At 40.2% G+C, this 231,063-nt stretch overlaps 2 protein-coding genes across 13 annotated transcripts; one reads left to right on the top strand and one right to left on the bottom strand.

The window, feature by feature from the left end:
- Positions 1-17,944: 17,944 nt before the first annotated feature.
- SRPK2 (SRSF protein kinase 2) lies at positions 17,945-169,236 on the top strand. 5 transcript variants are annotated; one of them, XM_062638266.1, is made up of 17 exons: positions 17,945-18,083; positions 18,183-18,267; positions 122,930-123,081; positions 129,643-129,751; positions 130,266-130,353; positions 130,581-130,668; positions 136,570-136,676; positions 139,337-139,502; positions 141,611-141,636; positions 143,090-143,336; positions 144,603-145,091; positions 149,829-149,929; positions 150,030-150,137; positions 160,774-160,843; positions 161,715-161,807; positions 162,243-162,335; positions 167,566-169,236. In XM_062638266.1, the coding sequence occupies exons 1-17, from the start codon at positions 18,068-18,070 to the stop codon at positions 167,748-167,750; spliced, it is 2,223 nt and encodes a 740-aa protein (XP_062494250.1). In that variant the 5' UTR covers positions 17,945-18,067; the 3' UTR covers positions 167,751-169,236. The 5 variants fall into 5 exon arrangements, with proteins under 5 accessions (XP_062494250.1, XP_062494254.1, XP_062494253.1 ...); XM_062638268.1 differs by lacking the exon at positions 17,945-18,083 and adding an exon at positions 67,923-67,986; XM_062638270.1 differs by lacking the exon at positions 161,715-161,807.
- A 1,733-nt stretch (positions 169,237-170,969) lies between these two features.
- On the bottom strand, positions 170,970-228,720 carry KMT2E (lysine methyltransferase 2E (inactive)). 8 transcript variants are annotated; one of them, XM_062638259.1, is made up of 27 exons: positions 228,101-228,720; positions 220,715-220,774; positions 211,319-211,503; positions 203,184-203,295; positions 202,604-202,833; positions 200,963-201,043; positions 199,946-200,004; positions 196,216-196,388; positions 194,950-194,988; positions 193,258-193,470; positions 191,751-191,881; positions 190,238-190,355; positions 189,967-190,076; positions 188,139-188,400; positions 186,074-186,172; positions 184,164-184,328; positions 182,849-183,157; positions 181,619-181,873; positions 181,302-181,446; positions 180,278-180,531; positions 180,072-180,128; positions 178,874-179,437; positions 176,477-176,778; positions 174,355-174,443; positions 174,134-174,253; positions 173,884-173,975; positions 170,970-173,272 (listed from the first exon to the last, which is right to left on the bottom strand). In XM_062638259.1, the coding sequence occupies exons 3-27, from the start codon at positions 211,387-211,389 to the stop codon at positions 171,755-171,757; spliced, it is 5,568 nt and encodes a 1,855-aa protein (XP_062494243.1). In that variant the 5' UTR covers positions 211,390-211,503; positions 220,715-220,774; positions 228,101-228,720; the 3' UTR covers positions 170,970-171,754. The 8 variants fall into 8 exon arrangements, with proteins under 8 accessions (XP_062494243.1, XP_062494244.1, XP_062494242.1 ...); XM_062638260.1 differs by lacking the exon at positions 220,715-220,774 and having other exon boundaries at positions 211,319-211,506; XM_062638258.1 differs by lacking the exon at positions 220,715-220,774.
- Positions 228,721-231,063: the final 2,343 nt, after the last annotated feature.

Raw genomic sequence — 231,063 nt, 5'->3', positions numbered from 1 at the left:
AGGTTGTATATGCTTGCCTGCCTTGCCTATGGCTGAAGACATTCAAGGCCAGACTGGATGTGCTTCTGAGGAAGCTGATGTAGTTGAAGATGTCCCTGTTCTTTGCAGGCAGTTTAGACTAGATGACCTCTGAAGGTCCCTTTCCCCAAACTATTCAATGATTCTAAGTTAGAATTGATTTAGAAGGATTTACACAGAGATCAAAGACACAAAAGAGCAAGGGAGCCCCTCCTGTTGAATCATGAGGTTCAGAGTGGACCCCCCTTGCTTCCTAAACCCCTGATGGAGCTTAGGTGCAACTAGGTCCATTCTTGGTCTCAGACTCAGGCAACGGTTTATATCGAAAGGGGTACATGTATAATCAATTAGGATCGCCTAAAGAATCAACGTCCAGGATTCCAGCAAAAGGTGATCTTGATATGAGGTTCTAAAAGTACCAATTCAACTATATTTGCTATAGGGTATCTAAATCAATTTAGACACACATGAACCCAGACGCAAAGACAGACAGGTAGATAGATACGAAGTTATACCTGTTAAAAATCCCGCTTGAATTCCGTGAAATAGTCACTTCAAATGTCTCAGAATTTCTCAATGGTTGAGAGTTGAACCTTGAGAAGTGGAGAGTCTTTGGCCCAGGGCCTGTCATCAGCTTTTGTCAGTGGCCCTGCAAACTTCACAAACTTGAGTTTGTGAGTGTCCCAGGCAGAGAGAGATGCTGGTCACAGCCTACTGTGGTGTGGGAGAGCTCAAAGGGCCTCACTTAGGACAACTGCTCATAAGGTCACAAGATGATTTGCTTTAGTCATTAGTAAATTTCCACCTTGGCCACAACCGGAGTACGTATTTACTAGCTGGCAAAAGTTCTGATACAATGGCACCGTTCCACTCGGGCTACATAGTAGGTGAGGAATGTTCCAAGGCTGTTGGGGGATGACTGATTATTCCTGCTTTTGCTTCCCACCTTGGCCAGGCAATAGGAGTTCCTGAAAGACTCTCAGTTTGCTGCTGAGCCAGCTCCTCATCCCCCTGACATTGTAGACATTAGGAAATTAATTGTATCCCCTAAAGAATGGGATGGGAACATACGGGGTGACCTTGATGATAGTAAACTAGGGGAAGATAATCCTTTGCTTCCCTCAGATTCCTCTGAATATGTGGCTAGATGCATCATTAAAGCAGAATACATTCTGATTCCAGCTGGCCCTCAACAACTGGCAAAATTCCTAACAGGTACAGGAGCACAGATCTCAATATTAACACAACAGGATGCCAAGAAGCTGAGGGTACTACCTGGATGGCAAAGAGTTAAAATCACTGGAGCGAACAGAACGAGTGTTACCTGCCAAACCACAGTTAATTCATGGCTCTCAGGCCTCTACTTGCTCTGCATTTACAGATCACAATGAAAATAGTTTGGGTTTCAGTGTTTTCAGTGGCCAAACCTGGTGCCTGCTGGATGGCAGTGTGTGGTCCTTTGGTTCAAATGCTGACCCTAGCCCTGATAGAAACTGGGAGCCTACGGTGTGTGTACTCTGCACAGCACCTGCACGCCCTGACTCAAAGATTACTAGTGTACCACATACCCTATTTCTGCTGCATCACTAAAGGGAATTTCTGAAGTCATAGCTGATTTGGAGAAACCACAAATCATCTCCAGAACCCAGTCCCTTTACAAGAGGAGGATAAAAAGAAATTTGGGGTGACTTGGGATGGTAAACAATAGACCTTTAACAGAGCCCCACAGGGATATAAACATTCACCCACAACTGCTCATGCTGCACTTGCTGAACATTTACAGTCTCACTTCCTCAACATGTGAAACTGTACCAATATATAGATGATATTCTAATCAGGGGACATTCCCCTGAAAAGGTGAGGGAAGCAGCAACAGCAGTGTAGTAAGCACTCCATAAAACATGAAGTTGAGATCACATCTGAAAAATGTCAGGGACAAAGCAGAGAAGCAGAATTTTCAGGTACTTGGTGGTTTGCAGGTAGTGCAGTAATCCCACCGGATACCCTAAGTAAACAGCTTCAAATGTCCCAACCTAGGAAAGAATTACAACAGTTAATAGGAACTCTAGGGTACCAGAGGAAGCATGTACCTGGATTTTCTGTCATTGCTCGCCCACTGTATTCACTTTTATGAAAGGCAAAACCATGGAAATAGTACTCAGAACATGAAGAGGCAGTCAAAACCCTAATACAAGAATTAAAAACATTGGGCTCAGAACACCCTCACAGCCCTATTATAGCAAATGGAGGTTCTGCTGAACATGGCACTTACTGTAACCTGTTTTAAACAGGCCCTGATGGACCAAAGAGACCTCTATTATTCAGCTTGACTGCATTTAAAGAGAGCAGAGATATTCTGAGTGAGAAAATGGAATTTTGTCTTTAGCCCAAGCAGTTAAACAACTTGAGCCACTAAGGGGTAACCTGTCTGGAAAAATCTCGCAGAGACTTCTGTTGTTTTCCCTTTCCAGGAATGATACCAGCACAGCCCTACTGGAGATGGGGTTAACTACTGGATGATCGCTTACCCTTCTTGCAAGAGTAATCATTGCCAGCATGAACCAGATTCAGTTCCATATCAACAAGTTCAACTCACAGGGTGGAGAATCTCACTTCTTTTACTAGTGCCGGTCAATATGATAACTATAGTACATTCTACACATAGTGCAAGTCTGAGACTAAGAGCAGACCTAGCTCCCATCAAGGATTTAGAAAGCAAAGTGAGGGGGTTCACTCTGAACCTTGTGAGGGTTCTGTCTTACCCTTTTTCACCTTCAGTCTCTGTGTAAATCATTCTAGATCAATTCTAACTTGATTTTCTTGTATGTTTCATCCATGTAGTAACTAATAGAGTGAACCTTGCTATCAGACTTTGTTAAGTTGCATTTTCATAAATTCATATTAAAACTACTCTTGTTAATACCTTTGAGGGTGATTCGAGTGACCCTAAACCATGTCTGTCTCATTCATGACAGACACTTCCCAGTGTTACTGATGAGTAGTAGGGGGAAAAGAAATCTGAAAAATCCCTAAAGCAGTGATAAAATAGAATATTAGTTTTGTATTTCTGCTGCCAGATAGGCAATCCATTCAGTTACTTCACAAGGTTTAACATGTTGAGAGAGGAATTCTAAATATGATTTTCAGTAGCCAGATAACCTCTAATCCTCTAATAGAGTTTAAACTCTAATAAAGCATTTCACCAAATTGAGATCTTAATTAGCCAACACTATATGCAGACTCTGCTTTTAAAAAAGCATTTACTTCTGCAGAATGGCCCCCAAAGCCTGCACTATTCATGCTACCCTGTTTCTGTGGGAACTGTGTGTTGGAGTGGAATAGGGAAAACTGGGGGGGGGGAGGGGGGAGGAGAGGTGAAGTGGTTTTGGCTGAAGTCCTGTTGGCCAGTCGCAGTTTCAGCTGGGGTAAGCCAGACAAGCAAGTCCTCAATGCTGAAGTCCAGACAGTTTTCTTTCCTCATGCCTTAAGCTGTGGTGAGGGAGGAGTCTGGTTCAACAGACACCATTCAAAAAGTGGTTGCTTAAGCAATTTATCTGGGGTTTCCCATGATTTTTATTTATATTAAAGAGGTGATATTTACAGATTTTTTATGCAACAAGAATTTTAGTCAACCAGTAATGTTAGTCAATAGGTACCTGAAGTGGTAAAGCAAGGTTTGCTTGGAAATGAGGCTCCCATTGACAGACATTTCCACTGCACACTTGTCTCCTGAAAAACGCCACTGTATCCTTGAAAGCACACTCTCCTCTTCCAGCACTGGAAAGACACCCTTTTATCATTCTGGGTCTTCCCAAATAGACATGTTTTTGATGAATTGCTATGAAAGACAGACAGCCTTGACTAATAAACTCAGTCCTTTGTTTTCTGCTCTCTTGTAACTGTTTCACTGCCAGTCATATTGCTTTCTCCTAGAGTAAGACACCTTTCTTAATATCTAAATTAACAAAATAAGATATTGTGATTTTTTTTTCTATTGTCATCAGCCTTTGCCTGCTACCTGTGGGTGTGGGTCAGGGTAAAAATTCTGACATGATACAGTTGTGATTGATGGTCTTATTCTGTAGAAGGCTGTGTGTATAGGGGTGTCTATTTCTACCCCCTACACAAATAAAAATGACCAGATTGTCCTCGTCTGAGGCTCCAGGTTGGAGAGCCTAGGCATTTCCTTCAGCATGCCTGTGCTGTCACAGACGACAAACAGAAATGTGCAGCACGTAACATCAAGTCCAAAGTTCAGTCCAGAATTCTGAATTACTGCAGGAAAAGAGGAAGGAACAGAAAAGCAGCTTGCAAGAATGGAGATTACGGGGGGAAGGTAACTAAGGAAATGGCATTATCCTTTCAAATTTGGGTATAAGTGTGCACAGACACCCAAATTTCAAAATACTTTCTTACATGTAGAAGCTAAAGGGAAGGGCCAAATTCACAGGGACAATAACTCCGCATGTTCAGGCCGCTGTGTGGAGCAATGAACACCTACTCCTTGCTCTGCTGCTCCTACAGCTTCTTAGTAAAACATTTACATCTTTTCAAGTCCCTCTAATCTTTATGCATGGGAGTTAGCAGTCAAACATGAAGAAGGTTAACTGGAACAATTCAGGGAGCCCTGCAGCCCTTTCCCTTTGGATGCCTGTGGTGTGTTGCACTGAGCTTGAAAGAAGCAGGAATGGGAAAGAGAAGAAAGCAGAAAAGCAGGTAGTTCATATGAGGCACTGGTGCTGTCTTCATTCTTTAGTGTATTGGTTTTTTCATAAACTATAACTTAGTTGCAGTTCAACCTAACTCTACAGGCATATTTGGTTTATAAGTCATTCTTCATTTTAGGAAAGTGTTTCTTTTTTACATTTGGCAGGTGTGATTGCACTCCTTTAGGTTACTCAGGCTTTCACACTGACATCTAAAGAAATACCTGTTTGTTGAAGTGCTTACTGTTGTTCACCCCTTTGTAATGAATAGTAAATTCAGGCCACACAAAGACACCCAAAACACAATACATTGAAGTAACACTCCATTAACTCAAGTTAGGTAGTGCAAAAAAGTGATCACATTTGTATCAATGTATGCTTTAGGAGACAAATTAGCCTTTTATTCACTGTCATATATAAAATTCATCAGGCACAAACCAGAAGGCATTAATCAGCAGCTGTTTGGCTCTACACTCCTCCCTACATTAGGGTCTGGAACTGCCCTTTACAAAGAGAGAAAGTGTGAAAAGCTCTCTCCAGTGCAGTATGAAATCCCATTTGAAAATCAGGAGAGCCATGTGAAGTAAACAACCTTCACAGAAACGTGGTGGCTCACTGTAGCACTGCAACATCCCACAGATGTTAATAGTGTCTGTAACTCTTTTACTGTCTGCTGGGGAGGTATGATTAAGCAGTGATTAAATCTAAATCAGTCTAAACTTTCTCAAGTCTAGTCTGAACTGCAGGTGTGTGGTGCTGCATGATGTACCTTAACCCTGGTTCCTCCAGACTGGAGGTCAGACCAACACAGTACAGCTGCTTTCTGGCCTCATGCCCAATCCTTATTCCACCCTTCAAACCCAGGTGGTGGAGAAGGTTGGCTGGATTTAATTTCATGGAAGACTGGGAAATAGCTGAGGATTCTGTGTTCTGAACTTCCTATGGACTCAATGACATACTGGTCAATGAGACTGTGATGTGTTGCTACGTAACAGACTGTAATTTAGGGTCTAAGATCACAGAAATAGTTTTCAGCTCTGCAGATCCTGTGTAACTACAGTTGTATTAATAAATGTAAGCTAACTTTAACTAGGTAACTTGCATTTATTCAGCAGTGTACCCTGCTGATTTTCTAGGTTACTAATTCATTAATTCAGTAATTTAGTAGAGTAACCACAGCCATCAATAACAGGCTGCTGTAGTACCCAGGCCGGCCCATTTAAAGCTAAGACAGACCTGCTTAAGCAAGCTGCACCCATATCTTAAAAAAAAAATGCAGGAAGACATGTTTGATCTTGTGATCCTGACAATAAAAAAGTAAAATTACTAGTCTGAGATGAAAAGCTGAACCATTGCTTCACAGAGAGAGGAAAAGTTAAGAGTTACACGAGGCCACTGACACCCAAAAATAGGACAGGAGAGGAATAAAACTTTGCTATTTTGCAATCTCTTCCTGAAAAAAAGTCATCCTAGGAAATATTCTTGAAGTCCTCTGAGTCTAGTCTTACCTGCAAAGCTAAGGGGATAAAATAAAGGTATGTTTTGCTTCTTGGTATCCATCCCACCTATTCTGTAGTGTGAACATGAATTACAGCATATGCACTCTGATATTATTCTGGCCTTCACAGTTCAATACAGCTTCTATTTCAGTCTTTCTACCTGTTCATTTTCCATTTACCTCCTGAGTATGAGGGACTGTACAGCAGTTAAAGTCCCTGTTTTTACCTGAATTTCTCCATTTCTGTAGAGCTAGCTCATTAGAATCATAGAATCATAGAATCGTTAGGGTTGGAAAGGACCTTAAGATCATCTAGTTCCAACCCCCCTGCCATGGGCAGGGACACCTAACGCTAAATCATATCCCCCAAGGCCTCGTCCAACCTGGCCTTGAACACTGCCAGGGATGGAGCATTCACAATCTCCCTGGGCAACCCATTCCAGTGCCTCACCACCCTAACAGGAAAGAATTTCCTTCTTATATCCAACCTAAACTTCCCCTGTTTAAGTTTTAACCCATTAGCCCTTGTCCTGTCACTACAGTCTCTAATGAAGAGTCCCTCCCCAGCATCCCTATAGGCCCCCTTCAGATACTGGAAGGCTGCTATGAGGTCTCCATGCAGCCTTCTCTTCTCCAGGCTGAACAGCTCCAACTTCGTCAGCCTGTCTTCATACGGGAGGTGCTCCAGTCCCCTGATCATCCTCGTGGCCCTTCTCTGGACTTGTTCCAACAGTTCCATGTCCTTTTTATGTTGAGGACACCAGAACTGCACACAATACTCCAGGTGAGGTCTCACAAGAGCAGAGTAGAGGGGCAGGATCACCTCCTTTGACTTGCTGGTCACGCTCCTTTTAATGCAGCCCAGGATACGGTTGGCTTTCTTGGCTGCAAGCGTACACTGAAGCCGGCTCATGTTCATTTTCTCATCAACCAGCATCCCCAAGTCCTTCTCCGCAGGGCTGCTCTGAATCTCTTCTCTGCCCAACCTGTAGCTGTGCCTGGGATTGCTCCGACCCAGGTGTAGGACCTTGCACTTGTCATGGTTAAACCTCATGAGGTTTGGCATCAGCCCACCTCACAAGCGTGTCAAGGTCCCTCTGGATGGCATTCCTTCCCTCCAGCGTATCAACCGAACCACACAGCTTGGTGTCATCGGCAAACTTGCTGAGGGCGCACTCAATCCCACTGTCCATGTCAGTGATGAAGATGTTAAACAAGATAGGTCCCAACACCGCTCCCTAAGGGACACCAGTCGTTACTGGTCTCCAGCTGGACATTGAGCCATTGACCACAACTCTGTGTGTGCGGCCATCCAGCCAGTTCTTTATCCACCGAGTGGTCCATCCATCAAATTGATGTCACTCCAATTTAGAGACAAGGATGTCATGTGGGGCAGTGTTGAACGCTTTGCACAAGTCCAGGTAGATGACATCAACTGCTCTACCCCATCCATCAGTTCCGTAGCCCCATCATAGAAGTCCACCAAATTGGTCAGGCAGGATTTCCCCTTAGTGAAGCCATGCTGGCTGTCACCACGCACCTTGTTGATTTTCATGTGCCTTAGCATGCCTTCCAGGAAAATCTGCTCCAAGATTTTGCCAGGCACAGAGGTGAGACTGACTGGTCTATAATTCCCCAGGTCATCCATTTTCCCCTTCTTGAAAATGGGGGTTATATTTCCCTTTTTCCAGTCATCGGGAACTTCACCTGACTGCCACGATTTCTCAAATATGATGGCCAGCAGCTTCACAGCTTCATTTGCCAGCTCCTTCAGGACCTGCGGATGGATCTCATCAGGACCCATGGGCTTGTGCACGTTCAGATTTTTAAGATGGTTTCGAATCAGTTCCTCTCCTACAGTGGGCCCAAGACCTTCATTCTCACAGTCCCTGCATCTGCCTTCCAAGACTTGGGTGGTGCAGTCAGAGCCTTTGGCAGTGAAGACCGAGGCAAAGAAGTCATTCAGAACCTCAGCCTTCTCCAAATCCTGTGTAGCCAGTTCTCCCGAGAGCTTCCTGAGGGGGCCTACATTCTCCCTAGTCTGTTTTTTATTTGCTATGTACCTGTAGAATCCCTTCCTGTTATCTTTAATACCTCTAGCTAAGTTTAATTCTAACTGGGCCTTAGCTTTCCTAACCTGTTCCCTAGCTTCTCTGACAACATCCCTGTACTCTTCCCATGCCACCTGTCCTTGCTTCCACTTATTATAAGCCTCTTTTTTCAACTGAATTTTCCTCAGGAGCTCCTTATCCATCCAAGGAGGTCTCCTGGCCCTCCTGCTGCACTTCCTTCTGGTTGGGATGCAACACTCCTGACCTTGCTGCAGGTGATACTTGAATATCAACCAACAGTCTTGGGCCCCTCTGCCCTCTAGGGCTGTATCCCATGGAACCTTCCGAAGCAGGTTCCTGAAGAGGCCAAAGTCTGCTCCTTTGAAGTCCAGGGCAGTGAGCTTGCTGCACGCTCTTCTCACTGTCCTGAGGATCTCAAATTCGAGCATCTCATGATCGCTGCATCCAAGGCTGCCCTGGAGCGTCACATTTCCAACGAGCCCTTCCCTGTTGGTGAGCACGAGGTCAAGCATGGCACCTCTCCTTGTTGGCTCCTCTGTTACTTGCAGAAGGAAGTTGCCTTCTACACAATCGAGGAACCTCCTGGGTTGCTTGTGCCAGGCTATACCGTCCTTCCAACAGATGTCAGGGTGGTTGAAGTCACCCATGAGAACAAGGGTCTGCGAGCGTGAGGCTTTTCCTATCTGTCTGTGGAGTGCTTCATCCACAGGTTCTCCTTGATCAGGCGGTCTGTAACAGATGCCCCCAGTAATGTCTCCCATAGCTATATTCCCTTTAACCCCGACACACAAACTCTCTGTGGAATGCTCACCTGTCCCCAGACAGAGTTCCATACTCTCCAGCCTATCCCTAACATAAAGGGCAACTCCCCCTCCCTGCCTGCCAGGCCTGTCCTTCCTAAAGAGCCTGTAACCTTCCATTCCGACACTCCAGTCATAGGAGCCCTCCCACCATGTTTCTGTGATGCCTATTATATCATACCCCTGTAGATTGAAGCAGTACAGAGAGAGATTCTCTGGGACAGCTGTGTTCCAGAATGCTGTGAGTACAATGTTCTAGTGATCCTCTGGGGTGAGCACAGAAAAGAAGATAATTCTGGATGGCACACTCTTACAATTACTTTTTGTAAGTTTGAGGACGGATGAAGCAGAGAGTAATCCAATGCTAGAAAAATAAAATGCACCTACTGACCCATTCACACTGGGCAGCCTTTGAGGCAGAACAGCTTGTCTCAGATTTTAGATGGGAGCAAAAAGGGCTGTACCATAGGGAATTCCTGCAGCAGAGGTAGCAAAGTGGTAACCTAGATATAGAGAAGACCTCAAAACCAACCAAATGGACAGAGACCATGGATGTACTCACATAGAAACAGAACTGATGACAGAGCTACCAGGATGGATAGAATTACAGCACCACAGTACAACCTATGCAGGTATTAGTGTGGGGACAGCAGATGGCATAGTATGACTCCTCCTTTGGTCAAGGACAGGAGTTGCATCATCCCCTGTCTCCTTGTCCCCCATGAGCACCTTATTCCTGTAGGTATGTGCACATATGTTCCAGTATAAATTCCAACTGGTGAAAATTTACCTATGCAATTAACAATTTAGCCATGGTTTAACTGGTAACTATTAAACTTATTCAAAGCTGGGATAATATGCTTAGCGAGAACCAAGTGCCTGTCATTATATCTTCTGGATTCTGTGAGTGCTATATAGATAGTGGCATTAAAGCCGGGTTCTAGGGACCGTCCCTGGTAAGTCCCACTTCTATTAAGTGAAGAAATAATTTTGTGCTTGCAGTGTTTGGTCTCTTGTCACTCTTAGTTCACAGTACACTTTCCAGCCAAAAAGATAATCAGATTTATTTTTAGCTAGCCTTGGCATCCTAATTCAGTGCCCTTTTAATGTTTAGCTGTATGTTTTTCCTGTTCCTGCTTAATGAGTCTTACAAATGATTGAAATAGGAGAAAATCACAATGATCAGTGAAATTGCTGGAGAGAGGGAACCTCCTGTATCTGTTCTACAGCACAGTAAGCAAATAAAATATTAATTTAAGGCTTAGTATGATACTAGTGTGACAGGGGTGATACTTTTTTTCTCTCTGTGGGCAAAATCAGATACATATTTGGTGAAAAGGACCCTGATCCAGCAAAGATTAAAAAAACAAACCCCAAAACAAACCAGCACAGATTCAAGGATCTTGCTGCACATAGCCTTGGGCATGGGCCTAATGTGCATCTTGAGTCCCACTGAAAAAGGAGCTGGAAAAAGTAGTTGCCAATAATTTAGAGAACAACTGGAAAGTTAGAATACACAAGGTACAAAATCAAATCTTGTTTCTTGAGTTGCTGTTTCCTCTCCTATCCAGTAAGATGCAGCTCCCAGATCTTTACCAGGTTGTAGGTGATATACAGGGGATACGTATTTCACATCACCAAGTTCTTCAGCCGTCTAAGCAATTCTGTATTTTAAAGGGTAATAGTCAACCATGAACTCTCAAAATGGAAGGCCACCTGGACAGATGGGCTTCTTTTACCTGAGGACCAGGCTGGCCCTAGAGAAAAGGAGAATAGTTGCCTGTGATGCAGATTTCCATTAGAATCCAGACTATGATCAATTTCACTGCAAATAAGATTTTTGTATATTTTACTTACTTATAGGGAGATTCCCAGTACTATTTCATATGGTACTTCAGTTTATAACATAATTCTTGATCTTGAACTATGTATTATTTTGGGGAAAGAAAGAGGCAGGGAGCCTTAGTCAAAGTTTTGAACAGGGAAGACAAAGATGCTAGAACCAGAGCAGTATTAGATCAGTTGGTATGTGGACAAAACCATCAACAACTTTATGTTTCCACATGATTTCAACTACAATTCAAAGGAAGCAACAAAGCAAGCAACGCTCTCTTCTCCTGGATTGTCAGTGATAAGAGGCATGCTGTGAGCGTATGTGCTGGATTTAGCAGTGTGTTGAGTTCACAGTATCATTTCTTGCTTCCACCACAAAGGAAATGGCACAGTGTATTGTTCTATTGAATGCAAATAGTGCTGAGCATATTGGTAAACAAATAGATTTGGATCTATCCTACAATCAACTAATCAGATCTGCAGTCTATTACCATTTTGCAATTGGTTCTTTCCATCCTGCTTTTTGTGCTGTTTTCTTCAATTATGTTCTTACTTTAAGAATAATGCATAAATTAAGACAGAGGAGGAGATTTTACAAAATGGACTTCTATGCCTAACTAGTTTTTGAATGGCATAAAAGCTTTTATTTTCAAAAGAGGATGAAATCATGCATCTAGACAAAGAAGAAATCATTGTCCTCCATTGGATTTCTTCCTCATTAGGAAAGGAAATAGCCGTAATCCTTTAGTTTTGTGCTTAATCCTTCTATGTATCAGGGCAGCACAGCTAGTAAAGTACTGAATATTCTGGAAAGTGGATAAAAATCCTGATGCTTAGAAGTTACTGTAAATAGATGTACATATTGTGTGAATGCATTTTTGCAGTGCACTGATTTTAAAGGCCCAGCTTGAGAAATACTGTAATAAAGACACACTCTTTGGTAACAATATTTACATTCTAAATGTTTATTGTAAGATTTTTCAGCTCTGAAGGCGCAAGCATGTGAATATTTCCTACCAGAGTCATTTGTGTTACTATAATGAATGGCAGAGTGGGTGTAAAACACGATGAAATCAAATCCAAAATATCAAGCCCACTGAATTAATTTCTAAAAAACAATGCACAAGGCCAAACTGCAATGGATTCTTTGTGCTTTGAATGAACATAGCTGACTTTATTATATTTTCACTCATATTTGCTGTTACGTGTCTTCTTGTAGGAGCACAGGGAATTTCATGTGCCTAGAAGTGGATAATCAGTTTTTGTTCCATTCTTTTAAAGTAACAAGGTTAATTTATGAATGTTCTTTGTGAAGACTAGAAGGAAACGCTGGGTGGCTAACAAGCCAAACCAGTTCTGCTTTTATTTTAACAATTACCTGTAATATTTCCTGCTTTTAAAAAGTTAATTTTGCTAGTTTACATGGCATAGATATGGTATAGACATATCCAGACAGAATGAAATGGAATGGCTAGTTCACATGTTACAAACCAGGCTGGTAATGCCTAAGACTATTGAAGCTGGCTGACATTTCACTTTGTAACATCCAATTAATGTTAACTTTGTATGATTTTAATTATATGAGGTGAAATATTCCATGTTGAGTAATGAATTCATTTATACTTCCTAAAGACTGTTGTTTTGATCGTATTAAAAGAATCCTGACGCACTTGTTGGAAATGCCCCTCTTGCACAGTAGTTTCTCATACCCAGTAGCTAGCCAAGACTAAGCAAAAGTGGCACTGCTCTGTGCCTTAATGGTAAACAACAGTGTATTGGTAAGTGTAGCTGCTAATGCATGTTGCCTGTGTAACTGAGCCATCCTTTACCAAATGCTTGCTTGCTATAAACCAGGATACACTCTGCTGTCAAGATGAAGTTCTTGAACTATACCCAAACAAACCATTTTGGCCAGTGCTTCTTTACTGCCCGTTTCCCTAACAGAAGTTTTTTTTCAGAAAGCATCCTGATCTGAAAGTTTGTAAAGCAACACTGAGATGCTGCAGGGTAATGGCTGTTAATTTCTCAGAAAGGTGTTGGTGAGGGTGTTGTAGCAATGTCACACTGAAGAATGTGTGAAGAAAGGACATCTGGGGCACTACTGACATAACATAGTACCATCCTACTAGTCAGCTGGTGTTTGATTTTTCTGAAGGCTGTGAAAAGATCTATCAAGTGAAAGTACAGGGGAGGTTATGGAGAAGAAAGAAGCTTTATGCTTCCAGAGAAAATAACTCAGTTGCTTCCTCTTAGATTAAACTTGATTTTACAGTTGGTCTCTTGTTGTTTTCATTGTGACTATTATTTGTGTAGTCCAAGCCAAGAGAAAAGGAAACTGGATAAGCCCTGCATGTGATTTATAATGGATTCTCATCTCACTGGTTGGCAATCCCTACCTTGGAGTAGGAAGCTAAGACTTCATAGAAAGAGGCTTTAATATCAAAGATGTGCCTTTGCAATCTCTTTGAAAATCTTCTCAAACTTGGCCAAATTTTGAAACTATAAACCAGCATTTTGCACATCCTGGATAAAGACATGTGAGAATTTAATACTTAAAGTCTCAAAATATTCCACAATCACGTAACATAAATCTCTCACATGCATGACCAGACTGCAGAGCTGCCATTCAGAGAGAATGTGGTAGGCATGAGGAATAGTAGGCATGAGTCCAAACCACCACTGCATCACTGCTGAACAAGTTTCCCTGTAATTGCTTATGTTGTGTTATCACTGCTGAAGAACTTTCCCTGTAATTGCTTGTGTTGTGTTTGATCAGAAAACTGAGAGCAGCCACTAATCTTTCAGTGATCCTCTTTTCCCTTGCTGACCTTTAATCAGCATGAAGGAAGAAACCATCCAATTAAATACAGGGGGAAAAAGGGGCAATAGATTGGAACAGAGAGAGGAGGGAGGTTGAGATGAGAAGGGAAAGCTGAGTAAAGAGCTGGGAAACAGGAGAAATTTCAAAAATTGAAGACAAAGACCTAGGAAACTGGAGGAATTTTACCTGAATGTTTGGGAGCCTGCTGGAAGTAACTGGGATAGCTAGAACAAGTCATTCTGGAAATCTGGGTACTTGAACACCAGAAGATATTTTATCATAAACATATTGCACAGTGTTTTAATCCTATTTCAAATCTGAGTTAAGTCATGCCAGTTCATGCCCTATTTTAGATAATGTACAATACATATCTGGGTTGATGCAGCTATTTCTGGGCATAGGTAAGTCTTTAATTTCATCTTGAATTAGTGTTAAACTGGCCTGCTTTGTCCTTTCTATATTTCTTGTTTTATTAGTAATACCAATTAACTTGATAAACAAGAATTCTCTACTGATGTTAACCCTCTCCAGCTGGCATACACTGTGCCATTTTATAGATGAAGAAAATGAGTCAGGTGAGTCATGTAATTTGCTTTAGGAGGAGCACAAGTGAAACAGTGAATGAGACAGGAATCTAAATTCAGGAATTTCTGAACTGTTTTATCCTGGAAATCTCATGTTTCCTGATATTTTTTTTTTTCTCATTACACTACTGAGGAAACAAGTTCATTTTTTCTTTCTTTAACGTGTGCATTGCTCCAGTTAATGTTAACTGATTATACTTAAGCAGTGATGAGCCAACAGTCCTGATGTTAAAAGCAAACCCAGCTTATTAGTTACTGTTGCTCAATACTTCCTCTCTGTAAATTTGTTGTCTGTGTTGCTCAAAAGCAAGCTGAGAATTGTCCTCTTTACTTTGTTTATGTACTAGAGGGAGAAAAAAAACCCACACTGGTAGCCAGAAAATTCTTTAAGTGATCAAGAGAAGGACAGACACATTGTTTGTGTGCCTACACAAATGTATCACACTTCAAGAAATGTGGAATGGGGGTGGGAACTGAAGGAACAAGAGACAACCATGAAAGGCGAGAAGACGAGAAGGCTGGACTTGCATATTAATAAGAACTGGCCTTTAATTGGGAATTTCCTTTCACTACATTGTTCTTTTTCGTTTTTCCACCACCCACTGGTTTTGTTTATTTTTTTTCCTTCCTCTGCCTTATGTGTTATTTCTCGTTTGTTCCATTCTGTGCAAGAGCAGCATGAAGTTGGCTCATATCCTGATTTCTGAGAAAGTACAGTTCAGAGAGCATGCCACCACAGAGTGGGAAAAGCAGTGCTGAAAGGAACTGGTACAGAAACCGGGGCAGAAGCTTCCAACATCCCTCTGCTGAAGCAAGAATTTGGAATTAGTCTCAGAAGGATGATAATACCATGTTTACAGGATAGCTGCTAGGTAACTTTTTATTCTGTACAAATGTATTCCATTCACACCTGAAAAGCTAAAATGTCCTCTTGTGTGGGATATTTCAAAGCTAGGTGAAAAGGAAACAAACCTAACATCTGTGGGGTGTCAGGTAACTGGTCCAAACTATATTATAAACAGGTAAAAATATAATTTCATAATTTGCTATTTTCCCCTTCTCCTCCCCTGTCGTTTGCACCTAAGATCACCCAATTCTGCTGTTGTTCTTCCTTTCTGTGTAGGTCATATCACCTAAATCTTATAGTGCCCTTCCTCAGAGTGAGTGAGCTCTGTGGTAATCCTTGTAATAAAACAGACACCTGTTCCCATATTATGTTCAAAGTGAGACAGCCAGAAGCAGATACATTCTGACCCAGTCCACTGTGCTTTATTTTGTACACAGATTTTACAAATGCCTTCTTTTGCTATTTAGTCTTGATTCATCAGTTATTTTTGAAAAAAGTGAAGTTACATACAATCAAACATATAGAAATAAAGATGGAGAATTTCACTGAGTGGATTCAAACGTAATCCAGGGTGGATCAATTCCTAACAGTCTTCTTATTTCTGTAATTTTTTTCACTTCCTATTTATAAGTGTCTCTTCAGGAAGAGAGCTGCACTCAAAACAATCCGAAAAATAAGGTGGTTTTTTTGGTTATTCTTTTTTTAAATACTTCTACTGACCTTAATTTACTCACCAGTTAGTTAACTGCACATAGTAATCCTCTAACATAGAGTGTCAGTGATTTTTTTTCCCTTCTGCATGACCGTCCTCTGAGTGGCTCCTTGGGATTGGGGTGGGGAAGAAAACCCAGGAAGATTACAGTCCCCAAATATGTGTCCCTTAGAACTGAAAGAAAGTGACTGTGTAGATACACCCACCTGGTCCCAACATAATTCCTTCTCTGTGCACTAACAGATTGTTCCCTTGCTGTGATTATGTTGCTGACATTATGTTTGTGAGGGAAATTCCTTCCTGACTCCAGATCTGGTGAATTTATAATCCTGTTGATGTAAGCAAAGCTCACTGTATTAATCTTAAGACCCAATTGTCCAATCAGTTCTACATATAAACCGCCTGTTGAAGTTAACAGAATTGCACGTGAGTAGCTGAAAAGATGATTGGACCCTGATATGGTTTCTGCTCTACAGCGATAGCTACAAGGTGACTTTAAGCCAGCACTGCCCTGACAAAGAAAAAAGCAGTCTCACCATTTTCTCCATCATTAGCTGCTTGTCTCTACTGTTCTTTGTCCAAGCACAAGTATCCATGCAGGAGCACAGCTTAACCAATGAAGTTAAGATTAGCCTGGAAACAAAGGGTAAATATATAATCTTTTAAATATTCAACTATTATTAGATTTCAGGCACCTAAACTTTCTTAGCAGAAAGGCTTCAAAATTTCAATACAGTGTTCTGTTGTCTGACCTATCACACTGAGTTATCACTAAAAGACTAACCACAATGAGGGAGACAGGTAATACACCAACACTGCACCTTACCCCAGCAGTTTATACTGGAAATGTTTTTTTTTTTTGCCGTGCTCTTTTATGATGGAGAATGGGACACAAAATGTTTTGATTCGGAAATACAGCTCTTGGTGCCTTGTGAGAGCTGCAGTTTAGGAACTTGATGGTCCAATTGTTTTCTGTACATTAGGCTCTCTAGGCAGACAACGAAGTATTAGGTATTGTGGTACCTCCATTTTGTGTTCTCTAGCTTTATCTTTATGTTCCTCTCCCACTCCTAAGATGAGCTAACCGTAACTAGGGATTCCATTTTCTGTCTAATTGAGATCTCAATAATCCAATTACTTAAGACCAGCGATTACTGCTAGTTCTCTTCACTCTTGTAATACCTTGACTACAGCTGCTTTTAGATCTTCATCCTTATAGATTCTTCCATCTTGCCATGCAGGGAGGCAGTTCTGCCTCAAAATTTAATGACTGTCCCGTTATTTTTCAGTTACTATGTCTTTGAATTCCAATCCTAAGTGAAGATAAGTTACACAAGCCTCACACTCATACTGGAGCGTTTGATATGGCTCAGATCATCTTCTGCACTGGGTGTTGTTATAGACAACACAAAATTTCAGTCATAATGCTGTCAAAAACTGAGCCATGCTGTGCACAGAGCACTCAAGAAGTGAGAGTTTCTAGCAGGTCATTACTAGGCCAAATCTGAATAGTGCCCTTTATCATGGGCAACAAGACTTCGCTGGCAGGAAAAAGACAACTGCCAAGAGTGGTTCATCATGACAATCAAGTAACTTAGAATCAGCATTAAGGAAATCTGATTTCCCTGTATTTGTGTCATGAGGTTCATTGGTTCTGGCATCTAACCCCAGACAGGTCTCGCGACAAGCTAAAGCTGATCTCGCCCCAGCTGCTGCCAGACAGGCGGACAGCCACCTCTCTCCCCCTTCTCACAGCTCCCAGCATGGCGCAGCCGCAGGGTGATCGCTTTGCTACTCCCACTATGACCCAGAACTTGTCAAAACTAACTCGAGTTAGTTCGACGACCCGGCACAGCCCGCCCCGGCGGCAGCCGATGGGGAGCAGTGGAAACGGGCCCGCCGTGCCTCCCCTCCGCCGGGCGCTGAAGGGGCGGGCTCGGGCCGTACCTCAGGTGCGTTCCCCCGCGCCGCTCTCCGCCACCTGCCGCCGCCCCGCCCCCGCCTTTCCGGCTGCTGCCCCGCCGGCCGGTCCGCGCCTGCGCAGTGCGGCGGGGCGGGGGTGCCGGTGCTGCCGGCCGGTGCCCGGCGTGCGGGCGCGGCTGGTGGCAGCGGGGCCGGGAGCGGGCCCGGGTTAGCCGGGGAACGGTGCCCGCCGAGCAGCGTACGGCGCGGGGCGATGAGCTCGCGCAAAGGTACCGCGCTGTGTCCGGGCGGCGGGGAGGGAGCGGGGGGGCTGCGTGGCCGCCGCCACCACTCACGCCGGCTCCGGTTTGTTCTCTTATCCCCGGCAGTGCTGGCGCTGCAGGCCCGCAGGCGGCGGCCCAAGCAGTCCGCGGCGGCCGGCAGGAGGGACAAGCACCCACCGTCCCACAAAAAGTGAGTACGGGGACCCCCGGCCCGTCGGGACACCGCCGCTGTCTGCTCTTCCCTCACGGTTCCCTCGCGCCCCACGTAGCGGCCGCCCGGGCAGTCCAGCGGCCCGGCCCTGGTACTTTGGTTTCACGCGGGAGTTTCCCCGCGCCCGCCGGGACAGACGGGGGAGACCAGAGCAGAACACCCTCCCTGCCCGCACCGCGCCGGGGCCGGGCCCGCCACGGGGGGAGTGCCGCCGGGTCCCACGGGAGATCGTTCCCAGCGGTGGCCCCGGGCTCAGCCTCCTTCGGTGGGGCTTCCCCTTGGTCTCCAGAAGCCCCTGTTCACTGGGGATCCGCACTGACTCGGGCTTCACAGCCCTCAAGTCCCTTTTGAGTCATCCTCCAGTTCCCCCTATCTTCGTGGTCTTCTTTCCCTCCTTGTGCTCTCTGTTACGAGCGTTCTTTCTGGCGGCGTTGTGCCATCTGTTGTTAGTCCTGTTCTCTTTCTGTCTGATACACCCATCCTGCTCGCTGCCACCTGCTCGGTACCGGCAGTTTATTCCCTGTGCCCAGATGTGCCTAGCTGCCAGCAGTGCCGATAACTGCTGGCACATAAAAATATTTTTTGGGGTTGTTGTTTAAGTCTCTGGTCTTGCAGAAACGGACAGAAATCGTGGTCTGTTCCTGCCACCTTCTCTGCTCGCTTTTCATGTTCTTGCCGTTTCATCTTTTCTCATTCTCATAGCACCTGTTTCCGCTGAACCATGTAGGAACATTCTCCCATCTCTAGTGTTCTTGCTTTAACTGCTCTTCCGTAGGCTAATGTGACTTTGGACTCCTCCCTATTTTTCTTTTTTCTCCTAGTAGTGTTGTGTGCTTCCCTCCCTAACTCTTACTGTATTTTGTTCAGTGAGACTTTATTGGTGACTCATTAAGTCACCAATAGTCTCTTGTCTTTGCTTTTGTTCTTTGCTAATTATATCTACCTGCTTTGTTCTGACAGGGAACATACAGCCTGATGTTCCTCATCCCCCTTTCCACCTAGTTGGCCAGTATGCAGAACTGGGAAGTGGTTTATGATGAATAGATGGATATATATGTGATGGGGTAAAGATGTTGCTGTGTGCTATGGCAAATGATTCAAGGGGAAGATCGTCTTCTTTCTGATTTTTATAGAAAGAAATGCTAATGCATCCCTGATCCTCGAGGTTTGATTTGTTTGTTGGTATGTTATTGTTTTTTTTTTTTGGTATTTTTTTAGTTATAACAAATGGGCTTTTTTTTCCCTTTGAGATGGGTAAAAATAATGTGAGATGAAATGCTGGTGTAGTGGTTGTCAGGCTTTGACAACTAACTTGTGTTCACATCCTGTTCTGTTATTTCCTCCAGTGTTGTATGAAAGCTGTGTTATGATTTCAGTTACATGAATTTGGAGCTATTTCGATGGAAACAAGCTTTTATGTGTAAGATACGTGGTGTGGTTGGAAACATGGGACCCCTGTTTCCAAACTCTTCTGGAAAGTCAGTTTGTAACCTTACATGGGTTTGTTCTACCACTTTGAAAGCAGAGATAGATTAAATTTTAGTGTAACTCTGGGTTCAGAACTGTTAAGACTTAACCACAAGGTTATTAATAAACTTCTACTTAGATGATACTGTTTAAAACACTTCTTAGTAGGGCTGCCTTGGCATGTCTTGCTGAAAGAGTTTGTCAAAAATTTGCTTTCACAGACACTTAGCAAGTGCAGAAATGGTACTCTCTTTGTGTTTGCTGAAGAAACTGGCTCCTGTTAAGTCAGGGTGCACAGTCAGTAGCTGGACATTTGCCATACTGAGTCGGCATTTCCAGATGCAGTGGTCCAATCTGTTCAGTTGCCTCGGGAAACAGAGGTTTTGCTGTGGTAGACAACAGAGCCATCATTTCTTTTCTGGAACTTGTTGTTTTCTTTTCTCTTCAAACCACTTTTATGGAGACCACCTAATCTGTTTTGTGCTTCTTTCTGAAAGAGAGACCATTTTCAGGCTTTTTAAGTCTCCTTGTGTGTGGCTAAATAGTTTAGGCCCCCGAATTAAAGCCAGCATTAGACATTATTTCAAAAGACAATCTCAGCAAAAGTATCCATTTTGTCCTGTTCCTAGCGTTGCTTTAAATTCAACTGCTTCAGGATATACTAGTGTGTTAGAGGCATACAGTTTCTCTGTTGCACATCAAATGCACAGTAGCTGAAGATGAAAATGTCTGTTGGAGGGGTGGACATTCTATACTGTAAGTTCCCTGTAGTGAATTTGTTCACTATGTGAAAATTGTAACTTAGTTTTGAATCCAAAGCTGTTTTTTTTTTTTTTTAACTGTGGTTCTTAGGAAGACTGTCCTCTCCTGGGTCATAGCTTTATGGAACAACTTCCATTGTTGCTGGTAACAATGTGCTTTAAAGGAACTGCAGGATTCCTCTTCTGGAATTGGGTAGGAGAGTTATATCACATTGTAGCTTACTTGAAGGCTTTTGTTTGAAGAGTATTAAGATGATGACACAAGAAGAAGAAAAGATTACAGTGCTCTTTAACACTGAATAGCTTTTTGTCCATTATGACCTTAATTGCTGTAGAAGGCTGTGAGCTGGTCCTGTAACTGCTCAGTATTGACCTCTTAAATCGATGAGAAGTGGTGGAGGTGAATCCATACAATAGGGTGGAAAAATAAGAAAGCAGAAGTTAAGTGGCTTGTGTTCTGAAGAGAAAGCACTTTGTCTTGAATCAAGACTACATCTAAAATTGCATGAAATAATAAAATCTACTTGGTATGATTTTACTTTGAATGCAGCCATCCAAGCTTCTGAAAAAGAATAACATATCACTAGTTAACAGTTAAGATAACAGCACTTGATTTTGGTTATAATAGATGGATTTGCATGTGCTGTGTACATACTGCTTATGTATTTTTTGAGTTGGAGAAAAGATTAATCAAAATGGTTAATTCAGGTCTTCTGTGAGTTATTTCTCCTTAAATGGAGATTTGCACTGAGAGAGGTTTTGTGTGTAAAAAAATCCAGGTGATGATGTGTGGATGTATGGAGAGAGGATTGTGTTGAACACTTAAATGCAAAAGCATAAATCCAGGTATCAAGATCAACTTTTCAAAATCTGTTTTCTTGTGGAGTAGGGTTTTTCCTTTTGTCTTTAAGCAGTACTTCAGGTGAGAGGCCATGTGGTATTGCTTTATAGTGGTGAAAAAGTATATATGGTAGATAAAGAGGAAGAGCCAGATTTCCATACTGTGCACTTCCAGATGACTGACTTATTGAACCCATAGATATTGTACAGTTATGAAAGTTTTGGATATATGACATTGCTGTGGAATCTTAAATGTCTGAAAAGAATTCCCTGCTTGCTTTGTCAGTGCTTCTGTCCCACGGTGTTTTTCAGTGTCATTCAGTAAGTCTTTGAGGAGAATAGTACACAGTGTTATAGTGCACTATATAAAAGTCCAGCTTTCATTAGCTTCATTTATTTTCTGCTTGTGGAAGTTTAGCAAATCCTCCCCAGATTTCTTCACTAGCTTTTTTCCAAGTGTGAGAGCATGAGGGTGGAAGTGTGCATATGTAAAATGTGTGGAATGGACTTTTTGACCACCTTTGGTGTGATGCCACAGCATGTGGATATCCTAGAGTGACTGTATATCTTAGGGTGAATTGGCTTGGGAAGTCCACTCAGTGATGTTAGGAGTATTTACTCAAAATGTGATGTTGATGTGAATTGCTGCTCTTGCCTTCTTTCTTAATAGCCTTTTGTCTTCTTGCTTAGAATGTTTTAATCGGAGCTTTATCTTCCAGTTTCTGTCAAATTTTAGTATTTCATTAATCTACCTATACTTCAGGGCTGATTTTAGTTGTATAGATATAATACTAATAGGTGTTTTGTAAAGTAGTAAATAATCGCATATATCGAGATTACAGGAATGTAAAGAAGGTGGTGTTACATGTTTGATCTTGAATATTTGTGTCAGTTGATACTCACTTTTGTAATGTGATAATTGAACACGTATCTAAGACTGTGGGATTGTGGTGGTTTAAACCCTAGCCAGACAGCTCGTTCACTCACTCCCCCCCGCCTTTTTGCCCTCCTCCTCCTCCTGGAGGGAGGGACAGGAGAATCGAAAAGAGTGCAACTCCCACGGGTTGAGATAAGAACAGTCCAGTAACTAAGGTATAACACAAATCACTGCTGCTACCACCAATAATAATAATGATAAGGGAAATAACAAGGGAAGAGAATACAACACCTCACCACCAGCCAACTGATAACTCGCCCCCCCAGCCTGACCAAGCACTGGCTGATACCTCGTCCAACCCCGCAGTCCCCAGCCCTTCCGGGTAACTCTCAGTTACATCCTGGGCATGACGTGCTGTGGTATGGAATACCTCTTTGGTCAGTCTAGGTCGGGTGTCCTATCTCTGCTTCCTCCTGGCTTCCCCTCCTCCCTGGCAGAGCATGAGGCTCACAAAGTCCTTGGCCAAACCAAAACATCATTGTTATAAGCTCTGTTCATAGACTGAAAGTCAAAACACAGCACTGCACCAGCTACCAAGGAGGAGAAACATGACTGCTACTGCTGAACCCAGGACAGGGATGTAATTGAATCTAGAGTAAACTTCAGTGTAAAGTAGGATGTTTGTTACTAAGCGTGTTCACCTTTTTGTTCTGAGCTCTGTGTCATGTAGTAAGAAAACATCCTGCAGCTCTATTAAACTTAATTTCAGAAATGGGAATGGCTCCAGAATTTCTGATATTCTGCAGAGGTCTACTTGCAGATTTGTGTAATGAAAGTAGTTACTGTAATGTAGGTGTCAGAGCATCTGTTATCAAAGAATTATGTGATCATACAAATTTGTCAAAAGTTTGTGCCTTTTTCATAGAACAGAAGTTGGAAGTGATCTTGAAAGATCCTCTGGCTCAGTCTTTTATGGGAAGGGGAACCTGGATGAGGTTGTCTAGCACCTTGTCCAGCCGCATCTTGAAAATCTCCAGGGATTAGTTGTTCTCACTGTGAAGTTCTTTATTATATCAAGATGAAACCTCCCAGTGCAACTTGTACCTATTGCCCCTTGTCCTTTCTGTGTGGCTCCTTGTGAAAAGAGAGACTAATCCTCTTTGTAGCCACTCTTTAAGTATTGGAACACTGTGAGGTCCCCCCTGAGCCTCTTCTTCTGCAGGGAGAAGAAGCTTAACTTTTTCAGTCTTTCCTCAAAGGGTTCTCCAGCCCTTTGATCATCTTCATGGCCCCCCTTTGGACCTTCTCCAGTTTGTCCATGTATTTTTTCAGTTGTGGGGACCAGAAGTGGACATGGTATTCCATGTATGACTCGAGAAGTGCTGACTAGAGTGGGATGATTACATCTCAATGTCTGTTAGTAAGGTCCCTGTGGATGTAGCCAAGGTTGGCTTTGCCTTCGTTGCTGTGATGAAGTTCAGCTGACTCGTGTTCAGTTTTATTGTCCACCAGGATGCCCGGGTCCCTGTCAGCAGGGCTGGTCTGCAGCCACGCACATCCTAGTCTGCACCAGGCTTCTGGGTTATGTCAGATTTTGAACAGGCAATGAATAAAGATGCCATCCTGGGACCTGAATTTCTTTTGTAATAATTTTATTTGATGAAATAACATTGGTTTTAGTATAACGGTTGTTTTATTAAGGAAGATAAACTGGTTTGTCAGGGTTATGTTAAACAGGAGTGCCTTTGTGGGGGAGGGAAAATGACTACATTTTGTGTTTGAGATCATAGTGAGGTGAGCTGTCGGGGTGTAATAATTCATGAAGATCAGGCCACTTGTTCTGCAGTGCATTTTTATTTTTTTAACTCTTGTTTACTGTAATCATGGAGTAGGATGGTAATAAATTTTGTGGACAGGATTTCAAAATATAAGCATCTGTCCATCTCTTCCCTTTGTTTGCAAGATGATGGCAAACTGTAGGAGCTGTCAACTTTTTTTTTTTAACTACAATTTGACATTCTGTAACTGAATAAATAAAAATGCCAGCTTGTACAACAACTATAATTTGGTTTGGTAAAGACTGGACCAAATCAAATTCATTTTTGTTTTGGATAACTTCGCTGGATTCCCACACATTAACATGAAGGAAAGAATTCCTTTATTACTTGGCTTCTTGATGGTGTCCTAAATACCATTGTGATTATTTCAGTGGCTTAGTGTGAAAAAAAGATTGGAAGCCATGCATGCAGTCCTTTCTGATGGCCATAGATTATCCAGACATAGGGAAAAAGTCAAACCTGGGGAGAAGCCTGTTCTTGTCATGGCTATGCTAAATATTCACCTTTTTGGTTGCTGCCTTGCAGCATGAATCTTCTCAGAGTTTGTGGTCAGTCGCAAACATTTTCTGGAGTAGTAAGAGTGATAGAAATGAATGTGTCTAGCTGAGCTAAATGTTCCGGTAAGAATTTGAAATGTGGGACAATAAAAACATTCAATCAGAACACTGTATTATATTAAAGTCTCCTTTTATTCATTTAGAGGAGAACTGCTGATCCTGTTGAGAAACAGGCACTAGACATTTATTTACTCCTAAAAGACAAGGATTTTGTATTTGAAGTCTTATTTTTAAATCCTGTTCGTGTTTTTTGAGATTTTGATCTTTAAGGATTGTCATCTTTTCACCAAGAAAGCTAATGGCAAAGGTGAGCAATTACTGCATTAACTAGTGAACTGTAAGGCAGTAATGGAAACTGCATATGCTTCTTGTAGGCATACCTGTACTTTGAGTGGTTTCACTGCTTGCTGATCTGTTTGTCTTCCTAGTGTCTGTAATAAAAGAGTAAATCTATACTGAAAACCATTTTCATTTGGTCTCTGGCTGTGATTGCATAAGACAATGAGCTTTTGCTAGTAACCTTATCTAGCTTCCTCTTCCTGTTTTCTCATGAGAAAATGCTACTAGATTTGCTACTATGCACACAAACACCTATATACATGATTGTGTATAAATATGTGTGCATAAATATGTGTGTATAAATAAGTTAAATATTTTAATCCTTGTTTGAAGGAAGCCTGGGTCTAGGTATAGATAAGAAAGGCCAAAAAAGTTAGTGTACAGAAAACTAGAGAAGTGTTTCAGTGCTTCAAGTGTGTTTGTTATGCTTGGACAAAATAATAATTTTGTATTGTGACAACTAAGTTTTTTTTCTTAGAAGTAGATACTATCAGGTAGTTCTTGTGCCCTTGGGTATTTGCTGATTGGATTTTGTTCACCCATCAAAGGCTACAGGTATGCTTCTGGGGCTTCCTGTATGAGAATGACCGTGATCGCTGAGTCTGAGCTAGTCTTGGAGCTGTTCTCAATTGTAATGCGTGTGAGGTTGTTGGTGGGATTTTTGATGTAGGGATTTTTTTTTTCCCTTTCATTTTCTTCTTGGCATTGTTTAGTGAAGAATGTCAGAGAAGCTAATGTTTGGTTTTTAAGCTTTTGCAGAGAACTAGGAAAGATTTGCAAGGATAGCACCAAAAGTTAACCAATGTCTAACGAAAGCAAATAAAGTGACCTCAGCTCTCTACAGAGGAAAGGGATAGGGCTGTTAAAAATGAAAACACAACTATATAGCAGTTGTATTCATAATCCTTCCCTTTTCTCACTGATTACTCCTTTTGTAACAGTTGTTGCCCAGCTCTTAACTGGTAATGTAGCCTGTATTTTAATAATAATTAATTATGTACTAATTGCCTTTGGGGAATTTGGAATGAGCCCTATTTTGCTAGGTTGTTTTTAAAGAAAAGATTTAAAAAAGCTTTCATTAGTATTTAAATGGACATAAATTGTCTATCTGTTTCTACAATTCCCAATATTCTTGTCTTTAAAATGCTGTTGGTCTCAGCTTTCATATACTGATAACCTTGCTTTCTGTTTTTCCTAGTGAGTTAACAGTTACAGTGCATTGTAAGAGGGATGGTTCTACTTAAAGTTGCCAGAGCTTTGGTAGTAGTCTTCCTCCTATACCTCCCTGTAATAAAGCACATTACAGAGCAGATTGCAGCAGTCTATATCTGAGCCTAAGATAACCATAGACGTAACTTTCTGTATTTAACAGAAGGCATTATGAACAAGCTTTTTGGATGAAAAACATGGGCTAAGTTTCAAAGTGAACCTCTGTAAAAGTAGTAACTTTTTATTTGTTACATGTATACTGTTATTAATTTAGCCTATATGTTTAGAAATCCTATGATTAAAACAGTGCATATATCTAGATACCATGTAATTCTGGTTTTGTCCAGCAAAGCAGCTGGGAGACCTTGACTTTTATATCAAGGTCTTGCATAATGAAGTAATGTTCTGCTAGGAAGAGTGTTTGTGTCTGAGTGTTTCGCTGAAGAAATCTTGCTTTGAGTGTTAATGCTAAAGTAATCTTATTTTGAACTTGTTTGTTAAGGGCAAACCACAGAATAGACTGATGAAATAATGTTTCTTGACAGTATTAATGCCTTACTGTTTTTTTCCTCAAGTGAAGTTAGTCAATTAAAAATCAATACTTTGAATGCAGGAGATTAAAAGAATCAAGGGCTTCAGTTGCCTTGAGCTATTGTCAATGCTTAGTTTGCAGTTTTCTAAAATGGGAGAATTCCATAGTTAGAGGTCAATTACATTTTCCTATCCCTGAGGAAAAAAATGAATATCTCTGTTGTTCTTGTTGCAGCAATAAAGGTCAGAGCTGCCTAGGTACAATATCTGTATCTTAAATTCTGATATTAGAAACAACTTTTTACTAATATTCAAGCTGTACTAAAATTATAGTGCTCTTGTATTCATGGTTCTTAAGAAAATTCTCTTGTGACATCTCTTTCTTCCTTTGCATTGATCTGTTTCTTCTAATTTTCCCTCTCACCCCAGTAATTTCTGGTTTAATGTGCTTGTGTCCCACTCACTGCCCTCCTGCTGTTGCTCGCCTGTATGTGTCATTATTCCTTCTTAATAGAGTGAGACACATATGTTTGTATAAGATCATTATAGAAGAGGTTCTTCGGTAGTTGCATGGAGCCTGGAGTGGGGTGTGATGAAGTGCTATTTCTGTGACTGGTTGCCTGAAAAGTTGCTGCAAGGGTTAAAAATACATGATTAAGCTGTGTCTTAGAGACAAGGTACAGTTGGTGAAGCAGGACAACTCCTCCTCTTCCAGAGTGCTTAGGAAAAATATAACCCTGAATTCCTTTCCAGGGCCTTTTGAAGGTTGGGCTTCCCCTGTGGTTTGCCCTGCTGAGCTGTGGGCAGTTAAGTGAGATGGACCCACGCTGTTGTGCTGTGTGGGACTGCAGAAGTGTGCTAAGGCAACTAGTTTTACTTCTTACACCTTCCAGAATCTGGAGTACCCAGAGATCACTGACCACCTTTGGTGAGGATCAGTTGGGCAGCTTGAGTTTATGTATCCTGTGGAAACAAAACAGTAGAACACTGAATTCTAGAAAATAATAAGGCATAAGTTATTAAAATCCAAGTAGGAAGTCATTAAAAGAATGCCAGTCAAGTGCAGCTAAGGCTGTAGTTAAGTAAGGTACCTAACAAGACAACATTTTTTAAACCAGGTTTTGTAAATGGCTATTTTAATGTTAGAAAGCTAATTATAAAATGTTTTAAAATAAATTGTGCTTCTGTATAAATTTTAATATATTTTTGCTCATCTTACATGGTTCACATCTTAACATCTCAGAAAAGATGATGTAGAACTAGAAGATACGTGAAGGAGGGAGTAAAGGTGATTAGGGATATTGGACAGCTTCACTTATGACTAGTACTTTTTAGTTATGTAAAGGTAGTTAAGGAGCATTTTGACATGCCTGAAAAATCATTACTGGTATAGAAAGGGAAGAATGATTAACTTGCCATTTTTCCATTACAAAACAGTGGTATCCAAAGAATGACTTTAATGTAAGAAAACAAGACACTTCTTTTTATGCAGTACAAATAGCAGAATGTGGCTTTGCAATATGTTGTAGAGGCCAAATTATAGATGGGCTTAAGACGTATGAGTGGACCACTGGTAGTTCTTAAGTATACTACTGCAATTTGGCTTTTCAAGCCAGTGTTTGCTGAAGCTCTGTCATGTAAGTTTGCCCTAATATAGAGTGATCCATTTGTATAGTCATCTCTAAGCATGTTTCTGTCACTGAGTGCAGTAATACTGGTGTAGATATGTATTTGATTTAAGTTACTGTGGCAGCTGTTAGATTTTTAAGGCCACCTCAGTAGATCACTTGCAACATCCGATAGTATGTGTAAGCCTGACAGTATTTGTGAGCCTAGATCCAGAGGGCTTAGGTGATAACAGCTTGTGGCACTCCTGTACCTGGCTCAGGATGGAGCTCTGAAATTGGAGTTAGCTACTAAATCTGAGTGAATCTGTAGAGGTGTGTGTTTGAGAGGAGCTTTCATAAACCCAAGCACAATAAGGTAATGGCGGAGGGGTGGGGAAACATGCCAAGGAGAGCAGAATGCTGAAGGAATGGGTGTGCCTGAAATGCTGCTTTACCGGTAGATGCTGATGCCATCTGCAGGTCTGCGTTTGATGCCAAAATGAGCCTGGGTTTTAAAGTCGTCAGTCTAAGAATTTAGGTTATTTCCCCTGTTGTTGTGAACAGCTAACTTTGTTTTAAAGTTTCAGTTGCGTGCTTATGTAGTAGCTCAATAATTCATTCACCTGTGAAATAAGAGTTAGATGCTTGAGGAATTTCAAGCTTATTATTTCAACCTGCTGTGTGCAAGTGTCAGTCATGGGATTATAGGTCATGGTAGGCTTTGGTGTGTAAGGGATGGCCAGTAACTTTATATCTCTTCTGTGGAATAATCAAGACCAACTGACTGATGGAGTTGAATGACAAGTGATTAAAAGGGAAGTGTTGTTATCAAGTTTCACTAGTACACAGGTATCAGCATCCTGCTTGACTGGAGCCAAGTAACTCTGAGTTACAAAACAAACACTTGGTAATTTGGTCAGAATGAGGCTGTTCGGGTGATTAAATGGTTTTGCTTTTTAACACAGCAGTCACAATTCAGCATTTCTATGAAAGATGGAGCCCTGAGGAGATCAAAGACTTAAACTTCAAGTTCCCTTTTCTTGTGTGTCAAGGCACAGTATGACAGGTCCCTGTTGCCAGAATCTGTTCCCAGGTGAATATTTTAACATTTTAGCAGTGTCAGGGAAACTTGGGAAAGACCAGGAGCTTCACAGTACTATTATGAGTTCTAGCTCAAAAGAACAGGAATCCTCTTTACAGATAACAGTATCTGAAAAGAAAAAAAAGCAACTTTATATTTTTTTTTTTCCTTTAAGGTAGTCTGTTGCTTGGGGTGACCTGCTTTGTATATGTCGGTATACATGCTTTATATACAACAATATATTAGTAACTCGGTTTTCCAGCACATGTTGGTGTCCAAAACCATGGTGCTGGTCCTAGACATTTAACAGAATTCTATTCAAATGCTATTAGAACATTGCTTCTCTGTTTTTAATGTCAATTAGAGATTTTCATATTTTTTTCTCCCAGAAATGTGGGAGCAACTTTGTAAGTCTTGGGTTGTGTCTTGCTCTATAGCAACTTGTAAGTCTTGGATTGTGTCAGCAGTGTTGAGGTGATGCACAGCAGTTCTGGTAGTTGCTTCCAGCACTGTGCATTTTATAGAGTCACTCTTTAATCAGGAACAGACAGTCCTGGGAACAGGGAACTCTGTGATGAGCTCTTCTTGCTGTTGTGGGCAGACATAATCTGGGCATACCAGCCAGTCAAGGCTCTTGAGAGGCTGGATGTGAAAAAACAATGTGTGAATCTCAAGTTGACTGTAACTGTGAGATAGAGCTATAAAGAATTAGGCTAAGGCTACCACTATGTTTTAGATCACCAGATACCTGCTAGATAACTACTTTGGTCTTTAGTATGGATCAGTTATTTCAAAGTATTGCATTCTCACTGCTAATCCAAGTTGTTTGGTAAATCCAAGATATAGAAACTAGGTTAAAACTGTTTATTCAATAGACAAAACCTGGTTTTCACCAGTTGTCCAAAACAAGTATTCAGAATTGATTAGTTACCTAAAAATGTTGCAACAAAGCTGTCAAACTTTCTGCATATTGTATAGGAAACACGGTGTAGAAAATTATTTCTGCTGTTCTGATTATTGAGAACTGATTCTCTGATGTTTATTTCTGAAGTCAGAAAAATGAGTTTTGTGTAATGAGAAGATTTACCTTGGGAATAAAGATGTTATTCTTTTAAAGCGCTCATTTTTGATCTAATTTTGTGTTTCCAAAATTCTTGCTAGTTTCTGTCTCACAGGGTGCTATATCTTGTCCTAATTGTAGCATTACAAAAACTTGAGATAAAGTGTAAGTAGACGAATGTATTTGCAATGCTCTATTCTTTTCCCACTTTAAAACATTCAATCATCATTTTAGATAATTATGTTAAGCAGTAAAGTCACCTTAAAAATAAAACTATGAAAAAGGTAAAAGAAAGCCATTTCATGTTTAACACTGGAGAGTTATTTGGCAGCAAAAAATTATCTTTCCAGTTTATTTGTGAGATTCACAGATAGCTAAAAATCACTTTGTGATATCTTTAAGAAGTGGGGAAGGAAATCTCACTTTATGTTTCTGGAGGACATACTTTTAAGCAGAAGAATGTGACTGAGTTTTTAAATCAGAAGGTGGCATTATTTATGTTGACAGTGTCTCTCTTAAATCCAAACAAATATGTAATTAATTATGATAACAGTAATGCTAACAGTGCAAGAGTTAGCAAATACTTAAAAAAACATAATCCAGAACAAATGGGACCTTTCCAAGTTGTTCTATTAGGATGTGATGGAGAAAATGCAGAGAACTTGCTTGTCCTGTTAGTTTATTCAGAATGGTTTTAAGGGCAATAGGCAATGGAATTGAATGTGTGCCAGCTCTGTCCTAATTACAGTTCACAGCCTGAAGTATTAAGTTGAATTGAAACTGCACATGGTTTAAATTAGTATGTTAAACTCTGAAGTGTGGCGCACCAGGTGCTGGTATGTTTGATTTAGCAACTATTTAGCTTTGCAGCAATCTCCAGCAGGAAGATGAGTTGATAGCTAATGCTCAGAGTCTCTTTTTCAGAGCCTTCTCTCAGATTTTGTTCCACAGCAAAATTTCAGGTTTGACACCATGAATTTTACATTGGTAATAAAGGAGCTGTTTGAAGATAACATTGCAGTGATAAGAAAAATACTTTGTTTTTCCATGTTTGTATCCTTAATAAGTTTTTTCCCTCCCCAGCTGATTCCGTGTCAACTCTGCCAATATTTTATTTTTGAGAAAATGTGTACGCTGTACTTCATATGTATACCATACTTTAGATCGATTTAGCTAATAAATAATGAATATGTATGTGCATATAGGTAGAAAATTGCCTTTACGTAAGAAACTTAACTTGTGAGTCTTTAAATGCCGTTTAAGCTCAGTGCATAAAGTCTTGTAACACTCTACAAAGGTAATAGTCTAATAACAGGGATGAAGGGTGTAATCTCTTTAGTGTTTCAGGAGAGGCTGCAAACAATGAAATAGAAAAATTGTTCCCCTCTCACTTCTTTGCCTAATAATATTGCCTTTCTTCATAGGTTTGCTTCTTATGGTATTCTCATCAAAGCATGACAATGTTATAAGCAAGTGAAATAAAAACAACCAAGCTGCCTTGTGTCTGTTCTATAATGATATACTTTCCTTCAAACTGAATTACCAGATAATGTGGAATTAAAACTTTATCAAGAATTAAAAGCATCTTCACCCCATTTCTCAGAATAGAATGTAATTTCTGCTTTTATGAGCAGCAATGGAAAGCAGCGAAGCCCAGATTTGCTGCTGATAAACATACCTAGAATATTGCAATGAAAAGTGTGTGAGCGTATAATGACATTTCCTTATCTAAGCAGATATACATTAATATGGTGGGGAGTATTTGAAGAAAGGAAGCAGAAGACAGGGCAGAGGCTGAGTAAAGGGAACATCACCTTAGCAGAAAAGGGAAAGTAGTGTTTTTTTCACTGGTGGGGAACAAATGTGTATGCACTCTGGTTGGTGTTAGCAAACACCCAAAATGCTTGAATAAGTCTGAGAAGATTGGAAACTGGTACTTAGGTAAAGAGACCATGTTTCTGTGTATATGTATAAAGTTGTTTGCTGTTTCCCTTCCTAGTAACACATTGTTGGTCTTATTTAGAGGATAATAAATTAATTCTTGCTATTTCTTTATGGAGGCTGGGAGGAAGGGAATCCAGTGACTATGGGAGCTGTATGCTTTCTCAGCCTGAAGTTCTTCACTGCTTATCTCCCATGTTTGCAGCATGATCCTCACCCTGCAGATTGGACCTCGGGCTCAATAGCTACTAGTGGATCCATCTGTACCCACTCTCCTTCCACATCTTAGTCTTTTATTACCACTTTATTGCATCCAGTTTCAGATAGGTTGCTTGAATTTGTTACACTCAAAAGTTTGTTAGAAACAGAAGGAATGATCAGTGTTTGCAGAGTCAAGAATATGCAGTTAGTCTGGTGCAAGTCTTAATGGTCCAACCGCGTAATTATTGATAGTTGAGTTAATGCTCCTAGTATTTGTTTCAAATTGCATATGATCAAAATGATAAATAAACAAACTTGGTAGTAGCTGCTCTTTCTCTGTGCTATCCCCACCCTTCTAAGGTGGATGGTTTCATTTGGTAGGGAGGGATATGGCCAGTCATCAGCCTTCTGGCCCACTACTGGGAAGTCTGTGAGGTTGATGTTGTTGGCTGTCCTGGGTTCAGCTGTAGCAGTTATTTTTCTCCTTCCTAATAGCTGGTGCAGTGCTGTGTTTCAGCTTTAGTCTGAGAACAATGCTAATAACACACCAGTGTTTTAGTTGTTGCTAAGTAATGCTTACCCTGATCAAGCACTTCTCAGGCCCTCATGCTCTGCCAGTGAGGAGGGCACAAGAAGCTGTGAGGAAGCAGAGACAGGAGACCTGACCCAGAGTAGCCAAAGGGGTAGTCCATACCACAGCACATCATGCCCAGTGTATAAACTGAGGGGAGTGATGCGGAAGTCTCAGATCAGTGCTCGGGTCGGGATGGGTATCGGTTGCAATTGTATTGTGCATCACTTGTGTTTGTTGTCTTTTTTTTTCCTTTCCCTTTTTAGTTTTATATTCTCCTTGTTTTTTCTTCTTATCACTATTAGTAGTAGTTTTATGTTATACTTTAGTTATTGAGCTGTTCTTATCTTGGTGGTGAGGTGTTTATAGCCCCCAGCCTCTGTCTTATCCTGTGACTTTCTAGTCTTCCACAGTTGTTCCATATCTTTTTCCCCTTATACTGCTTTTTATTGCAGCATATTAGATAGTTCACTTCACTCTGAATAATTATTATTGCTCTGTTAGCTCCAGACAGATGTGTAACAATAAGTGCTACACCACACAACTGTACAAAGCTAAATGATAGCTAAAACAAAGTTGGTAATAGTCATTTGATCAGTAGACTGTTGCTGTTCAATGCTAAAACAAATCTCCAGGCAGGCCAAGAGATATTCAGGCAGAGCTAGTAAGTCTGAAGGTTTGTGTTATGAGCTTAACACAAAGCCCGTGGCCCATTGCAAGCGATGCAACATCATGTTTATGGGCTACATTTAATTAATTAATTAATTAATTTTATGTTGTTCTGTGTTTTATTTCCTGTATTTAGGGTACTTAGATCATCTTGCCATTAAACGTAACAGCAAATGTACAGTTAAGTCCAGGCCAGATAGGTGGGAAGTATGTTCCTCTTTATTTTGTATTCAAGAATGTGAAAGAAATAAGCTTTAAAAATAGATTTTAGCAGTGGTGCTTCTTCCCCGAAATTATGTGTTTGGAGAATTATTCAATATTGGGTTGTTACATAATATAAACCAAATTATTTGATGATACTGTTTTGTTCTGCCCCTAGAAATAATTTTATTTTAAATAGAATGTACTATCTCTAGGCTTAATTCTGTAAGTAGTCTGTGGCCATTTCCTTTGTTTTGGGTGGAGAGAAGTGTTAGACTTTTCTATACTGGTGAGAAAAATCTCTGGTTTTCTTAAACTTATTGTAGCTGTTGATGTTCTTGTGACTGGCTTTTATGATTATTTAACATTGTTGAAAAAAACCACTAGGTGGCAATATCAATTAAAAAAATCCAAGAGGTTCAGTTAGAGTTGTCATCTAAAATGGGATGCTGAACTGTAGCTTGAATTACAGTGAAAACGTTAAACTTTCTTGTATGTAAAATTGTCTTTACCTAGAGAGGAGGTGTTCTGCAAAAGCACATGGTGTGGATGGTTGGTAACGGAGGACAGTGAGGTGTATTTGCTTGGGTGCAAAGGAAATGTCTTCACTTTCACGTTTGCAGTATATTTTACGCATTTGAATAGGTAAATTATTATCATAGTACTTGATGAAACTTGCTTTAGCCTGCTGGTCAGAAGGAGTTAATTGGGGTTGGATCAGTGCTACTTGAGAAACAAATCCTCACTGGTGTTAATGCAAAAGATTTAAACTAGTTAAGGTAAAATCACTGTGAATTTACTTACGACTGTGGATGATCTTCTGAAATGCCAAATGTGTCTGTTACAAGTAGACACTTGTTAATGGATGTGCTGATTATATCTTCTTTGGTGTAGGTGCCACTGTACAGCATGCAGTCTGGGTTTGTATGTGGGATAGAAGACTGAAGAGACTTGTCATTAAATAGCTGGTGAAAGCAGTCTGCTTCCTGCACAGCTTTAGAAACCATGTCCTTATTTCACAGGACTTATCAGAGGTATCTTGTCCTTTTATTTAGATAGGTATATACTTCAGTGCTTTTAGTGAAGATGCTGTTGCTAATGTTCCTGCTTAAGTTTTCCTACTTGAGTTTATATCACAGTCCTATTTGGGCCATTACTTTGGGAATATATAAAATGAAATTGCTGGCATGCAGTAACAGTGGCCTTTCTACTTGAGTGTGGTTTTATTGGAGCTCCTATCTGTCTGCTCCATCCTGCCTGTATCACTCCACATGTATTTTTAAAACATCTATGTAGTATTCTGTTCTCTCATTAGGTTTAAGAAGAGTGTGATAGTCTGTCCCTCCTGGGAGCTTTAGTTATTTGGGATTTATCCCTAGTGCTTTGTGCCGTTACTAATGGGTGAGTCACAAACCCTGCTGTGGTTCTTGGGTATTTTGAGGAAGGTAGAGCTTTCTCTTGCTTTAACCCTTGGTCTTTATTTTATAGTCAGGTTTTATAATCGCTTTATCAGGCAGTGGCTAAATGAGCAAATTTATCTTGGGGTGGTTTGTATTTTGCCTTTCTCTGTTCTTGTCTGCTATGTAAAGCAGTGACTTTGCCTCTCAGTCTTTACGTCATGCAGTTTCTCTGAAAGTATTTCTGCTGTGGGTGATACAGCAGAGGCATTTCCTTGAAGTACTATTTTTGAAGCAGTTGTAAATGCTTAATTTAATGGTCTTTGTACGCAGCTGACTATCATAGATCAGACTGGACTGCTTGTTAGAGAGTAAGTTGCTATGTCTTGGTATGCGAGGTCTGGGCAAATAGGGATCATGCCTCAAATTTTGGGGTTTTTTACATGTTTGATTTACTTTCAGTTACTTCTCCATATCTTCATATCTTCTCCATATCTTTTAAAGATAAATAATTAGATCATTCTTGGTATTGTCACCGCAACTTGACAGTTAAGTAACCTCCGTAAGTGTGGGCAGATTAATCTTGTGTATTACAGTAGATGCTTAAATGCAAACAACAGGAAAATATTTCCAAAACATTATTCTATGGTAAAAGCTATGTCTGTTGAGTCTGCTATGATTTTTATTAAGTTTAATAATTCATAGTTTATGTACGGTACCCTCAGAGGATGTATAGAAAATGCCTCATGGATATGGGTTATCTTAGGCATAAGGAGCAATAAAGCCACATCAATACTGTATCTGGGATAACTAAGCAGGGAACGTAAACAATAAAATTCACTTAGGAAAGGAACATGAGGCAAAATGATTTGGGAAATGCTGTTAAAGGTTTTTAGACTCTGATCCAGAGTCCAGTGCTGACTTTGTTGCTGTGTGTCCTGGGTTCAGCAGTAGCAGTCATTTTTCTCCTACTTAGTACCTGGTGCAGTGCTGTGTTTTTGACTGGAGATACAGAGAGCTGGTGGTATAGTGGTGAGCATAGCTGCCTTCCCAGCAGTTGACCCAGGTTCGATTCCTGGCCATCACACCTAGAATTAAGGTAAGGGAATGTCTCCTTCATAGGTTGACCACCCAAGGAGGGGAAAAAGATGCGTAATTGTTAAAACACTGCTATTATATACGTCTCAAAGTATAGAGGTGATGACCACACTGGAAACGCAAGCCAGATCAGTTTCATGATCAATGAGTCTATTGTATTACAAGTCATTACCATAACGTACAGTGAAACAAGAACCTTAGCCCAGGCCCCCCAGCTGATAAACACTAACACAGCAGATACCGGCTGTAAGTAAGGTACGACATGCTGAAACTCCGAGATCAAGAGCAACAACTTTGAGAGCCAATAAATCAGCATTGTGACGAGTGACTATTAATCCAAAACAGTGAATGCTTATCACAAATACAGTTAGACGCACTCTGGGCAGATCTGTCGTTATCTCAAACCTTCGAGCCCCACGTTGGCTGCCAAAAAGAACTGCCGTGGTTCTGGGTTGCTGGCTGGGCTTAAACCAGTTTTCCTCTTACTGGTATTCACTGTTGCATGTTCCTGTAGGTGAAGTATTTTGCTTGGTGTTCCTTCTTCTGTTATAAAAAGACACCTCTAATTCTCTTAGCCATCTTTTTTTCTTATGTGTGTATTGTAGCCAAAAATAATGTGTCATTTCTGCTGAAAAGCTTTTTTCTCAGGTGTGGCATATACTTTGCACAGTGGGTGTCTGCGCCCTCATGGAGTACTTAACTCTGAATGTGTGTGTTCTGTGATGTCCATGTTACCACAGGCTTGCTGTGTCTGAGCCTTTGAAAATGTTTCTTCTTTAACACTTTTCTAACACTTCACTGTAATTTCCACCTTGCTGTTGCTCTCTTGCCTCTTCAGGCAGCTCCTGGTTCTATAGGGACTAGGACAGAGGTGACACGAACTGAACATTCTTTGTGATTCAGTGCCCATTGTGCTTTGCTTGCTCTGACTTTTTCTCTGATGTTTGGATTGTCCTTCATTAGTGTCTTTCTTTTTTTGTGAGGGGTCCCATTAAGAATGAGTCCTGAATACCACTGTTCCTGTAAAAGCTGGGTCTTCCGTTACTGACTTCAGCTGGATTAATCCCTAAGTAGGTCCCCGATAACATTCATGTCTGGGAGAGCATTTTTTGTCATCTTTGGAAAAAGAATCCTTGAATAGTTTAAACCCACCCCTCAACAGCAAATCAACAGATGGACAGCTTGAGCTACCTGCCTCAGCAAGTATCCTCTCAGGACTGTTGCTCTGTAGGTAGCTCTGCTTTTTTGTCCAAGGCACATCAGAAAGTGGGAGGTTTTGTGGGATGTCTTATTTTTTTTTTTTTTTTTTCTTTTGTATGCCTCACATGCTGCAAATGTCAGCTCTGTTCACTCCTTCCATTTAAAGTGGTTCCCTTCCCCCCCCCCCCCCCCCCGCTTTCCAATTTAAAGCTTATTGACTTTTTTGGTTTTTTTCCCCTCCATGCAGATAACAATTTTGTTACTTTCTTTTCTGCTTCTTGAAGATAAACCTGGTGCATAGCACCAGGTTTTGTCTCCCAGTGACCAGCAGAAATCAGAAGAGTACCTGGCTTTGTGTCTAGCAGCAGGGCTTCACTGGGTAGCAGGGATTGCAGACTGCTTCTGTGGTAAGGGAGACGGAAAGAGGAGAAGACTATGGAGAAGGTCCTCTACAGCAACAGAGGTTGAGCACTTAGTATTCAAGCTAATTGGTCCATTGTTTCTCTAGAATCACCAGAAGTGCTTAAAGTCATAGAATGGTTTGGGTTGAAATGGACTTTAAAGCTCATCCAGTTCCAACCCCCTGCCATGGGCAGGGACACCTTCCACTAGACCAGGATGCTCAAAGCCCCTGAGCAACCTGGCCTTGAACACTGCCAGGGATGGGGCAGCCACAGCTTCTCTGGGGAACTTGTTCCAGTGCCTCACCACCCTCACAGAAAAGAAGCAGTAAATTTGTTTATTGCTGCTGCTTTTACCTTATTGTTTGTACTCAGGAGGCACTACCAGTATGTATCTGTTTGTAGGCCCTGGTAAATAAAAGGTCTTTGTTGTACATCTGTATTCCAGTGGCTCCTTAAGTGTTACCTGTAGGCAGGGTAAAACAATTTGCAGTGACTTTTCAGAACTACAAGAAACACAAAATTCATAGTAAGTGTTGGTGGTGGTCTGAGAAATTTTGAGCAATGGCAGTGGTCTTGGCTCCCAAATCTCCTGAGCCCATCTGCTGCCTGTGTGGATTTTCATTCTTCTTCAGTACTGCATGCTTTTGAGAAATGGGATGAGCAAAGCCCTGATCTATTTTTGGTAGCTGCAATACAAAAACATTCCTTTGTGTGTAGTAGAGCTATTTTACTTGTTTTTTATTTGAAAAAGAAGAGCAAATGCAATGCATTTTGGCTGCAGGGAATTACATGACTCATTTAGTAGATACTGAATACAAAGAAAAATAGTGTTTCCATTGTATTGCAGTTCTCTGCTGTGTTTCTGTTATCTCAGATTTTAATAGGGAAATTATCCAAGTAAATCCTAGGCCCAAGATGTTGATCTGAAAGATAATGATGCTACAAAATCTAGGTGTTCCCATTAAATTGAAATTCCTTTCAGTTTGTGTTCAAGTGTTTGTTTACAGGGTACGTGTGGAATTTGACTTCATTTCTACTGCAGTAAAAGGTGACTACTCTGTCAAACATGAATGAAGTTTGAAATACATAGAGCTGTGTAAATGACAGGCAGTGTCTACAGGGTTAAAACTGAAATTTGAGCTGGCAGAACAGCCATTTATCTGTGTGCTGTGAATAATTTGAACATAAAGACAAACTCAAATAGTGAAAGGGGCGTCAGTTCCACCAACAAAAAAACCCAGCCAACCAAATAAGATGCTGCTTTTAGTATGCCCAGTATGTTTTTTAGATTATAATTTTGTGTCTGTTTAGCCTTTCCACAAAGGTCTGGGAGTCTTGTGGGAGCAATTGGGGCACTGCCCATCAGTTAATATTACAACTCAGCTACACGCTTGGGTTGATGTTTTTCCCATTTCTGCCTGTACTGCATGGTCACTAAAATCAGTTAAAAATGTGCTATTTAAAATGCATCACAGAAGAAAATATTTAGTATTTTATTACAAGGATCATGGGGAGTGTATTAAAAAATGCAGTTGTCCTTGTAACTGTCATGATATCATACCCAGCATGCTTTTTCTCACTTGAAGAATGAGAATCTTAAATAATATCCTGCTCTGAGGTCGTTGAAGGATCCCAACCACTGTCTTGTTCAGATTTTTTGTCAGCGCTGTCTTCTTCTACAATAAGGTTTTCTTTGTACAAAACTTCTTATCCTTTAGCATAGGAATTATAGGAATTTTCACAGTATCACAGTGTGCTAGAGATTGGAAGGGACCTCAAAAGATCATCTAGTCCAATCCCCCTGCTGGAGCAGGAACACCTAGATAATGTTACACAGGAATGTGTCCAGGCGGGTTTTGAATATCTCCAGGGAAGGAGACTCCACAACCTCCCTGGGCAGCCTGTTCCAGTGTTCCGTCACCCTCACAGAGAAGAAGTTTCTTCTCAAGTTTAAGTGGAACCTCTTGTGTTCCAGTTTGTACCCATTACCCCTTGTCCTATCATTGTTTGCCACTGAGTAGAGCCTGACTCCATCCTCGTGACACTCCCCCTTTATGTATTTATAGACACTTATAAGGTCACCCCTCAGTCTCCTCTTCTCCAAACTATAGAGACCCAGCTCCCTCAGTCTTTCCTCATAAGGGAGATGCTCCACTCCCTTAATCATCTTTGTTGCCCTTCGCTGGACTCTCTCCAGCAGCTCCCTGTCCTTCTTGAACTGAGGGGCCCAGAACTGGACACAATATTCCAGATGCGATCTCACCAGGGCAGAGTAGAGGGGAAGGAGGGCCTCGACCTACTAACCACCCCCCTTCTAATACATCCCAGGATGCCATTGGCCTTCTTGGCCACGAGGGCCAGTGTTGGCTCATGGTCATCCTGTCGTCCACTAGGACCCCCAGGTCCCTCTCCCCTACACTGCTCTCTAACAGGTCGTTTCCCAACCTATACTGGAACCTGGGGTTGTTCCTGCCCAGATGCAGGACTCTACACTTTCCCTTGTTATATTTCATCCAGTTACTCCCTGCCCAACTCTCCAGCCTGTCCAGGTCTCGCTGGATGGCAGCACAGCCTTCTGGCGTGTCAGCCACTCCTCCCAGCTTAGTGTCATCAGCAAACTTGCTGATAGTACACTCAATTCCCTCATCTAAATCGTTGATGAATATATTAAATAATATCGGTCCCAGTACTGACCCTTGAGGCACTCCACTAGTTACAGGCCTCCAATTAGACTCAGCCCCATAGACTACAACTCTCTGGCTTCTCTCCTTCAGCCAGTTCGCAGTCCACCTCACTACCTGATCATCCAGTCCACACTTCCTCAATTTAGCTGTGAGGATGCTGTGGGAGACTGTGTCAAATGCTTTGCTGAAGTCAAGGTAGACCACATCCACCGCTCTGCCATCATCCATCCACCGTGTTATTTCCTCATAAAAGGCTAAGAGATTGGTCAAACATGATTTCCCCTTGGTGAAGCCATGTTGACTGCCCCTCATAACCCTCTTATCCTTGATATGCCTTAAGATGGCACCAAGGATAAGGTGTTCCATCACTTTCCCAGGGATGGAGGTGAGGCTGACCGGTCTATAGTTACCCGGGTCCTCCTTCTTGCCCTTTTTGAAGACTGGAGTGACATTTGCTTTCCTCCAGTCCTCAGGCACCTCTCCTGTTTCCCAAGACTTGGTAAAGATGATGGAGAGTGGTCTAGCAATGACTTCCGCCAGTTCCCTCAGCACCCGCGGGTGCATCCCATCTGGACCCATGGATTTATGGATGTCCAGATTGCTCAACTGATCTCTAACCCATTCCTCATCAACTAAGGCAAACCGCTCCATCGACCTGACTTCATCTAAGGTCTCAGGGGTACAGGGCTCTTCAGGACTGCCTGCAGCAGAGTAGACAGAGACAAAGAAGGCATTCAGTAACTCTGCCATCTCTGTATCTTCTGTCACCAGGGCACCCATCCCGTTCATCAGTGGGCCTACATTGCCTCTGGTGTTAGTTTTGTCTGCCATGTATTTGAAAAAGCTCTTTTTGCTGTCCTTGACCCTTCTCGCCAGGTTTAATTCTAAGGAGGCCTTAGTCATCCTAGCTGCCTTCCTACATCCTCTAGCAGCAGCCTTATATTCCTCCCAAGTGGCCAGCCCCTCCTTCCATGACCTGTAAACTCTCCTCTTCCACTTGAGCATACCCCGCAATTCCCTATTTAGCCATGCAGGTCTCCTGGCCCTCTTTCTTGACTTCCTACGTGTCGGGATGCTCTGATCTTGAGCTCGGAAAAAGCAATCCTTGAATGCCAACCAAAATGCAGCCCAAAGCGGGTGGTAAACTCCATCTAAGGCTAAATATGGGCATGAGACAGATAGCCAACAAGTACCGTAAGGGAAAGTTGAAAAGGACTTTGAAGAGAGAGTTCAAGAGGGCGTGAAACTGTTAAGAGGTAGGCCGGTAGCGGCCCCCCAGCGTGCCGGGCCTGGGGCTTCTCGGAGTCGGGTTGCTTGGGAATGCAGCCCAAAGCGGGTGGTAAACTCCATCTGAGGCTAAATTTTGTTTTGGTGGATTTAAGAGCTGTGAACACACCGGCTTCTGGTTTCATCTAAAATAGTCAAGTAGAAGAGGTATCATTTCTTCATGCTTAAAATTCTATACTAATTTGCTTTAAATGGTATCTGGTAATGAAACTAATCGCCATGTCAACATGTTGAGGAGCTAAGATGAGCTTTACATGTTAATAAATCCCTTGATGTGAATATGAATTGGGCATAGACTGAAAATAGTAGTGAGCACTAAAATACGTATTTTTCTAACTACTGAGTACAGGTAGTATGCCAGAGAAGTCAAGAGAGCTCTGAGATCTCCAGAGACCTAACAAGCTTTGCAACAACTACCTTCTTCAGGCTAGTCTGTAGACTGAATCAGGAAGAGTTATGGGTCTCAAAGACAAACGTTCATGACGATGTTTGGGAATTGCAGGCTGGGCAGGGCATGTGGGACTGTGCACCCCTGGTTTGGGCAGGTGACAGAGTTTCACCCTTGGGTGTCAGGAAGGGGTATGGGAGGAGTATTGAAGAAGTTTGTAGTAACTGCAGTAGGAAGTGGTGGGATAAAAGGTTCAAATCATAGGCAGTCAGGATCTGTTAAACGCACAATACATTTAGGACAACTTCCTTGTGATTATTTTTGCAAGTATTTCTACCCCTTTCAGTTTATTTTATGAACATACTTGAAATCTTAATATACAATAATTTTAAAGTTATTACTGATTACATTATCTTAATAAATACTATTAACTGTGAAAATTAGAGTGAGAAGGAAAAAGGGTACTTCTGTCTCCTCATTTAAATTGTGGGCCTAGTTAAATACTCCCCCCCCATGAGTGTCATTAAGAAATTGTCATTAAGAAAAAAGCGCTACTGGATGACCTTGTCATCCCTTTTCCTGCTGAGAGTGTGCTTTATGCCTAGCGCATTGTACTTCCTTGTGTTTCTGAAGGAATGAGAAAAACTCTGGAATCATGTTTTGTAGCAAGAATAAGTTCCCTCTATTACAGTGCTCTCTATAGTCCTGGTGTTTGATTTTTGCATTTCAGAGAGGAGGTGTGGAGGCTGTTGCATAATATACAGCTTTAGAATTTGACTGAGTTTTCTTAGGACATGAGATTTTTATGGTTCTCATCTTCCTCTAAGTGTGAAGGCAGTTGTGCCCGGTTTTTGTCTTTGAGAATTGCTTTATGCTTACCTTACATGACTTCAGTTAATACTATTTGGAGAAATTCTCAGACTTCTTTCCTTCATTTTTCAGCACGAAGGGAATTTAGGTGTTGGCTTCATTAGGCTCCAAGCCTTGCTAAAATTAGGGCTGACTTGTGAGACTTGAGATGATGCCATTTGGTTTGCCTTTGCGTTTGCTATTTCATAAATGGATGCATTTTTTAGTAATACACCTATACTGATATGCAGATTTTAATGGAGAATTTGACGTTAACTTCTACAAAACCCTGGAAAAGAGCAGATTTTGATGAATAACAGTGCATGTGTTTGTTGCAGTACCCCAACAGTTATTTTTTCTTTTTTTTTTTTTCCCCTGACCTAGAGTTTGCTGTTTGGCTGCAGTTCAGCTTTGACCCAACTGTGCTGTGGATTTCCCTTGTGTTTGGGAGGGAGCTGGGCTGCAGTGAACATTATTATTATTATGCTGCACTTGAGATGTGCTGCTTTGGAAAATGTGCTTTTGTGTTCTGCAAACCTGAAGCTTCTCTCTGGCAGGGATTTGTGAATACATTTGGGACTCTGGCTATGGTGGAATGTGTGTAGAAAGCAAAGCTTTTGGATGCTCTCATCACTGCTTTTACAGCTGAAACTTACTATTGTAGTTTTTAAAGTATTAGTCATTTCTGTCCTATGAGTCTACCTGAGTATCTTAACTACAGTGATCAGGAGTGTGGCTTTATAGATGTTGTATTTCAGATGCTAATATGTACATTATGGTCCGCTGGGGCTATAATTTCAAAGAGACTCAAAGGTATCAATTTTATGCTGTTCTTTAGCTTGTGCAGTATTATGTAACAATGCATAAGAAATGATTAGTGAGAATGAAGCTAATACTGTTTAAAGTTTTGAATATCATTAGTATGATGTCATTGCCTTAAATGTGACATTTTGCACTTGCACTGAGGTGAGAAGTGTGAATTGGACAGAAGTGCTTGAAAAGCTCATATTGCTCATATTGTGAGAGAAAGAGCAGTCAAAGCACTCGTCTTCCTATATAAAATTAAGCCACCAAAAAGTACAAGGGGACACAGCTTAATTTTAATACCAGCAGAAGAGGGAGAGTAAGCTAATTTTGCTTTAAATAAATTAGATCACTGAGGAGGCTGCTTGGGAATTATTTTAAAAAATGTAATCATAGAAATTAGCATATTAAATTTTTCTGGGTCAGATTTGGGGAATGAAGTTTTAAACCAGGCATTAGGGCATTTATTCATATTATGTGAAGACTTCTGTGGAGATATAAACCCAAAGCAACTAGGAATACTTAGCTACTTATTTAGGCAATGAGGGGGGTGGGGGTGGAAAATCTGACTTGTAAAGGAGAAACCTCACAGTCACTTACAGGGGGCTGAAACATGCATAATTAAAATATTAAGTCATGGTAAATTATTCCAGCATGAGCCTACTTCTGAATTTGCTTCATTATTTGATTGTGATGCTACTGGTGATGAACTGAAATCAAGAACTTTGATAATTTAATAAATGCATTATAAGGAGATGAATATGATTAGATTTATAACCTCAGTGGTGGTGTGCTGATTTTTAAGGTACTTGTAGCAATGCATATGTTTGAATCAAGTGTTCTTGAATTACTGTTTTAAGTACATTAGTAAATCACACTTTTATTTTGCATAAGACCTACATTTAACTTTGTTTTGTACATTTCATGTTGCTTATTTTTTGTTACTTGTAGCACATTGATATTCTAAATTGAAAAAAACATTGGGTTTTTGTAGTGACTTGTGCTAGGTAAATTCCTACACGACCTTTAATAATTTAACATCAGATTCGTGAAAGGTTTAGGCTCCTACTTTCAATGTGTGACGTGTCAGAGGTCACTTAGAAAAGCATCATTTAGGTAGACAAAGGAGACTGTTCATTCCCATATCAGACATGAGCTAGTGGGGCTCTCCAAATAAATTCCTTATGTGCATCTCATTTACAGTTATTAAATTACCAAATAAAAGTTTAATGCTGTTTTAGGCACTCGGAATGTTTGTACAGTCAGATTCTCCATCAGAGCAGGAATTACTTGTCAGATCTAAAGCAGATAAAAATTAAGAGGGTGGGTTAAATGCTTGTGATGTTTTAAACAGGACATGCATTTGGTTTTATCCCTTCAAGTGACATATGTATACTGCAGAATTTCCAAAAGTAGAATTGTCAGACTCATCTGTGGGCTGACAAGTCTTTTATCTTTCTAATACTATATGTTTTAGAAAGTATTTGCTCATTTTGCCTACTATTGATACTTCTGTTAGAGATGACTGGAGATGTAAGCTCTTCTGTGCAGCAGTATCTTTATCTTAACTGTATAGTTATAAACCTGGAGCCCTAATACCTTTTCCAGTCCTTTGGTAAGAAAGTAATTAGCTAGCTAATACACTCTAAGTAAAGGGAAAGGATAAATTCCTATGAATGTTCTCAGGATATTTAAATTTGGAGGAGTATTTGGTTTTTAGTCTGAATTCCAAGAGAAAAAAAAAGTTGTTCTGAGCCTCATTAATTCCAGGTTTTTACCTGATTTTTCCTGTTGGCACTGATTTCAGCTTTCAGGACATAGGCCACTAGTATAAGAAGACTGAGTTGTGTAAGGATTGCGTGGTGTTACACATGTCTGAAATTCCTTTGGCAAACAGTTATGGTATGATCTGAATCAGCAGTTAGCAATGCTGAGTCTTGTGTACTCATTGAAACTCTTCATCCCATTTGTGGCTGAATTGCAAGTTGTTCACACCATGATGCTACTGGACAGCATCTGTAGACTGGTATCGACTAGGCAATTCTTAAGCACAGTTACAGGGATCTAGCCAGGGAAAGTTCAGGACTCAATGTCTTGTCCAGGGACCTTTCTTTCTGCTTCAATCCTGACTGTTTTCTAGCTTTGTTAAAAGTCTGAATCGTCATCTTAAAAAACAAGGAGAAAATAAGCATGTTGGCATTTAAGAGATGCATTAAGCTACTGTACTGTGTAATGTATGTATGTTCTGGTTTAGCTTTGTGGGTGATCTCTTCTTTATTCTTTCTTTCTGTGCATGTATTTCATTTTGCAGTTTAACCCTGATGCAGTGACTTATCTTGTAGATCATGGTAAGCTCTGTAATTGTTTTCAGTAAATAACACTGAACACTGTAATAGCTCACCGTCTGCCAGCTCTCCAACAGAGAAAAATACTTTGCTTTCTCTTAAATTATTCTCTTAGTAGGTTTTATATTCTTTCATTTGCCTCCTCCTAGAAAGTAATTACGAGCTGAGGGCTCTGGAGACCTTGTTGGACATGCCTGACTGAGGCTGGCTCATGAACTCCCTCATCAGTAACAGCAGCTCTGAGTTTTGAGATGCATCTTTCTCATATGGAAAAATACCTCAAGCACAAAACTAGGGCTGGGGGTTGCTGCTTTTGATATATTTCTTCAGAAAGAGTTATAGTGCTTCTACATTTTTGTATTCTTTGATTGCAATGATTAAATGTACAATAGTCCACTTATTTTTTTTGTAATTGCAATAGATATTGCTTGGAAAATGCATGGTTTTAAGTGTGGCCTTACAGATTTTGATTAGTGATCTACAGCTATTAAAGCATTATCCTGTGAAGCCCTGTTTCATTAGGTTTCAGAAGTTATACTTCTGCCTTTCTAGTTACCTTATTTTGAAAGGGATATAGATTTAATACAATGTTCAGTTAATGAGCTCACCAAAGAGGCAAGACATTGAGATTCAGGTTTGAGTGCAGACTATATGTGAACATAAAGCCAGCAGAATTAACATAAACTTTTTGAAATGAATATCGCAGATGTCCCTAGCCTTGGATACCTGATAGACTCACTTAAAACTCAGCAGTTTGAGTAATTTCATTCCATGTGTTTTTTCTTGCTTCTAGATTTAATTTAATGGAATTTGTTTTAATCAATTGCTTTAACTTGCTAGAAAAGCATGAAACTTGAACTGTATTGTCCTGGTGATAAGGAGAGTTGGAGACATCTCATCCGTGTGTGATGACTGTTACAATTTGAAGTCTTCAGAGACTCTTTTCAGTGAGCGGGTAGTGCTTATGACAGTGATAATGCTACAAGAGCATTATACTCAATTAACATAACTTGAATTAATTTAAAATAGGTCTTTCTGCTCAAGAATGAAAAGCAGTTGATAGACAAAAAAGGTTTTGATCTTTGTTAATTAGCTGGAATTTATTTATAGGCAATCACTAGGTGTATGCCCTTTGATTTTTATACATGTATACATTAAGCTGTTGTTTAACCTTTCTCTTGCATGAATTGGCAAGCCACATGCAGTTAGCAATTCTGCATGCTAAGTTTGTCCTTGAAGTGGTTCTTAGAGCCCTTTTAGGTAGAGGAGTTTATTGTAACCTTGGATGTTGAGAGTAGATTAAGAGTGTAAGCTTTAGTGGGCAAAGGCTACTTTGATTTCTTTAGTGTCATTAAAGAACTGAGAGAAGAGACCTGTAACCATCTTTCGGAGAGCTGGTTGAGTAGTTTACTATCTTTTGTGGTTTGGGATCAGCTGTAGAAAGAGAAGTTGATTAGTTGTGTGACGTTGATAAATACTAGCAGTCAGTGACACTGTGAGGTTACTCATTTCATGAAACAAATGTGTGAATCGGGACACACAAATATAAACATATTGTGGCAGCCTCTCTGTATTGCAGCATGCTTAAGAGGCAAAAAGCAGATACAGTGTTAAGTGTATGCCCCAGTGTGTTATAGGTTAAATGGTATTACTGAGGGATCTCTAGTAAGCTACCATTCAGGCAAATCATTCTCTAATACAAAATTCAGTTGAGATTTAAAAGAAACATACATTTACTAAAGTTTTGTAGTTGTCATCCTAATGATGTCATGTAACAACAGAGGAAGGTATTTTAAAGTATATGGTTCAAGAAGACATATTAATTTAATTCATAATGTTTTCATATTCCTCTCTCTGAGCCGTTACAACATTCTCCTTCAAAATTCTGTTTTGCATAATATTAATCCCATATGTTAAAGAACACTGTGCTGCTAAAGAGACCATCTTGCAGATGAAATCATGTTAGACTACCAGTTAATTTTATGTGAAACTAGTATGGAATCATGAAAGCTCTTTAAAAAATAAAGGCCTGTGCTTGATGTTGTGCTATCACTTAAGATGCAAAATGCAGAAGAGCATCTTAATTGAGGCTGGGAGCAATAAAATGTATTTATATGCTAAAAGGCAGCTTCTCAAGTGAGTAGAAGCAATTTACATGAAAATATGTATCTTATCCACCAACTTCATTACTGCAGGATCATACCTCTGAATCCTTGCAAGAAGCATGTGGAATGTATCCTGTTGCTTATTTTGGCCAAATTAGCCTTTTAAAATCTTTCATCAGTATTTGCTGGTAAGCTGATCCAGCTCATTTTTTATCCTCTACACTTGCCCAATGTGTTCCTCCCCTGTGTGCAAATCTGCATTGTCCGTCTCCATATCTGTCAACGTTGTAAGCCTTGCCCACTCATTCCTTGTGTCTTGTAAATGCTCCATTCTTCCTCCCACGGTGTTCCTTTTCCTATAAATACCCTTCATCACCAACATTTGTAGCAGCTACACTCCTGTTCTTCAACCTCCTTAGCCATTTCTACCATCATATCCATAAGGAGATAAGAGGATGATGGATATGGTTGGCAATTGCATTACTGTAGTTTATAAATGTTGCCTGTGTAGATGCATTTATAAATGCTTTTATCTCTCTATGGCTGCCTTTTCTTCCCTCCACAGTATACCCCTTGTATTCCTGTAGACTTCATTTGAAGAAGCAGTCTTGTCTTTGTGTTTTTATATGGAACAGTGTGATCTAACCTTAACTGAGGCTAATGTAATGTAAATGCTGTATAAGAATACATTATTATGTAAGGTGTTCTGACTGGTGTAAATAGGAGCCTCAGTATTTGCTGTGAACTCTCTCTGATGGTAGTGTTGGAGCTAGAATATGGAAAACCAGAGTCTTAGGAGGCTTTGAGGTCTGACACAAATGCTCCATGGCTGTAGTGCTGGAGATAAAAATAAGGACTTAGTATGAAAGTGAATCTTGAACCAGCTTTAATACCGTAACAAGTATATGCATTTGGAGCACACTTACCTGAGTATTTCTTTGTGAAGGTACCAAAAATGCCTACAGTGTGCAAAGGAAAAAACCTACGTGATTTTACTTGGAAGGCAGTATAACAGTACTCAAAAGGGAGACTTGTCACTGGGGATCTCCACTTTCACAGAATCATAGAATATTTAGGGTTGGAAAGGACCTTAAGATCATCTAGTTCCAACCTCCCTGCCATGGGCAGGGGCACCTCACACTAAACCATGCCACCCAAGGCTTCATCCGACCTGGCCTTGAACACTGCCAGGGATGGAGCATTCACAACCTCCCTGGGCAACCTATTCCAGTGCCTCACCACCCTAACAGGAAAGAATTTCTTCCTTATATCGAATCTAAACTTCCCCTGTTTAAGTTTTAACCCGTTACCCCTTGTCCTATCACTACAGTCCCTAATGAAGAGTCCATCCCCAGCATCCCTATAGCCCCCCTTCAGATACTGGAAGGCTGCTATGAGGTCTCCATGCAGCCTTCTCTTCTCCAGGCTGAACAGCCCCAACTTTCTCAGCCTGTCTTCATACGGGAGGTGCTCCAGTCCCCTGATCATCCTCATAGCCCTCCTCTGGACTTGTTCCAACAGTTCCATGTCCTTTTTATGCTGAGGACACCAGAACTGCACACAGTGCTGCAAGTTGAGGTCTCACAAGAGCAGAGTAGAGGGGCAGGATCACCTCCTTCGACCTGCTGGTCATGCTCCTTTTGATGCAGTCCAGGATACGGTTGGTTTTCTGGGCTGCAAGCGCACACTGAAGCCGCCTCATGTTCATTTTCTCATTGACCAACATCCCCAAGTCCTTCTCCGCAGGGCTGCTCTGAATCTCTTCTCTGCCCAACCTGTAGCTGTGCCTGCGATTGCTCCAACCCAGGTGTAGGACCTTGCACTTGGCATGGTTGAACTTCATGAGGTTGGCATCAGCCCACCTTACAGGTGTGTCGCGGTCCCTTTTTTCCACAGTCACTGGAAAAAAACAATATGTTTGTCTTTTGAATGAACTTCTGTGTCAGTAAAACAAATGTATCCTGATACTTACTGGGCATGATCATAGTTGAAATGTTGGACCAGATGATCCTTGAGGTCCCTTCCAACCTTATATTCTATGTTTCTATGACAGATTCTAGTTTTTGAGGAACTGCATGCAGTATAGCTGAGATGAGAGAAAAGCAGTGCTTCAACAGCATCATCAGTGCCAAGTGTCCTCTACAGCATTTTGCTTACAAAGACAGAGAAGGCAGTATTATAATCAGTCTGCCTTGAGGAATACCAAATGAAAAGATGAGTAATGATTTTTTTTAAAGCAGTAAAGCAAACTGTTAAGTAGCAGGGATTACTGGAGGGATTTAGTGTTAAACGTGGACTGCAGTAAAATACTGATTTTAACCTTTTTCCACTGTGCTGCCTACTGAAAGTTTTCATTAAGGGTTAGTGTGTACTTTGTCAAAATGAGTCTTACAGGGCAGAACTTAGGTCAGTGATAAACATGTCCTCTTTTTTCAAACAGCTGGTCTAGCTCTTGGTATAGCAAGGCTGAAATGGTTCTTGTCTCAACATTGGAAACCTGTGATGAAACCTCCTGTGAGATCTCCAAACCTGGGAGACACTGAACTGACTGAGAAGGTCTGATGGATTGAAGTGAATGATATTTAATCAGTTAACGATCGTTTCAGGTATCTGTGGGGTATACAGCTTTGTGTTTAAAAATGGAAAACACAACTATTCACCATGTTTGTTTTCCTAGTTACTATATAGCTATTAGTATATTATTTTCAAATTCAGTAGGAGGTCCCTGGTTTTTGAGCCAGTCACAGCAATGCCATAAGATAACAAAGTTATATGAGAAAATGAACCCAGTGTGATAAAGTTGCCATCAGAAAAAAATAAAATTGCTTTGTTTTTAAATCATATTTATGATTTTCCTCCAGATTAAAGGGTTGAGCTTCATATCTAGGGTTGAGATTTTGGCAAAAAGTGTGTCTCTAATGTTATCCTGCTGTTGCTACCTAATCTGTGCTGTCTTTGAGGAAAAAAAATCCTTTAAAAATTATCTAATTAAATATTTCCACACAACATAAAAAAGATTAGTGGTCTAAAATGTGTTTTCTCTGAGCGTGTTCTCTCTGAGTGGATCTCAAGAGGTGAACATGCAGCTTAGAACAGATGGATGGTCTGTGTGGTACACAAAATAGTCTAAGGACTAGGCAAAAAAAAGGAATAATTGACATGGTTTAAGAACATATACTCAGAATTGAGTGAGGAAAGACAAGTAACAGCCTGCCAGAGGGCTTAAACTGTGTTTCTGGCTAATAACGCCACGTGTGAGTAATACATGCAGATCACAGGTTTGCTTTTGGCATGTGTTAGCTGCTAATGATGTGCAGGGTTTTATCTGTCCTTGCATGGCCTAAGTGCAGTTCAGCCTTGCCAAAACCCCTTTAACTAGCAAGTAGGGCTAGATCTTAGCTGTAAACTTTCAAACCTTTAAGACGAAATTTGTGAAAATAGCAGCAATCTGAAATACTTGATTGCGGTGGGTGTTCCAAGGACAGGAGGGAGGAGGAAGGTCTTCTTCATACTGACGAAAGCGAGAGCTTTGAGTGACAAGCAGTATTGAAAAACCAGTTTAGGCTAGAAGCTCTGGCTGGAGCAGAGACCTTAATAACAATGAAAACCATGCCAATGTTGCCCTGGCTTTCAAACAAATAATCAATAAAGGGAACCTTCTTTACAGAGGCAAAAACAGGCTCTGCCCCAGTTGCTGTACACCGAGACTTTCAGGGCTAATACCTAATAGTTGGGTACTTCTGGCATTTGTAGCCTTGTAATGACTAAGAATCCCACTCCTGTGTGATCCCTCTGCTATTTCAGGCTGTTTTGCAGAACACCGATACGCCCATCTCGGAGGAGAGGTTAAAAGGGAAAAAAGAAAAAAAATGTGAAGTAGAGAGAAAACAAATCATATTTTGTTAACTGTTTTTTTGTGGTGCTGTGCCAGAAATGCACTGAAAGTAGTGCAGGATGGTTGTGTTTTATGTATTTATTTTAAAAATCTGATTAAAAATATCTCACACAACTGTACTTGCTTGGACACTTTAGCATGCCTATGCTGTTGTCAGGAGTGTACTGTAGAGATGCCTGGGTTTGCTTTGGTACCAAACTCTATGCATGGCAGTATGCAGGCCATGAGACAGCCAGCTTAGCTTCTTTGAAGATACATAGGTGTTTTGACACAATGTTAATTGGCAGAGTAAATTCATACTGTGTGACATAGTTTAATAATAAAAGCTAGCTACAGTTTAGATAATATTTTCAATTTAATGATCATATTTTTGGCTTCAATTATAACTGTAAATTATCTGTAAGGCATCTGCATAATTTATTTCAATATCAACATTTATAATAAAAGTGGTAAGTCAGAACTGAAAGACACTATATGTCAGCCCTTTGTGGGGTAGGCTTTGCTACACAGCAGAAAGTGCTATCTTTGTTCATTGGCCTTCTTTCTCTTTTGACTGTTGCTTGGATTGTGGAACACCGATTTTTATTCCATCATTCAGCCACCTCCTACTAGACTTGTTAAAACCTTCAGTGAATGGCTACAGGACTAAGTCTTTTATTAACTGTTCCATTCAGTCACTTTTTGATTGTTGTTTGCTAAAATGTGCCCCACTGTAAGATAGTGAAGCCCTTCCAATGAGTAGCAATTTGAGGATTGTGTCTCAAACCTGCTGTGTGTCTAAAACCTTGTCTTCTGATATTAATTCACAAGATCACACGTTAACTCACAATATGGTTTTTGCTTCAAAGTTTAAAAGAAGAATATAAAATGCACAACTGAGTTGAAAAGAGTCAGTAATGGTTGGATGTGGCTTTCAGAGTCTTTCAGAGCCTGGTGCCCTGGCTGCAGAACACAGACCCTGACCATACCTGCTCTGGAGCACTTGCACTCTGGGGACAATACAGTGGCCCCATTGATAGCTCTCTTGAACTGATGACTGTAACAGTATGTTTATTCCCACTGGAATTTTAAATTCTCTGGGGCAGGAAGTAAAAATACTGATTCTGCAGTGGCCCTTAGTGTAGGTTTTAAGAGTTTGGTTTGATGACCAGAAGTTTCATGTGTATAGAGATTTGGAGCCATGCAGGGCTGAAATGTTCTTACAGTCCTGTACGCATCTTTAAATCCAGAAATATGTCTGTTTAGACTTAATCCCATGTAACTTTATCAGCCTGAGTAGAGTTACATCACTAAAATATCCCTGTGCTGTTACGTATTTCATTGTTTATCTTGCCGTAAGACTTTAACTATTTAGCATCTGTGTTACTTTACACAAATACGAAGATAAGAATGCGAATGAATGAAATCCAGCAGGAATTCCTGTTTGACTTTGTTCCCTGTCCAGTTTTTCAACTTTTTTTTTTTTCTTTTTGGCCAACATGCCCATGCTCTCTGCTTTCAGTTCTTAAAGAAAATGTTCTAAGTGCTTTGCTTTGTCTCCACTGGTACTCTTCCTGATTTGTTGTGCCTTTCCTGCCTTCAAACTTAATCATATCCATGTTATTTTCTTTTTCAAAGAATAATAAGTGTTAATGTGACTGATGGCTTGCCTCTATATATGGGAATTTATGTGCTAATGTAACTATATTAGTACCTGTTCCAAACCTCTATCATAGGTGGATTTCAGTGAATAACAGCAAGTTAAAAACATTTTGAGCATCTTAAATTTGTGAACAACTGAGTGACTTCACTGTAAAATAAATAAACAAGCTGTAGCCTCGCTTTCCTGCATATACCTTATGGAAGGGAAGTGAGTCAGTGTAACTAATACACAAAGAAGGCTGACGTTAAAAGATATTTTAATTCCATGTTAAATTACAACAGGAATTGTTAACTAAATAGGTGAAGTTTATCTGCATTGATACAGCTACCTGAATCCATTCCATCATGTGGATGTCTGCAGTGGAGGTGTCTATGTCCGATCTGGTTATCCAGACTTCTTCATTATCCCTGGAGAGACACTGGTGCTTGGCAGGATTCATCTTGTTTGGGGTTAGATGAACCCTATCCTGAACTTTCCACTTCCTCATTTACAGCAGAAGGAGCCCATGGTAATTCAGAGGTGGGCACAAACAAGTAGAATTAATTTAAGCACTCTAAAAGTTAGTGGTTGAAAATTATCATTGTGCCTTTTCAGTCAGTTCCTGCAGAACAAGTTACCACAGGAAGGCAACTTCTCTCTTTAAAAATAATGCTGATATCCTCAATGTCTCCATAGTACTCTAGGGATTTATACACTACGGATGCTGGTTTGACAGCTTTTGAAACTGTTCCAACTAGATTCTTAAGAGGATGTTTGGACATAGCCAAGTGTAATGTAAAATAATTTATGCTTTCTTACATACTCCTGGATCTGGCTTTTTATCTAGTCACTTGTGTACTTTCTCAAGCAGATCAACAAAGAAACAAAATAATTCTAATAATTATCCTTTGAGGATAAAGCAAGCCTGGATATTTTGTCACTTTCAGTCACTTTTCCTGTTCATATTTCGAAGTGAAAATAAACCAGGGCAGTGTTAAATCTTGCTGTCACTTTATTCCTGCTGGAGGAGTGGTTTGATGACTCACATCGATTGGGAGTTTTTCCAGTTTTAACACGGCATTTGGGGGTGTTGCATATTAAAAAAAAAAAGAAAAAAGCAAGCTCCTCTTCCATGTCTTCTAGTAAAATGAGCATGAAAAAATAACAGCAAAATAAACAAAAGTCTGAAAAAGAGTCTGTTTTCAAATGTACATTTTACTTTTTGTGTCCATGATGTCATTCTACTGTCTTATTCATAAGTTTGGGGTTTTATTCATGGGCAAAAGCTGAATTCCTAATGTAAAAAAGCGGATGCTACGAGTTCTCTAAATATGTTGTGGACTCTCTTCAAATAGGTACAAATTGTACTCGGTATCTCATTTTCCATTATATAGGGACCTCCAAAATGTGATTTTAAATGTCAGGTGCTGGGTTCAGCTCATGGACCTGCCACTCCCTCAGCTGCTCTTGTCATTGCTTTGCTGCTTGTTGGAGTAGAAGGAGCACTGCAGGGTGGGGGGCAGTAGTAACCTGCTTGCTGTCATATCCCTTTTGCAGGAGAAAGGAAGGATGTGCCGTTTTCCAGTACATATTCTGGTGTATTGTGTAGACAGTGCACAGAAGAACACAAGTTGATCTTCTTTAAAATATTCAAAGTGCTCTTGCCTTCCTTCCCCTAAACAAGCACACATCGGCTCACTAAAGCTGAGCACACTTGCTACATTCAGTGTTTTCCCATGCAAGATTTAGTCCTCGTCTTTTTTTAGTTTGCTGGTCTTCCTACACTCTCCTGAGCTTTCTCATCCTTCTTTGTCTGCTGTCTTCATCTGTCTGTTTTTGCCCTGGCAGCACCTTTTCCCCCTCTGACCGTTATTCCCTTTTCCTTCTCCCAGAATTTTTTGCTTTATTTTTTCCTGCTTGATTTTTCTCTGCTCTCAGTGGTTTCTGCTAATTGTATTTTGCGCCGTGTCTCCCAACAGTCTCTGCTCTCTCGTGTCTTTTCCTTCATGTAGTTCTTAATTACATTTGGAGGTAAATTGGTGATTCTTACAATTTAACAAAATGACACTGTTTAGAATCGACCTGTAAGGTTGTCTCCTTTTCTGTTGCTTATTACTTAATGTTATCCTTCCTCTTTATGCATATATAAAAGTATCTCATGATGGGTGTTAAATACCAGGAACAGATAAAGATTCAATGAATTTATTTATATTCTAGGTTTCCTGTAAGTAGGGTAAAGTAGCAGTGGCATTTAAAATACATATAATCATTGAAGTGTGTTTCCTTCACTGTAAGGGAGCCAGAATGATCGCCAGGAGGCTTTGTTTGGGCTAGACTTGGCCAGCCCTGTTGAAACTTGACTGATCTGGTTTTCAAGCATGTGTCTTCTATGACTGTGAAGTTAGATACTTTAGGGAATAGGATATGAATATGAAGAGAATCCAGATAATTTGACTGCTCTTTTATGAGGTTTTTATTTTTATTTAATATAGTTTTCTGTTTTCCCCTGTGTTTATATAAATGGAAGTTCTCAAAGGATGGACCCTTCTCTGAGCCCTCAGTGAAACCTAAAGTAGCAGAGTATTACGTGCCAGTCTGTTTTGTTTTGTTCTTCCTGTTTTCCTTTTCCTTTTGATGTCTTTATGACTATTTGTGTTGTTCTATTTTTCAAACGAAGTTTCTTTTAGCTTCTGTAAGATTTATTTTTCTGAAAGACATAACTGACTGTTGGCAATCTGTGCAACATTGTGCATTGTTTAAGTGTTGCTGTAACAGCTGCCAAAATTAGGATGATGTTGTTGAAACCTAAATGTATAGATATTTCTTGCCAGCAGTGAAGTCAAAGTGTTTTGCGTTGCTCACGTATGCAGGGAAAGACTGAATGTAGTGGAGTTCTAACTTGGTGGTTTGAAGAAGAAATTGGCCAGGTCTGGACACGTTTAAGTGACATCATTTGCTGACTCATTAGATGCCAGCCACCAGGGCTCAGACCTGGTAGCATTGCGGGGAGGAGAAGGCTGAGTGACGAACATCTACACTTTTAGTGGTGATGCTCAACGAAATCCACTTCATACTGTGTAGGAGAAGATGGGAGGAAAGGAAGGGCCATGACGAGCTACTGAATGATGTCACCACACATTTGCAGGGTGGATGGTGATGACTCACCACCTACATCACTGCCTTCACTACAGGAGAAGCTTTTTGTAGTCAGCTTTTAGACAAGGAAATACCTGGGTTCTCATGTAGTTGCTGAATAAGCAATGGGGAAGTCAGATGGAGAAGGGGAGAGGGTGTGAGAAGAAAAACAGTGGAGCTGAAAGAAATCTTGAAAGTCTTAATGCTCAAGAGGTGAGCTTCCAAAGCACACTGAATTTTTCATCAGCAATAGCTGATTGTGATATCATGTAGATGACAAACTAATGGAGGGTGGGGGGGGAACGATGGTGGTAATGTAAGATCACATCTCATGTCTGGACAGACCTCTGTTTTATATAAATACCTCCATTATTGTGGTTACCTTTAACTCTCTTATTTCCTATGGAAATACTTTGTTTCTAGCAGCCAGAATGTTTTCTGATAAGAATCTTTAAAATTTCTTATTCCATTTCTTAAGTCTCCCAGTAAAAGTTTGCAGATATTTCTCCAGATCACTTTCCAGTCAGTTGTTGATGTTGTTGCATAAGAATAATGTTGCTTTAAAAAAATCAACATGGCATTTCTTTGAAGAACAGAGCAAGAGCAAAAGCAAAGCAAGGGGATATTTTTTACAAGTATCTGCATGTGTGTTGTGTGTTGTATGTTTTGTCTAAAAAATTAAAAATACTCCTCATGGAAACCCTTCAGAATGAGCTTTCATAGCTCTCCCTTAACTGGAAGTACCTCATACATTTTTTTTTTTCCATTTTTGTGAGCATAGTGTGTTTTTTCCCACATGTTCAATACATGTATATATTATGCTGTAATTATGTTATAAAGACAGGCACATGAAGATTTAAAGGTTTTTCTGTTCCTTGCAAAAAAGAAAATGTTAATACAGGAACATCCTTTAAGATTTCGTCTGAGTGCCAGGTTATCAGCGTTAGGGTGTTTAGCGTTTGTATCAGTTTCAGCAAAGACTTTCCTATGTTACTACTATGTCCACCCTCAGCTAGGGAGAAGCCCAATAGAAAAATCTCCAGTGGCTTTTTATGTTGCAGTGTAAATCCAGGGCACTGGCAACCAAAGAGTGAAAATGGTATACATGAGAAACACAGTTGAAATATAATTAGAAGGTTCCTCCTTTCGTGGGCACTGCATGCATGTTTAAAATTTGTCATCAGTACAATTTTCTCTCCAGTAATAATTTTCAAATATAATTTTTCTGTATAATAGCTTGACTAAAAATACTGTTTCTGAAAGCTTAAACTTGTTCAAGATGTGATGTAAGAATAGGCAGATCTATTAGCTAAAAATTAAAAAGATGCTTTATTATGGAGAACCATATTTCTCAGGTATGATTGTTAACAGCTTTACTGTTGCTGTGATGATTTCCTTCTGTAGACTGTATTTGGGCTTTTTTGCTTTCATTGGCAATGGTTATGGAAGCAGGAAGGCAGATCCCCATGTGAGAAGCAGGTATGATTACAGGTAGCACACGTGTGTTTCAGATGACTGGAAAGTGTTGGTCTTCCATGTTAAGTTTCTTCTGCTTTCTTCACCTCAGAGATAACAAAAGTGATGTGTGCAGGAGCCACAGTCCAAAGCCAGTTCCTTGCTGTAATTGATGTTGATCTGACAGGCTCTAACAGAGGACTTCAGTGTCCTTCAAGAGTTTGTATTGGCCCTTCAGTTGTTTTTTCAATAAGAAACAAGCTGCAAGGAGCATGCTGAAGAATGACTTAACTGGTTGGATACAGAATTTCAAGGTTGTTGAAATATCGGGAAGGTTGCTGTGAGACAAAGCCTTAATATTTCCTTCAGTGCTGTCAGAGATTCCCAGAACCTAGACTGCACAGTGGACAGGCTTATTTACGCAGAAGTTGTACAGTGTCCAAATGAAGGAACTATAGGTAAAGCCAGATGGATATTGGGTGTTATTTGGCAAGTGTGGCATAGTAAGCCGACATCAGTGTCTTGGGTTTGGCAGTTTTAATGGTAGCTGATGATGTCTTTCCTGCTGTCTTCCACACATGCTCTCATTCTTTCTTCTTGTAAAAAACCTATTTTGTTTCATGATGTTTTTTGTTTGTTTGGGGTTTTATTGTTTTTGTTTCATCCGCCTTGTCCCTTGTAAACAATAAGGAACATCTTAACTGAAGTTTGACAGGGACAACTGTGTTCCTGAAGAGTTATGCTTTGGATAGATGATCACCACATGGGCCCATGTCCCAGTGGGACAAAACTTCAAGCTGAAGTGGTGAGGTTTTTGGCTTGCTTTGTGCTCAGGATGACAGATACTTTTTTGATGGAGCTTTTTCTGAGGACAGTTTGTGCTCTTACAAGGCCAGGAAAGGTGAAACAAGTCCTGTCTCTTGTTCTAGAGGAACACAGCTGCAAACATCATCTTTACAGCTCAGAATTCAAGGAGTATAAGAGCCTGATGATCTGCAGGATAAGGAATGTTGAAAACCTTGAAAGAGTATTTGGAAAAGCCAGTTATGTAGATGCTGTAGTGATGATCACAATGTAAAAACATTCTGTCAATATTCTGTCCAAATATCTCAATTTAAAAATGTTTCTACTATAAGGATTTCTAAATGTGAAAACTGAAATAAAAAGTAAAACCAGAAAGCTTTTTGGAACAGTGAATGATAAGTAAGGAGAAATTCTAGCCTGGAGTTTAAGGTTATAACATGTCTTCAATAATTGTGACCCAGTTTAAACCTTCTGGGTAAATTGTGTAGCTTCATCTCCTAGGAGAAGCAGGAATCAGAATGTGTGCAAGATTTTATGAGTCATTGCTTTAGACTTCAGAAGGTAACATATGCTTGACTCAGTCTGGATGAATAGAAACCTGGTTTGTTTTTTCTTAAGACTGAATTTAATTTGTCATTTTGCAACATTAGAGCAATTTATTTTTTTTTCCATAAGTTTTGAAGAAAAAGCACATAACAAAGGAGTGGAAAAATATTAGTATTTGAAAATTTGAATAGCACTTAAGGCATTTAGGCAAATTGTAGACCTGAAAGAAAATGCTATTATTCAAAGAATCTTAACACAGTAACAATTGTACACTAGATTATAAAAGGAATACATTAGAAGTATTTCAAACTAGAAATCAGAAATTACCCATTCTGTACAGTGAGTTAAGACAACAAAGATACTGTATGTAGTTGGGTGTGAAAAACTTCCCAAACCGTTATCATGCCAGAGATTGAATTTCTTTCAGCTTTGGTAGAAGAGCTGACCATGCACACCCAGTAAACCGTTTGGCTTGCTCTAGGCAAGGTTTAGGAAAGGTTTAGCTCATCATTTATTGTTTTAACTAGCACTAATAACTTCTTAAACTACTGCGTTTAGCAACCTTATGTACAACTGTTTCTACGTGAAACTGTTATGTGGCTAGTAATAGGAAGCAATGGGCAGCTGATTTTAAAGGACAGGAGGATGCATTTGGACAAACTTCCTGAATATTTTGAGGGTGGGTTTTTTTTTCCCCTGGAATGGAGAAATGTATAGGAATAACATTTATGTTTTGCAGCAACTTGCAAGAAATGTTCTCAACTCTGTCCCTGTCCCTTCCAAACAAAACTTTCTCATAAAGGTTAAATACATATAACTAATAAAGTTACCACAACATAAATCATATAAACAATATAATATGAATAATGTTGATACATATATATATACACACATTTAAATAAATAAATACTTAGAGAATAAAAAGCACAATCATATTTGGTGTTAATAATGTTTCTTTGTGTTTTACTGGTATTTATCCTGAGAAGTAGTTAAGCAAAAAGAAGTTTAAATTTTCTATTTTTTTTTTTTCTTTGAAGAACGGCTTTTTGTCCAATTGCAGAATTCCAAACAAACCTTGGGCAGAGCTGGTTATTGGCCTGAAAGGGGAGTAGGGAGGGAAAAGCCACAACTTGGTGCTGGGTGTGCATCTGGTACAGCAAATGCTGCAGACCCAGGAGAACTACTGGAAGGAAGAATTCCTCTTAATGTCATCTTTTTGTTTCAGTCAGCACTTTGTTAATGAATAGTACAGCCTGGCAAAAGATTAAATGCCAGCTTATGTCAACATGGCTTAGTTTAAGTTATGTGGGTGACCTAACCTATGTATTTGAATTTCTTTTTAAGTTTAGCTGTAATTCTGTTTCCCTGGGTTTATAATGGGCCATTTTTAGAGTAATTGTGGCATATCTTAATGCTTTTCTTCTTTAATACCTAGTGATTCCTCAAGTTTATCTATAAACTTCCTTCACAAATTTAAATATATAAACATAAACAAGAAGCTCAAGAATTTGTGTTAAAAATTCTTCAGAGGTATTAAGTATGTGACTTTGGCTGTATATTTATATATTTGGAAACTAAATAGTTAAACAAATGAAAGGCAAATTTAGCTGTGTATTTTGCATGCCTTTTTTTCCCTTTTAGAGAAGCACAAACAAACCTGACAGTATGGTGGATGTTCTCAAGTTTCTGGTTTCCACCCTGAGATTTCCTGCAGTGTATGTTTCCTTCCTACAGTGTTTCGTTCCTTTCTGTATTCCATGCTTTCCCATGTCCTCCTTATGGTGAAATGAAGTTTTAAAATGATAGTGTTGCGCTTTTTCTTGCATAAAAACCCGTTGTTCGGTAAATTTTCTCAATGAATGGTCTTCCAGTTTCCTCTGCAAAACAAGGAACAGCTACCATTAAAAGTACATGCTGACCTTCAGATTGGCTTTTGCTTCCATTTGTATTATTAAGAACAGTGCTAAACAGGAAGTAGTGCCCCCTGGATGAAAGGTGTCTGTCTTTAAAAACCGGGGTGGACTTATCTCTTGGGTATTAACAGGGGGTGCAGCCATTTTGGAGAACAAATTTTCCTCAGAATATTTTGTAACCCCAGGTCAGGTATGAAAAACTGACTTTGGAAGGATAGCAGTGATATCACTATAAATATATTCATAGAATCATAGAATAGTTGGGGTTGGAAAGGACCTTAAGCTCATCCAGTTCCAACCCCCCTGCCATGGGTAGGGACACCTCATGCTAAACCATGTCATCCAAGGCTCTGTCCAACCTGTCCTTGAACACTGCCAGGGATGGAGCATTCACAGCTTCCTTGGGCAGCCCATTCCAGTGCCTCACCACCCTCACAGTAAAGAACTTGAAAGAAGTTGAAACCCATTCGCCCTTGTCCTGTGCTACAGTCCCTGATGAAGAGTCTCTCTCCAGCATCCTTGTAGGAATGTTCTTTAAAAGTAGCCAAGTAGATGATTCCAGTAGTGTTTGAAGTATAACTGAAATGTGTAGAATCATTTTCTGTGTACCTGAGGTTGCCAGGAGAAAACCAGATGCAACCCATGGTTTCTTAAGAAAATAAAAAAAAAGTGTATGTGTGTGGGAAGACCTGGTCCTGTCTCCTAACATATTTGCTGTACAGAAAATGGAAGAAAAGCACTGAACCTGATAGTCTATGGCCAGCCTAGCTTAACAAAATGTGGATTAGTTTATGTACCGATTAAAAACGGTATATTTTTCTTGCATCTGTTTAGTATAATGTTTATTTTAAAAGGGATGTATGGAATTTGGTGTGTCAGGAATTTGGTGTTTACATCTCAATAAATTGAAAGCAGTATGTTCAGCTGCCGCTTCTTCTCTCCCGTTTTCTCTAAAGTAAATAAGTAAGCAGGGAAAAAAAGAGCAAGCTGTATTATGTTGACTTCTGCAACAGTGGTTCTCTGCCCTGGATAAACTTAATATATGCACTTTCAGTAAGATATTTTAATCTTGACTGATGAATATGTTGTAAACCTGTTTGTGATAGATATGATTAAGTTTTTAGTGAAACAAAGTCAGTTGACTTTGAAATACTAATATCTACCGGTATGTCATAAGGAACAGTTTGTGCAGTGTTGTATATGTTGTTTACCTTGTCTGCGCTTTTCCATCTGTGCTTAAGCAGCAGCTAAGTTTTGGTTTTTTTTTTTTTTTCTTTGCTGCAGGGATCTCTTGGTGCTTTCTTTTATTGGTAAAACCAAACAAAACTCCAGGCTAGACCTGCTTCCTGTTGTTTTTTTTTTCCCAGATCATGTGTATTTTCCTCAGAGGTTCCCAATTTCCATATCAGATTTTTTGTATCGTTCTTTCACATCATTGAAAAAAAACAGTTTCTCTTCTTTGGGTTGTCTTGAGAGTTTTTCCCCCTTATACTTACTGAGGCAGTTTGTTCTAGACTTGTGGAAGCTTTAGGCTTCTTGGAGCCTTTGGCATGATGTTCTCCTCCAAATCCCTGTTGAGTTCAGAAACTTCCAGTACCTCTTTGTAGGGCTCTTCATTTTTCCAGGCCTCTGGTCTCCTCTTTTTTTTTTGGCAGAGCAAATGACCTCTCTCAAAAAGGAGATACCTTCCCGTTTTAACCTGTATTTCATACCTTGCTCTCTGATCTAACCCACAGCTACACCTGAACATCTGAGAGGGGGCAAACAACTGACCTAAAAAAAACCCAAAAGGCTGAGCACAGATCCCTGTAAATAGTTAATCTCTTCTTTGCTTTGGTTTAAGAAAATAAAAATGTGATGATTATGAAGCCATTTCTGGCAGTGCAGAGTCTTTCTGAGCTTGTTTTTTGTTTTCATTCAATTGCAGCTTGAATAGTACAGCTTTAGAGACTTAGTGTGTCTGCTTTGCTCAGGCCTTGGATGAGTGCCAGTTCTCTGCCATTTGGTCTGTACACAATGTAAAGTCACTCAAAAGCACATGAAACAACTGAGAAGTTGGTGACAATGGTACTGCTGCCCATACCCAAGTTGACTGTAATTTTGTACCTTGGGAAGTTCCTTGTATTAGCTGCTGCTTTGAGACTGCAGGCACTGATTTCAGTTCAGTTTTTTTTTCAGACAGTGTTATGATCTATTCCTCTGGATGTGGCTCTACTGACAGTGCCATCTTTTTGTTGCCTCTGAAATTAGGACAGGCCAGAACTCTTCAGTGCGAACTTAAGTGTTGGCTTACTAAGCAGAGGTTCACTGTATGTCTGTGTGCTGATCAATACAGTCATTCAGTAACTCATAAAAGCCATTAAAGGTGGTGTTCATTGAATTCATAACATAGCCCAGCATTTACCTCTGTGCCACAGCACTAGAATTTTTTATTTTACTTGGAGGTTAACAACTATTACTGTGATTTGCATTCTCTGGGCTGCAAAGGCTGGTTGAGTGGCTTGTAGGATAAGCAGAATTTGAAGGGTTTTCTCTTTTTTTATTTGTACTTGGGATGCAATTTGTATGTTCTAATAAATTCCGTAAAAGATCCCAGATTTCTGGACATGTAATTTATAAATAATCAAACTGAAGAAGTGATAACATTGATATTTCTGCAGCCTTTTTTATCTCCTGGCCTAAAAGGCACTCAGTGCAAAGCTCATCTGTTGTGCTTTGGTGAAATTATTTCCAGGATGGGTTTTGTATCAGAAGTGATAATGGTAGTATTTGACTTACCTTGGGGATACAGTATGAATGTGTACAGATGTGCTTTTGGAAATGAACCAAATGGGTCCACTTGCAAAAATCTCAGCAGAGACAAAAGATAGGTAAATCCCAAGTAAGAAAATATTTCAAATTCACAGGAGAGAACAGAGGGGAAGGAAAGAAAGAAAAACCTCAAAACCTTGTAATGGAGGTTTTATCTACCTGTGGAATGGAGCAGTCATTAATGATGTTAGAATTTTTTTTCTGTGATGTCTCATTTCATTTAAGTTGTTATTGCTATGTTAAATAAATCTTTGGTGCCACTCAGTTTTACTTCACAAAAGTAGAACTCAATTTTGTGTTGGAATACCAATGGAGAGAAATGTCCTTGTGCATCTCTTAGCGCATCCAGGCACTTCCAAGTTTGAACTGAAGTAGCTTACGTCTTCAGTTTTGTTTTTAACATCTTGTAGCGAGTCATTAGCAATAACGTGTAAGTGCAATAATCTGTAGGCATCCGTTGAAAAGCCTGTCTAGAGGCTTGCTTCTGGAATGGATCAGTTGATAACTTTATTCCAAGCTCTTGGATATCATTTTGCCATGAAATCTTACATTGTTAATATGTTTATATGTTCCATTTTAAATTTTAACAGGGCAAGTATCTTCAGATGGAATTAAAAAATTGTTACATTAAGAGGTCGAGGAACAGATTTAGTCAGTCAGTGTCAAGGGTCTGTGGTAGGGCGAATGAACTTTAGTTTGTGCCTCCAAATTGTTCATTTTATTTCTGTCCAAAAGTGAGGATAAGCAACTGAAAGAGCAGCCTTCTAACATTCCTTCATACAGAAGAGGAAAAAAATCAAGAGTATTGAAAGGCTGTTTTCTCCACAAAGCTGTCTGAACCTTTAGTCTCCTTCGTCCCACAGACATGTCTGTGGTGTAGCTTCTAGTGCTGATAACTCCAATGTGTTCTCACAATGTGCAACAAAGCATCTTGTTCTTGTTGAACCATATTGGATCAGAGCATGACCCAATGCAGGTGTGCTGGTCCTTAAAAAAAAAAAGTACCTGTACTTTCTTTTAACCTCTGTAATATGAAGTAGTCTATATTCAGACACTTGTGAAAGTAGTTTATTCCTGAGTTTTCTTAAAGGCAGTCTCTTTCACAGAAACATTTTTGCAGTGTTCTGAATACCTGGTTCAGTCCTGCAGAAGATGTTTAAATAAGGATATATCCAGTGCACTGCATGATTTGTGTGATCAACACCAATGTTATATGTTGCACTAAAAATCTGTATGAAAATAACTGTATGATTGTCTAGTTGAAAATGAAGAGGTATTAAAGCCCTTTGTGGAGCTTTTATGCAGTTCTGCGTAGTTCTTAATGACATCAGACTTTTTTTTTACTGTAATATGAGTGGGTCTTTCACTGATGGGATGAATATTCAGTATTTTCAGTTCTTAGCCACTGCGCAGTTCAAAGTCCTACTTAATAGAAAACCCAGTACCCTGGGGAGGTTAGTTGATGTAATCACCTCTTGATAGCTGGAGAACTGAGGCACGGAAGGGAAGACACACATAGTCTATATAAGAACATATGTGGCCTTTCAGTAGTGAGGTCCAAGAGACTAGATCATCAAGCTTATTATCTTATCCAGTGTGGTGCATCTCTGGAGCTGCCCAGAGCCTTGGAGGTTCCCCAGCCATCAGCCTGGACAGTCCTGTGGTGACTGAACTTGTGCTTGTGTAGGGATGAGTCTGTGTGGGCAGAGAAGTCTCCTGGCATCTGTGACTGGAAGAGCACCTGCTGCCTGGGTTGGGAAATGGTAATGGGAATTCTGCATGGTCCTTGCAGTCACACAGTGGAGCCAGTTGTGGGCATACTGGACTTTTCAAAGAATTGTCTTGGAAGCTTTGAGAAGCATCTACTCTGGGTGTGAGAACTGAGACTGTGTGTGGAGGTATCTCTGGTCAGGATGTTTTGGGAAGAACAAATGGCATGCTTGATCATCATCATGCTTAATTAGGTGATGATCATTGCTAACTTGCAAGCCTTCCACCAGAGCATGAGGGTGATAAACTCATCTTAGTAATAATGTTTTAACTTTGGTTAAAAGAAGAAAAATCTAGTTTCTCCTGTTTTCAGAAATTCCTGGGGTTTTCTATGTGAAGTATGTGTAAAGGAAGAAAGGTTGAAGCTCTCCTATTGTAGAATGGTTAAACCCAAATAGTTGAAGTTTACTTTGGTTGTAAACAAGTGGATATAGTCGATGTTGCACAGATCCTACTGCAGTTTTCATAGGTGGCCCTACAGTCTGTGGCGAGGATAGGATCTTAAGATGATGCTAACATCTGTGACATTGTTCTTTGAGGTTTTATGGGTCACAGACCTCCTGATTCCAGAACTCCTGGTGAATTCTGTTCTGCTTTGGCAGCGTCCTGTGGTACAAGTGGCAGCGGGACTAGGGCACATGTCCCCGTGGTAACGGCTGGGTGTGGGTGCTTGTCACAACAGCATTGCAGTGTGGGCCCAGGTTGGCCTGGTTCGTGTCCGTTACCAGCACCAGGACGGCAGTTAATGAATACTAAGTACATAAGGGAAAATTAAATACAACTGTTCAAAGTACATTAGGAGGAAATTGGAGGCAGGGCACTGAAATATAAAACCCAGGTATACGTAGTGGTTTCCATGTCTGATTTCCAACCCGTGTATGAAAGTAGTGATTTCATACTTGATTCTTTGTGACAAAAATGATTCAAAGAGCCATATTTTTCAGGGCTCTCGATCTGAAGCTATTCGAGGGTGCCCGATACAGCTTAGATAAGGAACCGGGAAGCTCCTCCGTGCCGTAAACCCTTTGTTTCGGGATTTCCCCCCTCAGGAACTCCCCTCCGCCCGCCCACTGGCAGCGGTTGCGGTAGGACTCGCCCGGGAGCCGTGTCGGCTGCTGCGGAGGCGAGGCTCTCCCCCCCACCTCCACCCGCGGAATGGTTCCGCCCGGCGCCGTGCGCAGTCATGTGCGCGGTCCTGCGCGGCGCCTCTCGCCTCGTCCCCTCAGCGCGGCTGGGCCGGGCTCGCACAGGCGCCGGGTCCTGCGGCCTCTTCCCGGACAAAAGGGCGTAGGGAAGCGGAGTCGCCTGGGCAATAAAGCTGTGGAAAGCGAGGGCAGGCGGTCTCGGTTGTGAATATTTTCTGATTTTTCCAGAAATCAAGCAGAAGATTGAGCTGCTGATGTCAGTTAACTCTGAGAAGTCGTCCTCTTCAGAAAGGTACAGCTGCATCTCCTGCATGAGCGGTTCATGGTGTAGCACTGCCGAGCAGCGCGCAGGGCTTTGCTCCTTCCCTCGGCACGTTTGCTGGCGTTCTGTACGTTTTGCATGCTGGTTATTGTACCGCATCAATTGAATCTCTCGTTTTGGTAAAGCCTTGTGCGTTTTTGCAGAGATTTGTTTTGTTATGTTATTTTTAATGAAGCCTGCCGGGCTGTAGCATGCAGTTCGTACTACAGCAGGCTTGTGTGTACTGGTGCTGCAGACCCTGCTCCTACCCGCTGCCGTGCAAACAGCATCTCTACGTTCGCCTTTAAAGACCTCGCATTCTTGTGTTGCAGGAAACCGTTCCACGGTTGCAAAGGGTTCCTTTCTGTTTAGATGCATAGGCGATAGAATTTGGTGAAGCGTTTCATGTCCTGTTATATGGAAAGGGAGTGTCCTTTGCAAAGTAGCTCAGGAATCGCAAATCCTCCAATTAGTCACATTCTGTAAGATAGATGTGATCCTTGTTCAAGTCTGTGCTAGGAAATGGAGCAGTCGCTGCATGCAGTAATGGTTCATGCCTGCAGGTAAGGACAGAATGACTCAGAAGTGTTTTTAAAGCAATTATTTTATCTGACGGTCAGATTATTACAATTTCAAGTAGCTGTTTCGTTTTGAAGAAATATTCCGGGGTACTAAATGCACATTTAAGTTTTCTGACATAAAATAATCTGCTGATTATTTTGTCGATTTTCAGTGATCCAGCCCTGCTTACTCTTCCTTTGCTTGTGGCTGAATTCTGGGAGAGATTTGTGTTTTCAGAATTGCTTAAATCCAAAGCAACAGTTTGTTTTTTTTTTTTTTTTAATTTTCTCCCAAATAATTTACACTAATCCTTTTGGCTGTATGCAAAAAACCATCCGAATATTCTGTTTTGCCATATTGACATTGAATAGTGGCAAAACCCCCTGTATTTAAGCACTCAAACTGTATGTTTAGCTGAAATTATTACCTGAAGTATTTTAATGAATGGCTCAGTATAGAAGGACATGATAATGCACTGAAAGCTGTCTTAAGGAGGCAGGCTAAAAGGCATCTTTCAGAATGAACGAGTGCTGTGTGGCATGGTTTTAAAAAACAAAACGAGCAGCCTAATTAGATTTATAAGTATATTTGTGGAAGATATGCAGAAGCAAACTGCATTGCCTTTCACCAGTTGTAGTGTAACAAAATATCAGCATTGAGAGATGCAGAAAATGGTGGTGGGGGGGGATAGGTTGTTAAGTCACCTTACCAAAATGGAGAAATATAAGAAGAGCATTGAGAGATACTTTATTTATTTATGTATCCCAAATTAAGAATCATGAAACAAAATCTTAAGGTTTATTTGTTTACCTTTATCCCACCCTGATGCCTGAAATTTTTAAATACAAGACTAATAAAATGGTGATGATAATGGAGAGGGTGATGGGGTGAAAATAGTAAAGGAAACAGGTGTTAATTTGATTTTTTGGAAAAGCTTTTGTTGGCATTGCTGTGGGGGAATTTGGTATGTAATATAGGTATTTACTTTATAAATATGGATGTTACACAGCACCTGAAAACTGATCAGCCTGTTTTTGGGCACAATGTGCTTGTAGTTGAACTAATGGTATTCCGAGGCAAATAGGTCCCTATAAAGGATTTTAACACATAGTTAGAAAATGATGCATTTGTCTGAGATCCATTTAAGTGCCATTCATTAAAAAGTAATATTTTTATAACAGCATGATGCTTTATCGTGTAATAAAGATTAAAATGTGAATGTTAATTTATATATGCACTTAGATTTCTGAGGATGTAAATACATGGTACTGTTCATCTGGAGATTGATTTGACACATCAGCTGCGTGATTTATGTGGTCAGTTGTAAATGAAAACAACTTTATGTATAATCTGAGATTTTTTTTTTAATAGCCACATTCAAGTATCTAAAAATAGATGGAATTCTTTTGCAAGCTGTTATGAAACAGTGCTGTCTCTCCTATTAGCTGCCAGTTCCTTTCAAGGCCCTTTTAAAATTACTGTATAAAAGTGTGTTTTTTTTTTTTTAAATAAACATTATGGTATTCAGAGTCTGAACTGCTAAAACTGCCCTCAGTCTGCTCTATAGCAAAATTGCAGTGTGTTTTCATACCATACAAACATGAAATTATGCATGTGTTTGACAAACACAGAAAGGGAATTTGTGCTTTTGTATTTTATTACTAGCTTTTACCCTTGTTTCTGATGGTTGGACTTTTTGAGAAGCTTGAATTCTCTAAGCGGAAATGTCAGGTGGAAGATCTGAAAGAGTCCATGGCTTGTTTCTGGTTTTCCACACTAGTAGAGACTGCTAGACAGTGCTTGCATAGCAGGAGGGGAGGGAGAGGAGGTGCTCTGTGCATTCACAGAAACATGAAATGGGAATAGAGAAGCTCAATACTTGCCTCTTTCTTTGGTTGATTTTTGTTTTTACAAGACAGTTCAACGTTTGTAGGTTTTCTTGCTCACTTGGCAAGTTCAACATGTTATCCTGTCCTAGGGAAACAAAAACTGAGAAGGAAGCTGGAATATAATGAATGGCTTGGCTGTTGTGGAAGATCAGCATGTTAGAAGTCTTGCAGCATTCTCTTAGCATAGTTGGTTGGTTTGATTTTAAGAGGCTTTTAGGAGCCATTATCCAGCCTTTTGTTGAGGATCCCCTGAGATGTTAAGAGGCATTTCAGCCTTCAAAAGTAAATTACAAACTTAGAGGCATTAACTCACAGTGACATCCTTCCTTTCCCCTTACCTGTGCCCTAGAAAAACAGTAGTTGCAGATGAAGGGGATAAGATAGCTGTGTTTTATTGTATTATGGGATATTTCATTAAGCAGATACAATCGGGCAGCATCTGTAGGTCCTAGATTTCTGAGTAGTTAATGTTGCTGCTGTATGTGTTAACAGCCTGTGGCAAAGTCCTCGCTCCTTGTTGATAAGGTAGCCACGGTACCTGCGGATGCCTGTGTGCACATGAACGCTACAGTGGATCAGGTAACCTGGAGCTTGTTACGCTGAATTGATTTGTTTGGATGTCTAAGTTTTAAGTATAGCGTGGAAGTGTTTTCCTACAGCATGCTTACGAGGCGCCACACACCTGGTTTCTGTATCTACTAAGCAGTAATTTAACTACCATGTTCCCCCATGTTCTTTATGTTTCAGTGGAGGCTGTCTGAGGTTACCTTCCCCAACCTTGCAAATATCATTAGAAAGCAAGTAGCAGCAGCCAGATGGAGGAGGACAGTCTTTCAGGAACCCCCCCAGAAAGCAAAAAATACTTTAATTTCTGTTGTATGAGTTCTGATACAACTGTTCTCATGCGCAGTGCAAGTCAATGCTTTAAGCTGTACAGATTTTCTTATCTTGCCTTTTTTAGGCTTTGTGGCTTATGTTTTGTTTTGAGAAAAGTCAGTTCTTCCACCTGGACCATTTTCTACTCTTTAGACTGCAATTCTAATGTATATATAGTATTTTTCTTTTTCATAAAACTTTAGTACAGAGAACTCAGTATTTTTTTAGCTGTGATTTTTGGATTCTAAATTTATGTCATCTTAGCAGTGCATTTTGACTGCAGGATATTTAGTGGTAAAGGTTGTTAGCAAGGCTGAGAAGTCTGAAATACTTGACCTGCCTTTTTATGTCTTGCTGCAAAGGCTGCATATCCAGGCTGCTTTAAAGTGAATTTCTGCTTCACTGTTTTTTAAAAGGAAATTAATAGCAGCCACTCATGAGCAGTCTAAAGTAGATAACCAGAGTGTGTATAATTTGATTTTCATCGTTTTGAGGGATTTCATAAATAGTAGCAATGGGAGGATACTTCCAAATGACAGTAGATCGGTAAAGTTTGTCATTCAATATGTAGAAGTATTTGGGGTGGGGTGGTGCAAGGTTTAAGGAGGACTGTTGTTTTTGTGTGTTTGCTTTTTTGTTATTTGGGTGTTTTGTTGTGTTTTTTTTTTGTTTTGTTTTTTTTTTTTAACCTTGGGCTATGTATACCTCTCTCTCTTTGAGATTTATCTTTGCAGAGCAAATTAATGTATTAGTGCTTTTACATGGTTTCTTCATCAGGTCACGCCAGGAATGCAGTCAGGGATAAATTAAAGGAGAAAGAAATCTAAAATAATGAGGAGGAAGAAAAAAGCTGGAGCATGTCTTCTGCCTTTTCTAAGAGACATAATGTTAATTGATGTAAGAGGCAATGTGGAACAAATTTATGATGCTGAAGGATTCTTTTGGGTTTAGGAAAGGGAGGGGTTTATTTAATTTAATTGTGGATGCGTTACTTCTCCTGAGGCAGAAGTATCACTCGTAATGAAGACCAGAAATAAAACACATGTTTAAAAGTAGAAGAAACTTCAGTTCACAACATTTAGTTTGAGTTGACATTGCTGTGTATCAGATAAATGTATTGGAATAATTATTAGATAATAGGGCATTATAATTCTATTGGTATTTATGTATCTAACACAAACAATAAATACTGTCAAAAAAAATGCAACTATTTCATCAGTTCCAGTAACTTCTAAGCAAATTTTGAAATACCATCTTTTCTTTAGCTGTCTTCCTGCTTTACTTTTTTTTTTTTTAAGTGTAAAAGAAGTATTACCTCACTTCTATTTTGGGGCAGTCCAAATTTATTTTTAGTAGTCAGAGAACTTTATTTTTTCAGTTTGTTTAAAATAAGATACCTATAACAATGAAGGGTGTATTTTTTTTTCCCCTTTATTTCAGACTTGCACGCTAATACTGCTGTTCATTGTATTTTATCTCGGAAGTAGGAAGGAAATAATCCTATCTTAATGTGGGCCCTAAGTTATTTCTCCAGGGAGGCACTCTCCAAACTCTGCTCTGTGACAGTGTGCCTCTATAGCTCTCTTAGACTAGATACTTAATTTTAGATTACTAAAATTGGACCAAACAGAACCCTATATTTTATATATTTTTCATATGAAAGGTTTCACAGGTTCGTTGTTTTGGAGTGCAAGGCTTTAAAGTGAAGTGTAAAAGGGATGTAGGGAGAAGGAATGCTGCAATGTGCCATTGTGCTAGTCTAGGGGAAAAGAAAAAATGGAAATAGTCTGTGGAAGCAGCCACTTGCAGAGCAGCTTTTTCACTTCAAGTGGTATTTTTAGGCGACACAGCACTCGTTTTAGAGTTCGTAGTGCTTATATCAGCTGATCACTAGGCTTTGAAAAGATTTAGAATTTGCAGTGTGTTTTATTTTTGCGTGATGGACTTTATTTCTGTGTCTGTCTGGTATTTCTGCTATATGCAAGAAAATCAATGTCTTTGGTATTTCACTACAAGTGCAATATATCATTAGTATCCCTAGTAGTCAGTGATCTTCTGTTTAAGACTTGGTATTGTTTAGACGTGTTTTGTTTTCTTCCTTTTTTGTGAGCCTTTTATCATGCAGTTATTTGTGAGACAGTTATTACAAGGAGGTTTCTGGTATACCTTCTTGACAACATGAATAGTGATTTTTGGCACTGTTGGAATTACAGAAATTTGTGAAAGGAAGAGATTTAAGATGCTGGGGGGTTGTATGAGATCTTCCTATATGAGAACTGTTCATGGGAAACTAATTGAAGCAGTGAAGCGATGATTATAACAGTTAGTGGCTAAAAAAAATATGCATATAAAATACTTGAAAACTATGACTTCAACAATATACTTTGAGGTAAACATGTATTTCAGTTCTACTTCATGGTAAAAAAGCAGTGAAAAAGCAGTTGGTCATTTCTAGCAAAGCCTTTTGTATCACAAATTCAATCTGTTTCATGACTTAAAACTTTTTGCCTAATCACTGTCTTAATCCTGACTTCCCTGAAATGTCCACACCAAACCCCCTGACAGATGGTGGGGGAATTTTACCTGATAGATTGTATGAAACAGTATGAACCCATGCCAGATTATTGTGTTTCTATGTCACAGTGCTGTGGTACAGTCTGAGTTAGTAGTTTTCTGCACCTTCACATTATGTACTTAAAAATGAAGAATAAAGTATTTAGCACCTGATAAAATTCAGTAAATTTACTGTGATACGCTCTGTGTATTTCCATTGATATGCAATTGATGTAGTTACGAAGAGATGCTAAGCAACATGTTAAACAAATGTATGCCAAGTAAGGCATTCCGTTTTGTTGCATATTTTGTCTATTATAAGCATATTATCAGGAGACTGTGGCATCCCTCAGCTCGTGAGTAGCTGTGAATCCTGCCATGCAGTTAAGAGGATTAGTCTTTCCATTGGATTGGAAAATACCTGTTCTGTTCAAAAGATACTGTGACCAGAAGGTCTTTTACTAGTTGTGTTTTCCAGAATTTTATACTCCTGAGTCAGTATCTGCCCCAGGTGCTTCTGTTTTCATCAAAACTCCCCTTAAGACTTGGGTAAACTCTCTGGAAAAATATATAGACAGTCACTGTTACCTTAAAAACAAATGTGAAAGTCCCCTCATCTGGGATGCCTACCGAACTCATGCTACTCTTTGTGACTAGATGGATAGCGATTTGCTATTTCCCTTTCTTTTGCTTCACACTTTTTCTTTCTTTTTATTCCTCAGATCTCCAATTGCAAAACATGTTTGCAACTCCATGCTCTGCCTGTTACATATGCTACAAACAACCACGTCCTGTGTAGATGTTCTGTTTGTATGGCTTTTTTGCCATTGTGCTTAATAAGATGTTCAGAAGGCACTTTAAATAATCTCTCTGTACTGACAAATGTGTGCTAAGTGTAACTTTATCATAGAATCATATAATGGTTTGGCTTGGAAGTGACCTTAAAGCTCATTGGGTTCCAGCCCCCTGGTGATATCCTCATTTAATGAAGGATAGTATTTTTTCTCTTGAAAGGTTGTGAAATGTATATTTTAATGTTGTGTTGGTTAATCTTGAAGAATTTTTTTAAAAATCTGGAGCAGTGTAATTCTGTATAAGGGCGAATAATTCCTTAAAGCTACTTCTCATATTGAAAAATGTCATTGGAGTAACATGAAACATTTTAAGAATTCAGTGCTTTGTTCTCATCAAGCAACTTCCTATGCCCCAAATCTACTGGGATGTTCACTGCCTTCCTAAGGAGGCAAGGACTTGTCCTCACTTCTGTTGCTTGGTACTAATGTGCATGGGAATAGGGCAGTGTATATGTTTTCTGGGGGCAAAGAAGGCTGTATTAGTGCAGAAACTCTTCTTAAGCTATGTGCTTGTGTTGTCAGAGCTTAAGTATTAGTAGTTCCGGCAGAACTAGTAAAATTGGTTTTGTTATTAATACTACTATAAAGAGACCATGTTATTTTCTTTGGTAACTACTGTATTGGAATATCCAGCAGTGATTTTTCTGTGGAGGTGGAAAAGGGGTCTGAAATTCCTATTGGTTTCAGTGGACAGCTGTTTTGTTATTCTGTATCCAGCATCAGGACCTGCATATTCTCATTGTCTGTCATCTAGAGCTGCTGTGGCCACTTCCCACAAAAGCATTCAGTTTCTGCCATGCCCACATACCAAGCAGACCTATCAACCTCTGTTTATTCCATGCTATGAACTGGAATGGAAGATGTTTGGAATTAGCTCTGCTCCCTCTATAAAAGGATTACCTTACCCACAGGGAGACCACGTGGTGGTTTCCTCAGCGTGGTGCTTTGTCATCCCCAGTGTGACAGTGTAAAGCGTTTCTGATGGCTCCTGTTGCATATGTGAGAAGAATCAGGAATTTCCACTGCTGCTTGGTGTCATAGATACGAGCAGTGGCTGCTTCCAAGAAGACAGTAATGCAGCTTTGGACCAAGACCTCCCTAAGAGATACGGAAAAAATGATCAACCACAGTGATTCAGAAGTACATTTTTGTCAGTTAAAACATTTCATTTCTAATACAGTATGAGTAAGAGTACAAACAGTCTTTATATACTTGGTTTGAAGTCTCACTTGGCTTCTTCCCGGGTAATTAATGTTTTAGAGCATCAGTCTAGAAAGCCAAATGAAAAAAGATAGAGCCTTCCTCAGAACACTTAGTTTCACAACAGAAGTGAAAGAATGCAGAACTTTATTACTGGTGATCGAGGAAAAAGTCTTCCCCTTTCTCAAAGGTACTCTTGATATCTGTGGGTGCATTAATGAGATGATGAATTAGCATAGGCCCTCTTCTTTGGGGACTCTGGCTATAGCATGCTGCCAGAAAGTGCAGGAATTCTTTTGCAGACCACTAGTAGTCAAAGGTACTGTTGCTCTTGGTGGAAATCTGTTTACAAGTTTCCCCAAGGCAAACTTGTATATTAAATTGCAGGAACATATTAAATATCTACTTTGTTTCGTCTGTATTTTTACCTTATTTGTGTTACTCTTCTGTTGTAGTGGTATACAGTTGATTCCTGTCTTGAAAAGGAAGTGGATAGTAAAGATCCAGTTAAGATTCCTTTCAACTGTGTTTAGCACATAGGAGTTTCAAGGGCTATTAAAAGCACCAGAAGACATCCAGTTGAAGTAAAGTGGTGGCTGAGAATGCTAATTTTTTTTTTTTTTTACTATCATTTAAATACAAACGAGGAATTAGAGATGTGTGCACGTTTATGGGGGTATGATATAATAGGCATCACAGAAACATGGTGGGATGGCTCCTATGACTGGAGTGTTGGAATGGAAGGTTACAGGCTCTTCAGGAAAGACAGGCCTGGCAGGCGGGGAGGGGGAGTTGCCCTTTATGTTAGGGATAGCCTGGAGAGTATGGAACTCTGTCTGGGGACAGGTGAGCATTCCACAGAGAGTTTGTGTGTCGGGGTTAAAGGGAATGTAGCTATGGGAGACATTACTGGGGGGATCTGTTACAGACCGCCTGATCAAGAGGAATCTCTGGATGAAGCACTCTACAGACAGATAGGAAAAGCCTCACGCTCGCAGACCCTTGTTCTCATGGGTGACTTCAACCACCCTGACATCTGTTGGAAGGACGGTACGGCCCGGCACAAGCAACCCAGGAGGTTCCTCGATTGTGTAGAAGGCAACTTCCTTCTGCAAGTAACAGAGGAGCCAACAAGGAGAGGTGCCATGCTTGACCTCGTGCTCACCAACAGGGAAGGGCTCGTTGGAAATGTGATGCTCCAGGGCAGCCTTGGATGCAGCGATCATGAGACGCTCGAATTTGAGATCCTCAGGACAGTGAGAAGAGCGTGCAGCAAGCTCACTGCCCTGGACTTCAGGAGAGCAGACTTTGGCCTCTTCAGGAACCTGCTTCGGAAGGTTCCATGGGATACAGCCCTAGAGGGCAGAGGGGCCCAAGACTATTGGTTGATATTCAAGTATCACCTGCAGCAAGCTCAGGAGTGTTGCATCCCAACCAGAAGGAAGTGCAGCAGGAGGGCCAGGAGACCTCCTTGGATGGATAAGGAGCTCCTGAGGAAAATTCAGTTGAAAAAAGAGGCTTATAATAAGTGGAAGCAAGGACAAGTGGCATGGGAAGAGTACAGGGATATTGTCAGAGAAGCTAGGGAACAGGTTAGGAAAGCTAAGGCTCAGTTAGAATTAAACTTGGCTAGGGATGTGAAAGATAACAGGAAGGGATTCTGTAGGTACATAGCAAATAAAAAACAGACTGGGGAGAATGTAGGCCCCCTCAGGAAGCTCTCGGGAGAACTGGCTACCCTGGATTTGGAGAAGGCTGAGGTTCTGAATGATTTCTTTGCCTCGTTCTTCACTGCCAAAGGCTCTGACTGCACCACCCAAGTCTTGGAAGGCAGATGCAGGGACTGTGAGAATGAAGACCTTGGGCCCACTGTAGGAGAGGAACTGGTTCGAGACCATCTTAAAAATCTGAACATGTACAAGTCCATGGGTCCTGATGAGATCCATCCGCGGGTCCTGAAGGAGCTGGCGAATGAAGCTGTGAAGCCGCTGGCCATCATATTTGAGAAATCGTGGCAGTCAGGTGAAGTTCCCGATGACTGGAAAAAGGGAAATATAACCCCCATTTTCAAGAAGGGGAAAATGGATGACCCGGGGTATTATAGACCAGTCAGTCTCACCTCTGTGCCTGGCGAAATCCTGGAGCAGATTTTCCTGGAAGGCATGCTAAGGCACATGAAAATCAACAAGGTGCGTGGTGACAGCCAGCATGGCTTCACTAAGGGGAAATCCTGCCTGACCAATTTGGTGGCCTTCTATGATGGGGCCACAGAACTGATGGACAGGGGTAGAGCAGTTGATGTCATCTACCTGGACTTGTGCAAAGCGTTCGACACTGCCCCACACGACATCCTTGTCTCTAAATTGGAGAGACATCAATTTGATGGATGGACCACTCGGTGGATAAAGAACTGGCTGGATGGCTGCACGCAAAGAGTTGTGGTCAATGGCTCAATGTCCGGCTGGAGACCAGTAACTAGTGATGTCCCTTAGGGATCGGTGTTGGGACCGGTCTTGTTTAACATCTTTGTTGCTGACATGGACAGTGGGATTGAGTGAGTCCTCAGCGTGTTTGCCGATGACACCAAGCTGTGTGGTTCGGTTGATACGCTGGAGGGAAGGAATGCCATCCAGAAGGACCTTGACATGCTTGTGAGGTGGGCTGATGCCAACCTCATGAAGTTTAACCATGCGAAGTGCAAGGTCCTACCCCTGGGTCGGAGCAATCCCAGGCACAGCTACAGGTTGGGCAGAGAAGAGATTCAGAGCAGCCCTGCGGAGAAGGACTTGGGGGTGCTGGTTGATGAGAAAATGAACATGAGCTGGCTTCAGGTGTGTGCTTGCAGCCCAGAAAGCCAACCGTATCCTGGGCTGCATCAAAAGGAGCGTGACCAGCAGGTTGAAGGAGGTGATCCTGCCCCTCTACTCTGCTCTTGTGAGACCTCACCTGGAGTATTGTGTGCAGTTCTGGTGTCCTCAACATAAAAAGGACATGGAACTGTTGGAACAAGTCCAGAGAAGGGCCATGAGGATGATCAGGGGACTGGAGCACCTCCCATATGAAGACAGGCTGAGAAAGTTGGAGCTGTTCAGCCTGGAGAAGAGAAGGCTGTGTGGAGACCTCATAGCAGCCTTCCAGTATCTGAAGGGGGCCTATAGGGATGCTGGAGAGGGACTCCTCATTAGAGACTGTAGTGACAGGACAAGGGGTAACGGGTTAAAACTTAAACAGGGGAAGTTTAGGTTGGATATAAGAAGGAAATTCTTCCCTGTTAGGGTGGTGAGGCACTGGAGTGGGTTGCCCAGGGAGGTTGTGAATGCTTCACCCCTGGCAGTGTTCAAGGCCAGGTTGGACGAGGCCTTGGGTGATATGATTTAGCGTAAGGTGTCCCTGCCCATGGCAGGGGGGTTGGAACTAGATGATCTTAAGGTCCTTTCCAATCCTAACGGTTCTATGATTCTAAATACTCAGTGGTTTAGCAGATGTCTTAGCAAAACTGTGTGGAGTGTGTTCCAGCAGATACCAGGACGGCTTAGGCAAGTACAGAGTACCCCAAACTCCAGTCTAAGGCAGGTTTATGCACTTCACCTTCAAAAGTGTTACTGATAGCTCATAGCTTTGCTGAGAAACTTGCTAAAGGTGTGTGCCCTTATAGCCCTGCCAATTGTTAGAGGTAGCCAGATGTGGAGGCTGTGTGTGCCAAGAGGCGTATCTGCTGTCCCAGCTAAATAGGTAAGCACAAGGCTGCTGTGGTTCTGTGTCCCCAGGGCCAGCCAGCAGTGAGACTTATTCCCAATAAGAGTGTGTGTGTGTAAACATGCTACCATACAGCAGCTGGCCACATGGATCAACAGAGTCTCAAACTGGTGCTTTTAGTGGCACCCACAGAGCACTCAGGACCTGCACGGAAGGCCCAGTCCTTTTCCTCCCTTCCAGCTCCTCAGGATGGATGTTCTCTACTGGAATTTTCACAGAAACTGACTTAAATGCTATACAGGTCCCCCTAGTTCTAAATGGTCTAGGTAGTTGCTGAAGCTTTGACCTGTTGGTTTTCTTCCCCTGTTGTTGGTACCTAGACCCTTGAACCCCTGAGGTCTGTGTTCTCACTCCAATTGCTGGTGCTTAGACCTCTTACGTACTTGCTGGCCAGTCTGGCTTGAAGTTGGCTTGAGTTCATACACACACTCGGAATAGAAAGTACATCCACAAAGATGACAGAAATAGGGTTTAATGACAGTATAGGGTAGACTCTTATCAAGGGCAGGGCTAAGACAGACAAGTGCAGTGACCAGCTTCCCATTTGCATTGAGCCTGTCACATTTGTCCCTTTTTCCTGCTGTTTTCTCATACTTGTTTCTTCTTCATCCACCTTTATCCCTGTCTCTCCACCTCTAGTGCTTTTCCTTAAACATTTCATAATGTCTTGCATATTCTCACAATCCCATGATAAATTTTGCATAATCCCAAATGTTCTTCCTTGCTACATCCTATAATAAGTCCTGTACTCCTTAAGGCAGTAAACTTTAGTTTTCAAGGTATTTCTGGGGTGAGAGTTTCCTCCTTTACTCATCTTGGTGGGTTTCATGCTGGAGGAGTATGGACTAATTGATGGTCTTGGGAATAGCTGATTCAGGTGCTCCATTTTCACTCATCAGGTTTCTCTACCTACTTTCCACTGATCCTTGCTGGGTATGTCTCTGTTATGATTAGCCTTTAATCAGATAACTTGACACTGGTCTCCCAGGGGCCATGTAGCATCTGCTAAAACTGGATCTAGGTCTGACATGGGCAATCAAAAGACTGACATCAGCTGAGGATACAAAATGCACAATTCCTTTGCTACTTCACAATCTTACGGAAATTTAGCATTGCAGTTTTGTCTGCTACTAAACTCCTATTCAGTTTATAGACCTGTATTCTGGAAAGGAAAAGTGAAGTATCTCCTTACAGTGTGTTAAATATATACTCTGCTTTTGATGTAGACCTTCTGGAGGTGTTAGGATCATACATGTAACAGAGGCAAAGCTCAGCAATGACCACAAGCAAGTAGTGCTGTTTTGCTGAACTTGTCCTCTGTGCTTGTTGCAGACCCCATTTGAGGTAGATAGTGCAGGGATGCATAATAGTAGTAAGGAGTTCTGGAACATAAAGCAACTAGACATCCTGCTTCTGTGTGTTCTGGTCCAGAAAAGAGCTGTCTGGTAATAGCAGTGGAAGAGTATTTCTTGGGCAGATTTAAAAAAGGCAAAACCCAATCATACGTCCTTATTTAGAAGGGAAGTAATGTCTTCATGGGTGGACAAGGAGGCCAGTCATTAATTTGACCTGCAAGCATCAAGATACTGCTCAATTCCTTTTCATGGTAGCTAAGCAGGCAAAACCCACAGACCCACAGTGTGTAGTAGCCAATATTTGGCTATCTGACATCTGTATTCAGAAGACCTGGCATGTATTATTTCTAAGATAAGAGCCCAAGAGCTAGCTAATACTTGAGGCTTTGCCAAGTTGCTTCTCTCAGGAAGAGAAATAGATTATGTGATTTGAGGGTTGTGAGATTTTTTTTTTTGTGTGTATGTACAGTCCTGTTTATTTATGAAGCACGTAAACAGAGCTCTGTTTGCTTGAGCAGAGTAGAAACCAAGTGCAACAAGCAGCTATATTGCTGATGTTTTCAAGTCTGCCTGTCTGGCAAGTACTGTACTAAAAAAACCCTTAAAACTCCAAAACCAACTCCCATACCCCTCCTCCCCCCCCCCCCAACTATCTCTTCTAAGATCACACAGCATTTTTGCTGTTTGCTTTTTTTTTTTTTTTTCTGCTTAAAACACAGAGGTACATATAACAACAGCTTCCCCCAACTCCTTTAATTTTGTGATTGTTATTTATAAAATTCTTAACTCTTCACACACATCACAGTTTGACTGGGTTTGATGTGTGTTTTGGACAGTGTTTTTCTTTCCCATTTATTTAGTTATTTATTTTTTACAGCTGTTGTGTAAAAGACCCAATGTTCCTTTTTTTTTCACTTAGACTAAAAGTAGGGTTTTCAGCCCAAACATCACCCTTGATTGAAGCCAAGTACAGAATTCTTTAGAGAGCAGCTTGATCACGGGCATGATTTTTTTTTTTTTTTAAGGATAACAATGCTGTACCTAAAATACAACTTTCAAAAGAAGTCTTTATGCATGCTAGAATACCTTTACTCCCTCTCTGGACTTCACAGTTTGTTCCCAGGTCACATCATGCGGCATCTGAAGACTCCTGCCCTTTACTGCAAATAGCTCTGGTCAGGAATTTCTCATGGACAGGTGTGAGCTGCTTTAGGATTAGTCTTCCTGGGCTTCTGCCAGGTCTTCACTGGACTTCTCTAGGACAAGGATGTTTAGATTTAATTTGTCCTGTATGTTTGAGGGTTTTTTTTCCCCCCTTCTAAATTACTGCCTTTCTTCTCTGGGAAGCCTGACTAGGTTATCGCATGATGCTTCATCACCCTGCTCCATTGGTCTAGCCTTGTATGAGTCAGCTGGAGCTCACACTTTGTCTTCCTTAACTCCTGAAAGCTTCTGAGACTTGCAACTTCCTGGCTCTCTGAGCTGCTTCTAAAACATCTTTTTTTTTTTCTACAACTAGCAGTTCATATGTGTGCTGGTTCCTGCAGAAAGTAATCTGAGATTGAATTGCAATGGAGTTTTTATATGCAAGTACAACAGGAAGTTTATCCCAGAGCTTTCCCTTTACCCTCCCTCCCTTCACCCCTTATTGCCTTCCCCCCCCCCCCCCCCACCTTCCTAGTCAGTCCTCATTCTTGTCCCTGTTTGTGTTCAGGTGTTCATGTACTATCTGCTCACAGTCCTCTGTCATCTGTTTGCTTTGTTATCCCTTGCCTTTGATTTTGTGGTGGCTATTGGTAAATTAAAGTACTGATGCATTGTAAGAGATAAGATTATGTGAAGTGAAAGTTAGAGGTACGAAAATATGGTGGAACTTCACTTACTAATGTGTGTATATATATGTTTGAAGTTTTTATAATAATTGAGTTACCAGCTTGTAATAATTAGAGTTCGCAAGAAATAATAGGATTTGTTGTGATGTAGCAAAAAATGGTCCAAGTATATAGTGAAAGACAAAAATGTTAGAGGCTTAAGATGTATTTAACATTGATTAAACAGTAGTAGTGTCTGTTCATCTTGACTGCAGCAAGATTTGCCACTTGGTTATCAAACTGAGGAAGCCTGGCCTAGGTAAGTAGACAGTGAAGTGGTTTGAAATCTGGCTGAACTGTTTGGCTTGAAGGGCTGTAGTCAGTCACCAGTGGTGTACTCTTGAAGCCATCATTTACTGGAGCCAGTACTGTTGAATATCTTTGTTAATGGCCTGGCTGGTAAGGCACAGCACGCTCTCAGCAAGTTTACACATGATGCAGGAGTGATTAATGCACCAGAGGATTGTGACTGGTATTCAGAGGGACCTCAATAGGCTGGAGAAAACTTCAAACCTCCTGAAGTTCAACACATGGAAATACCAAGTCCTTGCACCTCAGCAGGTGTAACCCCATGCACCAGTGCAGGCTGGGGCCAGCCAGCTGGAAAGGAGCTTTTCAGGAAAGGACCTGGTAGACAGCATGTTGAACGTGAGCCAATAAAACATGGGGAAAAGCGTTGCCCATCAAGTCAAGGGAGGTGATCCCTCCCCTCTGCTCAAGCCTGGTGAGGCGCACTACAGTGTTGTGTCCAGTGCTGGGCTCCCCAGTATGGGAGAGCTCTACAGGGACCTACCAGAGTCGGTCCACTTCAGGACCACAAAGCTTAATGGTGAAGGCCTTGGAGCCCCTATTATACAAGGAGAGGTTGGGAGAGTTGGGATTGTTCAGCTTGGCGAAAAGAAGGTTCCTGGGGATCTTACCAGTGTGCATAAATAAATACCTGATGGGTGGGTGTAAAGAAGACTGATTTCTCAGTGATGGGCAGCACCAGAGGAGGGGCAGAAGGGACAAACTGAAATACAGTAAACAACTCCATTTAGATGTAAGAAAAAAAAAAATTCTTTTTTAAAAAATCCTTCTTACATCAGGAATTTGTATTTCTGACTTCTATACTTAAACTGTAATCCTAAGACTAGTTGCTTTTGTAGTTGGTCATCTTTTTCTCTTGAAGGCACCTTTTTCAGTAGTTAGGTAAATTCACATGAGAGTATGTAGCTTTTCTTTGCTACTGTTCTGTTTATTCTTATTAGCCATGAAGTCAAACCCTGTAAAAAAACCCAAAGAGCCTGTCTGAACAACATCTGTTTGGTCCAGTTCTGTGTCTGTGGCTTTCATTTCCCCTTCTTACAGTAACTGGGGCTTCGTAAGCTTTACAACACTAATTCTTTTTTCCTCTGGCTGTTTCTAGAATTCACTTTAGTGTTTGGTGTTCAGCTGGTTTGCATCTAGGAAAGGTCTCAGATCTGTAGGCAGATGGACAAAAGTAATTGATAAAGGAGGTATTTAATTGTTGTTCATCATATGTCCTGGCTATTTCAGAAGTATATGTTGTCCTGTTTCTGCACCTTGATTTTTGATGCTTTTCCTAGTAAGCATTTGATGCTTTTACCTAGTAAACATTTAGTAGATTCCAACATAAGATTTGGGTTGGGGGTGGGGGGTGTTGCTTATTTATTTATTTATGATAACTTCCTAGCCTTAATTGTGATGGAAAAAGCTTTTTACTGAACTATATTAATGATGTGATAACTCCTTCAACACGCGTGAGTAATGTACTTGTTATGCGCCAGGTAATACAGAAACTCCCTTTCTGGGGACAATCTCACCTTTATTCACTAGTAACAAACCCATCATTTTGGTTTCAGTGGAAGCTGCTGTGAGGTAACAACTGGGCAAACTGTAACAATTTCTTCATAGTTAAATGCCTATGAAGTTATTTGTATCTGTGACTTGAGTCTTTTAAGTTGGTACCAGCCCATTCTAAGAAATAGAATGCAAGCTGCAGTTACTCCAAACTATAGCCAAAATGGAACACCCAGCTCATTGAGTAGCTCGCTGATAGGATTTTGGCAGTGAAACTTTTTATGGAAAGAAAGGAGGGTATGGAATTAATATTTAAAGTGCTCTACTTTCAAATGAAATGAGAACTTTTAACATAGAGATGGTGAAAAACTAATTCTGGGTGTAATGCAGTTAATTGTCAGCATGGATTCTGGGGTACAAGGATTTACTTGTAAAACACATTGCACTACATTTTTGTTGGGATAGGCACATTATAATAATGAGGGGGGTATAGCCATTTTTATACAAATATAAAACTCAGTGATTTATATTGTGTGTACTGCGGGCATTCAGTGCTGTCAACCAAAATGCTGTCTCCTTCCTTTTTAGTCCTACCTACGTGTATTTTGTGGCCCTGTGTCGATCTGTTTATTGCCTTGGTTGGATAGGAGGATCAGAGGCTACAGTACAGCAGCTCCTGTTGTACCTTCTCAAGTAGTGCTGGTAGCCTGCTGCATGACCCACATACTGAAGAATTAGAAGGCACTCAAGAAAGAAAATAATACTTGCTAAGTAAAAGTGGTTTGGTTTTGTTGGGGTGGTTTTTTTTTTTTTTTGGAAGTGAGATTATGCAGAATTCTTAGAAAAAGATACTGAGGATTTTCATATTCAGTCTGCAGAGTTCAGTCACAGGCTGCTTTGGGGCTTCTGAAAGGTGTTTCTTCTTTTGACTGTAATAAATTTTATATTATTTATAAATAGTTTTGAGATGATAAACTAAAGATTCTGTTTGTTTTTTTTTTCTTTCCTCTGTGCTAAGTTGTTTTATAAAGCCAAATGTAAATGGATCATGGTGAGTGGTTTAATTGATTAGAGGAGGGAAGGTATTGAGATCTCTCCCTCTTCCCCCCCCCCCCAGTAATCTAATCCTTAATCAAGTCTTCTGGAGTTGGAAATCAAAGTTTTGTTACTTAAAATATAAGTGAAGTTTGAAAGTCTTAAAGTTTCTGTTTTTTTTCCAGGTTTATTACTGCTGCTAACATTCAGTCTTACAATTTCACAGTAATGCAGAAGTCTGCTTTCATTACAGTGTTACTTCATTGCATCTAATAGAAATTGCTAGAGCTTCAATGGAATACAGACTGGCTTCCTTGTGCCAGATAGGAGGATTGAAATTGCTGTTGTGTTGAGGTGTGGAGGATGTTGATGAAGTGTCAGTGGAGGTGCTTTGATGGGTGAATCACCAGCTGGATGGGAAGGTGAAAACTTGAGAGTCTGTAAGTCAGCTTTTATTTTGTATGTTGATTTGACTGCAAAATGCAAATCTTGGGAGGAGAGGCAGTTACTAGAAATCGAGAAATGCACTATTTATGTTAAGGGGCAACAAATGTTACGTATAGGAGGAGACAGTAATATCTCTATTATTGTAATATATCCTTTGTCAGTATCTTTTTTTTTTTTTTTTTAGTTTTATGGGCTTCATGCTAGTCAAGTTTAGCAAATATGTCTAGGTGTTGTTCATTACGATTCCAGACTAGCTTAATTTTACTGTCATCTGTTGAACATACTGTGTTTTGCTTAATTCATAGTGTGCATTGTTTAGGGTTCTTTCTTTATCTTGTTTTTTTAAAAAAGAACAGTTTTAGTCTGTTGCACACTGTTGTATTTGCGTACTTCAGAACAGTCCAAGCTCATTGTCAACGGGAATGCATAAACATAATTAAGATGATGGTGGTGTTCTGAGGTACTTAGGTTCATTAATGATATAAGCACAAAAGGGAAACTGTTTTACTCACAGGAGATGCTCACATCTCTTTGATTGTATGATTGTGATTTGTCCATTTAAAAGTTTTCTATCAAATGTTTTGATTTTTCTTAAAGACAATAATTCTCAGTGTGAAAGATGTGTATATGTGTTTCTTCCAAACAAAGGTGACTGGTGGAAAGACATTATGTCTGTACACCCTGAAGAGAAGGAATTTTCACACGTGCACACACACACATATGCACTCCTTCCAGTTTTTGGTTTTTGAGAAATGATGTTTAATGGTTTCCTATAAAGCATAAATATATATGCATGTAAATGCAACACATCCTTAAAAAAATCTGTTATGTATTTGACTTAGTTGAGTATTTATTGCCTTTTTTTTTTAACAAAAGATGCTGAATTTAAAAGGTCTCCTGGGCTTCTATTGCACTGTAAGTCAGTCTTAACACCTCAGCATTGTTTTCTTGACATTTTTTATCCTTGTCCCCAGTGGTGTTATAGCTGCAGTTGGCAAACACTGAAGCATTAGCTAAAGGAAACAGTTACTGACTGAGGCTGGTATAACTCTTGATTTCAGTGAGCTGTGTTAATTCACACCCACACTGACTGTAAGTGCTTGTCTCCATCTTGTACTCCGGTATCTAGCTTTTGCCTAGGTTGATGATTATAACATCCTTGCCTGAGGAAAGCTTGATCTATCTCCCTCCAGGACTCACCAATAACTGTATTTGAATTGCCTTAGGGTTTTAGGCAGAGCACCAGGAGCCACTACTCTCCCTCAGGATCCGATTGTGCTGTGTCTGAAATGATGCCAGCCTACAACAGTCAAATCAAAAGGCCTGTGTGTGATTCTCAAATGCTGTTGTGTTTGTACTGCTTTAACTTGGAGGCCAATTTGTTAATTCTTGGAACCAGTGCCATTTTTTTTCCTCCACGTCATGTCTGAGGTAATGGGTCAGTGAAGAAATTAAGGCATGGTTGTGATGATTCTTTACTGGTTTTAACATACTTTGATTTTACCTTTTCATGTACCTTGTGCTCTCTTGGCGTTTTTGATGTTACAATGGGAAATACCACATGTTTTCAAGGTTTTAGGGGGTGCTCACTGTGTGTGTCTGCATGCCCATGAGGAGCTCAGCAGGTGAGTGTGAGGACTGCTTGGTTAATACGGCAGCTCTGCTGCTGTCCTCAGGTCTGTGCAGGCTTGTTAGGGAATCAGTCTCTGATAGTACCTGGATTAAAGATGGGTTCATTCTGGGTATAATATTAGTTCACTTTTCTGTTTACTTTCCTACAGGAAAGCTGATTTCTGGTGCAGAAACAAGTATCTGGAGAGCTAGTGATATCTTACACTGTCCCAGCTGTCTTCTAGGTGGATATTTCCTAGATTTCCAGTTGGCAAATTCTGTAACAAGATTTTAGTACCTAAGACATGACAAGCTTACACAGATTCCTTGTGCTTCCCAAAATACAAGGGATAAATACCTCTTGTGCATGGTTCTGTGAGAAGGGCTGATCTCAGCCTAACAGTTTTGCAACTGAGTGGTCCTGCTGCAGCTTTTTCCCTTAGGCCGGTCTTTTCTCCCCTCTGCACTCGGTTCAACATTACCAAGTTATGTAGTAATTCTTCTAATGCCTATAGAATCACAGAATCATAGAATAGTTAGGGTTGGAAAGGACCTTAAGATCATCTAGTTCCAACAACCCTGCCATCGGCAGGGATGCCTCACACTAGACCATGTCACCCAAGGTTCTGTCTAACCAGGCCTTGAACACTGCCAGGGATGGAGCATTCACAGCTTCCCTGAGCACCCCATTCCAATGCCTCACCACTCTCACAGTAAAGAACTTCCTCCTTATATCTAACCTGAACTTCCCCTGTTTAAGTTTGAACCCATTACCTCTTGTCCTGTCACTACAGTCCCTAGTGAAGAGTCCCTCCCCAGCATCCCTATAGGCCCCCTTCAGGTACTGGAAGGCTGCTCTGAGGTCTCCACGCAGCCTTCTCTTCTCCAGGCTGAACAGCCCCAACTTTCTCAGCCTGTCTTCATATGGGAGGTGCTCCAGTCCCCTGATCATCCTCGTGACTATGTGCTACGTAGGTAGACATGTCTTTCACCCTAACAATTAGATAGTGAGATCTTCAGACTAACATACTGCTTGGATATTTTGGGTTTAATATACATTAAAATGAAACGATAGTAAGAAAAATAATCAAGTGTTCTTGGGTATATGGTTCCCACTCAGAAATTACAAAGCCTTTACTTGAAAGCCCACATGGAGGAAGAGCTCAGTTACAAAGCACGGGCTCATTTGTTCTTGCAGGGCCTTATCACCCAATTCCTTCAATTTTTGGAGGGTAAAAGTTGAAACTTTTGGGTTGATGTTTTATTTTTTCCTTTTTTTCTGGATTCTGGGTGTCTGTTAGGAACATCATGAACATGACATTTTATCACCTCTCTCCAGAATTGGCCAGGATAGCTGGTTGTCCTTGCATTTTGATGGGTTCTGTTTTTACTGCCTCTCTTCAGCATTAATTAATCCAGCATCTTTCTTCAATTTCATAGACCATCATCAGCAATTAATCTGTGTGGTAGAAGGCATGTAATTTCTTGTCTCAGGAGCTCTTCCTAACAGCAGTGGCACTGAATAGGCTTGTAAGCATTCTGGTTCTGTTTGAGAAAGTTTTGATAATGCAGGCGTTGATATTGAAAGGAAATTGTGTAAGGTGCAACACCAACTTCACTTTCCAGGGATGTGTGGCATATTGGGGGAACAATAATTACAGTCTGCCAAAGCAGGGACTTAATTCTTGAAAGTGAAGGGGGGCAAAGTGAGGTTTCAATTAGTAGTTTAGTTAAGCTGTAGATGTGTTACTAGTTAGCGTTTTCACCTATGAAGGTTGCATATAAAGCACACCTTCTGTGGTGGATTGCCTCTATACGTCTAAAACTAAAGCTATTGCTAAAGCAAGGCGTTGTCAATCCTGTTATAATTCATGTCAAGTAATGATATATTCACAGCATAACACAGTATATCACAGTATCACAGTATGCTAGAGATTGGAAGGGACCTCAAAAGATCATCTAGTCCAATCCCCCTGCCGGAGCAGGAACACCTAGATAATGTTACACAGGAATGTGTCCAGGCAGGTTTTGCATGTCTCCAGGGAAGGAGACTCCACAACCTCCCTGGGCAGCCTGTTCCAGTGTTCCGTCACCCTCACTGAGAAGAAGTTTCTTCTCAAGTTTAAGTGGAACCTCTTGTGTTCCAGTTTGTACCCATTACCCCTTGTCCTATCATTGTTTGCCACTGAGTAGAGCCTGACTCCATCCTCGTGACACTCCCCCTTTATATATTTATAGACACTTAGAAGGTCACCCCTCAGTCTCCTCTTCTCCAAACTATAGAGACCCAGCTCCCTCAGTCTTTCCTCATAAGGGAGATGCTCCACTCCCTTAATCATCTTAGTTGCCCTTCGCTGGACTCTCTCCAGCAGCTCCCTGTCCTTCTTGAGCTGAGGGGCCCAGAACTGGACACAGTATTCCAGATGGGGTCTCACCAGGGCAGAGTAGAGGGGAAGGAGGACCTCTCTCGACCTACTAACCAGCCCCCTTCTAATACACCCCAGGATGCCATTGGCCTTCTTAGCCACAAGGGCACAGTGTTGGCTCATGGTCATCCTGTCGTCCACTAGGACCCCCAGGTCCCTCTCCCCTACACTGCTCTCTAACAGGTCGTTTCCCAACCTATACTGGAACCTGGGGTTGTTCCTGCCCAGATGCAGGACTCTACACTTCCCCTTGTTATATTTCATCAAGTTACTCCCTGCCCAACTCTCCAGCCTGTCCAGGTCTCGCTGGATGGCAGCACAGCCTTCTGGCGTGTCAGCCACTCCTCCCAGCTTAGTGTCATCAGCAAACTTGCTGATAGTACACTCAATTCCCTCATCTAAATCGTTGATGAATATATTAAATAATACCGGTCCCAGTACTGACCCTTGAGGCACTCCACTAGTTACAGGCCTCCAACTAGACTCAGCCCCATAGACTACAACTCTCTGGCTTCTGTCCTTCAGCCAGTTCTCAGTCCACCTCACTACCTGATCATCCAGTCCACACTTCCTCAATTTAGCTGTGAGGATGCTGTGGGAGACTGTGTCAAATGCTTTGCTGAAGTCAATCCACCGCTCTGCCATCATCCATCCACCGTGTTATTTCCTCATAAAAGGCTAAGAGATTGGTCAAACATGATTTCCCCTTGGTGAAGCCATGTTGACTGCCCCTCATAACCCTCTTATCCTTGATATGCCTTAAGATGGCACCAAGGATAAGGTGTTCCATCACTTTCCCAGGGATGGAGGTGAGGCTGACCGGTCTGTAGTTACCCGGGTCCTCCTTCTTGCCCTTTTTGAAGACTGGAGTGACATTTGCTTTCCTCCAGTCCTCAGGCACCTCTCCCGTTTCCCAAGACTTGGTAAAGATGATGGAGAGTGGTCTAGCAATGACTTCCGCCAGTTCCCTCAGCACCCGCGGGTGCATCCCATCTGGACCCATGGATTTATGGATGTCCAGATTGCTCAACTGATCTCTAACCCATTCCTCATCGACTAAGGCAAACCGCTCCGTCGACCTGACTTCATCTAAGGTCTCAGGGGTACAGGGCTCTTCAGGACTGCCTGCAGCAGAGTAGACAGAGACAAAGAAGGCGTTCAGTAACTCTGCCATCTCTGTATCTTCTGTCACCAGGGCACCCATCCCGTTCATCAGTGGGCCTACATTGCCTCTGGTGTTAGTTTTGTCTGCCATGTATTTGAAAAAGCTCTTTTTGCTGTCCTTGACCCTTCTCGCCAGGTTTAATTCTAAGGAGGCCTTAGTCCTCCTAGCTGTCTTCCTACATCCTCTAGCAGCAGCCTTATATTCCTCCCAAGTGGCATGGTTATTTGTAGAATGAGAAAAGGTATTCCCATTTGTAATCAATACTGTAGGTTTTTTAGATGTCTTGGAGCAGAAAATTCTCCTGAATACTGATCCTAGTTCAACAGTAACGTTGAAAGAAAAGATCTGTGAACTGGGGATGGGGGTGGGAGGAACAGACCAGAACCAAGCCCTTGAAAATTATTTTACGTATGTCTTTGCCCATTTCTGTGGCCTCAGCCAGGAGCTAGAGATTCTAAATACCATCAAAGACTCATTTGAAACATGAAAGCACCTGTTATAGACCATAACAACCGTTTAGAATTCACTGTGCCCAAAACCTGTTGTATTTTCATTGCAGAAAAGATGCTGAGGCTTTAAAGTTACAACGGTACATAGCTAGATCATGCTGGAAAGAAATGGCATTTGATTTAAGGCTTAGTAACTGCAGGAGGGCTGCCTTGTTGATAGTCCTGTTTGGAGATAGGAAAGAATATTTGCAATTCACTGAGCCGTTGAGAAGGTGACTTAGGAAGGGTGATGCCATTTGCTCTTTTCTGGAACAGGAGGGACCTGAGAAATCATAGTTCAAATATCAGTGACTAAAAATATTGCATGATTCAGTTTCATTCTGAGAAGGCAGACAACACCTGGCAAAGGAATCCTGTTAATACAGTAAAACGTAAGAATTTTCTACCTCTGGCAAAATTATCTCGGCTCAAAATAGAAATAATTCCCATCTTTATAAAATTTTCACTAGTTTATAGATTTGCTACATTATTAAAGTCAATATCTGTTAAAAATGTTTTGTTTCTTCTTTTTTAGACTTTATAATATAAAATGTAATATTAATCAGGTCAGTAAGGCTTAGTTAAGATGATGCTGAAACCCACATAGGATGCTAATGGTTTTTCAATACAAGGACATCTGTACTGTACAGACTGAGAGTATAAGAAGATTTGTGAGTGTAATTGTTTCAGTATCATTATAGGAGAAATGATGGGGTGAGTCACCCAGGCTTATTGTAACCTCAAGGTTTTGTTCTTCATGAGAAGTCCATAATGAACCATGTGTATTTATCTTTTAATCTGTTTTTACTGTATGTGTTGCTGCAGAGTTTTTAAGGTTCTGTGTAAAAATTCATGGAGAAGATACCTCATACTGAAAACACACTTCAAGAGCACAGTTCTGCTGGTGGCTTGAGCCCACATTTAAAGTCTTACCTTATCCCCAGGACTTACTGTTTCTGTTCTTCTCTAGTGCTGGCACTGGTGCTTTTGATGCAGTCAGTTGGATCAAGGTTTGATCAGCCTGAAAGTTGCTACAGAACGTGGGAAGAGGTTTTCATATGGGTTAGGGAGCTATATAACATAGCAGCAGAAGCAGAAATGCAGGCTGAAGAAATGCCTGGAAATAAGCAGACGGCAGGACAGCCCCTCTCACTGAAAGCATCAATTTAGATCAGCCTAAGTTAATTGTGAAGCTTTACTCTGACAGTTCATAGGGAGATAATTCTAATGAATTTCACTCATAAGATATACTGAATAACAGCAAATGCAAGAACTCCTTACCATTGAAATAACTGGTCCATCTTCTGCAGAGTCTTGTCCCCATCACCTTATCCCCACATTTGCACTCATTTGCAGCTTGCTTGTTACCTTTCTGCTTGCTAGAACAACCTTCAAAAGAAGTGAATAAAGGAGTGCTAGAGCTGATGGGAAGGAGAGGGCAGGTCTGCATGATCATGGCTATATGAGCAAGAGGAGCAAGACTGACTCATGGCAGGAGCAGGCTATCAGGTTGGTTCTGTACACATGACTGAACTGCAGATCCACTCTCAGCCCTAGGATAGGAAGAAGTGGGGAGATTAGGTCCCTGCCACTGAAAAAAATAAGGAAGGGAAGGTGATGACTTATTCCTCTCCAGTGTGCATGTTCTTCTGCTGTTGTTTGTTCCATGCCCTGTCTTGCAACAGCTGTATTGCTCGTAACTCTTCTGTGTGCTGTTCTTAACCTGTGAGACAGAAATGTTAACCAGTTTGATTTACTTTGAGGATGGTTTTCCTGATTTTAGCAGAGGAGTGTACAGCTAGAGGCCGGTGAAAAAAAAATGGAGGAGGGAGCATGACCTGCTGTTGTAATGTTACTACTGATTTGTGCTGATTTGCTCTGGATAGTAAAATGGAGGGATTACTGAAAAAATTCAGAAGAAATTCTACAAGAAGGAGATAATATACATAAAAGTGTTAAAAGTGTTAATCATAGCTCATGGAGAAAAAACCTTTACAACTAGTGATGGAATCTAATGCAGTTATTATTGATATTGGAGGAGTACTGGATCCACAGAAGTCACAGCTTACTGCTGTAACAGGACTGTAAATAGAATGTTAGGGACTATCAAGAAAGGAATTGTGCTCAGTGGATAAATAAGCAGTGTCTTGTGCCTTAACTATGGCACTTGGTGCCTGCTTGCCATCTCAGAAAGAATATAATAAATGATTGAGGGAAGTGACATGGAATTTATAAAACTGTGAGTGACGTGAAAAGAGTAAATAAGAATTCACTGTTTCTTCCTGTATTATCAGGAAGCAGGCAGTTTCTGAACACACAAAAGGAAATTATTCTTCAAATGTGGGCAGCTAAGTGTGTGGAAGTCCTTGCCACAGGATGTTAAATTTTCATCAGTTCAAGAGGTGACTAAGTTCATAGAAGAACACTTCACTGAAGACTGTTAAATACAAAGATCCCATTTGCGGCCTAAGAAGTCCCTATGGCAGATTGTTGCAGACTGGCTCAGTGTTGGGCTGTTGTCACGTGTTTGATCATTCCTGTACTCTTCCCAAGATGGTCACTTTGAGTTACTGGCAGAAATAGGATAATGGATTAGGTAGAATTTTGATGTGACTCAATGTGGCCATTCTTCTGCTGGCAGAACTCAGAAGTAGCTACAGGTATTGATTGTCAAAATAAGTTTTATGCTTGAGGAGATTGAGTTATAATGTGAAAATGGCTCATGTAAATCTGGACTTTCCCTTACTGAGTGTTAATGAACCATACTTGGCACTGATAGTTTTTGAACTCTTCAGGGAAGAAAAATACTTCTTTTGAAGATGAAAATATGCAACTGTTGATTATTGTTTCTTTACAGGTGGGATAACAGCTGTGCAGAACTCTGGTTAAATCATGCATACCAGTACTGAGTGTTGCAGGTAGTTTTTAAAGAACTTGGTCAGTGTAGGTCCCTGAATAAAATTTCATGTCTGTAGATAAGGAAGCAATCAGTAGTATATAGTGAAAATCACAAACTCCATGTTCCTTTTCTAGAAAATAATTCTGTAGTAGTCCTTTATTGTGATGACCATTTTGAAACAGTGAATAGGAAGGTGAAGTCATTTCAGGTGCTAAGCAAGAGCCCATAACTTTTCTCCCTCAATGTTATTAATTTGCGCATGTACAGAATAAGGAAGAAGTAAACTTGCACCTTATTTTTCAATATATACAGAAGTTATGAAGGTGTTCTGAACTGTTCCCCTCCTACTCTCCAAAATGTTTTCGATAGTCTCATCCAGCTTTTCTGTATCTTTTAAATAGAATTTCTAGTCTGGTACCTTCTTTGTTTTGCTGGAGGTTTTGTTGCATGAGTCATGTGCATTAGTAGTTCTCCCTGTTTTAATGGCAGAGCTGTTGAATCCTTATCAACTGGTGTGGAGGGGACAAAACAGAATAAAACCTCACATCTCATCTTGATTCTTAGGTTAATCATCCAGAGTGTCTCTAAAGTCATAATCACATAATTCTTTTAGCCACCTACAGAATCTTCTAACATGGATGGTACTTTAATGTTGAGAGAAAGAATGAGCAAGAAAAATATTTAAATTCCACAATGAGAATGTACAGGTTTTCAAGCGTACTAAAGGATGTAGTCCTACGTCTTGCTTCAGAGCTCTGTGATGATTTCCCAGCTTAGTTTCCATCTCTCTCCCAGCAGTTTGATTAGTCCCGCAAGTTAACTGTAATGTTGTTTGCCACAGAACTGCCATAAAATTTTGCTTGCACCTCCACATTAATTCATTTACTGAAAGGTACGAGCCATGTGCAATGATAATGTGTTTATCCAGAGCTTCAGCAATAAACTGCTGAAAATCACCCTTGTATAAAAATAAGCTTCATCTCTCCCTTTTTTGTAGCAATTGAGAAGGCAGTTTTATAAGTCATGAAATTTTGACACTGTTCAGATCAGTGACAATCTCATTATATTTTCCATGGAAAATGTTGGTTTATTCCACTTTCTCATCTTTTTTGGAACTCCTCAAAAAGTTTCTTAAACAAAAAAAAATAAATTGATTGCTGTCAAGTTCAGGAAATAAAAGATCCTTGAAATCTTCTTCACATGTTTTTAATACTGTTGATACCTTCTTTCTTAAAAAAATATAGTAGTAACACAACCAGTTTTAGAGTCTGTAAAGGCAAAACCAGGATCTCAAAAAACTATGAAGTTTTAACTTTATTGATGCTTTCTTGAGCCTAGGCTTGTTTGGGAATCTGGGTTTAAAAGATGCATAAATGAGATGTAGCATAGCTAACTAAAAGAAGGCCTCTGTGAAGTTGTGTAGAAACCACCGTGCAATGCTTTGCTATTTGGCATGTCTCTGACTTTGGGAATTGTGTGGATGCCAGCTGTGCCTCTTGCACTCTTTCTTCACACTTAATAGACACATAAATTATGTGCTTCCTTGTTTTCGTTCTCTCTTGGAAAGGGAAGTGAAGGTATAGGAAAAGTGCAAAAATCAGTTCTAATTAGAAACTAGAAATAAATATTAAGCAAATATTTGTGTTGCATGTCACTTCCGTTTTTCTCAAGTCTGGATTTTTATAGATGTGAATAGTTCTTGTAGTCTGCTAAGAATTAGAGTTCCCTTTCATTGCTGTGTACGTGCAGCACATGCTGCTTGAATATTACACCCGCTTCTTGGCCTTTTTCATTTATATGAATGGCAGCTCATGAGCAGTGCTCAAGAGTAAGATTGTTCTTGGCCAGATCAGTATGCAGTTTTGAAGGAAGGGGGTGTAACTTCCGATTTAGGATGCTGTACTAAGCTGTGTAACTCTGGACTGCAGTTTCTTCCTTCTGCGAGAAGGGAGGAAAAAAAACCACCTCATAAAAATATGTTTTAATTCACTGTGTTTCATTAGACTCTTTTTCTCACAAAATTCAAGGGTATTTCTAGCTCAGTTTTTACATGGACTGTTCTAGTGGGTTGTTACAAAGAGCTTCCTCTCCACGTCAGCCCATTGACTGTCAGGCCTTGCAACTGGTGCTCTACTTCAACAAGAACTCTTTTGATTTTGGAGAGAGTATGATATATTTGACAAGTGACTTCAGCTCCAGGCTTTGATGGATATTAGTGTACAGGCATTCAGTAACTCATCCACAGCCAGAAAATGCAATGATCCAGTTTCTCTTCAGAACATTTTTTTTATCTAAGTGAAAAATGAGAGTCTAAATCAGATGCCTTCATGTTACATTTATTTTCTTTGCTACAGTAGTTTCTCTCCTCTCATTTCTTAATTTAAGAAGAGAAAGAATCCATAATCCTCAGCTTTTTATGTTCAAGGGCAGCATCTGTGGAAGCTCCCTCACTGTGCTGACAAGGCTGCTAGTATTTGTAATGCTAGTATCTGTAATGTAACCTTGCAAACCATTTAGTATGGGTACCCCTTTGCACAGGTAGAGGTGCAATGACAGGACTTGCAGGGACTTCAGAGTGCAGTACGGTGAGCACCCTTTACTGTGCTTTCAGCGCGTAGCCCAGGTAGGCTGTACCATCGTACCCAGGGATAGCTGTGCCTAGAGCTGGCTGTACTCATCACTGTGTACCTTCTCAGGCACCTTCACAAATACTGTGCTATTCCAAAATTCCTGGTACCCAGTGCCAAAGAGGAGTGTGGAGATCACACCCTGCGGAAAGCTGGTGGATGTACTGGTGAGCAGGGAACAGAGCTGAGCCTGAGGGCAGTGACAAGCATGGCAGACAGCCTGCAGAAGTGATGTTCCTGTAGTGAACATCTTTCTGGGTCGATTGTCACTGAGGAAGTGGTGAAGGGCACCTCATGGAGAAACGGAGATGGAAGTTTTCAGAGCAGCCCTGCAGAGAAGGACTTTGGGGTGTTGGTTGATGAGAAACTGAACATGAGTCAGCAATGTACGCTTGCAGCCCAGAAACCAGCCATGTCCTGGGCTGCATCAAAAGGAGCGTGACCAGCAGGTCGAAGGAGGTGATCCTGCCCCTCTACTCTGCTCTTGTGAGACCTCACTTGGAGTATTGTGTGCAGTTCTGGTGTCCTCAACATAAAAAGGACATGGAACTGTTGGAACAAGTCCAGAGAAGGGCCATGAGGATGATCAGGGGACTGCAGCACCTCCCGTATGAAGACAGGCTGAGAAAGTTGGGGCTGTTCAGCCTGGAGAAGAGAAGGCTGCATGGAGACCTCATAGCAGCCTTCCAGTATCTGAAGGGGGCCTATAAGGATGCTGGAGAAGGACTCTTCACTAGGGACTGTAGTGACAGGACAAGAGGTAATGGGTTCAAACTTAAACAGGGGAAGTTTAGGTTAGATATAAGGAGGAAGTTCTTTACTGTGAGGGTGGTGAGGCATTGGAATGGGTTGCCCAGGAAAGCTGTGAATGCTCCATCCCTGGCGGTGCTCAAGGCCAGGTTGGACAGAGCCTTGGGTGACATGGTCTAGTGTGAGGCATCCCTGCCGATGGCAGGGTTGTTGGAACTAGATGATCTTAAGGTCCTTTCCTACCCTAACTATTCTGTGATTCTGTGTAGTGAAATCTGTGAGCTTTTATCTAGAGATTTCAATGTTGGGTGTGTACAGAAGGACCGTTGCTAGAACTCTATCTGAGTGCTCGGTCCATCAGCTGGGTGGATGCAGGGTTGTCGTCAGGAGAGTGATTTTCTGAAATAACTTTGTTGTGCAAATCACATTACCAAATACTGTACGCTTTCATTAGACTGAATTAAGTTAGAAGACACGTCCTTGGGCTCAGAGCTCTCTCCTCGGCTCTAACAAGAACCATTTTGCTGTCAATCTTGGTGAAAAAAGCTCTTATCCTCAATCCTAGTCTGTTTTTCAATCCGGGTGTCAAGGATGGTTTATTAACAGGTTGTTGCAGTTCTTGGTTAGCCTTACTTCCTTACATCTTTAGGCCTTTACAGCTTTAATACCACCATGTCATGCTTGCCAAAGAAGGCCGAGTCCCATAACAAATGCTGGGTGACTTTGTTTTGGTTTTGAGGTTTGACTATCCATTTAAAGTTTACATAAAGTGCTTTTTCATTCTAGTTTTCTTTAGCTAGTTTCATTAGCTAGTTTTAACTAGCTAATTATTTGCAGTGTTTCCAAAGGATTTTAGATTAGGTGAAAAAAAGTGAAGGAGATAAAAGGTTGAGAGCTGTTTGTGTTACAGTTTAGATTTGAGTCTTTTTGAAGCATGGCCTACCATGGCCTTTGAAGTTAAGTTGGCAGAAGAGTGCGCTCGCATCTATAAGCTTTCGATGTGGATTAGTCCCTGTATTCAAACATGTTTTAACCACAGTCCCTGTCCTCGAAGGATTGAGGGCACGTTCTGCTGGTTTGACAAAACTGTCACTTGCTGTTCTATTCATACACTCTTGCAGCAGTGGATTTTAAATTCTACTGTCCTTTTTGCATGCTTATTTTGGGAGACTAGTTCTGTGAAGCATAGCCTCCTTTGGTTTGGGCTGGTTATTGAACTATAAAAATGGCATCTGAGGAGTACATTTTTAAGAAAAGATTTTTTTTTTAAAGTTAATTGCTATTTAAAATTTTATGTTTTTTTGTTCCTCCAAAGACCTACATTCCAGATTTATTTTCAGTATTTTGATTTAGAGGGAAAATATGGAAAAACACTTTGTACATAGCCACGTGCTCTCTTTTGACCTTCAGCATTTAACTTCTTGCAGAGGAGTTTGTCCAGTCTTTATAGTCACTTATATGCAGCAGTGTGCTTAATGACACAAATATTAAGTGTCCCTTTCATTGCTTTTAAAGTTACTTTTAGCTTGTAAAAGATGGAATTATTAGCATTACTCATGCAAGTGTACAGTAAAGCAAAATGCAGTGAAAATTCTGTGATGTTGCCGTGGTTTAAAACCAGGCAGAGCTCCTTCACTCACTCCCCCCCCCCCCCCCCCCTTCTTGCCCTCCCCCTACTCCCGGAGGGACGGAGAGGAGAATCGAAAAGAATGCAACTCCCACGGGTTGAGATAAGAACAGTTTAGTAACGAAGGTATAACACAAATCACTGCTGCTACCACCAATAATAATAATGATAAGGGAAATGACAAGGGAAGAGAATACAACATATCACCACCAGCTGACTGATAACTCCCCCAGCCCGACCAAGCACTGACCGATACTTCTTCCAACCCCGCAGTCCCCAGCCCTTCCGGGTAACTCTCAGTTACATCCTGGGCATGACGTGCTGTGGTATGGAATACCTCTTTGGTCAGTTTGGGTCAGGTGTCCTATCTCTGCTTCCTCCTGGCTTCCCCTCCTCCCTGGCAGAGCATGAGGCTCACAAAGTCCTTGGCCAAACCAAAACATCATTGTTATCAGCTCTGTTCCTGAGCCGAAAGTCAAAACACAGCACTGCACCAGCTACCAAGGAGGAGAAAAATGACTACTACTGCTGAACCCAGGACATTATCCGCCCCTTATTCCATACCATTCACGTCATGCTCAGATCCCACCTTTTCAATATACCATCACTGTTATCTAAGTGCACTCTTATCTTAGTTCATGGACCAGTCCCTATAAGGCTGCTGAGTCCATCTGGTCCATGCTGTCAGGCTCCATGTCTTGTAACAGTCTTCCAGAACAGGAGTGACTGTTCTCGTGAACAACCTCGGCAATAGCTTCCATTGCTAAGTCCACCCCTTGATCAAGAGTCCATCTCTGTGTTGCATTTCTGCCCTGATGGCCTCAATGTCATGGGCCCACCAGGCTCAAAATAATTCACTGTCCCCTTCAGCAGTTTCTGCAGCTTGTTGCTGGGGACTCCATACAGCTGCCTTCCATCTCCGACGCTTCCAAAGCACTGGAGGGGCCCACTGGACTAGATACTTGCCCATACTGTCCCACACACCCTGCCACTCATGGCTGTCCAGCCTTGGGGAAAATCTCCTGGTTCTCCTATATCCTCGTCTAACCCCAGATAAGACCCAAACCCGACTCTGCTTAATTTTCAGGATCAGACAAAATGGTAGTGGGTAAAACACAGTCTGTGAGTGTGCCAACGTGCTGATCTCCATCGCAATCAGCAGGCAGGTCCCAAGGATGCCCAAAGGCCATTCAAAACCTTCAGAACTCTCTAATGATGCTGCTGTACTTGTCACTGGGGCTGGTTTAGCTGCTGTGCTTGCCCGCTTTCCCACCACCAACTTCTCTTTTCCTGAGTCTAGATCTTCCTCCTCTGCCTTGCTGGGAAATGCTGCCTAGTCTCCTGCATCCTCCTGGGGCTCGGCGGGCGGCTTCCGGGGAATGCTCTTGGCCGTCACAGGGTTCGGCTCCTCCGCCGTCTTCTCCCGCTGCTCGGCAGTTGCTTTCCTCCGCTCCTCAACTGCCCCAACCTCTTCCACCGGCAGCCGTCACCTTCCGGCCTCCGGCCCCGCTCCCGCCGCCGCTTGGTCCCCGGGGCCAACTCTCCCAGGCCGCTTCAGCAGCTGCTGGCTCCCGGGGCCACTCCCCTTCGGCTCCCTGCGGCCTCATGAAGATGGAGGCGAGGGCAAGGGCCAGGACAGTGAAGAGCAGCTGGATGGCCAGGTACAAGTCTGTCCCGCCCTGCTGCTGGAGCCCGTTCGTATTACAAGCCATTGCCATAAAGTACAGTGAGACAAGAACCTTAGCCCAGGCCCCACACTTGATAAACACTATCACAGCAAATACCGGCTCTACGTAAGTTACAACATTCTGAAACTGTGAGATCAAGAGGAACAACTCTGAGAGCCAATAAATCAGCATTGTGACGTGTGACTATTAGTCCAGTCAGATCTGTTGTTATCTCAACCCCTTCGTGCCCCATGTTGGGCGCCAAAAAGAACTGTCGTGGTTTAAAGCCAGTCAGAGCTCCTTCACTCGCTCCCCCCCGCTTCTTGCCCTCCCCCTACTCCTGGAGGGACGGAGAAGAGAATCGAAAAGAATGCAACTCCCATGGGTTGAGATAAGAACGGTTTAGTAACTAAGGTATAACACAAATCACTACTGCTACCACCAATAATAATAATGATAAGGGAACTAACAAGGGAAGAGAATACAACCACTCACCACCAGCTGACTGATACCCCCCCTCCCCCCCCGGCCTGACCAAGCACTGATGGATATTTCCTCCAACCCCGCAGTCCACCAGCCCTTCTGACTCCCAGTTACATCCTGGGCATGATGTGCTGTGGTATGGAATATCTCTTTGTCTAGCTTGGGTCAGGTGTCCTGTCTCTGCTTCCTCCTGGCTTCCCCTCCTCCCTGGCAGAGCATGAGGCTCACAAAGTCCTTGGCCAAACCAAAGCATCATTGTTATCAGCTCTGTTCCTGAGCCGAAAGTCAAAACACAGCACTGCACCAGCTACCAAGGAGGAGAAAAATGACTGCTATTGCTGAACCCAGGACAGACATTTCAAATTAAGCAAATTTATGTGGGTCATTTGGGCATAGTTCTTAATCTTTATTTGATCCCAGGTAGAAGAAGGAAGCAGACAGAAGAACTGTTGTTCTGTTTTCAGCTATAGGCTAAATAAAACTGCTGTGTTCCTAGTACCCGTGTGCTTCATAGGAAGGTTGCTTGGTCCATGTGGGGGGGTTTAACAATTCAGGCAGTCTGTTAATTTTCAGAATTGATTCTTCCTGTGAGTGAATTCCTTCTAGTGTCTTTCAAAGAGCAGAGTAATTCCAGTTAAAAAAGCCCAAACAGCAAAACAAACATCAAAACTAAACCCACAATGAGGCAGAACGTCAGAGCATTGCAGGCATTACAGGGGTTTCTCGAAGTCTACATCTATAAACCTTTTTTAGGAGTGGAATCATATGCTTAGTTATTTATCTTTGCAGAACTGTCACAAGCTGAAGGGGAAAAAATTAATCTAGAAAGTCCTTTCACATATGTTGCTACAGCAATACTCTCTTCTACATTAAAAAAGAAGTATGACTTTGCTGGCCTTGCCTCTTCCCTGGCTCCCGTCCTGGCTCCTCTGCCACTGGCAATGGAGGCAGCGCAGTCTGCACCTGCCTTTCAGGTGATGACTCAGTTTACAATGCACTTGTGAGGAGGGGAATGCTGTGGTTTGAGCTCATTCTGGGCTCTAGTCTAATGTAGCACTGAAAGTGCATGCATCCAAGTTGTGATTTTCTTTAAAGAATAATAATACTAAAACCCCTCAATGAATTAAGAAAACTACAGTAAGTAGAGCATGGGAATTAACACAGCACAACAAGCAAGGTAACTTTTCCAGTATTTCCAATTTTTCCAAAAGAACCATTCCTGTACAAATATGCAGCCTGACCACTGCATTTAGAATCATAGAATAGTTAGGGTTGGAGATGACCTTAAGATCATCTAGTTCCAGCACCCTAGGGGTTGATTGAGGGCAGGGACACCTCACACTTCTCCAGGCTGAACAGCCCAGTTTTCTCAGCCTGTCTTCATATGGGAGGTGCTGCAGTCCCCTGATCATCCTCATGGCCCTCCTCTGGACTTTTTCCAACAGTTCCATGTCCTTTTTATGTTGAGGACACCAGAACTGCACACAATACTCCAAGTGAGGTCTCATGAGAGCAGAGTAGAGGGGCAGGATCACTTCCTTCGACCTGCTGGTCACGCTCCTTTTGATGCAGCCCAGGATGTGGCTGGTTTCTGGGTTGCAAGCACACATTGCTGGCTTATGTTCAGTTTCTCATCAACCAACACCCTGAAGTCCTTCTCCGCAGGGCTGCTCTTAATCTCTTCTTTGCCCAACCTGTAGCTGTGCCTGGGATTGCTCCGACCCAGGTGTAGGACCTTGCACTTGGCTTGGTTTAAATTTAAGTTTAAATTTCAGAGAAACTCCTTCCTAAGAAATGATGTCTCTTTTGAAGTATCTGTGTTGGTGTCATGTGCGTGCTCCATTGCTTGCATGTTTGTGTATTCTGATGTTTTTGTTTCATTACATTACCTGAAGTGGTACTGTATCCTGACTCTTCCTTTCCACCTTGTTGATGCTTTTAAGACCCATGTTCTACAAATTACTCTTCCATGGGCCATTGTTGAGAAATAAGAAATAATTAAACGTAGCAGATATTGGAAAAGTGTGGGAAATGTTCCCTAAAACATTTACTCTCTGTTTAGAGTTTACTGACTTACTTTGAACCTCACATTTGCAACATACTACTTTGTTTTCTTTTTGATTTGCATGCTCTGATGCAAATGCAAGGAGAGTATCTGGTAAGGTGTCATAGGCGCTAGCATTAACCTGAGCAAAAGAGAAGTAAGAGAAAGAATGCTGCAAGGGGGAGATGCTTTGGATATCTTAAGAACCAGTCTGTTCTCCAGCTGTTAAATAGCAGAGAACCCATAGTGCCGCAGAGGATGCCAAAGAACAACCCCTGCCTCTGGTGACAGTGGCACTGTTTGCTCTCCTGTGGTCCTGGTCACAGCCCACCTGTTGCATCCTCGCTTCTGGTGTTTCACTGCCTGAACTTGTGAGTAACTGTGACATGGGTGTTTGATTCTGTGTGAATTATTTTGCATTTCACACTGTTCGGCAAACCAAATGTTTATGTAACTTAACTAGCCTTTACCTTGCAAAAGGAGAGGGAATACTTAATTTTTACCTATTCTTGACAATTCCTGTGTTAGGAAGATTGTGGTTTACTTTCACGGGTATGGTGTATCACATCACTAAGACTTAAACACTTGCCATAGATAAATGCCTGAATTAAATAGCAAAAAAAAAAAGGAGGGGCGGAGGCTGAAAGGGCAAAATGATGTAAGGGTTTTTGCCTCTCAGCTGAGGCAAAATCTGTATATGTTGTTTACTCCTTTTGCTGCGATCTCCACTCTTGGACCAAAAGCCTTTCATTGGGTGGAGGCAGTGGTAACTGCAGTTCTCAGTTGCAGTTCAAAATCTGGCAAGAAAACATGAACTAAGTCACATTTCTGACATCTGTGTTTTCCTTTAATTGATCTAAATACTTTTCTTAGCAGAGTCAGAAAACATACAGGAAATAAATGAATGTGTCTTCCTGTTTATATCTGATGACTGTTTTCTGCTCTTGCTGAGATGTCAGCCTAAAGGTTGGGTCTGGAGAGGCTGGAGTTATCAGTGAGCAAAGCCATGAACAGGAAAGTTTTCCCTCAGCTGTCTTTTTCCTAGCATAGGTTGGTATTTTACTCTGCAGGTTGAAACAAGACACCAAACACAAAGCCAACCAACCAAACCCACAGAGCTTAAACCTTGTTTTATAACAGTAGTTTTGTGGTCATTGGAGATCATGTTTGGAAACCATTTCACTACATATAGTTGAGTGTATGTTAGTGTTATCAGGTAGCATGGCACTATTTCCAGTGAGACCTGACAGGAAGAAAAATAAAGCAGAGCAAAGTGCCTGAGGTTTACCATCGAATTTAAGTGCAAACTAATATTTTACATTTAAAAAGCAGTTTTCACTTAAGAATTAATTCCTGTTCATTTTGTCAGATTTCTGTATTTATTACAATGATCTTAGTCTTTTGCTCAGTTAATCTTAAAATTCCTTATACTGTGCAGTGGAAGATGCACCTTTTGTGGAAGATACAGTCGAGGATCCTACTGGAATGTCAGACTATCTGAACAAAGTTCACTCAGTACTAGAGTTCTCATTTGCTCAAATGAGTAGCTCCTTTCAAACTAGAATTGCTCCTTTATTAATTTTACAGATTTTAATGATTCATAAGGAAACTTTGTATTTAATGGTAGACATAGGTAAATAACAGGCATCTCGGAGAATAGCAACTTGTCTGTAAAGAAAGAGCTGAAGGGAAAAGGATTCTTTTATGTTACCGGATTAAGTTGCAGCCTGCTACTGTTTTGTGGGGTCTTTATCTGAATATATTTTTATCAGTTGTAATAGGTAACATTAGGAAGACCAGATCTCCTATGCAATCATAATAATGAAATGAAACATACTACACTCTAAAATTTAATAAACATTTAAATATATTTTCCTGCTACAAACACATAGAAGATTTCTACTGATTCATGAATTGCCCAAAGCAACTACTATATTATCTAGACAGCTTAGCCAAAATCTGCTTTAAGCTTGGACCTGTCTGGTCTGCAGTGGCTGAGCTGATTTCAGGCTGTTGTAAATAGGTAACAATGAAGTCCATGCAATTGATTTTAAAGTGATTCTTAATTTACCTTTACCTGTTGTCACTATGATATTTTTACTGCATCTGTTCACACAGAAGTGTTGTTTTTCTGATCAGAACTACTTTGTAACATGTTCAGTTCATTTTATTCATATTCTGGGAGCATGAACATTTAGTTATCAATGAAATTTAAGTAGCCCTATCTCTCAATTGTAATCTTCTTCCCTACTGATAAAAAGCAACATTATTTTAATCAAGTGTTTCAGTTACTAATATAGCACTCACCATTCATCTGAAATTAAATACCAAGTTTTGCTACTTACCTAATGTGTGAGTCGCCCCTTTTTTCCTGCTTTTGTAGAGGGAGTGAACTAGGTTTCTAATAGTCTCCTCGCCTTTCTAAATTAGATAGGTACATTTTAGCTTCCTGGCATATGGCTGCAGAATTGTACTGATGAGAACACCATTATCTTTTAGTTTAGTCTGGAGTACCTGGTATTTTCATGTTGATAACTCCTTCCTGCCAATGACATTTATTATTTAAACTTGAATTTCTATGGACATGATTGCTATTTTGAAGTAACACAAATCATGCAATCAGGCAATATCATACAAATCATATTGATCCAATCACAAGTTGTATTGATAAATTGTGTATGTTCTTTTCAAGAGAGGTGACACCTGGGAAGTATCTTTGTGCCAAGGATAGAATTGTCTTAAAGAATGTGTCTTTTCTGCCTCACTTTGCTAAGTATGTTTTACAGGGCTGTCTGATGTTAACTAAAGCAGAGCAAGAGTCCTTGTGTATGACTTCAGTAAATATTTTTAATTTTGGGTCTCTACAGTTCTAAAATCTCATTAAATTTCATGAGGTACATAATTATTTTTATGTAAAATGATATTTTAAAAGGAAATACCATTTCCTTTTAGAGCCACTGATTAATCTACTTCTATTCAAAGATGCAGTAACTCATACCATAATCACACTCTCATTAGAAAATAATTAGGCAGTTCAGTTCTGGGGAGTCACAGTTATATGCTCTAGTCATAGACTTAGGATGTTAAAACTGAGAAAAAACCTGCAATCAGAAACTAGCTTTTTGTTTTCCAGAAGATACAAAGAAGCTTGTTTTGGTTGTATGATCAAGTGAAAGCATATGCATTTCCTTTTATTTTGGTGACTTTTGGTCACAAACCTCCATCAAGCCTAGTTCACTGTATTCATACCGGCATTTTGGATGTCAAAACAGCAAATGAGATCCACCTTAGATAAATGTTGAAGTGATACACATTAAAAAACAATCATAACTTTTATATAAAATAATGGATTCTGAGGTAATAATCATTATTTAGGGAACTACCATTGAAATAGAGATTTCATAAAAGTATCAGCTTTGTGTTCAGTAGTGATTAAAAAAGATAAATTCAGGATTAAGAACAAGGAAGAGACAGCACAGTAGTCCAGATGCCATTATGCCAAATACAAACCCGTCACACATCAACTATGGAATATTGCATACCAAGGGTACAGCATGACGGTGTTTGGGGAAGAGAGAAGGGGGGAGGATCTGGAATTGTGAAGCAGCTTTCCTGTGAGGAAAGACAAAATTGAGTAGGACTCTTCAAGGCTGAAAAACAGATGGCAGAGGGGGATACAGTGGATGTCTCTTAAATTGTGTGCCAGGGAGAGGGCGACTGCAGAATGAGTGTTCGCATGCACTTTCAGTACAATATTCAGAGGATGTTAGTTGGAACTATGAGATGGCAGATACAGAACAAACACAAGAATATGATCCTTTGGAAAAGGTGTCATTATGCTGTAGAATTTCATACCATTCTATGTGGATGTTGGAAGCTTCCATATACTCAGAGGGGAACTGGATAGATTTGTGGAATAAACATCAGGAGGGAGATACTAAAGGCATCAGAATCCCACCTGCTGGCTTCTGAGCTGCCCTCTGTGGGAGACCAAAGGACTGCTTAGGGGAGGAAGGATCCCTGTGTGTTTAGCTTGCTCTTACGCTTTTACTTGGACATCTGCACAGGGCTGTTTTTCTGAATATAGGATACTGTCCTATGTGGATCTGTAATTTGTCCTAAAAGAACCTATTGCACTCATGGGATTTATGTCTTGATACAAATATTTTTTTTCTATTCTACTTAATGTTTGTAACAAAACTGTGTTTTTAGAAGAAAGGTTGAGGTAAGAAAGAGGGCAAGACCTCACTCTGGTAATAGACTTTGGGTATTGGTTTAGAGCATAGGAAAGAACTCCAGATACTTGAAATAAAAATTACAGTTCAGATCGTGCAGGTCAGGGATTTGAACCTAATTTACAGAGTCTTTCTCAGGCTCTCTACTTGTAGAGAGAGAGTGTGTGTGTGTATCTGGCTCTATCTCTCACTGTCATCCTTCTCTTCAGAAATTCTTTCAGACAAAACCCCCCAAATACTTAAGACCGGTAGTTCTTTTTCAGAACTTCTTGCCTTTGAAAAAGTGTTTTGAGAAGGTCTGAGGTGAGGGAAATAAGACTTCATTTTTTTGTCTTCTCTGTGTAAGAATCTCTTTAAATAGACTTGAAAGTTATTGTGTATTTTGTCATTTTACACTAAGCTGTCTAATAAAGTTGCTTTGGCATCGGGGATGTTTTCTTGGGCATCAACCAGTGAGTTGTTTGCCGTTCAGAAGTTTCATTGTGTCTCCTAATCTCATGCGTGGTGTTGAAAGCTGAGCATTGGCACAGGCTGGCTGCCCAGAGAGGTGGTGGAGTCTTTATCCTTGGAGATACTCAAAATAAGCTGTCTGGATGTGGTCCTGGGCAGCTGGCTCTAGGTGGCCTTGTGGGAACAGCAGGGGGGTTGGACCAAGAGGACCTCCAAAGGTCTCATCAACCTCAACCCTTCTGTGATTCGTGAAGGCTGACTGCAGGGGCATGCCCAGCTTGTCTTCAGAACCATCCCCCCAAAAAATCCCCACCAGAATTGCAGGGCAATATTTTTACATAAAATATATTTTAAGGGGCTGGAGAGGAAGAGAAGACAGACATTCCATCCTATTAAAAGAATGGGAATACTGAAGGTTAGGTTGGCTTTCCTTGGCTTTGACATCTGTTACAAAAAAAGCCTTTATAGTGTTCTATCACGGCTTTTTGAGACTAAGGCAAAGGGCTTGTCTTGCTCTTAAAAGGAATAACTTAAATTCTGTTTTTTTTTTCACAGTACAATTCAAGAACACATGATTTTATTTACTTACAAAGGGTGGAGCTTGTCTGTCTTTTTGATTGAAAACAAGAGGGAGAAAAGAATACCATGAATTCCACATATGTCTGTATTTCCTGCACTGTGATTTTGAGGCTCGTAATATAAATATACTTTGAATGTCTGATAGAAACAGTCTGAGCTGGTCTGAGGGCCTCCAATGAAATCATAAACACTGTATATATGAGCTCTCTTGCATATTATATAAATATTACTTAAGCTCTTTTCCTGCTTACATGCAGCCTATATTGGCATTAGAAATCAGGGCCAGTTTCCATGGCAACGTGGTGGCACTGGGAGAAAGGCTGATGCTGTGCTGTGGTATTTTTATGCAAGAGAAGAGATGCAGACCTACATTTTTAGGTAGGAAATTCATTTCAATGCACAAAACCATTTAACAGTTTTTTTATAAATGTGTTGAAAAAGTAACAAAGGAAATTGAAAACTGCTGTTTGCAATAGAAAATTAGTTTTTTTTATCTAACATTACAGAACAGCACTGTTAAATACATACACAATTATTACTGCTGTGTTTGCATGGAAATAGCAAGGAGTCTCCTATCCTGAGGACAAAGGAGGTTTTGTACTGGGGCAAAATAGGGATGAAATAGACTGAGTTTTGGCTAACTCTCCTGGCCTTTCCAGTCTCATTTTCACCTGCTGAACTATTTTAAATCATTTTCACATGGGTCTTTGAGGACTTCTGTAAAAATCTTGGGGGTTTTTGTTTGTTGTTTTTTTTTTTTTTTAATATAACAGTCCAGTTCCTCTGGTTTTCTTTGTTTTCTCTGGGTTTTTGAAAGATAATCCTCACTTGTTTGTTCTTTCAGCCCTCTGTTATCTTTCAGTGGTACTTAGTATACCTTTTTCTTCTTTTTGCATGATCACGGGGACAAGGAGAGCTCTGTATTACTTTTTCCCCCTCTGAGAATGGTGAAGAAGTCAAGACTTTAATGCCTCTTACTTGCTAAAGACTGTCCAGTAGTTCTGTGCAATTGCTCTTCTCTATATTTTTGCTTGCCATTTGTGTGTTAGGTACAATCTTTATGTGTTCAAGAAATAGCTGTGGCTGATAGATACCTAAGGGGAATTCACATGAAATTGGAAGAATTATGGACATTGTTTTACAAACTGCCTTCCATGTACTTGTGAAGATTGCTGATAGGGATAGACTGGGACATGAGGTAATGTGTGGTTAGGTGAAGAAAGTGAAGTTTTAAGATGAAGAAAAAAGAAAAGGCTTATACTTTTGAGTTATGTTTCTAGAGAATCGACATTGGTAAGAACTTCAGGCAGTTATTTACTGTTGTTAGTAATGAAAAAATTAGGAAGGCACAATTCAAAGGCATTGGGAAGCTTTCTAGAAATGCTAGATTTTCTCTTAGGTACCAGGAGTGTTTAAGAGAAGGGATTTCTCAAGGTTCCAAGTTTCTCTTTGATCTTTGATGGGATGAGGGCAAAGCTTTGCTCATCTGTTTGCATTTCTCTGTGCCTCCTACACTGCAAAGTACTTGCTCCACCTAAGTGAAGTGGGATGTTCTGAGCAGTAAGAACCTTCCATGAAGATAAACCTAACTGGAAGCAGTATTCTTCAGAAGTGTGAAGGGTTCTGTTCATCTCAGTGAATCATCATCGTTCTAACCCTAGCACTAGACACTCTGTATCAGGTGTTGCCTAGCAGGAATTCATCAAATGTCTAAAGGGAACTGATTTATCCTAACTAGAACTCTTATAGAAATCCAAGTAGATAAAATGTTCACAGAGGAATATTAGCCTCTTCCCTGTGTCTGGCACCCACATAATCAGGAGTAAGCTTTAAGGCATTTTACAGCTGTCCGAGGCTTGGCTGCCTTGTCATGCCGATGATTTAAAGATGTCTCGCTTTGCAATGGAATATCTCCTTTCCATCCCGCAGTCAGCATGTGTTTCAACTGTTATCTTTTGAGATGTTTACCAAACCAAAGCTCTAAGTGATAGCTCATGTGCACAGTAGTACTGACTGCATATACACATCTTTATTCAGGAGTAGGAAAACCACTTGGCCTCTGCAGTAATTATAGGTATATAAGGCGAGATGAGTCTGGTACACTCAGGTCCTCTCAGCTTCATCTCTTGAAACACTGGTTCATCTGTAGGGTTCCCTTCAGCTCTTTTCTGCTTCTTACTGCAGATAGCCTACATAGCTTCTTGAAGACTTCTCTGAGGCTTTTCAGATAAGTGAGCCAGCGCCAGAGTAGACTGTAGCTTTGGCACTGACTCAGCTTAGTGAAAGTCAAGGCAATACATTGCAAACATATGTAGTGTGTCTTGGTTTTAGCACCAGTCAGATCAGAAGCTTTGCCACCACCATAATACCTTAATGTTTCCATTTTCAGCAGCAGTAAACTTAAAATGTTTCTTTGACCTCAGCTTCTGGTTGTAGTATATCATGGGTTGGAAGTCATGATGTTGCCATCCTTTACTGTCATTAGGACTCAGCACCACAGTGTTTCTGGCCTTTACTGTCAGTATCATCCTGGACGTTTGACTTCTGAAATTAGAATTAGAAAGTTCTTCAGCTTTGCAAATGGCTCTGTGTAGTGGCCAGGTGCAGACATCGTTGTCCGACCCAAGAAACCCTGAGATGGGGTTATTCATGGTAAGAAAGAGGTGAATTGGAGACTGTAGCCTCCTGGTGGTAATAGTTGCTGTCCACTTCCTGTTGTAAACTGGGTTCAGAATTTACCTTAACAAGATGAGCTTCCTTTCCTGAGGTGTACAATTTACTGACCTGGTAGGGGAAGCTTCAGTCCCAGCGTTCTGTATTCTAGTAGGGCACAGGATATGGAAATATCTCACTCTATGAGGTAGGTGCATATTTACAGTTGCATCCTCTTGAGGGAGAATGTTCATCTGGGATACCACGACAGCTGGGATTCCTTGAGTGCTTTTCGGCCATGGATGAGGCTCTCTCTTGCTGTTAGAAATAGGAATATTCCAGTAAGTGAATCATCCAGCATCCATGCTGCAAGTTAAAGCACGCCAAGGCTGGGATGAGTCAGATGGTCTGATAACCCTTACTCTCAGGCTTGCTGACACACATGAGATTCTGAAAACCTCATCAGGAGCTGTCACAGTATTTGGTGTCCAGAACTGCCTCGTCTAAGCCAGTTGAACCAGCTGTACAGGCCTCTCAAATGCTGAAGTGACTTCCATAACTCTCCTGAAATGGCAGCTGCTTGGTGAAGATCCACTCCAGTGAAAGGTCACTTGCAAGCTTCAAAAAAAGAGAGTTCCAGAATGGGCTCTCCAACCCATTCTGTGGACAACAGGATGACCATGAGCCAACACTGTGCCCTTGTGGCTAAGAAGGCCAATGGCATCCTGGGGTGTGTTAGAAGGGGGGTGGTTAGTAGGTCGAGAGAGGTCCTCCTTCCCCTCTACTCTGCCCTGGTGAGACCCCATCTGGAATATTGTGTCCAGTTCTGGGCCCCTCAGTTCAAGAAGGACAGGGAGCTGCTGGAGAGAGTCCAGCGCAGGGCAGCCAAGATGATTAAGGGAGTGGAGCATCTCCCTTATGAGGAAAGACTGAGGGAGCTGGGTCTCTATAGTTTGGAGAAGAGGAGACTGAGGGGTGACCTTATAAGTGTCTATAAATATATAAAGGGGGAGTGTCACGAGGATGGAGCCAGGCTCTACTCAGTGGCAAACAATGATAGGACAAGGGGTAATGGGTACAAACTGGAACACAAGAGGTTCCACTTAAACTTAAGAAGAAACTTCTTCTCTGTGAGGGTGACGGAACACTGGAACAGGCTGCCCAAGGAGGTTGTGGAGTCTCCTTCCCTGGAGACGTTCAAAACCCGCCTGGACACATTCCTATGTAACATTATCTAGGTGTTCCTGCTCTGGCAGGGGGATTGGACTAGATGATCTTTCGAGGTCCCTTCCAATCTCTAGCATACTGTGATACTGTGTAACCCGTAAGACAAATGGTTGATGGAATAAAGGATTAAGAGGTGTTGAATAGGCAGCATGGCATGTGGAGGAATCCAATCATCTGTTAATTTTGCCTTTAAAAGTATGGAAAGTGAAGTCCACAGGAACTTAAGTTACTGTTTTCTTCTACGTTAATTTGTCAAATAATTATACAAATAGAAAGTGTTTCCATGTTTAATAATTGCCACTGCCTCTGTGAAGACAAGAAGGTAAAAAGATCAAGTAAAGGGTCATGAAATGCATGGTCTGTTAACTGAGAAGGAGATGAAGGTGGCCTCACTGACTCAGTCTTACTACAGTATGAAAGTCCTCATGCTGCACATGAAAAACCATTCTCTTCTGGACTGTCATTCAGAACTAAAGAGTGACCATATTCTTGATTCCTTTTCACCTCTAGGAGTTGCTGCTCCAAAAACTGTCTCGCGTATGCAGACAGCTCAGCAAAGCCAGGGTGCAGATCTAAGCAGACCAGCAAACATGCCGTGTTTGTGCTTAGTGGCAGCGTATTTCTTGGTCCTAGCTTTACCATGGTCAGTGTTCAGGTTTCAAAATAAAGTGCTTGCTTATAGTAATACTAGATCTAGAAGAATGGATGCTATAATTTTGGTTGCCTACAGGTACAGGTACAACCCTAAAAGTATTTGAGGCCGTATGTTAAAATACAGCACATGTACAACCAGCTGCTCACTATTTAGCCGCATTTGGGTGAATGAGTTTTTGTGAAAAATGCTTGTCCGTAACGTTGCCATTTTCTCACTTCTGACTACTGCTGGACTTTGCAGTCTCAGTGCTGCTTTTATGTACTTCTGTTATGAAAATGGATGCTTAAATTAAGGTAAATGAGCAGTATATATAGAGGAACTCAGAAGTAGGCTTTTCATACGTTGTACTTATGGCCACATACACCCCAAATGGAAGAATTCCAGTTACAGTTGAACACCGGCAAATGTTTTTGAATGATAGGCATATTTGCAACTTATATTTAAGATTTAAGGTAAAAAGTTTTAAGTTGCTCTTGCTTAGCTTGATTTTAGTATTTACTGGTACTGTAGTGCAAACACAGGTACTTTCATAAAATGCTAGTAGGAATTGTGCAGAGACTTGTAAAAATTCTGGTGAAGTTACATGGAGGAGATGTTACTGGCATTGGAAGTTGGGGTGGGGGTGTTAGAAGAACTTGAGGTCAGTCCTTCATTTTGTAACAAAGTCTGTTAGTGGAGTTATGATTGTTAATTTAAAGAGTTCATGTAAAAAAGCTCATTCCAGCTTCTCAAAAGCAAGGTGAATGGGATGAAGCTTGGTATCAATAGAGTTCCAGTGGTGGCGTTCAGAATGTATTATTTGGAATTTATCACTGGAGTGGTGCTTTGTATTTGCTGCAGGCAGAAAGGCTCCTCTGATTTCTTAGTCATGCAACCTTCTTCCTTCAGACTCCTTTACCCTCCCACTAGTTATGTCCCTCAGTGTTCGTCCCTTCCAAAAGGCTTGGCTGCTTTCTATTACCTGTAGAATTGAGTTTCCAGACATAATCCAGAGCATGAGGCATTTGCACTAACAGGATGAATGGGTCTTCCAAACATTAACTAAGTGTGGAGATGAAAAATGCTTTTTTGCATGCAAATGATCATGTGAAGTCAGGATTGCGTTTTACCAGGATGCTTTTTTGGGAGGGGAAGCAAGAGGTACTCTGCTGCTGACTGCATTTGCTGTTAACGGAAGGGTTACAATTTCAATGCTCCTATGAAATCTTTTTTACTCAGATGTTAAATAGGTGGGAAGGAATGAGAACCACTGCATTTGTTGATTTACTCCTGCTCGTTTTGCTTAAGGTTATCGTGGTTGTCTTCGTATGGTTTCTGACACACGTAAATTGGATATATACTTCCTTGTAGTGTATGTATGTTTATATTAACTCTAAGGAAGTTGTTGGCTTGTACTGGTAAACAAAGACTGTATCCCACGTTTCATAATTTAGTTATGAATTAATTTTTGAGTTCATCTTTGACTTCAAAGGATTGTTGACTTAAGGGGTTTTGATGCTAAATTAAGTTAAATCTGCTAACTTTTCCAAGGGCAGATAAGGCTGTTGGAGAGCAGGGGTGTTTCTTCCCCCTCCCCTTCAAAACTTGTAGATTTGTTGCTAGTGGCAACTGGAAGGTACTGAAGAAACAACAGCGTGTTTTCTGATTATATCTTATTAATAGAAAGACTAGAAACACTATAATTTAACATGCCAAAGAGAGAGAAATTAAGTACTACAACGTAACATACCAAAAAGAAAGTCAAAAACTAATTTCCATTTATACACCTCTGAGTCATTCCAGTAAAACTAATCCATCACACAGCTCACCCATAGTGAGAGGACAAAGAAGTCAAAGCAGATCTTGGCTAGTGCTGTTACCGTGTGCCAGTGATTCCTGTCAGGTCTTCTGATGGGTCACAAGTACGGGTGCGCATGCAGGGAGGTGGAGGAGGGAGCCATGTAGTGTGAGAAAGGACTCTTGTTGGCAGTTGGAGAAGATAAAACTTCATATGTGGTTTATGAGACTGGCTTGGTTTTTAATTAGGTCTTTATCATTGCACTAGAGCAATATTCCTTATCTGACTGACTTGAGGCAGAGGCTTCATTTTGACATGTTAGGATGCATATACAAGGAACTCTGTTCTCCATTGAGCAGTACATATTCCACAATTAGGACATCTGTGTTTCTCCTCTTTGGCTTTTAGGATTTTTTAACTTTTATCTTTTTTATAACTTTCTCACCCTTTACAACACTTTACCAGTGACTCGAAGTATGGGTGAAATGCAAGCTGCTAAGTCTACCTCTAGGTATTTTCTTTCTGTGTTACCAGCTACATCTGTTTTCTCTTTTTCAGCTGTTGACCTTTTCTGCCTCTGAAAGTTTGTAATAGGTGATTGGTCTGGGAAGTAGAACCCTGCAAGAAAAACAGTTTGAAGAAGAAAACAAATACCTTGGCAAGTTCAGTTAAGCTTGAGGCTTCCTGAATAGATTTGGCTTCTGGCTCACTGTCTTAAGAACATTCTAACAGAATTGTATGTGTATGAGAATAAAATCTCATTTGCGACTGCCTTTCAGAGCTTGAAATCAATTATTTCTGGGAACTTGGTATAATTCCGTGTGAAAGCCAAAAGAGCTTTCTACCTCCTGTAGTATCTACAAACCTGGCAGACCTTACTGCTCCGTGTTATGTGTGATTATAAATGTAGGCTGCTACTCGTTTTCCTCACCTCTACTGTTGGCAATGTGCTGGTCCTGCTAACCTTGCCTCTGATGTGGCTGCAGAGTAACAGAGCCCAGTTCATGGGTTCATAATCAATTGTGGCTGGGTCATCGCTAGATCCAGCGCTGAAGCAAGGGAGCAGTGCTGTGATGAGGAGTGGAAATGTGCACCATCACTCTGCTGCTGGGCTGGTGCTGTCATGCTCAGACTGCAGTACTAGCTGCCTCAGATGGTATTTATTTATAGTACCTGTTGTTTTGAACGGAAGAAGGCAGAGTTCTGTGGCAATTTACTTTGACTTTGGGTATACACTGACGTCCAGGGTTGCCTCCAAAAGGCTAGTAAGCAGGATGGGAATGAAAAATTCATTCTCTGTCCTGCTATTTGTATGAGGAGCTACCGTGTCTCAGCCTTCTGTGTTCCAGGAGGACTTTCACTGGAGCTTCTGTTGATGTTTGATGGCATGATGGTATCTTTCGAAGGAATGTTAACAGTCCCAGGAGGAATGATAATTTTGTGAAATAATGACCAGATGTAGACACTGTTTCATGCTTGTGACATGCCAGCAGTCTTTCTTCTTATGCATGGATTTTCAGGAATTAGAAATTGCAGTGCAGTTTTGCACCAGTATAAAAGCACAAATAGCACTTTCCATGTAAAAAACAAAGCTGTGTCTGGGAGTTCACATTAACAGTTTATTGGAGTTTATTAAAAACATGTCTCCTTATGCCCTGTTTCCTTCTGGATTTATAGACTTTGTTTCTGAAAACAATGAGATGACCTCTGGCATAATTAAAAATAATTACATTATTAAACTATAAAAAAATTAGCATAGCTATAAAAATTATTCAGATTTATAACCAATGTAAAATTTTACTTGACATATGCGACATTATTTTGTTCCTTGAGCAAGAACTTTGGAGTTGTTTTGATGTATCTTTTTTTTTTTGTTGCTTGTGTGTGTGTATTTATTTAGCAAGCCTTTAAGGCTGCTTCCAGTTCAGAGAGCTCACTGTTAGAAGGCACCTATGTAAGCTAAATTGACATTTGGGAGGAAGAACAGGCAAGAGTTCAACTGGTAGAGCAGACACCATTTGAACAAACAAGAAAGAAATTCAAATAGCAGAGTCTTTAAGCAATTAGTAACAGCCAGAAGAAACTTGTGTGTAGAGATTTCAGACTTTAAACTGCATCACCTGAGAGCCTTGCCTGGGAGCATGGAAGATTTTGCTTTCTGGAGCTGGAGGGAAGCAGAGCTGGATCTCCTTCCAGATGGACCCACGCCCACTTGGGGAGTTTGTACAGCTCACATCTCTTAGGAGGTTTACAGCACATTTTGTCTGATGTTTACCCTCCCCTGCCTCCTTTTTTTCCCCTCTTCAATCTGCAATTCCCCGAAGAGCCTCTGTGGACATGTCAGGATGTTTGTAATGTTGTTAGAATACAGTTTGTTCTAAATTTGGTTTTATTAAATATATGAAGGAGTTATTTAACTTCCTTTTAATTGCATTTTCTGTTAGCAAAAGAAAATTTCTCTGGATGTGTTACTCTGAAAATCTTAAGGAAAGTTTTGGTTTCCTCTCAGATTGAGGTAGTTCTTACCTTAACCCCACCAATTTCTGCCTCCTTCTGATTTTTTTTTTTTTTTCCCATTTGACTCAGTCTGTTTTCCTTCTGAGACAGTGCTTTCCTAAAGGAGAATTAGGTACAGGTTTTAGCTACATTCAGGGTAAAGTTCTGTTTGCCTAAGTCTTTAATAAAATCAGTAGTTTACCATGTTTGCAATACACTCTTCATAGAGGAGGAATCCTCCTGCTGTGTGCCTGTTCCCCATGGAGAACAACATGAGGATTTGTTCAAGTAATCTTGTTTGGATAGCAGTCTTGCCTGCAATGCCTTATTATCCATTACTTTGTAACAACAGTAAACCCATGGTTTTGCATGTGAGGTTTTTGGATAAAGAGGCCTGAAGTCTGTTTTGGTTTTTAGTAACAGAAGTCATTAATTTATTGAGGAAGGGGAAAGATTGTCTGAAGTGACTGCATGAGAGCAGACTCAGAGTGGGTCTGCATTCCCTCTGGCCAGGAGCAGTTGCCTGGGGAAAAGTGCAGGGCTGGGCTCAGATGTATTGAATACTTTCCCAAATCCAGCAATCTCAGGCTGACAGGCTTTGTAAGTAAAAGGCAGGTTGGTATTAGCAATCAGTGAGTTTTTCTTCCATGAATTTTTCTGAGCCCTATTTGAACTTAGCTAACTTCTCTCACCTATGATGTCTAAGAGAAAAAGAAGGTGGAGATTTAGTTTTTAACAAGATGTTACACAAATATATATGTTCTTTTTCCTTTCGATTGGCTCAGTTTGTGTGGGGAGAGGCAGTGAACAGGCATTTCCTATTCACTTTCTCTGTGCCTGTCAAGATTTTGCAGATCTCCACTGTCTGTTTTCCTGGCTGAAGAGTTCTGCTGTGTTCACGTGCTTCCCATATGGAAGGCATTTCTTGTTTTTAATTACCCTTGTGGCTCTTGTTTTACCTTTCCTAGAACAAAAGAACAGCAAAGAACCTCACAACATTAGCAACAAAAAAATCCGAATGCTTCTTCCTGAATTTCTTGTGCTATAATTGTCCCAGCATGTTTAATGTTACAGAGATTGCTTTCAGTGTTGGCTGTTCCCCAGTGGAACATGCTCCATGCTCCCCATGGAGCAACATGTCCATGATGCACAACAGTTAAATTAAGTTGTCAGTAATTTTGCATTTCTTAAAAGTGGGCAACTGATTTTCTGTAAGACTCCATGCAGCGTTTCAGGTATTTTGCTTCAAGTTCAATCTAGAGGAGAAATGCTTCAGCTTTTCTTTTGTCTTTTACTAAGATGAAGCTGAAAGTAGGATTTCATTGTATTTTGATTGGACTCTACCCTAAATTTGTTTTTGTAAGAGAGAGTAATTAAAGAATAAAACATCCTGGCTAGTGGTTGCTAATTGTTTGCAACACTTCCTTCAATACAATTAGAAGGTTTGTCATTGTAGCCTGTGGAGATGGTCAGTTCTCTGCATACCTACTGACAGAGTCTAGAAATGGTGTGTCATCTTCTATTAATTGAGTGTTTATTCTTGGAGGGTGATGAATAACCTCATAGTGGTACACCACAGAGAACCAAATGATTACTTCAGGGAAAAGAAAGAGATTTAGTATGTGCCTCTGCATGCGTTACCTAATGTGTATCGTTGCTTACGACATTTCAGGAAATAAGAGTAATAACGTGGAATAATGCAGCTGTTGAATAAGTTGTTGTGATAGTTTTTAGACAATTATGTTTCTGAAAAGGAAATGGAGGCTAGCCTATGTGGTTATTACTCACAGGTTTCTTAATGCCACAGATGTTGTAAAGTCCACTTTGAAGGAAAAACAATTCACTTTTTAACAAACTCTAGGCAGGAAAAATTAAATCTAAGCTGAATAAAGTGCATGTTCATGCCATTCATGACGAAAGGATATATTGTTGAAACATTCATCATAGCTTATCTTACCAATTCAATGAAAAGGCTACTAAGAAATAGCAAAACTGGAGTTCTCTCATCAACTGACGTGCTACCTCTACGCTGTGAGACTGTTTTGGCAGAAGAGCAAGCATCCGTGGTGCCAGGATGAGTTACTCAGTTTGTAGGCAGAAGTTAAGCGGCCAAGTCAAGTGCTGAAGATTTGATCTTTCCTTATAACCCAGAAGTGTTAAAGTGAAAGAAATCCAAGAGCAATGCGAAGAATCTGAAACAGAAGCAAAAAAAAACAATAAGAAAATGCTCCTGAATACCAATTGCAGCTAGGACTGGAGGCAGGAAAAAAGAGAAAGCCTTTTTAAAAATAAAATATAGTAACTTGAGAAAGACTCGGAAGCAGTTCTAGTTTCTTAATCTGTTTCCCTAGGAATAAATGCAAATACTGGCTTTTCTTTAATCTTGGGTTGTACAACTTCCACTCTTGGAGGAAGATTCTTGGTATTCCTTGATGTTTATTTCAAAACAAGTGAAAAAAATATATGAATCTCAATGCCAGGAATGCTTCCAATTCTCTTTAAAGTATTGGTTTTATCTTGTGAAGAAATACAGCAAGTTGTTATCTCAAGAGGAAAAATTGGTACAACTTCAATGGATTTTCAGCCTGGAACCTGTGTACTTGAATTGCCCTAACCTGCACTAATTTTTCTGTATGTTAGCCACCTTATGTGACCAAAATAATAACATGGAAACCTGTGATCAGAACAAAGTAAAATAATGGTACCGTCCAAGAGGAGTCTAAGCCCTGGTGGATGTGCCTGTATTGCCTGGCACATCTATGTATCTGCTTCAGATACATTAATGAAGTGCAAGCTAGTTTTCTGTACTTTATTTTCCCTGTTCATCATTGGCATTGTTAATTTTTAAGTGTTCATAGTTCTTCATCTGTGTATCCAAAATAGTCTTCTGCCCAGCAGATGAGGTTTCAGGGTTTGCAGTGTAGATCCTTGTACCATGATTTGTTTGATTAAAGCTTTGTCAACATCAGACCGTGAATGGGGACCATCAGCTTGCTGGCACCATGAAATTAGGCTGTTGTAGGGCCATTAATGTGTAGTAAGATGAGCTGATCAGAGGATGTGCTGTACCTTCCATTTATTGTATCTGTTTACTTTCCTCACAGCGTGCAATCCCTTGTACATTGGGACATCTATGAGACATCTATTTGGAACAAGAGGAAAGATAAAGGCAAAAAAAAAGAGCATAATTTATGCAGGAGGGAGCACATGCAAACATATTTATTGTTTATCCTGCAAATGGATTCCTTCTTTCTCATGTATGCCCTAAGCTTTAAGTGGTTAGAAATCACATAAATGAATTTATTTGGGTAGATTTCTCATCGTAACTTAAACCATTAGTAAATTATTTCCAGATATTCCTTTTTCAATGTGACCATTTAGTCAATGAATGCAAGAATGTTATCTGAAAGGGGTAGCAGGCAGATAAATTTGGTATGCATGCAGATTTCAGTGATGTCCTTTCAAGCAGAGGCATAGCAGCAGCTGCTGTCCAGGCGGTGCATGCTGCCAGTGGAATTTGTTTCTGACCAACTGTGTACTCTTTGACTCCAGTTGCTCTGTTTGGCTTGAATAGTTGCATTGTGTAAGAAGGGGTGGTGTGGGGAATCGTGAGGAAAAGGACTACAGGAGTGGGATAAACCTAAACACGGTTTTTACTCATGATCAGAAAAGCACTTGAATCTAAATTTTAGGAGCTGAAAAATTAGCAAATGACAGATTTTGGTTTTTTTTATCACATGAATGGCAGAATACTGTTAATATGGTATTTTTCAGACAGCTTAGCTTTGAAGTAGATACAAATGCAAATTATAACAGCTTTTGATGGCAGAAGTGTTTTAAAAGTTATTTTTGCAAATGTATTTTGCAAATATATCATTTGGCAAGAATATATTATTTATTTGTGTGAAGGATAAATACAAAAAACTAACAGCATCAACCTGTTTGGGGAAGGCTTTCTTAATTATTTGACAAACAGGTGTGCATCAACCCTGGATTTCATTTGTATAGGTATTGAAAATACTCAGAATTTCAAAATGTGCGTAGTTTGAAAGTGTTTAGAAATACCAAGTACAGCGTTTTTACATAACAGGATATAAAACATGTTTCATTTTTTGGTTTTGTTTCTAAACAGGAGACGCAAGACAAAAACACAGTGTTGGGTTTCTGTGGTGGTGGTCTGCTTTTTTAATTAGTGCATATTAAAGCAAGCTCTGTGTGTTCTGGGTATGCATTATAGGCTGCCTAGAAAGATTAATTCTTCTTTCTTACTTCCTAATAGCTGTTTCTGTATTATTTTTTTATACTGATAACAGCTTTTCATAGTCTCAGCAGCAGCTAAAGATGAGAAGTGCATTAAGTAATCTGGTTTGTGTCAGTGTCCCTAGAAGATTGTTTCTTGCTGTATATTAATGAGATCTTCCTTCAGCTGGCAGGCAGGAGCTTTTGAATAACTTGGTATTCTCTGAAAAATACTTCTTCTCAGTCATGCTCAAGAAGACAGGTTTAACATCTCATTTGCTCATCGGGAATTCTAAAAGCTTTTCTGATTTTATGTTTTATATTTTATGCTTTATATGCAATATTATATGCCTCTTTTTAATATTATATGCTTTTGAATATAATATTTTAAAATTTATAATACTTAATATAAGCTGTTTCAGTGATTAAGTCCAAATTCACTGAAGCCTGCTTCTGGTGTGGTCAGGTACTTTTCTGTCCATGCCTCCCCACAGGTCATATGAAAGATGACAGTGGGAGCCTAAGTGAGACATGCTTGACCAGTATCTCCCCAGGCATTTTCCTATCCCCACAAAGGTCTGTGTTACCCTGTGGGGAAGCTCTTTACTCAGTTATTCTATTCTCTCTTCGTTTCCAGGCCAGAGCCTCAGCAGAAAGTTCCCTCTGCACCGCCACCTCCACCACCACCCCCTCCGCCACCCCTGCCAGAGCCCACCCCGCCAGAGCCAGAGGAGGAGATCTTGGGCTCTGACGATGAGGAACAAGAGGATCCCGCAGATTACTGTAAAGGTGTGTACATTCAGCAGCGTCCACAAGGGCAGGCACTGTCATGCAGATCTTAACTCTAGTTCTTGGGTGGCTTTTAAAGACCTGATCTTCAACTATAGAATTTATTGATACGAGAATTATAAACAACTGCTTCTTTCAGGTCCAAAGGCACAGGTCTTTTCAGCTTTACTTTTTCACTTAGCCATAGCTTATTCATACAGTTTACAATAAGGATACAGATGTTGCATCCCTGATTTCTTCTTGATGTTCTAGCTATAAGAATAGAGAAGAAACTTTTCTGGATTGATGTTAGTTGTAAGAGAAGCACCAAAACCAAGACAAGAAACCCATTACCCCTTGTCCTTCAGCTGGTGTTTCAAGTGGTTCTAAAATCTCTTGATGCCTTTAACAGCATCAACTACGTTTATTTTTTCATCTGTATCTTCTTTCCCCTTCTCTCACCTGCACCAGCCCAAGATGCTATACACTGCTTTTTCACGTTGTCTTTCCCAGTCCTCAACATAGTCTGAGGCTCTCTGCATCTTTGTTTTAGCTTTTGATTTCTTTAGTTTTTGTAGCTGCTTGTATTATTTTTAAGTATCATTAAATGTGTAAAAAGACGTAATTGCAGTACAGGAGAATCAGTACTTAAATTTGTTTTCATGTCTTTGCTGAAGTTGCAAGTCTGTTCCCATAGGAGCAGAACATACTGTACTTACATAAAAAAAAATCAACTGTTTCATTCAAGTGACTGTTTCAGTTTGGTGTAAGAAGTTTTATTAATATGTGATATTTCAAATAGTTAAGCAGCTTACAGGTACCAGTCGTGAAAATGACGCAGTAAACTCAAACTAAATGTTGAAGTCTGCAGCAGGGAAGAGGAAAACATGTTGCTAAAGCATGCACTTTTTTTAATTAAAAAAAAAGTGCTTCTGTCACAACACGTTTGTTCCTTAAGATAACTCTTAGTATTTGTAGCATATTCCATCAGTGATTAAGGGTTTAAACATCTGTTTACTTGTAAACATCTGTATTTCCTTGATTAAGCATTTCAAGGCCCTCACTTCTTCCCTAAAGAGTTGCGTTTAATTTCAAACTGTCCATTGTTGTCTGTGTTCCAGTATCTCTTGCACAATGTTACCATCTGGAGAAGCTACATCACAAAACAAACAACAAAATAGTCTGAGTTTACAGCCTGCTTATGTTACCTGCTTAACTAGAATCTTTGTGACTACAGCGGGTCAATAGAGAGATCCCTGTGCTTTTAAAATGAACTAGGTTTCTACTAAAAATACTTGCACATTTCCTGAAAAATTAAAGGATACTTGTGTGTGCTTAAAGGTTCTTCTGGATTCTGCTCTTGAAGCATTGAACTGATGAAAGTATATTAAAGATGGCTCAAGCTTTGATTCACTTTGATGTCATAACCATTACTTGTTTCTGTGAAAGCAGTGCATTTATTGCTTCAATTTCCTGTTCTCTGGCTGTAATTTTCCAGTAAGACTGGTCAGTATGTTTCCTTCTTTTTAGTATGTTGGAGTTGAGCTGAAGGAAAGGTCCTATAAGAATCTTCACTCAAATGGTCAGATTGGGATGATCTGGGGTGATACAGACATCCTGTTTGTCTTTTTTATATTCAGTGTGGAGAATGAATAAGTTATTTGGTAAAGAATCCCAGGGGTGGCTTTTAGATACAGTACTTCAATTAATTTGAAATAGATTTTATTAGTTTAAATATGTTTTCTGTGGTTTGGGTAACCTTATCTGTATTTACAGAGTGGGAGATAAATATTTGAAAATTATAATTTATTACTGGAGTGCCTCTTGTCTTCCTCATACTATCTCCAAAATGACAGTCTCCCAGATTTTTGAGTTAGGCACAGAAATACTTCATTTGTTCTCAACTCCAGCTTGAAGTTTCATAGGAGGGCAATTTTGAGGAGGTGGTATATAATTAATTTTTTAATTAATCCAACATTTTACCAGTTAACTGTACTTCCCAGTGCTTGGGCATTTCTGTTACTGATTTTCTTTTTTACATTTTAAGGATAAATTCCTATGTGCTGGGCTCACATCTTCACCACGTTACATGGTGGTTAGCACATAGTCATAATAGTATTTTTAATCAGGAAATTGGATTAATTTGAATTAGCATCCAATGTGAAAGAGACAGCTAACAGCCATATGTGTAAAGCACAGACTAACCCACTGTTCCCTGGGACTTCCTCCAGGGCCTGTTTAAATCTGTGAAATGACTTCTGTGGGTGTCATTGAATTTACATTAAATGCTGGTCAAATCTTTGTTTAAGGAATGGAAATACTGAAAGTCCAGCTGCGTGGTTTGTTGAGGGATACTTAGACAGTGAAGGTAGTTTCTCTTCTTTTCTGAAAAGCTTTGAAACACTTGGAGATTTTTCTAAGAGCCAGTTGTGTCATGGATGTAATTGGGATTCTTTGCTTCTCTGATCATCATCCTTGGCCCTGGAGATGTCTCCCATTCATCCAGTTCACAAAGGGAATAATTCCCTGTACAAACATAGAACTAGCCAGCTACAGTTACCAATGCATTCAGAAGACATTTAGGAATAATGATCTCATTTTTCTGACCCTCTTTCTTGAGTGCCGTTGCACTGTCTAGCAGTGAGAGACACTTTTTTGTGTGTGCTGCAGTGAATAGCACAAGGATTTTTTTGTTATGTTATCAGCAGTGCCACTTATACATTGTATATTTTCAAATACCGATATTGTTCTTCTCAACCCATTAATTTTGCATAGATATTTTCTTGTTATGACTGTTTAGAAATACTTCCTGTATTATGTAGAACTTAAATAATTACATTTCTTGTAGGATGACGCCAGTTTTTAAAATATGTTGAAATTAAGTGTTGTTACCTGGTGGTTCACAACCTGTAAATGAATGTGTTGTGGATGTGAATAATCAGGGAGTAATATGCACAGAAATGGTGATCGATTATTGCCAAAACTGCACCTGTCGTGGCTTATAAAGTGTCTTGTGCCCATGTATATACTCAGAGATTATGCTGCTGCTGTTGGTATCTGTACATACGCTCATGTATTGCTATAATTAGTTATGGCATGCTATAGGGACCAAAATAACATGGCTTGTACATATATAGTATTGTTATTCTTGCAGTACGTACATTTTACTAAAATAACTCTATCAACCCCCAGTTTATTAACTTGGCTTTGGTGTCTTGGATTTCCTCTGTAGGGTGTTTTCTGTCCTGCCTCTGATGGGAAGAAACTACCCCAATTTTCTGATTTTTGACCCTTTGAAGCACAAGTAGGCCAAAAGCTATCTGCAGAGAGGCAGCCTTATAAGGCACTTGCTTACCTCCGCTATTTAAGGAGGCATACATCTACCTGTATTTAAATTCTTTGTTGTTGAGTGTTACACTGTTAACATGTTAACAAAAAAAGGCAGATATTTTGTTTAGTGCAGAAATTTACTTCTGGACATTCTTCTATGTACCTGAAGGCCCACTTACACCGTTCTGACAGTGCAGAAGGCTGCGTGAACTATGAGTGTTTTTCTATACATCTGAAGCTGTATAACTGCAAAGGAATGATTGAGTAGAACTAAATGTTTAGGGAAATTATAAAACATTTCAGAAATATTTGAATTATTGAATTTTAAAATCTGTTTGCAAACCATAGAGAGGTGTTAAAACTGGGTGTTAAATATATTTCAGGTTTTTTAATCATATCTGTTTGCAAAGGAGATACAGAGAGAGTAACATTTCATGCTTCTCACTGTTCTCATGCAATGATACCTGCAGGACAAAAATCAAATTGGAAGAAATGATACTGCTATAATGAATTACGTGGAAGTGTTCCATGTAGTTCTAGCTGTCAGGTCACCTGACTTGATTCATTTCACAAATACAAACCTTTAAGTAATGGAATTGCTGTATGTTCTTTAACTTCCACTTACATCCATCACTTCATTCTGATGAGTAGAGCTTTATGGAAATAATTTACCAAAGAGTATAATTTTGTTGTTGTTGGTTTAAGCCATTTAAAAGCTGTCTTAAAATATGATTTTATTTATCCATTTTTTTAAATATTTTCATCAACTGTTACTGCAAAGACAGTTAAATAGACAAATTAAAATTTAGTTTTGTTTTTTAATGTTTCTATCAGTGTGGATTTGTATGTGTGCATTCAGCAAGATTTCTCTAATAATGAAGATGCAGTAGATGTAGGCTTATTACGTGGCTGATGCAGTTTCTTGTTGCAAACGAAGTGGACATCATAATAGTCAGCACTTACTCTCCGTAAGTCGATGTCCCCAGTGCTTTCTGGAAGTGTAAATCTGGTTGGGTGTTCCACAACTGATTTGTTTTCTTTCTTTGCCAAGTGGGAACTCCTTGCTTTCCAATGTTACGCATTCTTAGGTTGACACAATTCAGCAGTGGAAGATACCTTTTTAGGTTCCTAGGTGGGTTGTCCTGACAGCTTTGCATGAACATTTCCTTTCCGGTGGTGGCGGGGAGTCCTGGGATTTGGCCCTAACCTGGGTCCGTATGTGTTCGTCCTCCTCTAATGCCATGCTCCTGAACTAGGGCCTTCTTTCCTTTGCTCTTTTTTAACTGAAAATGGTGGTGTCTGTATACCTAGTGATTTGTAAAATGAAATACTGTGTGTGATAGTGTATAACTCTCTTGGGTTAAAGATGTAAAGGTTATTCTTGTGCAAAATAGTCATGGCAAAGATGGAACTTCAGCTCCTTACGTTTGGTTGGGTGAGCTGAGACCGCACCCTGTGTCTGTCCATGCTACCTGTGCACATCAGACTCATTTCTGTGCCTGTGAGCATGCTCTACCCTCTGTGGTGGTATAAACCTGGAGGCAGCAGGACAGGGAAGTGTGTGAAGCCAGCGCTGTATGTAGCTGAGACTTGGCCTGCCCATCTGGAATTATTTGTTGCTGTCACTTGGTTCAGACTGGCCCCTGTCGAGAGGCATACTTGTGAGTGCTGCTCCCTTGCTGCTCTGGCCCAAGCTGTTTGGATCTCTGCCAGGGGTATTACGTGCCAGAGCTTGGGCGGCTGCAGTGTGTCAGATGGGTCAGCTTGTATTTGAGGATGTGATCAAACCAGTGAGTGTCTGCTAAACTTGAAGTCACACCTTAACATACAAATGTTGAAGCTCTGTGTGTTTGAGTTTCAGTTTATACATGCCAACATTGAAAGCAGTATATTAAGCTTTGTCATTCTGTTGAATATGTAATCTTTATAATTCTGTTGCACAGTTGTGTTAAATTTATTAATCTGCTCTGGAAGCCTTTGAGAAAAGTTTACAAATAAACTCTTCTGTTAAGGCAAAAGATGTTACTAGCAAAGAAAGGATATAAATATATCCAGATTTGATTTTGCTGTTCCACAGATAAAAAGGAGGTAAGAGCAGAGCCCCTGTTTTAAATCCAAGGAAATGAAAAGTTCACATTGTTGTCTTAACTCAGCAGCAGTTCTCACAAGATTTTCAGGGGATTTCAAAACAAATATAGAACTTAGAGAAAGTAGTCTTGAGGTTTTCCTGATTTTAAGTGGAATAGTCAATAACTGAGGATCCTGCCAGAGGACAGTTGGGCGTGAGACATTGTGAAGGGCCAGAAGGAGTCAAGTGATTCCTTGACAGCTGCTCGGAGTCTGCTGCTGGGCAATGTCCTGGAAGGTTGCATGGTGCAGCCTGAGATTTGTGTGCACTTTAGGCAAAATTGTGGTGGTTGTTGTTCGTGTGTTAAGGTCTGAATAATAATAATCCTGTGTGATCACTGACTTGCCTGTATTTGACTGGGAGAAAGAATGCCTCTTAAAATACAAAGGAAACAAAAAGCATCATTACACCTTCTCACACTGCCTGGAAACCTGAGGCTCAAGCCTGCTCTGTCCCATTGGCCTTTCTGCCAAATGGGGCTTTGAGGACCTGTGTAGTGGTGTAAGTTAGGACTGCAAACTTCATTAATTAAAAAGCAGTTCAGACAAAGTCCATAGCTGCCTGCTCTCTCTTCTTCCTCACTGTAAAAACCTCAGAAATGAGAAAAATGCATTGCTGCTATGGGTCGGGAGCCAAGCAGAAGAGCATCAGTAAAGTCTGCATTGTTCTTAACATTTTCTCAGGAAGTATTTTATTGCTGCCTTTATTAGTAGAAAGCAAATGGGAATTAAAACAATCTCTGTTAGGATTCTACAATCATCCAAAGTATGTTGACTGGAGAAGCTTCAAATATGATAAAAGAAATAATGTAGATCTTTCCTGTACTCTCTGTGAAGTGGAAGATAAGCCTGGGGAAATAGAGAACAGATGGTAATTTTGCCGTAAATAAAAGCCATAAGAGAGAAGGGTGAATAAACTCTACACTAGTTACAGGACATGAGTTTTTTCCCTCCAGGCCAAGTAAGATAGATTTTTTAACATCGGAGTAAAATACTCTTTAGATACCCTATTTATAGTACAGGACAATGTGAAGAGAAAGATTTATACTACAAGAATTACTTGAAAACCTGGGAAATACTTTTTGCTTTCTGAATATTCTTTTTCTTCTCATTTTTTCATGAAAGGAGGCTATCATCCGGTGAAAATTGGTGATCTTTTCAACGGCCGGTACCATGTTATTAGGAAGTTAGGATGGGGACACTTCTCTACAGTCTGGCTATGCTGGGATATGCAGTAAGAAAACTTTATACATTATTTTGTTTGGAGTATATTTTGTTTTACATGCATGATAAAGTTTTGTGAATGTTTGCTATCTTTTCATGGAGAAAGATGTCTGCAGTCTTATTTTGCACTTGGTTAAGGGTTTAGCTTACAAAAGCTCTCAGAAATAAGTATGTATCTGTTTTCTTTGACAAATTAGCTTTGCTTATTGAATTTGCATGTTGTCTTGAAAATGCAGATGTGAGCTACTGTTTTTAATTGTTTTAAATGGAAAAATAAACCTTGACTGAATGATAAAATATGTAACCAAATTCTTCTTTTAAAGGCATTAGCATCAAGGGGACAGAATATTCGATATATCAGACTGTTAACAGAGTATTGATAGAAGCTGGTTTTAATTGTAATGTCAGTTTTTTCTGTCAGAATATATTAGGTTAAGAAATAGTTTATTCAAAATTTCCCAGGCTTTGAAGTATGTCTATTTTAGTTCAAAGCATGTGTTGAAAATATTTTTGTTCTTTTCAAGGGGGAAAAGGTTTGTTGCAATGAAAGTTGTCAAAAGTGCCCAACATTATACAGAAACAGCCTTGGATGAAATAAAGTTGCTCAAATGTGTAAGTACCACCCATGCAATCCAGTGCTCAGTATCAGTAATAACATAAAAAATAATTTAAAATGGAGCAGAATATTGTTTTTAAACTCTTTTTACGTATCTGCGTTATTTGTTGCTGTGATTTCTGAAGCTCCAAAATAGTGTTTTAACTTCATGTGAAAAGCTAACTAGCTAGTATTTTAAAGTGATTTTTACCCTAAAATGTCAGTGTTTCCGTTCTTGGTTTAGGTTCGTGAAAGTGACCCTAATGATCCCAACAAGGATATGGTTGTGCAGCTGATTGATGACTTCAAAATTTCTGGAATGAATGGAATTCGTATCCTTTTGAAAACATGGCATCTTCATTAAAACTGATCTGCTGACATAAGTAAGCATTTAGTTTGGCTTTTTTTCTAGTTAGTATTACATTAAATATGCATTAACCTAGATGCAAAGGGTAGTCCAGTGTGTAATGCAGTCACTGGAGTGAAAGCAGCTTAGCTTTTCTAAACACGCTGCAAAAAAGAAAATTCTCATGAATCCTGTCATGTTCTGCTAGAACTAGAGATAGGTCATGTAAAAATTGGAGTTTTACTGAAAAGGTTTGTAATAACTGGGGCTTATAGGAAATACGTTTTGCTTTACGCTGATAAAGAGAGAAAATTGTCAGTGTTGTGAAGAAGCTGGTTTGTGTTTTCTTGTGGGAAGTGTGAGGGCATGGAGATTCTTCTCTTGTTTGTATGAGCTTCTTTTGTCCAGGTGTTAGCCTCTTTTTTTGGCGAAGATTTTAAAGCTTTATCTTAGAATCATAGAATAGTTAGGGTTGGAAAGGACCTTAAGATCATCTAGTTCCAACAACCCTGCCACCGGCAGGGATGCCTCACACTAGACCATGTCACCCAAGGCTCTGTCTAACCCGGCCTTGAACACTGCCAGGGATGGAGCATTCACAGCCTCCATGGGCAACCCATTCCAGTGCCTCACCACCCATAACAGGAAAGAATTTCCTTCCTTATATCCAATCTAAACTTCCCCTGTTTAAGTTTTAACCCATTACCCCTTGTCCTGTCACTGCAGTCTCTAATGAAGAGTCCCTCTCCATCATCCCTGTAGGCCCCCTTCAGATACTGCTGTGAGGTCTCCACGCAGCCTTCTCTTCTCCAGGCTGAACAGCCCCAACTTTCTCAGCCTGTCTTCATACGGGAGGTGCTCCAGTCCCCTGATCATCCTCATCTTCAAATGCTGTCTTAAAAAAAGGAAGGGAGGGAGTGTTAGGAAAGGAGAGACACAGTAAAATGTGATGGAATATTGTTCTCAGGAAAAAATTTGTGTCTTTGAAAGCATTTGGATTCAGAGTTGAGCTAAAGTGAGTTTTCATTGCTAATTATATTAGACATTTTAGCAGCTTATTATATTGCTGTGCTTTCATTTACTGTTACAGCTGGTATTTATGTGTATACTTGGAGCCCTAATAACAGACCTCACTGTTCATGGTTTCATACTACCAGACAATTAATCAGTTCCTGCTCTAAAGAGCTTAACACTGGGTTGACTTTGGTGATGGGCCTTCAGTCTTCAGCAGATCAGGTTAAGGTGCTTTTCATCTACTCTCATCCTCTAAGAAGTTACTGTCAGTAAATATGAATGCCTGCTAGAAAGCATCCTTTCAGGGAGAAGAATGCAGGCAGTTTTCATCTTATCCATCTGTCTCTTGGCATAAATTACGAGAGCGTGGGGACAAGTATCCTCAGTTACAGAATGGCATCTTAACTGCTTTCCCTTTGTCCCATTTAGATTTGTTTCCTGGTTGCTTCAGTTGTCAGCTGCCGTGGTAGAAATGTGCTTAAATGTAGGTGAAGTTAGTGTAGTCTGCTTATTGCCTAGGTTTTATCGTCATATTAAATAAACCATGCAGTTGCCAATAGTCATGTCAATCTGAATATAAATGGTTTGTGATCAAGGAAATTGCTTAACACAGTAAGGCAAAGAACCCTGGTGAGGGTTTCTTGTAGCTGTTGTGCTACAAAAAAACATGTTTTAATGTTTGAACTGAGCTGAGATGCTTATTAAGAAGTATTTTATAGATATATCTATTTTGTATAACTGTTCACGAAGAAATAATGCAACCAAAGCACTTCAGGTCTTTAGCTGACAGCTGTACAATTGAGGGATAATCGAAGTTATTTTTAGAAATCAGAAATTTTTACTTGCTGTTTTCTAATATGAAATAGGGAATAAGAAAATGCATTCATAGTTATACATAGAAATAACTTTTAATCTGTTTAACAGAGCAGTTTCCCAATAACATTCTTAAAATATTACTAAGATTCACAATTATGTATGTGTCTGTATAAAGGTGAGAGCCATTCCTAAGTATGGAGAGTAAATTTTGTTGGTGATAATATTTTGAAAGCATATCCAAACTTTATCTTTTGAAATACAGCACTTAAGTTGACAGAGCCAAAAGAGACAACGTACTAGTGAAAAATAAGGGTTCAGATAGCTTTGCGTTACCATCCGGACAGCTGATGTTGATTTATTTATTGCAGTTTTACTTTCATGTTGAAAACTCTGACAGTATACAAGTTGTTTTATGTGGAAGGCAGATGTTCCTGCCTTACCGAGAAGTACATTTTTCAGAAAGGTACAGCAGACAGGATGGATTGACACTGCACTCAAATTGAAATTACAGCTGGAAGTCTGTCAAAGTCCTAACCAGCAGTGAAAATATGGGATCAAGTATCTTATGCTTTGAGTTTTCTTGTGAACAGCTTGTGCATCCTGAGTTGCATTGCCAATTTGAGCAGCAGTTTGTTGCACTGATGATTTAACCAACTCCTTTTTGTCTTCTAGGAAAATAATCTTTGGTGCAGGTTCTTTTGGGAGGGAGCAGGTAACTGACTATAATGTTTTGCTGCTATTTGTTTCCATTTTAAAAATACCCTGTTAGTGCTACGTTAGTGTTACTGAGTTAAACAGGTTGAGAGAAATACAGGAATTGGAGAGTTTTTCCATGCTCTGCTGTTTCCAGCTTCCTCTGGGCAAGTCACTAAATATCTGTTCCTTGACTGTAAATTAAAACAACATATGCTTCATAGAGGCTAGATCATTGGTTATGGAATACATTTAAAATTTAAAGCAAGACAGAAGAGAGGTGGGTGAATCCTTTGGATGGCTAATACCACAAAATGTTGTGGAGCTTCCAGACAGGGAAACTTGTCAAGAGCTGTGTAGCACAGAGCTGGGAACGTGCAGAGTCATTGGCCTGCACTGTGTCATCTTTCTCATAGGAGCTGTAAGAAGTGTTTATATACAAAGGGATTTTAACAGTGTGTCTTGTGCTATGCTAGGCTGATAATTTTTTTAACTACTTGAGCATTTTAAAAAGATTGCAATTATGATTTTTTTATTTTTTTTTTCCAGGAAATAACAGAATTCCCAAACTTTGGTGTTTTCAGTAAGTGTAGGTTATTATGTTTGTCTGCACTGGATATTTATTAGAGCCTTAATAAATGTTTATTTGAGTGTAGTGTTTTTTAAATAAAATATTCAGATAACCACATAATGAAACAAGTGTTTGGAGAGACAAGTAAAATGATAAGGAAGGAAACGTTCCTGACACAATCGAACATTATAATAATTATAATAAAATTACCTCCAAAGAATATACAGCATTAGTTACATGACATAAAGCATAAATGCTGCCAATCCAGAAGCATCTGAGATACCTTCCAGAAGTGTTCTATGTTGGTACCAGAACCTTATTTCATTTAACTAGTGTCTAACCCTCATCTAAACTCTTAAGTGCTTCTGTAATGTGCATTTATAGATAGATAGATACCTGCTGGTAAGCTTTTAGTCAAGAAAGAACAGTTTTAAGTACTTAAGCCTGTCAGCTGATTCATGTTATGTTTGCTCTCACCTTTGCTGCTCTGCTCAATTTCCCCCTTTCAGATATTTCCCAAACTGCTTCACAGTGTTTCAGAATAGCCATGTCTGCTGGGTGGGCTTCGGGTTTATTTTTGGTGGAGGACTTTTTGGACGTACTCATCTGTCAGGATGTTGGTGCTGTAGGAAGATCCTGGGGCATGTGAGGCTGGTTTCCCAACAGTTAATGCACAGCTTTTCTCAAACACTTTGTAGTGGGCAGTCTGGCTGACAATTGATGTTTTTCAGGTCAGAATAGTAAAGCAGGCAACTTTTTTGAATACCTACTCTAAACACTGAGCCTCTTGTGTGTCTTCTGCCCAGTGCTGAGCACTGCCTTGAGTTTGTCTGAGTCCTCCCAGCAAAATGTTGCCATCTTTTTTTTCAGGTAGACATCACTTCTCTTTCTTGTGTCCCTCCTCTCTTTGCCTGCCTCTGCCTTGTCTCCTTGCATCTTCCTACTTGGTGCCCTCTTTTTGCCTTTCAACTATTCACTTCCCTGCACCCATTTCTCTTCTGGTTACTGGCAAGGCTTAGCACTTCCCTAAGTGCAAGGAATGACAGGAATCTGCATTGGACAGTTTGCAGCAGCAGCAGTCTGAAGGGCTGTGGGCGGGTGTCCTAAATTTCATCTCTGAATACTGCAGTGTCTTGCCTTTCTGAAATCTGTTGTGTTGCTGTAGCATTGCAACTTCACTGTGTGGGCTAGGTTAATAAGCCGTGCAGGGCTCTTGTGCTCTGCTCATCCTTTTTGATGGCTGTGTGCTCTGCTAATGACTTCTGTTCATAGGGTGCTTGTGTGGTAAAGTAACCAAGACTGTTTCCTTTTCTGCATGGAACAGAGTTTTATAATATTCTGAGTAGATTTGATTGATATGGTTGGGAAATGACTATTCACTGTCTCCTTTAATACAGGAATTAAGGAACATGAAGGGAGATGAAAGGTAGCAACAATCAAAATGTTACCATCCTTCACAATGTGCTTTGACCAGTCTTGAGACCTTTTAACTTTGATCTAACTCCAGCATAAGGGATGTAGATTTCAAAACTTAAGTTAGCTTTATGCATATAGGTAGGTACTTGAGAAGAATGTAAATGATAAACTGATAAACAAGGTAAATCTCATTTTGACAGCAGTTAAGACCATGACTCTTAAGATCATTGCCATGACTCTAGTTAGTAAAACTTACTAACTTGATTAGAAGTTAGGTAAGATTTCTCCCCTAACAGTGTGTAGTTCTTTATGAATGGTCTCTTGAGATACAGTCTGATTTCATCCATTGAGATTTTCCTGCAGTATCTGTCAATTCATTTTCTGTTATTTGTTTTACATTATTCTTTGCAAGGTTACAGGTTCATGTAGTTAAGATTTTAACATTCTTTCTGATTTCCAGGGATGTCAGGGTCATTTGCAGCTCATGTCTGAGGATTAACTTGATCAAATCATTAATGTCTTGGGGGAATGTTATGGCTGATAAAACTTAAAAAAAAACTTAGCTTGAATATCTGAATACTTTCTTAATGGAAAGATAACCTACCTAGGTATATTAAGTGTAGATTCTCTATCTTAGGAAGCCCTTGAACCACAGATCAGTGGAGGCTCCTACATTATTTTTTCCCCTAATACTTCTCCCTGACCATCTTCTGTTGGCCTGTGTTGCAGATCAGTAGTAGATACTGGGTCAAATTAAACTTTTTGGCATTGTGTTTCTTGCATGTTGCTTCCGAGTTCTGCATTTTTTTTTGTTCCTGAGTTTTTTGGTGATTGACATTGTTCTCTGCAGTTAACACTGTAGGTGGTAAGAGATCCATTCTCTTACTACTTGAGTCTTTATTGTCAAGTGATTCTTAATTGAGCCTAATCAGAAAGATTTCTAGTGTGGTTCAATTTCTAAAACACTGTTGCTGCAGACTTTTGGTGTTAAAAGTCTATTCATATCATTGAAAATTTATTAGAAGCTAGACATCATAAGCCAAATCAGTAGTTCTAACTGCTTCAAAGAAAACAAAAAATAATTATTTTCTAGAATTACCTATTTCATTGTTCACCCTAATGTTGCTGTTAATATATGGAAGCGCTTGACAAGATTTGTATAATTAAAATGTTTCATTTGTTTTGCATTTGGGCACTGTTCTTACATATGACACGTACAATTGAAATATTATACCAAAACATATACTGTGTTCTGCTTGTTTTAGGGGGGAAGTGTTTTCCCTCTAACAGGGTGGTGATTGCTTTAGCCAGTACGCAGACATTTGTGTTGATCTCCTCAACAATTTTATTTGGAAATTAACCTTAATTAAATCCCAGATGTATGTATGGTCTTCGAAGTACTTGGACATCATCTCCTGAAATGGATAATCAAATCCAATTATCAAGGCCTTCCCATCCGTTGTGTAAAAAGTATAATTCGACAGGTAAGATTTGGTAATGTTTTAGTTAGGTTTTTCTACCACTGTTAACAGTTTGAAGGTTAGAATGGTGATATTTCAGCTGAACTCTTACTGATGAATATCTAAGATAATTTTATTGGTAATCCTGGGGAGGTGGCAAGAGCATCTTTTTGGACAGCCTTCATTTCTGCATGCTGTGGGCTTTTCTGTTTTGTGTTTTTTGTGGTTTTTTTTTTAAATCAAGGTTTCCCACTGAGAAGAGTTTTCTCAGCTACTTTAGAAAATAAAAAGTTGAAGTAATAAGTCTTTTTCATAGATCTAAGGATATTCGTGTTCAATTGCTTCTTAATAAGATCTTCTGGAATATAAAATTTCAGAACAGGGGGAGGTAATATTATAAAACAGAACAAAAATTGTATTTGAAAAATTGTCATCTCTCTGTATTTAAGTTTTTGTGGTGTCAGAGGGTTAACAAGATGAAACATCTGAGAACATTTCACTGGGACATGTTCTTTCAAAATGCATTTTTTTGCTATACTGCAAAAATGAAGTTCCTGAGAGGTGATCCTAAGGATAAATAGTGTCTCAGCAAGGAAAAGTCATATGTATATCTCTGATTTTGTATTAATCCATCAGCAGTTAATACCTACAAATAATGAATGAAGTATTCTGGCACTTCAGTAACTAGTATTGCCTTTCATCTACTTTACCTATAAATTAGTGATCTGTTAAACTTTCTTTGTAAATATTATTGTATGTCAGCTGGTGAATATCAGCTTGTTACCTCTTTCATCAGAATTAGCTAAATAACAAATTTGATGAGATTGTTACTCTACAGTTGGAATTTTAGGTCCATTAATACCTGTACAACTAGGTGGCTCAGATACTAGAAATCAGGAGTTGTTGTGCTCCAGCTGAACTGAGCTGCCTGTGAAGGAAAGGGAATGTGTATGTTTGTATCATGTGTGCATATAAATATCCACTGGTTTTGGTAAATATTGTCTTTCTTTGGAATTTTTTTTGTGCCGGTTGCACCTTTGTTTGGCCAAAATATGAGAAATTACATGTAATTCCTTGATAGACCATGTTTAGCAGCAGTTTACTCTTACCTTGGTTACACTGCCTGTAAGCCAAGCCACAAACCATTTTTGGAAGGAAAGCTTCTGAACCCAGCTTCATGGCATCTTTGCCAACAGTCTCCTGTAATGTAGCAGAGGAGGACTTTCAGGTGCGATCTTCAGGGATGGTGACCACAACCCAGTGAGAAGTGGGTCAGCAAGAACAGGAGCCTGAAGGATCTGCAAGAAAAAAATCCAGATTTGTCAAGAATGGAGCAGGTTTTTGGTGTACCATTGGCACTAAGTCCTGCTCAGGTGAACGCATGAGTTTTCATCTAGGTGTACAAAGAAAGCTTTTCAAAACAGTAGCTGTTCTACTCTAGCTCCAGAACTGGGGAAAGCAGAGCCATGCACTTGAATTGTTTCTAGGATAAGTTAGCCTGAGTGTAAATATCATATGCATTTTGCAGCTGCTCTTCTCTTGAGCTACCTTGCATGCTGGATGGATGTGCCAGTTCTGGAACTAGCTCAGAACTGGGTGGTGGACTAATACCTATGTATTTTGTTACTGGTATTTTGAATCAATAGGTTTGCTTTTAAAGTTGACCCTCATTAGCTCTGTCTTAAAGGATCCTGAGAGCAAAAAGCTTATTTACAAAATACAGAGACTGGCAGGATGTTCTTGTAGTTGGAGCTCATGAGTCTGGAGGTCTGTTTCTTGCTGTAGAACATTGAAACAAGTCTTTTAAATGGGTTCAGCTAGTTTTCTGCTTTTTTTCTTTGTTGCTGATGTTTCTCTACGATAGTTATGTAGATTGTCATAGTAGCCTGGTTTATGCTGTTACGTTATTCTGTACCGAATAATTGTAGCAGTTGACTTCCAGAATTTATCATACGTAGGTTTTATCTAAAATACATGTAAAATCACACAAACTACTGTATTTCTGTTCCAGTTAGAATAGAATATTTTTTTTCATTGTGTAAAAGTCATGTTTTACTTTTTGTCCCGGAATGCATTTTGAAGACTTTGGATATGCAGGTTTGATATGAGCCAGCAGGTTTTAGCTTGCAGAGAGTGTAAAAGACTAGTGAAAAAATACATGCGACAAATACAGGTAGGCAAGTTGTGATGTGTTGGTCACATGAAAAGCTGGATAGCTATTGGCACTCTGAGGAAAACTACAGATAGCATTTCATCCCAACAACACAGTTCTCTCTTTGGTTTTATTTTTATAGTCAGTTATAAGATGGTTATTCACAAACTGGACTTCAGTTTACTTCAAGGATGTAGTACTTACAGGGTTTTCTTTTCCAAATAACTATATTTTAAACCAGTGAGGATCAGCCAGATTCCCTTTTCAAAGAAAGATACAGCAAGTATTTTTTACACATGTGCAGATCAGCTAAGGAGCACTTGGAAGTCTGACAGCAGGTTGCTGTTATCAAGACAGTTTAGCCAGTGAGTATCTTACTCATGAAAATCTCAATAACTGTTTTTATGAGCTAAATAAATTATCTGGGCCACAAATGGACTGCAGGCAATTGGTTGAACATCTGTGTGCTAAGAACAAATGCATTTAGCTTGGTTTGGGTAATTAAATTTTTAAAACATCCTTTTGTAATTAGGTACTTCAAGGTCTAGATTATCTACACAGCAAGTGCAAGATCATTCATACGGATATAAAGCCAGAAAACATTTTGATGTGCGTGGATGATGCCTATGTTCGTAGAATGGCTGCTGAAGCTACCGAGTGGCAGAAAGCTGGTGCTCCTCCCCCCTCTGGCTCAGCAGGTATGATAGTATATTGAAATGCAGTGTAGTAAAGTTCCATCAATGTATTAATGCTAATGATATTATGTTTAATCAAAATCAACATTTTAAATAATTGCATATGAAAAATGCATGTCTAGTTAATTCTTATTTATGCTCTGGAAACTGTCCAGAGCATTTGACTGAGGGAAATGTTTTCTTCTCAGTTTTGCACATTCAGGTTTACAGGGTCTCCAGATGCAGAAAAAGATTTATTTATGTAAACTTACTCTCCTCCTACTGCACAAGCGTTAATGGCTGAGGTTTAGCCACACTGGAGCCTTACATTTCTAATACTGACAATGATCTTACCTAAATTATGTGTCTGGTTCTATTACAAGTTCATCAGCATCCTTGTGAAATAATCTGCCTTTTCGTCAGTTATAACTTGCTAGACTGCAATGAAAACTCTTAAGAGTTGATAGTTTTTCACCCTTGAAAATAGAATTTATTATACCTAACTGAATTCCTAATAAGCCCTGCTCCCTAGCACTGTATGTGATATGTCTTATATTGGACTTGCCAGGAGTATAGAAAAGAATTGTATATTATGTTTAGCTAGGAGTAACCAAGGTAAAGAAGTTCTCAGCCATCAGTGAAGAGAAACAAGGAGGAAGGGTGGCTTTTCTAGTGATCTTCAGTACCATGGTTGCTTTTTATTTACCAATCAAAGCCCATCAGTTACAGGCAGTAGAGAAATAATGTCATTTAAATACCATTGTAATATTGTCAGAAAATATATCACAGATTAAGATCTCAGAGGTACAATAAAAGTATCTGCTGTAACAAATGCTGTGCTCAAAATCCATAAATATTTCACAGTATTCTATATGTTTAGATGCAAATTCTTATCAATCATGAATATATTGTATTGAACTTTACATAATGTGTAATCACATAGTTAAAGACTGTATGTTATTTGTGTGGGAAGTAACTTGATTTTGTTCATGCAGCCTATATGGTGCTTCTTGACATTAAAATAAGTATTATTTTAAGGAATGTATTGATGGAGTTCTTACCACACTTTGTTCTTAGCAAATTGTAATTGAATCTGTGGCCTTCCACACAGGAGCTGAGCATGTGTTTTCTTTACAGCATTTCAAGAATAGGTTCTGCATAATTTCCCTTTTTAGATCAGAGCTGGTACTCAAGTTTAAGAATGTTTTTGAATGCCTTGCCCTCTCAGGAGGCATACAAGTAGTTTTTTCCCCTGAACTTAGCAGCAGAAGCTGAAGCCATAGGAGAGTTCTGAAGTATTAACTGTCTCCACTTTTTATTTTGCATTTCTTAATTGCCATATGCTTTCGTGTCTGAAGAAGTTCATGAGCTGTTCTCCTCCCCCGTTCAGTTCCTCTTTCTCACTTCCACTTTGCCTCTGTCTCCCACATTTGGTTATTTCTATTGGGCTTGATTATTTGGGGGGGGGGTGGGGGGGTGGGGGGTGTAGGGGATGTTGTGTGACTTGTATTGCTGTTCTGTGCATTTTTACAGTTAGTACTACAATCTCATCAGACCTAGTCAGTGACTGAATCTTTCTGAGAGATGCTTAGGAAGAAGTCCATGCTGGAGATTTTTTTTTCTGTGGTGGTGTGTTTTCTTCCAGAGGCACTTCTTCATGCCTCCAGTCCTGGCAATCAAACTGCCTTGTTTCAGAGTGAAGGAAACAGGAATATTTGACTTTTCTGCTGAGTGCAATACAGTAGTTTTGTTGCTGTTCCCTGAACTATCTAAAATCTGCCTGTATCTTCTCAGTCAGCTGACTACATACAGTTAATATGTGAGAACTCTGCAGTCATTTAATGTTTTCTGTCCACTTCTCACTGATTCACACTTTCCTTTCTAACTTTAATTAACTCTCCACCAACCATAACAGTGAAATTGATGCTAACTCCTTCCAATTCCAGATGCTCCAATGGAGACATCAAATGATTTCAGGCAGCAGGTACTTGTAAAGAGAAAAAATATGACTTAAAAAAATAAATCACTGCCATATGTTTATTTAAGGCTATTTTTACACAATTTCTATGACTTTCTGCCTTTTTAGAGTTGGTTTTGTAGAAACAATTTTCTTCTTTTTTTTTTCTTTTTAGTGAGTACAGCTCCACAACAAAAGCCTGTAAGTATTGTTACATAATTCAGATTAACTTTATTTTCTGTGTTTAGTTGCTGTTAGACTGTTGGTAGTCACTACCCTTTTTGCAAGCTTCCTTTGACTAAAGCTTTTGTCATTCAAAGAATACATTTCTTTTAGTGTCTTTGGCCTTACCAGCTTTATGTACAGTATTTCTCTGATGGAAACTCTAATAGACGTACAATTCTAAAGCTATGTCAGAGACAGTTAAGCATTGCCATTTCATCTCTCGAGGAATAATCCATTCTGTTCAGATCCTGACAAAAAATGGGTGCACACACTAAATACCATGCATTGCATGTATCTTAAGAACTTCAAAGCCTTAATAAAAAAGGACTTGATGGAGAAGGGGTTTTGTGAGACTTGGAAGATCTTTTTGCTATATACATGCAGCAAATAACCACTGAAATATCTAAGGTTAGACCTGTTTTCTGTATGTACAGAATGTATGTGGGCATACAACATGGGTGAAAAATAATAGGATTGTCAAATTAACTGTCCTGTTCTAACTGTCCTGTAGCTTCTTTTGAAGATAACAGGATTTACAGATAAACCTTTGAGAAAACAGTATTTTCCTTTGTTCCTTGCACTTTTTTATTATATTAGGATTTCTTGTGGTGATACCTAAACAGTGAATGAGAACTGGATAGATCTCATCTATGAATTAGTAAAAATAGAAGTCAGAATTCAGTTACAATATGAGAAAGTGTTTCAGTCCTAGCTCAGATGTGTTAGTTTTCTTGTTATTGTTACCTGAGTTTTTCAATCCATATGTTATATAAAATGTGAAACTTTTCATAATGGCCATCTGTTGTTTGTGATTCACATGTTTTGGGCCAGAAGTGAATAATAAAAATGCTTTCCTTTCACAAGGAAATAACTGAACAACACAGGATTTATTTAAAATCCTTTACCATTTTCAATCTCTAGTTTTTCTCAGCATACTTTTGCTGGTCATTTCCTTCAGTGTACAGAGAGAAATCATGTATGAAATTTATACGTAAATAGTTAGGTATGGTACCAGACTATCTTCCACATGCAACATCAACAGTTAATCTAGATTAAAGTTGAATATTAGTGTGCCTAGTTGAGATTATAGGATCATAGGAAATTCACTGTGATATTTTAGATATATTTTGCTCTTTTATCTAATAAACAGCCACGTAAAACAATGTATAACTATGTAACATTTCAGTAGCTTTTTTTGTCTCATATAACCCTGCATCATTTTTTATTTGAAGTAAAATGGGAAAACCAATATATTTACTTATTAATAATTGCCATTATTAATATTAAAGATATGTACTGTATTAATTGCTTATGCTAATATAAGAAAATAATTATTAAAAGTAATCATACTGGAAGTGAATTGGCCATGAGGTGCCTTGAGAATAATCGTTTAGGTTTTTTGTTAGTTTGCTTTCTTTTAATATTTCAGATTGGAAAAATATCCAAAAACAAAAAGAAAAAAATGAAGAAAAAGCAGAAGAGGCAAGCTGAGCTGTTGGAGAAACGCCTGCAGGAAATAGAAGAACTAGAGCGAGAAGCTGAAAGGAAAAAAATAGAAGAAAATGTAACCTCGTCTGTACCATCAAATGAGCAAGAAGATGAGTACCACCCAGAGGTGAAACTAAAAACAGCTGATATAGAAGAGGTAGTAGATGAAGAACCTGGAAATGATGATGGTTAGTATTACCTGCTTTTATTTACCCTGAATTTACTGTTTCATAGTAAGTGCAGCATTGCATCTACTGCACTGAACAAAACCTCTGAACTGTCCTAAATCATCAAGTTTCGTTTTCTGCTGTAGGTAAAATTGTAACTAGAAAGTCTAAAAAGCAGGAACCAAACCTACTGTAGAGGTGAAGAAAAACATCAATAGCAATCTTGCTGTCAAATCCCACAGAAGAGCACACAGACAGTTCAGTAGAACAGCCAGTTGTCATGCCACATTAGGTGGCATAACCGAGTTTCTTAATGAGATAGAAGAAAATCAACATGAATTTGTACTTTGTAACTTCAGTGTAGTTAAGTCGTTGTTGCTTTCCCCTTGTTAACAGTGTTTGTTGTAATGATCTGTCAGGTAGTAATAACTGCAGCTTCTTCAATAAAATTGGTAAGATGCCTTATTAAAATTCTTGTTTAGTCCCAGTGATTTGGAGTGTATTTGTTACGGTCCAACTCCATTCTGGCTTCCCAGGTTTTCTCATGAACTCTTGCTCGTTCTGTAAAAATGTAACTGCTGAGACTTGTTTTCTGGTTTGTTTTAGTTTTGTTCTGCTCTTAGGTGAATTTTCCTACTTCTGTTACGACTCCCTGTTTGACACAGATTGAGTTACAGATTTGTAAAGGTTGCTTTCAAGACCTCATGCATCTTCTCTCCCTGGTGCCAGGAGGATGGTGTCAGACTCTTTTCAGTGGTGCCCAGTGGCAGGATGAGGGGCAATGGCCATAAACTAAACACGTTTTACCTCAGCATGAGGAAGACCTTCCTTATTTTGAGGGTGCCAGAGCATGGTAGCAGGCTGCCCAGGATGGGGTTGTGGAGTTCCCTTCTCTGGAGACATTCAAAATTCACCTGGATGCGATCCTGTGTAACCTGCTCTAGGTTTTGCCCTGCCTTGGCAGCGGGGTTGGACTGGATGATCTCCAGAGGTCCCTTCCAACCCTAACGGTTCTGTGATTCTGTGATAACATTCTAATCTTCTGAATTGTTCCCTCCTGAACCACTCCCCATTGTTTATTTTTTCCAGCATCCTTATTAATTAGTTCTTTCTTTTGCCTTCAGTTTAGACTTCAAGGTCTTTGCATATTTTATTGATACTTAGAGTTTCCTTGTGTGATGTCAGAAGTCAGGTAGTTACTGAAGAGTTAAAAATGATGAATGCCTGATTTCAAAATGTCATATTATTGATGTATGATCTGATGTGTTGCTCACTGAAATTTTTCAGGTGAAGCAGATGATCAGGATGAAAAAGAAGACACAGAGAAAGAAAACACTGAGAAAGATGATGACATTGAGCAGGAACTTGTCAACACTGACCCTACAGACCCTAAGTGGATAGAATCCCCCAAAACAAATGGCCATATTGTGAACGGCCCATTCCTGTTGGAACAACAGATTGAAGATGAAGATGAGGAAGAGGAAGAATGTCCAAATGCAGAGGAGTATAATCTTGATGAGCCAAATGCAAAAAGTGATTACTCTTATAGCAGCTCCTATGAACAGTTTAATGGTGAATTGCCAAATGGACGTCATAAAATTCCTGAGTCACAGTTCTCTGAATTTTCAGCTTCAGTGTTCTCTGGGGCTCTAGAGTCTGTAGCTTGTGGTTCTGCTGTTTCTGAAGGATCAGCTGTAACGGAAAGAGAGGAGAGCAGCCCATCTCACGACAGGAGCAGAACAGTTTCAGCTTCAAGCACTGGGGATTTGCCAAAAAGTAAGTATTCCTCGTAGTGGCATACAGCATCCTTGAAGTCTCTTGCAGCCATAGGTGGTGTCTTATGTAGAATAAGTAGTGGGGCTAAACCTTATGTATATGTTTTATCTGTGTTCAGTGACACATACAGGCAGATTTTACTTTTGTTTTGGAGTTTTTTTGTGAAACTTTCAGTAACACAAAGGGACCTTTTGATAAAAGCAGACAAAACCTCTATCACACCATTTATCTATCTACAGGTTAAGTGTTTTAAATGCTTTTAGTTTCTGGGTTGGTGCTGACCCTGCTAAGTCTTGGCCTGCTTTTGCATTTGTGTCTGAAAAGTGCCCACTGGAAAAGGTGATTCCAGTGTGCCAGCGTCTGAGTCAGAAATATCTGCGCAGACTGCCCCCACATGCTCTCTTCCGTAGCTGTTCCCAAACCTAAGGAGGAGGTGGAATGCAGGGTCAGATTTACCACTGCTAGGGTTACGTTAGAGCTGCAGCCCACTGCTGAGAACCCCTTTTTCTTTGCTGGCTATCATCTTGTTGGTTTTATCTACACTGAACATTTTGCTCATTGAATCATACAATTCTCATTTATTAGTATTTTACATTTAGTATTTTGTCTTAGAACACTTTTGGCAGAGCAGATACCTAGAAAGTAAGAGGGGGATTTTCAGTTAGTTTAGTCCCAAAGCACTCTGGTGAATTTTGACCTCCTAGGGCCAGGTTTGAAGAAAAGCAAGTGCATTAATTTTGCATGGCTTTTACAAATAGAGGGGGAAAACCCACTTTGAGTTGATGGAAGACGTGTGTCTAGTGACATGGGTGTGTATTACAATAAAAAAAAGGCAAATAAGTGGAATAGAAAGACAGTGGTTAGGTTAAAAAATAAATGTAACAGTCTCATTAAAGGCAGTAGCTTAGCTAAGCTTACTTTAAGTAAATTGGGTGACTTTTCTTGCATTCAAAAATGGGAGTTTGATAGATGCACTTGGAAGACAATGCAAAAACATTCTCGTTAAATTCAGACAAATCTGCTGTCTTAAAAGAGGAAAACCAAACTGATTTTTTTATTTATTTATTTTTTTTTACTTTTTTTCTGTTCTGGAACTTGTTTTTACGGGTGTGAGGTAAGTTATTTTAAGTTAAGTATTCACATTGGTAGCTCAGTCTTCACAGGAAAGAGGAAAGGAAATTCATGGTTGCAGTTAGGCATTCTTCTAGAAGGTGACCATGAGATCATGTAACCTGACTTCCTTTTATAACAAGCCAATAATACACCAACTATTAAGTCCAGTAACCTTTGTGTTTGGCTTAAAACATATTTTCCAAAAAGACACCCGCTCTTGATTTGGACAAATGAAATAATTAAAGAGCATGGTGTGGTTGAAGTGTGTTCCACTGGTCAGTACTCAGAATTATTTCAGGAGAATCATTGCAAGTTTGGATTTGCCTGGCTGCAGCTTTTAGCTATAAATACTTGTTATGTCTTTCTTCAGTCACATGAAAAAAATCTGTAATGTGCTGTATTTTCATTTATTGATGGTTCTTTTCTGTTTCGAACAGTTCCCCTCTTAATCTTTTATTAAACTCAACAAGTCTTTGTCACTGCAAGGCATGTTGCTATCCCTCAACTCATTATGGCTTTTCCGTATTCATCATGGTTTTGGACACTTAAATTCTGGCCAACAGAACTGCTCCAATCCAAAACTTCTGCCTCTAAGTCCTGTTTACTGAAGACATGGAAGGTGGTATCTTGGTGTCATTGCAAAGAACTGTTTTTTTGCCATTGAATTAAATAGCTGCAGGGTATTACACATAGATTTTATTTATAGTGCCAGTGGCTAAATGATAAATATATGGGTTTCAACTTTAATCAAATACTGACAAGCAGACAGAAGAAAATGAGATAGCTTAGGGAGAGGATCACTAAGCCTGCTTTCAACATTGTCCGCAGATGAAGTTACTAAATATAAATAGAGATGTATTGAAAAGTACAGTCAATGTATTTCTTGGTTTAAGACTTTAGAAGAGCAATTCACACAGCTGTTACAGAGTCTGACAGGTAAGGTAATCTGCAGGTAGGCAAGAAATGTGAAATAAAATACAACTGAGAAGAGCTGTGTTTCTGGAAAATGTCAAGTTCCAGGCAAGTATGTCTTCCAGTCCATCTCCTTAAACTCAGTAGTCCCTGAAATGATACACAAGAGGTTCCTAGGTGCCTGGTAGCTTCTTCCTCTGTGCTGCTGGCAGTATTTATAGGCAGAAAGCCTCTACTGCTCTTTTCCTGGTGTGATGTGAAAAATCGTCATGCCTCCAGGGAGTAAAGCTGTCATCACGTGTCATGGGAGCAGTGTATCTCCATAGCTGGAGAGACAAACCTACTTAATTCCTCCTTGATGTTATCTCATCAGCAGCATCTTTTGTGCAAAGAAGGAAGATTAAATTTAGCCATAGCTGAATTTACTTCTTCCACGGAAAGAGGAAAAGCTGAATGTCAATATTAATGGCATCAATAATAATGTTGAGTTAAACAGTAATAAAACAGATTAGAGTATTTCAAAAGAAGAAAGGTAAAAGTTGCAGCCTATTCAATGTTTTTAAATGCTGCTACTTTTTTCCTAAAACTTCAATGCCCTTTTCTAGTATAGAAGTGGACTTTATTTTTTCCTCTCTGTCTGGGCATTGCTGTACATTATAAAGTAACATGATCTCTTATTTTTTGGAGATACTTGTCTCATTCAATGCACAGACCAGTTTGTGTTCAATGGATGAGCAGCTCTTAAGTTCCTACCTTTTTCAAGTTTTCACTGTGTGACCAAATGCCCTTAAAATAGATCTATTAATTTCCTCATGACTCTCCTCCTCATTCCAGTGTTTAAATGTTTACTAAGTATACTATCGTGCTGAGACTGTGAGAAGAGGAGGTGATATTTCTCAGTTTTACAGAACTAGGACACACAGAAGTGAAAACCAGAAATGCTTACTGATTTTGTGCTCAGGTTGAGCTCCTTTGGATGCTTTTTTGAGAGTACTTACTAAAAAGTGTGCTCCTCTTGACTTCACTTTCAGTTGTGAATGATCCACATTTGTCATATATAGAATCCAAGGTCACATTCATCTCTCAGAAAATAAGGGACATAAACTTAATGAGCTCCTGAGAAAAAACACAAAAGTGTAGGCATTTTCCTGTTACCTTGTCATGTCCCTCTCCTAGAAGAAGGTTAAAGAAAGCTGTTTTCCAATGTATTCAGATGTCTTACTGACGAGTTCTCCACCCCTTCATTCCACTTTATTTACTGCAGTCCTTCACCTTCAGAAATATGTGTGGGAAAGATTTATCTAGCACGTTTTCATTTTTGCCAGGGCTGGTGAATTGAGAAAGGTCCTGGTATTTCTTGAATAATGCATGTGATTGTGTTTAGAAAAATTAGACTCTATTAAGCAGCATGCTTGTAAGGGAAGATTTTAATATTAAGATTACTGAAGACTAACCATCTTTTAAGTACTGAACCTCAGCTTTATTCTCTCAGTGTGTTTTGCTTTTATGCCCTATAGTGATGGGGTTTTTTTGAACTCGAGTCTTGGACTCTGTGGCAGCTTTTTTAGAGGGCTCTTGCTGAGGTCACTGCCACTTCTGTCTTCTGCTGTTCAGTCCCGTCTTTTCTTTCTTTCTTTCCCTTGGTGGATCCTGCCACTTTCTTTTCTGGTTGACCAGTGCCCTGATGGCTCAGTCACCCTTGCTGTCCCAGCAGTTGAAGATCCTCATCTGATTTCAGTCATTCCTGATTCATTGTTAGATGTGCTGTATTTTTTCTTTGCCCCATGTCTGCTGTACTTTCATCTTCCAATGCTTATGGTACTTTCACAGATCATTATATCCTATTTGGAGTCCCAGTGCCTTTTGGATCTAGTACCTCTTTCCTATCTTGCCAGCAGTTTCCAATTTGATCTTCATAGCTTTGGGATAAGTAAACTGATATCAGTCCTCTCCTGCTATGTGATCTGTGGTATCTCCTTCTGTCATCCACATTCAAGTCAATCTGCTTTCTTTCCAATTCAGTTTGGGAGCTGGCGGGTGGTATGTCAAATAAAAAAGAAAAGCAGCGGTCCTCCACTGTCCTGTGTTAGGATCATCAATGTCCCAAGAGCCTCTAAAGGTGGCAGGATTAATGAGATTAAAGTTATGCCTTTCTAGTTGGATCATACTCAACGCAAATTAGGACCTTCAGAGAATTTTGATTCAACACTGAGTTGTCTGTGAAATGTGTGACAATCCTCCAGGCTCTTAAGTAAGCCAGGTTTTGGTGACTTCTTCCCCTTGGGACAGATTTTTTTAAAGAAGAAAAAAATCCAGCCATATTTTGTTTACCTTAACCAGAAATGGAAGTGCAGGATTTTATTTTCTCAACCAGACTGTTCTAAGAACAACTCTTTCATCTGGACTTCTTTGAGTTTAACATTTTCTGTTCTTGGAAACATATGGACTCTTTCTGCTTAGAGCTCTTCTTGATATTCCAATTATAGTCTTTTGGCAGTTAATGCAAAAATTTGCACTTGGAATGTGTAAGGATATTTAGAAATCAAGGTAAGAAATCCTGTTTGTGTTGCTTAAATTTCTTGTAACATTCAGCAAATGATTTTGATGTCTTCCATGAATTACAAAACTGGATAAAGTGTCAAGGCAAAACTGCTTAGAGGTAATGAATAGTGTGGTTAAAATACTAACTGTTCTGCATTTTGCTTGTGTTAGCAAAAACTCGTGCTGCTGACTTACTGGTGAATCCACTGGACCCAAGAAATGCAGATAAAATTAGAGTTAAAATTGCTGACCTGGGGAATGCCTGCTGGGTGGTAAGTATCACTGCATCATTTTTGCTCTTTAGCCTTCATTGTTTAGAACAGGCCTTTTTATTCTTATTTTTTCCCATTAATGTGATTGTTTCTTTTTTAGCATAAACACTTCACAGAAGACATCCAGACAAGACAATATAGATCCATAGAGGTTTTAATAGGAGCAGGTTACAGTACACCTGCTGATATCTGGAGTACAGCATGTATGGTAAGAAGAATACAATGTGTATTTTATAAGAATAAAACCGAGAAACGTGATGTGAATGGTTTTGACACAAATACATTATCATAAATAATATATCAGATAGCTGCTGCTGATTTTTCCCCTTCTGTTTCGCTTTTTGCAGTATTCTTAATCAGTTTTCATTTTCATTTGATGCATTTTAAACTTGCAGTCAAAACCATGCAAGTTTGTAGGGAAATACATGTGTATTTTAAATTACAAAGTTGAACCTAAATAGTACAACTGCATGTTTCCTTCCTATCTTAGAATCTATACAACTGTTTGCTGTGTTTTCATTCCTTTTTCTTGCATGAAGTAGCAAAACAGTGAAATACTTCATATTCTTGCCAACTGCAGTGAAAATATTCATCAGATTAGGCTTGCAAATCACAGCTTTAGGTTCTAAACTTCAAAGAGAAGGATTTAGCTTATTAGTAAATACGTGGTAACATTCTGTAGAATTAGTTTTAACACAGTTAAACTGAAATGATACATTTTTTGAAACCTTTAAGAACAGAAAAAGTAAAAAGTTCATTATTCAACTTTCTGAAACAATTCTGTTTGTAATACCTCTTTGAGGACAAATAAGCTACATGCATCTTCTCATTAAAGATAGTTTTGAAAATACATTTAGAAGTATCTGTCTATTTTAAAGGTGAAAACTTATTCAAATCTTTGTATTTTACAAATACATGTCTGCAAAGAGTAAGTGTGTGAGGAGGAGGAGAGGACTCAAATACTAGACACAGTTTGCAGGCGTGGGTGATGAGAAGAATTGCAAAGCTCAGAGGGAGAGGAGGAGGATTGAAAGGAACATAAAATCCTACAGATATTATAAGCTCAGCAAGCCATGTGCTGAAAGTAACTAACCCGTAAGTAAAATTGCAGATATATTTTCTCTGGAGTTTAATTCTAGCTTTTGCTTTAATACACAGAAAAGAACATCCATTTCCAAAGTTACACTTTCATTTGGGGCAAAATGTAGAATTTTTCCATTACATTGAAAACAAAGCATAGAAAGTATTTTACAGTTTTGATCCTTAATTTTTTGAATGATTCTTCTCTTAACTAACTGCAGAATTATTATTAGAAACATGTTCCTTTTACCTGATACTTCACAAAGCTCAGTTGAACAAGATACATTTTCATGGCATTTAATACGTTAGATTCATCTTTCTTTAAGGTTGTACCTACCTACCCTATGCTAATTTTATATGCAGTCATGTAGCTAAAGCCACATTAAAAAGGCTGAAGTCTGTCTAGGATTGTGTCTAAAGAAAGTGGGGCACTTAATAGCAATATCAAACCTAGGAAATACAGTATTCTTAACAATACTTGGGGTCATCCAGCCCCTTACACTTCAGTTCTTTTTCCATGTTATATAAGCATTCCTCATGAGAGTCCTTTAAACCCCATGAGCATCTATCTCTGCCACTGGGGGTATCTTAATTCTGATTCACAGGTATTTATGAAATTGATATATTTTAATGAGAAAACTACACTTCTGCTTCTTCATTACATAAGCTTTAACAGGAGTAAAACATTTGAGGTAGAAACACTGGAAATTATTTTCTGCCACAGACTTTGGTCTTTTGCTTATAGAAAATGCTGTAGAAATTTTATAATCTTCACAGCACTGACATAAAATCATTCATTCAGTTGTCATCATTGTAATAGTTACGTTAAAAAGAATAGAGATCAGTTTCTCAAGCTCATCCCCTAAATTAGTAATTTCAAAACCCCTCAGGATTTGCTTCTATTCCAGTGTGCTTGAGAAAATGGGTCATTGTACTGTTACTGTTAATCCTGTATCAGATGGAAAACAGCTCCGAGGTAGGGATTGACTGGAAGATCTTAAGAGTTATTTCTGCAGAAGACTTGTAACAAAGATTAACAGCCAGGGAAACATTCCTGATGTGGAATTTCAAACTCCCAACTAACTAAAGGCTGTCTTTGGAAATTACAATGTTATTCTCTCTGATCCCTAAAGCAGCCAAGAACTGTCAAGTACCAAAGTGATTTAATGCCATTGTAGTCCCACTTGCTTTCTCAAGTTTGGATTCCTTGTTGTGCCTGAATGTGGTTCAGAAAATGTCCTTTTAGGTTATCTTGCTCTTGTTTCATATTTAATCCACTTTATCCCATAATATTAACTGGTAGGTGTGTTTTCAAAGGATTGTGTGCTGGAGCAGGAGCTGAAGGGCCGGTTTATTTTCAGTCAAAGCAGAGGTCACATTACCGTTGACCATGTTGTCCAAGTCTCTCAAGGGAAAGCAGGGAGACTTCTTTGTCATGTTGTTTTGTTCGTACAGTAAGTCCATAGTCATTAAGGACATTTTTGGAAGCAGTAGTATGTAAAATGAGTGGTCCAGCAGTACTGCTATGACTTTTCTTGGCGAGTTTACATCTTTCTGTACTTTGCCCAGTGTGACGATACCAAGCACACATAAGGTGGTGTCCTACCAGCTCATGATTGCATGTGGCATTTATCATTTTCTCCTTTTTAATTGAAAAATAAAGGGGAGAAAAAGGAAAGTCTGTAATTTAGTAGCTCTTTCTTAATAAGTGATCTAAGGTTGAGGCTGTGTTCAGGATAGGTAAGTAATGGCTCTGCTCAGATCCACCTGTCAGATACTACCTTTATGAACAGATAAGCAAGGTGCCACGTGGGTTTGCAGTGGGAACCGTGTCACATAGTTACAGATCCCGACCTTCATTCTCATCATGATTTTGACCCTAGGTGAGCTTTCTTGTCTTAGTTTCTCTACTGAATGATAAGGCACAGACTGTAACTAATGCGAATGATGTGAATTAATGTGAATGAAAAGTGTAATAAAGTAGTATCAAAGCGAAGATGTTATGCTTTGAAAACCTTTGCTCACAACTAAGTCATTGAGCTAATTCTCTGCACCTGCAGTGAAAGAGGGTTCAAAATATTTTGACCTCACTTGAATGGAATTGTGTGCAAATACATCTTGTAGTGCTTTGTGTATCCACAACCTTAAAATCTGAGGTTTTTGACCAGTATTCTGAGAGGCTGATCCAAGTGTGCTCCTCACTTCTCCATCTGTGTAGCTCTTGCTGACAGATGTGATGCTTCAGAGTGATGGTCGGTTCTCCAGCTCAGTGGGCGATGTTTTTTTTCACACTGTGGCTGCCAAACTCTTCTGAAAGGGTTTGCTCAGAAGTAGTCCAGACCACTGCTTAGTAGTAGAAAGCACACATGAAGACTGCTTAGCTTGCAAAATTGAAGAGATTCTCCATGTGCTATATATCCACTACTGTGTCAGATTCTAGATCATGTCTCCATTAAAAAAAAATACAATAAACACCAGGCCATTCTTTGAAATAATTTAGGATCCATAGGGTTTCTGTGAGAGAGGTTTATGTGTACACAAACTACATGAGTCTTACCATGTCTCCTGGATTTTATGATGGACCACTTGGAATGTTTGGGACCAGGAGTCACTTGGGATCTTAACTTGATCTTGTGCTTAATGGATCTCTGAGCCTGGGTTTTTCACTGCCTTTTGCTTGCTGATGAAATAATCTTGCTCACTGCGAATAGCATTGGCAGAATGTGAGAGTAGCAGAGCTACTGGGTTGGACTTGGTGATCTTAAAGATCTTTTCCAGCAAAGGTGATTCTGTAATTCTATGATTCTTGTGTTGGCTTGCGTTTATGGCCAATATTTATGGCTTGTGTTAAATCAAGCACAGAGGTTATGTTTTCTCACAGCGGCAGCAGACTGTCTTTTTTTCATCATACCATTTGCCTCATCAGTTTTACTGCATCTTCAGTAATAAGGATGGAGATGGTGCTGGTGATGTTTTTTAAACGAAAACCTCTGATAATGGTCCCTTGAGCATGCAAAGCATTTGTGTTGATGTGTGCACAGCAACTTCCAGAATACCCTCCTTATGAATCTGGCTTTTAGGACATGGTATGTTGTGTCTACATGGAGTGCTCTCCTCACCTGGGCTCTGCTGACATGAGTTGGCTTCATCTAGCCATCAACTCTATGGTTTTGGTGCATCTTGGAAAGAATACTCTGTTCTACTTGTATTGTCTTTAGTATGGGAGTAGCCAGAGATTCTGATGAGGATTGCTTGTACTGGAAGGGTACATAAAGAGAGGCATGTAAGGACTCCAGCCATATATAGCAAAAGAGAGAGCAATAACTCAGTGCTAATAAAGTTCTTTCTTTTGGTGAATAAGTAGCACTGTAAGCCAACAGCCTCTGAGGTGAACCTTCTCATTTTAGATGATTTGGCGTGGCCTGGTTCAAACCTCTTTGTATCAGATTTAAAGGATGAGAGTGAGTATGCTCAGGTGACCAGAGTCTAAGAGTCTTCAAGAAAAAGAAAAAAAGGCAGAGGAAAGAAGAGGATGCTGCTTATCTGTGGAGGCTGATAGTGCATGCATGATGTGCTGTGGGGCTAATGGAAGGAGATAGATGCCAGTGGACTTCCCCTGACTGCGGTGGAGGACTGAGTTCACTTGTTCTGTGCTCAGCAAAGGATGCAGTGTAGTGTAAATTGCATTTTTTTTTCCCAGCCTTTGGTGACTCTGTGTCTCAGTAATTGTGCTGTGTTTTGCTGGACATATCTTCAGTTTAGCTAAGGAAGTTGCACAGTGCGCTTTCTTTTTTTCTTAACAATGTGGCCTATTTAGATGGGATACTCAGCTGTTCCCATGGAAAGCTAGATACTGGGAATCTCTCTTCACATTTATGAAATTCTAGATAATTCTACATTCCCTTGCTGTATTAAACCCTACTTTAATTCTGCCAACAAGGAGGTGCATCTCATGTTTTCATCCCAAAAAAGGAAAAGATTTGGAGCCAGCAGTGTCTTTGGTAGGATTGAAACCACCCTTGATTGTTTAATTTTATCAGGCTGATTTTCCACATTGGCAGTATTGAGAGGGGTACTTTCTGTGGAGCAGAAACTGAATAGGCACTGCATGATTTAGCGTTTCATAAATCTCAAACCCATGGAACACAGTACTCAACTGCTGCTGCCAGAAATTCCTGGCAAGATAAGGGAGTTAGTACTGGCAGAGGGCATCCCTTTGTGTTGCTCCTGGAAATGACTGCAAGCACCATGATTCCACTGCTTTTCCTTGTTTATGCTCTTTGGATTGGAGACAGGAAAAACCCCTGAAATGATGAGTCAAATCATCTGACTTTTGTTGTTCACTATGTACAGTCTTGTTTGAGTGGTAGGGAGGAGATAGCTATGTCACAAGCTATGACATCAGCAAGATTAGTTTATTACCACTTATCTGAGATGGTTTTTGTGGTGAGTTTTGATTCTTTTTATAATACGAACTAGCAGAGAGATCATAGGTGTAGATCAGCAGGAAGGAGGAGAAAATGATAGTTTGTGTTTTATCTACCCAAAGAGAGTACAAATTCTGAAAGAAAATACTATGGGGGTGAATGGAGAAGGGAGCAGGCAGACAAAATGAGAGAGATGCTACTACAAGGCAAGCAAGCCTAGAGGGGTGTATTTTATTATGAGCATTTCTATTTATGTGAGAGAACTTTGGAGGGACAAAAAAATGAGCAGAATATAGTAATTTATGATGTTAGTATTAAACGTACATCCAAGCGTTTGTAGTTCAGGCCCCAGTTTACTTGTTACCATGATGTCCTCTCATGTGAGGTGGAGAAGCAGCTGTCCTTAACTACTCTTCCTGTGTGGTAAGCAGGGAAAAAATTATCATGTTTCTATGGGATCATGAGTATCATCGTGTTCATATGTGCGAGTAGCACATACCAAAGGTGTGATGACAAGCCTCAGTGTGCACAGAAGCAGTATTTTGAGGAAAAATAGGAAATCAGAAATCTGCTTGAGAGGAGAGAAAACTTCAAGTCGTATATTTCACATATTTTTCAGTAGGCAGATTCAGTACAAAATGCTGTTATTAATCACTGTACACCCTTTTTGAAGGTGGTGGGTGGACAACCCGAGACATTAAAAAGAAAATGATGAGCGTGGTGAGACACAGGAGCAGGTTTCCCAGAGAAGCTGTGGCTGCCCCATCCCTGACAGTGTTCAAGGCCAGGTTGGATGGGCTTGGAGCAACCTGGTCTAGCAGAAAGTGTCCTTGCCCATGGCAGAGGGGTTGGAATTGGATGAGCTTTAAGGTCCTTTCCAACCCAAACAATTCTGTGATTCTGTGATTTTTTCCAAAGAAGCTGACTCTCCAAAGCAGCCACTCAGTATGTGCATGATTGTGAGATCAGAGTACAGGAAATGATAGAAATAGGTTTCCTTTTCAGACATCCCATGCGTGTCTCCGTTTTGGATATCTCACTCTTCTTACCAAGCACTAACCATGCAAAATGCCTTTTATATTTTTCCATTGCGTGACTCTTCAGGGGGAGATGACCATGGGAGAACAAACTGTCAGCTGGTGTGTGTATCTTGGAAAGCTTTTTGCTCTTCTTTCATGGTCCCACTTACCTGTGGAAAAGCGTTCTTAAAACTAAGCCTGTTTTTAAAGCAGTTACAATCTTCTTATTCACAGCTCTTCATTTTAGTGGGGGCAGAGAAGCTCTGGCCAGGAACTGGATCTCATCTCTCAAAATGATCATTCTGGCCTATAGCTTGTCCTTTTTCAGCTGGGGTTTGATAAGAGAAATTAAGGGAGGCTGATGCAGTCCAAGTGAATTGTTCTTCCATCCTCTCCCAGACAGCTTTCACTAGGCATGCATCCATGTTCAATCACCAGATTGAGTACTCAGCTGTCACACAGTGAAAATGTAGCTATTTCCAATTGTGTGATAAGACATGGATCTATAATATACAACAGTGATGCCAACAGTTCAGTACTGTGGTAGGTTCGTATACAGTCACGTGGCAGAAAAGGAATCATAGGCTCTCCAGAGTCTACAAAAGCAGAACTGCGACCATTTATATGAAAGGTTCCCCATCTGCAGATGGAGAAGAGCAGTCTAGACTCTTCTTCTGCAGTAACCTTAGGAAAGTGCTAAGTAGCAATTGCCAGCACAGTCAGTAGGATGGATGATTGCCTTGGGCTTTTATGCCATATGTTGAGTGTGCTGTATCTCATTTGTTATCTCCATATAATAATTGAAATGCTGATTTCTGTTGAGGTAAATGTCAGCATTAAGTAAAAAAAGATCATGGTATTTCAAAGTCAGATTTCTGTCAAGAAACTAGTTTTTATAAATTAATACTTTCAAAGGGGAAGTAAATATGGTTCATCTGTACTTGTACCATCATAGAGATAACAGCCAAATTTAGGTGGAGAGGGAGCTCTAGTAGTCTACCTTCTGCTTGAACCAGGGTTCAAGTCAGTTAGATGAGGTTATTCAGAGCCTCAACCAGTTGAGGCTGTACATAGCTGACAGGATGGCATTTCCACAGCCTGTCCCAATGCCCAGCCAATCTCACTAAAGAATTTTCTTATCTGATTGGAATTTCCCATCTTGCTGCTTGTGTCTGTTCTCTGTTGTCCTTTCATTGAGGAGAGCATATCTTGATCTCTGTTACTTCCTTTCAGGCAGTGGAGTGCAGCAACTGAATCCCCCCTGCTCCTCCCCTTCTCCAACCTGACCACAGCCCACGCAGCCTCTCCTCCTGCTCAGCCCCTAACATCTTAGAGGTCCTCCTTGGTCTTTCACCAGTTTGGCAGGGTCTCTCTCATACTAATGGCCCCAAACTGGTCACCACAGTCTGCAGATGTAGATGTGTGTACTGAGGAGAGGGGAAGTCACTTTCCATTGAGGGCTGATGACACACTTATATATATACTGCATTACCACAAGAGTGCACCGGTCACCTGTGCTCAACTTGGTGTCTGTCAGGGTCTCCACCTCCTGATTTTATCAGTGTCAGTGTAGCAATTGGAGGCTGGGTGTTTTATGCATCTGCAGTTGAGTGCGGAGTGTCCATAAATACTGACAAGTACTCAGAAGTCCAGAGCAGCAGTGCATCATCAAAGCTGTAGTTCTGAGTACCAGCAGAGAGAGCTGCTCGTGGTGGCACTGACTCAGTAACGGGACTGCACGTGTTTTCTGGTGCACCACGCCTTTGGGCATCAGCTTAAAGAGCAGAACAACTCTGATACAGTGAGTTTATGGCTATTTATATGCTCATTAGTGCATTTTTAACACTGTGTCTTTTACCTTATGCTAAAAACCTAGGTCAAGGATTTATTCTTTTTTAAATAAGGCCAAATTAATGTCATTTATCTTGCACTATGTAGCTAGTCCATCCTACAGATATCTAGGAGCCTTTTACCTGGTTGCTACAGATGAACCTGTGAGACGTCATCATGTGTGAATGTTAAAAAGTATTATAACAGATACATATCGCAGCACCCAAAAGACAAGGCTGTCTCTGGGCTGTCCCTGTGTGCAGTAGTCCAAAGTTTCTTAATTCTCAGTGCAGAGTCCTTTAAGTAGAGTCAGGATATTAGATGTCTGAGACCCTGCCGCTCCAGTCCATGCTGGGCATGGAGTCAGGGCTATACAAAAAGCACAAAAGGAGCAGCATCGTAATTTTGAAAAGCTTTAGTTTCTTGTCAGCAAAAGGGTGGTATAAATATCCCAAATCTATGAGAGATTGCAGCTCTTGTTATATACAAGCTGATGTAAAATTCAGTGTATCACAGTGGTATGCTTGCTTCTTGTGTTTCTCACTGAACAGTTTTTAGTTTTTCCAATTGAATCTGCTTAGTCCCATGCAGACATGGAGCTATTAATAGTTCATTTTTTAGGACAGAAGCTGTATTCTTTTGGAGTCTTACCTTTGTGGCTAAATTCAACTGCATTTCCATTGTTCTCCAGGAATCTGTTTAAATACCAGTGAGTTTCATAATGTCCTCAGAAATCAGCCCCAGTGGCGTGTGTTCTCCTGGGAAGGTTCGTCTGCCTCTTCCAGTGAATACGTTGGTGTGAGATACAGTGAGAGCACCTGGGGCTTCTCAGTCTCATCTCAGGAGAATAACAATATTCTCCATGTTATGTTTAGAGATCTCCACCAGTGATCTCTTCTGGCTACTTTTAAAATCTCTTCAGTTTAAATACCTGATGGTTTATGAAGTCCTTGAGGTTTTTCTCTTAAGTGTAAAATGAGAACTCTCAACGTGGAGCTAAGAGTAGAATAATAAAAAGTGAATGACTGTTTCTTAGTGATTTTAATTAAAGGCCCCATTCAGTGTCAACAAGGGGCATTCTTGCTTTCTTGGCTGCTCTGTGTGATTGCAATGAATTGTTTTGGCTATAGCTCTCTTGGATGACACTGCAACTCACAGCTTGAGGAAGCCGAGTGCCCATAAATAGGCTAAATTTGCAGGTGATTTAACAACTCCAGATCAGGAATTGGAACAGAATTTCAGGAGATGAATATTTTGTAGTAAATGTCTTAATGGTGTGAAATCCCATCCTAGGACTGTGCCAGGAAGTTCTGCCTGATTTTTGGAATGATTTTCTGGATCAGATATTTTCCCTGGTCTTGGAGATGGAAAACGGTTTTATGTTTAAACCACCTGGAAAGAATTAGATTCCTGTGGCTGCTTGGGGTAATCGGTGATCTAGAGCAGAAGGAGAATAGTCTAACAAATTAGACTGGATGATTCCATGTTAGTGCACCGGTATGGGCTCTTACAGTTATTTCAGTACTTTAAGACTTTTAATAGCCATTACACCCATCAAAAGAAATTCAGTTTTGTCCTCTCCTAACATGGGGTTAGCATCCCATCGAAGCATTGTGAATGGCCTGAAGGGATCAGTCATCCTGATGTCTAATCTGGATTCCTTCATCAGTCTCAGCCTCAGTGTTTTACCCCAGGATGGCATTACTTTGATGACTTGGGATTCAGTAAAAATACCTTTTAAAAACTGTTATAGATTTAGAGTCATTGAGGAAGCTTACTCTGTTTGCTAAGTACAAGTGATTAATTACAGTTATAAGTGGATTTTATTTGTGATTCAGGCTTTATTTCTGTCCCTAGCATGCAGTCTGACAGATAATTAACCTTCAGATACAAGTGTAGCTCTTTATTATATATTTAGAAGCACCTCTCTCTCAGCTTCATTGACTTACACATATTTAACACGATCAAGAGACAGTACATCAGTATTTGAAGGTGCGTTTAATGCTGCCTTACATTGATGCCCCCTCCACACCCCCATGCAGCCAATGTGCTCAGAATCATCATCCTCCACAGCCAGATGCTGTTTGCTGCTTCCAGCCACCAGGACCGATTGGAATACTCCCTGGTCAGCTGGTGGAGCCCAGGGGTCTGGGGAGGAACCACAGGTCCACACTCCTGGTCCGTCTCCTTCCTTCATGCTGGTTGAGTGAGCAGAAATGCTGGGGGTTTGGGTGTGCTGCCTGTTTCCAAATCTCCAGCCTCATGTCCCAGTGGAACTTGCTCCAAAGCCTGGGTTCATGCTGTGTTTGCCCTGCAGGAATGATGGTCCCCAGGTAAGTGACCTCTCCGCAGTGTCTGATCCAGTTGTAGACCTTGAGCTTTTGAATGTTAATTTCTCTTGGTTCTGAGATAGTTTGGGTGTTCTGCTGACAATTTAAGATTAAAAACTTTATTTCAAATACCCATAAATATATCTGTTATGTTATAGGCGTTTGAGCTAGCGACTGGAGATTATTTGTTTGAACCACACTCTGGTGAAGACTATTCCAGGGATGAAGGTATGAATCTGTTGAGATACTATATGGAGATACATATATATTTATATATATGTATGTGTATATATATATTTTCACACTCTTCTTAAATTTCCAGTGAGCTTATGGTGGGGTTAAGTTTTGCATTGTTCAAGGCCAGCTTCAACAGAGGCTTGGGCAACATTGTCTAGTGTGTGAAGTGTCCCTACCCATGGCAGGGGGGTTGGAACTAGATGATCTTAAGGTCCTTTTCAACCCAAACCATTCTGTGATTCTGTGATTTGAGTGAACTGTTCATACGCATTGCTTTCAGAATATAAATACGATCTTTTTCTTTTTAGTTTTAAGTTCCACCACTAGCAATGGGTGGGCAAAAAACTCCCTTCTGCAGATATTCATCCACTTAACAACTGCCTGAAGGAATTAAACTGCCCTTCTTGTAAGACTGCATATGTGTGGAAACCTGGTTGAGAATAACAACATCTTAGTTTAGAAAAGAAACAACAAATCTGAACTTTATAGTATCTTCTCTTTGTAAGAGTGACACTGGAATAATGTTTACATTGTGTATTTTTATTTGAATTAGGCAATTACTAATTTTTTATTTTAAATCAATTAACTCCTGCTTCCATTTGTATACCTGTCCATTTCCATGCTTGTTTGCTTGTAATACTCTTTGCAGTGGTAATGTGGGCATCATTCACTGTTCCTAAATGCTACTAATGATGCCAGAGCTCTGCTGATCCTGGAAACCTCTGCATGGATTTGCTGCAAACATTGTTGATTTGAAACTATTTCTGATTTTTTACTAATTCCAGTTTCTTTCCTCTTCTTTTTTATCCCGTCCTTTCCCTGCCCCTTCCACTCCCGTATCCTTTTTTTCTCTCCCTCATAGACCACATAGCACACATCATAGAGCTGCTAGGCAATATCCCAAGGCACTTTGCTCTATCTGGAAAATATTCTCGGGAATTCTTCAATCGCAGAGGTAGTACCTCTTCTTCTTGAAAGGTGCCGTGATGCAGACAGAAGTGGAATTGCTGTTGCTGGTTGTAGCGTGCCCATTGAGGAGCATTTTCTGAAATCACACAACAAAAACTGCTTTTGGAAAACAAAATATGAAGGAATCTGACAAAATTACTATTTTTATTTTTTTTTTAGCTAAACACTGAAAAATGACCATTGCTCCATTTGAAATTGTGCAGCAAAACTTGGCTGAAGCAGCTGATCCTCAGATGTTGCTTTGAGAAGGAAGTTTTGCTGAAAGCAGCTTTCCAAATTAGCCCCTGAGCAGTCTTCACATGTCTTTTTTACCAGGATCAATCTATTTCTGTCTGTGCCGGGCCAGTGTTAGTGTGTGCATGCAATGTACTGATTAAACTGTTGTATGTTTCTGTTTTGCTGGCAATGTTCTCCAATGCAGACCACATAGCATTGATCATTGAACTGCTGGGAAAAATCCCTCGAAAATACGCTATGTTGGGGAAATATTCCAAGGAGTTTTTCACCAAAAAAGGTAACGGTATTTATGCACCACTAATTTAAAGCATAAAACTGTCCAAAAGGAGAATATGTTCATTTATGGGTACTGAAGAAATATATCCATTTAAATGGAGAGCTCTTACTACAGAAGAATTTTGGTGTAAACTTGGCTTTCTGAAAAAAAACACGATTTGCAGTGTTCATTTCAATTTTTCATTTAAAATCCATTTGGGATGTACTCAAAGTGTGGCTGTTAACACGTCTGTGTCAATCTGTTGTGAATCTGTTGTCCAGTATTTGTGTAAGTGTAAGGAATCAAGTGATGCATAGCTTGTAATGTGATGGAAAATGGTCTGTCAGCTAGTTTTGATCGTGTGTCATGGCCCAGCAGATGCTACTGATAAGAAACATCAAGGTGGGAATGGAATACCTGAGCAATAGACACAGCTGCATGCAGTCAGTCCTTGCACTCATAACCTCCCTGAAGAGAGAGCGTGCAGAGGACAGTGATGGAGAAAGCTGCTCAGTGTGCACTGTGCTGTCTCACTCCAAACATTGAATTACTGTAACGCCTGCATGCCAGAGCCATAGGCAAGCACTTAGCTGTGTTTGCCGTCATACGCAAGTGCAGCCCTTTTAAAATTAAACCCCTTGAATTGCTGCAAGGGAGTGACCAATCTGAGCAAGCACTCTGGGCCCGACAGTCCTTTTGTCTGTGGACTTCGTCTTTGCGCAGGCTGCTCCTAAAGGCAGGTTTTTGACATGTGAGGCAGTGTGGGGATGCTTCGAGTGTCTTTTGTCCCCTCAGTGTACGAGACAGCACTGTGTTGTAAGGACAGACAGGGATGTCAGGAGCATCCCATTACGTGATGTGTAACATCTGGGGTCGATGGTGAGGGTGCTTTCCTGCCGAGCAGTGCTGGGGCTTCCCTCTTTCCTGTTACTCCATGCACCTGGGCACACAGCTTGTTGGTAGGGCCAGTGCTGACCAGCTCCATCGGGCCTGTGGGGGCCTGAGCTGCAAGAGGTTGGGGTGAGGAGGCAGGAGACAACCAATGCTTCATTCCCCCCCCTTGCATGGAGCTGCCTGTTCTGTGTGGGTATTTCTGGCAAAGCAGGGACATCTGCATGTTTGCATTGCCTTGAGGAGGATGTCATGGTGTTAAACAGAGTGTGAAGAAGGGCAGCACTGATGATCAAGGAGATAGAGCAACTGCCGTTTGGGAGAGTCTGAAACCCCTGAGGCTCTTTAGTGTGGAGGGGAGAAGGTTGCTGGAGGGATAATGAAGATTTACAGGTCAGTGGATAAGCTGAAGACAGAGCTGCTCTTTGCTAGCACCCACCATGTGAGAGCTGGGGGACACCCAGTGGAACTCCAACTTAAAAGAGGCACTTACCTGCACAGCAGGTAGTCGGAGCCTGGGGATTATAGAGAGAGGCTGGATTGGTAGGCTCAAACCAGTCCCGTGTTAACTGAGATTTTCTTCCCTGTGAGGGTGGTGAGGTGCTGGCACAGATTACCTGGAGAAGCTGTGGCTGCCCCACCCCTGGCAGTGTTCAAGGCCAGGCTGGACGGAGCTTTGAGAAACCTGCTCCTAGTGGAAGGTGTCCCTGCCCATGGCCGGGGGTTGGAACCCAATGAGCTTTAAGGTCCCTTCCCACCCAAACCACTCTGGGATTCTGTGACATGAATAAACAGGGCTGAAAGGTCCATAAATGTATAAAGCAATAGAAGGGCTGGGCAGGAGGCACCCTCCAGCACCCTGGCAGGGCCTGCCAAATGCTCCTGGTTTGATCCTGGATGCCCATCCTGCCTGCCCTTCCTGTGCCACTGTCAGAGGCAGGTACTGAATCAGAGAGCCCCCAGCCTGACCCCTCTAAAAGCGTATACATCTTGTGTTCCTCATTTTCACTTCATACCAGGTGGCATTTTCTAATGATGCCACAGAACTTTAAAATGACCGAGCAGTTAGAGAAGAACCACAGTGTTTGTGGCACACAGAAAAGGGAAGTTTGTAAAATTCCCATGGGGAGTTTCATGTGCTTCCATGAACATTGTCCAGTGCAGAGTGTCACTGTTGTCCTCTGGGCCCTGATCCATATTGGCATTCCTCAGAGGCACCATCTGCTGTGGCTCGGGGTGGGATGTAAGCCCTTCAAAAAGCCTGGTTCACCCACCACACAAACTGTAAGTGCAGGTTTGGTTTTTCTAGACCGTGGTCTCATCTCTTCTGATATTTGCCAGCCCCGCTCCCTAACCTGTGCGAGATGCCGGCTGGCTTTGCCTGTTGGAAGTTGTGACAAGGAAAAGCGCTGCTGGAAGGAAAGAGGAGGGCTCTGCCCCACCTCCCTTGCTTCCATCCATTGTGGCATGGGGCCTCACCAGCAGTTCTTGTGTTAGTTCTCGGGAGCATGTCCTCAAAGTACATGGTAGCAGATTATCTCCCACTGTTGCTTCCCAGTCCTTTGAGTCATCCCTTTCTCACTGTTAATAACCCATCCTTCTCTTCCCTGATGACGCATATTAAATTTGTCTTTGACAGATTTCATAGATGAGCTCTGTGTTTTGTATTCTGGTCAGCACAGAGATCTTTAAATACCACTGTCACCCCCACAGGTCCCTCAGAAACTTCCTCAGCAATTTCCTTCTGACAACACTCCGTTTTCCAGGAGGTTCTTTGCTGCGTTCACCCTGGCCACAGGGGTTTTACAGTTCTGACAGCTCCATTGTCCTCTCTGGATATTTCTTGTGTGCTTCAATATCAAAAATAAATTAAGAGCTTTTGTTGGAAAGTCCTCCCTTGCTGCTACAGTTTTAGCATTTCTTTGACAATTCACGTTGATGCCCTGATTGCTGATGGTGTCAGACCGATGGGATTGTGCTTTCCATTCCTCCCTTAAATATCGGCACTGCCTTTCTGTCCTCCGGGCTTTGAGCAACCTGCTGTAGTGGGAGGTGTCCCTGCCCGTGGCAGAAGGGGTTCGAACTGGGTGATCTTAAGGTCCCTTCCAACCCAGACCATTCTGTGGTTCTGTGAAACCTCATGAACCAAATGAAAACTGTGTTGTCAGTCACCTCCTTTCCTGTGCTGCTCTCCAGCGCCTCAGGGTGGAAATGAGGTGAACCCACCACGTTAAAATAAACCTGAGTTTCTCATCCACCTCAGTTGTGTAAATTGCCTTTTACTCAGCCTGCTTTGATTCCATGGTCATCATCATGATACTTATTAAAAGCTGGTTTAGTTCTTGTCCCCCACAAAGATAATTTTTACTGCATCCTGTCTTCTGAAATCCATATGGAATTTCTTGAGGAAAATTCCAGCCCATAGTGCTAAAATAGCTTGTTCCTCAGCAGAAAACCACAACAGAACATTGTACTGCCCAGGGTGTGCTGGTATTAGCTTGGGGTTAGTTTGAGTACTTCAAGTTCAGCATGCACAAAATAAGGAGTATTCAGACAGTATGAACTTGCCTTAATGGCAACACCAGGAGCCTTATCTTGCAGTCTCACTTTATACAACCTGAGGGGAGGGAAGGTACCTAAACCGATGTAATTTGAGTACAGAAGTGAAGACAGTGCTGCATGGAAACACAGACGCTCCCCCAGAGCCAGTCTGGTTTGGTAAATGATTATGACAGCCCTTGCAATGAATGCTGTCAGCTGGGGAAGCTCTGGACACAGCTGCATTGACTTGTTTTTAGCCATTTTTTGCTTGCAGTCAGTAACAAGTGCCATGGTTTAACCCCCACTGGCAACTGAGCCTGGTTTGGTTTGACTGGTGGGTACTGGTGGGACCTGCTGGTGCAGACATAACCCGGCAGGATATACCTGCTGCTTTCACTGCTCCTGTCTGAGCACCCCTCCTGCCTGTACAGTGGAAAGAGGACAGGCCCAGCTGTGGGCAGCACCTCTGGTACAGCAGGTCTCTTGTCTTCCTCTTGCAAGTGATGGAGTGTTTGCACACTTGCTGGTTTGGGGGTCTGTATGATGGCATCTGGAGAGCTGCTCTGGTACCTGGCCTAGAACCTTTTGCTGTGGCCTGAGGCAGCAGAATTGTGTCCTCCTGGACCTGGGGTGGTTTCCATCTGTTGCGTTCTGATGCTCAGTCGCTTGGGACAGTCTGAGGACGCGGTTTTCTCCTGCCGTGAACTTCTGTAGCCACAGGGATGTACAGAAACAGACCTGAGAGCTGATGTCTGATGGCATTTTATGGGCAGTAGATCAGAGCCAGGGACAACCAGCAAGTTGCCAAACCACTTCACTTCTAATAGTATGGCCTGTGTGCCCCATACCAGCTGGTGCAGTGGGCTTGTGAAGCTATGGAAGAGGTACGTTCAGCTTCCAGAATTGGGTGAGAACCCGTCACCCTCCTTGCAGCTTAGGGCTGTCACAGAATAACCACAGGGGTCTCTGTGGATCGTCATGTGGAGACCATCTGGCTCAGATGTGTGTCTGGGAAAAGGGGGATGGCAGTGGAGGTGCAGGAAGCAGCCAGCAGAGTCTTTCTTCCCTGTTGTGCCAGATGTCCTGTGGGATAGACCTGGATGATACTGCTGCTTTGAATGGCAGAAGGGCTCTCGCCTCCCTCATTGTTCTGGTCCCCAGCACACTGCCAGATTGGCTGAGTGCCCCCTCCTTGATGGAGCTCAAATCCTGCAGCTGCTGTTGGCTGTGGGTCAGAGGAGCCATGGGGAGGGGCAGGTGCTTCCTCCTCGGGAAGGATTCAGACCAGGCCTCCTGGGGGGGTTTGTCTGGGACATGGAGCAGTCTCCAAGTGCCAGACTCTGGGCTGGGCTTGGCTGGAGTGGAGCGCTGCTCTGGTGTCTTGTCAGCCAGTGCCACGCAGCGAGGCAGCAGCCTGTGGTGCGGAGACCTCCTTGTTGGGATGGGGGCAGTTTGTGTAACATTGGAGTTTGTTGGCTGGTTAAGAAGGAAAAGCCTTTGGTGTTCTTTGCCCATGGTGCGAGCACACAGGAGTGAGTGAACGAGTGTTTTTTGTGCATGGGAGGGACAGTGTGAAACCCCAGAAGTGATGTGTACTGGGTGTCACGGCATTCGCTGTAGGTTGATTCTTGGTTTTGACGTTGGATGTGCTCTGCTCCTTTGAGGACCTCAGCAAGCTGGCAGCGTACCACCTTTCCCAAATGATTCTCAGCCTGGCCAAGGCGCTGTGAATGCAGAGCGAGAGAAAAATGACACAGGGATTAGTCACTCACAGGGCCAAGGAGGGATTTGTCTAATGCGGTAACATCTCTGTTTGCAGGAGAGCTCCGACACATTACCAAGCTGAAACCTTGGAGTCTCTTTGATGTGCTTGTGGAAAAGTACGGTTGGCCTCATGAAGATGCTGCACAGTTTACAGATTTCCTGATCCCCATGCTAGAAATGGTCCCAGAGAAGCGCGCTTCGGCTGGAGAATGCCTTCGGCATCCATGGCTGAATTCTTAGCAGAGTCACCCAGCTGTACAATAAAAGCCAGCAAGCACTTCCCAATGCATTGGACCTAAGCGGTGACTGTCACCAGTTCTTTAGCAGGATCACACGTGAGCTGGCTTCAATCCTCAGACCTTTATTTTGCTTGAGGTACTGTTTGACATTTTGCTTTTGTGCACTGTGTTCTTGGGGAAGGGTGGTCTTTCTGTCTTCAGCTAGTAGTTTACTCACCCACTTTCTTCAGAAAACACTTACTGTGTCTTTAAGCATTGTTTCTTGTGTTGTGTGGCATTCAGATGTCAGATTTTGGAACAAAGGAAACTCTCCCCCATGTGTTTTGGCAAGTTTTGTAACTATTTATGAAAAAGAAAAAAGAAAAAAAATATTTTAGCTGATGCATATTATATAATTTACAAGTGTAAGAAATTTATCAAGGCAGAACCGAGTTATGGCGAGGAACTGTACAATTTTATCTGCTGGCAAAGGGATGTCATCCTTGTATTATAGTGTATGTAAATGCACCCTGTAAATGTTTATTTCCATTTAAATATGGGACTGGGGACTCAATTTCAGAGTAAAGCGACTTAAGTTTTAGAGAGCTTTCTAGCAAACCAATTGCATGTAGTGGACTTCAAACTGCTTTAAGGAATTGTGCAAACTTTCTATTCTGTAGCAGTTCCCATTCATTGGATTTCCAACCAAGTGGCTCTGGTTTACAGGATTCCATTCCCCAAACGGCACTTTAAAGGAAGGCTGGACTTCTTTCTAATAACAGTATGCATTGTCATTTAGCACTCCTTTTTAGAACTTTCGCCTATTTTAAGTGCTTTTAAGAAAAGGAAACTAGCGATTTCCCTTCCAATGTGATAGTGAAGACATGGTACCATATGGTGTTGCCTTTTTATAAGCACTGTAAGTTGTACTATACCTTAAGGAAAAAAAAAAATCCAGTAATTAAAAGTAGAGCATGAGAACCACTCTGTGTAAAATTACTGATCTTTTATAATAAAAGTGTGCGCTTGGTATCAGGTGAGGAAGGACAGAGCTGCCAGTGTTTACAGTGCAGTGGGCAAAGTAGTCCAAGAAGCGAGATCATGCTCATTCCATTCACAGCTTTACATGTTTCTAAACCAAATTGCACTAGCTTTGTTCTCTGCCATGAGCAGACGTACGATGAGGACCTGTTGTAAGTTGCACGCCACAATTATATGTCTCCTAGGACACAAAAAGGCTGCATAGGCTGAAGTTCACAGGCAACACAGGAATGTACAGGGAGGAGGAGGTGTAGTTTGGCCTCTTCCTAGAAGTCGGTGGGATGAATGTAAGGTGACTCCTGACCTTCATGTAACTACGGTGCCACTTTTCTCTTGACTTTGTCCATATGAAACTTATTCACATGCCTTTGCAATAACTAGATTGTGAGAAGATCGCCCCATGCTGTAACAATAACCCGTTGTTTGAGGTGCTTGCAGTTGTCTAATTAAAGTGTTTTGTTTTTTCAGCCCGTGTGCTGGTCATTGGACTCTTTGCCCTTTGCCATGACTCCAACCCTGCCTTTGCCCGAGGTCCGTGATGGGGGGTGGGCAGGGGCTGGGGAACCCTGGCCCAAAGCGAAAAGCAGCTTTTTGTGGTAACTTGTATGTCACCCAGTGCACATTAGAGCATCCAAGGGGTGATGCAGCACGGGGGGGGGGGGTGCTGTTTGAGCAGTTGCCACGTGAAACGTGACCAAACAGAGGGTTTCATACAAGGTGTTTAACCGTGATAAACAAGTGAAGGATCACCCATGCCTGGTAGCCCAGGGCAGCCACTGCTCCAGAAGGAAGCTGCACTGGTTGAGGAGAAACCCATCCATGTGCTGAGGCCCTGCCTGCAGTTGGGGTTGACTCTCCACAGGAACAGCTACAAGGATGAGTGACACTGGTGAGGATGGTGGATGCCACAATGGACTCCAGACCTAGAGGTAAAAGTGCTGTTGAGCTCCACACCCAGCCCAGCCCCTGGTAGCTGCAGCTAACGAGAAGCTGGTTCTTGAACACGTAGAAGCTTGAATGGTGCAGCACGTCCAGTGCAAGCCCAGCGAGGTGAGTAACTGACTACAGTGCTGGCATCATACCGCTGCCCATCGCATGGCCAGGGTGATGCAGCAGACCTCAGGGGGCTCGGGGTAGCACCAGTGCTGTTGTGCCCAGTGCATCTGCTCCTTCTGGTGCACTGAGACCTCACTGCATACAGTGTGTATCTCACGCTCTCCAAGATGATGTACTGACCAGTGTCATGGAGGGCGGTAAGGGGGGCAGGACAGTCGGGTTTGACTGTTGGGCTGTGACAGATTTTGTCACATGGGCGTCTGAGCAGTGGTGCGGGTGGGCTGGGCACTGCTGCTGTTGGCCTAATCTTGCTTTGCTTCATGTCAGTGCAGACCCGAGTGTGCTCTATCCATCCAGGGTGTTTTCTGTGGCTGGTAGATGCTCAGGGCAGTGTTTGCTGTGTACTGTTCTTACTAATCAATTACTGAACTATGTTGAGGCCTGTTAGAATTTAAAGTAGCCTGATTTTTTTCCTAGCTGTTAAAATGATGTGTCTGTCCCCATTTTGCAGTGAGCAGGCATGGCCCCATCCTGCCTCAATTCAGGTTTTCCTCTACACCGCTGCCATGCTCTGGTTCCGAGGTGGAGCCATCCAGTGCAGGCCAGGTTAGGTGAGCAGGACTGACAGCAGCCACTTCCCAAGACACAAGGACACTGTCACATGCGAATGACAGTAACTCTGCATTAGTAAGTGCAACAGCAGTAGCTGAGCTGCTGCTATGCAGCACCAGTAAACATGCCCTACCCCAAGCACTGCTCACTGGGCTGCCCATGAGCTGCACAAGCAGCAGGGCCTGAGGATCCACTACAGGCAGAGACCAGGGCTGTGCTAGAGCATGCAGGTGGGGCTGGGGCCTGTGGCCAAGGTCAGAGTACCACCACACCATGTATACGGCACAGAGGTGCTGGTGCAGCAGTACTCTGTGTGACACGCTACCACCCCCAGAGAAGCCTGTTGGTAACCAGGACAAGACCCTGCTTAGAGTGATGTTTCCTCAGCTCAGGAAACCCCTGTCCTGTGGCTGGTTCCACATGTGTCCGGCGCAGGGTTAAACTCACAGCTGGAACCAGGGCAGGGGAAGAGCCTGTTGAGGAGCAGGGGTGGCCCTTCCCTGCAGACACAGCACCCTTGCAGGACAAGTAGTTAAAACTGACATAACTGTGATTTATTAACATGAATTAAAATGCCCAACCAGTGCTGCAATGTGACAGTATATTAAAAAAAATTAAAGATCATATACTGTACTACTTTCACAAAGATCACACTTTTTTTTTTTTTGCAAAAAAGACTTATTATATACAATACTATATCAAATGAAAGCAGCTTTAAGCCATTTTACAAGCCGAAGAAATACAGTATTTACAGCACTCATCAGGGACATTAGAAACAGTCTATACATTAAATTACAATTTCTGCAAATAACTGATGAAACAAAAAGCCATGTCCACACCAAAACTAGAAAAATCTGTATTGCCTTGTTTCCTAGCGCTACGCACACAGAGAACTGCTGACAGAAGAAAATGGGGGGGGGGGGGGGGAACGTTGTTAGTGCCATCACTGAGCCCGTGTACTTATTTAATTACATATGTATAAAAGTAATATAGAAAACATTCACTAAATGAATTTAACTGCAACAATAAAACTTTTAAAGATTATGCAGCATCAAACCTACTGCCCGAAAAAACAGCTGGAATGTCCACTTACAAAATCAAAAGAAATTCCTAATACTGGCTTGTAACAGCACATCTTCCGGAATTGTAAAAAGCAAAAAATGGAAAGAATACAATGCAGGAGGAGCACTGGTGTTCGCTTTTATACAAAGTCTCATGTACAAGCTTTAAAAAGTACCTTCCACAGGTACAGAGGAAATATACACAGTTTATCTTACACAACATTGTAAAAATGCTTAGGCTGGGGAAGCTGGTTCGTCAGTGCCACCCTGACCCATGGTAGTTGTTCTGGAAGGTGGGTGGCACCTGTGCTCTGTGGATGGGGAGCTGGCCGGGCAGGGGCGAGGCCTGCTGCTGCCCCTGCACATGGGGGAGCGGCACAGCCCCGGGGTGTGCGCAGAACCCCGAGGCAGTGGCTGTGGCAATACTGTTTGGTCCTTGAGGTTGGATGTGGGGACCCTGCCCCGGGAGTGGGCAGTGTGGTCCCGTTCCAGCAGGCTGATGTTGAGGTCCAGGTCCTAACGTCGTGTGATGCGGGGCTGGCGAGGAATAGGAGGACACGCTTGTGTGAGCGGTGGAAGGGAAATGGGGGGGTCCTTGGTGGGATGGGTGGTGTAACCCTTGTGCTGCTGATGGTGGGTGATGCCCCGAGCCCATAACACTGGAGGGGGGTGGTGGTGGTGGTGGTGGTGCAGCGTTTACAACATGCTGGTGTTGTGCTTGCAAACCTTGGTGTCCAGCTGGGGGGTGGGGAGGTTGGTGGTGGGGAAGAGGACCTGGGGGTGGAGGTGGCGGTGGCAAATGGTGACCAGCAGCCTGAGAATGGATGTGCGATCCAGGAGCTACAGCCATGGCGTGCACTGGACCGACGACGTGTGCTACAGAGTGCTGCTGATGAGTACTTTGCTGCTGTACAAGGTGAGGTCCTGGAGCAGGGGGTGGTGGAGGAGGAGGTGGAGCAGCAGACGCCGATGCCTGGTGATGAATACTGGGGTTCTGAGAGGGCAGGAAGTGTCCTGCAGTTACATGGTGTCCTGGCACGGTCTGCTGACCCGCAGCGCCAGGAAGTGCTTGGTTTGGTCCAGATGAGAAGACAGTCTGCTGGGGTAGGCTGCCCTTCAGCTGACTGTAGCTCTGAAAGTTTCCAGAGGGCTGCTGGCTTTGATAGTAAGTAGAAGAAGGAGGTGGGGGGGGCGGTGGAGGGGGAGCACTGCTGTTCAAACTTTGTTGGTTAAACTGGCTGTAAGAAGCTGAAGATTGTCCTGAAGTCGTCTGAGTGAAGAGGGGGGCGCTGCTGGCCTGCTGTTGGCTGCTGGGCTGAAGGGTCGGGGCTGCTGTGTAGAAGTTGCGGTGCGTTTCCCTCTGTGGTGTTCCCACCTGAGGTGACTGTGGGTGGTGAGGTCTGTATGGAGATCCCAGCTGCTGTGAATGGGGCTTTGGTGACAGGTAACCGTGCTGCCCGGGTGTGTGCGGGGTTGAGGGCTTGGGGGGATTCTCTACGTGGGGCGAAGGCGGGCAGTGCAGCTTCAAAGGTGCGGAAGGCAACTTCTGTGAATGGGAGAGTTGCTCAGCAGAACTGCGTGGATGCGGTTGAGATGGATGGGTTTTTGAAAGTGTCTGGACGTTGTTTGTCTGCTGTTTTTGCTGCCCCTCGGATTTGGGGTGATTGGCACATTCGGCCTCAGGGGCATTGGCTGCAGGTTCCCAGTGCGAATCCGGCTTTGTGGGTGTTTTCCCAAGTGACTGTGTTGAAACTACAGGACTTGGTGATGAGGGCTGGAATGGAAAGAAGATCAGTCAGTGCAGAACATTCAGAATACTCAGCTCTCAGTGCTCAGAATATTGTTCTCTCCCCCTCATGGTGAAAAAGAGATACATGCTTGGTATAAGAAAAAGTGACAACAGAAACCTTAAACTTAGGAAGACACTACATTTAGCAAGTATGCATCAATCATCCATCCAAGTCAAAGGACTAGCAAATGGATTTTAAGGAGGAACAGAAGTTCAACCCATCTGGGCAAAGCAAGAAGCTGTTATTTTTTCAAAGTTTAAGACTGCTGAGTCTAAAACCTATAGCAGTGTTAGGGCTGTCAGTGCTGACTGACTGCCAGTTCCTCAGTGGGGACACTGAATCCACAGACATAATCTCTGCTGTGTTTCCAGAATGAAGAACCTATGTAAGGGTAGCTACTGAAAGAACAGGACGTAAATCAGCTAGCTAGCACGTACCACCAACACTGCTACAGAGGTTTACCTATGTGGGTTACATATGTACTTGTTCTCTAAGTAGTAAAACATGATTACATTTTTTTTTTTAAGATAGATCAGATATGTACATCTTCACCTGCACATTATACAGTGCATGTATCTCACACCCTCTGCATTACCTTGCTTGCTTTTGATGGACTCTTGCAAGTCCTCTGTGAAGTATCTGGGGACGGACATTCAGAAGGAGGCTCTGGATTCTCAGGATCGGGTTCTACAGCCATAAAGCAGAAAGAAATGTAAATGTGGGAAAATCGACTGTCTTGCAAAGATTGCTAAGCATTTTATATCTGACTTTAAAAGAGCTATTAAAGTTGTTGTAAGAGACTATTCAATATGGCAAGTGTCACACAAGGTCATCTGCTTACTGACCTTCCATAAATTCAGTGAAAGAAGGGACCTTAAGCTGCAACTGGGAAATGAGATTTGAATGAGATGAAGGTGAAGACTGAACATGAGACGGTGAGCATGGGCTACAAGGTGTTTCTCCCCCTACAGATGAAGCAGACCCAAACATAACATTAGAATGAGTATGGACTACCACAGGGGAACTGGTTAGATTTATCTGCCTTCAACATGATTCATCTGCTCACCACTGTCCTTGTCTTTCCTGTGGTCACTGAGAAGCAAAGCTCTCTGGTAACTTCGTTCTCTCACTTGTTCCACAGAGGTTGATGCAGTCCTGGAAGAGAGAAGCACAATTTAAATTTAAGAGGCTGTTCTCCCACAGACCAAATTTAGGACAATGTATATGCAAATACTGGGCCAGAAGAAATTTACAGTGTTTAAGAGCCAAGTAACTGGTTGTACATAAGGAATGTGATTTGTTAAGTATTTCATAACTGTTTTCTCCCGCTACAAATATAACTGATTTCCTGCAACGCTGTTACATTACAAGAACTGATAATTCCCAGAACTGACAATTCCCCTTAATGTGGAAACAGCAGCTGTAGACCTGGGGGTGGTGGTGGTGGGTATCTTTTTCTAAGCAGCTGAAAAGTCAAAACCTACAATAATAATTAAAAAAATAAAAGGTTGCAGATACTGCTTTGTAGTCTCAGGTTTTTTGAAAACTCTTTTCTTCCTACACTGAAAATATGTTATTATTTTTCTTTAATAATATGCTCTTTAATAGTGGCTCTACCCTTGTAAATACTGCACAACCTCAAATGTGTGTCTGTTCAAGCTTCTACACTTAACTTACCAGACAGTGGGTATGAAGTGACAGTCACATCTTCTTTCTTATAATCAGTTATGTCTGACAGTCACACCATGATCAAAAAGAACATGAACAACAGCACTCTACAAAACTTAAGTTTTTCTTTCAGGCAAGAACATACAGCATTACTCTCCAATAGCTGTTGTACTAAAATAAATGCTGGTGCTGTTGTCTGCAGGATTACTGCAAAAACTTACTAATAAATTCTTCCCTGTTGAGCCTGTTTCCACATTTTTTGCTTACAATATAGTACCCTAGTTTCTGCATGGGGAACTTACAGTCCCTTTTCAGTGAAGCTCTGAAGACTGCACTTACATTCTCCCTTCAACTGGCTCTGTAACATCCTTCTAGTCTGGAACAGCTGGAGCATCTGAGCAGAAGGACGTTCAACTTCTCAGCCCATGTTCACCCCACCACTGTCAGGCCTTCTCTACCGCATGAAGATCATCTGCAGGGTTTATTTTGTGCTAGTAACATTTTGGAGACAGTGCCACCACAGCTGACCTTCTACCTTAAAGCTACCAAAAATGCAGTGGAGAATGTTGTGCAACACTTGTACAGACTAAAGTCATTCCATCTCATCCTCCTTCACACACTACCTCTGCTCAGGATTTTTGGTGGTTGGGAGTATCTGGCATGGCATCTAACAGAACATATGGTCTGCACACAGGGGAACCATTTAATGATTATAAACAAAGATGCAAGTATCACCAGCGCTCTTTACCTGAGCAGAAGGAACTGTTAGGCAGACTTCATTCAGCCCTACACATTACACTTAAGTAACAGCAAACACCAGAAACACATTCCAACCAGGTCACCAAAAAACAGGCTCCTGAAGTCTTCCAGAGGCTTTTGCTAATCAATACAGATTATTCTCCTGTTCCAACCATCTTCCCTACAGTACTTTTGGAAACGTTTTGAGATTTCAGATGAAAAACCTTCTCTTCAGCCCACAGAAAAAGCAGTGGAGATACAGTAATGTGTGCAGAGCCAAGGCCATGCTGAAAATCCAACTCCAGGCTCTTCACAGGCAGCACAGCATCCTTCCCATCCTACTGCCACACTTTCCTCCACACACTGTAGCAAGCACACAGCCCAACCTGTGCAGTGGTGGAGGGGGCACACCTAAACACCCATCCCATCAAAGTACAGGTTGACACCTGTACTTCGTCTATGCAATTTTACACTCTACAGAACTAGGCAACTTGCCTTGCTCAAACCAATTTCTATTTTACTCTTAGGAAATAAAAAAGCAAAGCATAATGAAAGCGAAGTAAGTTAACCAGTATGTTATGGGTAATGTTTCCTATCTTCTAATCTGTATGACATACCTTCCCTTTTTCTGATAATAAAGAGAGAAGACAACTCTTTACTAATGTGGAAGGTTTCCAAACAGTAATCTATATCTGTACCTGTATCACTGAAAACTAGGTTTCAAATAGAAATGACTTAGAATTAAGTAAACAGTTCTTCAGCACTTCAGTGCTATGGCTTACCACTGAACTTCTGGTTCATTCTTCTCACTGGAAGATGATTCCTTAATTGTACTGTTGTTGCCAGTGTCTTCTGGAGCTGCATTAGAAGCAGTAGTTGGCAGTGGTACTGGCAGGTTTGCAGTGCTATCAGTCTGCTCCCCATTTTCACCACTGTTGTTATACCCATCATTAGCACCATTGTTACTACTTGTATTTCCTCCAGCAGCAGCATGAGGAGATACGGTAACCAGAGGGAAGTTCTCTGTCTTTGAGCCACTTTTTCTAGCTTCTCGTTGTCTCTTACGGTATTCTAGTAAGGATACCTAAGGAGAGAACAAAACAAAATAAAACAGTATTAGAAAGGAAGCTCACTTGTTTCCTTTCTCATGGTTTGTGATTAGATGTATTATTTCAGTAAGATACACCATTTACTTGGTTCTAAAAACAACAGATTGTTGAAGGTGTTTCACCACATCTGCAGTGCATTTACAGAGTACTGAGCTACTAATGGCTCTAAGCACAGCGTAAAGAAGATAAACACTTCTGCCTCAGGAAAGTGGCAGAAGATGCAGGACAGCCAGGACTTTGCTGCTGAAGTCGTACTGTTGGTTGAAGCTACAAAGGACTTCACAGTTTTTCCTGGAACTGCAGCATTACTAAGAGTATGCTGACACAGTAAAGCCAATTTTAAGAGATGTCACATCCTGCTCTCAGTCTGACTCCCTCATATGAAAAACCCGCTACACTTCTGCTTCATTGTACTACATGAAAAGGATTCTCTCATCCCTGCATACATTTTTCTTAACATATAGAACTCTCAACTTAAGCTTTCTTTTCTTATTCTGAATTTGTCTTTACTGCACTCTAAAAGAGACTTATGAAGAACATACGCTAAATTCCAAGTAAAGTTTCTTACGAAAAACAACTGACACATGAAAGAAAAGTGGCTTCTTGTTTGTATGTATGTATATATAAAAATCACTACACAGAAGCTTCCACAGAATAAAAACCAGTTTAACAGTAAATTACTGTGAGAAAAATAAACTTTCAAATGTTTTCACTACATACCTACAGGATTTGATGCAGAAAGCTGCAAATAGTGTTATACTTTATTCAGTATGATACTAGTTTGGTAGAAATGACATCTAATGCCTTCAAATCCTTCCTTCTGGTTATCAACATCCTACTCTGAACCATCCAAGAAAACAATAAATTGAAGTGCAGTAATGAAAAGGAGTTCAACTGGCCTAGTCCTCAGTAAGAGCAGACATCCATTTCTACAGGGAAAACCACCACAGCACCCTGCTTTCTTTGCAGTCCTGGCTTTTTGTTTGCTTTCGAACACATCTGTCTATTAGAGACTCATCTGCATGTCAGGGTAAGAACAGTTAAAAATATTTGGTTTTTCACAGAAAAAGGAAGAACTGATCTTGCTTTCAAACAATTTGTATGATTTCCACATCCCGTACTTGGGATCCCTTGAAGGATACTGCTTAAAAACAGCTTAAGAATGGATGAAATCTGTCATGTGGGCACTATGTACAAGGCCATATTGAAACGGGTGAACTTGTACAACGGCGAGAGAAGAACAGAGGAGCAAACGCCCACAAAAATGTTGAAATGTAGAAAAAACGTTTAACAACTGCGTAACAACATTCGTGTCTTACCTGATCCTAGGAAAAGGCTTCTATTATTCTCCTACAAAAATACTGAATGCTACCTTCTCCTTAGCCAAGATGCCTCACCCCCTTTTTATACATTGTGAAAGATGCTTTTTTTGCTTGTTCTTGGAAAGCCTAAACCCCATTATTTCAGGGGCACATGTAGATCTTCCCTATTTCTTCAAACTGAGCCTTTTAGACAGGAAACCTGGGTGAGTGTCTGGGTGAGGCAGCCACACCATTCTGTGTTTGGGGGATTACTGTAGCATAAACCCTCAGCAGTCACACCCCGGAAGAATCCTTGTCAGCAAGAAAAAGGGGGCAGAGGGTTACTGAAACACTAAGTGCTTCTGGGATTTGAAAAGAAATTAGTTTAACTTTCAAAGAAGCATATGAACTTACAGAAATTTCAGCCTGTTATGACTCTATGATAGTGGTATGTCTTCTGTATAATAGATTATATAATATTTAGTGTCATATGCAACCCTTTCAAACCTGAGAAGTAATTCTTTATTCAACAATTCATGTAAGGCTTATGAAATAAAAGTGAATTTGTACGTATTAGAAAAAATACATTTACTAATGGGTGCATGCAGCTTTTTTGCTCTTCATTATTTTCCCTGAATAATGTCTATTACATTGTAGTACGTAAAGATCAGCCATCAGCTGGATTTTAACTATATTATGGTTCTTCCTGTTACAGAAGTACCGTTAGCAGACTATGTGAGAGAGAATAAATGATTCTTAAAATTATAACCTTTTTCTTCTGTGGAGGATTCTGGGGTGTGCAATTTCCATCCATCAAGCTGTCGCTATTGACAGTCCTTCCAAAGCCAGATGCAATTCCATCTTCTGAAGTACAAAAAACAGATGCTTCCATGAACATGCCTCTAGCATCGTCTTGAATCAGGCACTTTGACTCACTTATTCTGAATCCACCTCCTACCTCCAACTGATGTGAAGGGGTCAAGTCCCTCAAATTAGAATTCACTGAGAAATTTACACCTGTCCTGTCGGGACTTTTTACCCAGGAAGAATAAATTGTGCCCCGCCCACAATGAGCAGTTTCTAGTTGGCTGTTTGAATCAGTCCTATCATGTGGGGGGGCTTCCAGGTTTTTATGCAGTGCACTTTGCTCAATTACTTCGAGTCCCAGCTGGAGGTCTGACACACATTCCATTTCTCCAGTGCACTGCCGTGTGACATCAGTCCTATTCCTTGGACTGGAATATCCAATAGTCTTGATTTCTTGCAGGCCCATTTCTGTCAGGTTGGAGTTTCGGAAAGAATTCAGTGCTAAAATTGATGCTCTATCATAGCCCTGCGTGAAGAAAAGCATGTCAACTAGTTTTCCACACCTGAAAAAAACTGCAATTATTCTGACATTCAGTTGTGCCTTTAAGTGGGATTAAAGGCCTTCCAGTACCATGAATTTATCTAAACAGTTCTACAGCCACTTATTTCTACAATTGCCATGTATTAGGTAAAAACATTTTAATAAAATCCACATTAACCCAAGCCAAAATAAATGTTAAATGCCAGGTTTTATTTATGTAATAGGCAGAGGAAGGGGAGAAGTTTCAAGAGGAAGAAGTCCCTGACCAGAAAGTTATAAAGCACTTGCTTCAATTCAGCATAAATAGGATCCTCTGCATCAAAATATGTATTTCAAGAAGAACGGGGGGGGGGGGAGCTTTTCTGAAACAATACCCAGTATACTGTAGAAAAGAAAAAATACAAATCTTGTATTACAGAAATGTCTTCTGTACTTCTTAAAACTTAACCATGAAAACCCCAACACAGATCCATGGCTGGAAGCAAATAAATCCTGAGGGAAGTGACCCTTTACATTCCAGGAAACTTCCAACGGCTGGTGAAAAACATTTACTAAGAACAGTTCAGCTATTCAGGTGAAATCAAGATACCACTTGCAGTTTTAAGGCAAATATCCTTACCTCTTGACTGTAAGCTCGCCTTTTTACTTCTGGGGAACTGTCAGGTGAGGAAATATTCTAAATAAGTAAGAAGAAATTGTAAGTCAATTTCTTTTTTAGCCCGGAGAAATATAAAACACCCCTTTTAGCAGGAGTACAAATACTGATTTACACAAGAATGTCTAAATGCATTCTCTGAACAAAGCGAAATTCACTGTAACTCTCACCTCAAAGTGCATGGTATTTCCATGTATACATGGAGTTACAGGAGTAACTGGCGAATAGATGGGTTTGTAACCATTTCTACAAGCTTCATCTTCTGTTTTCACCCTAGGAGGGGTAGCAAACAATGATGGCTCGGAGGCAGTGATGTCAGCATGAGTCGGTGTGGCATAAGGAGAAGGAGTAGGCGTAGAGGTTTCTGAGAATGCAGACTCCAGCAGCTGATACAGTCTTCGTTTTTTTAGTGGTGTGGTTAGATCTGCATGTTAGAATCAGAAAAGAGATGATCTAGATACAGTAATTACAGTTGTTTATGTACTCATAAACATTACAAATTCCACAGTAAAAAATTAGTAAGATTACAAAAACCTCTTAAGGGCAAGCTTCCTGAAAGATAAACTCTTAACCACCTACAGGCCTTCTGAAAACAAAACTCTTCACAGCCCACATTTATCACTAACTGAAATTTCTATGAAAGGATAATGGAAACAACTGTCAATGTTTCCAGAAAAGGAAAGTCAATATCAAGGCATTTTTAAGACTGTTCAGCTAAAAAGCGGAAATTCCAAGTTCAGGACTGCATACAGAAAATATCTGATACACTCCGTATCCTTACAGAAGCATGTTTAGTTTTTGGCACATTCCTATTTTGTATTATGCTTACAAGCTTAGACAGCTTTTCCGATATGTGCAACATAATGCCCTGAATTTAAAAGGAATTTTGAATACACAGAACAGCGGAGAAAATGAATTTATAATCTAATCCCTTATATTCGTAGTCAAAAACATTAGCCTTTTGCTGACTGTACACACTATGAGATATGGTGGTTACTCATCTAGTATCAACTATCCATTAAAGGGGGAAAAAAAAGTCCCAACCACTATGCAACTAAGCATTTCTTTCAAAGAAAGTATAAGGAAAGAGTGCAAATATCCCTGCCGTTTTCATTAATGTTACTTAAAAACATGCTCCTCGACATTCATCTACTCTGACAAAGCTCTTATGCACTGTATTAGTGAAAGCTTCACCTGTTAAGGAACAGCTGTCATTCAGTAATAATGGACTTTTATTTTCACCATTGATGGCTGGACTTCTAGATCTCTCTTGTGATGGTGAGTTAAATCTATCAATCATTGTTGAATTTTCTTCTTCCAAAGCCTGCTTCAACCAACGCTGTAATAAAACAAGTTCAAATCAGTGCCTTAACAGTTTAATGATAACCATTTCAAAACCATGACAGGACTACTTTGCTAACCAGCTTTGTTCTGCCTGAAATTGTACTAATAAATGAAGACTCATCTTTAATCAATCTGGGATGGGGAACCATAATGAAGGGAAGCGTTACCTTCTTACAAGAGCCAGTAATGTTTTCCACAGGTTCTTTTTTCCTCCTCTTTTCTGAAAGGAATGGTGAAGTAAAACGAATATAGTGCTTTGGAGTTGAATATACATGTGGGCTGTAAGTGAGACCTGGTAAAGAATTCAGCTGAGTAGCCAGAACTTCAGGGTCTGTAGTTATGCGCAGAGGCCTTTCTGATAGACTGTCTGTAGGCTTCCCCGTTTTATCACTCTTTTCACTTAACCATTCACTGACCAAGTGCTAAGCAGAGAGAGAGAGAAAGAAAATTAGTGTTCTATGAGTGGTTTTATCAGTGACTTTTAGGATTTTTTTAGTCTAATTATTCAACTTCTACACAAACCAGAAAACTGCTAAGTTGCCAGTTTGCAAGTTTAAGAATACACAGGGCAAGAATGAGGACAGTTTTACTGCAATAATGGGGGCAGCAGAAAGAATCAGTATAGATTTGCTCTATATACTGAAGTTTTGGGTTCTATTTGTTGTGGTTGGGTGTTTTTTTTTCCATTGTAGACTAACACTTAGTTCTTTTGTATTTAATTCTCACTGAACATACTATACAAGCGTCCAGATCAACTGTACTTATGATGTGAATTTAGTAGCAGAATTCCAAGACAAATTTTAATGAGCCCAAGCATCTAAGCTGAAGAGAAATAGGGTGATGTTAATAGAAGAAAACTCCTCATCACAAAGCACTAATGAGAATAAAGAATCTTCCCTCCAAACATACACGTAATTTTTGAGTGATTAAATGCATTCACTTCAGAACAGCCATATCAAAAGCATTAGGTTATGATTTCCTCTCAGATACTATGTTTGCTACCATTAAAACACTTTCTAAAGGATATGATGAACAAAGGAAGGAAAGGCAACTTTTATTTCCTTTTAAATTAACAGCTTTAATTATGTTTTGGTTACATAAATTATTTCAGCTCATTTAGAAAGTACTTCCCTTAGAAAATATTTGATCCAAAATTGTTCTGCAAGATGTATTTTGGAAGTCTCTTAAAATCCAAATTAACTTTACCAATGCATGTTACACATACCTTTTAAAATCTCTTTATTACCAGCCAGTGGCTATGTAATGATTTTTAAATAAATGAGTCAACATTTTGTTTTAGAAGCCTATACACAGCTGCATAGTAATGCAGCAGCCTGTGATTTTTTAAAGCTCTGTTAAAGTCCATCCTCTTCTCCCCCAGCCCTTAAGAGACATACCTTCTTTGTTTTAGGATACTTAGTAGGGCATTTATTAAGTGCTGGAGCTTCAGTTTCAGTAACCATTTCAGTAACAACAGTTTCTGCTTCAGGCTCAGCTACCAGTGCAACATTCTCAGTTTCATTGTGTTGTGAAGTTACTTCCACGTCAGGAGAAGATGGCTGAATATCTGAACACATGCTGACAGTTCTGTGTCGTCTGCGTTGTTGTCCAATATGAGTTCTACTCCGAGAGAAGCTTTTTCTCTGTTTAGCTCTACTAACTTTGGCTGGGGTAGGCTTGGTGGCAGTTTCTTCTTTTGCTGGTTCCTGGTACAAAAGAAAAGTCTAGTAAACAGATCCCACACACATGTAAAGCTACATATCTATCTTAAAATAAAATGACAGTTCTCCCTTCCTTTACAGGTCCAAAAAACCTCTATTTTACTGCTGCTGTTAGAACTAAAATACTTCAGAGACAGTATTTCTATCCTTCTTTAAGGTAAACTACATGATCTCCTGCATTTTCCTCCCAAACACCTGCCCTTTCACTGGCAGAGTATTCACACACACCAGTCACTGCTCAGATCAGCAGAGATTTGTGCAAGAACTGCCATACCACACTCATTCACACATAAGCTAGAAATCAGCTGCTTACATCATGAAGTCTTTCAGTCTAATATCCTTTTTGTAATTTATAGTTTACAAAGTGGTTAGCATTTTCACAAAAGGTACTTAATAGCATGCTGACAGAAACTACCTGAACTGAGAATCTGTACGAGTATTTGCAAAGTAAGAAACATACTAGTATCCAGTGACAACAGAGTAAAAAACTTTATGAAACATTAAGTATCATCTGCCAGAACTCAAAACAAACTATGGCTTAGTAATTATTTTCCTTTAAAAGAAATGAAAGAATTATAATCTGTTCCTGAGTAACCCACTGAAAAAGCAAATTGCTCTCCGCTGGTTATAGAGGGTGCCTAAGTAAAGCAATCTCCTGTGCCTGAAGTCAGCATCAGTACACGCATCCTATCCTGAACTTTGAAGAGAGACTGAATTATGCAGCTGGGGTGTGTGCTCACTTGCATTAAGTAATGTAACTGAAATTCCTAATAAATAAATTCTGTACGTGTTTTCTTGGGGAGGGGATAAAAAAAAATAAAAATCAAGAGCTAATATAACATCAAAGAACTACATAAAATTTGGTCAAATATATTTGAGTTCAGAGGAAATAAACCCAAGTACTTCATACATCTTAAAGTGCAGCTTGACATCCACTGATAAAATATCCCTATTTTAAAGCTAGCTTTAAAATCAAGTTCCAGATAACTACCTGAATAAATTCAGCATCATTGAGAATCTGTGCTTCCTTGCATTCTGATTTAACCTCAGTTTTTGCTGTGCTGATTCTTTCCAAAGCCTGTTCTCTTCTTTTTTCTCTCTTTTCTAGTCTGGCAAAAGCTTGCAGGATAGCTTCCATCTTCCGTTCTTCTCTTGTCTGAGGATTTAAGAATAATTAACTTTCAGTCAATCTTTTGTGTATGTAAATGCTATTTAAGTACTTCAGAACATGTTCACTGTGTGTTGACATGAAGATCAACTTCAGCAGAAGTTCAGAGGAAAGGGAGATGTTACAATGAAAATGCCTGTAATTATTAGTCTTCTGAAGAAAGGCTTGCATTCATGCCAACCCTGACAAACAAGAGGAGTCCTGCTTTGGATTTAAGAACTTGCTGAAACAGTGATTTACTAATAAATCACTGGCCTATAAGCATAAAAAAGAATACACACTTCTGAGCCACTTACTTGCATGTGTAGTATTTATAAACAATAAAACACATGTATTTTATATCTTTCTGGTCCTTAGTATGCAACAACCAACAGTAAGCCCCATTAGCTTCTGACCCAATTTTCCAAGTGCCACAAACTCAATCAAAACATACAATCAACATCCAGGAATCACTATTCAAAATAAGATAACACTAGGCCACCCAGAGGAACTGAATTTTCTGTCTACCTATAATTCAGGTCCTAGTGCTGTACAGAAGCAGATCCCTTCACCTGCACAGAGCTGTGCTGAAGACGATACAGAAGTGGCAGAACTGAGGGCTTCTATTACAAACTTTTGGGCGTTTCTTTATAAATGCCTGTAGTTCCAACAGTGCATTGATATCCACAATGTGTTTATATCAAAGAAAGAATACCTGAAAATATATTGCTTGTATGAGCAAATGAGGAACCAAGGTATGTTCTGGCACTGAACCTGCCTGTGTTTGCTTGGTAAAATACAGACAAACTTGCAATTATATGCAATCCTCATAATGGAGCTAACGAAATAACTACTACAGCAACTGTGCTGTAACTATGCTTCCCAGAGTGTTTTACTTTTGTAAGAATACAACAACTCCCTCCCACCTCCCCCCACCCCCAAAATAGCCACAAAACCCAGTACATTCAGCAGTGTTTGGTGAGAATCATTCCTCAAAAGCATGACAGGACACTGCTGTATGTTATTATCAGAGCTCATGCTGTCATTCTTCAGATTTTGTGAGTAAAATATGTAATTTAATGAACAGATTTTGCTTTTTTATGTCTCATAAACACAAATCTCATAATTTCTGCTACTGACAGAATTGTACAAAATACTGACCAAAAGGAATGTACACCCCATCCCACCCTATCCCCCTTGTTTTCTAACGTCTGGGCAGATGCAGACAGCTTGGTGCCACTTTAAACAAACAATAAAATTAAGTTCCAAATATTAGTATTTCATTATACAACTTGGCCAAGATTTTGACTGAACTGGTAATTTCAAGTGGCTCACATTTTGAATGCCTAACAAAACAAGTGCATTTTAAAATGCCAGTTTTCATAACACTGTTCTACCAACCTCATGAAAAGTCCTGACTTCCATGCCATCTCTAAAAATGGACATTACAAATAACAAGTAGTAATGAAGAAAGAAAATAAATTCTAGATATTTCTACAATGTCTTTTTTGAAGGCAATAAGAAGTTAGGCATGTGAAGATAAAAGCAGCTTTTTGTCAGAAAGCAATGATCAAGCCAGATGAAGTGCTCTCAAACAGCAAGCCTTTCATTTTAAGCTGAAGTTCATGTAAGGATCTGACTTCAGATATGCTCAGATTCTACAAGCCTACAAAAAGGCAGCAATTAGCATGGGAAGAGCAGGTGTCACTAAGCCTTAGTGACAGCTTTAGGCAACTACTTGCTTCCCAACTTACCATCTTCCTTTTCCTTTCTGCAATCTGTTCCTCTGATTCCATTTCTACTTCATTGCTAATGGGAGTTTTTTCTTCTATATCATCAATAAAATCTGGCTCCTGAAAGATGGAAATGACTGCTTTATAGAAGCTCTACTACTCTTGCAAGCCAGGGAAAACTAAAAGCCACAGAGAACTTAGATTCCTCAGATCAAAATTAACTAAGCCAGTAAGTCCAGACAAAAATGTAAAAAAAACCCCAAATATTCACCTGTATCTTTGTATAAAGCTGTAAATATGATCACCTGCCTAGATCTATTCCATTCTGAGTTTAGACACAATCCTTAATATACTGCTCTTATGAAATTTTGGGTTTCCATCCCCACTCCCCACCCCACCAACCACAAAAAATACCCCAGAATTAAACCTCCAAACCAATAAAAACTTTTGGGCACTATCACTAGCCACTAACCCAGCCACTTTTTAACCAGCCAAAGAATTAGGAGCTTTACATTACACACCCATTAAAAAAAGGCATTAATTTTAGTGAAACAGAATGAATGTCAAAGAAGATGTTAACAATTACATCAAAGTTCTCAGCTTGAAAGTGTTTTCTATTAAAGTCACATTTTCCATGTAAACTCTCAGTACAGAATCTAATGCTGTGTCACACCATAAGGAAACACAACAGTCAGCTAACTAAGAATGCTTCTGTTTTGAAAAAGAAAAAAACCCACACCAAACCAGACCCAAACCCCAAACCATTAAAGAGTGCCTTTGAAAAGAGTGCAGCACCTGTCCTATATGCAATTTCACTTTTACATAAAGGACTAGAGAAAGTCTGGGGAGGGGTTAATATTTGTTTTAAAAGTACATTTACATTTCCCCATATGCTTTCTTTAGCATTACACATTTCACCCCAGAAGGAAAAAAAAAAAAAAAAGCTATTAACTGACTGGCTTCTATGTTTTAACAGCTTTAGTCTTCTCACAATTCCTACTGTTTCAGTTTTGAAATACAATGAGTTCTCCTGTGTCTGTTCTATATAAGCACTGTACATTACATTGACAGCTAAGGTTCCAAATACCAGTTATCACTAGTTACAGCACACTCCCCCCCCATTACTTAAGATAAGAAAGTTTAAATAACAGCCTCCCTGGAGATCATCATTTGTAACAGTCACATGCCACGCCTTCTGGACATCCCAGTGTGTTTAAGCTATTTAGCTACTAAAACCCCAGAACAATTTGATCATCTTAAGAACACTGGAGGTCAATATGCTTGTTTTTACCTTATTTCCTTCACTCTTCAGTGATATTAAAAGAACTAGGAAATGGCTTTCTCACAGAACAACTCCTTTTCCTCTGCCCCTAAATCATCATAAAAAACATTATACAGGAAAAAAATTACCACTCCCAAAGGGAAGAGGAGATCGATAGTTACCGAAATAACCATCTGCTCATGTTTAATGTTTATCTTTAATAGCTGCTCTGCAAGATTAATCACATGGATCTCTCCCACTAGTTCTTTCAAACTGATTTAACTATTTTAAAATTGCCTACCATGCAGTATCACCAGGTAGCTTCATCATACTATCCATATACTATCCATTACTTAGCTTCAAAGCACACCTTCCTCATCCCAGCTCCCTGAACTCTGTTTAGTACAGCTGCAGAGCTCTACTAAAGACAGATCTGCAGCCAACACTTAATATTCTGGGTTGAAGTTTTATTTGCTATTAGAGCAGGGCTACCAATTTTTATGTTTAAAATCCTATGCTCCCAAGTAACACATGCAGCTAAAGAGATGACACTTCAGGATGGACTGAGAGCTCCAGAAAGCATGACATGAGGCTTTCACATTAGAGATCCACGAAGAGATTCAGAGTAAGAATGTATGGTTAAAACTGGTATAGGAACCAACATATCTTTACAGTATAAATAGTATAAAAAATTCTAAACACCTCAGGCATCGTGACAAGTCTTCATACCCCTTTTCAGTGACCTGCTAGAATTCCTTTAGTAACTACAAAAGGAGAGTTTCTGTATTTATAAGCTTTTCTTTCTGATCACCTTTGTGTCAATACCTGGTTATTAGAAATGGACAGCCTGAGGGGAGAGAGCTTCCTTTGTTTATTATCTGCAATTTTTATTTTGGTGGCTGCTCCTTCACAGTCCAATGTGATGTTTTGATTCTGAGTCTCCTTTTCTCTTGAAACATCTTTCTCCTTCTTTCCTTTTTTCCTTCTGGTTTCATATCCAGTATTGATGTTCTCTGTCGGCTCAGATCGTCTGAGAACTGGACATTCAGGATTTTCTTTGAGGCAAGCACAATCCACTTTGTATTTACTAAAAGCAATTAAATACAAGAAGGCATATTTTGATTAGGCTATGCAGCAATGAGACTTTCAATGCTAAATCATGCAGGTTGATGATATATTTCACATTGAACATCTGCTATGATGCAAACCAACCATATTAAAAGCAGCTGACTCAAGTTTTCGCCAACATATACAATATTGCTGTAATTCAAAAATCTCATCTGTTGGTTAACAGAATTCGTGGCTGTTTGTCACATGGAATTCTTTAAAATTCAAGGTTAGCATTAGCTTAAAAGATTGAAGACATTTAAAAGCTGGAATATACACCAGGTGGAAGTATGACAGCTATTAACAGGCATATGTAAGGCAGACAGTTCTTGGTTTAAACAAAGACAGTAGACATAATTTACAGAATGAGAACTCAAGAGTCACTTCGAACAATTTTAAGTTCCACATGGATACAGAGGAACAGCTATTCTAACACATTCAACTTACACAGAGTGTCAGCTGCAGGTACTAAACACAACTACTAAGTACTTCTAGAAGGATAAATAACAAAACCAGGCAATTTCTCAGGCTGTCTTTATGGGAGGTGTGTCTACAACACTTAACAGTGCAAGGTGCAGTGAACTAGCCTGAGTCGGAGCTAATTAACACAGGTAATACTCTATGACGTAACTATTCAGGTACAGAAGTAGTGGAGGCATGTCTTGCACAGTACTGCACCCAAGCTGACTTAAGAGCAGACCATAGGAAAATGTATAACCTTGGTGCAGCAAAACGTCAAACAGTTGGACTGATTCTGGACCCAATCAAGCGCACACACAGAAACAGGCTCTTCCAACGCTTCAGTTTCCAAGGTTAGTATTAGCCTAGGTGCTCCTGTGCAATGTGCCTATACCCTGTAACATTTCCTACTAGCCATCAGTAAACTCAAAGGCCTTATTCTGCCGTCAGATTTCAGAGAGCTGTTTGAACAACAGTTCCTACATATGTCAACCAATTATTTCTTTTACCATTTCAAAACAATGCTCACAGATAAAGGCAACAGTTTAATTCAGTAAGAGCTTTCCCCAATTCATAAGAGGAACAGCAATTATATGCAGGAAAACAGGCAACAGGTTACAGAATCTAAGGCACTAAGCATTCAGTATATCGCAGCACTCTTAATCACACATTGAACTAACATGACTTTTAACTAAATTCCACAGCCACTGTACTACAGAGGTACTCTGAAATAAATAAGGCATTACCAAATACCTCTACATTCTCAACCCTCTACTCTCCCCACACTATGTGATGCCTATATACAATACATTTTCATAGCACATCTTTATTCAAATTCACTTGTTTGCTTCTTTTCCACATCATTTGTAAGTAACTGCAACACTGTTGAAGTTAGCAGATATACAATAATAAAAGTAGAGAAGAAACCCTGCCCCAACACACAGAGTTCCTTGTAAAAACAAGTGCTTAAGGAGCCCTGTGTTATTAAAGCAGGCAAGAAGTTACATAAAAAACAAAGCCACTCTGAATCACAACATAACTTAGTAAGCATCAGATATATTTTAGAACTGTATGTTCAAATACTTACCAATTTCCATAATCGAAATCAAATGCTATAGTAATCTCTGCTCCCTTTGGAATGTTATGGATGGAGTAAATATAAAGATGAATTGTTCCATCTTCAATTACATGTCTCACCTGTATTCAAGAGAACATCATTACATTATGGTTTTTCTTTTTAAAAGTACATGTATAAAAATCATACGGATTATCAGTTTGATTGTTTATCAGTTGGGAAACTCGAGGAAAAGGGGACTTCTAAGTACGTAAAACCTAATTTAACTTTTGTATATGCTCACCTCTGCATTTGGTGTACATGAACGTCTGATGAACCGAGCTTCATTTCCAAAAGTCCTTGCATCAACACACATTTCCAGCCCATGGAATTTGGAATAAAACAAAACGAAAGGGTACGGCCTAAAAAAGACACAAGAACAGCAGAGTTTTGTAATTTTTCAAGATGTTAAGTATCGCTTAGTCTTCAGATTAGTTAGCTTTGTAACATAATGTTCGACATCATATCTGAGAATAGCATGTTTAAGCTTCATGATTCTTATCAGTGCATTCTCCAAATGTATTCTCAGAACACCGTAAATTTGAGTTACAGCCCTGAATGTAATTTGTAATTCTTCTGCATAGGATCGAAAGGGAGGAACAGGAACAGGGCAGGCCCTTTATGTGGAAGACATCAGGATAAGATTCTTCATCTTTCTTACATTTTTCTTGCAGCAGGTCCTAAAATGAAACTGGGGTAGAAGTTTAGGTGCCTTACAGAACCATCTAAAAAAAAAAATAGTATAAAATAACACCTCCACATTCCTACCTAACACCCACACTAGCACCCAACTCTCCTGAAGAAAGAGAGACATCTATGTACTTTGCCAAGACATGCTTTAAGTTCTGCTACTGCATGTGCCAGGGAACCCTTTCATCTTCACTGAGCAGAAGCTCTGTATTTTATCTCCTCCAGCAGGCCTCCTCAGTTTCCCATGCAGATGTGTCTATGCAGTTAATGGCAGCACTGAAAATAATCCACAGGAAGAAGGAAGCAGTCACCGACTGCTCAGTAACTTGACCAGCTGGAAAACTCTTGGCAGTAAAATGGCTCCAAGCTGAATTTGCGTCCAACTCTGTCTCAGCCTGATGGACTATTATGGTTTAAGCACACCCTTCTGTGTGACTCCCCCCAGTTTATATACTGAGCATGATGTGCTGTGGTATGGAATACCCTTTTGGCTACTCTGGGTCAGGTCTCCTGTCTCTGATTCCTCCCAGCTTCTCATGCCCCTCCTCACTGGCAGAGAATGAGAGACTGAGAAGTCCTTGGGTAAGCATTACTTTGCAACAACTAAAACACTGGTGTGTTATTAGCATTGTTCTCAGACTAAAGCTGAAACACAGCACTGCACCAGCTACTATGAAGGAGAAAAATAACTGCTACAGCTGAACCCAGGACATGAACTTAAAAATTCTTTCTCTCACAAAAGAGAATGTCTTTGCCATTACCTTCTGAATTATTTTAGGATGGTAGAACCTGCCAACCTCTGGTTTAAGGTGCACAACTACCCAACCAAGAATGCAGGAATCCTGTAACCAGGGAAAAACAAAGAAAAAAGAAACTAACTCCTGAACAGATCTGTAAGGATATCCAGAAGACAAGGGGGAGACCAGATTCCAGCTGCAATTATTTTTATCAGACAACAGTAAAATGCAAGACTCTATTGATAACTAAAACCCACTCCTACTTAAGGCAAGAATTTGGCAAAACAGCGTTTTAATAGTTACCTTATAAAATATTTGGAATAAACAAACCTTTTAAAGAAATATCCATTAGCTTCAAACTGTTCTCTCAGCATGAACTTCCCTCTGTATTCAATAATAAGTGCATCAGGAGGCAAGTCTTTGGCAGCTTTTAAAATTTTCTTGTTTTTTTGCACGTAGCTCTATAAAGACATAAGTTAATTCATGAAGTATCATTTTCTACATTTTTTCCCATTACGAACAGCAGATTAAACTTTCTCAACTAGTACACGATTCTATATGAAGTAAAACCCCCTCCTTTTTGTAATTAAACTTCCAGCCTGATCAAACTGTCTGTTCCACCACCAATGCAACCAGTTATGAATTTATACTCAAAGAATACTTTAGCCTGTGTTCTCAAGACATGGCTGAACACCAATATATTCACGTTGTCACAGTATGTTCTCACTTTATCCCTTAGTGCACTTAACTCTCACCACTACTACGATGAATTGCTGCCCTGTTTAGCATAACCCTTTCAAAAGGCTTCAATTTCTTCAAAGGAAAACAAAACATGCAGACATAAAAGGACATTCATGATTCATTCAAGGAAAAACAGAACAGGAAAAATAACAAAATAACCAGAAAAAAAGAATCCTGAGAGTTTCCAAATTTATTTTCAGATCTTTAGATGGAAGGATGGCTTTTAATTAAAAACCAATACATACCCTGACAATTAGTGAACTCACACCTCTCATAACTGTCATCGCCAATCAAAAAGGAAGTAGCCTCTATGTAGGCAAAAGGCTCTGTAAGCAGGGATATTCCTCTAAGGAGGGTGTCCCATATGCCATGATGGTCTTTGAGGAAAAGAAGCAAAGATGCTTCCATTAATCTGCTACTGTAACTACTCCTCAAGATTTTTGCTACAAAATGCTAATGTCTGTTACATGGCTTTGATTTTAAGCTGATAAATAACTGATGTTAAGGACAGAAAAGACACTGCACAATTTCTTCATAAACTAGAACTTACAAGATCACAAGAAAAAGAACTGGTATCAGAGTATCATCTACCATCAGAACTAGTAAATGAAATTCTACTCTGAGGACCTGAATATCCAGAACACCTACCACACTTTAAAAAAATGCGGACAATTAACATGTTGATACACATACCAGAAAAGAAAAAGAAAATAAAAATATATATATATTCCAACTTCAGTGCTTCTATATACTCCAACCACTCCTGGTATTCCTCACAGAGCAGACACAATACCAATGTTTACTGCATCATATCCACCACAAGACAGTTTAAGGACAATGCAATGCTCAGGCTCAGATTAACACCTCCACTGTTTTTATGAGAACTGAAATGCAAGTGTAAACATAACCAGCGGTGACACAGGATGTATGAAAATCAACTACAAATCCTGAAAAGCTGTTAAAACTCTGCTGCTTAGATCTGATGAGACAGGATACAGAAAATGAAAAAATTATCCCCCTCTTTTTTCTAAGGCACCTAAATGACTGTCATAGCACAAACCAGCATGCAGGAACACGACATGGCACAGCTCATTACCTCTACTGGAGGTTTGAACATCAGATTGCTGGTGCTGACTTCTTTTTTGTCACTTCCATTCCCTAATCGCAGAGCTATTTTTTGTGCCTCCCTCTGCACACCCTCACTATATTGGTTATTATTTGCTTCTTCATAACGATCCATCCATGCCTTGATTTTTGTTTCCCATCCAAAGTTCGAACTGTCAGTAGGATCAATCTCTGGAGCTGAGCCCTAAAAATTAAAGTGACCAGATATTATAAGGTAAGAAAAAGATACTAAACAAAACACAAAATGAAGGGCAAAGGTATGCCATTGATAATTCTGCTTTACTTAAAAGCACTGAGTTGAATACAGTAGCATTACATTTGTCCAGAATTTTATCATTCCATAAATACCACAGAATTTCAAGAACACATCCCCCCTTCAATACAGATTCTACGTTTTACTGGGCTAAGAATGGAGAGTGACATTGTTTCCTCCCACAACTGCACTGCATCATGAATCGCTGAGTGCAGCAGTTGGAGGGTCAGATCTCCCTGCCTACTCAACTTTTGTGAACTATGCAAATATAGAGAACTCCCACTTCCATCCTATAATAGATCTGATTTTTCCCTTTCAACCTCACAGATCATACTGTATCATTTTTCCGCTTCACATCTTACTAAACTCTCCTAATCCTACACCTACTACATTAAGGATGTGACTCTAATGTTACAGGCTTTGCACAGATCATTCTTCCCTGTTTATGTGCTCCACCCTAAACAATTTTCTTCTGTGGTGCTTCAGATCCTGTTTCACTGTTAAAGAAAGTGCCACTGTACTTCGAGACCTCACAAGCAGCACACAGGCTGCAGTCAACCAATGCATCCTTTTCTATCCACCTGAGCAGAGACACTATTAAATATCAATAAACCAGCAAGTGGTTCAGCAATTCAATCTACCTGTTCACATTTATTTTGTACCTCAAGAGAGCCAAACACACAAACAGCATTCAAAAAGGTGTGATGGTAAGAAAACCATGAAAATCCACAATGGAACCTTACAAACACCATATTCAAAACACATAAAACAGATTATCTTCCCCAACACTGCCTTCACTATTCATGTCACATCTTACACCTATGAAGTGTAAATTGTGTTCCATGTATTTTTATATGTCTCAAGGCTGAATAAACTATGGGAAACACTTTGTTTTCACACCATGCATACTTTTTTCTTGCAGAAAATTTAAAGACTGCTACAACACTTAAATCTTACAAAGCAGATATCCCAGCACAAGTCCTTAAACTATGCCAGCACTAGTGAGTAGAGCCCCATCAGATGAATACATGGAAGTTGACAGCAGAACCGCTAGTTTGGCTTTCAAATGCAATATAGCCATTTCATTCTTCTGCTGCTTAGAGCTATGAGAAGTTAGAGCTACTACATTCAAGCAAGGTGGGCACTTAACTTTACTCCCTTGCACAGCCCTAATCCCTCCTCTGGCTCCTGAAAACCAAAATTTACACTATACTATTTAAATTAACTTCACAGAACAAAAATGTAGTGCTCATACTTAATTTAAATTTACTGTATGTAGTACATTAGTTATCAAGAGTACTTCAGCACTTCATGTACAGCCCCAGTTGTACTCTTGATGCTTCATATTATTTAAGTAATATACAATTAAGATGTTTACCCAAAACAAAACTCAACCAAAAATTACATTACCTTTACTCGTGAAGATTTCCTGGATCCTTCTCGAAATGCCTGAAACAAAGTTAGATACTTATATTCTTTGAAGGAAACTCAAAATCTCTCCATGATTTCAAAAAATCTATTAATGAATTAACAGCTTTTCAACATGGGCCACTCAAAAAACAGTGCAAAATTACAACAGAAAAAAAACTACGTTGAAATCTCAAGAAGGCAACAGGTTATACCTCACAAAGGCTTTTTTAAAAACCAATCTGGCATTCGAAGCTAAGTGCATACTGGATGTCAGCACTGTGGTCCTGGTACAGGTATCTTTCTCCCATATTACAACATGACTCTTTAAAATTTCAGAATTCATGGTAAAGTAACTGAAATGTTACTTATGGAACAGCCCATATTTACCCGGTAAACTTGTAAATTGCCCACATCCTTCATTACACTATTTGCGGAAAGAGGGGAGGGGGAAGCAGGTGTCACACATGTCCTGTTATGTTAATATTTGAAGGAAGTCTGCCATTCTACAACAGAATCTCCTTTAGGTCATCTCACACAATGCTGGGAGTTAACAGAAGAATACATGGTAGTGAATTTATAATGCAGAACCATTCATCCAAAGGAAATATTTTACTCAACATTTCCAAAGAAGTACCAGTAACTAATTCTGACTTCAAGTTTTAAAGGTCAAAATTCTCATCCAAGCCAGTGAAAGTGAACTTCAGAAAGCAACTGCATTGTACTTCTTCACATGTATTACATTTGTCTTCACGTATTGTTTACACCTGTACCTAAACAGTACAATGTCAGTATCCTGTTTACCAAAGGAGTTTAGTGGCTTTCTGACAGCACACTTCCACACAGTTTCAACTCAAATAAATGGACATGAAGTCACACTAGGAAAACTGACAGCAAATGTTCCTGAACTGTAAACAGCCACAACTGAGGAGACTTTCAGACACAAAATTCTTCTTTGGCTATTGAAACCTTGTTCTGCCTCACCTCCAACTATATCAAGTGGTTCACTACATGCAATCTCTCCTTTGAATTCTGCCTCAGCTACAAAATTAACTTTCATGGCTTGTACATATTAACTCGAATTAAAGGCAGGGGAGGCAGGAAGATTTATCACCTACTGCAGAGTATTACATTTCAAGCTAAACCCACGTTGTTAAATATTATTAGTAATAATAGCCTGATTTTTAAAACCAGTCTCTCTTGTAAAAGCTGTCACAGATATTATTTATAACATTTAGGCTTATAAAAATAGAAACCACATTCACTTACTTTTTTACATTTTGCTATGGTCTGTTCTTTCTCTCCACTTTTTTTCCTTTTCTTATCATTGACTTTTGTAACTCTTGTAGCAGTTAAAGTAATTGTAGTTGGTGTATGTTGAAAAGCAGTATACAGTTCCACAGGAACCTCATCACCACTCTCTGTTGCACTGGTATCCCCATCTTTAAAACAAAGAATACTCTGTAAAGAATCATACTGTGGAAAGAATATTCACTCGTTCCTCTACACTTGCTTTCGAAAAACAAAACTGGGTACTGACAAACGCTTCAAGCACTCGCATGTAAAATCCACCAACAGTTGCAACAGCAAGAAAATGAATGGCCAAGGAGAAGCTGGTAATTAACACGTGTTTGTAATAGCAGGTAAGAAAGGTACCACATTAATTCCATTCTTTGCATGAAGTTATATTATCATATTCCAGCATAACCAGAATCAGAACAAAAAATGGAAAAACATCTGTTTGTTAACTCATTCACTTCTATATAGCTTTTACTTGTAATATGCCTGTAGGATTCTCTCAGATGACTGTATTCTAGAGGGGATTAAAATTAATGACAGCCCAGCATTTCTTGTGAAGCCCCATTAATCATTCATGTGTTAAGCTGTAATCAACAATTTCAGCTGCAATTTGCAGCGTCAAGTGCCTTTTTCAGGATAAATATGTAGATTTAGCCCAAAGCCTTCTCTACTCAAAATCCCCTAACAGTAACATCCTGCTACTCAGGGAAGAGAAAAGGGAAGTCTATGTTATTTGTTAAGAGCATAAACACACTGACATGTTTTATCTTTGTGCTGTGTACCCACAGACCTAAAAGCCAAAGCCTTAAATTCAGCATACATCAGCATTTATGTCAGACAAATACATTTCCTGACCTGAAACAGGATTACCCTAGTTCTGTCAAGATGAAAGGCTGTGAAGTATGGGGAGGCTTTGAAGAGAGATCATGCACAGGATAGGAGACTGATGTTCACATGTGCACAGTACAGACTTCTCACATTTTAGCAGCTTTCCTAAATACCTCCCTCCAGTAAACTTATTTCACACTAAGCAAGAATTTCTGAAACTGCACAGAAGGCGGCTTTACAAACACTTAAAGTGAGAGCACATTCCTTCTGAGCTCAGAAGGATGTTGCCTTAATCAGTGCACTCAACAGTCCTAATTCTTGAAACCTCCTTTACTAAATAAAGAACTCCATCCAGCTACTGGTTACTCTGGATTTTTCTTGCTCACAACATTCCTTACCAGGATTCTTCCGCGCATAATAAGCAATCCAATTTTACCATCTTGGTTGTTGTTCTGAACAATTTATTAGGCACATAATTATACTTTATATATTAACAATGGATGATGTTTTCTGAATGTTTACATCCCTGCTTGGACTAGCATCAAAACACACACATGGAAGAAATGGCTCATCGAAGAAGAATGAACAGCAGAATAACGAAAGACTGAGAAATGAAAACCCAAATCCCTCTTGAAATTGTCAGTGTTTATAGTCCATACACTAGTGTCTACACAATCACTGTCACAGCCAAATACCTCTACCTCTGAGACCCCACAAAATACTGCCTTCTTTAGGGAAGCAACATTTCAATGTTGTCTACTACACTGCGCCTTAACTTACTGGGAAGACTAATTACCTCAACCAAACATATAATTACACAGAGTTGTTTTGAGACACTCCTTCCCTTCCCAACCTACATAACCTGCTTTCACTTTGAAGAGCCCTGGTAAAGCACACTAAGGGAAGATTTTGCATCCTGGAAGGCAAGATACCAAGTCTCTAAATTTCACAAGAAGTTATGGGCCCAGACTCATTTCACCATAGGCAGCGATTTCATCAGCACTGATTTCAAGACCAGACAGCTTGACGCAACACCCTTGAACAAGATACGCATTTGGATACGGTACCTTAAAAAAGAAACAACCTAATAAAAACAAAAGCAAACAACAAAACAAAAGCAAAAAAAACACTCAAATAACAATCTCACAAAAACAGTAACAAAAAAAACCCAAACAAACCCAAGCTATTCAGGCTACAGTTGAGTAGGGGCTTCACAAACGTGCTCATTCCACTGAACCTCTGTAAGTAATTCAGTGAACAGTAAGCTGCATCAGAATTGCACTTTTATACCTGAACAAGAAGACGAGCACCACCACATACAACCACAGGCCCCAGAACAATAGATTATAAATTGTTGCCAGGAAAAAAGGTGATGTGGTTAAGCATAAAATTTTAAGACTCTTACCCAATTTCCTATCATGTGAATTGTTCACTTAAAGGCTCTTCTCTAAAGGAAAACCAACTGATCTACTACTTGCTCCTGCCTGTTTAGCTTTTGATACAAGATGGCTAAACCAGCACCTCTTTAGACAATTTTACAACAAAAACCGTATTCTCGTATCTAAATGATAAACCCTATTTTACATAAGTCTATAGAAAAAAAGCCCTATATAAATACATACATTCTCTAAGAGCATCCAAATAATGCAATCAAAACCTTTACTCAAACACCTGTAACACTACTAAGTTACAAGTAACATTCTTTTTCTATTGAATACTTAAAAAAATGGATACTAATGCAATTTTCACTTTTCCTACTTGAATCATCTACGAAAATTGACCAATTTTACTAACTGGTAGACAGTTCATACCCAGAATTACTGTAATTCTGACTGAACTATGTAATATCAGTCAACATTAAAAAAGTACATTTAGCCGAGCAAATGTATTGGCTAAATTATAATTAACTAGAGATGCAAACATACATTCATGTTATGTATTAGAAACCACAAAGATATGATTTGAAAGTAACACGTTAAGTTTAGGAGGATGACTATCTCCTAAATTATTACTTTTGTAACAGAGCTCCAAAGTATCACCTCTCAATCAAGAAATCCACAAAATTTTGGTGATGGCTGGACAGAACTCCTGACAAGTTAAGCTGGCTGAGTTCTGAAATTTTATAAATGGTAGGAGAGCTCATTTCATACAATATAGACATCAAAATAGACACATGCACTACACACCTCACCTTGTTATTAAAGGCCAAAAAAACCTCAAAACTTCGTCTAACTCTATTGCCCAGTTTAGCCATTTTTTCTCATTGTCAAACTCAAAAACATACCAATACACACACACAAATCTACAACAAACCAAGGAGAGGTGGATCCCCTCTCAAAACTGTGCTATATCGTTCTGAATCTCAGTTACGTAATTCTCAGAGCCAGAAATATCACCTGTAATGGAACAGTTTTAAGAGGACAGTATAGTCTATATTATGAAGGAAAAGAACGACAGAGATGTGAAAAAGAATTTTTTCCATAAAGAAAACAGACTTTGTAACCTTCTCTTATCACAAAAGAAGCCTGAATATTTTCCATCTTATCTTCAGTAGCTTACTCAAAGTTGTCTGGTTATTATAAAAGTCACATTTCATTATTGTGAAACTTTAACAGTGTTCAAACAGATCAAATTATTCCACAATCATAAGGAGAAAAGGTAGTGGCAACAACCTCTAATAAAACACATGAACTGCAACAACTCTGATTGAATGTTGTTATCTCAGTAACGATAAAGTCAAGTAAAAGATTCACCAAATTTTATATGCAGAAGGCTATTAAAATTGAAGGAACAATGTATATACACTTTGAAGTCTATACAGTTGATACATTTTATAACCTTTACTACACAAAAACTTTAAAGCTTTACTCACCTGACATATTTTCTCTTTTCCTTCGTTGCAACAGCACTGCCCTTTCTTTATCTAAACTCCTGAAATTAAAAATAAGTTTTACTCCATTCTTCACACATCAATACATCTAAGTATTAAACCAGACCTTTCTGTAGTTAGTTTCCATTAACTATTGCAGAATAAACAGCAAACTAGCTGAATGCTTAGATACTTAGAAAAACTAAGTTGCGCACTGTTCCATTCCACTTTTAATGCAAAGCGAGTATCCAAATCACTTGAAAGCAAAATGAAACTTGATACCTCACAAGAAAGAATGGCAGTTGGCCCACAGACTACAGCTAAGCATTGCACTATTTTCCTGCAGTCTTCAAAACAATATAAGGTTCAAACTATTTCAAAGAAATAAAAGAATCATTTATTGGTAATTAAAATGTTCTGAACACGTCCTGTATTCATTGTTTAATTAATAATCTGCAACATAAGTTAACAGGCAGCATTTTATACTTTGTATTTTCTACTTTACATCACAGGACAATTATGATGACTACCTACTACCACACAAAATGCCCTCCTTGATACATCATATGACACTGGGGGGGGGGGGGGGGCATACAAATAACCATTCCACAGCAAGAAATCCTCCAAATGAGCACTGCAGCATATTGGAATGGGGTTGTAAAATCAAAGACACTAAGAAATACAGGTTCTTAACATATGACAGCCATGAAATGAAATGAAATATGGAATGGGTTATCTACATATTAGTCAGCCTAAGATAGGATCCAGAAATTATTGCAGTTTCGATAAACTTTTCAAGGGTTTATCCCTGCTGCCTAGGGAGGTGAAACAATAAGCTGCTGGGAACAAGAGAATGGAGACTGGTAGGATCAACTACATCAGAAAAGTAGCCCCTTTAACTAGAACTGGCAGGATTACGCTACATGGTCTGTGTTTTATTTGCTGGCTGCTCCAGTACCTCTTTTTTTCATAGTCTTTACGCAATCTGGTCAGAGTTCAAAAATCAACCATACTACTCACCTTGGTTGACAACGTTCACACAGATATATGTCAGGAATATGCTGCCTGTCAATCCCCATGCAGTCAATGTGCTGCCAGACACTTAAAAATAAAAAAGAACAAAAATCACCTGTATTTTAAGCACTATTTTAGAATTGTGTGCATGATACACACACGGACGCAGATAAACACAGTTGTTTTTTTTTTAATCATGATCTTTACTCGGACTGAATACTGCCTAAAACTACATCTCAACCACTGTCTTCGCCATCATTCTGCTAGCTGATTTTCTATTCCACTGATCACTGCAATTCCAATCTTGTGGCTGTCTCCCGGTGTCTCTCTGCTTCTTTAGACTCACTTTCCCTCTTGGAAATCTTTCTCTAACACTGGAAATAAAAAATGGTAAATTATCACAATAGAGAACAAGATAGAGACAAACACCCTCAGCAACAAGACTTATGCTCTACGCTGTAACAAGAGTTTTGTTTTAAATAAAAAGATTCCATTTGCTTTTATAAATATATACTTAATATCTTTATTTTTATTTTATAGATACACAAATATTTTTATTTCTAGATTTTAATGCAAAATATGAATACATGTTTTTATACACACATTCCACATGACTGGTAGCACTGTTGTGTAGCACAAGAGCAGCTTTGACTGCTTCCCACAGTCAGGGAAGAGAGGCTGCTTGCTAGACTGCAGGCTAACCTAGGACAGACAGACTTCATGCTCATCCCCACACTGTTAGGAAAAACTGGGACATGAAAATCGTTATCTTGCTACTTGTGAATTTATCACAACTCTCTCCAACTCCTCATGGAGAATTTCTTCTTCAGAAGATGCAAACACTACCTAACTGGTGACTGCCTGCAGCTGTCTTTCAGCCACTGCTGAAAGAACATCTGAATACATTTCAGAATAAGCAAAAAGGTTAACAAAATCAAGGACCATCAAAAATTAGTAACAAGGTCGTTACGTAAGTAGACAGAAGAATGGAACTCGAATTAATGTTTTAATTAGATAACGATCATTTCGGAAATACACAATGATCTAATAAACTCAGTATCATTCATTAAGCATACTGAATATAAAAATACAGGCTAATACTGAGCAACTGCAGAAACAGCAGGTTTGTCTTCTATTAAAAACACCTCTAAAATTTTCTAAGATAGTTTTTCTGAGTCCAAGTATTTAATAGCACCTACTTATTTACTATGATCAAGTAGGTGCTTAAGCACAAACATGGAAATTAAATGTTTAAAATTCAGCTTCTCCAGGAAGAATCCAGGTTAATCTTTTCACAGCTATGAAAATTCTTAAAACTGTGTCCTTTAAAAATAAAGAATTCCTATTACAAAGATCATGCACAGAGAAACCAGTGTTTGAGAAGTTTCTTTCAGCTTATTTTGCATTCTGCAAGTTACTTGATTCACATATACATAATTTACCAAGATGCTTTACTGCTCAGTACATGTAGATTAGGAACTAATCCCTAGGCTTTTATTTCATTATATTAATTACTTGAACAAAACAAAGATTTTTTTTTTTTTTGGGGGGGGAGAATACCTTTATTAAACAACAATGCACAAGAAAAGGCACAAATTAGTTTTTTTAAGTAATTTCTACCTTTTAAATTATTTTAATATCTATTACCTGCATTTGTCACAACAGATCATATATCCATCATCATGTGTAAAGCCACAAATGCATCTGGTAATATCAGTTCCATAGCTTCCATCCTCTGACGTACTGATGGTAGTGGCACTGGAGGTTTCATCGAAGTTGGGAGTGGTAAATATGCCTACTTCATTCTTGCTTATAAGCACTGATGGAGGAGGAGAAGCCGGAGGTGTTGGAGGCGGCCGAGCACCATAGTTATGGTCCTAGATTTTTGTGGAAAAGTAAGTTATAGCTCTTAAAATGTTCATACACTGAAGGTTATTTAAGCCAAAGTAAGAATTCACTTTGTAAAAGACTTCAGAGACTTATTTTTTAGTTAAGTTCAAAATTTTGTTTCTGCCACTGCTCATGCTTGTTTTCTACCTTCTCAACTATGCTTTACCTGTAAGCGCATCACGTTCTGTATTCCGTTTCTAATCAACCATCTTTAGTCAACCTACCCAACTCCCAGTAAGATATAAAAATGTCAACATGAATCAGAGTTTTTTTCAGTTTAGAACAGCACATTTTACGTAATCTATTTTTTTTACAGAATACTTAGCATGAAACTTACTGCATAGGGCAAACCAATGTAACTGTGTGAATGCGAGCTGCTGGTATACAACTGGTGCGGGTAACTGTTTGATTTTTCAACTACCACAGGGCTAGCTTCTACAGATTCTGGTCTGCAAGGCAAAAGAAGAAAAAATAAATGCAATTAATATGTCATTTATATTAATAGATTAAAGGCACTTGTTGCACAACTTCTGATTAATTGCCTGATGATTCTGTTTAAAGGAGCATACAAAGCAGGATGGGGTGGACACAGACCCCCAAACAGCTCCCTCACTCCAAAAAAAATAAAGGGTGGTAGGAGAGGGATAACCAAACACTCTCATTTAAAATTAAGCTTCCAGAGCAGCAGAGAATTTATGCCTCTTCAAAGCGACAAAATTTTTCTCTCAAAAAAGTGCATGCTAGATCACATGACATAACCTGCAAATCTGGGACAGAAAAGCATGTTACACACTTCGTCAGGGAGTCATCAGGACGTATGCCCATGCCTGGAGAGTTGTAACAGAAGCTGCAGAAAGGACTTCAGCTTAATTATGTCAAAAGATAGAAGCTGAGATGCAACTGCAAACTGTCACAGGCCTACACCACCACCAATACTATTCAGTTCTGCAATGACATCTAGTGGCCGCATTACTGCACCCCCACAAGCATCCATACAGACCCGTAGTCAAGGCAGAAGGGTGCGGTTTCTGCAAACACAAATCACAAGTAGGGCAAACCTACGTAAAAAGGCAGCTTCACGATTTATCTTGAAATAGAAGAAAAAAAGAGGGTAAGAAATTGCGAGAGAGGGTTTGGTAGTGAAAAGCAGCACCTTCTTTAATAGGCAAACTACGGTTTATATGCACTAAACTGCAACATGAAAGACAAAAAGATAAGGCGTACTAAAACAGATCTTTCTGAGCACAAGAAATTATACTTTATTACTCTTCTTCAGCAGTTACATTCATATGTGCATGCATGCAAGCACTTATATAGACACTCTCATGTCAGAGACAACTTTCAGTTCAGTAACTTGTAGCTTTTTCACTGCAGCATATGACTTAATCACGCCAGGACAAGCTTCAAATTAATTTATTTACCTAATTATTCTGGGTTTGCCTGGGTTTTAGTTGGTTGGGTTTTTTGGTTTGTTTTTTTTTTTTTTTTTGGTTGGTTAGTTTTGGGAGGTTTTGGTTGGGCTGGTTTTTGTGTTTGTTTTTCCTTGAAAGGCAGGACAAAGTATCAATATTGAAAAGGCTTTTGACCTGCATCACAGATCAAGCCTTGTTCACTTTCTAACTTTAGTTTCATTATGTATGAAGTCTACTTTCCACCAGAAACATTCTAATTCCTTGAACTGAGTTTTTACATAAAGTTATTGATTCTTAAGTTTAAAGAAAAAAACAAAGCATTTTTTCTTTGATGGCAATATATTAAGTAGAGGCTTTTCTGTTATGCCATGAAGCGGTACTAATTTGATTTAAAAGGCCACCAGGAACTTACATTTGCTGGTAACATTTTTTTCTATGAATATAGTAAGCCATTAGCTTTCCAAAAACAATACACAGTATTTTCATGTCTGCTTGAAAGCACCCTACTACTAATGGGCCCATTTCCCCATGTGATCATTACTACATGATCATTACTAATTTGATCATTACTACATGATCAAATTAAAGTCATCACCCAGTAGTGTTTTAACTATTACTTTTTTTAAGTTTCTACAATCCAAAGAAAAAAAAAAAAAAACGAACCACCACCATCTTTTTTTGACACCATTAATGAGTAAGAGTCACCAGGCTCCATTTTTTTCAGGGAGTGAGCAAACATGTGAGTGCACAAATCATGTTACGTACTGACATTAGAAATACAACTTCTGACCAGCATGAGATAAAACCCAACTCTGACAACACTCGCCCTTCGTTACCAACCCAGAAAAATCCTCATTTACTCTCTTACACCGCTCCTCAACTTGAAAACGATTTTATTCAGTTTGTTGGAATTATCTTCTAGAAGCAGCTCATACTTGCCAGGTTGAAACCCATGACTTAAAAAAAACCAAAAACAAACCAACAAACCAAACCAAAACCCCCAAAAAACACCCAAACAATGGAAAAACCAAACCACCAGATGGAAGATGGAAAAGCTGTGCTTTTCCAAGAGATTTGCCTTTACCTATTTACAAATGCATTTGTGCAGCAGTCATACACCATTAATATCATCCGATTAATCCTTCTGTTGATCTAGCCAACCAAAATGCCTATGAACGAGTCACTACCCACTCATCCATCACAGCTAGGGCAGAAATTAACTTATCTTTCTCCAGTTCAAGATGGTCTTGGAACACTGTATTTCTTCTATTGCTACTCTCCAACATCTATTCTATGGGACAAACAGTAGCACAGTTACTCTTACCCCCTATGCATTCAAGGCACAACACAGGTCCCGTTTGTATCAGTATATGGAAAATACTCGGCTTTCAGAGCAGGAAGTGGGGAATTCAGGTACTATCCATCCTTCAGCAATGCCACAATTAATACAGGAGAGTTTCCTTCATTAAAATTAAGAATTACCATGACCTAAATACCAGCTATTTCAACACAGGCGCATTCAGTGAAAGATACCAGAATGGAAATGTCCTAAAAAAAAAAAAAAAAAAAAAAAGGGAGAGCTCTGACACTGACTACAAAAATTAAAAAGGCATTCTAAATCTCTTTCAAAATAAGAGGCAAGACTATATACCCTACTCCCTAAAACCATTTCTTCCCACTCTTGGCAATTTATAAACCACTTAAGAGAACCAAATTTAGAGGCATAACAGTTGTGGGAAGCAGAAGCATTAAGCTTCCAAAAATGAAATAAGGAAAACAAATGCATTAATTTCCAACTATTTTAATACTCATGAACTAGATTCAGAGTACAGGGTTAAAAAAGAAAAAAGCACTGCTTTACCTGAGCAAGGAAAGCTAGTAAGAGGGTGGGAGAAAATGAGGTGAGACACAAAGGAAATTAAATATTTGTACTATAAGTTTTAACTTAAATACAAAATTAGAGCAAAACCAGCTTTCAGCAAATGTTTTTCAAATGCTTATCATGGGGGCCGCTGATACTTCTTTGAATTACAATAGATGCTCACCAGAGCTTTGAATATATCTGTTATTGTCCCATTTATCCACTCAAATGCTAAACTGGGGTGGAGAATAGCATGGAGGAGACAGATATAGGAAGGAGGTGGGGCAGCATTCACTGAAGCTAAAAATTAATCAATGTAGGCTTCCACTGCAGTCAGGAGAAAAGCAGTATTCACCCCATAAGCAGCACAGAATGAGTATCATTTCTCCACAGAAGCAGACAACCTTCTAACTTTGGCAGGCAGGTCTGCCAACACTTTAACATGCCCTTCACCAAATTCCTTGTTACACCTCTTCTACCCACCATGCACATGACCCTCATCCTAAACAGCAAACACAACCTTGATGCTACTGTCTGTCCAGAGGACAAGGCCTTCTTAAACAAGCATCTCAGAATTGCAGAGCTTTGGGAAGGAATTTACCTCTTGGTAAAATATTTACTTGTGCAGACGATTCAAGCATGAAACATGACTCAATTTAAAATCAATTTAAAATATTATTTTTACTCAAACAGCAGGGCTCAAGTAGCAAGGTATTAACTACTGTATTAGAGACATCCACCCTAATCTTACCACTGGTATTTTTATGGGCATCCTAAGCAGCTAGTTTTCAGGAAGAAAACGTGTAAGCGTTCAGATGTGAATGAACACTAGGAGCTTTTCCTTGCTTTTATTTTTGAACATAAGCCAGCTCTGTAACACTGAGGTACTAAGCTTGGCAATCTTCTGAGTATACCACATTTTTCAACTTAAACAGCAGCACCTTTAGGGTCTAAGGGAGATACTGATGGTATTTTTAGTTTTCATCAAAAATAATGTTTTCATTACAATATATCTGAATATATTTGAAACTAAAATCCTAATATTATCTGCTAAAATTAACAGATATTACCTTGACAAACTGACCACGGCATTTCGCTAAAATTCATGTACTTTAAGTGTTGTGGTAATTCAAAATGGTGCAAAATATTCAGAAGTAACTAAATAAAAAGCATCAGAAGAAAAGCTTTCCCCGTGCTCCTGGGTTGCAATGATTTAAGACGTTCCTGTAACTTGAGAACAGGAACATAGTATTGTGTCAGATAAATTTAAAAAAGCAAAGCTACCCATATTTTTACACCACCCCCCCCCCCCCCCCCCAAATAATTTTCAGTCTGCAAGTGAAATAACTCGTGTTCTGGGTCATTTCCTACTCTTCGTAAGTATGATGCAAACTGAAGATATTCTGCATGTTGCCAGCAGATGGCATTAGAGAAATTAAATAAGCAATATGAGATCAGACAGTTCAAAAAAACAGTTTCTACACGTGCACAGTTAAGTTACATTAAGAGATCAACTATCAAACATTCTAAGCGCTAGTCATTCTTCTTTAAAAAGTCCTGTCTCCCCATCCATACCTTTTAAATACTGTTTTGCCTCTGACTACGTAATAATAAAAAGAAACCAGGTTTTGATAACACCCAAAATACAGTCAGTCCTTTAGAATCTGGGGCCATCAACCACTTGTATACAAACGGGAAAGAAAAATCTCAATAAAGCTAAAATCTTCTAAGGCAGGTGTGTATCCCAGCTTTCAAGTCACGGTATTTCCTGCAAGTGTCGAAATTCCAGATGAAACCTCTTGCTCCAGCAGGATCAATCTGCCACACGACAGTTTCACAGGTCTAATTGTCAAGGTTTGTTTTCCTTTTGCACCAGCACATGTGAGCAGTATTTGGCTGAAGATCAGCTCAGATGAAGGAATGTAATGTATTTTTTCTGAAAACCAGTATTTCCTATTTCTGATGGGCTTCGCTACCTAGACAACAAAGACTGAGCACTATCTTCTCCACCAGACTGGGTTCTGCTACCTTCAGCATTTTGTAGCAGGCCCTGCAAGTACAGGCTGGCCTGGTACCTGTAGGAAGTGGCAAGCTTCCCACTGTCCTAAAATATATACTAAAACAAGTAAATCCTTGTTTCAGCAACAGTCAAGGGATGACAAGTTTTCATTTAGTGAAGGCTGCAGCAGTAGAGCAGTACCATAAATGGCATTTCACTATGTGTAGCCTATACTCATGCTCTAAACTAGACTAATGCTCTTTTAAGCCAGGAAGTACATTTCGAACCTTCCCAAATAGCTGGCTCTGCTTACTATTACAGTGTGTTTAACAGTAAGAAGTCATATATTCATCTTTCATTTCACTTAAACAGGGAAAGTTTAGACTGGATATAAGGAAGAAGTTCTTTACTGTTAGGGTGGTGAGGCACTGGAATGGGCTGCCCAAGGAAGCTGTGAATGCTCCATCCCTGGTGGTGTTCAAGACCAGGTTGGACAGAGCCTTGGGTGACATGGTTTGGTGTGAGGTGTCCCTGCCATGGCAGGGTGGTTGGAACTAGATGATCTTAAGGTCCTTTCCAACCCTAACTATTCTATGATTCTAAATAAAGGCAAACTATGTATGCGTTCTGACTGTTACGGCACTACAAAGACAAATGCACCACTGGAGAGCTCATTTATATACAAGTTAACATAAGAGACAGAACATTTCACCAGTTCAGTGATCTTAAGGTCCTTTCCAACCCTAACTATTCTGTGATTTTATGATTCTCAAGGTGTTCAAACCTTTTAATGAGTTAATTTTCCATGTAGCTATTTGCTATGATAATTAAATTAATATGTGAAGCTACATAATCACATAAACTATCCACCTTTTTAATAGGCTCATACCTTAGAGTGAAGCATAAGGAAAAAACTGTAGGCGCTAAGAGTCTATCCTAAACTATTTTCCTAGGCTCCTTCTCCTACATAATCAGGTTTGCCACTCCCCCATTCCTGTGTTTGCTCATGCTTCAGCAACCGATGAAGCAATATCAGACCTGTCAGTCACAGTGAAGAAATTCCAACTCCTCCCTTTTCAGAAAACCCCAGAACTTGCTCAAAGACAATTTTTATCACTATCAATACAATGTATATCCAACTTGCTACTCTCTAGCAGAAAATGTACAAAATACATGTAAATCACATCTATGGTGACAGAAAAAGTTTACAACTGTGCAAGATGGTAGGTTAGAGAGACACCCTTGCGCCACACTTCAGACAGTGACACAGCTTTTAAATCAGTGTAATCCAATTCACACAGCTACACATTTATCAGCGTAAGTACTGCAGAGATGACAAGAATTAATCTAATTGCTAACAGTCACTTAAAATCTGAAAAAAAAGTAGTTGCTAACTGGGCTGCCATGCTGCAGTATCAAGCAAACAATACACTGAGAACTCTATCTTGTTTATACTAACAACTACATTTATTTTAATTTCAGCATAGCATGCTGTGTGTGTAAGGAATGTCAGCAACCTCGGGAATCATGACCTTCTCTAAACATAAAAGTAAACCACAGAAAAAGATAATGAAGAGACCTGTGAATGGGTCACTGAAGTTAAAAAAGTTTCTGCACCAAAGAAACTAGTGTTCGCGATACAAGAGATCAACAAAACAGCTTTAGAAGTTTAATGTGGCAAAAAGCTTTAAACTGCATATTCTTGGTTTTCTTTAGATAAATGAGAGAAACATCCTTTTAAAAAGCTGCTCAAGAGTTCTGCTTGCAGCGCATAATGTTTCATTCAGTTTTGAAGGAAACCCATTAGCTTCTTAAATTTAGTAGTATTACATAGCTCACTCTCAAGCAAAGAGAGTAAGGTATTTAAATTTTAGTTATTTATTGCACCTGTTAAATGAACAACCATTTTAGGAAGTATATTTCCAATTTCTGAAAGATTTTAAGCATGTATGTAAAGGAAGTCTAATCCATTGTTTCAGCTTCTGAAACAAGCAAATGCATTTTTGTGGTAACCCAAGATAAGGAAAATCTTTAACATTACTAAACAAAGGTCCAGAGGAAGGCACAGAGTACTAGCATCTCAAGTGGTTAAAAAAAACAGAACAAAAAAAAATCCAATCCAAACATACCAAAACTCAATTTAATATATGATCAATTCAGTATTTTAATAGATGCAAGAAACAAAGTGGTGTGCTTTTTCTGTATGCATATGCAAAGAAGTACCAAAGATTAACCATGGATTACACAAATTCTCTTTATCTTTAAACTATAGTATCTTTTGACACTTATCTTTTCCAAAAACACTCACCTGTCATATATTCTACTAATACAAAAGCAATAGAGAAAACAAGAAAAACAAACAAAAAACCAAAACCCACAAACAAAAAACCAACCAAAACCAGATACTATTCTGAAATATGCAGGGCTCAATAAGGTAAGGTACCTATGTACAGTGGTGAAAGGATAACACCACCTCAGTCTTTTACCTCTTCAAAGTCAAGTTATCCAAAATGCTATTTATCTTCTCACAATTCCACAGGTAAGTCAGTAACAGACACAAAGGTGTTTGACAGGAAAAATCTCCAGTCAGAGATCAACAATACCTAAGCCTTAGCCTATCCATACTCTAGAGATTCAGACAATACTAGAGAGAAGACAACACACAAAAAACCAACCCCCCCCAAAAAACTAACAACTCCCTGCCAAAACAAACAAAACCCCACAACTCCCCCTCAAAACCTCCTAATCCCAGAAATTCACCATGCTTATTTCATGTAAAGAAGGTTTCCTGAATTCAGGATTTCGTTAGCTCTTTGTAATCCTTAATAACCAATGATTAACAAGTAAATTTCTACTAGCTTTTCAACATAAAAATTTTGGGAAAACATGGTATTAGACAATTCAGCTAAGCAAAGTATTTTAAGTATGAAAAGCAAGTGAGGTAGCATCTATATTTCTTCATCTGATAAGCAAGGAAAATATGCATCTGTAGAACACTTTAGCTTCTCTTCTTTGCTCCCCCTGAAGAGGAAGAAACTGACTTACATTAATAACTGTCACTTTATTCTTAAATAATCAAAGATTCAATAAAACTAAGGAGACTCCTAAAGCTTCTCTTTCAGCTGCATGGAAAAAGTAGAGCAGGGGCAGGAGAAGAAAAAAATGGTAAGAAAACTTACAACTTATGTTCACATACTTACTCTGAGCCTGCAGCCATTTCCAAATAAGAAGTATCTGCTGTGTCAACCCCCAACGGGATCACTATGCTCATGACGTTCGTTTCTGATAAATTCGATTACTACGGAGTCCTATGCATTGGTATCCAAAACACTGGGGCATGCCAGCCACAGTGCTCATTGCAAACATCTAAGTGCATCCACAAACCCTGTTAAAATAAAAACAATGAAAGAAAGCAGAAGATTGAGTCAGTTCACTTTAAAACCAGGAAATTTTACATCACATGTTTTTTAACAAAATAATCACTTTTATCTGTTGCAATGATCTCACCAGTTTTATTTTACCCAAGCAAAAGGAAAATATTCTATCTTCTTCAAAAGTTAACTTCAAATACACTTATTTTTTAAGACCTTGATGATCTTAAAGACTGAACTTAATATTACAAACTGACAAAAATAATAATTTAGTGAAGAAAATAAAATCATCACATTCACTGAGGTGACAAAGACTCACTGAATGCAAAGTACATTTGCTTACTGCTGTGTGCTGACAGAGCCTAGTTGCTGTACCTTTCAGCAGAAACCTGGTTACAGAATTTTTCAAGTATTTCTTAGCATTGTTCACTTTTGTTTTGCACTTAGAAACACCAAAACAAAGAAAAAACCACCAAACAAACCCACACAACTTTCTATGTCCCTAATACTAAGGACTTCAAAGGAAACAATGCCATAACTTCCATTCAGTACTTTTTAAAAACCAAAATCATTCTAATAATTTGCAATAGTAATAGAAAACAACTTCCATCCCATTTTAATAGATCACCATCAGGAGATATTATACCCACTGGGTGCCACTGCTAGAAGTGATTTTATTTTTTTTTAAAGTAGTAAACTGAAAAGCATCAGCAGCAGCTTTTGACTGTAGAGCAAAGCTGCAATTCACTCGACTGTCAGAAGTAAACACAACAATCCTGCCTGTATGCCAGTCACTCCTTGTCTGTCACCCACTGAGTAGGACAGAACACCCAACCAAGTCTAAGAGAGATATACATAGCACCTCAGCTGTCCCTATTCACAGGTCAGTAAACTAATGCACCTTTATAGACTAATCCACAAGTTACTAAGCAATTGAAGCAAAATATCCCCTATCTTCAGTAGCTGCACAATGTGTAACTGCAAACTCCTCCCAGAATTTCAAGAACACAGACCACTTTGCAATGAAGCACATACAGTACCTAATAAATACACTTCTCCCGTCTGACAAAGCATAGTATCTTAGCTGAAGTCTCCAAAAGCCCAGCAGTTTTGAGATAAACATATTTTAACACACTCATTCTTGTCAAACACTAGATTGTCAAGAAAAAACACGTAATGAGCCTGTAGTAAAAAATGGGGCACTTACAAAAGGGAAATCAGACAAGCATTGTGGATTTAAATCTGAATTTGTGTCTTTTATTGATAAAGTCAGTATCTTCAGGATGATGCAATGGCATCTACAAGGCATCTCTAAGATATGAGCTTGCAGAAAGTCATCTAACTTCTTAGAATTTATCTCACTATTGAAGTTTGACAATTAACATCAAACATCTTGGCATGCTCTGAAGTGCCTAAACCTCATTCTCCCTCTAGACAGCAGAAGTTCTGTCTTGGTCCCATTACACAAGTCACCAAATACAATCAACTGGAAAGTAACCAGGCCACTGGGTTATCTCACTTTCCTCATTTAAACACTGACCATCTTCCTATCAAATACCACAAATGTCAAATTGTGTCACTAGCTACACATGAAGTTAAGGGGAAATCATAAAATTTTCAAGAATATGCAGGAAGAAAAGCTTGTTAAGCCAAAAGCAGGTATAGAATATTATTAGTACCAGGCATAAAAGAAATCACAAGCACCTGTTTACAGTTTAAGTGACCACCCATTCTGGCACCACAGTCTACTCAGAATAGACCCTTGAATATCCTCATCTACAGCTTACAGAAAACATCAAATTACCATTTTGCTCTCCTAAAAAAGCAAAAAATTTATATTAATGCCTACCCAATAATTGAAAGGAAACCATCAATTTAGTCCTCATAAATCGGTTATCACAGGTTAAGGGTTGTTCCACTGCCATCTGCACCTCCGCTAGCAAATCATCACCGTAACACATTTTATGCTTGCTACTACATAATTCTGAAAACCAGTTTTTACGTATTTCCAAGTAGGTCTAAAAGACATCATGGACACCACTGCTGGGATCATGATCCTCACTTAGGATGTTTCTCGCTCTTAAAACTGATTTTGGTGGTGGTATAGTTTTTCCTAACTGAATGTTCTTCAAACGCTTCCAACCAGGTAAAGTAACAACTGGAAATTAATGTAGGAAAAAATGCCTGGGAGGCTGATGGAAGTGAAGAATCTGCCTTAGACAGCTGCCTCACGGGCTGTGACACCTGCAAACCTATATAAACAAGTAAGACTACCCAGCATATTCAAGTGACCTTCGCTGTCAACACAGAAAGATGCAGTTACCAAATCTGAGAATCAAGTGAAATTTGTTTGGATCTTTTAAGTAAGGCAGAGGAAAAGAAGAGCACTGTGTGTACGTTTTTAGAGCTGTGTATAGACAGAAAATTAATAGCTAATGCACGGTACAAATAATGCCATCATCTCTGACCAAGCAAATGCATCACCACTCTTGTATGGAAGAAGAAAAAAAAAAAAGGGACAGGGTGCAGAGCCAAGATAAACTTTTTGCAACTGAAACACGGCACAAAGCCGTAGTCAGAATTCACTTAAAAATTCTGAAACTAATCTATGCAGAATAAAATCAGGAACTTGAATTAAAATTTTGCCAGTGTTAAAGTGAAGTTGTTTCACCTAAAAGGAAGCAGAGTATGATTGTAATACCACCTCACTATTATTTACCACCTTAACTTTTCAGGTCTTCACCATGCTCACAGAAGTGCAAAACCCTGCAGTGCTCTTCCTCTGCCTAGAGTTAAGAGGAAGGACGGCAGTCTCCAGCTCACAATACCTACACAGACAAATTAACTCAAACAAACACAGGTCATTATTTATTAGTAGCAATCCTCAACAAATTCCCACAGTGGCGACAGGGAAGACCCAGAATAAATTCATTATATGATGCCCACTTATTAACAGAACTGTGACCTTACAGGCCATCCAACCATGAACTCGCCAGTGATGTCAGATTTGGGGTGAAGAAAATCTTGTCATGACACACCAAAATATTCCCAGCATTTTTACTGGATTATACTACAAAAATTGTAAAGTTCAGAACAGAAAATAACGTAACCACTGGGGATCTTTCTTCCTTACCCACCTTAAAAGTGAACACTTATCCTTTGAAGCCTGGTATTTAGATGAGTCATAAAAATACTACCTGATATCATAATACGGAACTATCCAGTTTCTGCAAGTACCTATCTACTTCAAATCATTATTCTTTCACAACTCTGACAATCTGTCACCCATGGCCTTTAAGAAACTGTTTTCATAGATGCATTTCATCTAAATAATTGGCCAGGAGGTGTGAAGGGTGCTAGAGAAGTCTGCCTACAATCCAAGCAGATTATACACACCTTACTGTTTAAAGAAAGTCTTTCTTCAAGCAGTACACTAATTTGAAAATTAGGAAGACCACACTGGTTCATCCAGTTAATTTTAGGATCATACGGTTCAAAGACACTATATAAAAACTGCTGGTCCAATGACCAGCACTTTTTGGGCAAAGCAGCCCATCTACTGTACCTCAATCCCAACAGTAGAGGCCCCCCAATTTTGTTAGGGCCCACTCTACTCTTTTACTGACAATACACTGTAAGCTTTGACAGAATTTTGGCAATTTCTTAGATTCATGAAATTTTCTTCATTATCATCCTACCAGCACAGCTTTATTGTATGAAAACACACTCCTTATTTGAACAATTTTTGCTTTTATTTAATGGCTGTTAAAAGGTTTATCTTGCCTGAATAATATGATTTTTATCAGGGGTGGAGGGAAGTGATAACAAAACCAAAAACACACACCAAACCACTTATCTTATGCAAGATCAACCTTCTGCAAGGAACCTATCACACTTCATCATTCAATCACATTGGTTTACATTTTCTACGGCAGTTCCTGTTGTCTCTAGAGAATACACAGGAGCTTTCTCATTTAACAGCCATATCTAGTCTAAAACATTTGAAGCTTCACCATACTTCTCATGATCCTCTTCGTTTACGACACTAGAACAACTGTTTTAAATGAATTGTGCTCTAACAACAGAAGTGTAAGAGCACAATACATTCCAGATTACTGATGTGTGGCTTTGTACAAAGAACATCATTTATGCATTAAACAAGAGAAAATAACTTACATATTATCCCTGAGGTATTCCACTTACACAACATTATTCTGTGGTCTAACAAAGACCACATGCTTCCTTTATGCCATGTCCTTTTAAGATCAATTGTGTGACAGCAGAACTAAAAACTTTACTTTTTCCCTAGTACATGGAGGGAAAAAGAAAACAAAATATAAAGGGCTCAGCTCTTGAATCAGAAAGTAAATGGGTAATCTTCTGAAATTACATCTCTATTTTTGAACCTAATGCTACAGAGTCCAAACATTCAAAATGAAATCCAGTTGCTATAATCAGATGTTGGCAGAAAGGCACTCCAGGCCTACTTTATCAGCATGTCCTTTTTTCCCTGCTTCGACTTGCTTCTTGTAGGACCATCAAAAGATACATAGAACAGTTTCAGGAAATGAGCAGATGACGGATCACCTAGACAGAAAGTACACTTGAAAAATAAGAACTTGAAGTCTAGCCAGACTGTCCAGATGACTCCAACAAGGTTTCATAATCCTAGCTATCAATCATCCTCTAAGTGTCAAGAGCCCAGACAAATTCTTCCATGGCATTTTCCATATCACTTTCTTTTTGTTTCTTTTTTTTTTTAATGGGGTTTTGCTTGGTTTTGAGGTTTTTTCCTAAGAAGGTAGGAAAACTAATTTTTTAAAACACTTAGCTACTTGCATTTTCTTTTATAGATTCAGAAACTGAGTTCCCAGTACTTACATTCAAATAGAAAGTATCAATATAAATCTTATCAGAAAACTCTGACTTACCTTTATTTTTATTAACTATGAAGCATATTTTTCAAGCCAGAAGAGACCAAAGAGTACTGGGAACAGTACAACTCACATGGTTATATGCTATACTGGTAGCTCACCTCCGCAAGATATTTAACCTTTTTTAAGGGAGAGGGAAGAGGAAATAGTACTAAGCAGGCTGTCAGAATCTATTCAGCAGATGCAAGAATACTAAAGCTCTCATATGGGGATGCAAAGCTTCATAACAATCGAAGATAAGAGGTTGTGGCAGCAGCAGTAACAACATTTTTGCCTTAATGATAAAAAAACTTACGCAAAAAATAATGCATCAAGGTAATATCATATACTTATTACAATAAGGTGGGGTATTTTGTTTGCTTAGGGCTTTTTTTTTAAATTCAGATTTACCCCTAACATTACAAGAAAACAAGGGGGAGGAGGAGGAGAGAAATCTGGTTTTACTATTATTCTTAATACATCTGACAGCTTTTACACAGACATTGTCATTGGTCCTTGTCTTTCCTTCCCCATAAATCAATTTCTACATTCTATTGTCACGTGCTAGATACTGGAGACAAAAAGCATCTAGCAATTAGGGAAAAAATCCACTATGAAACTTAGGAACAGAACTCAAAACAAGGCGCTACACCACACTGTTTTCTAATTTATAAAGGGACATCAAGGAAATGAAGTTTACAATTAAATTCTTTTTTAGCTCAAATAAAAAAAATTTTCCCGTACTCAAAGCACTACACTAATTTTGCGAAGTTGATCACTAAATCAGTTCGAGTTTCTCACGTCACTAGGCATTACAAAAACATTGAGTCTTTTTTTTCCTGTTTTTAGACTTCAATATACATCTGAAGTTCTACAAAAATTTCTTCTAGCAACTGCCTCTCAGTCACCACCTGCTGACAATTACAAGATAAATCAAAATTACCATTACTATACTATGCCTACTCTGCATCTTCAAGGTCTATACACAAAATGCAAACATGAAAAAGGTGAAAGTGATAATTTACCCATATTTAGTGAACTGAGTAACTGAGAATAATTACCACTCCTGAACATCTGAAAAGTTATGGCTTGCGTTTCCCAACTAAGAGAAATAGGCAGTCCACCCCATGTTTAAACACCTGAGAACAAGTCAGAAAAGGTCCTCTTTTTGCTACATCTGCTAAACTAAGAGTATCAGTAACCCCACTGACTCACATCCTTTAAATACAGGAAAAAAAAAAGTAACAATTTCCTGGAGCAGTCTTTAAGTGTTAGAATACACACAGTGTACACATGAAGATTCATTTTTAATGGATATGCACAAATCTAAAGGAATTAACTTGAAGCTTACTGGAACAAGCACATGAAATTGCAGAAACAAAGTTATTTGTACAGTCCATTTTCCACTTGTGCATGGACAGAGGAAAAGAGGAAGGGTACAGAATTTATCAGATTTACAGATAAAAATGATTCAGACGTAAAACACACAAACTAGTCACATGACAGTCTTGAGTCAAGCAAGACATTTCAGTTCGACCAGCACATGATGCTAATCTGGCTGTAGCTTCAAGTCAATTTGAATGTAAAAATAACCTACCAGTACTCAAGCAGCATTAAGCCCAAACCAAAACTCCATTTGCTCCCAGTAGAAAATTTATGCTACTGTGGGTCCAGGTTGGATCCAGAGAGTCATACAGGATTCACTCTGAAACCAACTACAGTTTCCCATGTCAACATGGGAAGGCAAGACAGAAAGGCTTCCAAGGTCATACTACTCCTTTCAGACCTCTGCTGACTCCTGATCTTGGTGTCAGTGGTTCATACAAGTCATCTCAGGTAATAGAGACAGATGACCAAAAGGTAGTATTTTGTTCGATTTTCTTACCACATCAGGAAGTATGGTCTACAAAGTCTGCTGCTGCCTTCCTTCCCCTTAAAAATGCCTTTTTTTTTAATAAAGGAAGGTAGGTAAGAATGTATTTGAAGTACTGATACTCGATACAGCACACAGGAATGCATTTATGTACCTTAAAAACTGAGATACCAAATCAAGCCTACTACGTACACTGAAAAAGGGAGAAACGGAATATAAAGGACAAACACTTAAAACCATCTTCTATGCCTAAGCTGCATTTTTTGGAGCACACAATTTAAACATTCTCCTCTTGCCTCCCCCCAGTTACATCACATATGTATACACATTTTGCAATCATCAGCAGAAGCAATTCTTGTCATGCCTTCCTTTAGGTTTACAGGCCAACAATCCTAACCTGTAGTCATGGGAACCACCCTTCCCACAAAGAAATACACAAGAATGGACCTAAGAAAAGTCGATACACCTATGCCCTCACACAATCTATACAGGAGAAACCCAAGTAAAAATGCACCTATCAATACAGAGTGCTGTGGTCCACAAATCCAGTGTGAAAAGTCCTGTCCTGAACTGTCACAGAGTCAACAAACCCAACTTTCCCACTTAGGTTCCTTGCCAACAATTTTTTTTTATTATTTTTTCCTAATAGAGGGAAGGAGTTTACAGGGAGAAAAGAGAAGAAAACAGAAGATTTTACTAAAAAAACCCAGTGTATTTTGCTAAACTTTTGCTTTCTACTACTGCTCTGAGCACTGTCTTCTCCATACAATAGTTAGGGTATTTGGAAAACTAGTGATAGAAACTGACATTTTAACGCTATACTGTAGATATCCTTCAAATGGTGAACTGTTCTGTGCACTGTGTGCATATATACGTATACATATGTATTAACACACAAATCTAGAAAAATATATGCAGTGTGTATATATGTAACATAAATACATATATCAAAGTAATCTGAATATTTATTGCTGCCTGTTTCTAAGGAGATAAAACATCTTTCTTTAATCAGACCTAGAAGCATAATACATGAATAACTGACTAATCTTACACACAAGGAAGTTCTTTCTCTGCTTCCCTCAACGCATTCCACCATAGTACAGATTTTGGCAAAAGATTAGGAGGGATCTCCAACTTCCAAATGTTACACCACTGCAGTTCCACTATGAAGTATGCAGGCTTAGAAACAGCTGTAAGCCCAAATGCAGACCTTTGCTACTGTTTGCTGCTCTCTATGGTAACCTAGCAGATAAATCAGCAGTCTACTTCAAATTTGTGCCAAGATAAAAAAGGACAGTAGGTAAAAATAAGACACTACGCACATTCAAATACAATATACACATTAAGACCAACTCCTATTAATCACACAGGAGATACAACTGGTTTCTTCTGTATTTGTAGTTTGTGTTCTAATATGCCCACTGACCTAATGCCCTCTATATCCCTCTCATAGCAGCATCTTCCTCATTACAGTATTACCTGGTCCTGGCTTCTGCCACAAGCCCCTCAACAACCTATGCCACCCACACTGACCGACACTGTTACCAGTAAGGTCCATCTCACCTCCTCCTCACGGCCCCCATTAGCCAATTTAAAAAAAAATAAATAAAATACCTGCTATGGCTGGTTTGGAGTTACACACAACAGATGCCTAAAATCATTATGCTGCTTCTCCATGCTTCTTCCAGAAGACTGCGCATAGCCCTTTTTCATCTACTTCTGGATTTTTGTTAAGCTTCAGAGATCTCAAGGGCACCAACTTTCTATTTCTATCAAATTTTGGTTGTGTTTTTGTGTGGTTTTTTTTTTGTCTTTTGTAAGTTACTGGTTGCACTGACAGAGACCTAGTGCTCATTAGACTAACTTAAGAAACACAGCTATTACAGCCAAAGTACTACAGTGTAAGGCTCCTCCTCATACTTTTTTTTTAATCCAGAGCCAATACAGAGTAAGAACAAGCATGGTGAAGTAAAGAGTTCATTAGCAAACTTATGAACATCCTGATACAATAAATACAGGACTTTACATTTAACAAAGACCTCAGTCAGGTCTGGAAAGACAGCCAAACTTCATGAACCTGTCCTGAGCTTGGGATCTAGAGCGAAGATGAAAGAAACCCTGCCTCCTCCATGGTATCAAAGATTCATGCATAAACCCCCTCAAGTTTCCATCATGTAAGTATCAATTCTTCAGTATACAGATCATTACATACATTACACTGAGTGGAAAGCAAGCTGCCCTTTTAAGTATAAACCTAGAATCATTCAGCAGTAAAATTTCTGCCACACAGAAGAGCTAGTTTCCACTGGCCATAGGCTATCTTCCCTTTACTATCTGCCCCAAGAGTACTGCTCTTGTGTACTCCTGAAGTAGTAATGGAAAGCACTCTCCCTTGGATATTTATGCCCGTCCATTAAAACATGGATGACTTCCCCTTACCTCTTCTCTCTCTTCACTCCTCCTTTTCTTCTCTCAGTGGAAGTTAGACAAAATATGAGACTAGGAAGAGAAAAAGAATGAGTGGTAGAACAGAAATAAGGGTAAATGCAGTTACAGAAAGAACAAGAATTAATGAATAGAAAGATCAGAGAAACGGCAAGCGGGATTATACAGAAAAACAACATATTACAGATTTGTGGGGTTTTATTTACAGAAATCAATTCCCAAAATCGAAAATTAACCGCCAATGACTTGACGTCTCTAATTTTGCAAGCACCTGCAATACTTCTTAAAATAAACCACACACAAAAAGGCCTAGCCATTCAGAAGTTATTATTTGAGCAGGAGAGTCAATGAACGCAAAATACAAGACAAGTAGAACGCATGAAGAGTAAGAGTAAAGAATACTTTTTCATTGCAATATTGCTTACTGCTTGGACAAGTATCTACTAGCTACCGAACTTTAGTGTATTTTAGACTAGAAAATAGAAATCAAAATTCAAAGGTTAAGAAAATAAATACAGCAGTTTCTCATTAGAAACATCTGGACTTAAGTCAGTCTTTGTATCAGCTGTTTTACTGCAAACATTTGGCTCCATCTACCACAAAACGGTAAAGAACTGCTGATTAAACTTATACAAAATGCCTGTATATGACTTACCAATTCTCAAAGAAAACATTATTTACTCCTGTTACCAAAAGTTATTTTTACAAACATTTCAAAATATGAAGTGTTTCTGCCACGTACATACAGTCCATATTCTGTAAGAATACTCTGTAAAGGCTATTTCTTCTTTTATTAAATGTAACAGCACACCTCATGGTGGCTCAGTTACGTAGAAGTCTAAATTCTAAGGCCCAATATTCCTTCCAAGAACAAGGCTTTTTGGGGGGGGGAAATGGGGCTACAAATATATACTGGCATTGCCTTCAACAATGTAAATATTCGGCTGCCTTCATGCAATCAAATAAAATAATACATTTATTTTTTTCTATGCTGCTTAATTAAGACTTGGGAGTCTATTGTAATTATTAGCTACCTGCTACAGAAGCCTCTTTTGGCTTATTTGAAGTCTGACATCTCAGGTAAGCAAATTTCTATTCTGATATGTTTTCACTTTAATTCTTTCTAGCAGTTGGAAGAACTCTCATGTAATTTTAACCACAGTTCAACCTGAACTATATTTCTTGGTAACAACTTGGCAATATTCCAATGCTCTTTACTAAGATTTTGGGAGGAAGAGGGCTAGAAGGGGTGAGGAAACAGATGGAAGGACTATGTCATGTTCAAGGACAGCCAAAAAAAACCCACAAAAGATCAGAAGATCCTTCCTACTTTCAAGAAAAAAAAAAATCCTTTTTAATTGCCATTATTTAGCAACATTGATTCACGCTAAGAAACTAAGATTCTATGCATTTGTAAATTTATACCTTTGAGTTTTCAAGGAAGATTTCAGTATGTATTTTTAATTGTAATACCAAGGACATGAAATGCATCATCTTACAATAAACACAACCAAGAAATTCTGCCCAGCAATGGCAGCACAAAACACAGCTTATAACTTTCAACATTAATGCCATGCAGAAGAAGAAAAAAAGATGCAGAGTTTGTCTTTTATTTGTCTTCCAGTACAGAAGATGTGATTGCAGAGGAGACAGGAGAATGAACATAACACCAACTCTACAGTAATTCATAAAAATGCTGCATAATAATATTAAATAAGATTCCCATGATGTGTAGCTACCCTTCTACCCTAAGCAAAAAAAGTAGCTATATTACTTGCGAAAGCACCTCAGGGAGGAGCATTATAACTAGTAAAATAACTACTGTACTGTTTATCAGTTATATATATAAGTATCCACATTTCTTTCTTAATTCTAGAAACTGGTTTAGAAACCAACCAAGAAGTGTAATCTCTCAATACCTTCCTCAAAAAAGCTATAAATAAGTTGCTGTAATTCTCAGGTCTTCGTCTTCAGTTTAAGCAGAACCTACTAAAAAAACATTCCTCATTTGAAAAGTTTTCTTAAACCAACAGTTAAGACAGGATTAACTGTCTAGACTTGGAATATTATCTGTCTTGTGATACAGTTTTTAACACAGCCCCATTATAACAATACTAATTAGGAGTTAGCTCATTTTGTCCACTCAAGGCAAGTTAAAAGCATCACCTACTGCTAAAGAAAGAAAGCATCTTTAGACCTAGTCAAGTTAGAAGAGTTAAGAGTAGCAAACACCCAACCAAATTAAATATTCAGAGCTCTTCAGGGTAAAAGATACAAACCTACCATCCTGTATACGTTTAAAATTCTCACTTTGCAAAAACAGGATACTAATTTCATTACTTTCTATGACTGATGAAATAACCAACGATGGACAACAGATTACAGGTCCTTCCTCTTAAGCTGTAACATAAAGTACAACAGTGTCATTAAAATCTAGTCTTATCACCCTGTCTTTGAACTTGATGACAATTTCTTTTTGAGATAAAGATATAAATGTGAATGATTACCCAGACTATGATGGCATAAAACACAACATGAAACACATGAAAATCAAATAAAAAGCTTCTATAAACCTGAGCCTGCACTATGAAGTATTAACATCTACACCTACTGAAAACATTTACTTAAAACTAAATTCTAAAACTAGGATCAACATCATTTTGTCATTTCCATACTTACCCTGGTTTGTAAAACTGGTCCCTTGCAAAGCTCATCTAAGTTTCACAACAGTATATCTCCATCTAAGCAGTGTATGAACTATCACACGGAAGGAGATGTAGCACTCTTCCAATAAAGTATGTAAAACTAACATGCACATTTTACTTGCACAGGATACAAACTGTGTGCTACTTCAATATATTCTTCATTTGTACTTCTGAAACAAATAATTTGAGCGGGCACTGTGATTTACCATAGTTCTTCCCAAATATTTTCATTTTAAAAATAAAAAGAACACTTAAGTCAGACACACTAAAAAAAAATATTCTGTACAGCAGAATTTTCTTCAAAGGCCTACAGATAACCTTAATTGTTAAAATTCTGAATCAGAGCTTCAAATCTTGCCTGTCTCATCAATACCACAATAAGATTTGTAAGACGAAATAAAAATAACTTCAGTATCTCCTAGCAAGTATATAAAATCTCGACAAGGTTTCTTTTATATAACTTGTTTGTTATGCCTTAAAAGTAGCAATAGTTTTGTCTCTGAAAACAACTATAGCAGGTTTTTTGTAGTAGGAAGGTCATGAGCAGAATTTTGGCTCCTCAAAGATTAGATTAACTTTTGTGGGTGTGATTCTTTGGTTAGGAAGAAAATGTGAAAACCGGTGTAGCTAGAAATATTAATCTTGCACCATTCAAAAACCCACTACGATTAGTATTTTAACTGATCCAGAATTTGGAAAAAAAAAAAAAACTTGGGGTTTGGTTTTGGTCTTTGTTTTTTGTCCTCTGTTAATCCACATTTTACATATGCTGGAACTTTTTTTTTTTTTCTCCCCAGAGATATCCTAAGTTTCATTCACAGCAATAAATCAAAACTACTATTTGCACAGTGGAAACATTTAAACACTGTACCTGTTCCAAAGACACTGTCCAACAAAACTTTCTTTTTGAGAGATTCACAACTGCTCGTTTGTATGGAAGTTGTAAGGCCAATAACATACATGGACTTCTTAAGCATTTCTCCAGAAGTCTGAATTGAGTTTTACTCTGTATCTTCACTAATCTACCCCCTCCAACGCAATTTTGTTAGAATGTCATACAAAACCAACAAAATACTTTCATTAAACCTTCACTTATTATTATTTGTTTAGAACAATGCCACAATTCTACAATTACATACACCACTCCTTAACTAAGTCCCACAAATGATCCTTCCTAAAATGAGTATTAGTATGCACACAAAATTAGACTGCCCTTAAATGTGAGGTCAGGACTAGAGACATTACACCTTTCAGTGTGACACCAATTTCTGTACTTCTGTTGCTCTCCAATGGAATATTAACAGTTGTGTGTGCTGAAACTGTACCAAAGATATGAGGCAATGCAACTTCTAAAAGTAATCTGAATTGTAAAGCTAAGAAAAAGTTTCCCTGGGTATAGTCTAAAAAGACAGTATTATTTCCCCTCTATTTCCCAGATGGCAAAAAAAGCTCACCCAAAAGGCTAAGTAACAGTTAGCAGATTTTTCCTTCAGATATGAAAAGCTTAAAGATACATAAGTGGTTTCAGAACTGCAGCCTATATTACTGCATTTGTAACACCGTGTTTGTATGCCAGAAATGTCTGTCTTTCCTTTCAAGAAGTATCAGGTTTTTTTTTGAGGGGTGCATTTTATTTTTATGAATATACTTTAACATATCAACATCAATGGAATTTAAAAAAAAAAAAGGTAGAATTTCCTTTGTAACATTGTCTCCTTAAAACAATCACAGATCTGTTACTACAAATGGAGAAACTGAGTCACAAAGGCAAACTGACTCACTAAAACTCATACAGGAAAACCCTAGAAGATCTCAAAATTCCCAAGAAGTTCTTAATGCATAAATTTGCAATCTGTAATGTAAGCAGAAAAATTTGTGTACAATGATTTAAATCTTTGGGTTTATTTCACCACCTCCCCCCTCCCCACCTCACGAACACTTTTTGTAAACTGTACAAACTTATTTTAATCTTGATCTTGAGTTAGATGTCAGACTGAGAACACGACTGAGGCCATGACTGAGGCCATGAAGTTGGACTGCAGAACTGTGCAGCCCTCTAAATCATGTTTAAAAAGAGTTATTCACAAGAACGGGAACTTTAAACCTAGGGAGAGGAAAGAAACAGGCAAAAGGTTTCCAAAAAGGCCCACACATATGCTGTTTAGAATGCTATTAACACACTTTTTAATAAACAGAGTAAAACAAGGTTTATTAAAAACATAAAATCTATACAAACAAGGGAGGTATGATGGGATCATACATTACTAGACTATTAATTGAAATTGCTCAGCCTTTGGCCTCAAAACACACAAAAGGCATGCATTAACAACACTTACTGTCTTACTATCTTACTGTTCAACTCCAGGTATAGCTTAAACCACACATCAGTGCTTCCAAGTGGTATCTAAATTAAAATTTTTTAGAGATTGAAGGCAGCTTTGGCATTTCAATACCTCACTTTCGATTGTTTAAATCCAGAAAGTTCCAAAGCTATACTAGAATAGGAATTTGTACCTCATTAAACCAAGGACAAGATTTTTAAAAGGCGCACACACAAAAAAAATTTTTGTTGTTATTGTTGCTTAGAACATCCAGTTTGCAGCCTCTACAGTTTGTATCAGAGTACACTACACCAACTACCAAATAATAAATCCTTGTGACCTCCCCCTCCCCCCACTCAAACATATTTATAGTGGTGATACTAAAAGGTTCATATTTCATTTAGAAAAAAAACCTAGAGGTTAGGAATGGCACTTTCCCTCAGTATTTGTATGTATATTACCACATATGTGATTTACATAGCAATATACAAAATAAATGGAAGGGGAAATAAAAGTGATACCAAGATCATATGGTGGCAGAAAAAATTCTGCATGTTAATAAAGTAACAGGTTATCATCTCACACGGTTTATTCCTGTAAGTATACAGTTCTTTTAGTGTTCTTGAACTATCAATACATGGAATTACTACCCTGATGGCCAGTGAAGGTATATCCTGGAAGGTGAATGATGATCACAAATGTGATTCCACAAAGAATTTAGCTGACTGTTTTAGTGATCTTAATCCAGTAGTTATTTTGATAAATATTATGCTTTTATGTCGTTAATAGAATGCACAGATGTATGCTATCCATCACAAACACAGGAGCTTTTCCAAATTGTTAAACCGACATACATACTACCTTACAACAACCTATACACACCCCTCAAAGAAGCTGCTTCAGTCTGCTGCCTCTTTCCACCCCCCTTTTCCCCGACAAGAGTGGTCTCGTTCACTTGCCTTTCACACACATAACCAATAAAATTAATCAGCTGGAACACAGCATTTTTAAATCGCAGTAAAGTCAAGAGACATTTTGTACATTATTTGAACGAACAGTCTTTTCATTTAAACGTAATAAGACTCTAATATGCTGCAGACAAACGCACTGCATGGGGTGTGGAGGACCCGAGCTGATTAGATTACCACAACATCAGCCTGAGGCCGCCATTTTTAGAATCTCTAAAGGACAAAAGAGGGAAATTAAAAATATTGCTCCACATTTTTTGTAAAGTAACTTTGAAAGTATAGCGACGATAGCCAATTAATCATGCATTAGAAGTACAGCCGTAGATATCGCTCTCTTTTCTCTGATCTGAGCCCTGAATAACAAAAAACCTTTCATTATTATTCCTTTAAGGTACTGTAAATAAACAAGCTAAAACATTCCTATATCTAGATGCAGTACTAAACTTCTGCTTTTAACGACACGTAGTCTGTACCATTTTAAGGACCTCAGGGCTTTCAGCCACCGCACATTCCCCAATGGCTGAGCATGGGGGAATACAGGACTTTTATAATCAGGCTACATTATATTTCTCTACCCTATTTAGTACTACACAGTGAACCGTTTGTTTCCCCTGCCCTATGTCTGCAGCAATAGTGTCTACCCCACCAATATTTATCTCTTTAGGAAGGAGACTGAAATGAGCCACCCAAAGAACGCGAACGCTGGCTGCAGGAACTGAAGAGAGGAAGGGATGCACCAATATAACTACTTACACCCTCAAGAAAGGGGGTGGAGAGAGTGATCCCCTTTTAAATTGGCACAGAAACTCTTGAGGACTGCTTTCCGTTCGTCCAGGTTACACCACGAGAGGAGATATTAGCAGGGAGGGAGGAAAGGAGGCGGGGGTGTGGAAGGCAGAGAGATTAGGCCTATAATGAGCCATTTTAGTACCACAAAGCAAAAAAATACAGGATGGAGGAAAAGGTTTCCCATAAGCTTAAGCAGAACTCAATACGCAGTCCCAATTAACACACAAACCCAGTCTGAGAACCACCAGTTTAAGGAAGCGTACGTTGTCACATAATAGCCTCCTCTGGCTCCTTTTCCAATCATAATGCATAAATCTGGCGTAACTGCCAAAAAATTCTCCTCAGCTCCTCCAGTTACAGTAACCCGCCATATTCACAAGATATAGCGACAGCCTGCCATTTTTTAACCAAACCCCACAAAAGAAAAAAACAAATTCAAGGCAACTTAAGCAGAATTTAAACGTATTTCAGGGTGGGAAAGAGTTATACTCGCACCGAGGTTAATGATACGTTCCCGTCGTGTTTCACTCCCTTTCTGCCACCCCCCCTCCCCAAAGCACCCACAACAGAATATGCTGGTAATAACCGAAGACTCACCTGTAATGGTCACAGGCCAGGCAGCAGGACCCCTCAGGTGAGCCCCTTCTCTATCCCAACCAAAACAATGCAACAGCCCCACTGCGGATGTCCCTATCCTAGGTAGGACTGAACCCTCAGCAGGCTCTAGTAAAAGAAAGAAAAAGAAAAGGAAGGAAAGAGGAGACCCCCCTCCCCCTGAACCTAGCTCAGTGCGTAGAACCCTACGGGGACCAGCTCGGAAGCGCCTTTGCCTTGGGACCTGTGTACAAACCCCGCTGCCGCTGCTGCTCCCGTGTCTCCCTCCTTTCAGCCTCCTACGCTCCCTTCTATGTCACTGCCTCTCTCTGGGAAAATGGCGTCCGCTCTCCCCTCCCTCCCCCTGCACGGGGCTCACCCGCCCCGCCTGGCAGGGGCAGGGTTACCAAGGCGAAGCCAAATCGCCGCCATTTTGCTTATGGGCTTGGAGTGCAGCCTGTGCCCGCCGAGCCCTCAGTGTCCATTTTGCAACCTCGCTTTGCATGTTACGCTGGGCGTCCCGAACAGTATGGGCGCGGCCGAGACACCAGACTGCGGCAGGGGCTGGGCAGGGGGGCTGTGAGGAGGGAAGCAGGGTAGGGGAGGAGGGGCGGCTGCAGCTGGGGCTGGTGCCGGGGGCGATCCGCAGCCCCGTAGGCGCAGACGGCGGGGGTGGGGCGCGGGCTCTGTCCCAGGCTGTTGTGGGACCGAACGAGGGCGGGAGAACGTCTGACTCAGAACTGCGCGCTCTGAGGCACAAACGCCAGAGCTCCCTCCTCGCCTGCTCCCCCTCCCCACCTCCGGCTTCCTCCTCACGACCGTCGTTGCTCTCAGCGTACCAATCCTTCATGAGTCTCAACCTGAGGAGTAACAAAGTACGCGAAAAGCCAGGCAGACCCACCGGATCTCACACAGGCAGAGGAACTTGCTTGAGGGGCGGAGAAGAGGGGAGCGAGAAAGGGGATGAAGCGGGAGGTGTGACTGAGGTTTTGACTGAATTTCTCCTGTCAGACACTTTAGGCTGAGAATTTTCCCCGAAATGCTTAAGGCTTGCATATAAGGCAAGTGAGAGCTGCTTTTCTTAAAGTGGAACAGCACTAGCTGAAGGCGTTTTCGTTTCTGCAGGGAACGAGAGGAGCAGTGAACGAGCCCCGTTTCCCCTTCAGGGAACGGCACTTGAGGAGCAGGTATGGTCTGCTTTCATCCGGACCAGCGGGAGCTGGCGAGGCGAGAAGCTCGCCTCAGAGTTTCAGGACAGACGCAGCCTCCGCCGTTTGTACGGAGCTCCTCTTTCCACCAGCTCCCGTTCTGCTCGCCCGCCGCCCTGCCTGCTTGCAGCCCCTCCAGCGACATGGCTGATTGAGGGAGGGGAGGCGACGGCTGGGGTTTCGTTCGACGCCCACCAGGGGCTGAGCGAGCCTCCTTCAGTGCGCAAACTCGGGGCACCAGATAAAAGCTGGGCTGGCAGCTCTTACTGTGCCTCGATGGAGCCGCCACAATCGGGTGACTGGAGAAGCAATTAGCAGCGCCATAGACTAGCGTCCCCCCACACCTTGGGCAGAGAGAGTTTGGGGCTCTAAACAGCTGCTGCTGCGGCAGGAGGGAGCCGAGGTGAAGGGATCTGCTAGCTGGTTGGACGCAGAGGCGGCGGCTGTAATGGGGCATTGAGTCTGAGGGAGGAGGGGGGGCGATTAAACGTCTTGTGATCATGGCGGAGTCTATGGGTATTTTTTCCTGTCTAACTCTTCTGTGCGTGTGTCTCTTTGTTTCTTTCTCTCTTTCCTTAGGGCGCTTTGGCTGGGGCTGCTCGCTCGGGTTCTGCCTGTTGTTGCGCGAAATGGCGGCTGGCGTCTTGGTGGGTTTGGTTGTCGGTTTTTTTGTGTAGGGTTTTTTTTTTAACCTCCTTCTCCTCCTCTTCCCCTCCCCCCACTCGTGCCTTGGCTGCGGCTCCGCAGCGAACCGCGGCGGGGGCGAGGCAGGAGCGGGGAGGGAGCTGCGCGGGAGCCAATAGCCAGGCCGGCTGGGCTAGCCCGGCGCGCCCCGATTGGGTGGCGCTGACATCATCCTGCAGCAGGGGCAGCCGCAGCTGGGCAGGGTTGGGGAAGCTGCCGGGGGAGGTTGGTGCAAAGGGAGAAAACGGGCGCCATGATCCCAGCGCGAGGGAGGACTGCGCGGGCGGGGGATCCCCGGCGAGCCGGTGCACGGGAAAGCGGGACTGGGCCTTGGCTTTTCCTTCCCGAACAGTGGCGGGGCTGTGAGGAGTGGAGCGGGGGAAGAGCGAGTGAGGAGCAGCTGGCGCCTGCTTTTGTAACTGCGTCAGTACAAGATGGCGCAGGGCCTCCCTGGAGAGGGAAGGGAGTTGCACGTCCGCCGAAGGTCATGTGACCGCGTTGCATTCCTTTGGGGTTTGGCTGCGGACCAAGCTGGCTGAGGCGGCGGCCGCGGCCCGGGAGAGTCCGCGTTGCCCTCCCCGCCGCGGTGGTTCCCCTCTCCCTTCCCCCATTAACCTTATGCAGGAGGGTGTAGCTGCCGCTGAGGAAGGTTCTCGGTTCTCTCTTTACTCTCCACCCATCTCCAGGGTGTAGCTGCTCTCGGGTGAAGCTTTCCATTACGCCCCCTCTGTGTAAGGCTTTACCCACTGCAAGGGAGAGTTCCCCCTCGGCACCTCCTCGCTCCTCCCGAGTGTGCGCGGCTAGGCCGATCGGGTGACCTAGCCATAATGCCGTCGCTCTGGTTTGTGAACCAGAGCACTTTATCTGTAAGTTAGGTTCCCCGGAATCGTAGCGTTGTTCTGAGTTACCTGCCTAAAGAGTCCTTTGAAGACATGTTTAAATGACCTCATTAAAACAGTTGAGGAAAACGTACAGGCAGTGCGGAGTTCTTGTGATGAAGGTCGTCGTGTTTCCGGTGTTGCTTTGCCGGGGTACAGGGTGGTGGCCTGAGGGAAAATCTGCGAGCTCTTTGAC

Source organism: Pezoporus occidentalis, unplaced genomic scaffold (assembly GCF_034315485.1).
Source record: "Pezoporus occidentalis ecotype Australia unplaced genomic scaffold, CSIRO_AGI_Poc_V1 ctg56, whole genome shotgun sequence".
Classification (NCBI taxonomy): domain Eukaryota; kingdom Metazoa; phylum Chordata; class Aves; order Psittaciformes; family Psittacidae; genus Pezoporus; species Pezoporus occidentalis.
The sequence above is the reverse complement of the archived record's forward strand: the minus strand, read 5'-3'. Positions and strand labels throughout refer to the sequence as shown.

What these genes read in the sequence shown, in the direction of transcription:
- SRPK2 (XM_062638266.1), top strand. An exon ending in AAATAAAGTTGCTCAAATGT is followed by an intron (nt 130,354 to 130,580) that starts GTAAGTACCACC and finishes TTCTTGGTTTAG; the next exon opens with GTTCGTGAAAGTGACCCTAA. An exon ending in AGACTATTCCAGGGATGAAG is followed by an intron (nt 160,844 to 161,714) that starts GTATGAATCTGT and finishes TCTCCCTCATAG; the next exon opens with ACCACATAGCACACATCATA.
- KMT2E (XM_062638259.1), bottom strand. Translation starts at nt 211,389, where the DNA reads ATGAGCATAGTGATCCCGTTGGGGGTTGACACAGCAGATACTTCTTAT. An exon ending in AATGGATATTTCTTTAAAAG is followed by an intron (nt 190,356 to 191,750) that starts GTTTGTTTATTC and finishes TGTCTTTTTTAG; the next exon opens with GCCGTACCCTTTCGTTTTGT. An exon ending in GGCGAGCTTACAGTCAAGAG is followed by an intron (nt 179,438 to 180,071) that starts GTAAGGATATTT and finishes TTCTTCACGCAG; the next exon opens with GGCTATGATAGAGCATCAAT.